The sequence below is a fragment of the Cricetulus griseus genome (assembly GCF_003668045.3).
Source record: "Cricetulus griseus strain 17A/GY chromosome 1 unlocalized genomic scaffold, alternate assembly CriGri-PICRH-1.0 chr1_0, whole genome shotgun sequence".
In the NCBI taxonomy this organism is placed as follows: domain Eukaryota; kingdom Metazoa; phylum Chordata; class Mammalia; order Rodentia; family Cricetidae; genus Cricetulus; species Cricetulus griseus.
In genome coordinates, this window is record NW_023276806.1 from 69,398,182 (window position 1) to 69,686,539 (window position 288,358).

Consider the following 288,358-nt stretch of genomic DNA (forward strand, 5'->3'; position numbering starts at 1 on the left):
AAAAACTATCCAAGGCCTGTCAACAGATTATGCTGTATCCTTTCTGCTTTCCAGTTTACAGACACTTTTCTCTTTCCCTCATTGTCACCTCAACAGCATAGTGCTCTGGTTTTACAGAAACCCTCCATCTCAGCAGGGAAACCCTGTGGAAATGAAACCCTTAATGCTGTTCCCAACTTGGAGGATTTTGGTGTGGGTGACTGGTGTGATGCTCTGCATTAATTGGATAGCTAGGGGCATCTATTCCCAATGCCCAGGCTGGGATAGGACAGGTTTGCACCAAAGGGCAAGCCAGGAGCCTGGAAGAAAGCCCAGATCCACTAAGTTAGGTCTTTCCGCCCTTGCCTCATCATGCCTTCTGAAAGAAATTCCCAGAAATAATAGCTGCCACATTCAGAAGAATAAAAAAAGTCCCAAACTCAATTTAAATGTTATTTGCTATTTATCATCTTTGAGGCAGTCGAAGCTGTTCTCAACATCAGTACCACAAAGTAAGAGCTGACTCTGCTTGTGATGGTTCATTTTAATTGTCAACTTGACACATTCTAGAAGCACACAGGGCAAAAAGTATCATCGAGGGATTATCTAGATCTGGTTGGCCTGTAGGCATCATGGATGGTCTCCATTACATTAAATGATGTGAGATGATGACCCAGCCTAAAAAGGGGGACAGCGCCTTTCCCTGGATTGGCTCCTGGAGTGTCTGAAGGTGGAGATGAGCTCAGCATGGGTTTGCATGCACTCTCTTTCCTATTGACTGCGGATGTGACTAGATGTTTCAAGTCCCTGCCTTGACTTACCCACAATGATGGACTGTAACCTGGCATCAAAAGAATAAACCTTTTCTACCTTGAAGTTGCTTTTGTCGGGACATTTTATCACAGCAAAAGAAATGAAAGTGCAAAGCTGACTAAATGGGGGATATTTGGAAAACAGCACAGCTGTTCCTAGGATCTGATCCATGCCATCCAAGGATAGCTGAGCAGCATCTCCCTGGCTTGCTGTCTCACTGGAGGCATGGTTGGAATCGTACTTCAGTAGTAAATGATTCTGATCTGAGGGAGGGATAGATCATAGCATAACTTATTAAACTTTGTGGGCATAGAGTCCAGCACAGTGGCTAGACCAAACAGTGTTTCATATAAACAGATACATTTTAAATTTACCAAAAGAATAGCTTTGTGAGCCTGCGAGATGACTCAGTAGGTAAGGCACTTGCTGTGTAACCTGACAACATGAGCTTGATGCCTTTGTAAGAACAAAAGTGAGAAGTAACCCCACAAATAGGTGTGCTGTGGCATGCATGCACCCACACACACATCATTCATACACCCAATAGCAATAATATACTAATTTAAAACACAGCTTTCCATATAGTGTAAACATCAATTGGATGGAAACAGCTGTGTACAATAGGCAAACACACATGACTAAAACACAGATCAAGAATCTGCTACATGGACCTCATGTACTAAATGCTAGAGAAACCAAACATGAGCACCCCCATCCTAAAGGTCATCTTATGGGAAAGAAACCAGGTCTATAGCCTTAAGACCTAGGCATGCCCAAAGCCATTTCAGAGAATGACCCAATCTTTGGTCAAGGTTCTTGCTTGTAGACAATGCGATCCACTCTAGCTCATTTAAAACTGAAGGGATTAATTGGGGTTTATAAATATCTCAGAAAATCACTGGGAAGAAACAGGCTCTTGCCTGAGCCTCCACAATCCTGCCAAAATAGGCTGCCAAAGACATGCTGTCTCTGCCACAGACAGGAGCCTCTGAATCAGGAAGCCATTCCACCACTGCTGGCTCCATTGCTTTGTCACATCTGCCACCATCCAAGCCAGCAGAATGAATGGCCCATGTCCTGCTTCTTTTCCCATGAAACTTATATCCAAATCTAAGTCACTCATGAGTGTATCTGGCTGGAAAACTATAAATCACTATCAGCACCCCCACACAGGGGTGGGGAAAGCAGGAGTTCTTCCATGGGAACTTGAGGTACTTAGCATGGGGAGCTGTCACAAGGTGGAGAAACTTCTAAAGAAAAAAAAAAAACCTGCAACGTTGGGGTTAGGAAGGACCACTGTCCCCTCAGTGGTTAAATAAACAACTGCTGTGTCAAGTGGGACCGATGTGGCCGGTACATGCCTCAGGCATGTATGTATGTGGGGAGTGCACAGAATGTTTCAATAGCCTGGCATGATGGAGGCAGGGTGTTAATTGGTCTTCATTTAACCTTGATTGAGTAGGGGCTGGTTGGGCAAAGGGTTGCAGGGAGAAAACATTCCAAACATTCAAGAAATGTTAGGAAGCCACAGGTTTCCTGTCATACAGAGAGGACATAATTGCAAACTAGAAGACCCAGGCTTTACCATGATGGGGCCCATAATTTGAAGTAACAGGAGAAAAGCTATGAGAATTTGCCTGAAGGCCAATGATAGTTAACATGGAACCTCAGGTGCCATGACTTAGGCAAGGGCTGCTCACAGGCTTGTGTGTGATGGGCTTGCTCATCAGCCTGGAGCACTGTTGGGGGCTGGCGGGAACTTAAGAGTTGAGGCTTACTAAAGGTTAGGTGACTCGGGCTTTGAAGGACAGTTTCCTGTTACAAGCTCCTGCCACGACATGCCACTCTACCACAAATCCAAAAGCAACAGGCCAACCTGCTATGGATTGGAATATCTGAGACTGTGAGCCAAAACCATCCTTTTTTTTTTTTTTTTCTATTAACTTGGATATTTGTTCCAATATCAGACATCTGACTAGCCCTGGGATGGGGAGGTGACAACAGTGGCTTCATTTACTGCCTTATTGTCTTCTGTCCTAACAAGTCTTCTGCCTCATCCTAGATGTTGTTAGTAGGCAAACACATTCGCTGGCCCATGGCTTCTGAGTTGGCAATGAAGCACAACTTGGCCCATACAGAGACCGCAGTAGCTGCCAACATGTGATCCTCTCTTGGGATTGAGCCAGGATATGTGAGAGTATGTATAAACTAGATAAAGTCCATCTGTACATCAGAGTCAGGAGCTAAGAGGGACTACAAGAGATCTCAAGCTATGGGTGAACAGACACAAAATCAAGGAGGTGACAGGAACAGTGCCCTGCTGAAGGATGGAGGACCTCCCAAAAAAGGCAGAAACAGCAGAGGCCAGGTAGAAAGGGTGGAGCGTTTGTCAGTGATGAAGGGAGAACTATAAAATCTTGCTAAAGAGAATCCCTAGGGCCAGTCCAAGCACTGCACTGCAGCCTTCCATTTCCTGGATTCTGTTGTGGGCTCTGCTCTGTGGCTCCTGGAGTTCTGATTCTTCCATTCCCAACGAGGGAACATCACAGTATCTGTCTTTGACTCTTCAGCTAAAGAATGGGAATCTGAAAGGTCTAGACTCCACCCAACCACCCACCATGGCAGGGGAAATTATTTTTTCCTTAATGAAAAAGAAAAGAGTTAAATATTGGTTGATTACAATTTAAATTTACATTTTTAGTATTTCATTTGTACCTATGTATTCATCTTAGCAAGATGTCCTATTATGTCTACTGACTAGTCGGTGTGGCTACGAGAATGTCGGTAACCATGAATACAATCCTGTATGCTATTATTCTGCCCTCTCACTTCAATACCTCTTACTTCAGTACTCACACCCACTTCTGCTCTTAGAAATAAAGCCCGAGTGTATGAGCAAACTAAGGCCACCAGGAACACAAGCAACAGGAATGGATGTTTTATCATTTTGAAGGAAGCCTAGTTTACATTCAGAACAGCACAGTCTTCCTCCCTCGACCTCAGCGATCAGTAAGCGCTAACCACATCCCTGGACCTCTTAAGAGCATATTGACTGATACGGTTTCAAATCAAAGGCTGTTTAAAGGCAAGTTTGCTTCTGTGTGAAGTCGCACTGAGAAAGAACAGCTGCAGATGCCCTCCTAAGCGGAGAGGTTGGATTCTATTACTGGAGCTTCTTTCTCAGAAAGCCAGTTTCTACCCCTCTGCCCTTCTGTTTCTAATCCCCATCCCCCACTCCTCACGCTCCCCTCCTCCCCCCCCCCCCCCCCCCGACATCTAGGATCCCTGTTCCAAGAAGGGAAGGGTAGTAGGCCCAGATGTAGTGGAGACTGTTCCCAAGGGGAGTCAGCACCTGAAGTGCCAGATTAAGCAAGGCATGAAGAGAGAGCATGAAGTCACTACTAAAGCTATAAGTGGGGGAGTCTGTACACTCACTCACTCGCTCACTCACTTACTCATTCATTCATTCATTCAGCCATCCATTCTTTTGGTCATTCTGCAAAGATTTATTGGGAGTAGGGATATGAGACTAAAAGATTCAGTCCCTGCTCTCATCTTACAGAGCACAGAGTCATCCGGGTGGTACTGTCAAGTGACATGGAGGTGCTTAGGAACCATCTATAATGCGCCAGTGTATCACATTGAAGGAGCAGGGGAACTGGTTCCTGTATGAGGTGCAGCTCTGCCTGGCAGGAGGTTAGGTTAGAGGAGATGTAGGACAGGCAGTGAGGACCCCGGAAGAATATCAGTTTGGCTAGCTGGTCACCATTATAGACATCTTCTAATGCTTCTCTATGCATAATTACCTAAGACTTTTATTGAGTACTTACTGTATGCTAGACATTATGTCAATTGCCCTTCCCGATTTTCCTCATTCAATTTCTACAAAGAGCCTGCAGGGGCAGATATTTTACAGATGACAGACATCAAACCACAGGGTGGAGTGGGATGAGATGACAAGTCAGGGCTACCAGAGAGAAATGTAAGGGCAGAGACCAAGACTCCCATTGCTGCTACCCCAACCTCCAAGACTCTTGTTTCTATGCGGGTGAGATACATGGCCCCCTGAAATTCAGCACGGTTGGTTCTTACCCTAAATGTACAGCAGCAGCAGCAGCAGCAGCAGCAGCAGCAGCAGCAGCAGCTAGGGAGCCTAACAGGAAGGATGAACTCAGCAATACTGGTATCTGTAGAATGCCAAGGGACTTGAATCTTGAGGCCTTGCCTCCTATCTAATTGAAAGATGCTGTGGATGTTCCTGCACAGAGTCAAGCTCAGTAGCTAACTACTAAACAGGGCCCTAGGTGGGGCCTGGTACCAGGAAGGTTGCCCCAGGGTCTCAGCACTGAGAGGTTGCCTTTCAACAATTACAATGCCAAAGTGGATGCTGCAGTTGTCAGAGGAGGCTGGGGAAAGGTGAATCTTGCTGAATTGAGCATGGTCAAGGGGTGGGAAATTAAAGAGTCCATTGTTGCTGATGACACAAAGGAGCAACTGGTACAGGAAGTCAAAAGAAAAATTGGATGCCTGTCTTTGGACAAGGGAAATGAGGCTTAGAGTGTCTTTACAATGCTGTTGGCTTTACACCAGCAATGCCTTGTGCACCAAGCCTTTGTTCTTTTCTCCTGATGCTCTATCTACTGGGGGCATTTGCCTGAAATCCACTGAGAAGATACAGGCTCATTTGAACAACAATTAATAATGTTGTGAGAATTCATCTTTGAACTGGAGACTGTGGGGCCAGTTTATACTATCACCCTTGGGATGCTGCTTTAGCTATCTGGTTTTTTCTCCTTCCAGGCCTCTCCTGGATGCTTGGCTCTTCATGCAGTCAGTGTGTTCATGGGGTCTTACTGTGTTAACACTGGTGGAATGCTAGAGGAACCATGAATCATTCTCAGAACTTATGCTCTGCTCTAGCATGCTGTCAACTGATTTTAAAAGTCAACCCTGCTTTTGCAGTGCTCAGAATTGAACTCAGAGCCTTGTGAATGCTGAGCAAGTACCACTCATGCCTGGAGCTAGCAGGTTTCCCCAGCCCTCTTTTCCTTTTCCGACAAGCAGATGCTGCTGTCTGAAGACAGGACTTTGAAAACTACTAGTCTAAACTATCCCCAGGACAGTGACTGAGAATCTGAGTACGTCACACTCCCATCTGTTTGGATCAGGATAACAACCAGATGATTCTTTTTAAGGAGATATCATCAGAGCCAGGGAGATGGCTCAGTGCAAGGCAAGCACAAGGACCTGAGTTCAATCCTCAGAGGCCATGTAAAAAAAGCCAGATATGGTGTCCATGCTTGAAATCCCAGTGCTGCAGAGACAAAGAAATGAATACCTAGAGCTTGCTGGCCAACCTTGCCTAATCAGTAATTGGTGAATTCCAGGCCAAAAACAAATCCTCCCTCCCTCACTCCCTCACTCCCTCTCTCCCTTCCCCTTTCCTTTCTCTCTCTCTCTCTCTCTCTCTCTCTCTCTCTCTCTCTCTCTCTCTCTCTCTCTCTCTCTCTCCCCTCCCTTTCTCCTCTTTCTCCCCCCACAGCATCACCACGTATCTCATCAAATTCAATGAACCAGTATACAGTTCAATGCCCCCTAAAAGATTCCCAGGCTTCAGATGATAGCCTTGGTGGGTACAGCTCCTGCTAGAGGTAACCCTGGCAGGACCCCAGAGAGGACCAGGAAATGAGGTGCCCGGTTTATAGTTCTGCATCAGCCACGATCCCTAGGATGGTACACCTGTCCTGGACATCACCTGAATGAGTTCAGCAACAAGACTCCAAGGCTTCCTGGAGCTTTGTGGGGACAGAGACCTCCTGTGCATGTTTGAGTGCTTCAGGTGTGCTTCCCAAGAGGGGATACCTCTCACTGCCACCACCTGCCATCTGCTGCAGTTTGGATATCATTACCCAATCGTTTGAGCTCCTAGGACTCCCCAGCCTAAATTTTCTTTACCATTTATGATTGTATGATTGTTCAAAAATGAAAAGAAAGAAAATAATCTCTTTCATAGTCACTTCCCAGAAGCTTTAGAAACTGGGGCCTCTTGACGGATGTATACCTCTCTGAAATGCAGGTTAAGAAATTCACTTTCTGTTTATCACAGACATTTTCTAAAGCAATCCTTCTGCACTAAGTTTTCTCAATAAGCTCATTAGTCTGCTGCACACATCATATCTAGAGCAAAAGATTCTAGGGTAGGGAAGAGGAAGATAGGAGGAAAGGTTCTTCTCCACATCACATTTCAAAAGAATTACACATTTATCTATGCCAAGGACACCATGAGATACTCAGAACACTGTGGTAATCACAGTTATCTGAGGAGGTAGGGCTTTGTGCCGTTTTTATTCATTCTTTGTTCTTGTAATTTATGGTCAGAAATATGCAACCATATCCTTATTACCAATCTCAATTCCCAAGGTCTTCAGAGCATGGGTGTGGGGGTGTGTGGAAACGGTGAGGAGTGGCTCAAATGGAAGGGCATCTGTGGGCCAGAAAAGTCTAAGGAAATGGGATGTGGTATGATTCCATGGATCTGTGGCTCAGACCAGAGATGACAAAAGTTAACACTATTTCACAAATCGGAACCAGCCTTTCACAGAAGAAAGATTAAAAAGAGAAAGGTCCGGAGTGGCAGTTTATTGGAGTCAGGGCTCCCCCAGGGGCAGGTGTGTCCTATATCTAGGCCTCAAGGCTCATCCACAAGGCGCTCACCTCTGTTGCTCACAGGAGCACACCTGTCACAGAGCAATAAAGTCTGGTCTTCATGACTGTTGAACCAAACTTTGCCAGGCATCACACCCCAGAGAGGACCTGGGTCTTCCTTTCCCTCTCTGTGCCATTTCTTCCTTCCTCCCATGTTGTTAACAGAGTCCCTGCAGCCTCACCTCCCTCTGCCTCTACTGAAAGCTCTGCCAGGTCCAGGGAGCCACTCCTCCCTAGCTTTCCCCAGATTCCCTCTGCCTGACTCTCCCCTGATCACCCTATGCAGCTGGCAGAGGGTGTCTTGCACAGCAGGCTGGGGTCAGGTTCCCCAATTCACTTGTCTGACCAGCCTTTGAAGGGATCTCTCTTAGATTCATCCACTAACTAGAAAGAACCAGTTAAGAATAAAATGACCTCGAATTGAAACTGGATTCTCATTTGTTGCCCTTGGGCCAAGATGTTGAAGTGACCTTGTGTGATACTACAAAGGCACATTTAACACTCCTATATGGGACCCTTGTGAAAGTTGACATGACAGATGGCAATTTGCCAGTGTTAAAAGAGCTTTCTGGCTAAACTTAACACTCAGAGCTAGAAATTGCACTTTGAGTAGTGAGTTGTAAGGAAAGAGAGATGACCACACAGGATATTTTATGCAAAAGTGTTCATCAAGGCATTATTTACAGTAAATGCTTATTTTGTTCTGTTGAGACAGGGTCTCCCTGTGTAATCTAGGTTGGCCTCAGAGCTTGAGACTGTAAGAATAAAGGACAGATAGGTGTCTCAACAGAGGGTACAGGTTTATTTGGGCATAAAGTTGAGAAGGACTCTCTCTCTCTCTCATTAAGAGACAGCAAGAGAGCAAAACTCTCACATAGGCTAGGGTTTCTGTAGGGCTTGGAAGTTGTTCGTCTTGGAGCTGTTTTCTGGGCAGGGCAAGAATGGTGCTTGCTGTTTTGACTTCAGGAAGCAGTTCAGGCTAGAATGAGGCTGGCTGTTTTGGGGATAAGATGGTCCTGCTCTTGTTCTTGAAGGCCTTTGGAGTGTCAGGGTTCCAGGCATGGGCTGTCACAGCCAGCTGTGTATTAGTTAGAAACAGCAATGGAGGTTGATGCAGAATACAGATAATAGAGACAACAGAACACCATGGAGCAGCCATGCATATTCTAGAAGTATAGGTGACCTGGGGAATTGTTTGGACTTTATTGTGAATCAAAATGCTGACAACTACATCCAGCCTGCTGCAAGCTTGGCCCTGTCCTGGACAACTGTTCAGCAGCAGCAGCTTCCGTGTGGGGGTTGTGACACTGCCCTGCAACCAGTACTTTGGTCTGTGCTCTAGAAAACAAGGCAAAATCAGCATTCCTCAAAGCAGATTTTTTTTTAATTGCAGTGAAAGAGAACTCAAACCAAGAGGGCTTAAGAATCAAAGGCATTTAACTGGCTAATGACCCAAAGGCCAGGCTGGCTGCAGTTGAGAAACCATCTGGCAGGGGTTGCTTTGTCACCAATGACTTGAGTTCTTTCTGGGGAGAAAGAGAGAGATTCAGTGTCCCCCACACTTGTCCTTAAGAGTAGCCTCTGAGCATTAAATGACAGCAACAATCTGTTGAATGGCAGGAGGACCACTGGAGTGCTCACTTTCTCCTGCTCCCTTCAGGTGGATCCTATATAAAGGGCTTCCCTGCCCTCCAGCGAAGTGAAGGCCCTGTTAGGTTCTTCTCACTTTACAGATGCCATAACTCTGTCATATTTCCAAGAAGAGGAGAAGGAAAAGGTGGGTACCTTTTGTGCACATTCTGAGATGAATGCTCTCTTACATCCAAAGGCTCTCATGTGACTATCCCTGGACCATTCAGTTAGACTAAAGGAGGAGGATGCCCAAATTGGCTAGACTGGGGATCCTGAGGAGTTATCACAGGACAAAAGGGCTACCAGCCTCATAATACAAAAGATAAAGGGCAACAGACAAATAAATACAAATAATTATTCAAATTTCTTTCTCTGACCATTGTTATGCTAATGCACACACAGTAAGCTGCCAAGAAAGAGATGGGGAGAGAAAAAAAACTTAATTTTCAGTATTTCATACAGGGCACACTTTGAAAACACTGTACTAAGAATGATAGGAGACATGTATGGAAACCACCTGCCCCAGCATTTCTAGAACAGCCACAGTTTTTCTGTTTATTATTAGCCCATTCATCCCCTCTTTAAAGTGTCTTTAATTTAAATGATAGATTATCTGGTCACTTCCAGTGACCTGGATGAAGGGCTCCATGTTGGGTAGTTAGTTGTGGACCCAATCAAATCTTCTCTTGGAGGACCATGAATTTGAGACTTAGGAAAACAGGAACATGGGACAATTGAAACAGAAGATTTGGAATGCTATGACTCAAAGAGAAAGACGAATTGGACTGGGAGCCACATGGGTGTGTTTCCCCAAGAATAGGGAGGGAGGTCATCCAACATCCTATGTACCTCATTTCCTGCTGTTAATTCAGCTTCTGGGACACCCATCCGTGTCAACTTACTGCTTAGGATACCACTCAGTCGTGTCTCCCATAGCTCACCTAAACACATCTGTGTTGCCTAAGACAGCCTTTCTCAGTGTGGCTCTCAATTCTGGTTGCATGTGAGAGTCACCATTGCATGTTCTAGAATACACAGAACACTTCCATCTCCTGCTGCCTCAGTTACTTTATTTTTTGTGACTCTGTAATGGTTAATATCAACAGTCTAGTTGACAGGCTCTAGCATCACCCAGGAGGCAAAGCCCTGGGAATGTCTATGAGAACCACCCTACATAGCCACTCCATGGACTGAGGTCCTGTACGGAATAAATCTTCTCTGGTTCTTGATCTATCACAATGTGATTAACCACCTTATACTCTTACTGAAATGCCTGCCTCCCATTTTGGACTGTGCCCTTAAATTGTGCACCAGAACAAGCCCTTCTTTTCTTAAGTTACTTTTATTGCCCCATCGCAATAAGAAATGTAACTTATCCAGACGGGGTTCCCTTAGCCCACTTAAACTTGAACTCACTATTCATCTGAGCATGACCTTGAGTTCCTAATCCTTCTGCCTCTACCTCATAAATTGTCAGAATCGTGGGGTTGTGCTACCATGCTCCCTTGCCCCAGAATTTCTGTTTACAAGAAAAAATATTATTTTAAGATGGTAGTTTCAGAAATGTGATTTACTCATCTAGAAGATGAGATTAAACATGTTTTAACATAGTCTCCTTCAGTTTTTGCCATATTTTCTAAAATACTTGCAATGATATTTTGCCATATAAAAGAAATAGCCACGAACAAGGAAACAGAAGTTAAGTCCTTTGGTGATGCATGCTCACCTGTGACAGACTAGGTCACTGTGCTTCCCGGGTAAGGTGCATGCCTATGGTGACAGAGCTGACCCTATTGTTGGATGCAAGTGAGCCAGTCATGAGGGCATGAGAGCAGGAGGGCTGCCCTTCCCCCATCTGCCATGTAGTGGCACGGGTGAGAGATGCCCTCCCCACTCTGCTCCTTGCTACCTGTGGCAGTCAAGAGAGCTGGCTCCTGGATCATGAAAAAGAACTAGTTCTGCTCCACACCACCTGCAACACACAGGAGAGCAAGCCCTGTACCCTGCCTGGGCAGCACACTAGGTCATAGTGACCTAGTGTGTCACAGGTGAGCCAGTCCTGAGGGTGCGAGAGCAAGAGAGTTGATTTGTACCCTTTGTATACCCCCTACAGCAATCTGAAGAGAGGGCCCTACACCTCTCCTGGACAAAACAGTAGAGCTGCCCTGGTGATATGAGTGAGGGGGACTCGGGTCTAAAGGCCCTGCTCCTTGCTGTTTGCTGTAGGCTGTTTTGGGTGAGCTAGATGAAGCAGTGCCGGAGAGCTCATCCAGGGAGTGATGATGAAGGAAACTAGCAAGCTACCAACCTAGCTATCACCCTGATGGGGAATGTCCTTCCATATATGTTTCTCTTATTGGTCGATGAATAAAACACTGTTTGGCCAATAGAGGTAGGAAGATAGGTGCAGCTAGGAGATGAGGAGAATCCTGGGAAAGGTAGGCAGAGAGGCCATGAAGAGAAGCCATGTAGAGACTAGGAGGATAGAACTCGCCAGGTGTTTTCTGGTAGGATAAGGCCATGTAGCAATACATAGATTAGTAGTTATGGGTTAATAATTAAGGCAGAGCTAGCCAATAAGAAGCCCTAGCCATCAACCAACAGTTTATAAATTATTATAAGTCTCTGTGTGTTTATTTGGGGCTAAAGCAGTTGTGGGACCAGGCAGGACAAGAAAAACTCCTTCAACACCACCCAAGCCCAGAACCAGGACTATGACTTTGCCCAACCCAACATTCACTGAATCTATGAACTGCTAGAACATGTGAAGAGGACAAACCTATAGATCCAAAACAGCAAGAACGTCATGACAACAGGATGTCCAAGAGGAACCCCAGTGACAGCCCATTATCAGTGGTGTAGAAGAAGCCAGCAGCCCCGAGCCAGACCAATGACTCCTGGTAATGAACACTCACAAGTAAAGATGAACAGATTAAAGGGTACACTGTGTGTCTCAAGGGGTCACACTATAGCTTCCACAACAAGATTCTTCTTTTTGTTTGGTTTTTTGGTTTTTCTTTTAAATTTGGTTTTGTTTTGGTGGGGAGGTTAGCATGGGCAAAGGGTAGATTCGAGGAGACAAGGTCATAAGTGGGATTAGAATGCATGAGGTAAAAATCCATAAAGAATCAATAAAAGTTAAAAAAAAAAGAAAAAAGAAAAAGAAATAAATCCTTATGTTTCTGGTGAGTTGTCAACAAATACAAGGTGATTCAATAGAAAAAAAGTAATTGTCCAAAAAATATGTTGACATGATTACACACACAAGGAAGAGAATGAAGTTAGATCCCCTAACTTCTACCACACACAAAATCAATTCAAAAAGTACCATGGACCTATAGGTAAGTTACCCCTATAGAAATCTGAGAAGAAAACTTGAGTGTAAGTCTTCATGACTCTGAGTTCCAAAATGCTTTCTTAGGTGTGATAGTAAGTGAACAAGAGAAAGGAGAGAGATGGGGAAGGGGGGGGGTTGGGAGGAGGTAGAAAATACATGTATGTGTATTGGAGTCGAACTAAATTAAAACCTTTAATTTATTGTGCTTCAAAATGTATGGTTTATAAAAGTGAAAAAGAGCACCCACAGAATGGGAAAAATATTTTCAAGTCTATGCCTGATAAAGAACTTGTTTCTAGAAGATATAAACATTAGGCCCTAGAAAAGGGTGTCACGGGGTGAGACAGACTGTGCAAGGCAAGGAGTTTGCTTTGATTTCAAAGCCACTCCTTTGGTAATCCATTAATTCTTTAACCCATGAATGAAGTAATCCATTCATGAGAGCTGGCTGGGACTCACTATATAGACCAGGCTGGCCTCAGATTGATGACAATACCCCTGCCCCTGCTTTCCAAGTCCTGAGACTGTGTGTGTCCCATAATTGGTTCCTAATGGCCTCTTAAAAGCCCAACGGAGTCCCTCCCGCCTCTTAATACTTCACTATATAAATTTTAGCATGTGCTTTGATGTGGACATTGAAGCCATAGCAACAGTCAGGTATGTAGAGACAGTTTAGTAGTTGCTGGGAATATAGGCGAGAGAGCATAGCTGGGGCATCCCTGGTGAGGGGCATGGTATTCCTGCTGAGGGGCGTGGCAACCCTGCTGAGGCTGATGATGTTCTAAGATTCAACTTGGTGGTGTTGGGAAGTCTTATGGAAGACAGTTTTGCCCTGTACTTCCAGGTGTGAGCTTTTGGGTGTGATTAAGAACAAAGCCACATGCAGAGTCACGTGGGAGGGAAGTGAGGGCCTGCTTAGCCCTGCTGAGATAGGGAGACAAGTGAGATGTACTGGGATGGTAAAAATGAGTCCTACCTCTTCTGCCTCCAGCCTGCTCACTGATCCACCAAACTGTTTGAATTCTTTTGTTATCATAGAGTTCTGGATTTTTTTTATCCAAAATTAATTGGGGACAGTGGTGGAAGGGGGTTAGTAATTCTCCTAGCCCATCTGTCCTGATTATATAAAATATATTTTAGGATAGTTTTCATCACTCCTGGCCTTTTGGCTATGATCCGGTATAGAATACATTTTTTTCTGTAAATTTAGATTTATAGAAAAAATATAATAACAGAATCCTCATATACCCAGTGCTTGCTATTAATAATAACTTCCATTAGTATAGTACATTTGTCACCACTAATGACCCAAAAATGATGTATTATGATTAACAAAAATCCATGCTTCGTTCAGATTTCCTTAGTTGTTGTCTTTTTAAATCTAATGTGTTTTTCCAACATAGGTCCTATGCAAGACACCACATTATATTCAGTTTCGTTGTATGTAAGCTCCCATTGGCTGGGCTAGATTCCTCAGACTTTACTTGTTTTCAGTGACCTTGGCCGTTTTGAGACATAATAGCCAATGTTTCATATGTCCCAGTGCTTAGGTGAACCTCAGGTGTCTCTCACCATTAGATCAGTGGTATGCAGATGTTGAAGGAAAATCACAAAGATAAATGCCATTTTTGTAACCTGTCAAGGGCACATTTTAGCAAAAATCACTTGCCACTGTGGATGGTGACCTTGACTACTGGGCTGAGATGGAATTAAGTTTCTTTATTTGTGAAGCTACTGGGTTTGTTTGGTTGGTTCTCTTCTTTTCCATATTTGACTCAGGAAGAATGTAGGTGTGGACAGCCCACAGTTAAAGAGTCGGGGGGGGGGGGAGGCAAGCTGCAATGTCACAGCTAGAATTTAGATCTAGAATATTCTCCAAAGACCCATGGGTAAAGGCCTGCTATGGGGAGGTGGTAGGAACCTTAGGAGGAGGAAAATATGAGAGGTTTTTAGAGTTTTATCAGAGTGTGGCCTTGAATGAGTTCATGGAATGAGTGGTCACACCTTCCCACCTTGCTGACCACCTGACCACATGCCCAAAGCCCGCAAACCACGCAAACCAAGAGTAACACTTTCTCTTATGATAATTGCCTCAGTAAAGCCAACTGACAGACTCATTTCCTTGGAGGAGGAATATTTACAATTATCTGGAATAATTTACAATTATTCTTCACAGTGAAAAAACCCCCCATTCATTATTTATGCAATTCACTTGTTTATTTCATCACGAACTCATAGATATTTGTCTTAGGCATTTAGTTCTAAGTTATTTCTCATTTTTGCTGTTTGTTCAAATTGTTCCACGTTGACCACTGGGAGCTCTTTCAGCTGACCATCATGGGGGAGGTCGTTCATTTGTTGGTGTGTTGTTATTGAGGTGGCATGCTTGATGATAGTATAAGAGCCTGCTTTCTTTAATTACAAAAAAAATTTAATCATAACATGAAGACATCTCACATGTACCTATCCCTTTGGTCTAATACTTACTAATACTTTTTTGGCATGTCTACCTATATTTTCATTTTTATCTGTAATAGGTAACTATTTTTAAATAACCATAATATCATTATCATGCTATATACAAGTCGCATAAAATGATTCCTAAATATCACATATTTTCTGGACTATCTAAACATTATTTATTTGTTTACTATTTATTCATTACATTTGGGTTGCTCAAATCAAGTTTGCCCTGGATTTGACTCACTGTGACCTCATTGTGCCCTTCTGTGCTCTCCTGTCAATATCCTAAACTACAATTAGATCTAGAAGTTCATGACCTGCAAAGGTAACCACATTAACACGGAAGCCCACGTCCTGACTGGGGCTTTTAATTCTGATGGATCCTTCTCTCTCCAGGAAGTGAATGTCCTCCAGGACTCACATTCAGAAGGAGAAAGACAGAGCCCTGAATATGGACTTTAAGGCTGCCAAGAGTTCACCCCTGCCACCACGAGGCCATATGGGAATGCCAGGAGAGAAGCAACTGGGTCCACACATGTTTTAAGGCTTGTGATTAGTTTTTGCTAGTACCTAAAGTCTATTTTCCCCATAGCACTATTGTTTTTCAACATGCCATTTTTAGCAAAATATATGTGACTTTAGGTCAGAAATGCTGATACATTTTTATTAAAAAAAAAAAAAAGTTGCGAATTCAGACAAGGCTGGAGATTTCAGAACAGTTGGTGTCTTTATGTCCCAGGTCCTTCCTGCTCCATTTCCACATCTGCTTCAGCATTCTTACAGGGGAGTCCTGGCTGGAATCTTAGTTTGTCTCTGCCTAGCAGGTCCCTGCCTGCATCTGTAGCCTTTCTGCCCCTTCAGCTTTGCTTTGTTTATCCTCACAGCTCCCAACCCTCCACCAGTAAGTTGAACTACTCTTTGATAGGGACTTGGACATCAGTGGCCTGCCTGTACTTAGGATAGCAAACTGAACCCCCTCATCTGCCACATAAGAGAGCGTCTCAGAAGTGCTGCTTAATGATGAGGCTGGCCAGTCACCACAGGGCAAGCCCAGGTCATGGTGACACCATCCTAGGCTTCTGCTCCCTTCCAAGGCAGAGGGTAACTGCTATGGAGGGATTTTTCTAAGTGGTTTCTTCCTAGCACCAGGACTTCTCAATCTCTCTCTCTCTCTCTCTCTCTCTCTCTCTCTCTCTCTCTCTCTCTCTCTCTCTCTCTCTCTGGCTCTCTTTCACTCTCCATCCTGACCACTAGTCACTTTTCAACAAAAGATTGCAGTGGGGAATGTGGCTCAGTTGGTAGAGTGTTTAGGTAGCATGCATAGGGGCCTGGATAATAATTCCCAGAATCAAATAAACCAGGTGTGGTGGTAGTTAGAAGCAGGAGGTCAGCTCAAGGTCATCCTCAGGTACATAGTAAGTTTGAGGTTAGTCCGGACTAGGCAAGACACTAAGTCAAAGAAAGAAAAGAAATCTAGCCAGCTTTGGGGAAATTACATTAATAGAAATGCAATGAATTTAAATATACATCTTTAAAAGGAAAAATAAAATCCCCTTCGTGTACACTTAGAGGCACTGGGTGAGCATTGTCTGGGAAGCTCAGACACTATGTCTTTCCATTAGGGTGCCTCCATCACCATAACACCAAAGGCTTGAGGAACACTGCCAAGCGTGCCCTTTAGAACATGGCATCGTGTAGATAGACATGGCACCAGAACTCATTAACCACTTTGGGGATGTCTCGGAAAGAGCCACAGGCTTCAGCTGGTGTTTTATCCCTGTCAGGCTACTACCCCAGCCCCATGCTGCATGATGGCTGATTGCCACTTTGTAGATGGCCCTGAGATGGCTGGGGCCATATTCCTCTACATTCTATCCTGGCTGTGATTCCGGGAAGGTTTGGGGGTTCTCAGCTCAAATGAGGTGGAGAGTAGATTGAAGCACCATCTCCCCGTCTGTAACTCTTCTGGTCACTAGCTACCTTCCGTTCTCAGTGTCCCGCCTTTCTCCCTCTCAGAAACCTGGCTTTTTGTTTTTGTTTTTGTTCTTTCCATGCCTTCCTGAATTCCTGCTTCTGTACACCCTTCTCCCTCCCTCAGAAACCATGTCCCAGGTCTGTTCCTGTGATGTTTCCCAGCCTAAAATCTTTCTGGCTCTACACAGGGACAGGAGGCCTGTTTCTACCATCATATATTTAAGTGGCTTTAGGCAGATGGCAGAGGTGCACTTACGCCCCTAAATGCTTACTGGTAAAATAGAATTAAAACTCAACCTTTTTTTTTTTTTTTTGATCCATTATTGCATTAAAATCAGTTGCCAAAGGTGTCTGTTTGTGATGGCAACATTACCAGTTTCTAAACAGTGTGCCTACAGAGATGTCATCCCACAAAGGTAGTCTGGAGGCTACAGGGGAAGGCTAGCCAGGCCCTGGTGAACCTGCTAAGCCAAAACCCCAGCCATCTTGGTGCGTCCTGTCTCAGGCCTTCTGGAAACCTTTTCAGGGGCCTGTGTAGCTTGCTCAGGCTCCCTGTTCAGTGCTGACCCAGGGAGACCAGGGACTTGGAGCCTGTCCTGGCCACTGTGTCACTACCTTCCAGTCCCAAGGCCAAGGGTGAGCCTTCTTCCGACTCTTGCCAAGTTCCCCTTACTTTTAGCCCACGAAGGCAGAGAAAGGAGATACAAGCCCCAGGTATGGCATTCTGGAAACTCAAACCTGACTCTCTTGGGGTTTCTGTTTCTGCTGCCTGCAAATAGTTTTACAGTACTGGGGACACCTGGGAATTCATTCCTCGAGAAACTGTGGCTTCAGGGTCAGTCTGCAAGATTCGGATGAGATCCATCTTCCTCTGCCAGTTCAGTTCATTTAAAGCTGTAACCAAGGCTCACTGGGGGAAGGCAGCCACCAGAGCAGGCCCAGCTACAGAGAAGCACACACCTTGGAATTGGGGGACAGAGACCAATGTTTTCTCTCCAAATCAATTTTGCTGGACACCTAGGAAGCTTATGCCTTGTGAAGCAGCAATTAAACACCCACTTGATAAAAATAACCTTTTAATTTATTGACTGACAAAATGCTTTATTTATCAAACCATTCTGGGGGCCTCCAAAGATAACATGGAGGTAAAACCCAAAAAGAAAACCAAAGCTTTAATGCAGGCATGTAGCCTTTTGCTTCATTTCATTGTAAATGGAAGGTGATAAAGCTGCAGGCTCCGCTGCAAAAGCCATGGTGTAATGTTCTTTTGTGCAAGAGAAGAATCCTGAGGTGCAGGATTTCTTACCTATAAGAAGTCTGTTGGCGGTGGATGGCTCCCATGCACTAATGATGTCTGTCTTTATATCTTTGGCTTGAACGCTAATTTGCTTACAGTTTAATGAACATCAGTTCTCTCTGCGAAGCATCTAAGTACCTGGGAGATTGAACACTTAGGCAGTCAAATGCTCTTGCTCCCCGCACTAATCTTCAAGGTCTGAATTCTAAAAAGACTTCTAAAGGAGAGTGGCTCTTTCAGGCCTGGTGAGCCACTTCTGAGGAGTAACAGACCACTCAAATTAAAAGCCATGATCTGGATGGAGACTCGGGTTGTGCTACAAGAAGAGCAAAGGCTTCTCTAGTTTGGGTAACAGCGAATTCCTGACTGCCATCTCTGCCACATTAGCTTCATGGCTGTTTCCTTCTCTAACTTTGGTTTTCCAAACAGTTGCTCCCAACAGTTTCAATTCCCTTCTTCGAACATTCTCTTCATCTCTGAGAATTTGGAAACAGGAGGTGATGGTGTCAACAGAGGTAAGGGAAGAGGTTTCCAGTGTGACTCCTGTTGTTTATTTCTGAGGTCCCTTTAGTTCAATGCTTTACTGAAGATGGAGTTTCTTTCCAGCCTGTTCCCACAGCTTCAGTCCCAAATGAACACACAGAGGTTTACATTAATTATAAACTGTTTGGCCCATGGCTCAGGCTTCTTATTGGCTAGCTCTCTCTTAATTATTCAACGATTTCTATTAATCAAAGAATTTCCACATGGTCTTGGCTTACCAGCAGCTACACGGCATCTCCCTGGAGGCCTCTCTCTGACTCCTCTTCCCAGAATTCTCTAGTCTGGTAGCTCTGCCTATATTTTCTGCCTGGCTATTGGCCAATCAGTGCTTTATTCATCAACCAATAAGAGAAACATATATACAGAAGGACAGCCCCCATCACTTTGCCCCTGAAATATAGACTGAGGTTATTTGATAGGATTATCTAGATTACATAATTACCATCAGTGGGTGTGATATATTTCACTTATCATGACTTCAAAGCTCAGTTGTTGAGGTGAAGCACCATCCATAGGAATGACTAATGCCAACGTATGGATTCTGCTGCAGAAAGTCTGGGATAGGACCTGAGATGCCATGTTTCTGAGGAACTCCCAGGTGAGACTTCTGTTGCATTGGTCCATGTTCCACTCTTGCAGTAGTCTTGAACCCTTTATCTGGGTGATCTAATCTCACCTTCATTACAACCTGTGAGGTAATGAAGACTTCTGAGGTACAGAGACTCATTTACTAGGCTGTTGTAGAACAATCTTTTTGTACACTGTGGATATTTGTTACTGGGACTGGTTTAATAAAAAGCTGCATGGCTAATAGCTAGGCAGGATTTTTCAGGGCAGCGAGGATGCTGGGAAGAAGGGCAGAGAACCCAGCCAGATGCAGAATGAGTAGGACACACAAAATGGGATAGAGGTAAAAGCCATAGGGTAAAACATAGACTAGTAAAAATATGGGCTAATTTAACTTATAAGAGCTAGTTAGAAATAAACCTAAGCTACTGGCCAAACTTTTATAAGTACTAAGAAGTCTCCATCTGGTTACTTGGGAGCTGGCTGGGAGACAGAAAAGTCTGCTTACACTGGGCCCCTGAGATGTGGAGAGAGAAATTGATTTCATTGTGTCTGACTTCACTGCCTGAGCAGAGCACTACTGTACATACTTCCTTCTCTTTCTAACACGTGCTTTTTTAAATTAATGTATTTATTCTATGTATCTTTTACAACCTATTCATTTCCCCATCCCTTTGCATCCACCTTCTGCTCCTACATAGCCTCAAATAAAACAAAATTTAAGAGGAAAGAAAAGGAGAAAAAAATACAATAAGGGAAAAGCTTATAAATCTTGTCCTGGAAGCTGCAGTGTGACACAGTGAGTCACCCTGTGAACCCCTCTGTCCATACATCTGTACTTACAAGTATTCATTGCTAAGAGTCATTGGTCTGGTTTGAGGCCTCTGGTTTCTAGTACCCTATCGATGCTGGGCCCTCATTGGGACTCCTCCTGGATATTCTGCCTGTGTTGTGGAGATCCTGCAGCTTTGGGTCTGTGGGTCAGGTCCCTTTGCATACTCCAGAAGATCATAGATGGGGTGGATGATGGAATGGGCCAAGTCATAACCCTGTGTCTGGGCCTGGGCAGCTGTAGGGTTTGGCCGCCAGATGTGAAATGGGAACAGCTTTCCCATGCTTACAACTTTGGGGCTGACTCGCTGACACCTGCACTAACAGGGTTGGCTCTCTCACTCTTATGACCACAGAGCCAGCTTTCCCACCTGCCTCAGGCATTGATGGATGAAGGGGCGGTCAACTCCCCCTTCCCATGCCACCACAAGACAGATGGGTAATTCGGACAGGCTCTTCCATGCTCACAGTTTGGGGGCTGGCTCACACACACCTGAGTCAACAGGGTTGGCTCTACTGTGCTGTCCTAGAGAGGTACAGGGTGTGATCTCCAGAGCGTTGCTACTGGTGCGGGTCTCCCACTCTTATCACCACAGAGCCAGCTCTCCCACCTGCCTTGGGCATTGATGAGCAGGTGAGAAGGAATCATTCCCACACCCATGCCACCACAAGACAGATGCAAAGTGGGGAGAGCTCTCCCATGCTCACAACATCAGGGCTGGCTCTATTGTGGTGCCCTGGCAAGGTGCAGGGCCCTAACAGGCGGTCTTGTGTGTCAGTTGCTTTTATTCTGGCTTACAGTTTGGGGGAATACATACTTCTAAATTTTATATTTTATGTGTGTGTGTGTGTGTGTGTGTGTGTGTGTGTGTGTGTGTGTGTGTGGTGTGTGTGTACACATGCATGTACATGTGGGTGTTCGTGGAGGCAAGAAGAAGGTATTGGATCCCTTGGGATTGGAATTACAGGTGGGTACTGGGAACTGAATTCTGGTCATCTGCAAAAGCCACAAGTACACTTAACCACTGGCCTGTTCCTCCAGCCCCCAAAGATACATTCTATAATGGTAGGAAAGGCATGGCAGCAGGAGCAGGTGGCAGCTCGTCACGTTGCATCAACAATCAGGAAGCAGAGAGTGAACAGGAAGTGAGGCTAGGCTATAAAACCTCAAGGCTGTGCCTCCAGCGACTCACTTCCTTCAGCAACACTCTGCCTCCTAAAAGGTCCACAGCATCTCCACCTGGGGAACCAGTGTTCAAACACATGAACCATGGTTGTTCTGCATCCATCAAGAGGGTAAAGTTGTACAACTGCTCTTAATCCAGACTTTTCTCTGGTGAACCTTTGTTCAAAACAACATGGCATCTCCTCATCTGTTACTTTGCTCATCAAGGTCTGTGGCCAGTACAGCATGGTCATGTGGCCATAAGTTCCCAGCACAGGCCAACAAGAGCTCCCAGTAAGACACAGAGAGCCCCTACAGAAATCAGTTTCCTCTCTGATCATTCTGGGTCTCCTGACTAGGAAGTGACTGGATAGCTAAATTTGTACATCCCTTAAGATTAAAAATGGCATAAGTGTCCTTCTCCATTGTGTTGGAAGAATCCACTGTTCTCCAACAGCCTGGGCCTAAGGCACACAAGGTTAAACGTGTCAAACATTGGCTTAGCTGGCTGTTGTGGGAAAGGACAACTTACAAGCTGCCTGTTTCTTAGCGTCCTCAGCTGTAAAGAACAAGAGTGATTGGTCATAGAACCTACCTCACAAGATTACTGTGAACACTGCATGAATAACTTCATGTGAGGAACCCTGACATGGCATATTTCAAAAAAAATGTTGGACTGGGAGATACCTCAGTGAGTAAGAATTCTTCCCGGACAACCTTGGCCTGAATTTGGAGACCCAGAATCCACATAAAAAGCCAGGCATGGGCTAGAGAGATAGCACAGTGGTTAAGAGCATGTACTGTTATCTCAGAAGACCTGAGTTTAATTCTCAGCATCCACGTCAGGCAACTCCTAGCTACTTGTAGCTCCACCTTCAGGGAAATCAGAGCCCTCTGGACCTGCAGGCTCCTGCACTCATGGGCACATAACCACATACATACACATAATAAAAAGGAAAAAGAAGCTTGACATGGCTACATGTGCCTGTGACCCCAATGCTGAGGGTGGCAGAGAGAGAGGGTTAGTGAGCTTGCTGGACAGCAGCCTATCTGATGAACAGTGAGCTCCAGGTTCAGTGAAAGACCCTACCTCAGAGAATAAAGTGGAGAGTGATAAAGCAGGACACCCATTTTTCTCTTCTAGCCTGCACATGTGCATGTGGATGCTTGTACATACCCACATATACCATATGTATACACACATGCACATAAGTAAAATTGTAATTTTATAAAGGTGAATATCGGGGGACAGATTTAAACAGAAAAATCTCAGTAGAAGAATCTCAAATGGCTACGAAACACTTAAAGAAATGCTCAACAGCCTTAGCCATCAGGGAAATGCAATCCAAAACAACTTTGAGCTTCTATCTTACACCTGTCAGAATGGCTAAGATCAATAACACAAGTGACAACTCTTGCTGGAGAAGATGTAGTGCAAGGGGAACATTCTTCCATTGCTGGTGGGAATGCAAACTTGTACAATCACTATGGAAATCAATATGGTAGGTCCTTAGAAAGTAGGAACTGATCAACCTCAAGACCCAGCTATACCACTTGGGTATATACTCAAAGGACTCTCCATCCTACCATAAGGACAGTTGCTCAACCATGTTCATTTAAACTTTATTTGTAATAGCCAGCAACTGGACACAACTTAGATGTCCCTCAAAAGAAGAATGGCTAAACAAAATATGGTACATTTACACAATGAAGTATTACTCAGCTGTTATAAAAAATGACGTCATGAAATTCCCTGGCAAATGGATGGAACTAGAGAAAAATCATCCTGAGTGAGGTAACCCAGACCCCAAAAGACAAATACAGAATACATTCACTTATAGATGGACACTAGCCATAAAGTAAAGGATGACCAACTACAGTTAATAGACCCAGAGAGGTCAGGTAAAGAAGAGGGGCCTGGGGAGACACAGGACTCTTCTTGGGAAAGGGAAATGGGTTTTATGGGTGGACTGGAAGCAGGTAGGGACAGGAAGTGAGGATCAGGTAAGGGGAATGGGATGGAGGGAAAGAATGTAGGGAGAGATGACTGGGTGCTTTTGGGGGTTGTGTGGAAACCTAGTGCAATGGAAACTTCCTGTAATCTATGAAGGCTATCCAAATAAGGACTCCTAGTAACGGGGGATAGAGAGTCTCAAATGGCCATCTCTTGTCACCAAACAAGGCTTTCAGACCAGGATTGGGTTGCATTCAATAGTTATTGACTAAGGGGGTCCCGAGGGAATCCACTAACAATTCAGGCTGTTGCTAAGACAAAAGGTTGCTTTTGTCCATTGTTAAGGACAACACCCACACAATTCACTGAGCATGCAGAAGTCGAGTTGGTGCCTACATGGAGCCCTCACCTCTCTGTTCTAGTCTGTTTGATGTGTGAAAGAATTCTGCAGGCTACTGAAAAAGAAAGGTGGAAACCAACCCAGCCACAAAAGCTTTGACCTACAATCTGTCCTGCCTGCAAAATATGCTAGGGCAATGGTGGCACAGAACTTGTAGGCATAGCCAACCAATGACTGACTTGACCTAAAGCCCACTCTGTAAGAAGGAACCCACAACCAACACTGCTTGGGCAACCAAGAACCAGAGACTAGATAGCCCAGAGAACTTGGGTAAAACCAAACACAACTGGTCTTTAAAAGGTGGTGGTGGGGGGAAATCAATAAAATGATTCCTAATGGTATTCTGCTATACACATAGATCTGTGCCTTATCCAGTCATCATCAGTGATGCTTCCTCTGGCAGCAGATGGGAACAGATGCAGAGACCCACAGTCAGACATTACATGGAGAGTCTAAATTGGAGGTCTTCATCAAATCCCACCCCTCAGAGCTCAGAGAATTCCATAAAAAAGGAAGCAGAATGCTGTAAAAGCCAGAGGGGATGGAGGACACCAGGAGAACATACCTCTAAATCAACTAAACAAGGCACCTACAAGTTCACAGAGACTGAAGCGGCTAGCATAGGGCCTACATGGGTCTAGATCAGGTCCTCTTCACATATATTATAGCTCTGGAGCTTAGTATTTTTATGAGATTCCTGTCTATGAAAGCAAGTGGGTCTCTGACTCTCGTGCCTGCTCTTGGGACTCTTTTCTTTCTGTGGGGTTGTCAAGCTTTGATATGATAGTTTTTGCTTCATCTGGTTATATTTTATTTTGTCATGTTAAAATAACTAGTACTAACAATGACTGGAACAAACAACATGAATGAGCATATTCATGAAACATGGCTAATTGCTTCTTTGGGTTTTGCTTGTTTCCTGTATATTTTAGGGTAGAGGAACTAATTGTACTGATGCTCCCCAATAAAAAACAACAGGGAAAGTCCACAACCTTGGGAAAACATTACAGATAATTCAAAACAGGGCCACTGAGATAGTTCGGGGAGTGGGAAAGGTTGCTTGTCACCAAACCTGACATTCCATTGCATTCAATTCCTGGAACACGCGTACACACACACACACACACACACACACACACACACACACACACTCCAAAGCAGAGAGAGAGAGCAAGAACTAGAGCTAGAGCCCACCTCTCTGCTTTGTGCATCCCCCAGTCCTGGCACTGTTTAAGTGAAGAATTTCTTGACTAATAGTTGTGGTGGTGACAGTATGTGCTGAGCCTGACTTCTGAGCTACTTCTTGGATCCTATCTGTGGATGGGCTATGCATGCTGAGCCTAGCTCCTCAGCTACCACCACAGGACTGAGAGGCAAACATGCCTTTCAAATGGAAACCCACTTTTATTTCCTGAGGGCCCTCTAATCAAGGCAAAAGCTATTACTTGATCGCATAATTAACCTTAGGAATAGAAGTGTAAACAGCACAATTCATGAAGCTGTTAATTGGTCTTCCCTGCTACCAATATTAGCCCAAGTTAATCTGTTGTTCTCCTCTGTTGAGTATTTTAAACAGGAAGTTTTCTCATTTGGATTTCTCCAGCACAACCAAGAGGGCAAAGAGGAAAGCACGGTGCTTCCAATGGTCTGAGAATATTTTGTAGAGAAGAGCTACTTGTTCCTCTTGGAGGAAGAGACCATTGGGTATATTTGGACCTGGCTCCAGTCGCCCTTCTGTGCACTCACTAGCTGTGGGTCCCTGAGGCAGGAGACCAGACCCCTAGGCAGCAGAAACATAAAACAGCCAGTAATGCTCATGTGCAGTCATGCTGCCCAACTTGCAATCTCAGTCTCATTTAGCACTGATTTATTTACAACAATTCATTGAGTGAGTAGGACTAGAGATCCTGGGGAGTATGAGGGCTTGGGGCCTGCAGGTGGAGTGCCTGTGTGCATGCCTGTGTACATGCCTGTGTGCGTGCCTGTGTACATGACTGTGTGCATGTGCATGCTTGAAAAAGAAAGGTATTGTCAGCTTTGGAGAGAACAACACCAGGTTTTTTGTAAGATTTATTTTCTTTATATTTAAGTGTGTGTGTGTGTGTGTGTGTGTGTGTGTGTGTGTGTGTGTGTGTGTGTGCTGGAGGCTAGGAAAGGGGGTCAGATACTTGGAGCTGAAGTTACAGGCATTTGTGAGCCACCTGACATGGGTTCTAGCATCTGAACTGCACTCCTCACCACGGGGCACCAATACTCCTAACTACTGGGCCATCTCTCCAGGCCCACAGTCCCCATGAATTTTAAACAATTACACTTGGCCCAGGTGTGGTGGTGTACACTTATAATCTCAACACGGAAGACACAGAGACCAACGTTCAAGGCCAACCTGGGAGACATAGCAAGGACTCAAAACAACAGAAGGAAAGGACAGGAGGGAGGGGAGAAGGGAGAGGGAAAGACAAGACAAGAAAAAGGGAATAGTTGTATTCAGCAAAACAGGAGACATAAGTTCCAATACAAGACTTGTCACAGCATTTTTTCCTTTTCCACAAGGCACACCCATGTGGGAACTTGGGCCAAGGTCCAGAGGTAGCAAACAACACTTAAGGGACTCTTTCATCAAAACCCTGACTGGGGAACCTAGTCATTTAGTTAAGTTAGACCCTGAGCCTCTAAGAAGGCTTTAACAAGCAAACAAACAAAAAACAAAAAACAAAAACAAAAACAAAAAAACAAAAAAGGCTGAGGTGGTAGCATGGGCCTTAATTTATTCACAGATACTTTATAAAGTTTGACAACTTGAGTAAGCCATCATTGATACTTCAGGAAATGAAGAAGCAGCCTGCTTCAGCAAACATCCAATTCAGTTGATAAGTAATGGTTACAAGGTTCCACAAAACAGACAAAATTGCTCACGGTCTCTCTTTTGCTTTGAAACCTGAAGTCATCTTGCTGTATAAAAGCCTAGGCCACCAAGCAGAAAGCCACAGTGAAGTGTGCACAAATGGATAGCCTGTGACTATAGGACTCAAAACCACAGATCATAGACAGGCAATGTCTGTGGTTTAGAGGCTTTGGGGCAGTCTAGGGTGTGTTCAGAAGAATCAAGTGACAACTATCTGCCTGTCATTTAGACTTTGGGATTTGGTCTGCAGGGCTGGTGTCACCAGCTAGCCTTCTGTATTGACCACCACACTCCAGGGCCAATGGCTCAGTAGTTCTAGAACCTTCAAGGAGACCAAGCCAGGGTAAACGATTCACTCAAGGAATGACTGTGACTTTGCCCTTACAAATGGAAGGTCAGTGGTAGCCCATGCACTAATGTCCATTCATTTCCCCTGCCACTTCCTGGGGACAACACGCCTTTAGTGTCAGGGACTTGTGAATTTGCTTTATAAGGAGGCCATGTAGCTACAAGCACACCAGAGAACTTCCACTCGCTGTTTCTACTCTTCTACTCTGGCCTTGTTGATATTTTGCTCTAGACATTTTTTTGGGGGAGCAACAGAGTTATAAAAACAGACATGCTAAACTTAGCTATCCAGAAAAATCAGTAATTTACACTTTGCCAAGAAGCACATCCCAATAGAGAACACCTTAAGCCTCTTGGTAGGAAAGTTGGGAACCACATCCCATGGTAAGAAGAACTGATGGGGAAATGGGCCGGAGAAGAGGGAGGAGCCACTGCCCTTGAAGCTCCAGAAATGGTGCGTCCTCTTCAGGAAAGGCAAGCAGGCTGTCTATCCATCTGCACATACCTCAATTAATTCAGAATGTGAATCCAAAGCTTTCTGTTTTCTAAATATACCGTTTGGACTTCTGAACTTGGCGAAGTTTTTTTTTTTTCTATCATAGAGGATAATCTGTTGTTTTCTTCTGAATTCTTGGGACCTTTCTCTAGGGCCCTCCAGGCTCCCACAACTGATTCTTCTTCAGAGTGCCCTTTGCTCAGCTTCTGAGTTGACATCCTATTTTCTGTATGACACATTTTCTTAGTCAGTGTTCTACTTCTGTGAAGAGACACCATGACCATAGCAGCTTTTATAGAGCAAAGCATTTAATTGGGGCTGGCTTATGTTTCAGAGGTTTCGTTCATTATCGTCTGTCATTCAGGAAGCATGGAGGCATGCAGGCAGACATGGTGCTGGAGAGGGAGCTAAGAGTTCTACATCTGGATCCCTAGGCATCAGGAAGGGGAATGAGCCACTGGGCCTGGCTTGGGCTTCTGATACCTCAAAGCCCACCCACAGTGACACACTTCGTCCAACAGAGCTACACCTACTCCAACAAGGCCATGTACCCCTTTCAAATAATGCCACTCCCTAAGAGCCTAGGGGGACCATTTTTTTTTCAAATCACGACACGCATGTTCTTTGCTCTCACTGTTTTGTTGGACCAACCGTTTACCAGGAAGCATTCAGAGCAGTGGCTCTCTGGGTCTTTCCACGTCGGAAATTTCTTTTCTGTCTCCCTCTCCCTTGAAATGTGTTGGCTAGGTGTTGAATCCCATTTTGAAAATAAATCACCGATTAAGTATGATTGAAGGTCCCAGGCTAGCATCTACTGCTGCTATTGAGAAGTCTAAAATTTCAACTCTTCCTCTTCCTTATCGTCTTTTTGTTTGTTTGCTTTGTTTTTGTTTTTTGAGACAGGGTTTCTCTGTGGCTTTGGAGGCTGTCCTGGAACTAGCTCTTGTAGAACAGGATGGTCTCGACGTTCTCATCTTTTTACAGTGCTGGGGATTGTATAACCAGGGGTCTCAGAGATCAGCTTGGGCTTCAGGTGCTTGGTGTCTTGTTGAAACACTGAAGCAGCCCACAGAGACAGCAAAGCAGTAAGGGGTTTCATTAAGAAGCAAAGCAAAAGCACAGAGTGGATGCACTACAAGAGGGCCACCCATCCTGAGCTAGCTGGGAGCTCAAAAGGATCAGGAGGAAGGAGTTAGTTTCTGAGGCCCTGCAGGGTATGGGTAGTTTTTTGTTCAGATTTATGGCTTAGGCTATGCAAGCCTTCGATCACTGCATGTGTTCCTTCCCATGATGCATCTGCTCTTAATCATATGCTCATCCAATCATGTGTACATATAAGATGGAAATATGGTTTTTATCCTTAAATGCTTAGAAGACAATTTGCTTTACTGCACATGGATATGATAGTGTAGGCTGAACTGGTGTACTGCCTCAAATGTCAGGATAAGTTCCAGAGTGTGTTTGGCCACAAAGAAAAAAAAAAAGTTACTAGGGGCTGCTAAGGAGCTCTAGGTTGTAGTGACCAGTTACTTTATTTGGAGATGGGCTGGTATGTTGCTTGATGCAGGTGTTGGTGGGTTGTTCCAGGTTACTAAATTATCCCTTCAAGCTCCCTGCTTCAGATGCCAGGGCCTTGTGCATGTGGACCCAGTTATATCTCTAGTACCCCCAGATCTCTTTTCTTAGCCCTGATTTTTTCTCTCTAGTGGGTAAGAACTCCCCAGCCCATTTGCTCTAAGATTTCACAATGATGAACCATAGTACAACAGGTTCTCTCATTCATTTTTCAAGGGGACCTCAATGGTCGTTCCAACCAGTCTTCAAATCGGTTTATTTTCTTGTATTATTTTTGAATAATTCATTCTACATTCTCTTCTTTCCCGAAATTCCTGTTATTCAGTCAGTATCCCCTATCAATCCTAATCGTTTATATTTTCTCTACTTTCATTTTTACCCTTTAACTTTGAATTCTTTAGTTTTTATTTTGAATTAAAGGTTTTTAATTTTTTCTCCCACACTTTAGTTTCCATAAGATCTTTTTAAAAGCTTGTATTTTATTCCCTACTATACAGTGCAGTGTTTCCCACTATAAGAATAGCATGGCTTTTTATGTTTAAGATTTTGAACTATTTTAAATTTTGTATATGTGTAGGGGTGTGTGTGTGTATGTGTGTACAAAAGTATAGGTGCCTATAGAGGTCAGAGGCATCAGATGTCTTAGAGCTGGCGTTCCAGGCAATTGTGAGCCAAGTGGATGCTGGGAACCAAATTTGGTCCTCTGCAAGAGCAGTATGTGCTCTTAACCTCTGAGCCATCTCTCTAGCTCTATATTATAGTCCCTTACCACGGTTATTTCATATGGTGTTTGTGGAGGGGGAATTACTCTATGAGATTACAATCTTTTTCCAAATGCTCAGTGATCCTATTGTATTTAAGAGATAGACATTAAGAGACCAAGAAAGCTGGGGAAAGTGCAGTATGCTTGTAATTCCCAAGTGTGGGCTGAGGTAGAAGTATGACAAGTTCAAGGACAGCCTGGGCTACTCTGTCTCAGGCAAAATAATAAATATAAAGCAATAAGTATGCCATCAGGAAGCTGTGTTGATTGGGTGGGCCAACAGTTCTGCAGGAGGACTCCTGCAAGCCCTTCAGCAAAATGCAGATGCCAAAGCCTCCACCTGAGTGGTGGAAAGTGCTGACACTTTCTCTATTTCACCTCTCCTGGGAATGTGGCTCCAGTGCACATTACATCCCCATAGGGGAGACTGTTTTCAGACTCCTGGCACATTTGGGGAGGTAGTTTGGACACTGTGTCCTGTAAGTCTTAGAGATGAGTAAGTCTGAAATGGCGACCTGAAATAGTCACAAGACAGTGTTAATGAGTGGTAGTGATGATGATGGTTAACTACGAAGTGAACGCATACTTAGTCACACACTTTGGCTTCCATGCAGGTGGGATGGCATGTACATGCCCCCCCCAATCAATAATAAGCGCAATTTAAAAAACAATCTTCTAGAGTCACACAATGTGGCTGAGACGGAATTTTAACTCAGCTGTCTCTCATTCCTGATGATACTAATAGTAACTGGCCGCTAACCTGTATTGAGGATTCACTGTGCTTGCATTTACTTTCTGCATGGCCTGGCCTCCTTTCATGTCTAAGAATGCAAAAGCTTGCTGTTCCTCTATTTGGATGGCTGTTTTTGGCACACAAGTAGACCAGTAGCATTTATTTTTAAAAATTCTTATATAATTGAAATCTCTATTTTCTGTAGCAACAGCCCCTTCCCCTGCCAAGGACCTAAAAACAGACTTTTTAAAAAAGATTATTTTTACATTTATTATTCATATAAGGGGAGGGTACAGGCATGTTATTGTCAAAGGACAACTTGTGGGAGTTGGTTTTCATCTTCCACCATGTAGGTCCAGGGATTGAATCCAGGCTGTCGGGCTTGATGGCAAGCACCCTTCCTGCTGAGTCATCTCACCTGCCCTAACAAGGTGGCTGGTGACTTTACCAACACTATTTCCCTACTCTTCTTGTATTTATTTCCTCTGCTGTGCGGATCTCACTGAACAAATTCTTTGGCAACTCTTTCGTTTTTGCCGTTGGAAAAGGTGAGGGGTTTCTAACTTACAGCACTGGGAAGCTAACGTGTGTGTTCTACAGTTCTGTCCAGTTGAATTAAGGCTCTTGGTTGCTTTTACATCTTCCAAGCTGAAGGTCAAGAAAGAGGATCACATTTTCAGATATGGCTTGTGTATGTGTATACATACATATGTATTTATGTGCATGTGTACAATACACACATATGTACATACACACACACATACACACACACCCATGTTTAGAAAGCTCTGAATGGATATATACAAACAGTGAATCTCGGTACATACCTTCAATCCCAGCAAATAGGATGTGGAAACAGGCAGACCTTTATGAGTTCAAGGCTAGCCTGATCTACACAGAGTGTTCCATGCCGTTTAGGGCTGCATAGTGAAGCAAAACAAACAATTGGAATCCAATAAAAGCTTTGTTTTGTGTGTTCTTGACAATGAAATGAGATTGTCTGTAATAACCGTGTCATCACATGTTTGAAAATGCTTAGAGCCAAAGTGCATAATGGTCACTAACTGCTAAAGTTATAGTAGTTGTTAGGTCTCAGACTTGGGACAAACAGCTGAGGTGCCAATTTAAAATATCAAAGTGAACCTGGCTGCCAGGTTCTCTCAGCATCCCTCAGTCCCTAACTGTTAAAAAGGATCCTCCTGTCGAGCATACCCCTTCCCAAAATTTTTTCCAGCCCAGGGGCTGGGCTGCCCTTCTTCCAACTACTTTTCCCTATATAATCCAGCCATTTTGGCAACACTGGCCCTTTTGCCCTTTGGCCTCTTGGCTCCAGGTTCCCTGTCTTCCTCTCCCCTCTCCTCATATGACCTGTCCTGGTCTGCTGGTCTTGTCCACTCTGGACTCTCCCAGATGCCTCTATATTCTCCTTCATATCTACAATAAACCTCCTCCATGACTACCAACAGTAGTCATGTCCTCCTTCTGTTTTAGTTTCCTCCATTCAGTAGCAACTACAACCCTCTATTGACTATTATGTGTCAGGCACTACGCTAATTTGACCTACATTGTGTCATGTTGTCTTCATACTACCCCATTTACAACAGATGAGGAGTCTGAAGTTGAGAGACTGGCCTATTCAGCTTGAAATCGATGGAGCTACATAAGGGTAATGAGTTGCTGGGAGTTGTAGTACTCCAGATGGGCAGGAGTTGCTGGGAGTTGTAGTCCTCCTAGTGGGCATTATCCATACCGTAAGGACATACATTTCTAATATACATATCTGATGACTGCCTAGACATCTCAGAAGGATGGGATCTGCACCTTCAGGCCTTCGGAACTTTGTTGTATCATTCTTATTACAAATGCTCACTTTGGATCCAGTTTTGACTAATCTTTTACATTGGTAAGCATCAGCTAGCCCAAGTCTGAATGGAATCTTTACCACAGGTGCTCTCAGTTGCACCCTTACCTTTATACACACAAGGATCTTTCTGGAGTATATTAAAATTAATCACATTATTGTACAGAGAGCATCGTCAGATTGACAGACTCACATTTCTCAGTTACAATTTAGTATGGTGTAAGGGTTTAATGGCATCTTATGGTTGCAAAATGAATCTTAAAGTCTTGTTATCAACCTCCTTATAGTGAGGAGGGCATTGCTGTTTCTTTTATAAGTTTCAAGCCTTTTTCACAGGGGTAAATTGGTAATGTTTTTGTGGCCTATTATAGTCGAACCTTTGATTTGCAAGAGTCACTTCAAAGTAATTTTTCCTTGCAGAGCATGGCTGCCAAAGTGAAACAAAGTCCAAACACAAACAGCAGAAGTCGATTTTGCTGGAGATTTTCGGGAGAGAACCATCAAAACGTTTACTCAGTGGTTCCTTGTCCTTCAGGTCCCTAGGAAGAATCAGATCTGAAATAGAAATGCTGCTATTTTTATATTCAATTGCAACTTGGGAAGTTGCCAAATGAGTCTTCCTAGATGTTGGATCTGGAATTCATTTCTACCTTACACTTTGGGGAATGGTATGTGCTTGTGTGTTCCCTTCCCTTGAAGAACCTTTGAAATTACCTTTTGGTAGTTTCCTGTTGTTTTGCTTCAACCACCTAGAAAGAGGTGGCAGTTGGCAGGAACTTCAGTAATTTGGACCTCAGTAGCATTAATTGAGTGGCCAGTGAGACATGCTGCTAGTTACAATGCCAGATCATGCTATGTTTGCTTACAATTCAAAGTAGCAACTCTAAAGAGCTGGGTGCAGCCACTGTGGACTTGACAGTATCTAGCTTGTGGGTGGCATAAAGTGCCAAAGGAAAAATTATGCACCAACTTTTCAAATTGCCATATGATTACTTAATGCAGGAGTACAGGAACATTGTATGAACATACACAACCTGTACCTCTCAGATCCAGTGGTCAGTGATCCATTGCAGAAGACACAGGCTCCTTGGTCAGCAAGCCCTTTTTAGGCTTTGTCTTTTGAGGCACTTCACATGTGGCCTTGATCTGATCTTCCTATCTCCTGAGTGCTGGGATCATATATAGGAGCCATCAAGACCAGTTTTTCTTTTCTTCTCTCTCTCTCTCTCTCTCTCTCTCTGTCTCTCTCTCTCTCTCTGTCTCTCTCTCTCTCTCTCTCTTCTTAGATAGGCGGAAAAGGAACAAGAGGAAATGATACAAAGTCAACACATAAGAAACTCTGCTTCTAGTAGTCTTTGTGTAAAGGTGCTTGTATACATGACCTTCAAGGTGCAACAAATGTCACAAACAACCTCAGGAGCCTGTATTCCAATTCATTCATGTTGTGGCAACACAGAGACACTTTGCCCTTAGAATTACAGCACAGCTGCTCCTGCACTGCTCTAAGGTATGTATGGCAGGTTAGAGCCTTCATTGGCTGAGAGAGTACAGTCTGGATCTTTATTGGGGATGAGGCTTGACTAACAAGAGAAAGGAATGAAGCCGAGGGGAACATTGTCTGAGAAAGACTTCCCAGCATTTTTCACTTTCCAAACAAATGAACGTGTGTGTGTGTGTGTGTGTGTGTGTGTGTGTGTGTGTGTGTGTGTGTGTGTGTGTGTGTGTGTGTGTGTGTGTGTGTAGACATCTCCACTAAGCAAGCAGCAGGGCTACACACCAGTCCCAGGGGCAAGGTAGCAAGGCAGGCTCACCAAGGGCAGCATTTTTCACTTTCCAAACAAATGAACGTACGTGTGTGTGTGTGTGTGTGTGTGTGTGTGTGTGTGTGTGTGTGTGTGTGTGTGTGTGTGTGTGTGTGTGTGTGTGTGTGTGTCATGAAGCATGATAGGGAGAAGGGTCTAGAAAAGCATGACTGGGCTGGGAAGCTGCCTGCATCTCCTTATCCACTGGAGATAGGCTCCAAGGAGGTTTCTCCTGTTACTGTTTGCATCCTTGATCCACTCAAGGAAATGACAAGTAAACTAGCTGGAGGACTGAGAAAACGGCCCACAACTGCTGGTACAAATAATTAGATGCTGATTACTTTTCTTGAAATTAAACAAATAGGTTGGGACAATCATGTAACTCTTTGGTAGGTTAATGAAAGAGCTGGGGCAACTGAATCTATCAGGTTGCTTCCCAGTCAAAATTATGAACAATTTCAGTAAGATGATACCCTAGTCCATGATGCCCTTAGCCACATTCAACAGCATCCACTGAGCACCCGTGCTGGGCTCACTTCAGTGTTGTAATTCTAGCATTAGTTTTTGTTATGATGAAAGTTACAAAAATGTAGTTACATAAAGCAGTAAATTCCTTCAGTGATTTTAACTATGGTAATTTCCTTAATTTCTTTAGAATAAGACTAACATTTTCTTTTTCAGGAACAGATATACACACATACAGACAGACAGGGTCTCATGTATCCCAAGCTGGAATACAACTTGCTAGGAATAAAACTGAACTTCTGATCCTGTTTCAACTTCCTGAATGTTAGGATGACAGGAATCACAACAGCTGGTTTATATTGTGGTAGGGATTAGACCTAGGGCTTTCTGCATGCTAGTGCATCCTCAAACATTATGTATTCCTAGAACACTTAACAACAGAATAGACACAAAATATTTGTTAGGAGCTCAATGTCAGCATTACATTTTTAGAAGATGGCGGAATCTATGTGACTTCATTTAAAATAATGTAAATTGGTACAATACAACGTATCACATATATAAATTCTACATACATATCAATGCCATTTTCATTACATACCTGAATGAACCACAAAAAAGTTGTCAAATGCTGCTTTGTCCCACTGAACTTCCCCTTGGGGAAGGGGGCGAGTAGGCGCAGAGCCATCGGCAGACTCTGGGAGACAAGCTGGATATAGCAAGTTCAGTTTATTTTATGAAGGGGAAAGCCTTATATATTCTCCACACGCCTGGAGGTAGGGGAAACAGCAACACTGGCATCAGGGTCTCTTGTGGTGGCTGGAGACTGGTTCCGGTCGTCTTGTTTCATGGCACATCAGCTGTTTCTATGGGCTCAATTTGGTTAAGTTACTATACTGCATGCTCAGATAGCAAGTTTAGGCCAGCAAGGGCCTGTTGGCCCCCAGGTCCTTTGTGCCTGGGAAAATATGCCCCCATAGTCAAATACAGAACACTGCAATGACCTGGTTCTGTTATCTTAAAAACTATTTATTTTTGTGTATGATGTGGGCAGGGTGTAGCATTTATATGACATGGTGCACATGTTAGTCAAAGATCCCCTTTGGGAGTTGGTTCTCTCCTGTCATGGGTCCTGGGGTCAGACCTCAGAGCACCAAGCCTATGCATTAAGTCACCTTGCTAGCCTAGTGAACATTTAACAGTAGCTTTCTCTCACTGAGTTTTACCTGCTGTCAAAGACCTGCCTTGTTACACCCTCACATCATCCTCAGGTGCTGAAGACCTACTGTGCTTTGCAACATAATCACGTTACCCTTAGATCTTCCACATTTCAGAATGTGAGGACAGACGAGATTGGGACCATCAAAGATCTAGTAATTGACATTAGAAATGGAATGCCTGCTTATCTCCAAAAATCAATGAGCACTTATTTTCTGCCAGTGCTTTAAGGGTAGGTGTTTTCTTCACTTACACCACAGGGTAGCCTCATTTAGGTAACCCTTTGAAAATACCAATTTCCAAGAACTATCTCAGCCACTTAATTTTTGTTGATTAACATCACTAATGGGAGCCACAAGCATGGCTCTGGGCCGAGGCCTAGTCTTCTCAGACCTGAACTTACAGACCAGAAGTTTGCACTATGTCCTGCTTTTTGTCATGTAACACTAGAGTCTTCATTGTGGCTTTCCTTATTGTTCTTATTGTGTAGGTTGTTGAGGCTGGGTAAACCAGAGTTTCTAGAACAGTGTGTAAGCCAGTGTCTCTCCAGGGTAAGAGTCATGTTCAACACAGACTCCTGGGCCTACTCCTGTGATGACTCGGTCTTTGAGCAGTAGGGCTCTGTGAAGAGAGAGTCTCATCTACAAGGAAGGACTTCTTATTTGAGACTTGTTTCTTATGGCCTGGATAGTTGAGATTATTAGAGATATATGTCTTTCCAGACTCTGTAATGGCAAAATAAGAATGTAAGGGCGGACAGACACAAACATGGACATACATACATACACTTTCCCTCCCAAAACCTTGTTTTAGTTTGCTAGAATTTCATCAAAGGCAGCATGAGAATTTTGGTTTTTGAAAACAGGGGTTGGATACTGTCATTACACTGGTTATTCTGGGGCACAACCTAACCAGCTTGAGCTGTAGCTCTCAGGCCCACCTTTGAGGTGCTGAAGGTACCAGACGCCATGTTTATAGACCGAATGCAAAGATGAAAGTAAGTACAGTGCAGTGGCATCCTTGCCACTGCAGGTGACATCCACAGTACCTCGCCCTTGGTTGAGCTTGGTAGCACTGATTTCTATGTTACAATGAAGGGAATGCTAAGAAACCAAAACCCAATTATTTAAAACATTAGACACAAACACTCTATAATGAAACAGTATTATCCAAGTGAAAGAAACAGGCATAATAACATGAAAAAACACATTTTATTGCACTTAAGTTATAAGAAAATAAAATTTCTAAGTGAATCAAACCATAGACACAATCCCTTTAAAGGTTGTTTTCCTCCATCATGTCAGGTTGTTACATAACTAAAATTAACCAACTTGAATCTGATTGTTTTAAATCAGACTATAAATAAAACAAACAAAAAAATAAACAGGAGGAGGAAAAAAAAAGACTGACTAGGATACAGTGTTAACCACTTTCACAGTTCAGCTTGAGTTACGGCTCCTGGTGAATGAGGCGGACCATCTGACTCCCGTTCATCGCGCTGGTTTGCGGGTGACACCGTCACTACAGAGCGATGCTCCTCTCACGTCAGTTACTCAGAGCAATGAAACTGTAACAGTTGTTTTCCCAAATACTGTAAGATGCTACGACTGACCAGCAACTTCCTTTTATTCTGTATTTTATATATATCTTTAAAATATCTTGTCAGTTTTACTATATACGTTCATCCATTCACCACAGCCCTCAAAAAGAAGTTTCTCCACAGAACAGGCACCTCAGGCTCTGTCCCAAGGAATGTGTTTTAATTTTTGCCCAGATAAAAGAAAATAAGCTTTGCACACACTCTCGATTCTTATTTGCAGGCAAACTTCACTCTTTATTATCTGAAACTTTTCCATTCTCAGCCTCTTAGAGGCACAGATGGCTCAAGTTTCAGTGGCAAAAGTCTTTTTTTCTGTAACCAAACTAGAGCAAATTTGGAATTCAGTCTGGGACTAAAACGTCACAGCAGAAAAAAAATAAAAAAAAATAATTTGCTTTTTCTTTCTTTCATTTAGCAGCATAAATAAGTTTGGCCACTGGGAGTACAGTACAGGGGTGGGACAACGATCCCATTTTTGAAGACCTACTTCTAGCACCAGCATCAAGAATTAAATCCATCTCAGGACTCACAGAACCCAGGACAACTTGCCACCTTTGAGCAATGTATGCATTGAAGAGTGTATATGGAAGCAACAGTAAATAGATTAACAGAGGCTAATACTGTGATTGATTGACATTGGCAATGGTTGGCAAAAAAAAAAAAAAAAAAAAAAAGAAAAAGAAAAAAAAAAAAAAGAAAGCTTCATGATAACTGTACAAAAATAATTCACAGTAATTTCTTTAAGCTTTTCCACTTCAGAAAAATGACTTTTTGTTGCAGATGCTCTCTGATTAGAAGATCAATCAGCACATGTTTGGATATTATTGCCACTCCTTTCTAGGTGACGGTCACAACATCTTGGTGTAGCTCTGCCCAATGACCACTGGAGAAGAAAATAAAAAATAATTGCACCTGGTTGGATTTAGAAAGTCTCCTTTTGCAAAGCTGCCCCTCAGTCAGAAGTGAAGCCTTTAGGTGATGCGACAGCTGCCGCCTCCTGTCAGTTGCGGTTTCTTGTCTCTTCTTTGATCCTTCTTACCTTCTTAGTCTGTAGGTCTTTTCAATCTGTTGCCCCAAGCCAACATCCTGCACCACTGAGTACAAGGGATTTTTTTCCTTTTCTTTTTTTCTCTTTTTTTTCTGTTTTTTTTTTCTTTTCTGTTTTTTTTTTTTTCCTTTTCAATTTTTATTTTTGCGCAGGGGGGGCAGGGAGTATATTGTCTACACAGTTGGACAAAATTCATCTTGTTTGCTCTTCATTTCATGTCCACATCGAAGTCCAGCACCAACAGCTTGGTTTCTTCAGTGCCATTCCTACTCCCAACTGCACATACCAGCTTGGTGTTAGAGGCTCTGATCCGCCACACAACTCCCCCGCTTCCCCCACTCTCCAATGTTACTAGGTTTCGAATAAATTCACCCGTTTTCAAGTCCCAGAGTTTTACAGTTCCATCATCTGAGCTGGTAATTACAAAGTTCTTGTTGAACTGTAAACAGGTCACAGCACTCTGATGCTTGTTGGGACCTAGGCAAAAGCACAGGGACTTAATTACTAGTTAGAAACGGTGGTCAGGGGCTTGTGCACAGGACCCGTCATCTTCTAGTTAGAAGATACAAGAAATTTAACATTTAAAAAGTTGCACATTTAGAAACCTTGTTGTAGTTTAGGACCAGCTTGGATGTTAAAAAACAAACAAACAAACAAACAAACAAACAAGAAACTGGTAGCTATTTGTACTGAAGCATCAACTTTCAAAGTCTGTCTCCCAGTAAGTCAGGTGAACTACCAGACATCTATTTTGTTCTCCATGAAGGACAGCTTTCATGAAATGACACAGCAGTGCAGCTTCATACATTCTACTGCTGGAAAAAATTAATGTGACAGATCTGTCACTCTGCCACTCTGAACTGACCAGTCAAAGAAGAAAACTGAACTTACACTATCCCCAAATTCCCAGGGACAGTCAAAATTAATGGACAAAGGCCACCACATGATGCCCTCAGATGGCTCCACTAAAAACAAACAAACAAGCCTTCTAAGGGTGCATTTAAATATCAAAAAGTGTATCATGAAGAATCCAATGGCGCTGTGCCTCCAATATTAACCTTCTCACGTGTCTCTTTATCTCAAAGGGAACTATTAATCCTTCCCATCCCAGCTGAAGCAGGTGGTTAAGTGGAAGCCAAGGTAATTTCCTATCAGAGATGCTTCAATTCAAAATATAATGATCAGTCAAAAAAAAAAAAAAAAAAGTATTGGTTCTGTGAGACAGCCAAGTCTTTCTTCTCATTGTTAAGGTTAAATAGAGTCGACTGAACATGCAGGAAATGAGTAAGAATTTTCACATTAAAGACACAATTGAAAACCATTTTTCAAGGTGGCCTAGTTTTGAAAGCCAAACATTCATAAAGTCATCAGGAGTAAGTACTCTGCATGAGGTTAAATCTTTGCCCTACACAGGTTCTCTCTTGAATAGCAATGACATTTTGAAAGAACATGGCTGAAGGAGGATTAATACTTACCTTGCAATGTTTGTAAACACTGTCCTGTTTTGATATCCCAGATTTTAACTGTAGAATCTGCATTCCCAGAGACAAGAATATTGTCTTTGAGTTCCATTCCACTTGTTAAGGACTGGTGTCCTGTTAATGTGTGAATACAATTCCCTGTCTCCACATCCCAGACTCGGATTGATGTATCTAGAGATCCACTCACCACATGGATGCCATCAAACTACAACAGACACAGTGTATTAGAACAGAAACATGGATTCCTTTCTATCAGCTGGTAGACCTTCCTCACAATGGGGAGGGGGCTACAGCAACATGTAAGGCCAGAACAAAGAGTGCATTGGGATAAACTCAAAGGTAAGCAGATGTACATGCCATTATGCCAGCCTACGGATCATGTCTCCAAAATATTTTCATAAATTATCTTAAAATTAAAAAGAAAACCAAAACAACAACAACAAAAAAAAGGAAACTGAACAAAACTGCCCAATAGTTCAAAAAGAGGAAGAAACAATTTCAAAAAGAAAAGGAAGAACCTGAAAGGACAGCATTCCTTTCAGATCACCTGGTCCCAGCTGGAAGCTATATTGCATGTATTCATCGAGAAAGATGAGTCTGACTTGCCATAGGAAGCCAAAGTCAGAGCTTGAGTTTTAAAAAAGCCATGCCTATCAGCACCCAAGGCATGGGAAGGGCCACAGATAACTTTTGTGATGCTCAAAAGTAAATTCCATTAAAAACTGTTTGTAGAATGAAGTTATTTACAACAACTTATTGCTAATTAGAAAATTAGTAAAAGAGAGCTGTTATCAGGAATTAGAATAGGAGGCATTTTAGTAATAAAAGCAATGTAGCCCCTCTTTTCAGCTTCCCAAGGACACTGAAAGCCAATAAACATCTACCAATCCCCAGGAGGTATATCTAATACCTGACTATATATTCTGAGGTCTTCTCTAAGGTTCTAAGCACACAAGTAGCAAAAGCAGTGGCAGCCAATCTCCTCCCCTTGGAAGCCATCATCTTTTTTAAAGTAATCAACATCTTTATCATATATCAATATTTCATTACCATCAGTTAAGAATCAAATGCCCCAAGAACAGCAAGGTCAGCACTGGGATTCTGTTCTACTTGGCTGATCACTAACAGGCAAGTAACTGGGAAGGGAATTATGTAACAGGAAGTTTTTAAAAATGGAAAATGCTGCATTTCCAGAAATAATTTCAACCCACGCTTTATGTCTAGTTACTGAAGCTTTTGAAATATTATAATCTATTAATAAACATCATGTTCAAATATAAGGAAATATAACAGGTTAGTCAGATTCACCTTTTTATGGCCCCAGTCAATGGCCCTGGGCAACTATGTAGCTTTCTGCAGAGAGTCTCCACGGCTACTTTAAATGGGGATAGAATCACAATTACACGGCCCATCAACTTTTAGTTATCAAGGCAAAGGGGCAGCTTTTGGCCAAATTAATCCTCAGCTAAGGAGTTTATTAAGATCCAAGTTATTCTCCTATGAGATTATCTATTAATTAATGTGGCAAAATTTACAGCCCTGAAGTATCAGGTTTTAAGACAAATATTTGCATTTTAAAGAGAAAATGGATCATAGAAATCGAAGCCATTAAATCAGCTAAATGATTTTGAAATTTATTGTTTTCTTCATGGTAATTTTAAGGTATATATAAACAGCAACTTGACGGTAACTAGCTGAAAAGAAAAATCTTATGAGTCATCACCAGAGCATCTAGGGGTGTGGATGGGTGAGACAGCTTCTTACCTGTAATGAATAGACTCTATTAGTGTGTCCCTGCAACGTGTGTAGACAGGTCTCAGTCTCTGGGTCCCACACCTTCACCATAAAATCATATGCTCCACTAACAACCCTCCTGCCATCATATTGTACACAGCGGACCGCTGCTACATGACCCATCAAGACATGTAAACACTGGCCAGTCTCAATATCCCAAACCCTAAGAGTGGCATCTCGAGAACCGCTAACAACTCTGCAGAGAGGAAACAGAAAACAAGGTATTAGAATTCTGAAGAGCACAAATGCACATAGCCTGCAAAACAGTGTTCGCTTTCTCTTCATAAACAGAACAGAAACACTTTAACAAGAATCACTACCCTAATGCCTTCAGATATAAATTCAAGTTACTCTGCCTGGAATGGGAAGTGAGGAAGACTAGAAGTCCATGACTTAAGGAAACAACCTCACCCTATTCAAGAAGCAAGCAGCTCTCCATACATACAATTTATCTTGATTAGAAGTGAAATGGTAGCATGGTACACGCAGCTCAACCCTCAATGCAGAATTAGGTGGTATTAAACTTAGAACAATCCAGAACTGTTTTTAATATCTTTGTCCTTCCATTACATTTCAATTATGAACTCCTATTACCTATTTGAGAAAGTAAACTTTTCAATATGATTATTTTTCAAAAAAAAAATTTTACATTTAATTTGGGTCTCAGAAAACTAGGGCTGTTTTCTTATACTTCCCATGCAGGGAATGCGGTTTCAGATATGTGCTGATACAGATTTTTAAAGATATTCCTATAGAAGTAACAGAAATTGGCTCAATGTTATAAAATTATACTGTTCTAAAAAGAGGAGTGATACAACCATGCAGTTACCTCTGGATTGCTAACCAGGTACCTTTATGTCACATTCCCAAGAGATAAAAGTCAGTCTCTGTATTTGGAAGAGTGGAATGATTAAGTGTGGGAAAATGAATGCAACCAACATGGAAATGCAAGGTCTCTTGAAACTCATCCCTTAAATTTTAATCACACAACACACTGTGCAAAGTGGTTCAAATTGAAAGTAAAAAGGAGTCCCTGTATATATATCACACCTGCAGGGTACAGCCTACTTACCAAAACAGTTCTTAATAGATAAAGCAGCATGGACAGAGTTACAGGTCATGGCTGCTCTGCTGTGAACTCGTTATAATGATTCTTCTAAGATACATTCTTTTAGAGGAAGGGTCTCCTCTAAAAAGCTGTGACTTCAAGGATTCTCCTGTCTCTATCTTTCCAGTGCAAAGATTAGCAGCATGTTCTCATATCAGGCCAAAAGAATATTTTTTGACAAATGAAGTAGAAAACACAATTTTTTAGCTAGGTGCAATGAAGATGTGTCAACAGAAGGACATGATTGTAGCAGAAGACACTGCAGGTAAGATACAAAGCACCAGGCAGAGGCACCAGGAAAGAATGGACTAGCAGGCCAGACGTGGCTGAAACAATCCTAATACCAGAGCTCTCTGCCAGCTGTGCAAAAGTCAGGACCTGAGATCTCTGCATAGTTCAGATGACAGGTAATGAGAAAATAAGTGAAAGCCCTGGACCTCAGTGTTTGTTCAGATCTAGGGACATGATGGAGTGGGGGCAAAGTGGGTGGGTCACTCAAGGATTCAGGCTAATGTCGAAGTGACTGAATTTGTTGCTCCTACATATGACTGTCAAGAAAGAAAATGATTTTTTTGAAGATGATGAGTCACCAAACGAACAACAAAGGGGATTAGAGAGCTGAGCGTCAAGAAAAATGATTGTACAGTCATTGAATGAAAAAGAAAATTTTAAGACAATCCTCCAATTTTAAGCCAATATAACCTGATTTTACTAACTAAGGAATATTGCACTGTAATCATTAGTATCAACTTTTGGAGCTCATTAGCACTATTTGAATCTCAAATTCACAAGTAACAGACGTGAAAGTCCCCATCATAATGGGATTTCCTTTACCTTTTTTCATGGAGATGCATACAGCGTACAGTGGAAGTGTGCCCATATAAAGTATGTATACACTCTCCAGTCTCAGCATTCCATACTTTGAGAGTCCGGTCAGTGGATCCACTAATGATGATATTGTCTCTCATCTGTGATGACCATACTCCACCTGTGTGTCCCACTAATGTTCTTAGACACTGAAAAAACACTTCAGATGATTAATTTTAGGTAGAAATGAAAGCAAGTCAAAAAATATACTAACATCTCATTAGAATCTGGAATAAAGTCTTACATATTCAACTTTATTAGATCACCAGGAAAGCATCTACACATCGATGCTACATGACACCATTATTACCGAATTGTTTATTTTGTAGCAGTATATGCTTATGCATGCATAGCAAACATGATATGAAACAGACAGGACTGGAGAGATGATGGTTCAGTGGCTAAGAGCGCCAGCTGCTCTTTCAGGGACCTGGGGTTTGAGTCCCAGCACCTAGTGCCTTACAACCACCTATAACTCCAATGCCAGGGAATCTGATGCCCTCTTCTGGTCTCTGAGGGCACCTGGCATGTATGTGGTACACACACACAAACACAAAATAATAAAATGAAGTAAAGAAATTTAAGAAGAATCATTTGATACAAAGCATAAGACATGGCAGAAAGCAAACATAATGTAATACAAGCAAGTTCAACAGCTCTAGCCTGACCACTATGATTAAATAATATTAAAACTGCAAAAGGGTGCCTCCCATGGAGGAGAACCAAGGCAAGAATGCCAAGAGAGTTGGGTGTGGCCACATACCACAGTGCATCCGTCTGCCTTAAGGCAGTAGTTAGGGGCTGGCCATGCTACTCTAGACATGTAAAGACAGACACTGAGACTCTGAGATAAGTCCAAAACTAGTATTATATCCTGGAAACGTGTAGCTGCTCTGAAAATTTTAACATCTGCTTTGGGTATTTATAAGAGTCTTGTCCAAGGAACAACACAGCGAAAGACATTTTTTTTTAAAACATACTGTCTTCTTTTACCTTTTAAATGATTGATTACTTAATTCATAAAAAAAATTCTCCTTTGGACAGATAAAGTCAATATTCACTAGCGACTCATTAAGGAATGCTATGTGAAATAAAGCTACTGCTTGGCTCTTCAACCCAGTATTTAAAACCTCCCCTGCTTCATTTCCTTACCATTCAAGTCTGAGACAACTTTAGATTAACAGGATTTACTTGATTTCTAAATTATAGATAGCTCAGCAACAAAGCAGTCTACAAGGAAAATTACAAATCACTCAGTCATATTTTGGAAGACGTTAGGGAGCCATGATGGGAAAGGTGAGACGGAAGCTCAGAGAAGAGGGGCATCTGAGAAATCTTAGAATATCTAAGGAAAAAGACAACAAACTATTTAAATGAAGAAAACACCACTGCCACCATGCCAAAGTGACATAACCACAGGAAGAAGGACCACATTTCTAAAGACATTTTGTTATTTGTTATCAAATATTTGTTATCAAAACAGCTGAGGATCCAACACCCCACTTTACTGTGACTGCACACACAAAATGGTGACTCATAGAAGTATGGAAAGAAGTGAACTTACTTTGCCCGTGACTGCTGACCAAACTTTTAAAGTGTTGTCATCAGAACCACTAACTATGCGGTTACCACAAAACTGTAGGCATGTGATCACATGATCATCATGCCCTTTCAGCACCTATAAGAAAAATGTACACATCACATGTATGTTATTACAACACATTCTTTAAAATACAGTGAAGTGCTACAGAGATGGCTCAGACATACAGGACCTGGGGCCAAATCCCCAAAACTCACATAAAAACTGGGCAGAGCTACACACAGGCCTGTAACCCCGACACTGTTAGTATGGACACAGGAGAACTGTTGGAGCTTATGGCTGCCAGCCTAGCTCTAGGATCTGTAAGATACTCTGTCTCAAGTAAGTCATACAGAGAATGAGAACAGGAAAGCTACCAGCCTCCTCTGGCCTGTGTGTGTGCGCATAGGTACATGCAAGGAGACACAGACACACACAGACACACACAGACACACACAGACACACACAGACACACACACACACAGAGAGAGAGAGAGAGAGAGAGAGAGAGAGAGAGAGAGAGAGAGAGAGAGAGAGAGAGAGAGAGAGAAAGCAAAAAATGAACTGTGTGTCAGAACAGTAATCTGTAATCTGTTTTTAGAAAGAAGAAATTTATATAAAATATACAGCACATCCTGGGCTACCAAGTGAGCTCCAGGCCAGCCTCACAAACCTCAACTCAAGATTAAAACAGAAGAAAAAGAGGTGGAAGAGGACAGGGCTCTGGGCTCAACTTTTAGCACTACAAAAAAAGAAAAATAAAACACCTAGAAACTGAGGAATAACAAACAACAGTTTTGTTTTTTTTTTTTTTTCAACCTAAAAAGTATGCTAGTACATGCTGTCATATAAAATAATGTCTCCCAAAATTGGCTAATTTTTTGTTATAAAAGCATATGAATTGAGGATTTCTACCATTTATACATCTGAAACAATATTCTAAGACAGAAAATGAGACTTCTGCTTCAAATTATATATAAAAAAAAAACAGAGAAAGTCACAAAAAGCAAAACTACTATTTCTAAAAATTAACAATGTCATGCAGAATGATCTAACAAATTCACTTCCTCCCAACTCATATATTTTAGGGAAGACTTTCTTGAGACAAGGTCTCACACTATATTGCAGGTTGGCCTAGAATTCAGTAATGTTGCCCAGGTTGGCCTTAAACTCACAGCTATCCTCCTGCCTCAGCTTCATAAGTACAGGTATGGAGTACTTCTTGAGTACAAGTCTGAGCCAACATGTCTGGATCAACTCATCTCTGATTCCAATAAAATTATCAATTATCAGAGTAAAGAAACTAGAAATACAAGAACATTGCTAGTTACAATTTGAACTTATTTTAAAAGACAGCCAGCTTTCTTTCCACAGAAGATGGGCATCAAGTTATACTGCAGACCAACAAGAGAAGAGCTAGATCAGGCATTTCTACTGACTAACAGTTTCTGTTAGCATGTGAAGAGTTCGGTTACCTTGGGAGATTTGAGCTCTCCTCGCCTCCAGTTGGTATCAATTCTGTGTTGTCTGATGTATGCACTCTTCCACGGGCTGTGTATAAAACCTGGCTTTATTATTTTTCTTCTCTTGATGTGCAATGGTTCATCAATTCCTAAAGTATCCAAGAGTTCAAGAGGATAAGTTCTTTCACCACTAATAAAAATTATACATTTTATAAAGATCTTGTTTTTTCTCTTAGCAGCAGTGAGTCTGTATTTGGTACAGCAGTTCTATACTCAGTATCTCTTCTTCTTCTCACAAAGAAGGTGCTGATGTGGACACACAAAGATAGGACTGTGTGTGCACTGCTTGTGTGAATGTAAAATGGTACTACTGCTGCAGAAATTAGTACAGTGACTCCTCAGAACCAAACGTAACACAGGATGTAGCTGTTCTGCATGTATGCTCAAAAAAGAACTAAAAGGAGAGATGTGAACAGATAGCTATGATTCCATGCTCATATGCTGTGACATGAACCTCTAAGACATTTTGCTAAGTGAATAAGGCAATTATAATGTATCACAGATTTCTAGAGTAGTAAATTTACAGAGATAAAACATATAGGCAACAGGAAAGAAGGAATGGGGAGAATACCACTGGATCATACACAACAAAACACTTTAAATGATATTGACCTAGAACTCACTACATAGACCGCAATGGCCTCCAGCTTTCACCAATCCTGCCTCTGTCTCCCAAGTAGTATGATTAAGATGCACACAGGTTGTTTACGTATGTATGTATGTATGTATGTATGTATGTATGTATGTATGTATGTATGTTGAAACAGGGTGTCAACTATGCAGTCCTGAAACTTGCTTTGTAGACCAAGCTGTTCAGAATAATTTTTAGCAAACACAGTTAAAGGGCATTTAAAAATGATTCTTATGCTGGGCATGGCAGCACACACTTTTAATTCCAGCACTCAGAAGGCAGAGGAAGGTGGATCTCCATTAATTCAAAGCCAGCCTGGTCTACCTTGTGATTTTCCAGGCAGCCAGGGCTGTAGAGACCCTGTCTCAAGGAGGAAACAAAAGATTCCGAGAAAGAAGGCAAGGCAGAGTTGATTAACCCTGAAAGGTTCAGGCTTTAATGTTGATCGGCAATATCTCTTTAAGAGACAGACCCCCGCCCCCTGACAAGTCAGGGCACGCACAGGATGACCTGCTACATCATCACCATATCACCCGCCTGCATTACAGCTTGCGTGAGGACTCTGTGCATGTGCAGTCTTCCCTTTAAAAGTCCCAACTTCCCTGCTGCTCGCTCTCTACTCTCTACTCTCTCTCTGCTTCTGCTTCTGCTTCTGCTTCTGCTTCTCGCTCTCTTCTCCCACCTACACGCTCTCTCTGCCTCTCTATGGCAACCGGCCATGGTGGTCAGCCATTACCCCTGTTCCTCTTCTCTCTTTAGTCTCCATACTCTGCCGGGCATATAATAAACTGGTTAACATGTCTCTTGCGCCTTCCTCTTGTTCTTCAAAAACATAACAAACCCTACTTTACATGTGAAGATGCTTGGGGAAGAAGATTTTACTGATTAACCCAAGAGCAGCCAGAGGTTGACTGCAGGACCAGGCTTAGCAAGAAGCATCCAAGATCTTCACCTCAAGTCTTTACAAATCCTCACTAATCATCAATGCTCTCACCTGGTCACATGGCTTCGAAAGGAGCATCATCTAACAGAATACAGTGGCTACCAGTTTTTTCCCCTCAAACATTTTGCTTCTCAGAACTTTTTTTTTTGTTGTTCAAAATGATTACTTTTTCTAGATGCCTGTTTGTAAAACAGAAGGTCTTCCCCTTGATCGATATGGAGGATATTACTTCCTTCCTAAGAAAGGGGGTTCAACCAAACCAAACTATGCCTCAAAAATATAAGGCCCATGTCAGGAAGAAGACAGAAAGTACAATCTCCCCAGCATTTAAGAAATGTTCAGCTCACATGAGGTGACCAATAAGTATTTATGGGAGAAGTGGGAATTAACTGATGAATATGGTTTCCTTTAAGTCAGGTGGACTCCTTTGCTGTTGGGATCGAGGAAGTGAATGGGCACAGACTCTCTGGCAGGTACCACTAAGCCAGCAATTTATTCTCCCTGCACAGAAAAGCTATTTTCTCAACTTGTTTCCAGCATCCTTTGCTTCTTCAGAATAGAAACACATTCTCTATGTGATTTTGAACCTTACCCTCTTCTTTACATTTCTCTCTCCAGAGAAGGTTGTCCTCAGCCAAAATTCTCCAGTATCGGCAAGTCTGAGCCGCTTGCAGCAGGTCTTTGGGTTCCAGGAATGAAAGTACATAGAGTGCCAGCTATGGAAAAGGAAATAAGGACAACATACTCACATTTCAAAAAATTACAGAAAAAAAAAGAGGTTACCCTCCACAGGGTGAGCATCTCCCTAGGACTGTGTATTTTGGTAGACTTTAAGAGCAAAGAAAATGCTCATTAATCTCATCGAAGGGATCTGAGGCTTTATTCTAGATGACCTGTGATTTTACTGGTATTTACTTACAGTGAGAACAACACCACTGATCACAAGTTTCTTGTGTGAGCCTAGTGTTCAAGTTCTTAGAGTAGCTTAAATGTTGGTAAAGGCTTGAGATTTGTTCATACCAATTATTAGAAAAATACCAGTCCATTATGCCAATATAGTAATAACATTTTAAATAATACATACTCTCTGGTAAAAGAAACTTCCCTAAGGGCTTAGAGCTATGCCATTAACTTCCACATGAAATAAAGCATTTTTTTCAAATGACCCCCCCCACCCCCGGTAGATGAAAACAAAAACATAGATGATACACTAAACTAGGCTCTCTTTCTACCTTCACTTCTTTTCTTACTCCGGCAGTCTGTGAAAGAACATATAAGGCAAGAGACTATCTTGAGGCTTACCTTTTATTAATAATCTGTGCTTACTTCTTAAATGCTAAAACAGTCTCAAATTTTGGGGCCTGGTGATGGCTCAGTTGGTAATGTTTCATGTACAACCACGAAGATAAGGATTCAGATGCCAGCACTGGTGTAAAAGCCAGGCATGGCAGTGGCAGTTACGTTCCCTGTACTTGGGAGGACAGACAGGAGCTCACTGGCTACTCTAGTTGAATGTTACCTGAAGCTTACGGCTCTGGATCCAGTGGGAGATCATGACTCATGACTCACAACAATAACATGGGAACAACTGGGGAGCACACCTCTGACCTCCACAGGTACACGTATGCAAAAGCATCTGCATCCACTTATGTACACCCATTTGAACACATGCACATAGCACACATATACAAAACAAGCCCCACAAAGAGTTCAAAATTCTGTTGGTTTGAGGTCAGGAAGCTTTTACATGTTAAGAGTTATCTATAAAAATAAGAATTAAGCAAAACAAAATAGAAAGACTTACACTCAGATAAAGACACTAAGCTTACGAGAGAATCAGGGATATAAAATGTATCATGGAGAATATTCACTTCATGTACAAGAAATGCTTCCTACTATTTTATGCCCTGATGATCTCACATTACTTTCCTAAGTTTAATCAGAGTTTTGTTGTTGAAAAAGCTCACAAGAATAAATATTTCTTTTGTGGGACAATGTCATTTTTAAAAACTACTCCAAAGAGGGCAAAACACCAGGAAAAAGATGGTTTATCAATTTTGCTTTTCCCTAGAGTGATGCTTTAACTCAAATTGATTTAACTCAAATCTAATGGGAAACTATAATTCTGACTATCTTTAATGCCACTAGGAACTTAAGAGTGGTTCTTTAAGCAGAGAGAAAGCATAACTCTTTTTCTGTTCAAATTTAAGGCGTCAGAATCATTTGTATGACTTGTCATTTTTTCATGCTAGTATTTAATTAGTAGCATGTGTATAGTAATTTGAGAAAATATAGAACAAGGAAATTATTCCTTTCTGCTGATAAAAATTAAGCAATGAAGTCTAAAATGTCAACACATGCATTATTTAAACTATGAGGTTACCTATGGCTGTGCGATGAAGTGCTGTAAGAACACAATTTATACGTGATCTCTCTCTCAGATGAAGGATGACTGGTAAAAATGGACAAGAACATATAAGTAAAATCTATGTATTCAAAAATAATTACAGAGGGCTGGAGAGATGGCTCAGCAGTTAAGAGCACTGACTGCTCTTCCAGAGGCCTTGGGTTCAATTTCTAGCACCCACATGGCAGCTCACAACTGTCTGTAACTCTAGGTTCAGGGCTTCTGACACCCTCACACAGATACACATGCAGGCAAAACACCAATGAACCTAAGAAAATAAATGAATAAATAAAGATTACATAATTCAAGGACCAGAGAAATACAACAGTCGGAAAACTACTGGTCTTGAAGGGATGTGAGAGAAATAAGTGACAAAATAAGAACAAAAATAGTATTGCTGTTTAATGAATCCAGAATTTTCAAACATCCACTGTAAATAATAAACATACCCAAATAATTAAAGTCAGGCTTTAGAACACCTAGGGAAATATGGAAGAAACTCAGTGACTCTCATGCAGACTTACCTTATCTATACAGAAGAAAGATGTACCTTGGTTATAAGCATACTTTATATGACAACTGCACCATTAAGCCACAGACAGCAGTTTGTCAAAGTGTCAGACCATAACGAGCAGGACACTGCTTACAGGTGGTTGCAGTTATATACTTGGATAGCACCATTCGGGGTGCAACTGATGGCCTTACCTCTTTAGGGAGCAAGGAGATGAAGTCTCGCTGAAACTGGGGCTCTATCACTTGCATCATATGCTTTACTTGTGTTGGTTCACAGCTGTCAATGAGCTCATCTAAAGCCAGCAGCTTCTCTGGTCCACTCCAGCTCTACCAAAGAGGGATTTGGACATTTTTTATTACCTTAAAGATGCTTCAATTGCAAACTCATAGACAAGACCAGCATGCACCTGTGTGCTCATGTTTGAGCAGTGGAATTGCATGGAAAGAGACCATGAACAGAGAGACCTTGCCTCCAGAAGCCTCTGAAATGATCTAGGTTTTAGTTTCAGCAACTTTACTGAGTACCCTTTGTTGCAATTTAAAAAGCAATGCTCAAGAGAAAGGCACCATGCTTGGGTGGAGGGGCTTTTTATTGGGGGACAGTGAATGGGAAAAGGGGGAGGGGAGAGAGGAGTCCAGCCTCTGGAGACAGGAGCAGCAGAAGAGAAGAGAGAGGCAGATAGATAGATAGATAGATAGATAGATAGATAGATAGATAGATAGATAGATAGACAGACAGACAGACAGACAGACAGACAGAGAGACACACAGAGAGAGACAGGGGGGAAGGGAGGAAGAGAGAGTGGGAGGAAGGGAGGGAGGGAGGGAGAAGAACAGACAGACATACAGACAGACAGAAAGACGGAGGTGGGCAGGGCCCCTTTAGAAGAAAAGGTAGTGAATGTGCACAGGTGGTGCTCTTAGTGGCTGCAACTGAGGGACTATCCTGCCAGAACCCCGAGGGCAGGCCAGCACAGATGCCTGAATACTAACACCTTTCCTGCAAAGCATTAAGTCATGACGGGCAGAAAGAAACTTCTGCATTTATTTGTAATTATAATAGTTATGCATTCATCTAACACCTATACACTGGTGGAGACACCAGAAACATCAATCTGGGTTATTGAATAAATAGGGAATTTCGATAGATCATTTTCTTTCTCCATATTCTTTTTAGTGGAAAGTCATAAAAGTTTATGGCTTGGTTAAGGCTTTCAGCTAAGAGCTAAGAGATTTGCAACATTATTTAGAAAGAAATATTGTCAGATATTCTGCATATCTGACAAGAATCTACAAACTGTAAAAAAAAAGCCTTATTTTACAAAAATACACAGATAACAGCAAACAGAAAAGATTAGTTGTTACTTTTTAAAAATTAGAATGTAAACAAAGACCAAAAAATAAGAAAAAGGCTATATTTGTGAAAAATGAAAACACATAATTGCACTTCAAAAATATGAATGCCTTTAAACAACTCTTGGATTGGATTTTGTTGCTTCATTTTTTTTTTTTCTTTTTTAAAAATATTTTTTCACTAGCGGGCATGACTGCTTAGAAAAGCCATGGTTCTTAAAAGGAAAAATTTCATGGCCATGAGTAATTTAAAATGTTGGAATTTTGTAATAGCCATGTAAAACATTTAAGTAACTTCATAATTATTAAGTGAAAGCATATCCAAGCAGGCCTTTGTAAATCTGTGCCGATGTAAACATCTCTGGGGATTATTATGGCCATTTTGGATATGGATGAATAAAGAATAACAGGCAAAGTCTGATCCTTACTCTAACACAGGCACTGTATTCCATAAGATATATAAAGACTGAGCTGTGTTAAAGCTCTTAGGAGGCTTCACTCAGAATAATTCTTACAGAGATATTTACTCCTTTAGACTCTATGAGGACCTCACTTCCTTCTTCTAAAGATGATGCTGGCACTATGGAACATCAGCTAGTATTTAACTATTTCCATGGCCTTCTTTGCTCTGCCAACGTCAGGAACCAATAAGTCGTGTCCTCTACTTCCACTTGCACGTACAATGCTCAAAACATTCACCCCACTCATCTTGAATCCTCTGTGCTCAGACAGGATTTACACCCAGAGGTTTGATATCAACACGTACAAAGCCCCACGCTTGAGAACAAGCACTGGATTGTTTGTCTTCTCCCACAAAACTTCAGGCATTGGCTCAGATTTGACCCATTTGACAATGTGGTCAATTTTCATTCATCACTGACCATACAGTATATATAATTTAAATTTACATATTTATCGACTCACATCCCTCACGGGATTTGAATTTTTTTTAAAAAAAAATAATATATTGGTCATTTCTACCGGTCCTACATTACAGGAAATTTGCAGACACTATCATGGCTATAGACAACTATGCTGACTCAACAAAACTGCAAATTTTAATTAAACATTTGAAAACAGAATAATAGTGCAGAATCAGGGGGCTAAGAGACAAACAAATCCACAAACTTCAAAACATTTAAAACTTGGTCGTTACTATGCCATCTAAGCCACCAGTGACTCTTCTAGATTATGATATTCAGACCTCCAAATGGCCTCTCTGCCTCCTAGCTTTGTTATATTCTAGCCCCATGCAGTCCTCGGAGATTTTAAAGTGACTCTTCTACTTAGGAGCCTTAAGCCTCCTAATGAGAGACTTGGCTAGCACAGTGGTTCCCAAACACTGCTCAGGGCCCCACAAGTCACTCCAAGGATAGTTTTTATACAAGCAACTCATCCAATGTTGATGCAGGTGATTCATGAAGCAGCACTGGGGATACTGGCAGAGGGTGCTTACTATTCCAATCAAGCACAAGGTTTTAGGATCTTGGGCAGTACCAAGCCTGAACTCCCATGGTAGGAAACTCACTTCTCTAGAACCTGAGCATGGCAGTACAGTCTACTGTTTTAAGTCTTGCACTGTAGAGTTTGGACTGGTCTTTGTTATTCTTATTTCATTATTATTATCATTATTTTGTTTTTGTCTTTCTTTCTTTCTTTTTTTCTTTTTCTTTTCTTTTCTTTTTTTTTTTTTGTTTTGTTTTTCAAGACAGGGTTTCTCTGTGTAGCTTTGGAGCCTATCCTGGCACTCGCTCTGGGAGACCAGGCTGGCCTCTAACTCACAGAGATCCAACTGCCTCTGCCTCCTGAGTACGGGGATTCAAGGCGTGACTGGTCTTAAACGCATGACAATCCTCCCTTCTTTGCTGGGCTTACAGCCTTGAGTCACACACCCAGTTTACCTATCTCTATTTGAACAGCTTCTATACTAGTGTGAGCAGTTCCTGCTAATCCAAACAGCTTCAATCCAACTCAGAAAACATGATCTAGGTACTGCTTTCTAAAAAACCCAAGACTCAAACTGCTTTGATTCTGAGGTAAAGTTCTGAACTATTAAAAACAGTACTTCCTAAATACAATCTTATCTGTAAATACATGAATTTCTTCAACTTCCTTACACAAAGGTTTATAAGCCTTCTTAATCATGCTGTAACAAATACAATTTCAAAGAAACAATAAGCTGATCTTGTTACTCTCTTGAAGATTTTAATCTTTTGTTGACTAACAAATAAGACTTAAGTAAAATCAAACAAAATATATGCAATTTCAGAGTTAGCATAGAGCTTGATGAATCCTTCAATGTAGATTTTATTCATTATCAATATCAAAACAGAAGTGTTTTATAGTTCCTGTTTTTTTGTTTGAGTTTAACAGATCTTTCCAAAGCACATAGCCTTAATACAAATCTGCTCTGCTAAAGTGTGCAGACATTTGCATAATGCTAAAGTTCTCTCTCTCTCTCTCTCTCTCTCTCTCTCTCTCTCTCTCTCTCTCTCTCTCTCTCTCTCTCTCTCTCTCTCACACACACACACACACACACACTCTTCACGTTTGTCCCTCAGATTCCCATGTGAAGCTAGTATGGATAGGCTCTTCTATACCCAAGAAAACTTGGCTCGAAAGCTGTGTCCTGACCAATGGAGGAAGAAACTGACATTTATGAACTCTGCTGCCCTTCCATGTAGGTCTGTATGCACATCTATATACTTTTCCTTCTTGAGAACTTTTTGGTACAATATTTGCTTCATGTAGTATGAAATAAAGGGAACATAGTTCCTTAATAAAATCACCCACTAGTTAAGAGGCAAAGTCAAAATTTGAACTAAGAGCTTTTTCATCTAGATCCTACGTACTTCTCTTCAATGATGCCTTTGAACCACAAAAGGCTAATTTCATTAATTTCTTTACCTTCTCTAAAATTTTAAATGAAAAACCATACACTGTAATATCCAAATCACATAAATAATCAAACAAACCCAGGCTATGGAAAAAAAAAAAAAAAGCAGAAACAGTGGCCACTGGAAAGTTGAGTCAATTTAAGGGGTGGGAAAAATTTGGGTTTTTTGCTTTTGTCTTTAATTTACATTTCTGTTTTTCAGTAATAGTCTGTTATTTACAATGGTGTTTCGCTTGTTCTCATTCAATTTACAAATGGAGTACAGAGTACTCTATCAGGATGGATGAAGCTGGACCAAGTGCTATATCACTGCCTGTGGAGCAATAGGAAGATAGTAAGGGGACACGAGTTCCCATTTTGCTTGTTACACAACAGGGAAGTCACCATTAAATGCCCCAATCACATATTTGTAGAAAGCTTGCCAGTTTAATTATCCCTCATAGGTCAGCTCACACCACCCCACTTTGCTATGGAGCTGTGGCTGTCTATAAGATTGGCACCGAAGCATCACAAGCCTCCAGGCAAGTGATTCAATTCTAGTTAGTTTGGCACCAGCCTTAAAACAAAACAAAACACCATACTACACCACACAACACAGGACAGGGTATAGCAGCGAAGCCTGGGTCATGCCAGAGACCGACATGGAACAGCAGATAAGGGTTAATCTACCTTGTCAGGTTGGTCTTTAGTTGCTACAGACTTCTTTCTACAGAGTGTCTAGAGGAGGGGGTGGGGTGTGGAATTAAGATCTTTACTTGCAGGGGTAATTCCACTACAACTACTCATATGAAACAGACATAATTTTATAGGACCAAAGCTGGTTTAGTGAATTTGGTTTTCTGATTTTATTTTTATAGTTAACATTTCTGAAACCGAGACATAGTAAGTATAACATTTGGACTTTTATTAAGGAAAATATGAGGTAGCTAAACAAGCATTGTATAATGGACTCTCCAAAACAGCCCCATGAAAAGAAAGCATTACTGTCCCCAATACAGATCAATATTAGAAAAAGTTCTCTTAATGAACATCCTAAGTGGCTTACAAAAAATATTTTGGTACATTAAAATGCTGTAAGAAAAGTGGGCCCAACCATATAAAAATTATTTGGGCTAACCTGCCAATGAGCTTTGTTCCAATCAATATTTGGAAGGCTTCTGGATGGACGCTAAAGCTACCATTTGGTTTTCAGCATTCTGGTAAGACACCAAACTCTGCACTCATGGATGCTAGGTTGTGCACACACTCATGTGCATGTAGGGGAGTACACTTATCTTCTCATTTCACTGGCTTAATTAGAGATCGATATTTTAGATATTTAAGACTATATAAACAGATGTCTGTAATTAATTTTGAGTCTTATTTATTTATAAAGGATTGGACAAAAGAAAACACTGAGAATTCTCAGGGCATATGTTGGGGGGGAAAAAGGTAAATGTCATGAACTAGAGGTAAAAGAATGGGGAAGGGGATAATCCTTATGGGAAAGATGAGTTTAATGGATACGTGTCTGAGAACATGAAAAACATCCTTTGTGACTGTAGTGTTCCAACATTTCCATTAAGTAAAATGTAACTTCCAATTCTTCAATCCCCAAACTCTTAAACTTAGAACTACAACATTTTGGGTTGGATAATTATTTGTTTTGGGAGGCTATCTTTCATATCACCTCTACCAGCTAGACATCAAAAGAGAGTCCCACCCCTCATCTGTTCATTTGGGCCAAAAGTGAACCTGTTGAGGAACCAGGGTTCCACAATTGTCAGTTACAGTAGCTCCACCTACCCCAACCTACTTTCCTAGTGTTTCAGGAATCATCAGAAGGCATAAAACAATCTTAAAACCCACCTAGAAACACACCACTGCAAATTTTGCAGCTATAGATGAAAAGTACACAAATGTATGTGTGCACGCCCACATGCATACAGAGAGAGAACACCAAAGTATTTAAAATATTAGGATTTCCATAACAGGACTTCTTAAATATTTGAAATGTCACATAAAGTCAATGTATGTTTTAAAATTACAGTTTCTTTATGTGTTCATTATATACCTAACAATTCAAGGAACCAAAGGTAGTGCAATACGTTCATTTTATATTAGTATGGTGGCCAACATAGGTATGCTCCCATTTTTATTAATTATTGTCTGGAAAGAATTACTGAGTACTTCATCTATAGCAACTGTGTTGGTAAGTATTTTTATTTAGTCTATCATTCACAATAAGAAGAGATAAGACATTCTAACTTAAGTTTTAAAAACCCATGGTGTATTCAAGGCGACTAATCTTCTCAGTAAATGTTCAAAGAATTCAAATTCTAGTAAAAGACAATAATTGGAAGTTGAACAGATTAAAGCCAGATGCAACCAAGGCACTGAAAGAAGCCACCAAGCCATCTCTACTAAGGAAGTAGTGAAGGATAAGTCACCTCCAGTGACTTGCTGACAGTGCTCTTAAATTAATCTCCAATGGTTTATTTATAAGGAATGTGTTCAGAAAACAAGAATACATTCAATGACATAGAAAGCCAAACATAAACAAGAAAATAAAGGCTTGCCTGAAAAAAGAAAAAGATATGCAAATACACACTTACATAAGTAAGCCCTGTGCTTTCATTCTGAAAGATGTATGTCACACCACAGGCTTACCACTTGAAGTGTACACTTCAGGGATTCCCAGGATGCCTGCCTTTCTGGATGACCACGACCCAACCCAGTTCTAGAAATCTTCTATCATCTTCCCCCTGAAAAAATCCAGGACTCTCCCTGTCTACCTGGCAACCACTAACCTACTTTCTCTCTTTTTATTAATAAAATTTCCTTTTACGCCTCGCTTCTTTCATTTAATGCAATGTTTCCAAGACTTATAAATGGCATAGCACCAAAGAGCACTCCATTTTCTTTTTAAATGGCTGAATAATTCTGCACTCCTACCCCCACCTCAAGCAACTGAGCAAAGCATTTAACAGTATGTTCACATAGTCACCTGAAACATTTTCAGCCACTCTTGAAGGCCAGTGGGCGGTTGTACAGATGTGATCCTTCGTCGTTGTTGCCCTTGCCCATTGGCAGCTCTCAGGTCCCCAAAAGTTGTCGGTGTTGCTGAACATGGTACAAGCCCAGTGGTACTAAAAAGAAAAGCACAAAAGTACAAGAGTAGAAGCAAAGACAGGTCTTAACTAAGAACTGTGAACTTTGATTTCATCAGAATAATGATTTGGTGTTCTTCATACACCAATATAGCAATCCCTTTTGCTGGCTATTTTCAGAGGGCAGGGATTCACAAAGCCTATTTTGCTTTCTTCTTTTTCTCTTGCTCCGCAGATGGTATCACTATGTAATCAAGGCTAGCATCACACTTACTATGTGGCCCAGGCTAGCTTTAAACTCACAGTTGTCCTGCTTCAAACTCTTCAATGATGGAAATATAGGCATTTGCCACCAAATTTGGCACTACTTTATTACAGCTGAAGTTTCCTCCCTACCATCACCCAGGCAATACTGTCGGCAACCAAATGGAAGACTCTGTGAAAAACCTGTATGTCACTAGTATATGTTTGCTTAGGGCTTCAGTGCAATTAGAAGTAGTGCACATGCTGAATGGACTCCAGCCTGGTTCAATTCTGCCTATAAGTGAGTGAGTAAATGACTCAGCATAAAAGCAAGCAAACATGGTCTTAGAACATAACAGTTCCTACTTCTATGACTAGCCTTAATTAAAATTTAAATTCTTTATAAAAAGGAATGTCAAAGTATTAATTTTACCAATATTTCAGCCATAAAAATGTTTGGGATTCACTTCTTACACATATGTCCTTAAGCTTGCCCTATATGCATTAAGATTATTTCCAATATTAATCTATTGCTTATTTTATTTTGCCATTTATTAAGTTGAGCCTAGGTATCTGGAAGTAGTAAGCCTCAATGAGACATACAGTTTTTCAGAACAAGAGATTGTTGAAAGATTCTTATCCAATAATTTAAACTTTGAGGTAATGAAAAAAATCTAAACAAATAAATTCAGAGCTGAGTACCAATTGAGCTCTGAAACTGTATTACTCTACTAACAGCAGGAAGAATCGGGTCACATACACTGGTGGTCTCAGGTGGTGGCTCCTCTAGGCCAGCCAGCTCAAGCATCTAAAGCAGGGTTAACACTGCATTTCTGCAGGCAGTACTGAAAGGACAAGACCTGTCTAGGAAATTACATCTGTAAAAGAATCCTCAGTTCACCACACTATGGTAATAAAATGTTTTAAGTCCAAAGAGCAGCCAGCTCATACCTGTTATCAGAGCACTTGACGCTGAGGCAGCAGGACTGCCCCACATTTGAGGCAAGTCCAGGCTACATACAGTGAGTTCCAGAAAAGACTGGGTTACAGTGAGAGTTTGTTTAAAAAAAAAAATTCAAATAATACATATAAACTGTACCATGACAACTGATTATCAACATCTGACAAATTGCTAATGAAGCAATTCTCAATTTTTAAAAATTATGTCTAAATCATTGTATTTTACAGAAAAATCTTCATGTCTGTACCCTTTGACTCTTTTAATATTTATTCAAGATAATCTCTAATATTCAACAAGTAAGTCAATCTTTCCTTCTTTCTAATTCAAAAGTCCAATGAGCTTCTTTTTCTCCAAAATAAAACAGGAAGTGTTAATAGTTTAAATTTTTTAGGGAAAAAAAAAAGAGTAGATGATGAATTTCATCTTATTAGCTGTCAAAAACCTGTCAAAAGCATGACTAAATATCAAGCATATATGTTAGCAAATGACAAAATAGTCCCAAAGACATGGAAATAAATATGTATTGGTTCTAATTTTGCTTTGGTATAATTCCTTCCTAAAAGACTGTTGCTTTCTTGATATAAAAAGCAAGCAACTAAAATTTTATGAAAATGTGCTCTGTACCACAAATCCCATTCTAAAATGACTGAACATTTAATACTTTTGACTGGGTATTAAGTCATTAACAGAAGACCAAAATGATATGGACTGACTGAAGTCTGTGCACTAAAAAATTACATTTCAATTAGTTTAACATCAAACTCAACTTTCTCATCTGAGAAACATATCATCCAGGTTAGAAGGAAAAGCAAAATGAAATGAACGTTTTTACTCGTCTCTCTATCCCTCCACACCCTCTGGTGGAAGTGCCCAAAACAGTGAAACTGTCAGATGGCAAAGAGGATGAGGGAGAGAAGAGCTGTTCTGGAAAACGAGGCTTGTTTCTCTTTGACATCATCTCTCTAGAGTTTTCTGTATGTAAAATTATTCTAAGTAGCATGATTCCTTAGTTTTACAAAAGAGCATTAAAGAAATTCCCACAATTGAATGAAATAAAAACAAACAAAACTGTTGGAAGGGGGTGCAATCTATAATAATGTTTTAAAGGTTCTTATATCTAGGCAATGTTAATTTTATTCTACTTTATAGAATAAAATGACTAAATTAAAATGCTTTAAGGAAAAAGAAGATCATAACCATGATGTCCTTAGAATGTCTATTGTTCACTCTGACCAGTTTTTTTTTTTTTTTTTTTAAAGTGACAATTATACAAAAGCGGGGAGGGGACCACAAAGGTTCTTAAGATACTTTTATCATTTAAATTTTAAAATACAACATTCCAAAGCCATTTTTAATTGGCTGGGAAATGAGATGTTGTGCTTAAGTTAGCCTAATTAGCGTGAGAGTGGGCAAAGTTTTATACTGATGCAAAATCCAAAAATGATGGAGTGAAGCAGGAAACAAGACTACAATTGTATCTAGTTGTTATGGAAACTATTCTACAAGAGTAGAAATGTATGTGTTAAAACATAAAACCCATCAAGTCAATAAATGGGGATTTCTAACACATTCATTCCATGGAGTAAGACTAAGTTCGGAATTGGGAGATTTACCTCACTGCTAATAAATTTATTTTCAATTTGGTATATGTATCTACCCTAGAACAGCAGTTGCTATAGTAACTCGAGACATTTCCTCACATTCAGATCTCATGGTTTACTGTTTAGAAGTCCCTAAAATTGTGACTTTAAATTTTTGTTTAAAGAAGTCCCGCATCTGCCTCCCATTAGTACATTTTAGTAAGAAGGTGTAAAATGGACAGTGCCAGCCCTTCTGCTTGGGTTTAGACTGATGCCCTTCCCCATTTCTGTAACATTAAAATATGTTAGAATAACAGACAACACTGGATATAGTAGCTTGTTATCCTGCGAAAACAAATCCAAAGAAAAGCTTTCAACGACATCCCCATCTACCCCCCTCTATTTAACATTACCTGGTATAATCTGAGACTTTGCATGGTTTCTTTCCCAAAGAAAAGGAACGGACCTCAGAACCATGGTCCAACTTTCTTTTCATCTATAAGGTAAAACAGATAAGTTTTCTTTTTAATTACCTGGTCCATTATCAGACTTTGAGCAAATTTTCACGTGCCTACAATGGTGATTATCGGTAGGTTAAATAGAAAATCTATTACATAGTTTTTCCTATTTGCTTTACTCTTACAGACTAGAGAGGTAATGTTCCCTTAGTATTCTATTGCGATGAACAGTGTATGATGATTTAAAAACTAATATTCATTATATCCTTAGAGAATTATATACTTTTCATATTTTTCAGTTTAATAACAAGAAAAACTTTATTAGCACACATAGAAAAGAACCATATTTAACATGTCTTTCTTACTAATCTTCATTTTTCTTTAAAAATATTTTTAGACAAAAATTAAATTAAAAAATTCACAACCAAAAATATGGATAACTGAATTTTAAACATTCGTATCATTATAAAAAGGTAGAGAACAATGTAAATAAGCCAATCTTGAATAGTGATTATAATAAAGAAGAAGGTAATTATCGTGGACAACAGAGGCAGTTAAAAAGAGTAAATTCCTAACAGCAGAGACCCTGCATCTGCTACAATACAGCTGGAAGAAAAGTCATCAACTGGTACATGAAGATTATGCAGCCCGTACTCAGGGCAAAATACACCTGAAACAACAGAAGATTTTAAGAGAGTGAACTAGACTGCAATATATGATATATAAGACATGTCCAACATGTGCATCCTAAAGGTTTCTCACTATGCCATATTATGCTATCAATACATTCAAAACTGCATTCTGTCAACGTTAATATTGAAATAGTTATTTTGGTATTTCACTATCAATTAATGTAGGTCACCTGAGTATATGTTTATTTCCAAACTAGAAAATGAGATCTGTTAAGGTTCAACTTTGTCTGTTTCAACAGCTTCTCTTGGGTTTGCACATACTCACTAGCTACTGTATTACTGCATCTTATAGGGAGATAGCCATCTTCATTTTTATAGTAAAGTGGAACCCCAATTTTGCAGCAGCCTCGTTTTCCTACCTACTGCTTCACATAGGAACACAAAGAACATAGAATATACACTGTAAATACAAAAAAAACTTAAAAAAAAAAAAAAAAAAAAAAAAAACTAAAAAAACTCAGACTCTGAGATGGGACAGCAAGGACTCTTATCATCATGCAGAAAGTCTTCCAGTCAACACTGGATGGTTTTAAGCTTCGAGGGTTCAAGAAGCTTATGCACAATTTATACCTTAGTTCATGAAATACCTACTGGGGGAAAATGGAACTGGTCTGCTTTCTCCCCTCTGAAGTTTCTATACTCATATAATTTTAAAGACAATCCTCTCCAAAATATATTATTTATCTTTGTAAATACTTTTATTGAAAAACAGACATAAATAATATAACAGCTGTAATACGTAGGCAGCCATGTGCTTCCACGTGTGTAATTCACAGATACACACATATGCACATGTACACGGATGAATCCATCAGCAAGGTGAGTCGCACAGAACTTGATAACTTTCACAGATGTCTTTCATGATCATTATGAGAATCTCTGATACTCATTTGAATTAAGTCAGTAATGCTGGCTTTCAGAACTTCCCAGAATGTCTCGTAAATACACTGGTACAAATGCCATCTGCCACTAAAAGCAAACTTTATTTCCATCTTAGAATCTTTCAATGAATAAAAATACTTAAAACATATATCAAGGAAATCACCCAAGAAGGGGGTTTTATATTTAAATTATTTTATTAAAAAAAGCACCTTCTGAATACCTATGTAAGTCTTTAAAATATTGTACTGTTAACTGAAAATACTGACTTTACAACCAAAAATTAATTTGATTTTTTAAAGGCACCACAAGTAGTATAATCTCTTTAAATATAAACCCTACACATTCCAGTGACTACACTTTAAGAGTTAACTAATGAACACATATGTATATCTATGGTACAGGAAAACTGAACGGAAAGGTTCACGAAAAGCCAAGTGAGGCTGAGTATTTCCAGGTCAGCATTTAACAGAGCCACATTTCTGAAGTCTGGATGCATTTTCGGTGAAAAATTCTCAGATGGAAATATACATTTTATTTTAAGGCTTCTCCCAGCTCACATTGTCATTCCATAGTTGCTTACAACATTCATGAAATAAAACAGAAAACCAGACATCCAGCCACCCACCAAAATTAGAGGATACTGCAGCCATCTCTGATGATACAGATTTTCCTTCTCAGGCAGGCACACACACAACCACACAGCACAGGAAGAAAACAGTACTTACTTTGTAAAAAATCATTTTTAATGTGCCGTAGAAACCCATATTTTCTGTATTTTTCCCCTTCAGGGATTCTGTGCCCCCGTGTGTCCGGCTGCTTAGCAGTCTCTGACAATATAACCCCTTTTCAGGTAGGTATGTCACAGATTCTAACGTGGACATGCTCAGGCACGCCAGAAGAGGAAGATTAGGCAGCGGAACCGGCAGCAAAACTCCCCAGCACCAGCAGACGCAGCTCAGAACCAGAAGGCTGCTCGGGACGCACACACGCATGCAGCTCCACTGAGGAGAACTCGGGAATAATGAGCGAGAACCCACAAGATTATTGGAGGAGACTATGCCCTGTCAAAGCCTTGACTGAACAGATTCCTCCCTCAGCAGCAGAGGGATCAGATTACATCTTCCCTTGAACACAGAATGGTGCAGTCCAGGGTTCAGCAATGCAGACTGCACATCAATTATATGGTGATCTGCTCCAGGGAGCCCGTAAGCACACAACGCACTGAACAGAGGGCGGACGTGGGCAGCAGAGACCGCCCCCACACCACAGCCCCTCTCCCCTTCCAAACTTTCAGGAGATTATTTTTGTGTTTTGTAAAACCCACATTTTTGACGAGTTTTAAATAGCACTCAGCATTACCACAAATAAGTCCTTCCAGAAACATTTTGAAAATGAAATGTATTTGGGCACCCCCCCCCACCCCGCAGCAAAGCAGGCTGTTTCATTAACTGTCATCCCACAGTCCACTCTTGGCACAGGGTGATCAGACTCTTCACATAGCTCGGACAGTATGAAATGGGAAATTCTAAGGGAAGAAATTAAATATTCTTGGGTGAACTGTCAATAAAATAAACCAGTTTGGAGAATGTAGTTGTTTGTTTGTTAACAGAAATTATGTAATCTAAGATATATTTCAGCTGGTATGCCTCTTATATTAAGATATAAGGAAAATATTTCTTATGCTTTACCATTACATTTTTAAAATATAGTTTTCAAGATAACTACCGGTGATTCTGAGGAACCTGGAGGATTATCATTAAAGATAAGCCAGTTCTACCTAATGTAGAGGCTTTCTCCAGCATGAGCAAAAACTACACTCCTTGCTCATTGGGAACCTCCTGACACTCCTCCAACCTGGGTCAACAGGGGGTAGTGGACTTTATCTCAAGGAAGAGTCTGGCAATGCACATCGCTTAGCATTAGAAGGGAATTTTATGTAATAATAAAGAAACTAACTTTGCCTAAAGGCACCATTTTTCTAAGAATGATTATTGTACAAATTTAGGTATTCATCTTGCAACCTACTACACAACTGCCCTTGGAGACTGCAATAGGCTCCTTGGATAAGAAGAGCCTATTATCAAGGGCCCGGCAAATTAACTCCTACCTTCCCCACTTAAGTTCTTTATTACAACTAAGCTATGTGCCTATAGTTATTTAAAGTACTTAGACAGTTTTTTTCTTTTTTCAGAAAAACAAACCCACAATTTGAACACTGTCTAATAGTTCTGCATGGTGATAGACTACTGCATGAAATAACAACTTTAAAAACGTTTACCATTGTAACTAAGACATTCAATGTAATGCCATTTACTTTCAAATGAAAATAAAATAGTGTAAATTTTATGAAGATGTACATCTTGGATTCTCTTCTAGAATCTATGTTCTACTGTCTTCTCAAACATTTACCTAGTTCTTACATCATTCTCCTGCCAGACACAATATGTACACAAATACTCAACAAAAGTTAGTTTTCCTAGCATCAATTCATTCTCTTCAAAGGGATATTGTTTTAAAATTGAAACCTCTTACTTTGGGGTGGGGGTCCAATAATTAGGAAGATACACAGACCCTTATTAACTAGTCGTCTCCTGGTTTAGGAAAAAACAGTAAATATGACTTTCTTGCTTGTTCCAGGCTACTGAAGAAAATTAATGACAAGCTGGAATCTCTTGTAGAACATCAGGGTTAACCAGCTTATCTCAGGTAAACTTAGTGGAACCAAGGGTAGGATAGGCTGGTGTCTCCTTCAGGGTCAGTTGAAACTGTGGCCTACTGCCAACTTTATTAACCTTTTCCAAGTACTGAGTTAAGGACAGAGATGAACTTTCACTAGTAAAACTAGTGAATACCGTCTTAAAATGTTTGCTGCTGAGTCTTCTATATATTCAAAGGAATGCCCTCATGGGTTACACAGCTGCTACTTATAGCCAGAAAGTTATAAGAAAAGTTGCTCACAACAAAATGATACATTGGGAAGTCTCCATTTCCCCATTTCCTTCATCAAGGTTCTCATTTGGGAATGACTTCCATTAACTTATTCCTTTGTGAAAAATATGTATGGTTTATAGTTGCTAATGATGACTTCAATTTACCAAGTATTTAACCAATTCTCCCAATACTTAATCTACAATGCTAACTTAATTGGCCAAGCAGAGCTTGTTAACCAATTTTCTAATCAGATTTTAAAGTAACAAAGCAAAAATTTTCAACATCCTTTTAAGTCCTATTAGTGAGTGAAAACCATACCGTGTCTTATACCAGTATCTACTCATGAACAATGTAAAGGAAAACAACCACTTAGTCTGATTTCTGGCTGTCTCAAGCATTAATCATATTTAAATGCTTTAGTAATGTAAAGCATCATCCACAGAAGAATGTTTTTTTAGTAATTTTTAGTAAAATTTAGTAATTTTTAGAAGGCCTTAGTTTCTATCAAAATTACACTTGGGTAGACAGAAACATTAGAACTTTAGTCTATGAGCTATGTAACTCTAAGCATATTTTGTATTTTATGCCTTATGCTTTAACAAGTAGTAAGTTCATCAAAAAGACTAGCTACTGAGTTACTACTACAGCTAAGTAAATACTGATAGAAATTTTAGAATATCAACACAGTAAATATGTTTTCATCACAATAAAATTTCATGTAATTTACACCCGTCAATAATCTGTCCATTCTTTAGAAACATGACTTGTGTTAACTAACCTATAAGCATTACTTACAATCTATTAGCAGGGTAAACAACGTTTGAGCTGGATATTTACAAATGGATGCCAGCAGGAAGTCCAGAAATAAACCACACAAAGATACATGTTCAGCCCCAGAGCCTAACCCTATGGGAGATAACGTTTGTAGAATGGTTAACCCACACAACCAGTCCAAGGGGCTCTTTTGGAGCAAATGGTTGGAATCACTGAGTTTGTTAAAATAAGTTACAAACAAGCAAACAAACAAACAAACAAATCTATGTATAGTGGGGGAAAAAAACATTCTTCTGTGGATGATGCAAGTGAAGATGCACACACAGTGTCAACAAAAGAAAGAATTAGCGCATATCCTCCTTGCCTTCATCTTCAGGCTCATGACTTCCCTCACAATACACAGTTCTGACACTCTTCCACAACATTACTAACCAGCATTGCTTCTGTCACGGCACTCTGCACTATTTTTGTACACCCTCCTCTCTACTAATTACTCCTTGATACTTCCTATCTCACTCAAGTTTATTTGTAGGACATCCAGAAAAATTTTATGTATAAAATAACAGTTTTAAACAATTGGCCATACTAGCAAACAGTAGCAACCATAGCATAATTTAGTAAAGATACAGAGACATGTATGTATACGTAAAGTATGTTTCTTAATACCTATTATACTTAGTATTTACAAGCTTGTTGTGAAATAATTAGTTGGTTGAACCATAAGCACTATTTTCTTCGTTACCTTGCCAACATTTAAAAATATATTTGTACCTTATACTAGTAAGAGGAGAGGATGTGTTTGTATTTTGATTGCAGTGATTCTGTTATCATGACAATACTTTACTCTGGGAAGGAACAGGAAACTACCTACCACAGTTAGCTGTCTTGCTCTGAGCACAGAATTTAGATTAGAGACAAATCAAATTTTCTACATCAAAGAAAGGAATGTCAAGCATGTTGAGGCAGTAGCAAATGTTTTGAAACTTTACTAACTCATTGCCAATAACTTTCTGGGATAGTAAGTTCCTATTGAAAGGCTCCCAGCATCTGCATATGTACTGCAGTGGGTGAGGGCACTGACTAATAAGGTATTTCTTACATTCATTAAGAAACTGGCTAGCTTACAATGTATATAACTGAAGATTTTTTCTTCTAATATATAGTAAATTAAGGAAGGACAAGGTAACACACGGAGCTCGTAGGGCCCACAATAAAAAAAAGATCTAAAAAATACTAAAATCTAGTTTTTGAAACTACTTTCCAACTAAACCAACACTATATTATTACTGTATAATTAAAAATCCAATATTAAACAGCATAATATGTAATTTAAAATAAAACTGTAAAACTTACACAATGAGTAATTTATAACAACATGAATGTTTTAACCGTAGTAAATCAAGCTGCAAATGAACATAAAGTTCACACTTTAAAAGTTTTATTTAACTAAGTATAACTGTAAAAGTAGTATTTTCTTTGTCCCCCCCCTTTTAAGTTCAAGCTATTTAAAATCCCAATCAATTACAATGTTAATGCAGAGGTTACAACATGCACATGTGTATAAAAGCCTAAATGCATATATGTTCACACATCCAGAACTTACATGGAGATAAAAGTTAAGAGTTTCATTTAGCACAGTCACAGAAGAAAATAATAAAGTATAAGTTTTATTGACTTTCCTAGAATTTACATTTCTGAAGAACTGTCAGGGACTTAGTATGAGGGCTACATCCTCCACATTATAGTCAACACCTGTGCATTCACTAACCTGGTACCAGTGCATGCAAATCATCCCTGAGTTAGTTCTGAATTACCTAAGAAGCACCAAGTTTCTCCATCTCATCCATACTTCAGATCTAAAACATAACAACAGTACCTTACATCTGCACATTAGGTATTTCCTCTTAAAATTTTATTGTAAACCTATTCTTATAGTAATATTTTTAGTAAAGTAAGGAAAATACAAAAAAAATGACTGAGACAAACAAATTAGTAAATTAACACATAGGAAAGAATGAAATGATAAAATTAATTTTCCTTTAATGTATAACCCAATTTACTGTCCTATTTTCTCTATCCAGAGTTACTGGAGCTGTCTATGATGTCCAAATATATTTGCGAAAAGTTTTCATATATGTGATATCCTGTGTAAGAATATCAATCTTATATTCATTTCAAGGTGTTTAAAACTCTGGAGTTAATTTCTTAAATTAGCTACTAGTCATGACAAAGTTTGGGGCATTAAAGAAAGCTAAAAGTAAAAGTAATGTTATCTATTGAACTGACAAAGCAGTCTAGTAGAAGTAGGCATCCATATGCTGTGGAATGGACCTGGAAGCCATCTAATCTTGCCTTCCTTTTCGTGGAATAAATGTGGGACGCAGAATCAGAAGAACCTGGTCTTAAATACCAGTGTGCCCTCAGTCACTTGGCCTTCATATGCTGTGGGATATTTTTTTGACACTGTGTGAATATATGTCATTGTGATTGGTTTAATAAAGAAGCTGACTGGCCCACAGCTGAACAGAGTAAGATTAGGCAGGAGAGCTAGTCTAGGGGAATGCTGGGAGGAAGAAGAGTGCTGTCTAGAGTTGCCAGCTAGATGCAGAGGGATTAGGAAATGAACATGCCATGCTTATAAAGCTTCTACTACATTGACAAGCGTAAATAAGGAATATGGGTTAACCTAAAATGTAAGAGCTAGTTAGTAGCAAGCCTGAACTACTGGCCAAGTATTTATAATTAATAGAAGCCTTGGTGTGTTTGAGAGGGGCTGCAGGACAGGAAAACTCTACCTACACTCATGAGCTCAGTTGGTAATGGTATTTGCTCATACCCTACAGTCACTGTGAGGACTCTGTGAATGTCCAACATATAACAAATATCCTACAAGTGATAATCACCATTAGCAGGTGAAAGGTAAGAACTGAGTGTCTTACTCAGGTTAAACAGGACTTGGCTCTGGATCCAGAGCTCAACATTTCTACTTCCCATTACACCAGAAGTGGATCAAGCTGAGTGAAAAATCAGACACTGCTGTGTTATGTAGATAATAATTATAAATGCAAACTACAAGCTAATTATACTCAGCTCAACAGAATGATCACTCTGATCCTTACAACCATGCTATATTGCAAATAATAAATCTGGGGGGCTGGAGAGATGCCTCAGAGGTTAAAAGCACCAGCTGCTCTTCCAGAGGTCCTGAGTTCAATTCCCAGCAACCACATGGTGGCTCACAACCATCCGTAATGAGATCTGGTGCCCTCTACTGGTGTGCATATATACATGGAAGCAGACTGTTGTTGCTTCCATAATTATTTATTATGTATGTTGTATACATAATAAATAAATAAAAGAAAAGAAATTTAAACAAAGTGTCAATGAGGAAAGATGACAGAAATCGAGAAGAAAAGTTAGGTTTAAAAACCTATTAACTAAGAAATAATAATTGAGTAAAACACCCTGTCTCAAAAAATAAATGTCTGTTTTTTGATTAAATAATCAATTAAGAAATGATCACACACATATCCCAACCTCTACAAAATGCTACTAAAGACAAAAATACTGCATTAACTTCTTCTCCAAGGACTCTTAAAAGTAGCTGAGAAGATAAAGGTTTGGTAGATGCTGTGGAGGAAAAATATCCCCTCTGTGGACTGAAATGTGGAAATACAGCCATTACTAACTTTCAGAGCTAATAAGGAGCAAGACTCCTCATCATTGCTCTTAAAGGGTTCATTACAGGGTAACCCATGCACCGCCCCATCTCCTGACTCAATTACCTAACGTTGAAGTTACAACATTATTTAGCTTATTAGCCATCTACCTTAATTATTTAAGAGTCCTGAATGCCTTTCTGCACAATAGGTATGAAGACTGCATTTTTCATTTTACTTAGAAACACTGACTAATAAGAGGTCTTTCTGTTTCAACAGACACGCATATCTGAAATGATATATGCAAACAAGTTGTGTTCCTGAAGAGAGAGAATAAAGTAGAGAGATTTCTTAACCATTATGAAAATGCTATACTTGTCAATGCAACTCAGGGAGGCAGAGAGAGGTATGACCCATTGATTCCCACTAACAGGAACCTTACTAATCAAAAATGGATAGGGTTTGGAATATTTTCCATCCTATTCTACCATCAGCCCTTTCTCCTACACTTCTCCCTTCTATGCCTCTAAAGTTTCTTTCTAAGATACATTTCGCTACTATTTATCAAATACCAAATGGGGGAAGGGCTACTCTGAAGTTCAATAATAGCCCCTTGAGGAACAGTGGGCATCTAAGTGGCCACTCTCTTCTTTCCTTACCTGTCAACAAATAAACAAGCTTGACCTCTGAACACCTTCTATGTGTGTGTTGAGCAAGCACACACTTGGACCTAGTGTACATATTCTGTGGGAAGAGGGAAACAAACATACTAGGAAATGAACACATGTGAACACAAATGAACAAGAAGTTCATAACCACTCTAAGATACAGAGCACAGTGCTATGAAACAAGTGAGCAGTTATAAGGATAGAGTAATCTGGAATGGTAGCACCTAGGAGTCAACTTTTCAACCAAAATGACAGGGTTGAGCCCAGGTTCAGGTTGTTCAGCAAGGATATGTCCAGTCTGTCTAGGCTGAATCAATGGTGAAAGATAAAGTCAGAGAGGTAAACACAGGTCAGAAGAAGAAGGATTTTGCAGACCACCATCAGAAAGAGTTTGAAAGTGCAATGCAAAGTCACTAAAAGACTTCTAAGTGGGAATGATTTAACACAACATTCCTGTATAATGCCTGCCCCCTCATATTTTTGTGTAGTCTTAGCAATGTAAAGTTGAAGGTCCCTCAAAAGGTGATCATTATCTCTTGAATTAAGGGATACAATAAGGTCTCTGCCATGCAAGCACAGGAACTGAATTTGGATCATCAACATCTACATAAAAGCCAGACAAGGTGAGACTGAGCCTATCTATAAATTCTAGCATTGGGGGAGGAGGATGAAGACAGGAAGATCACTGGAGCTTACTGCCCAGAGCACCTAAGCAAATATCCGCATCAGACTCAGTGAGTGACTGCCTCAACAAATTAAGGTAAAAAGCTGTAAGGAACTACACCCACTGTTGACTTCTGGCCTCCACATTCACCTGCAGGCACATGTGCACACACCCACTTGAACGTGAACACACACCCACACAAAGAGACATGGTGAAAAGTATAATAGTATCTGACTTCTTTTCAACTGTTCCACATTATAATTAGCCCTTCATTTTCTCGATTTACCTCCTCAAAAAAAGAGCTCTCAAATCTAGCACCTATTTCAAAGTCCACTAAACATGGACCAAGAAGAGAACTGAAGAGCAGATGACCACCATTCTAACCCCCAGCTACTGTGTACCACTTGTAAAGCACCACTAGAGATTCTTTACACCTACTAATGCAATTCTGTGAGAACCAAGGATCTACCACACTACAACCTACTGCACTGCTTTTCTGCTTTTTATGCCCTCATTTGACTTCTACATTTGATTACTATTTTAGAGAGCGAGCAACTGGATTCAGATAACCAATGTCTATTATTGCATTTGCCAGCATTTGTTTCTAGCAACTGTCTACTACAATAAAAGATGTACTTACTTTCAGTTATTGGAGCTGAAAGGACATTTCATCATAAACTATTCTCTGTGACCATAAAGGAAAACAGAGCATAATCACAGAACCTCCAAGTTAAAGAAGACCTTCAACCAAAGTTGCTCTTACTCACAGATACAGCCTGGCCAACTGGTAGTCATCAGATCTGCTTAGCCTGCTTTTAGCCTTCCCAACTCTATGACTTGCTATGGTTGACTCCCTGACTTGAACAATTGTGCTCAGTTGCCAACATTTGGTGGGTAGACACATAAAGTCAGATTCAAACACTGAACTTTTAGACACAGACATTTCTCATCAACTTAGTAATTTTCTAGGATTCAAAAATAACAACACAGTTTTAATCAATTTCTTTTTTGAGATGGAGTCTCACTCTGTAGCCTTAGCTGGCATGTTAAGCAAATTTCTGAAACTCTAATAATAAGTCAATGCCTGTCAACACAAGCTCACTTCACTTACTTGGAAACATTGAATACCTATTCTGCATTGGTTGTAGGCTAATAAAACACCAACAGCTTCTTGCTTTATGAAATGTACATCAACATGATCTTTTTAATGTAGCTTACTTGCTCTTCCAAGTATTCAAGTGTTTGATGTACTGTCAAGTGAGCAGGAAAGAAACCAGTGATCACCCCACTACATTTAGAAAGAAAGGAAGGTGCTAAATATTCATATCAAAAACATCAATTTACATTTGAAGCAGTTACTGTGTGCATAATTTAACAAATTGCAAGGATTATGAGTAGCATAATGCTTACATGATCCCTACCTGTGCAGGAGATTCCAAAGACAATTTGAATACAAAAGCATATTGCTGAAAGCAGACAGGCCATTCATAGAGTTTGATATAATCTTTTATTTATAAATTCATTTTGTTTATTCACTTAAAAATTAGCACACCATCTACAGACGTATATATCATAAGTATTTGAGGATCCTGGATGTCTAAAAATGAACTTTAAATAATTGTCATATGTAACATCTAACTTCAAAAGATTCTTTTTTTGTGGAATGGTATCTTGAGCTTTCCACTAGTCAAATGAAGGTATGGAATGAAGGATGGATGGATGAGCAGATGCTGTGGATGAGCTGAGACCCACTCTGGCTCTGGACAAGGTGAACAGCTAGAACCTCTACACTTAGGTTAGAGAGTACTTTTGAAAAGTTAATCTTAATTTTTTAAAAGTGTAAGTTTTCAAGTCAATGTACATAGACATTTTGTAAGAAAAACAACCATATCAGCTAAATACAAATTTAAAATTTGCAAAAAGATGTCAAACTTGAGCAAAATCTTAAAATCATGGTATTAGTTCTTGAGATGAAGATATACACTCACAAATAAATAATTTCTTTTTCTCCCAACTTTTTTTATTTGAATTAGAAACAGGATTGTTTTACAGGACAATCCCAGTTCCCTTCACCCACCTGTCCTCCCCTATCGTGCGCCCCCCCCCCAACTAAAACCCTATCTATCACATATCCTTTCTGCTCCCCCTGGATGGTGAGGCCTTCCATAGGGTGTCATCAGTGTCTATTGTATCCTTTGGGATAGTGCCTAGGCCCACCCCGTGTGTCTTGGCTCAGGGAGTATTATGTTAAGTTTCTCCTTTAAGAATTACCCTAGAGAAACAAAGCAGCATTTTAAAACATCTTAAAGCTATTTCAAGAGAAGATTAATGAAGACTTGACCAGCAACACAGTCACGCCAACAGCAAAGATTAAAATTAAATGCTACTCTCTAAACATTTTTACTCATCTGGCTTCTATTTTAACAATTACAATGAACAGGATTTTACTTCTCCCAAACTTTCATTTTGTGAAATCACTACACTTGTTCATATATAGGTACCACAGAAAAAGGTGGTAACTGGAATAATTTACATAATTCACATAGTGATCCTCTAACACAAACCGCAAAATGGCCTATTTCAGCCAAATACATTGAGAGACATACAATGGTTTCCTATTTTCTAAACAATGAAGGAGAAGGTGAAAAATGAATTAAGGGTTAAGCTTTTACTTAAAAGAAGAAAGGAAGGAAGGAAGGAAGGAAGGAAGGAAGGAAGGAAGGAAGGAAGGAAGGAAGGAAGAAAATCTAGATCTCCCACATTTGAGAAGTATTGGGCCAAGGCTAGCAAAATCTAGACATTAAGCAAATAAAAGAAAAAGCTGGGCAAGATGTGGTAGTCTATCCTAGAAGACTTCCTAATTCACAAGGAAGGATAGATAGGTCAAAACAAACAACAACAACAACAACAACAACAACAAAAAGACAGATGAGTATAATTAATAAAAGATATTCCTCAATTCATATAACAACACATATAGCCAGAAAGACAAAGAGATAAGTATTTCTAGGAAATACATATTATTTGACACTGAAATAATACAGGGAAAATAGTCACTAGATTTTAAAATGATTGAGTGTTCCTTTGGTGGCTGCAGTCAAAGAGGCTATATAGTTTGAATTAGCAACTACATTAACTGAAGATGTCCTTTTAGGAGAATGACGTACACTGGGAAAAGAACTCACTATGCCAGGCCTCTTCCAGGTGGTTTTGTTCATCGGCTCATGAAAACTGTGCAATAGCCTTAAGACAAAGGTGCTGTGATGACGATCCCTATTTTATATAAAGAAAGAGGCTGGGAGTTTAACTAACTTCCCTAAGGCCAGAAAAATATGGTAATAGAACACAGGCAGATCTTGGCCTCTAATTACAGAATGAAATAGAATTCTCTAAATTAAGGCAAGAAACACTTCTGAGTAGCACATACAGATTCAGAGGTTTTCTATATGGACTCACAGAGGACATTCAAGTACAATCACAATATATAATGCAGCTATCTCTTTGTGTTCCCTTCCCTCCTCCCCTGCACATAGCTACCCCCAAGGTGTCACTATGCAACCCAAGTTGACTTGCAGCATGCTATGTAGCCCAAGGTAGCATGGAACTCATTATCCTACTTTTGTCCCCCCACTCCAGTACTGGGAATCATCACACCTGGCTCTGGCTGTGGCCCTGCTTCCTGATTTTATCACAAACATCCTTTTTCTAAGAGCTACTCCCTATTTAATAGATGTCAATTTGACCCAGGCATAGTTGTCCCTTCCTCTTTGCAAACATCATTGTTAGTAAATGTATGTCTCTGTAAATTTATCCAATTCTTTATTATCCCGTCTCTACCTTCATCATGCTAGGCTGAATGATTTTGACAAATAGATTCATATGGCTATTTTAATTTCCAACGGACACTCATTCATCCAATATAGTATTCATTTGTTGTCTACTCTGTATTAGCTAAGCTAAGTAAGGGTTCAACTTCAAGACTTCTGATTATACTGCAGGAGGATAAGAAAGACAATAAAGCAAATAGAGATTCTAAAACTGTGCTGTGTCCTTCAGAATGTTACAACAGTGCATAATGTTAAGGTTTGTTCTATCTAGTCTAGGTGTTCAGAGTCTCTGAACTCAGCTGAATCACAGTGGGTGCAGGATGAGACAACGTGACCGTGTATGGCTAGGGACATAGACTAAGGGTAGAAAATAAGAAAAGAATGGATTATACAAACTTTCCAAAGAATTTTTTCTTTACATAAAAGCAATGAGAACTTAATACTGGTGTCACTGGAGGAAGACGTGATCAGATAACCTTTCCTGAAAAATCATTCCAAATGCAGTGTTGAAGGCAGGTGAGTGACTCAAAGAGGATATGGGCACACCCCATGAAGGATGTTACTGGACAGGCAAGAGGCAATGGTGTCTTGGTCTAGCTGGATAGTAACAGATACACAAGGATGAACAAGTGAGGTGTTTGGACACAAAACTGACAGTACATATTGGAGACAGATGATAGAAACAAAGGAAAAGGATATATCAAAGCTTGCATCAAAATTTTTTTTTTTGCTTGACCGGATAGAAGACAACAAATAACATAACAGGGATTGTTTTTGTTGTTGCTATTTGTCTGTTTTCTGGAGGAAAGGAGAGAAGGAACATGAGACATCTCTGAGACTAGGATGTATCACATACCAACTGGCTCTGAAGCTCAGAAGGTCTGGTAAGGGAGTGCTAAGGTAGGTTAAGTCGTCTGCACAGATGTTACCTCTAAATTCTTCCTACCATCTTTCCATTCTAAAGCTGTCAAGCAGAGTGAAGCCAGAACCTTGTCACAGTGTGAATACATTTGTTTGTCTTCCCATGAGACTACAGACTTCATGACAGCAGTAACCATTTCCATTCTGATGGTTCTGTACTGTATCAATAAATAATATTTATAAGAGATTATTGGCAATGTAAGATATACTCTCCCAGATAAACACAGACCTTAAGAAATAATCTTAAAATGTTAGCTATTTCATTTATTCTATTATATATTATTTATAATTTTATATAGTTATGTATTTTCTCCCTAGGGAAATGTCGTGTGTCTCAGAAATTTGATATATAATGAAAATGTAGTGAAATGATCTAGGACTTCCTGAACCTTTAAAAATGCTCCACTGAACATAAACTTTTACTATAAAAGGAACATACTTTAACAATGTTTATTAATGTATAACATTTCCTGCAAATCTCAGATAGTTTTATTTATTTACAGGTATTAACAGAATTTTGTGCCTCTAACAATCGAAAGAAAGAAAGAAAGAAAGAAAGAAAGAAAGAAAGAAAGAAAGGAAATATAAGCATGAGAGTTTATAAGCAAGCATGTTATAACCTCAAACCCCAAACTAGCTATCTATATTTTATATGTAATATGCATTTATATATTTTGAACAAAATAGGAGTTCTGTTTACATTAAAATTAAAGTGGATACTGTACATTTTACATATACTTTCCTAGCTGTATTTTCCTTTAGCTGTTCTTTAGAGTTGGTAAAAAGAGGCCAAAAAGAGTAAGAAGCTGCTGAAATATTTTGCTGCTTGTGTTTTTCTTTATAGAGTACGCAGCCCTGGCTAGTCTGGTACTCACTGTGCAACACAGAGTAGCATCAAACTCCTTCAACTTCCCAAGTCCTGATATTACAGATGTGTGCTACCTCATCTGGCTAAAACTTTTAAAAGAAAGTATTGACATTTATTTCAATTCGATCTAATGTGATTTTATGGGTATGAAAAATAAGCACAGGATAATTTAATAAAAGACACACATCTCTTCACACCACTTCTGTCTAACTTTACAAGTATGTATCACATGCTTCATCTTTATCTTCAGTATACTCAACACCACACACTCAAGATTTCCAATTCTTATGCCATTTTCATCTTCTAATATTTTAGCATTATACAGCAAAACCGAATGCTATTGTATTTTTCAAAGCATATATTTGGTATGTAGCTTGAAATTTAATATATTTAAAATTATAACAGAGCAAACTAGTAAGAGATAGGATCAATGCTTCTTGAGAAAGATAAAAACATACTAAAATAAAGAAAAGGCTTAATAGATGCTTTTGGAGTTGGCTTGCCACTTACTACCTTTTGTATTAAGACTCTAAAAAAGGTCTGTGCTACACAAAGCTGAACAACCTCGAAAGCTCTAAATTCATGACAATGACCTTGGACTTTCTCAGAAGGATTTTTAACGCACTCTGTCATTAGTAAAACCTGCTCAAACACATGCCCCATCTGCCAGCACCCCATCTGCAGAAGAGCTTCTTATTCTTGTAGCCAGTACAACTCCTGCCTGCTTCCTCCTCGTCTCTACACACCAGCTGTATGGTAATGAGTGTGAGCAGCTGAGAAATACTGCATGATAACAAAGCTAATATGAAAACAGCAGAGCAACACTTCCCCTCTGGGAAGCAGTTGCAGCAGGAACATAGCAGATAAGCTATTAAATAGGGATGCAGACCAGAATTGTGTGTGTGTGGTTTCATACATGTAAGAATGTTAAAGCATGATTCCTATAGGAACTAAACTACAAAACAATGAAGAAAGCACAGTGCACCAAAGAAAAGTCCATTTGCTAATATCTGAAGCTCGGTTCTTCATGTGTTTAGAGTTTCTTCCTGCACAGTAATGAGCACCACTCTGATCAGATCATTTTCAAACAAGTGTGTTCCATTTCTTAATTGCTGAATTTGAGGGGCTTTAATAGGGGAAAGGGTTTCAGAACTTAAAATCATAATGGAAGCTATTAACTAGAGACATTGAAGGAACTGACAGAACACATGAATCAACAAACTTTTCAATTTTTATATAGTACTTGTAAAAATTCTACTTAATGGCATTTCAAGCCAACACCAACCAAAATACAAAGATGTCACGTACCATTTTCTCATTAATATAGACATAATGGGGTTAATTTTTATACAGGGTAGTCACACTGAATGAATCTACATAATGAAGGTAGAACCAAATCACATTGACTTTCTATAGGCAGTAATTACCAGTCACTCGGCAAACTAAAAAAAAAATTGACTACTTATAATAGATGTTATGCATTTTCTTTCATAATTTGAAAAATGTTCCAAATACTCTAAAACTCAGATATAGAAGTAAGATATATTGATATTGAGAACTGATCACACTTTAGCCACATGGGCTTGAGGACAGTGAGCTCTTGTTACACAGCCACACTTCCTGTGGATTCTTTTGTTTGGCCATTACAGCAACCGTATGAGGTGGGTACTTACTGTCTCCATTTACATAGGCTTACTTGCTAAGTATTTACTTACTAAGGCTTACTTAGTAAACAATACAGTAAGAACTCATACCCAGATCTGGACAGCGCCATCATCCTCGTACTTACTCTCCGCTATTCTGACATGAACCAATAATGAAGACTGGGGGTTTGCTTTGTTCACTGTTGTTTCCAAATGTGGAAGGCAGTCTTCCGATCACAGGAAGCATTGAAAACAACAAATTAATAGATGGAAATACAACAGGCTCAGTTTTCTCTTAGAATCAGGAAAAAAAAAAACCTACAAATTTGTAACAAAGTGTGTAATAATCTTACTGATTTAATATTTAAAAATAGTACATACCAATTAAAGAATCTTAAAGTAAGATTACATATTAATTTAAGTTTTGTTGCTTGACAAGCTGACAAAAATTTTCCTCACATTCTTAAAAGGCGCTTATAAAACACTGATTTTAGTAGTTTGCATATTTTCATGAATTAATTTACTCACATTTTATCATCTAACTACAAACGAATTTTACTCTTTTAATTAACAACATATTCCTTGACTTCAAATACAAATTAAGGATATGAGTGTTTGTAAAACATGAGCTTCACATAATACACATAAGAACCCAGATTTGACTTAGCAAAGCAAGGTCAACTAATTGAAAAGTGAGATACACTGTTATCGTTCATCCAAGATGTAACTATAGCAGTTTAAAAATCCCCAAATTCAGACAAGATTCACAAAAACAGTGCAATACTGCCTCTACATGTTCATAGTTGTAGTAACAATGACATTTAAACATTAAATGCTAAACTGGTAAGCATTTCCGTGGATGACTGAAAAGCTGTAAATTGCTTTTTACAAGTGAACTATTACATAGAAATCACCCACACACAAAAATGTAAATAAGCATAGTTATACAAATTTCAATTTCCACATTCAAGAACAGTAAAGAAGAAATTTAAGGTAATAAGAGTTTTATTCAATATTACTATATTTTTTCTTCCCCAAACAGTTCTCAATATCATCACATGAAGATATCACAAAATAACCCACGGCAAGTATGTTAATTGTTCATGTGATTTTAGGATCAGTATTTTTCTGTCTTAAAAAAAAAAAGTATTTTACTTTTCTGTCTTGGGTTTCTTCATGCTTACATTTATTTATCTCAGGCAGGTGTTTGCTATTATTTTGGCAGAAAATTTTACATCACATTTCAAGAACTCTTGGATTATTTCTATTACTATTTAACTAATTTATGTGTTAGAGACAATTAACTTATATAACTTTCCCCAGAAAATCAGGCAGAGGGAGGGCAGAGAACTCAATTCTGGCCCAGGAATAATTCATAAGCAAGACATTAAAATGTGCTCGACAGGACATTAAAGACTCACAAACAAAAGTTTTGTTATAAAAACATGATTAAGATGAAATCATGTACACTCTTTAGGTAAGGGATGTATATCCATGTATGTGTGTATACTAATAAAATATTTTACACTACTACCAACTAATTTTAAAATAAAAGTGTATAATAAAAGAGGGCTAGAAGATGGCTTAGAAGTTAAATATGTGCACTGCTTTTGTAGAGGAACCGAGTTTGGGTTTAAACACTCATTATTAGTTGGCTCAGCCTGGAACTAATTCCAGGAGATCCAACACCTTTGGATTCTGTGGAGACCTGCATGCATGTGTTCTCTCTCATAAATACTTTTAAGTGTATAATAAAAGAGTCTGTGGGTTGGAGAGATGGCTCAGTGGTTAAGAACATGGGCTGCTCTTCCAGAGGACCCGGGGTTTGATTCCCAGCATAGTTCATATGACAGCTCACAACTGTCTACAATCCAGCTCCAAGTGATTTGACACTCTCACACAGACAAAAATGCTGCCAAAACACCAATACACATAAAATTAAAATAAATACGCTAAAAATAAAAATAAGAGAGTCTGCTGACACACGCATCCTGTGACTACAACAATGTCAGGTCTAATTAATACCTATTTGATGAATGACCATGTACTTATGGACTTTGTTCTTGTTTTGAGTCAGGGTCCCACTACACCGCCCAGGTTGACCTAAGCTCATATATCTTCCAGGCTTAGTCTTCAGAGTGTTGGCATCACAAGCATGTATATCGTGTCCAGCTTGTACTTCTGGGTTTTTGACATATGACTACAGAATGAGAACAGGAGATACATCTCTCAAGAGACAGAAAGGCATCAGTAGTCTCCTTATGGGAAGCCTCTCTGTCTTATCCATCCTTACAATACTAACAAAATACACAGAAAGCAGAAATCTGTAATGGAAGGTTAAAGTTAACTTAGCTTTGATCTTATTTTAATGTATACAGACCTTCAATTGTGGTTGGAGTTCTTTTCTATCATTTAATGTATGCATCTTCTCTATCTTAATCACTGGTGAAAATTGACAATTAAACCCCAAACTACAATTATATTATAATGACCTAACTATAACTAGGGTAATAAAATTTAGGTTATTTATCTATGTAATGCATGCCTTAAACATATACATGTGTATGTATAGGGATTTAAGATAAAGCTTAGATATCTTACAATTCTACAGACTTAACTCTCTTACTCTGAAGACAGCCGTTTCTGTATTTTGGAAAAGTAATGTGGCACATATATTACATATTACAACTCCTAGCACATTACATTGGTATTTCTGCAGCAAAATAAATAATCATTAGGTAAATATTAAAGGAGGCCATCACACGTGAGCTTTGTGTTAAGTCTTTTAATTCTCAGTTCCCAGTGCTTGTTAGATTTCTGGCATGCAGGCAAGAGACTGTGCAGATGTATTTCAAAGTATTTACTTTGCCAGAAACTTACTTCCAAGTTTATTTTTAGTATATTTTTCATCGGCTGCTCACACTACAAGTCTTACTATTCAATTTGTTTCTTAAAGTGTAAGTTACAAATACAAGTAGCTCTGCCCTTTGATATTAAGGCTACTAACCATTTGTACAGCTTGCTGTGCGTAACAAAAGATGGCTCAGTGTTTCTGGAGTGTAGTTATAGATTTGTGTATCATTTGTGTGTACTAATTTAATTTTTCTTTATGCTTAGATTTAACAATGGAAGCAAAATCCAATACTAGTAAAATCCAGTGGCAAAAATATCTAGAAAGTAATGTCATAATTACATATTGAGAACATTCTATGTGATGAATATAAGGATTATCTGTTTTATATACAGGCGCATTCAAAGTTCTCAACTCTGTTCCATGTACTCAGGATCTTTTTGGTGGGCATTAGTATCAAGCCAGTGGAAGGTAAAAGTGATCACTAGCAGCAGTATAATGGAAACCCCAGCTTCCTGTGAAAAGGTTGACTAATGAGTAAGACCTCACTGCAGATCAGTGCATAGCAGAGGTTGTGACCTTGATGCCTTACCACCTGATTGAGAAGAACTACATAACTCCTAGTTGTAAGACGAATTATTAAATCTTCCTATGCCTCAGAACTCACACATGTAAATAGGAATGATATAATTCAACCTACTTAATGAGGTTATCTTATAAGATTTTTTTTTTTTTGTAGAAGTACTTAAGAGTGGTGTCTCATCTGTATACTCAATTAGATGTTCCCATCACCTCATTTTATTGTCATTAAAACATGAGCATCTGTTTTTGGCCTCCTTAAACTAGAATCTAAGCTCTGTAAGAGCACAGCATTTTCCTCACTGGTCCTCTTTAATTCAAAGGTTAGAGAAAAGCTCTCAACTTGGTTCCAGGCACTCTGTGCAAGTGAATATCCTGCAGCAGCAGAATTAATGTGAGGAAACAAGATGCAAGCACAGGCAACAGTCCACACTACCTGTCAGCCAGCTGCTTAGCAAACATGCTTGAAAGCAAAGTTACTCTAAAGTCTTTTCTTAGCTGTTCAGGGCCCCTCTTTGTACAGAGGCCCATTTAGACATTTTTCCTTTTTTTATTACAATGGCTTGAGGTTTTATCACCTCAATGATAAGATGTAAGATGCTTAAGGGTAGTACATTTTTGGTTTTCTTTTTTCTTTTTGCATAACCCTGTATAGGAGTTTCTATTTATAGGCAGTGCCTTACATGTCACAGAGAGTACAGCCTCCCTGAGAAACCATGACTTCTAATTTGTTTACTCATGACATGAGGCATGTAAAGTTCTCAGGAAGAAAAAGAGACAGACAGGATTTTAAAGCGCATGGTGTTACACAGTAACCAACTGGCAGTCTTAGAGGGCATGGAGGACCTGCAAATGTCAACCCTTCTGACATGCCAGTGGAAGCAATGTCTCTACCCTCACTCTAAAGCTCTCTCTAGATTGGCTCCTACCACAACAGTCATCTTCCTCTTCTAAGTATCATGCTTTTTTTTTTTTTTTTCTCTTTTAGCCTTTTCTGACACTTTCACGTCCCTGTGCCTCCTAAATGACTCTCAAAAGTCCCTTCTAGATGACTATGCTGCCTATTTGTTTCGCCTTCGCTTTCAAGATTGGTAAGTAGTAATTACTTTTAAAATTAAGTGGCAAACTGTATCTGAGTTTGGTTAAATTTAGAAAGTGAAATATTCAAAAATCACAGCTGCACAGTCATTTTAAAACACAGTAAACAAAAAACATGCCATGCTCTAACAGTACAAAAACTCTTAGAAGGAATTGTCAACTTTAACAGCTATTTTAAAAAACTAGTCAAAAAAATATTTATACTAACTTTCCCCTGAATATTACTTGCAGCATTAAAACAACAACAACAACAACAACAAAAACAACAACAACAACAAAAACCAAAAACCAAACCAGGGAGTCAACCTCTGTAGTCTAAGTTGATAGCCTAACTGAAGCCACCAGTGTTTCTACAAGCAGTGGCACAGCACCACCAAGTAGCCCAAATCATATCAAAGGTAAAAGTAACATAGCAAGTGTAGCAGGTTGAGGAGAAAGGATGAGGACCAGGAAGGCTGAAACCAGTGCCTGGGAGGAAGGTTTAATCAGCCAGGCAGGCTCCACCGTGAGGTCTTGAAGGACCTGGAGACACAGTCCCACAGATAACACAAGGGATTGATGGAGTTTAAAGGTTTTTCTATATCTGTTAAAGAGATAACTACACATGTTTATATATTCAGCTGGAGGTTCCTGGAAACAGATGTTGAGTGGTAACTGATTTGACTATCAAGGCATCTTAGATGAGAAGACTTGGCAAAAACTACAATGAATAAAAGTTAATCATGGCAAGAATAGAATTTAGAAGAAAGGGGAAAGCAAGGTAAGCCCAGAAAGTGGCTAATTGGCAAAGCTATGACAAAAATGTTAGACCTAAGTAACACTGTTTAAGAAACAGGCAAGTATCTCTGGCAGCTGCTGCAGCTAGCATGAGAAGGGCTCTCGCAGCAGAGATTATTAATAGCAGTACACTTTGGGAGAGGCTGCCATTAAATACTGTAAAAATACCTCACTAAAATTCAGAAGTGTAAGAGTATAATATGACATGAAAACCAAGGTACCTATCAAAAGTCCGGCAATAAAAAGAAGACACTGAATCAGAAATACATTTTTAAAAATCACTCACATGGGTAATCTATTTGTATAAAAACAGAGAATGTAGTTTAAAAGGTATGAGAAGAAAATCATTACAGCTGGAAATAATACAGGTGACAAGTATATGGCAAATGTCCTTTTTCACATTAAAGAAAACAATCATTGTGAACACATAATTTTAGATTTATTTTTATGTTTTCTTCATAAAGACATAATGGTATGTATTTAAAGAAAATTCCACGACAGATACTATATATGTAAATGTCTATAAAATGTTTCAGGAAGAATAAATAGGCCTGGGATTATCTTTGTATTTTGATAATGTTAGAAAGCCCCTGTGGTATTTTTTTTTTTGCCCCTCTGATATTTAATATTGGCATAATTTTCTGGGAAATGATTAGCCACTAAGAATATAATAAAATTAATTCTCCTTTACCAAATAATTCTATAGCCATAAAAGTGTGCGTAATGATATGATTAAAATTTTTGTGAATATATACATATATATAGATATATGGCCAAAGCATGTCACTATTCAAATTAACAACTGTACAAGTATCAAGTACTTGGCATACTTATAACACATTCACTCGGCAGATCAGACACTTCCTGCTACTCATGGTCTTGGAGAAACACTAACAACACATTAAGAATGGGTGCAACTGCCAATGTGGTTTAAAAATAACTAAATATTTAAAACTATTGTTTTGGTTGTTTCTGAGCAGTAAAATTACTAGCAATTTAGGAAGTAAAGAAAAATATTTTATTTTTGCATATAATAAGCATGTCCTACTTTTGAGATGTAAGAGGTATTAAATATTAGAGGAAAATAAATCACTACATAAACTGTTTAATTCAGATAATTTAGATATTACATTTCTAAATTCAGAATGATAGTAATTTATACATTTGCTTTACCAAGAAAGGCCATCATGACTGTGGCATACTCTTTAGGAACATGCAAAATCTCTATACACATGACGATTTTACTACAAAAGGGTTAATTAGAGATGCTCCTCCTAAAACAAAAACAATACAACTGCTTAATAATCCTGGCAGACCTTTGCTGAAAAATTGTAACTGGCTGGTCTAAAGCTCACTAGAAGAACATGATTAAAGTTACATACAGCCTAAACTATCAAGTCTACGAATACAAAACAACCTATTAAGTTATGTCTGAAAGAACATGCAAAATTTGAATACAGCTTTGACTCTATTAATGGCACAATGATTAACAAAAAAATCCAAACCCAAAACAGTATTGCTGAAGGAATGCTATGTCACTTTTGTCTTTGTTCACAGAACTGACTGAGGACGTGGATGGGAAGGACACTGCACAGAGTGAGGGAGACCTGTCTCAAGGGATGTCAGCTGAACATAGGTATGATCCCAGGCTAACAAGGAGACAAAGAACAAACCAGCAAGTGACATGAACATTTCAAGATTTTCATTGAGTAAAAGTGTTTCATAATGTCTGACTTAAATTAAAAATCTTAAAGTGATTACACAAGACATTTTTAAGATTATAAATAGACTTTGCTACAAAAATTTACTTGTTAGTCAATGCTTTGAAACTTTAAATGCTTTTCCTCAGAGAAATAAATTTTAATGGTAACATGCTATCAGAGTTACCTTCCAACCTAACTATCACAGTAGTTGAAAAGTGTCAAATTTATATGGAAAAGGCCTGTGTAGCCTACAAAGGATGGTAGTAAGGATAGCAGGTACCTGAAAGATCAGAGTTCCGAGACTAAACACCAGCTCTGCTATTCACCACAAAAACTGGGGGTATTCACTTGTTTGAGTCTCCATCCCCTTGTCTACTAACTGGAGAAACTTCTTGGTTTACAGTATTTAACTTGCATTTAAGTTGTTTAAGGACTAAAGGCTCAAAAGAAAAATATCCAGAAAGAACAGTACCTTTAAAATCAAGCATAATCCTGGTACTAGGAAGGCTGAGGCAGAAGAATCTCTAGTTTAAGGCCAGTCTAAACTACACAGCAAGACTGTCTCAGAAAACAAACACAAATGAGTAACAAAAAAGGAAGCGGCGAGCCCTTTCCCATACTCACACCTGCTGTCACCAAGTTTTCCCCCACTTAGTTTTCCATGCTGCTGGAGCCTATGCTACACAAACCCAAAACACACTAGCCACTCTAAGGTCATTATCTGGCACAACCAGGTGTTTAAAAATATTATCTAAGCCAGGTGGTGGTGCACACCTTTAATTCTAACACTTAGGGGTCAGAAGCTGGAGCATTCCTGTGAGTTTGAAGCTAGCCTGGTCTACAAACTGAGTTCCAGGACAGCCAGGGCTGTTAAAGAGAAGCCCTGCCTCGAGTAGGGAAAAGAAAGAAAGAAAGAAAGAAAGAAAGAAAGAAAGAAAGAAAGAAAGAAAGAAAGAAAGAAAGGAAGGAAGGAAGGAAGGAAGGAAGGAAGGAAGGAAGGAAGGAAGGATCTTATCTATTCTAACAACTTCATATTATTCAAAATGTCTGATAAAATAGTAACACTGAAGAATAATTATACAAGAACAGTCTAGGTAATTAAGTGTTCCACAGCTGAAATGAGTAAATAAGATTTATACATTAAGAGTGGTTTTCTTCAAATATATTAACTGTAAGATTCACCAATATTTCTCTTAGAAATAACAATTTTACATACTTGTTTAGATATCCTCAAAATGAAGAAAAATAGTGAAACTGGAATTCCAGAAATATATTACTATCATAATTAAAAGTATTCCAATTTCAAAGGAAAAATAAAAGAGCATGAAATATTTCTGTTCTCCTAAAGGATAATACTAAGAATTACCTATAAAGCTTATCTTTTTTGTTTTGTTTTTGTTTTTTTGTTTGTTTTTTGAAGGGTTTCTCTGTGTAGCTTTGGAGCCTATCCTGGCACTCACTCTGGAGACCAGGCTGGCCTCGAACTCACAGAGACCCGCCTGCCTCTGCCTCCTGAGTGCTGGGATTAAAGGCGTGTGCCACCAACGCCCAGCAAAGCTTTTAAAATATATTTTTTTTAATGATATATGTAGGGGAGGGGGTCTGTGCATGCAAGTGCAGATGCCAGAGAAGTCCTGAGGAGGGCATCAGGATCTCCTGGAGCAGGAGATGTGAGGCACCTGATGTGCTGGAAACTAAACTTGGGCCCTCTATAAGAGCAGCATGCACTATTAATACCTGAGTCACCTCTCCAGGCCCCTGCAGAGTTAGTTTTCAACAAGTAGTCTAGCTGATGATTTTTCTGATGCTGAAGTATTTTAACTTAATAGTTACTGATTGGTAGCTAGTTTGTCATTTACTTACTATCACAAAAATTTAATGCTCACATATTTCAGGAGAGAGTCTAGAAAAAAAAAACACTTGATAGATCAGACTATCTACACTGATATGATACTTGATAATAAACACATTTTCTGAAGAGGAGACCACATGGGGGGATGGGGGAGAGCGGAGGGGAGATTGAAACTGTAGCTATGATTATGGCTTTAAAGAATTTTTCACAATTTTCATGCTGTCATGTTTTCAATTTTGTACAAAACATTAGCCCTGTAAACATGAACTGACTCAGCATCTATGAAAAGGATATCATGTTCTCCAAAACATCTAGCATAAAATATAATCAACTATATGGCACTTGAGAAGAATTCTCTCATAAACAAAATACACTTAAAACACCTGCCATTGCTGTATCGGGGGAAAAGTTAGTAAACTAACCAAGGTAATGTAAGTCTATTAAAGGAAGCAAATGGAAAGAGACAGTCTCATAACTACTGTTTCTAGAGGCAGAGCCAATGAGTCATTCAACACTCCAATACCAGCAGACACACAAAAACTGAACGTATTGATTAAAAAAAAAATTAAACATTTTCAAACCTTTAGACATTTCTTTACTTCTAATTTTCTAGTATAACTTTTTCATACTTAGTTTTATCGTGGCTTTGCAGCTGCATGGCTATAACTTAGCAAACTAGAAAAAACTAGAAAAGTCAGAGTAGTGACATTAGAAAACCTCCCTGAGAGCCTCAAGCTCCTTCTTCCCATAGGATCAGTTTCTACAGTTTCCAAATGAATGCAGTGTGACATAAAGTCTCACACAGACTAAAACTCAATAAGTTTGTTACAAAGTAAGAACAAGATAAAATTAACTTGGCTATTAATATTTAAAATATTTAATATAAAAGGGGCCTCATGTTTTTATATGGTTAAGTTCTGTCTTTTGAACAATTTGTGTTGGTATTTTCTTTTACAGAGGGTTAAATTAATCAGCTATTTTACAAATGACTTTACAGCTGTTAGAGGCCTCTTGTAATACACTCAAATGTGAGTAGTGACCTCACTCTAAAGAAGCTTTTAAACTGGCACATGAAAGACAAGGAAACCATGAAGAAGGAAAAACCAGGAAAGAAAGGGAGAAGAGAAGAAAACAGGACAAGAGATACTTGGATTCTGTTTCCAACTTTTAAAACACACTGTTTTAACTTCATTTTCCAACATGGCTGCCACTTACTTCAGACAGAAGTTGAAACTGCTCAAAAGGAACTAAGCAATTAGAAAAAAATATTACAAAGCCTTCTGAAGTCTCAGTAAGAGTCTCTTTACAGTAACAAAACTACTTTTAGTGTTATGGGTTATTTTACTTGTCTCCTTCAGTTAAAAAAAAAGTAACTATGTAAGAGATGTAAGACACTAACAACATTGGTTAAACAAGTTCTCACTTGTTTCCAAAGAGACTGTATGTGCACCTATGCATGCATGTGTTCCTACACAAATGCACATGTGTTTGGGCATAATGTGTTCAGCATCATAAACGTATTTCAGATCTATAAATACATCACTCTAGTAAATAATTAAAATGGCAACACCAATTAAGTCAGAAGAAACACTCATTTCTAATACAACTTCACTAGGTCAAACTGAAAAATATCCAACAGATCTTGAGTTGATTATACATTGACACTAGTTCACAAAACGCAAGTTAGTTCAGAGTGTCTATATATAAACTGCATCACACAACAGCATGCTACTTGTTTCAGCAAAAAAGTGACATCTCTCTTAATCTATTAAGTTTTAATTCATGAAACAGCTTTTAAAAATAACCCAGCTTTAAGGGCCAAAGAAGTCTAAAGACCTGGAATGCTCTTTGAACTAGATGCTGATTCCGCACATGTAAGGAATATACCAACAGCCGCATTTGGCTTTCCATCAAAATAAAAGTCAAAATTGAGATTGTAGTATTTATCCACATATTTCAAGGTATATCTTTTTCATATTTACCAGTTTCAATAAGCTTACAGGATTCTAATCTCATGAAAATATAAATGAGACAAGAAGGCACAGTAGGTAACCCTTCCAGACTCCAGATCATCGTAAAGCTATTGTTGTGTGAGTTTTCCCTGCTACACAGTGCACTGCTAACTTTGCTCTGCTCTGAGGCACTGCTTCACTAGAAGACAAACAAGCATTTAAATAAACATTCTTGCTTTCCGAATGTGACAGACTTACCCGTCTTCGACAAAAGGGCAGGCCCTGGGCAATGATGCTAATGCTAAATATCTTCATCACAGTCTGGTGTGGCAGAGGCTCTTTTGTGGCTTTAAGATCAACAGGAACCAAGCCATGGTTCACAGAAGTTTTCCCCGGTTTTGACATTTTAAAGTCCTCTTGGTTGATGAATACTCTCTATATGTAATACAGGCACATTACTAAAATACTAATCAGCAAATCAAAAGACAAACTACTAGTAGTTTTAAAAGGCTGAGAATCCAAGGCCTGCTGCTGCTTTTGTCTTTCAACCTTCTCTTTGCGAGTGTCCTGACCTGTCTGAGGCTTGGTGAAGTGCAAACTGTCCTAGAATAGCCAGGAATTATAAACTCCTGAAGTGAGCGCTCCTGCTCCTGCCAGTCAAACAGCTGGTGAGCTCCCACAGCAAGTTGAATAGTGCAGACAGGAGCAAAGCAGGGCTGGGCTCAGGGTCCTGGGCATACTTTAACTAAATAACCAAGTGAAAAGTAAGATTTTCTTTACAAATTCAAAACACACAAAATTTTGTTTTCTCTAAGTCTTCCTTTCTCAAATGTCACCATAAATATCTGAAGAATGCTTTGAGTTGCTTCAAATTTAAGGAGTGCTTATGCATGTTAAAAACAACATGCTTGTTGTTTTTAACAACCTCCTCTGTATTAGCGGGTGCTCTTCTCAAGTGTCTGTCGGTGTGCTTTTTCCCTTTCCATACAAACCATTCTTTATCTCATTCTCACCAAGACAGTAAACACACCCTAACTCCCTCTTGCTATTAATAAACTTGAATCACTCTATTAGAGATTATCAGCCTCAGTTTCTCTGTAATTCTGAAAAAAAAAAAACTCCCTGATTTTATTATCATAGCCACAAAACTGACTGGAAGCACATGTTTATGATTTATAAAATAACCTATGATAGACAGTAATCATGGTCACGTGCCACTTCTCAACAGGGACATGTTCTAAGAAACCAATGGCAGTGTGTATATGGCATCGAGCACACTGACACAAGTACACACTGACACAAAGTAGGTGACTGAAATGTTGGATGGTACATAGAAATTCCTAGTGCTTAATTTCTCCAAAATATCAGTTAGACAAATCTTCCTAAAACAGAAAAGGACTGGGCCTGTACAATCCACTTCTAAAGAACTTTCAATAGCTCCCTAATGCCCAAGGTAAACTTCGGAGGCAAAGGCTCTACCTGAAAAGTATTCCCAAACTAATCTTTGCAGCATAATCTCAAATACTTCCTTAAACTAACCACTTAGGTTGATCTCAAACCTTCTATGCAGCCAAGAATGCCCTTGAACTTCTGGTCCTCCTTCCTTTAACTCTGGCTTCTTTTCCCTCTTCCACTTAGGAAAGATCAATCTTACTCTATGAGAAGCAGACTGATGAAAAGACAGTTTATAAATGAGAAATATTCCTAGCCCTATCCTGATACTATGTTCTTAAACCAGATCTCTCTCTAATATCAAAATTTGAAATATAATTTAAAATGCAAACTCACAGACAGTATGAAGGGAAATCACTGTAACTGCTACGAAAAATGGTATGACCATTCCCCAAACCTATATGCAAAGTTAACACACGTCACTCAGCATTTCTACTTCTAGACACACACACACACACACACACACACACACACACACACACACACACACACACACACACACACACACACACGCAAGACCAAAAAGAAGGAACCTGACTACAAGTACCATGATTGTAGCAGCACTGTTCACAACACCCCCAAAGTGGAAATAACCCAAGTAAACAAAGTGCTATACACATACAGTTGAATGCTGTTTAGCCTTCAAAAAGAAAATTCTAGCCTCACTATACTGTTGAAAATTGAGGTTATCATATTAAGTGAAACAAGCACATTACAAAAAGACAGATATAGCATGACTCCATTTCTATCAAATACTTAGGCAGTATGTAAGGAAGTTCAGTTCAGAGACAGAAAGCAGAAGGGTGGTACCAAAGGTGTAGAAACAAACATGTTTAACACTGCTACAGAGTTTCAGCCAGAAAAAAATGAGAGAGCTCCAGAGAGGGAAAGTTATGCATAATTGTTATGAAATGTTGTGAATGTACTTAATGCCGCTGAATATACAGAACATTACATTTTATGTTATAGGTGTTCAACAGTAATGCATTTACAAAGTACATGAGAATAGAAACATACACCAAAAGCCCTTAACTCCAGGACTAGAGACTTGGCTCTATGAACTTGAGTTCTCACTGTCCAAGCATAAGTCTGAAGCTTTGCACCCACCCACATAAAAACGCTAGGTGTGGTCCGATGGGTCTGTAACTCCAGTGCTGACCAGGGGACAGAGACAAGGGGACCTTTTTTGGGAATTGTTAAGCTTCATCCTAGCTCCAGGTTTAGTGAAAAGATGTCTCAGGGAATAAATATGGCAAGGAATGATTGCATAGGGAGGCACGCGCGCGCGCGCGCACACACACACACACACAAACACACACACACTGTACACAATGTTTATTATTTATAAAATAACTTATGATGGGCAATGATCACAGTTACATGTCACTTCTCAACAAGGACATGCTTTAAGAAATGCATGGTAGTATGTGAATGGCATCAATCCCCAACAAAGATCCAGGGTTTGGACAGAGAAAAGACAGCATAAGGACACTGTAAATTTATAAACTGTTAAGGTTGGTAGGGAGAAAGTTAAAACAGATAGCTTAGACCAATATGTCTGTGGTCTCAGCAGCCTCTCTCAAGACCCTCAAAATAAATGCTATGATATCCTAGTCTCAGCATCTCCTCTGGGGCTCACTTTACTCTCTAGAATAAGACTGGTATTTCTGCTTGTATAATATAACCCTCACTCATATTTTGTCTGTCTCCTTAGAACATCCCTTTTGCTAATGTATCCCCAGATATAATCACCACCTACTCTGCTAATATTACAATATAATTTTATACAGACTGAGATCTTTATTCTCAGGATAATTTGTTTCATTGATAATCTCTAAAAACAATTGGCCTTCCTAATTTCTTTTTGAACCACATAGACGATATCATTTAAACTAAATGATGTCCAGTGCTAAAAATAAAGAGGACAGTATATTTTGTGAGCTTAGCATTAAGTCTGCATAAAAAACATATCAAACAGGTCAGTTGCAATTTAACTTTTACTTAAACCACTGGCTAATTAAATAGCAGCACACCAAACATTGTCTGTACACACATTTACAAAATGACAGCCTCAAAGACCAGTAAAGCCACATTGTTTACATAAGGGTACTTAACCCATCTATGCCATTTTAAAGTCTGATGTAAGTGGGAAGACTTGGAGTTTAAAGGAACTGAAACTGGGAAAACTTGAAATGAACATCAAATTTCCTCTCTTGGTTCCTAAGGAACTAAACAATTATTATGATGGAAAAATAGACTTTCCATGTTCCCATGAACACAGGAGAAAAAATGAACACTGCTTCAGAAGCCCCGAGTGGTAGCATTCTAAACTCTTAAATCAGTGAATAGCTGCCCTCAACTGGATAGTGCAGAGCACTGCAGCTCTAACAAACCTAACACTAAATGGAAGGCCTAGCAAGCCTTTAGAAAGATAATGTACTTCAGTGGTGAGGTATGCGGGATATTAACTTCCCAGTGTCTGCACTTTGAGGACTTCTTGTTTCTGAAGTCATGTTCTTAATCTAGAAATGTGCAAAATACCAAACCCTTCAACTATACAAGAAAACTCTAATCAACAAAGGATACCAAGGGTCAGGGTATGCGACATCTCAACTGCTAACATACTATGCTGGAGCCAGTTTCACGTGCTTAACTATACAAGAAAACCACAATCGTTGAAGGACATTGTGCATATGGCACCTCAACTGTAACACACAGTAAGTGTTTTAAAGGGTCTTCTCACATAGCCTAAGCTAGCCTCAAGTTCCTGGGCTGAAGCAATCTTCTCTCAGAGGATCCTCTTGCCTCAGCTTCTAAGTAGCTAGGCCTACATACATGTGCCATCGCACCAGCTCTAAGAAACATGGGGAGAATATTAACACATGCCATTGGATCTTAGTATTATTTAGTGCTTCTGTGAATTTAAGCCAAAAATGACTTAATTCTTGGGGGAAATAGAAAATTCTAGATACTTAAAATCAATAGCACCACTAAGTGAAATAAGTCAGAATAACTATCCTTCTAATAGAGAACCAATATTGTCAACCACACTCTGGAATTTGTCATAAGACATCACTTTCTATGCTAAATCAATTTTCAATCTTCCATAGCATAGCACCAAAGAGGTGAGACTGTTACACTAGTGCCCACTAAGCAATTTATGCATGAAGATGAAGAAACTAAAACAAACAGAAACCAGTCACAAACCAAGGCTTTAAATTAAAAACTTTATACGGTGCCCCATATACCCTTAGTATTCATAAAATGGAATCCACTGGGAGAAATTTTTTTAAGTAAAAAGTTAAAGTCCCATCTATAATTATTTCTGGAGAAGCTCAAAACAGCATTTAAATGCTCAAAGTGCTCATCACAAAGCTCACAATGTCCAGTTACAGTTACTGGGCATCACAGCATGTGAACAACTAGTGGATGGCAAAGTATTACTGAGCTTCACTGATAAGTGTTGTTATCTAAGCAGAAAGGACAACCCTAACCCTAACCACAAAAGCACATAGTAGCTTGGGTTCTTGAAACAGCACACAGTTTATACAAGCAGTCCACAGATAGACCTGGTAGCTACACATTCATAAACTGAAAGCTGTACATGCATGTACACACATATGGTTATACATGCAATAACACTCATGAAAGGAGTACTCTTAAACAAAAAAATCCCAGAATAATGGGTTGTATAAGGTATTGCAGATATTTATATACTCAAGGTGGTTGCTTCAAATTTCAAATTTCTACTGAAAATTCCTAATTATGTCCAAGTGATTGGTTGAAAATAAGTTATAAATTAAAAGTTGCCCTTCCACTGGGTTACCAAAGACCACTGGGAAACACTGATTTACATTATGACTCATAACAGTAGCAACTACAGTTATGAGGTAGCAACAAAAATAATTTTATGGTTGGGGGCCATCACACCATGAAGAACTGTATAAAAGGGTCACAGCATTAGAATGGTTAAGGACCAATGTCTAAGCTGAATTATCCAAAGTGGATGAATTTTAAATTCTAGGTTCATTGCCACTATGAACTGGTACCTTAGCCTGGCTGCTTACCCCACACTTCAGATTCCCAATGAGGAGAATGGGGAAGAAGACTGAGGGTGAATACTTTTCAATTTGGAGTGCACAATGTAGCTTTATTAGTCTTATGCAGATGCCTTGTAATGCTGCATTATCAATTTAGTGAGCCTTCTTTTATTACAAGTTAGTGACTAGTAAAGTTAGCTTCATAAAATATATCCAAGGCTCAGCAACACAGCTTAATGGTAAAATGTGTTTGCTGCCAAGCCTGATGACCTGAGCTTGATACCCAGGACTGAGATGGAAGAAGGAGAGAACCATCTCCTATAGGTTGTCCTCTGACCATATGTATCTGCCACCCAAAAATGAATGTGATTTTTTAACTTTAAAATAAAATACATCTGATTATAACTCACTGCTTCAATTCATTTGTGTACACTATGCAAGAGCATGCAGCTATGACTGTGTGGTAGACAGTGTAGTGCAACTATATACAAAGACAATATTTTAACTGTAAAGAAGTTTCAGACGCCAGGCGTTGGTGGCACACACCTTTAATCCCAGCAATCGGGAGGCAGAGGCAGGCCGATCTCTGTGAGTTCGAGGCCAGCCTGGTCTCCAGAGCGATTGCCAGGATAGGCTCCAAAGCTATACAGAGAAAACCTGTCTCGGGAAAAAAGAAAAAAAAAAAAAAAAAAAGAAAGAAAGAAAAAAGTTACAGACAATGCAAAATTTTGAAAAGAAAAAAGAAATTCAAGAAGTTAACACTACAATATATATATTTTTATTTACTTCTCCTATCTACCAGTGACATACAAGGCATATAGATGACAGATGGATAGATTTTTCTTTTTTAATGTAAGCTTTGGGTTTTAACTCTATATTTAAATCTAAGTCCTGTTAACTTCACAACAAATTTCTCATTCTTTTATTAGGAATTTAAAGAAGTATTTGAGATTAAAAACTAAAGTCTAACTTTCAGATTAAGTCTTCTAAGTATCTCAGCAATGCCCAGTATGAAGTCCTCTATGTCTAGAACGTAATTTACCTCATGATTTAGTTTAATTCCTATGTTCTGTGCTGAGTTACCCCAGCTGTTAAACTTGCCTTACACAGCTGCTCACCAAGAATTCAGCCGATGATTAATATAGCTATACCTTTAAGTCAACTATGACAAAAATGGCATTGTAATTACAGGTATTTCAATCACGCAAGAATCCTAACCTCACATGGTGACAGGAAGGGACTGAAACAACTTCATCTTTCATAGTTTTCAAAATAAATGTAGAAATCTAAATTCTGTCATTTAAATTACTTTTATAAGCATGCTTAAGCATAAATAACTCAACCTTTCAGCTAAAATATTACCTATAAATCATTCATTTCTCCTGCAAAAGTCCTAAAGACAATTTGCAGGTCAGGAAATCACACTATCTGTGCCTGCAGAGAGAGAGAGAGAGAGAGAGAGAGAGAGAGAGAGAGAGAGAGAGAGAGAGAGAGAGAGAATGCACCTTCAAAATGTACATAAAAGAATTTAAGTACAGGACTATTTACTCTAAATAAAATAGTTTAAATATATAATCAAGCTACAGAAAAAAATTAATTTAGGGTTTCATTCCTGGATGAAATGATAGTCTCATAAATATCAACAATAATTTTATAGCAGACATCTGAGATTTCATTTCTTCAATAATAAAACATTAATTAGCTATCAAAAAGATAAATTAACTCAATTTTTATAATTCCCTGGTGTGCTAGTGTAGAAAGATCTTGGGAGTCAAGAGTTAGAAGTCAGAGGCTATGGAGATATAGTTCAGTTGGATAAGTGCTTGCTATGCAAACATGAGGCCCTAGAATTCAATCCCCAGCTGCCATGTTTACATTTATAAAGAAGATGGGACCAAGTGTCTAAAATCCTAGTGCCCAACAGGAGAGAGGAGGATCCCGAGGCTTGCTGGCTAACCAATCTAGCAAAGTTCAGGCTCAGTGAGACAGCAGCCTCTACAAAAAAAGGCCAGCAGGATGGAAAGCGTAGATAACACAATACCCTACAGCATATACATTCCCAAAGACCATCTAGACAGATGCCCCCGTCTAGTCTCTTTCTACAGTAGGTCCCTAATGCTGCAGCATACCCTGAAAGGGAGAGACCACATCCTCTTCATACTTAAAAAATCTGCCACACTTTTCTGTCCTTTAAGCATTCTGTTCTTTAGAACCTCCTTGTGACCACGTAGGCTGTTATTAAAAAGATTCAGCTTGCTTTTTGCACTGTGCTGTGGCCAAGTGACCCCAGGTCACAGAGTAAAGCCCAAGGCAGCTCAGGTAAGAACATACCGGGACAAGGCCTGAGACTGCATGATGGAAGTGTACTCTTCAGCCTCCAGCTGACTCACACCCACTGCTTCACCTCTAGCTGCACTCTGACTTGTACAAACAGACTGTGCAATGTGCTGGCGGATAACAAAGCATAAGCAAAAACAAGGGCACCACGTACACCGCTACGTTGTGATATAGTACCTACACAGCCTTCACTGTAAAATAGTGCAAAAAATATTTTGGTAACAATTTCCCACTTTGATAATATCTACTAAAAATGACCCATTTAGCAAGTCTCTGGCTATTTTCAAAATAAAACTTTAGAAAATGTTATATAACACTTAGACTTGAATCTCATGTGAGCCAGTTTAATATAAGAAAAAAAAAAAAAGAAAATGAACTTCAAGCTCACACTTTCATCTTTACTTCATGAAAATGCAAATGACCAGAGTAGGACACAGGTAAAAATAAAGAAACTAAGTCAGTTTTAGGACCTGGAAGTCCCAATCAAAAGGAGTAAACTGATTGTGTCACTTAAGCAGAAGCTCCCAGGAAACCCACATACCCTACAGTTTCACTGGGATGTGAAAATACAGTATTTTTTATCTGTAAACTTTCCAAACATTTTAAATGTTGACAATAAACTTCAATGTGTTAAAAAACATTTTATAAGACAACAATTTATAATCTCTGTTTTTCTGTCTGGAATAAAGAATCACAAAAGAGTTTACAAGAAGCAAAAATATTATTGATAAATAATTAATAGAATAATAAGGTCTCAACTTTTCATCTAAGCCCCCCCACTCCCCCAAGACAGGGTCTCACTACATAGCCCTTGAATTCAAGGCTAGCTACAAGTGAAGTGCTGGGCTTAGAGATGTACCACCACACACAGACTGGTCTTTCCTATAGCAGGTAACAGAATGAAACAATAATCCTCAAAACTAGCTTTAGCTGATAAACACTATAGACATACCTCAGCTTTTCAAAACTGTCATTCAATAAAACCTAAGACAGATGCCAACATACTGTTAAACTATAGATAATTCACTGTTGAAAATTCTGAGTATAATGTAGACAAGCAGAACTACCACATAAAGTAATGAATAACTCCAAGCACTCTACAAACTCAGCAACACCTTCCCCACACCCCAGAGTCTTCACTGCCATCTTCCTTCAACAACCAGAAACCCAGATAATCAGAGCATTTTAAAAGTAGACTATCGCCTGAAAGGTGCTTCTATTTGCAAAGAAGTCATTTTAAAATGACATCAAAAACCACCTGAAAAAGGGCAAAGTTCACCTGTCTAGAGTAGGCTCTTTTCTGGGGAAAAATATTTTTTAAAAGTTTTTAACTTGGTGGTCACTGAAAACAAATAATCATTCCTCTGCTCCTATTTCATAATGAGAGGTTAAGCTCCCAGCAGCTTAATTGCTGTTCTAACTACAGCACTCACTGTTAGGAGCAAGCCAGTTAGGGCTCTAGGCTGGACAGCCAATGAGTCTACCAACAGTTTACAAAGCATATTCTTCCAAATGCACCCTACGTATTGGTAATGTAACCTATCTGCAGCTACTGTTGCCTCTGTTCAGTCTAGGCATGCTCTTTAGCTCAAAGCAGGAATTGGACCTGCCGATATGTCAAGCAGGCCCTCCCTCAGCTATTCCACTCACTCCCATAACACAATCATCTCAAGAATATTCCTTTTCATCTTTTCTGAACATTTTCAATTAGCCCCAAGTTTATCAATATTTTCTTTTAAGTTCTTTTCCAAATTCCTTCTAGTCTCAGCATTAAGCAACTAATTACAGAAAGAATACTTCATAGTTAGTACTAACTAAACTTAAATAGCCTACAATTCAACTAACTCCATGTTAAATGCCATTTAGGTAGAAGTCAGTAGAACAGTTTCAACTCATCAGACAATCTTAGAGGCTAAGAGGTTAAGAGCACTGAATGCTCTTCCAGAGGACTCAGGTTCAAGTCCCCAGCAACCATGTGGCAGCTCACAACTGTCTATAACTCCCCAGGGGATCTGACACCCTCACACAGACATACATGTAGGCAAAACACCAAAGAACATGAAGTAAAAATAAAATAATAAGAAAGAATTTAACTTTCACCAACATAATAGATTACTATAACTAATTTCATTACCCAAGCTTGCCTCAAGAGGCAGAGGCAGGTGGATCTCTGTAAGGCCTACAAAGTGAGTTTCAGGACAGCCAGAGCCATTACACAGAGAAATCCTGTCTCAAAACTGCCCCCCCTAAACTGTTTAGTTGTCCAAAACTCATATTAATCTGCCAAAAATAGGACTGTGTATTTTGGAGAAAAATAGCAGTGATACAAAAAACAAGCAAGTACATGGCAAAAGCCTATCAATTGTAATCTTATAAGTTAAACACTATTTGTCAACAGCAGTATATTATCAGAGTTCTCTAGTCACAGAACTTATAGAATATCTCTCTCTCTCTCTCTCTCTCTCTCTCTCTCTCTCACACACACACACACACACACACACAGAGAGGAGAGAGAGAGAGAGAGAGAGAGAGAGAGAGAGAGACAGAGAGAGAGACAGAGACAGAGACAGAGACTGACTCAGATTCAGCCTCAAGATCCAGATCAAAGGCATGTTGTCTCTCTGCTTCTAGATCAGATCACAAGTGTGCCCTCCATATCTGGATTATAGTTCATTCCAGATACAGTCAAATTGACAACCAGGAATAGCCATCACAAGCAGTAACTTTAATATTCATCATATGAAAAGGATTAACTTGCCCATAGACTTCAGATCTCCAAACCAAAATTGCCGGCTTATTTTAGTAAGTAAAAAGAAGTGACTTAATAATAAAATAACAACCAAAGGGGGAGCTCAGGGGATTCGGTGGTTTACATCTTTGATGGTGTCAGAGTCCCACCCTTCTTAGCCCATGTCCTCAACTGCAGAAAAGGCGCTTCTACTGTGTTCATGATCCTCGTCCATTTCTCAAAAACAGAGTGTGAATGCTGACTAGTGAGAATAGCCTATGCCCTCCAGAAACAAAGAGGAGTGTCCCAAATAAACATAACCAAGAAATGACAATTCTGAACTTTTATCAAGTAGTAGTACACATCTCCAAGAGTCTAAACAAACTATTCATGGTCCTTTTCACACAGTCATACTACTTACTCAGGGCCTAGAGGTTGTGGTTCTCTGCCACCACCTAACTCAAGAGAAACCAAGAAAATTCAATCAACTAGTAAGCAGTCTTCACTTTAAGAGGACTGAATGCTTAGAGCCCACATTAGTGCTAACATAACAGGGACCTTCTTCTTTTGCACATATAAGGAAGCCCAGAGCAACCAGTCATGGGAGGTCTTCTAATTGAAGATTATGTGCAAATTCATGACAAGCTTTCAAAACTGTATTCACCCTCCCAAATTAAGTGAGTTTTGTAGCATGGGCAAGATACACTATCTTTTTTGTTGCTAAATAGCAAAATGAGAATATTCTAATTGCTTGCTTTAAAAAAATACACAAATATTATGACAATATGCATAACTGCCCCAAATATTTATTCCAAATTGGGGGGAAACTGCTAGGCAAGAAACAGATAGACAATAATATATTTAAATACATGAAAAAAGTTTCATCAACAAGGTACTACATGGCCCTCTAGTGTTCAATGAAGAAACTTACATGTTTTACTGCCAAAATTACTTTCTCCAATTTACTAAGAACACAGCTAAATATATTAATGTAAGACTCCTTAAAAACTGAACATTCCGATTTTTTTTTGTGGTGTTGTACTTTCTTTTGAATTACTATCTATATGTTGAGTATACAGCAAAAGAATTCTAAAATTCTAAAATTCTAAATGTAGGCTCAGAAGGCAGGGCAGAAGTAAAAAATGCTTCAACACAGTTCCAACCAAATACAGTACACGAGGGCCCAAAACAGACCAAAGTAAATGCAGTCAACTGATCTTGACAGAAGTGCAAAGGAAATATAGTGGAGAAAAGTTAGTCTACTATAGATGATACAGCACGTGGACCTCTACATACAGATAATGACCAGAATCAGCATCAACATCATCATCCATAGACCTTACACCCTTTTCAAAAATTATCTTAAAGTAGATTGCAAACATACATATAAAGTTAATGACTATCAAACCCCCAAAAGGTGACAAGGGAAAACCGAGGCAGATGAGCTTAACATTTTTTAATTACCATATAAAAGGCAACATCTATGAAAGAAGTAATCGATGAAATGGACATCATTAAAATTAAGGAGTGTCTCTGAAAGGCACAATCAATAAAAAAAGAAGACTAGGCACAAACAAGATGAAAACTCTTGTAAATACACATCTGATAAATAACTTACTGAAAGTGTATAAAACTCTGAAAATAGCATTGTTGAGAAAACAATCTAATTTAAAAATGAGCAAAAGACCTGAATAAATAACTAACCAAAGAAGATTTATTTATGGCAAGTTTGTACCTGAGAATGTTTACTATTATACACCACTGGAGAAATGCTGGTGAAAACAAAGATGAAATGCAGCACATCTCAGAATAGCCCAAGTTCAGAAAACTGATACTGTCAAGCACCAGTAAGGACAGAGCAGCTTCATTCATTGCCAGTAAGAATGCAAAAACAACATAGTAAACAGAAGACACTCTGGCAGCATCTTACAAAAGGAAATCTACTGCTAAAATACTCCTCATCTGCAACTTTGCTCATGGTTGCCAAACTCTGGAAAACCAAAATATTCTCTATTTAGGTGAGTGGATAAAATAAACACCAGCCCATCCAGACAAAGGAATATTATTCAATCATAAAAATAAGTAAACTTTTAGGCCTTGAAAATAGGCTAAAGAAATTTAACAAATACTATTTAAAATGCAAGCTAAAAAGGACTACATACTATATGATTACAATTATATATCACTTTAAAAAAAGGGATGCTGTGAAAACACGGGTGGTTACCTAGGGTTGGGCCGATGGAGACTGATTAGGCTGATCTTGAGGATTTTTAGGGCCATAGGAATACTTTAAAAATACACTGGTAAATAAGTCATTACACACCTGTTCAAACCCACAAAGTACATAACACCAGGAGTAATGTAAATGTGACTTCTGGCTTATTATTTGTAAAACATGTACCATTCTGGTGAGGGGCAGGCTTATTGTGGGGCACGATATGTGTGGGTGTAGCTAAGAAGCATCTGGCAGCCCTCTGTGCTCCCAGTCAAACGCCTTTAAAAAGTATGTTTACTAATTTTAAAAATTACATAGAATGCTAATGCAGGAAAGTCTCCTAAAAAATTTTTTTTCATAAGTCTGAAGTATCAGTTAACTCAAGAACAGATTTCCTGTGTGAGGCATTTCTTTCTATCAGGTAGTAGCTAGAAATACACAGACGAACATGATGTAAAAATATTTGAGAAGACTTCATGCTAATAGAGCATAGTTTCAGTTGTTCAGAGAGGGCAATTTTCTAAGAGACCAATCGTTTAAACAGGTTACTAAGTCTATTACCACCATTGGTAATTCAAGGATCTACGGTGGCCTGAGCTATGCAAAATATATACCATGTGGTCAAAGATTGGCAAATTAATATTATAAAAAGGTATCCACAAAATAATAGCTAATATTTATGTCAGAGGATGCCTGATAGGTGATAAATATCAGGCAAAGTTGGCAGAAAAGCAATTTAACACAAGCGCTAATAAACTTGCCAAAGAAGCAGAGATTTAGTTGGGGTAACACTGGGGTCTCGAAAACAGATGTTAAAGTTGATGGGTGATTTCACAGCCTGTGTATCCCAAAATTAGTAATATTGTTTCAATGTCTATTCCTGTTTTAAAGGAAGTACAACCTGGACTGAAAGTGAAATCTCAGCTCTCTACTAGTGACCTCATAATCAGGTGAGCTATTCACATGTCATCTCAGACATGTGGCTGACGACTAGACTGCCATAAGACTCAGCAAGAACATACACATAAAGGATCTAGCAGTGTTCCAAACAGAGAAAATGGTTTAGACAAATAATAATAATAATGATGAATAATAAGTGGCTTATTATCTGTTCTTGTTTGTTTGTTTGAGATAAGGCTTTTTCTGTGTTGCCCAGCCTGGTATTGAACTTGTAGGCTCAAACTTCTTCGGAGTTCTGGGCACTCACAAGCAAATGGAGCACACATGCAAACATAAATAAAAATAAATCTCTACAAAAAAGTCTCAAAGACAAGAAAACACAGCACCATGCTAGCCACATCTTCCTCCAGCAATGAACTCAATTGTCCTGAATAGATTTTGCCACAGCTCTGAACAAGCCTGAGATGTGGGACCTAATCACACCCAGACAGCGAAGCTGCCAACCTTTCCACTACACTCAGTGAGGTTTTATGGTCCCCTTTTCTCTCCCTCCGTTAAGAACATATATATGCCAGTTCTTGGTAGGGAAAACTTACCATCTAACCCTTTATTATGCATTATAAAAGTTATACGAAAGCCAAAGTAAACTAAATGGTTTTTAATAGCTATATCTGTTTTTTCTGATACTAATAAATGCTTGCTAAGACAAGACTGAAAAGATGTATTTAAGAATATTGAGATATCTATCAAGTTAAAAATAAAATTCATCCTGAATACTGTGTCCTCAATTTGCACACCATCTTCCTTATCCTACCCCACCCCCCCCCAAAAAAAAAACATTAAAAAGATTGCCCTTGTAATTACACATATAAAGTAATCTGCCTCAAAAACATCTCGGGATAGCTCTGCTTGGTACTAGCACATACTTCAGAAATGTATATTCTGTACTAAAAGTTTTAAAATTCCCCATTCTGTTTCTGTTTTTGAGACAGGGTCTCATCAAGTAGATCAGGCTAGCCTAGAGAGATACCTACCTCCACTTCCCAAGTACTAAGTAAGGTTCCCTATTTTATAGGAAAAATTTCATTAGTTTACAGAGAAAGCTCTTAATTAAAATAATCCTTTCATTGTTTTCAGTGAGTTAAGATACAGATTGAAAACTAATCTGATTCACACAGAGATGTAAAAAATGTACTTAGAGCAATTATAGTTTCAAACAATTTTAAAACTGTTTTAATAGAAATTAATTAGAAATTTACCATAAGTCGATATTTACTTTGTCAATCAGACACAAGCCTTATAAGGCATTTGAAAAGAAACTTTATAAAGACTGAAAAAGGTTTAGATTCATTAACAAATTCTGTAAGTAACAGCATATACCTATTCATTGGCAAGATCTGTATTTTTCTTTTTATTGAAGCCCATTTTGCTAAGTTCAAATACCATAACTTTTGTCCATTAGTGGTGATATAATGAATGAACATCAAAGATCACACTCGTGTGTGCACACATATGTGTGTGGGTGTGTGGGGGGGTGCATGTGTTGTAGAGAATGAATTGCATTTTAAGGGATAGATACAGACAAAACCAGGTCACAGGCCTATGTTTCAGAGTCAGAATTCAAGCTCAGGCAGCAAGAGCTATCATTCCCTGTGTTAAGGAAACCCATCTCATGCCTTCTGACCTGCCCCTTTCCCTATTCATCATTTTTCCCACATTCTGAATCAAGTTAAGCCAGACCCCACCACGTTTCCATTTCTTCTCATTTACAAGGCAAGGGCACAGCCCCTGAAGGGGCCATATATCTATATAAGACAACTTCTTTCTGGACATACCTAATTGAACTTACGGACAAAACTAGGCCTTGGACTTTCTGAGGAGAATGTCATTCTCTAGGGAGTAACTTAACCTAGCTTCCCTTTAAATTTTAGCTGTTGGCAATTCCAATTCTAGTAGAGCCACTACACAACTGTTACCTTGATCCTGGTCCTGGCCGCCTTCAAACTTATAGTCTAAAGACCTTCTCTCCCAAGGACTACAGGCATATGTGACTAAACCCTGCTTAGCCTTTACTATTTAGAGCCGTAAGATATATCTATTCAACATACTACTTTGCATATGTATTCATGTTATATATAGTTCTTATTGGAAGCAAACAGATAATAGAATCTAAGAATTAAGATGAGTAAAACACTTTGAGATAAGGAACAAAGTTCCAGATTGAAACACGAACTACCCAAACATGCTTGTTTCCATGAAAAGGTCAGAAAGATAAAGACTTAACATCTGGTAGTCCCACTTGCTTTTCATGTTAGCTGAAAATGAGCTGATAAAAATAAAATGTAATAAGAGTTAATAATCTACATAAAAATACTCCAAATGGTCAAAGATTCAATATGACCTAAGAATCTCTTGAAAAAAACATTAAAAAATTAAGATATTATAAGATGTTAACACAGTTAAAACCTGAAGAAACAGACACTCAAAACTGGCAAAGTAAGCTGACTCTAGAACTTGGGGAAAACTACTCACACTGAGACAAACAGCTAGCATAGAACCCCTAGTTCAGAAACATATTTGATGGACTCTAGAGAATAACCAGCCTCAAATTTCTTTTTCATAATCCTTTCTTCCTCTTTCAACTTTAGATTTGCGACCTCATATCTTCAATAATGTCTTGTTAATTACCGCAAGAAAAGCAGTTACCTGAGTTCTCAGGTGGTTCTAAGAGCAGCTTAGATTGCTTCACAATACTAAACTGTTGTTACATTCCACCATAGGGGGCAGCATACCACACGGAAAGAGAAAGGGTTCTCATGGGCATATCAAGAATAAAATCTTTTGTTGTTTACAATGTGGATGGGGCCTGCACAGGTTTGTACCACATGGGGACCCAGTGCTGAGAGGAACAAGCCCCCATCCCCAACCCAGAAGCTATCTGTAACTGATAACCACATGCAAATGAAAAATTAGTTTTCTCCAACAGAGTCTCACTGGGGAAACAAAGCCCCCTTAAGGGAGTGTCCCCTGCCCAGCAGTAAATACACAAAAGAAATCAATGTTATCTTTGGAGGTTCTTTGTCCCACAATGCATGCTTCCAGTTCTGTGTTTTTATAGTATTCCTGTAAGTATGAACACGTGTGCCTCTTTGTCTGTACTTGTTTCTCATGCTTGGGCTCTTTTTCTTCTGTTTGTCTGTTTTGTCCTATTCTGGTTCATTTGTTTTATGTTTTATTTTGTTATTTTTCTTTAGATTCCTGTTTGTTTTCTATGGAGAGATAGAAAGGGTGTCAATTTAAATGGGAAGAGAGGTGAAAACTACTTTGGAGAGTTGGGAGAGGTAAGCATAATCAGAATATTTGTATGAAAAAAATCTATTCTCAATAAAAGAAAATTTAAAAAAATCTAAACATGAAAAAAAAACTAAAAATAATTGTGGTGCAGGGTGAACCATTTGGCTATAACCTCAATTTTCTCATCTGTCATAGGAATTTAATAAACAGTAAATCTTGTCTACCAATAGCCTTGACTTAGTAGTAGTGTAGCCTGGAATTTCTAATCTATACTGTTTACTGCTGCCAAGTTTCAAACTCATGGCAACTGGCTGAGGTACACAAAGCTGGACCTGGCCACCAGGTTCTCCCAGCATCCCTCAGTCCCTTCCTGTTACAGGGTATGGCTCAAATACCCTGCCCTCTAACCTCAACTCTCCAGCTCAGGGGCTGGGCTGGCCTCCCCCAGAGATTCTTCCCAAAATTATCTAGACATTGTGGTTACCCACCCTTTTGTGCTTTTGGCCTCCTGGCTGCTGCACCTGGCTTCCCTCTCCCGTCTCCCTTCCCCTCATCTTCTCTCCATATGACCCAGCTCAGTCTGGTCATGTCCACTCTGGACTTTCCCACATGTCCTTGTCCCCGCCTCTACCCATACTCTCCCACTTATCTACAATAAACTTTCTCCACCATCATATCTTGTTGCAGTCATGCCCTTTCCTGTCTTTTTTATTTCTTTTTTTCATTCAACTGTATATTCCCATAAAAACAAAACTTAATGGAAATGGAGTAGTATCACCCAACTCTAAAAGAGGGTTTTCATTTCATGTCTCTACTCTTCTCAAAGGTCCAACTTTTAGGATTTTAATGAAACTGAAGCCCAGGATATTGTGTATATAGTTTTTTTTTTCCTCCTTTCTTTTATAAAGACCGGGGATTAAAAGCCTCCAAAATAAAGTACTGAGTTACTGCAAATTTCTCTTTATTTCCCTTTTAAAAGATTAGACATGTGGTGTCTTCTCAATACAGCAAGGTAACTTTAAAAACTACTACTGTATTGAAATAGATGCTGTTAAATTTGTAAGTTTTTATGGGCAAAATCCAATAATTCGTTATTAAATTTAAAAATCAGCAAATAAAGGGTAAAGAGATGTCTACTATAGATGGTGTTTATTTTTATGTCTGTAAAACAAGTGAGCTATTACTCGAAAACAATCCTCACAACAGTTTAACCCCTACGGCTGTTCTACATGGACATTCATGAGTCCCAGTTAATTTGAATAATGAAGCAGAATTATTTCAGTGATTTCTAGCAACTTAAACATTACAGTAACTGGTGAAAACACAGCCTGTGAAGACATCAGCTATTTTGCAAGAGTCTCCATTACTTGATTTACACACGTTTCAGCCCTGCACACTCACACAAACCACTTCAGCAGCAAATCTGAATCCGCTAAGTTTTGTGATAAGCAAGATCAATTTTCCTCCCTCATTTTGCAATCAGGTTGCCCTCTTATTAGTACTTCTATTTATAACACCGTCTGATGCCTTTAATAAACTAAAACTTAAAAAAGTTGATATACATGTGAAGACAGCAACATTACAAAGACTGTAAGAATTATTTCATTACAATCAAAATAGTGATGCAGTATAAAGATACTCACTTTCGTTGTCTTTGTATAGAATGGGGAAGATAGCTGGTGGATGGGCAGGTCTACGATACTACTACAGTTTGTGACATTGCTATTGTGCGTATGGTCATCTTCTCTGCTACTGTCATCAGACTGATCAAAATCATCACTCTCCTGGTCCATCTCCTCCTCCTCTTCTTCCTCCTCCTCCTCATCCTGTTCCCCAGCATGTTCTTCATCTTCCTCTTGCTCTTCTTGGTTTCCTGAGGAGTCCTCATCTACTGAGATAAAGCGGTTATTGTTTTCTTCCACTTGTCCTTGCTGGGAATCATTCTGGTCTCCGGGCCTAGGGTCTGCCCCCACAAGTTCACCATTCCGTGCAGTGTGTTCCTCCTCTTGATGTCTCAGTTGCTGCTGTTGTTCCTCCTCTACCACGCGATTCATCTGTTCCTCATCTACCTGGCTTGAGGAAGCATTCCCTCTCAGAGAGCCTCCAGTTCGTCGTCTTTTGCTGCCCACAGAGAGCAGTTCCTGATTCATTTCCAAAAGCCAGCTTGCTACTTCTTGGACCTTGGCTAGACTATCAGAAGATGCAAATGTTTTCACATTCTGTAGGAGGAAATGGGGGATAAACAAGGTTTGATCTGTTGTTGTCTACTTTTGGGTCATATGTCTATAGTCTAACTACAATTAAACATCATGGAAAGCATTCACACACTATTTTGTAAAGTTTCCAATTAAGTAAGTTATAAAACTTTTAAAAACTTACACTAAAGACCTTTAACAACCTTTTCATATACCTCCAAAAGCTTGGTAGTTTAGTTTTTTTGGTCAGTATGATATAACTTAGCCAATAAAACAATTTAAATCTTAAGTCATTAACTCAGAAACTGTAGCCTATATAACCATTCACTAAATATTAATATAGCCATTCAAACCAAAAACAAAACAAAACCACCCATCAAGTACCCAGCTGGGTTCACAAAATGTTGAAGTGAATCTTCTTTATCCTGGCAATTTCTCAAGCCTCTCTGATCATAAAATCTTGCCTTCAGATAAGAAGACAATCACTGTGATTTTTATCTTCCATATAATAAATATATCAATTGAACAACAAATTTTAAAATTGTAATTAAAAGCACAAAAGCAAAAAGTTCTTAAGTCCATACCCTCTGATCAAGTAACTCCACTTCTGGCAATCTATCCTTAAGGAAGTAATCCTAACACAGGAAAGGAAATAATTATACAGAAGATGCTCACTGATGCAGAGAGGAGGGCAGGGGGACAGGGACAGAGACAGAGACAGACAGAGACAGAGAGAGAGAGAGAGAATATGAAAATAAAATCCTGATGTTTAAGATAAAAGAGTCCATGAGCAAGAATTTGTATCTAAGACATGATCCATTTAAGAAGCATGATATAGACTGGGTGTTTATATATTATGCTAAGGGAAAACTTACATGAAAAGTACATGACTACAGTATAATTTTTAGACTGCATAAGGACTACATGGTATTTCAAAACACTTCCATCTTAAGTAATGGCATTACAGATGATATTTTAAACTTATTTTACAAATTTTACACATTAAGTGTGTCTTCTTTTATTCTTAGCATAGGCTTTAATATTTCATGTTACATTTTCAGTATGTTCATTATACAGCATATTCTTTGCTGATATTTGATCAAATTCAAGTTTACCTAAAATAATTTCATATTACACACATCACAAAAGCTTAGAACCTGAACTTCAAAATTTTCATACAGAAAAGGCTAAAATTAAGCTTCCAAAAATGTACTTTGTTTTACAAATTAACTCTGAACATTTTAGAGAAATCTTTGTATGTATAAGAATACTAATATAAAATACAAACACCAATGAACAGTACTTTACTGTGTTTAAGTTGAAATTTTCAAGTTTAAAATTCTAAAATGCTCTACTTATTTCATACCGGCAGAAGTATATAATGTCAATATATATCAAATACAGAATTTATGCTTTTATCAATATCTAATGAAGTTTAACTGGAGTTCAGAAAAATGATATCTAATAGCTAATATATTTTTACATTGTATAAACTACCAGACACTGCACTAGTTCCTTGACAACTGGATATGATGAGAATATAAATGATACTGACAAAAACCCTTTAATTTTCAAACTGGAAATGTCCCTTACTAAACATTAGACAACTGAGGCTCAGTCCAGATGAGAACTTGTAAAACTGCATCCTCTTCATTCACCGTAGTCTATAAGAAGCACGTGGTAAAACCCTATTTTGAGTATGCTCAAAAATGGATGTTATTTCTCTAACACCAGAATCAATGCAGTGTCCACAGATTACTAATTCTAAAGCAAGCATCCACTTCAGATCCACATTAATATCCTGGAGGTAAGTATTTCCAATTGTTTCTTTACCTAATCCCAAGTAGTAACAAGAGTAAGTTATAAAACAACAAAATCTAAGACATGTTTCTGCATGAATAGAGCAATGTCATTTAGCATTTTTAAAATAGAACCCACAATAAAGTAAGCTTTTACATTTCAAGGCTACAAAGAAATAGTAAACATGCCGGAAACAGTAGTTTCAGATGGAGTGGGGATAATAAAACATACACAATCCCTAAAGTCTCTCTAGGTCACCACTGTTTGATGAAGTTGCTTTAGTCACTGAATTAGTAAACCCTGAGCCACTGCTTCTGGGGAAAAATGGTTCCCACCAGCCTCTGGATCACACTGTTCATCTATCAGCCACTCAAAACTCCACTGCTGATCAAAGACACCTTATATAATGCATATAATGAACTCAGCATTGAACTCATGTCCAACTAGTATAACTCCTATCTGAATGAGGTTTATCTAACATGCATTCTTTTCTCCATAAGGTAGTGTCACAGCCTTTCTCAAACATTAGAGGGTGATCTGGTTATATGAGTAAGGTTATTTTATTTTATTTTTTATAAACATTTCCTTTTTTAAAATGTATCTATTATGTATACAACATTCTGCTTCCACGCATATCTGCACACAAGTAGAGGGCACCAGATCTCATAAGGGATGGTTGTGAACCACCATGTGGTTGCTGGGAATTGAACTCAGGACCTCTGGAAGAACAGTCGGTGCTCTTAACCTGTGACCCATCTCTCCAGCCCGTGTAAGGTTATTTTAAACAACACAATCAACAAAAGGAACAAAAGGCACAAAAATGAGGAAAATATTTCAGTATAGACCATGAAAAGGACACCTGCTCATGAAACAAGAAGGTAAAGCATTCTATTGTTGACATGTGCATGCCCACTGGGTGAACGTACTTAGTTATCTACCCATACATTTATATGTATGGTCTTCCCCCACTAGATCTAAGGCCTTATTAGAAAGAAGCTGCCCTTTTTTACTGATGTCATCCTAGCACCACAAAAGGTATAATGGTTCAATAGGTGCTCAAAGTATTTGCTAACTCCACAATCAATCTCAGATCTCTAGACCTGCTTAACAAAGCTTGCACCTGAACTTCATTTACTAGCATCACTGGTCATGTCTACCATGTATCTCAATCACTCTTTTCCACACGCTGTCTCACTTCAAGAAGCTGAAATGTCAATACCTTGGTAGCAGATTACAAACATTCACATGTTTAACTTTTCCCCACAAACAAAAGCAAATATTAATAAAGAAGATGCGAGCTGGGAAAATAGTTCAGTTGGTATAGTGCTTGTCAAGGAAGTATGAGACCTCAGTTTCCTTAGAACCCATGTAAAAAACTTGGATGTGGTGGTGTACACTTGCAATCCCACACTGGGGAGGCCAGCACAGATGAATTCCTGGGACTTGTAGGCCAACTAGTCTAACCAAATTAACAAGTTCATGGACAGAGCGGGACAGGGACAAGGAAATTGCTTGGGTTTGCTCACCACTAGCCCAGCTCCAAATTGGGTAAGAGAACGTGTCTCAAGGGAATACAGTGGGAAATGGTAGGCAAGACACCCAAAGGTCTTCATTGGCCTTTGGGCATGCACACAAATGTGCATCTGCACACATGAGCACAACCACCACACAAGCACACACACACACATATACAAAAGACAAAAAATACTGAAAGATTCCATTGACACTTTTTTTTTAATTTCAAACTATTTACAACGATACAAAACAGTACAGAGTTTTCTAAGTGTGGAAGAGATGGACTGAAATACGGCTTAAAAGAATTGGGCAGGAAAGATGACTTAGTAAAGTTAAAAGCACTTGCTGCTTGTCCAGAGGACCAGAGTTCAGTTCCCAGCACCCACACTGGGCAGTTTATAAGTGCCTATAACTCCATCTCCAGGGGATCCAACACCCTCTTTTAGCCTCTTCAGACACTGTACTCATGAACACATTTCCACATACACACACACATACACATAAAATATACACTTTTAAAAAGAAGTGTTTGAGTGACAGAGTCTATATTTTGACTGATGTGCTACATATGTAAGTGTACATGTTCTTCAGGACTCGTCTATGCTTTCAATGTTATGTTAAAGCACTTTAATTTAAATACACACACACACACACACACACACACACACACACACACACACACACACACACACAGTGCATGTGTAAAATTGAAGACAACACAAACTTCTCTCTTTATTTTTCTCTTACTATGAGTCTACTGCCAAAAGCTGAGGAAGGACCCCATGCCACCATGAATAAGGATTTCCCTACAATAACATCAGAAAAAAATCTCATCAGGAAACCAGGATTAAAAACCCAGATTTTTCCAACTCAATAGGCAAAGTGACCGATTTTTACATGGCACCTGGAATGGAGGAGTCAGCCCACAGTTCACTGTCAGTGTTCCCTAGCAGGTAGATTTTGGCAGAGAATATGAGAGGTTCATATAAACAACAGTCCTAGGTAAAGCATTTTAAAGGGCCCGTTACTACAGGAGTGGTGAGACTCAGACCTGCTCAGCTTCAGAATCAACCCAGCATCTTTAAAGAAAGCCTTGCTCAGCACCATCACAAGGAGACTGAGAAGTAACCATTATGGATTCAATCCTTTTACATGTTCTCTCCACACTGCCTTAAAATCATTTTGCAACTTCAAATTAATCTATCACTGCAGTATGGAAAACACAGTATTTGCAGAGAACCAGAGATAAATTTGTTTCCTTGATGGGGTTCCCAACTTTAATGTGGTAACTCGTGGTAAAACATAAAGGAAGAAATCTTTCCCTATAACTTGCTTTGAAAACCAAGAATCAAGTTCTCTGACACTGCCTGCCCCTCTTGCCACACTTCTGAGAGTTTTCATTTGTTAAGTATGTAGTTAAAATTCTACTGAATCCACCCCACTGCCCTTACTTCAGCTACTCATTTTTAAAAACTCCTGCATGGATTTCTCTCCTTGCTCTCTGAGACAAAAAAATTACCTGCTTAGATGGTTATGCCAAACAATTTCTATTCACAGACAGAGTCTCATAAACAATTGTTTGATCCCTCCTTCAAAGTCTTGGCAAGAAGATTTCACAACACACTAAGGACGACACTGCCCAATTGCCCTACACAAGAGTAGTTTTCATACAATATGTATTTGAAAAAGAGAGGTGTAAGTGTTATGAGTCAGCACTGGGGACAGAATATTGACTAAAGGCATAAAGCCCTGCACCTAAAATAAACAGTGTAGTAGCTACTGACAATACCTTAAACTAGAAAGGAAACAGTTTTTCTCATTAGTTGAACTTTCCGAATTATGAATATGTAAGATTTGGAAAGGCAATACAATGGGTAGGAATCAGGTTATCTGCATTTCCTTCTGGTCTGGTTCCTCTTATCTGTCAACACTGTGATGGCCAAACCATTAACCACAAAAATCCTCACAACCAAAGCAACTTAGAACATTAGCTATAACTCCAATGTGTATTAATTTTAAATTTTTTAAATTGCTTTTTTTCTAACAAGAGACAATGAGCTCTCATTTTCCAGATAGTAAGAAATACTGTGATTCTCTTACAGAGATCTCTATCTGTGCAGAAATAAAGCAAAAGTGTCTTAATGATGAATCATTAAAATAGATCCTGATTGTAATAATTTGTTTTTCATACAAGACATTTTTCAGATTTTTTCAGGTTACAAAGCAGTACTTCTTCACCAACCTAAGAAATAGAAGTTTTAAGTGTTCTCCAACTTGGAAACACACTCAGTTTCAGTACAAACAACACTGTGTTGTACAGTAACCTTAAAACTAAACAGCAGCATGGAGGGTTGGTCACAGCTTGAATTCCTCATCCGATGGAGGCTGCAAAATGATTTTTACCACTAACCTCAGCCACTCAAACAACCAAGAGGACAATAAGGGTGGTCACAGCCCTCCAAAACCAGTTTTCACACTTGTTCAAAGGATTGGTATAAAGATCTTCAAATTTCTGGGTCCATTTCCTTCATTTCAAATTATTTCTCTTGCCTAGAAAAGATCCAAGCGCTGATTCAAAATAAGAAAAGAAACAAAAAAAAAAAAAAAAAAAAGGAAAGAAAAAAGAAAACACTATCTACTTACTACACTACCAATTAAGGAGCTATGGTACAGAAAATGTTATTAATCTATTTCCTACACTACCAACTAAGAGACTCGGGATAAAGGAAATATTAGCAGGCAAAAAGCCATTTTAAAGTTCCAATTGGTAAATTAGTAAAGATTCGTACACTGCTTCCATTTAACCAGCAAGTACTTACAGAGTGCACACTCTAACACTAGACTACACATTCATCTACTACAGACCTGAGATTAGTATTTTCAGTGTGTGGAACAGGAAACAAGTTCCGAAAGGCTGCTAGCCCAGAGGCTTAGTTTCTCATGTTTAAGCCAGGATGTTTCTGAGCCATTCTAGGAAGTCAAGCTGTCTTTCAACATGAATAAAACAAAGCTTCCAGCAGCAAGTAAAGTACCAGCTGCAGTAGTCCTCTCATAGAAAAGCTCCTTCTCTAGATTATGGCACTTGAGCTCGCAGCTGTTTCTGCTGCCACAATTACCGACCATAAAGGACTAACCTTCTGGAACCCTATATCCAAATAAACACTTTCTTCTGTAAGTTGCCTTGGTCATGGTGTTTTAATCACTGCAATGAGAAAGGTAACTAACACACCCTTGCTTACTAGTTGCAAAGCTCTTTTAAAGCTGCAGGTGAACTTAAGCAAGCATTGTATTTACATTTAATTAAAAGCACTTTGACATTTTAAATTATTTTAAAAGCAAAATAATGAAAATAAAATTCTAGATTCTAACACAAAGAGTGTTTCCAGCTTCCTCATCATGCTGCCTTCTAATTCCCCAAATAACCAAAAAGTAACAATTATCTCCTACTGAATCTTACATTATGCCAGGTTTTGATTGGTGCTGTATACATGAAATACAATGTCACTATTGAAGTAAACCTTTGACACACATGCTGCATCACAGGTGGGAAGTAAGGTTCAAAATTCTTAAGCACTGACCCCCTACTAGAACATACTTGCCCTTCTGAATTCCACTCCCAAGGCTGTAAAAGTTACATAATATTGTGGTAAAACAAACAAACAAACAAAAAAGCTGTTCCAGTTCCAGCAGAATGGTTTTATGTTGAAGGCAAAAATAAGAAACAGTAACGAAGAAATTAAAAGAATAGACCATTGCTGCATGATATCAAAGCCAATGGATGGGGAAATACACAGCTACATAATGTCCAGGCTATAAAGCTTGATGGATAAGAGGCCTGGATTTGTAGTAAGTACCTATAAAATTGGGCAAATTACTCAATAGCTGTTTAAATAGCTGTTTTCATCTGCACAAGATGATTTTAAATGACTGTACTTGTGTCTCACAGAAATATTGAAGATTAAATAAAAAACTGTACATATATAATATTGACAGATATTTCCACACACAGTGAGTATTTACTACATTGAATATTACACATCATTATTCCAAAATCTCAGGAAGCCCAACTGATCTAAAATCAGAAACGTTCTGTGTGCTAACATGACAGTCAGCATTTTTGGATTCTGGGCCACTATAGATTTCTGATTTTTACATTAGGATGAACCATCAATAATAGCTACAAAAGTAAAGCAAAACTCTCAAAATATGCAAAATCAGATATACTCTTCTTCTGAAGAATTTTGGCAAGCATTATACTTAAATCATGATGAGACCACTCATTTTAAAAAGCTTTCTTAAATCTGATGACTGGAAATTATGTAATAGCGAACATTAAAAGTTAAAGTGGAGCATGATAACAGGTATCTCTGATTCTGGCACTTTAGAGGAAGTAAAAGAAAGACTTACCTACTTATAAGCCAGGATGAACTACACAGTGAAACAGTCTCAAAAAGAAAGGGAGGGCTGCTAAAATTTCAAGTATCAGGAAAACAAAACAAAACAAAACAAAAAACCCTGAGGACCTACCATATGTAGAGGGCACACTGAAAAGCTCCTTCATTCTGAGCTCACATTTCACAGGGATGTCCACCTGAGGCCTTTGATCACAGAAAGGCAAAAGGAAAAAGGAAGCCTGGCAAAAACATCTACGTTTGTCCTCACTGGAAAACACCAAGAACCCTATTCCCATTCTCTCTCAGTGCACACTGACAATAATTCACGGTGGTGTCGGTACTGTGATGTGATTATATATATAATTTCCATTTTCCTATTCAATAGAGTAGACAGAAAACACACACACACACACCCTCCCTCCTTTAGGGGGCCTCATCCTCAGTAATTTCTAAGGGTATAAAGGGTTCTCAGGCTTTAGTCTGAAACTGCTGTTCAGGTAGTCAGAAGTAGAAATGGCACATAAAGACCACCACACTTCTCAAGTGGAACTTTGGAGTCTCACTGCCTTCTTCATTTACCAGCTTTAGAACTGACTCTAGAGATTTAAATGTTGGACCAAGATGACAACAGCTAACAACTGCAGAGTAAAATGGGAAGCCAGGTCATTAGATCACCAAGTTCTCTTAACTAAGTCTTGAATATAAGTAAGTACAGTATAGGAATAATATACTTTGAAGAACATTGTAAATACTATGTTATTACAGGTAAATTGTAAATACATTGTAAATACTACGTTATTACAGGTCAAATGCTTTTATCAGCACTATCCACACCGAAGGTGATCAATAATTGCCAATAGTTCTTAAAAGAGTAAACACTACAATCCAAGCAATACACTGCATTTCTTCAATTTAAACATACAAAGTTTTTCCTTCGTTCCAGTTAAAATCTCGTCCCTTGAAAGCTCTACTTTGTATGTCCTCTCTGGCTGATATAAAATCAAAGTTTAACCATAATATTATCTAACTTATTTTCTCAATACAACTGTCTTTATTAAAGTATTTCTCACATGTAATTGATCACATTAAACTTCACCATTCTGTTTGTCTTTTATTAATCAAGAAGTTCTAAGAGATTTCGCCTATGAAAGTATAGAGCTCAAAATCAGGGAGCCTTCCAGTGTGGGTCAGCACACATTGAATTTATTTGGCTCCATACTACTGGTCTACTAGTGAAAACAGCATCTCAAATTTTACAGAACTGTGGACAAAGATCTATCAGTAGGCAATTTTGGAGACAAAAGGAAGAAACACTGTAAGCAAATAATTTTAGGGTTCCCGCTGTTCCCTTTGCTTTTTCCTGATAAGACACAAATCTTACACAGGTCTTGTGGCTATTTACCCAAACAATGTTTTGGAGCTCTGGGAATAAATGCTTGGATCATATACAAAACTGCCTTTGAGTTTTAGGCTGTGAGATATTGTTGCTTTGTAGGCATAGAATGGGGAAAATCAAAACCTTCTTCTACCTCTCTCCAAACTTCCAAGGTAATGAAAAATTAAAAAGTTGAACTTTTAAACTAACCTTCAAAATGAGTACTGTTGTCGTAACATAAGGAGAAATGGCTGACATTTTTGGATGATACAATGGTGTATTATACTGAGAAAATTTCTGACAAAAAAAACCTATGGTTTATAGTTTGTATAGTGATGCTTTTTATTTAAACATCAAATGCTGCAGAGCTAGACAAGTAGGCATACTATAAAGGACAGTATTTTCCAAAGGCATTGCAGTCTCCGCAGGTGCTATCATCCTTTGGCTTATGTAACCAAGCATAAAGACTCCTCCTTTGACACCTCTGCCAGCTGTCAAAACTGTCAATAGGAGCAAATATGGATGGAATTATTACACCCCTGCCTCCACAACAGGTCTCTGTTTTGTCTTGTTTTTCTCAGCACTAAAGTTACCATCATCAGGATTCCACTATTTTTATTCACAGTGCAGTGAAATACTTAATTCTTTTTAGGTAAACTACTTTTGCTCTTCAGTTGTATTTTAAATGTTTTCTTTAGGCTGATTGTTCTGCAGTTACCATGTGCTAGGTTCTGAGTGTGAATTTATTTTTATTTAACTCAAGTGATATCCTCTGAGCTTTGCATATGTAATAACAAGCATACCTCTACAGTTCCAAGAGACTCATTGCCTTTTTATATTAAATAGATTCTTCTCCATCCTTCTGCTTCTTTGTGGAATGCAAACAAGACAAATACTAGAACAGGGATTTGGCTCTCTAGTTCTTAATCATCTTTTTTTCAATTTGCCTGTCTGCTTAAGCATAACTATCCCTTTGGAGTTTTATATTGGAACTTTGTCTATAGGAATTCTTTGTGCCTTTGGTAGAATTTATATTGCTTAAGAGAGAAATCAAATTTGCTTCAGCTAGCTGCCCAGGAACACCACCACCTAGCCACCACTTTGAAGTTACTGCTTGTGAAAAGGTGACACCTGCAAAAGATAAGATCTGTCAATCTGATAGGAACTTCCCCACAGCTTCATCTGGCCAGTGTCATTTAAGTTACTTTCACCCCCAGATGTCACAACATGGGTAGAAGTCACATAAAAGCAGTGGAAGATGGGGTCTGGGTAAGGCTGCATTGTTTAATCTTAGCTCTATGGCAACAGAATATCAAAGCTGACAAATGGTTGTGTAATCACAACCAGATCACAAGCAAGTTGGCAGTGGGTATATACCAGGAGAAAATAAAATAAAAATAAATAAATAAATAACCTGCTAAATGAGGCCACAGATCAAAGGGGAGAAGGAAGAGGACATAACTAGTGGACACAGAAAGAGATTTAAAAACTAACTTCACAGCTTGACACCTGTGGGTCAACACTCGTGGTTAGCCCTCTTCTGTCTGTTTAGAGTGCACTTTCACTGTAATAAACTTTGCTTGCTGAACTCTGTAAACCCATTTGAAATTTCCTCAGTTAGCTCACAAGAAAGAGCCAAGGAACCCTGACAACAATGGTATGTATGATCTTAAAGTAGAGCAGAATGAGATATGGAAATTGATACAGCATACTACTGTAAAATGTGTGATGTCTGTCTTAATGATTCTACTAGAAACATTTCACACAATATTAACATTCATTTTCAAGTCAGTTAATTTACCTTTATACACCTCCCTATACCACTATTCAACCAGGGGAGAAGGGGAACCGGCTATGAGAGCCTATAGTAATTCAAACTGTAAGGTGTCAGAAAATCTTATCTGCTTGTGCTTATACATACACAGAATATTCGTCTATCTTACTAAGAAATAAGGAAGGTGGGCTAAAGTGTTTGCCACACAGCATGAAGAGCAGAGATCAATCCCCAGAACCCACATAAAGAAGTCAGACATGATTCATGCTTCTAATTGCAGCACAAGAGACAGAAAGATCCCTGAGGCTCACTGACCAACCAATCTAGCCTAATTCATGAGCTCCAGACCAGTGAAAAACACTGTCGTAAAAACCAAAATGGACAGTGCCAGAGGAATGCCATCAGACCTCTGACCTCTGCATCTATGTACAAACAGACAGAAAGAAAGACAGACAGACAGACAGACAGACAGACAGACAGACAGACACACACACACACACACACACACACACACACACACACACACACACATATACATGCACCGACATGCAAGCACACACATGTATGCACGTGTGAGTATGTGTACTCATAATCATGAGATCTCTTGAAAAAAAAAAATCAAAGACTTCACTAGCAATTGGAAAGTGTGATAGTTTATAATTGCCAAATTACCAGGACCTAGAATTACCCAGGAAAGCAGCTTTGACCATGCCTGTACCTATCTCCTTGATTAGGTTAACTGAGGTTAATGTATCTCAAATTGAGAGGTACATTTACATTATAGGCTGGATCCTAAACTGAACAGAAAAGAGAAGCATTGCTGAGCAGCAAGAGTTCACCACTTCTTTCATGTTAAGAATGCAACTGGACCACTAGGACTTCCCCCTTCATGACAGATCATAATCAACTGTGAGCCAGAGTAAGTCCTTTCTCCCTTAAGTATGTTTTATCACAGCAACAGGAACTGTAACTAATACAAAAGAAATCCAAAAGGATATTTGAACTACAAAGTTCAGCCAATAAACTCCCTAAAATTTGAAATTTTTAATTACTTTAAAGCACGGTCATATAAATGCTGTTTTTGACACTATCTTTTGCTTCTTTTTCTTACCATTGTAACCAAAGTTTAATTTAAAAATCACAATTACTGCACTAGGAAACTGGAACATATACATATACATATACCAACTATTTTATAAAACAGATGAATGACAAAAAGACTGCTATTTCTTTTAAAATCTATTGGGGACTTTACTCTGTACTGTCAATTACTTGGAACTAATTATGGTTTATAGGAGTCAAGCCCAAGAAGGAAGAAATCATAAATGACTGAGAGTATACAGTTCTACACTTGAAATTCAATAAATATTAATAGGAGGAACAAATAAATAAATGAAAATATCCAGCTTAGCCATGTATCACACATATTACCGATTTTAGATACTCAACAACTAATAACATGGGATGTGCTCTTTAAGTTGATAAATGTCTGTGAGGTTCCCCATCATGGTCATGACTCCTTTGTTCATAGTTTTGCTCCTCCCTCACTTCGATTGTACTCCATGAGCTTGGTCCATTGGTTAATTGTGGATTCCTGCATCTGCTACCATCTGTTTCTGGAAGAGGGTTGAAGCTTCTCTGGGGTTATAGATTGTAAGATGGGTATCTTTGTTTTATGTCTGGTATCCACTTATGAATAAGTACATACTATACTTGTCTTGGTTTTGGGTTACCTCCCTGAGGGTGGTTTTTTCTAGTTCTGTCCATTTGCCTGTGAATTTTAGGATGCCATTGTTACTTGCTGTGAGCAGTAGTACTCCATTGTATAAATATATCACATTTTCTTTATCCATTCTTCAGTTGAGGGGCATCTAGGCTGTTTCCAAGATCTGGCTATTACAAATAATGTTGCTATAAACATAGTTGAGCAAATGTCCTTGTGGTGTGAATGTGCCTCCTTCAGGTATATGCCCAACAGTTGTATTGCAGGGTCTTGAGGTAGGTTGATACCTAATTTTCTGAGAAATCGCCATACTGATTTCCACAGAGGCTGTACAAGTTTGCACTCCCACCAGCAATGGAGGAGTGTTCCCCTTTCTCCACATCCTCTCCAGCATAAGCTGTCATTGGTGTTTTTGATCTTAGCCATTCTGATCAATGTAAGATGGAATCACAGAGTGGTTTTGATTTGCATTTCCCTGATGACTATGGATGTTAAGCATTTCCTTAAGTGTCCTTCTGCCATTTGAAATTGTTCTGTTGAGAATTCTCTATTTAGATCTGTACCCCATTTTTTATTGGATTATTTGGTAGTTTGATTTCTAGTTTCTTGAGTTCTTTGTATATTTTTGGAGATCAGCCCTCTGTCAGATGTGGGGTTGGTGAATATCTTTTCCCATTCTGCAGGGAGCCGATTTCTCTTGTTGACCGTGTGTTTTGCTTTACAGAAGCTTCTCAGTTTCAGGAGGTCCCATTTATTAATTGTTGCTCTCAGAGTCTGTGCTACTGGTGTATTTCCCACTTTTTCTTCTATGAGGTTCAGTGTGGATGGATGGATTTATATTGAGGTCTTTGATCCATTTTGACTTGAGTTTGTGCATTGCGATAGGTATGAATCTATTTGCATTCTTCTACATGTTGACAGCCAGTTATACCAGCATCATTAAGATATTTTCTTTTTTCCATTTTATATTTTTAGCTTCTTTGTCAAAAATCATGTGTTCATAGGTGTGTGGGTTGATATGGGGTCTTCGGTTCAATACCATTGGTCTACCTGTCTGTTTTTATGCCAATACCAAGCTGTTTTCATTACTATAGCTCTATAGTTGAGCTTGAAGTCAGGGATTGTGATGCCCTCAGATGATCCTTTACTGTACAGGTTTGTTTTGGCTATCCTGGGTTTTTTGTTTTTCCATATGAAGTTGAGTATTGATCTTTCAAGGTCTGTGAAGAATTGTGCTGGGATTTTGATGGGAATTGCATTGATTCTGTAGATTACTTTTGGTCGGATTGCCATTTTTACTATGTTGATCCTACCTATTCAAGAGCATGGGAGATCTTTGCATTTTCTGATATCTACTTTAATTTCTTTCTTTAAAGACTTGAAGTTCTTGTCATGAAGCTGTTTTGCTTGTTTGGTTAGATTTACCCCAAGACATTATGTTATTTGTAGATATTGTGAAGGGTGATGTTTCTCTGATTTCCTTCTTAGCCCATTTGTCATCCGCATATAAAAGGGCTACTGATTTTTTTTTTTTTAGTTAATCTTGTATCCTGCTACATTATTGAAGGTGAATAACATCCATGAAAAGAAACATAGCATAGAACTTAATCTCACTGGAATATAACAACCAGGAAAAGAAACACAGCATAGAACTTAATCTCACTGGAATATAACAACCAGGAAAAGAAACACAGCATAGAACTTTTCAAAGCTCACTGCCTAGTATAAACAAGTTTGGATATACAAACTAAATTCTCACAAGATAGTTTAAAACTTAATAGAAGTCAGGCATTTTGCAATGTGAAATCCTATGAATTCCAATTCTTGAATTTGCAAAACATAAAAGGATATAATTACCTCTGTAAAGCCACATAACATCATTCATAAATCTATTATGCATATCCTCTAGCATAGCAAAAAAGAGGGCTGGTTGTGAGGTAAATGACTGCAGACAATGTGAACAATTCTAGAAACACTTCCTTCTTCTACCAGAAGAAAAGCCAAGAAAAGGAAAATATTAATTTTTGTTACTGAATTTTTAATCAAGCAATAATGATTGCTTTAAGAAAAAATTTTAAAGAAAAAAAAAGAATTAACTTTTTAATAACCAGATTAACCTTGTATTAATTTACAAACTGTCATGGAAGAAAACTCATACAGTTGACATATGACAATAGGATAAAGCAAGCAACTCAGCATGTTGCATTTAGAATGGGAGAAATGGCATGCTTTTTTAAAGTAAACAATGAATTTGCCAATGTCTAAGTACTATAGCTTAGCTAAGAAAACATTTTTATACACTATTAGAAATAAGGAAACAGATATTAATGAAACTGTTGACACAACCTCAAGTACAGCATCCTGCATTCTGAAGTGGAAATCTGACTAAGAAGTCACACTAACAGCTTTCTGCCAATCCATCATCACTATCACCACTATCATGGTCAAAGCAGAGAAGAGTATGAACAAATGAAACATTATCAACTAAGGAAAGGCCTTAATTTAATAAGAGAATCTGCTTGCCTGAATATGCATAGGTATTTGTCTTTACTACTCCATTTCTGAACCTACAGCTAAGTTTTGGGGTTTCTCTTTCTTTCTTTCTTTCTTTCTTTCTTTCTTTCTTTCTTTCTTTCTTTCTTTCTTTCTTTCTTTCTTTCTTTTTGGCATGTACAGCTAAGGATGGGAACAGAGTGGTCTTTGAATCAGAGTCCTGGCACAAAAATGAAACTATTTGCTGAGTATAAGTTATATTCAAAACATTGTATTGTTTTATATAAACTTTCAATATTCAAAAGAGCCCTATTAATAAGCACCACAAAATAAAAATCAAACCTCACTCAAGTTTGTCTAGACTATAAGCATTTCCTGCTCATATAGGGGATCCAGGTGCTGTTCCCAGATCCCACATGCAGCTCACAAGTTTGCCTAACTATAAATCTCCTTTATTCTACTACTTTGAAATGACTATATCTACGTTAACATGTAGACAAGGTGAAATATACAATAATTCTAATCAAAAAAAGAGATAATCCACACACCTAAAGTTATACAAACTAATTTTTAAATATATTTATCTTTATTTTACATGCCTGAGTGTTTGCCTGCATGTATGTATATGTATACCATGTATGTGTCTGGTCCCTGAAACGTGTTACAGATAGGTATAAGCTATCTGTAACTGGAAAATAGAACCTAGATCCTCTGCAAAAGTAGCTAGTGTTCATAATTCTGAGCCACCACCGCCAAGCCCCTATATGAAGGAATTTTAAAGGTTGAGTTATATTCCATCATCTACTTCCCTCTTGCATGGGAAAAAAGCTTGACACTAATAATGCAGAAGAAAAACAGAGATAAGGGGGAGGGGGTAGGAGGGGAGGAGGGAAGGGGAGGAGGAGGGGAGGAGAGGGGAGGAGGAGGAGGGGCAGGGAGGAGGAGGAAGAGGGGAGGGGAGGAGAAGGAGGAAGGAGGAGGGGAGGAGAGGGGAGGAGAAGGAGGAAGGGAGGAGGAGGAGAGGGGAGGGGAGGGAGGGAGGGGAGGGGAGGGGAGGGAGGGGAGGGAGGGGAGGGGAGGGGAGGACAGGTCCTGTCTGACCCAGGGGAACAGCAGAAGGAGAGCATAAGTGGGTGGGGGTCAAGAGGTCCTTTGCACCTGTGTGCTGACCAGGTTACTGCCTGAGTGCATTCTGCTAGGTGACAGGGGCAGGCCAGAATAATGCCTGAATCCTTACAGGGTTGCTTATGATAAAACATCATGATCAAAAGCAACTTGGGAAGTAGAGTTTATTTCAGCTAACAGTTCCATATCACAGTTCATCATTGAGGGAAGTCAGGACAGGAACTGCAGCAAAGTAGGAACCCAGAAGCAGAAGCTGAGGCAGAGGCCAAGAAGAGTGCTGCTTACTGGCTTGCTCTCTGTGGCTTTCTTATACCATCCAGGCTCACCTGCCTTAGGGTGGTACCACCAGCAGTAAGCTGGGTCCTGCCTCATCAATCAAGAAACTGCCCTAAAGACTTGTCTACAAATCAATCCTATGGAAACAAAGATTGCTTCTTCCCAGGTGACTACAGTTTATGTCAAACTGACATAAAAATTAATCAACACCACCATAAGCAAATGTTCTCACTAACAGGGCATTATCAATATATATGACATTAAGAATAAAACTGAGGGGCCAGAGAGGTACTTGCTGCCATGCTTGATGACCTGAGTTCATTTTCCATGAACATGGAAAGGGAAAAAAATGATAGGAGAAACCAACTCCTGTAAATTGTCTTCTGACCCCACACAGCACCATGGCATATACCCCCAAACAAATATTCAAACAAATAAATGGTATAAAAGAAAAGAAAATCTACCAAAAAGGACAACTACAGGCTGATTAATGGCTTCAACTACTAAGGTTTTCCATGGTAAACTCTGAAGTAAGGCTTTAGGTATGAGCAAAGACATGAAATGCTTCCTCCATGTTTATTTTTACAGGGGCAAGGCAATAATAAAAAGACTATATCCTAAATGCTTTTATTAGTTTTAACAATTTTATCCCAAGTAGAAATGTGCCCTAAACCCTAAGACTGTGGGTGGCCATGTTTACCTGGTGTTTTATTAGAACTATTAATGGTTTGTGGTGATACAGAATTCAAGACTGCAGAAGCTTCTGAATGCCATATCCCCAGTTTCAGAGAAGGATAAGTATTTGTGCACATGTATACATTTGTGCTTGTCTATGAGTTGGTATGTATAGGTGTGTCTGCACATATGTACACATGGAGAGTATAGGTCAACATCAGGTATCTTTCTCATCTCAATCTGTCTCTCCCTTCTTCCACCCTCCCTTCCTCCCCCCCTCCCTCTCTCTCCCTCTCCCCCCCCCCCAAGACAAGATCTTGCTATTAGGCAACTCTGGCTGCATGAAACTCACTATGTAGATCAGGCTGGCCTTGAACTCAGAGAAATCTACCCACCTCTGCCTCCCACATACTTACTGGAGACAGTATTTCTTATTGAGCCTAGAATTTAGCAATTTAGCTACACTGCTTGGCCAGCAAACCCCAGGGATCCTTTCTCCATCCACCCAGTCCTGGGATTACAGGTATATACCACCAAGCCTTACTTTTTACCTGGGTGCTAATGATCAAAACACAAGTCCTCATGCTTACAGGGCAAGCACTTTACCCACTGAGTGATCTTTGCAGCGCCATACGTAACAGAATTGCTTGTACTACATACAGCTTTCAAGGATGTCCAGAGCTATTAAGTGCTTTACTTAGATCTAGCTTTATTTCTTCAGTGTTTACAACCATGGGATGAAGACCATCTATCTACACGGAGATGAAGTTTTATTCCTGCTGCACACTTCAATCATGTTCAGACCTCAAATAATACCCATTAGTTTGTGGTATAAGAAACACTACTAGAGATGGTTACAATGAGATAGTAAGAAAAATACAATAAAAACTAGAAATATAGATTGTAACTATAGTGCTAGGATCTGTGGTCCTTTATGCCAAGTTAAATTTAAATTTTGGTGTATGATGTCCATTTTTAAAAACAAAATCTGAGTCAGTTTCATTGATTTTATAATACATGACAAAGACACCATCCATTGAAATGGTTATGTTCCGCTAGGAGTCATCGATTTAGCCCTTTGCAAAGCAAAACTGAAATTATTTTCTTCATGAAAATCCAAAAAAAAAAAAAAAAAGAGGTGTGTATCATCTCTGGTTATAGGTAACTCTTTTCTTTAACTAAGATGAACAACAATAAAGTTGACATGAGCATTTAAATCTGTTTATCATATATAATTAACTTTCAATCTGATTCATAACCTTTTTATGCAATATAAATTATTAGAAATTGAATCATTAAGTTCTCCAAAAGTACCATCTGTGATGCTGTGAACTGCAAGAAATAAGAGAGAAAGCTTGTGTAGTGCTTTAGGGCATAGAAGAGTGTATCTTTAACAAAAGAAGTCCATCAACTTAGTAAACACATGCAATCTACTGCTTCCACCACACACTCCAGGCCCAAATCACATCCTTCCCAATGTACAGGTAAATACACTGGCACTTTGTCACTCATACTATTTTTGTTTTTTCTGTCAATGTAAGCTCTCTACAGGCTAACACTCTGGATTGGCTTCTGGCTTGTGTATTAAAGTCAATAGCTATTCCAAAACTTCAGTTTTCTTTCTTCATTACCTATATATATATATATGATTCTATTTCAAAAGCGTTACTATAAAACATGTGTCTTTTCTATAAGATTTTTATTTTACATTTACTGTTGTTGTTTTTGAGAACTGACTGTGTGGTCCTGTGTAATCCTGAAACTCCTACACAGACCGACTGGCCTTAAACTCAGAAGTCTACCTGTTTGCCTCCCAAATACTGGGATTAATGACATGTGATATACTACATCTGGACTCTGCAAAAATTTAATATGGAACAAGCAAATATATCTTTCTTACAGAAAAATAAATACAAGCAGTAATTAAGAGCAATTTCCACTCTTGATAAAACACTAATAAATACGGACCCCAAACTACAATCTACACAGAATAAAATGTTTGTGAGCAACTACAACTCAGCCTGCTAAACTAGCATTTACTCCTAATTGAGATTTCAGAATGACATCACCTGTCAACACTGGTGATGTGCTGATCTCAATACTTTTTTTCTTTTAAATGTCTTCCTTTTCTCTGTCTTCCCTTAACATTTCAAAACTATTGGCATCAGTTCTTCTAAACATCTTCCCTACTCCAGAAACTGGACCCACTAACCATTACCCTCCTGCATAAAGGCTCCAACTCCTTAACCTTACTCATTCTTCCTGTGAACATGCACAAGTCTACGACAGCGACTCTTAAATGCCAACACAAAACCAAGAGAAATGAATGAGGTCTCACAAAGAAGAAGAAATTTGTAAGAACTCAACTGTTCAGGTTTATTTTTTTAATTTTCTTTTCAAATTATTCTTAATGAAACTCTAATAGAACGAAAATTTTAAAAAGCAAGTATCGGTAATAAAATCTACAGAGAGCTGAAGGTGTACTGCCTTGACTTCCAATCTCTGGGTTGTAGGGAGGCACTGTAGCCCCGCCTCCTAGGAGCTAGCTACAGGTATGCCTGACTACACCTGTAAGGACATGGTCAGGGGAGGTTCTTAAGAGGGGCAGCAGACAGGTGGGCGCCCTCTCTCTGGCCTCCCTAGCCTGCTGCCTCTGGGCACTCTCTGGCTTGTGTCTGGCTGGTGTTTACCTGAATAAAGATATCCTAACCCTACGGACTACAGCTCGTCTTCGATCTCACTATACTGGGTAACAGGATTTTCAAGCTGCTCCTAAAGTCAAGGCCAAGAAACACATGTTGAAGGGCGCTCTTGAGTGGTGTGGCCTACACAGAACCAACAACTACAGACCTTTGCTCCTATGCTCATTGCTCTTTTTAAAATTAAGACTGTTGCTTGCACATTTGTTTTTATATTGTCTATAGAGAGGGTTCCACTAGGTAACCCAGGTTAATCCTCCTAGCTTAACTTCCAGACTGGAACTGCATGCAGATACTACCATATCCAGATGTCTTTAGAAAGTTAACACTGGTTTTTCGTCAATCTTAATCACATATTTTAGAATAAAGAATGATGTTTATCTTTTTAAAAAGAAGTCCTCCTTAAAAATTCAGACATTTGTCCCCTGAAGTTATGACTAAAGAATATCCAGAACATTTCCAGTTTTATATTCTAAAGGATGCCACTTACCAGACTGCTCCCAACATATGCCCATGGAAGCCAATTACCAATTAATCTTGCCAAGTTATACATGATATATGTGTAGTTGTCCTAGATAGAGGGAACTTACTTACTGTGACATCCAGAGTAACTGTCTAAATTGAACACCACCACCACCACCCCCAAAAAACAACAACCAAACAAAAACTAGTAACTTCTCAAGCTAAAAGAGAAATCTGTGGCTTTTGACTCAGCTTACTACTACAACCTGTAACTCCTGTTCAAACACAGTTTTTCTATACACCACTGCCCAATTCATGGATCAACTTAACAGCACAGCACTTAGTTCCTTCCCTCTGTGTACTCATCCCTGTAATGCTACTGCTTTTAGCTTTCCTATCTTGCATGCTCTCCTCAAGCTATCATATCCCACTCTCCCCATATCAGGGCTGATTCTTAAACTCTACTGGAACTTGTAGGAAAAACCAATGGCTTCTTCTCGATCGCACCACCCACTTCAAAGTCGTTAAAGCAAACCTAACAACCTACAGCTCCAACAACATCTATGCCACACCTGTCCTCTGCAATGTTGGGTTTCCTAACAGGTCTACCAACCTCTACTGAGCAATTTTTGCCACTTCTGTTTCAGTATTTCCAGTGGTTTGTTTGCATAGGAATTTAACTATTATCCAGCTATCAATAAGTGACAAGAATGGCACATGAATGGTCCTCGTTAGCAGACATCTAACAATGGTTGAATAAAACGACAATTGTTCATTATGTAATTTGAATTAGGAAGCCTTATATTACAAGCTTCCCTTGCTCCCCATATTCTGAATGTCCAATTTCAGATGGAATTAACTAAGATGATATTGAGGATAAGAATGTAGGCCTTGGAGTTATATAATACTGAGGTAAAAACCTACCTACCAATTAGTATGATCTCATAGAGTTTTCGAGTCTCAAAGGCTCATAAATTCTAATGTGAGACATCTATCCAATGAAGGTTTTAGGTAATGGTTAAAACAGACAAAATGTACAAAGTGCTCAATTGTAGCACAGGCAGAGCACAGCATGGCACACACTACTCTTACTAAGCCACGATTTCACATTCAACAACTACAACATACTAGGGTGAGGAGAAAAGTCCCTTCAGAGATAGACAGTAGATAACAGAACATAAAAACTGATGTTTGCTTACACGACTGAATCTTGTGATGTCTAAAGCTTAACAGGGACTTTGAGAATGTGCCTGAGCAGAAAAGAAATATTGGAGATCATCTGTAACCTCACCATGCAAAGACATGGTAAACTACATCAAAATGCTTATATTTAACCTTTCTTTGTGCAATGCATATTACTATGATATTCTTTTGAAACTTTATACTAAGCTCCAAATGTTTTCCTGTAATAAGTTTCCCTTTACAACTGGAAGGTAATCCAAGCAAATGGAAAGAAATAACCATTTTCTCTGTGATGCTTACAGCAGCTGAACTGCTCCCAGGTTTTATCTGATACCAACAGGCTTGTGCTTCAATCCTGTGGAATCACAGACTACCTCCTTAGAATAAAACCCCAGGAGATTTACTGAGTCAAGGTTTATCAGAAGTTTTACTCCTTCTTAAACATGCTCCTGAAATAAACAATTATCAGTATAAGAGATTGCTCATTCTCTCCAACACCATTAACAGTGCAAAGCATGATTTTACAAATCTTATTCTTTACAAAAACCAATTCTTAAGAAAAGGAAAACTTGTAGGCAACATGCAGAACAAGTTAAAAATGAGAGTATATTCTCAGTATCAATGTTTATCAAAAGACTCATGCAAAAACCTTTATAAAGAACCCAGGGCTGGAGAGACAGCTCAGCGGTTAAGAGCATCTACTGCTCTTGCAAAGGATCCAAGTTCGACATCCAGCGGCCACACGCAGCAGTTCAGAGAGTGAGAGCCAACACTCTCTTCTGGCCACTATAGGCACTGCACATAGGTACCATATACCCACTCCTATAGAGAAATCATTTTTGTTTTTATAAAACAAAGATCCCTGAATCCCATCACACAGCTTCTGCCAATGGTTACTAACATAATGTGTATGTATGTATACAAAGGGGTGCCTGTGTGTGTAGACACACCTGTAAATGTGTGCACGTGCAATTGGAGGCCAGAGAACAACCTAGGCTGTTGTTTCTTCTCAGGCACAGTCCATCTTGTTTTTAACACAGGGTCTATCACTGGAACCTGAGGCTTGCCAGTTAGACCTGACTAGCTAGCCAGCAAATCCCAGGAATCCTGTCTCTGCCTCCCCAGTACTGGGAGCTACAACCTGGCCTTTACATGGGTACTAGGTATAAATCTTGGGTCCACATGCTTGCGCACCAAGCATATGACAGACTGAACTATGTCCCAGCTCTAATTTTTACTTTCCCTACTTTCAGAGTGACACAGATCCAAGTGATCCCTGAAGCACCACTCCAAAAAAGGAACACACAGTATGATATGCTTATAAGATGAATTACCACATATATATAACTGCTCAATAAGAGGTCAGCATGGTACTTCCTTCTTATGCAAGATATAAATATTAAAAAAGTGTCTTCAGACATTTGCTTCAATCTCTGTAGTTATGGCTTAACTGAAATAAAATTATTGAGTTGCTTAAGAAAATATAGTGTTTTATTGAAATATTTCTTGTCCCAAAGAAAGCATTTTAAAGTAGAGCTTCAACCTTGGTTATACTATTTCAAGTTGTCTGATTTTAGGAAAGTTACGAGACCTTAGTAAGCTCATTCTCCTTGTCTTAAAAATATTGGCTGGGTAGTGGCAGAGGCAGATCTCTGAGTTCAAGGCCATCCTGGTCTACAGAGCAAGTTCCAAGACATTGAAGGCTACACAGAAAAACCCTGTCTCAAAACACCTGCCCCCACCCCCTAAAAAAATTTTAAAGTACCCATCTCCCAAATCAAATGTCCTTACTAGAGCAGCCTTGTCCAAAAGAAAAGTTCAAGAAAAAATGTGAGTCATTATTACATCACCATCCCTGGGAAAGCACTAATTCATCAAACATAGCCTGTTGGTTGCCCAAGCCACAAAGGAGCCTCCACACAGCTTACTTACCAGGAACACATGCCAGAGCACTATAGAAACAACAGTGCCTTTCCAAACACTGATCATTGAAAACTGTCATGTTAAATATTGAACAAATGACCTAACAAGATTGTCATCAGTAGAGTGCTTAGGACAAAAATCACCAGTGTCAGAATTTAATCCCAGGTCTGGTATTTTAGATGCTATTATACATCATGGGACAAATGACCTACTAGAGAATATTAGGTATCAAAAAGATAAAACATTACTCTTATCAAAAACAAAAAGACATGAATAGGGAAAGGAGATACCAATACTGCCTACAAATTCTTTCCTCTTAACTCCAACTTATACAGCTTCAAGCCTTAGTACTTCAAGCCTCTCACTGACAGGATAAACTTATTTCTTTTACATGAGTATTTTAAAAATGACCTTACAGTGTCCATACACACATAACTTGATCAAGATGATCAAATATGCCGGGTGATGGTGGCACATGCCTTTAATCATAGCACTCAGGAGGCAGGAACAGGCGAATCTCTGTATGTTCAAGGCCAGATTGGTCTACAGAGCGAGTTCCAGGACAGGCTCCAAAGCTACACAGAGAAACCCTGCTGGGGTGGGGGAGGGAGAGTACGAATAACAGAGTCAGACAAAATCCAAAATGCTTGGCTCTTTAGAAAAGGCTGCTCTATTGGGGCTAGAACTTCACAACATACATCTCCCATTTAATTTTATATAGAGCATGATCCCACTACAGAACAGTAACAGTACTCTTTACCTTTCACAATCATTTTAAGCAAGCAGTCACACATTGGTACTCATTTCTTTTCAGGTAGGCTTACTCAACTATACAAAGCTGAGGGAGAGGACTTTAATGTACAATACTACAGTAAAACATTTATCAGTAATTGATTTGCTGATGGTACATCATTTAACATTTTTAATAAATATTGGATTCAGACATGCCTTGGAGCAAATCTCAAATGGTAATAACATCCTTATGTACATATTACCAATGTATGCAGAGGGAATTCTGTTTTAGCAGCAGGTGAAGAAGAAACTTACCTAAGAATGAAGACTACAAACTCCAATGTTGATACTGAATCACCTATAATTACCTTTGTAAATCACTAAAGCTTCAAACAGTCTATCAGAAAGTAAAGGTCCCCATGTGGTGTTTGATAGCATATTCAATGACGGCAGTATGGGTGATTCTGCAATAGCAAAAATTTAATACTACTTAATTATCTTAAGTGTTATGAAATGTGGTAGGGAGAACAGCAAGAACATATCTAAGGAATGACAGAAAAAGTCATTATGCGTGTGTGTGTGTGTGTGTGTGTGTGTGTGTGTGTGTGTGTGTGTGTGTGTGTGTGTGTGTGTGTGTGTCCCCATACAAAACACTTTATTACATACCAAAGAGAGGCAGTGGTGCTGGCAAGGCAAGGGGGTGGGGTGATGGAATTGCATTTTTTCACTAATACAAAACCCCAAGCAAGAGCTCAGTGTAACAAGACCTCAGCATGGCTTTCACATTCCTAAAACAGCAGGTACATTCTAAGAATGAGTTTTGTACGCCCATATTTGTAATCAATTATTTGCTCTAAAGGCACAGGAAGCCAAAAAATTATTCAAATATAGTCATTTTGTAAATTTGGGATATTAAATAATATTAAACACCAAGTTTATTAATTTGCTACATCCTTAAACATTACAATAGCCATTACTGTTTTTCTTAATATTCCTAAGAAATGATACAGTTTAGACTTCCTAAATAAACCACTGAGAAATCTAAACACCAAAAAAAGACACAAAACAAAGTTTCTAGTAACTCTCTGTGTGGTAATTCCCTATAGTCCCAATATTACCATACAACTAGAGTTGGAATCTGATAAGACTTCCAGATATAAAGAATATTTTACTTCATTCAGATAACATGCTATAAATAGTTAACAAAAGCTCAAGCTTTAGACATGCATTCTCATGTCACTACTGCCTTATGTTTATGCTGAGTTCAGAAGTAGAGAGAGAAGACTGTGTTTTATTGTATTTAAGGCCAGGCACACGGATAAACTTTTTATGAACTGGTCGGTTTAAAAGAAAACCGTAATCTCTTAAGATTTCACAGGGGCACTCAAGTAAAAATGACAGCAAAGAAAATAAACAAGAAAAGCTTACTGCTCTTCTGATTTTTAAAATAAATGCTGCTGCTATGGCTGTGGGTGGCTAGCAGTCTCGAATCAACTCTAGGCTGCAATCACAACATCCATTAGAGTGCCCCACAGTCAGAGCAAGCAAGTGGTTTTCAGTGCCGCTGGTAAATCACCTGATCCTATTACAAAATCAATTACTGCAGTACATTTCCACTGCCACAATCTGATGATGACAAAATGATATTGGATAGCTACTGCAAGGTCAAGAAAACTGCTAAGAACATCTTAATTGGTCTTTTATGTTTAATCATTTGGTCCTACTAATACTGCAGTCATTTTAACTGTATATTTTTATTCGAAATAAATCTATGTAGTTACCTTTGGTTGCCTGGGACATTCGATGGAAAATCTCTGCAACTGGTCTGATGTATGGCTAGAAGGGAACAGATCGGAGCAGCAAGTCGAACGGCTCAACCTCTTCATTAAAAAAGAAATAATACTGCAGCCACAGCCACACATTGACTTGATCATTAAAAGAGAATTTGACTTCAAAAAAATCACAAGTAGTAATGTCCCATGTAGACTAAAACTAGCTAACTGACTCATTCTGCAGCTCTCTGGCTGAAAGAAACACTGCTAAAAAAACAAAATAAAAACAAATGAAAAGCCAAGTTCACAACAGAAGACAACAGCCACGAACTCATTGCCAAGAAAATCTGTGAGAATCATTAAGTCTCCTGCTATTACACAAAGAATGTAAGGTGCTGTAATATTCCAACGTGTTTATAATAAAGCTCAAGAAGTTAGCAAAGGAGCAAACTCAAGACCCCCAAAACATACTAACCACTCTTTCTGTCTTCCATCAGTTTGGATCTGTTTGCCTACATCTTCTGCTCAGCCTATCCAACCTGTTCCCTCTGTAAATGCACGCTATTTCAACAGCCAACCGGAAAGAGCCCCACCCCTAGCTGTCCCCACACACTCTTCAAGAAAGACTGGGACTCTGAGAACTGCTGCAGCACTGCTCTGAAGACAACAGGAGCCAATTACTGGCCAGGCTTCTAGCTCACAAATCATAACTGATGACCTGTGACTCTACACTTGAAGAAGCCTGCCAAACACTCACAGTAAGCATGCTCACTCACTTTACTTCTCTACTACAGATTAATTTACAGAACTGTTCTCAATCTTAACAGTCAAATAAAATTCGGGTGGGAAACAGAAAATAGAGGCCTAAATCTTTTTAAAAATAAAATTGCATAGTAGCTAGAACATATCTTTGAATAGTGGTGGAAGAGGTCAGGAGGGTAGCTGAGTAAAAGGTACAAAGTAAAAAATTCCCTTAAATACTGTCCTCAGACCTGAGGTAATGAAAATAAAATTCTACTGCAAAACAATTTAGTACAGACAATGATGAAATAAGCAGCAAGGTGAGCCATGGATCCCTGCTATCGTAAATGTTTAGAGTTTTACTGGGAAGAAAAGGATGTGACTATTGGCAATAACTAAAAGCCATCAAGAACCTATCCTGACACTGCACCTTTTTCCTTGGTCATTTGCATTTCAGTAGACAGAGAAATTTTAAAACCTGAAAACCTCTTTGAAAATACAAGCAAATAGTATTAAAACTGTTAGTCATTCCTTAAAATGTTTATGCTTAAAACAGTCTGCCTTTCCTGATAACATACAATTACTTACATCTGGTAATTATAATTTTTTCTGAATTCCCAGAATAAGAGAGTCACATTAATACATTAGTCTTCTTTAATAATCATATTAAAAATAACTTAATGAACAACTCAGATATCAATGCTTTTGAACATAAAAACAGGAAAGTAAAAATAACAAAATACTTTCTATTACATGATCCTATGTCCTGGGGCATTGAAAAGCTCTGAATTTGTATATGTCTCGTGCTCAATTCCTTTCCTGCTTTAAAGCTATGAAGAGCCTTCACCTTGCACTGTCCTTTTGATAGTCATGTTATACTTAAATCAGTTTTTCCAGAATACCTATAAACAGGCATGCACTTCATGGGGGGAGGGGGTGCCAACCTTCTGTAAATAAAAGCTACAAAAAGAAAGAGGCAAAATAATGCAGTAACCTCTTACTCGTCTGCTGAAGGCACTACATGGTGAACAGAATTTAAATCCTCATCTGCAGATGCAATTGAGTTGTACTGCCATGAAGTCTACCTTCCTGTGCTGCTGCTATACCAGCCAATCATCCAAAGAGCACAGTGTGTGGAAAATACAAAGGACTTCCAGCCTAAGTTTCTAAAATGATTTAACAACAGAACTTCTAAAATCAGCTCTAGCCATGCTGCCACCTTTTGAAATGCACATCAGAGATGTAAGGGAAAGGGTCTCAACTGCTTTTCATGTGCTTCTCTAGTAATAGAGGAGATAGGGGAGCTAAAAGAGGTAATGAAAAAATTAATGCATCGTGCTAGTGTAACCAGGTACCAAGCATTCACTCATAACATAATTTACACTGCCAATAAATGTACAATATGCTCAGAAGAGAGAAATACATCATCATGTGTAAAATAAAGTATCAATTTAAAATCCCCATCAAATGTAAGCTGCTCTCAATGAAAGCAAGGCACCTGACTAGCCTTCAGCATTACTACTGCTTCTAAAGAAAGCCTTAAAAAAAAAAAAAACCAAAAGCATAAAATGCTTCGGAAACATCCAGCCATGAAATGCTTCATCAGCCTCCTTTCCCCTTCCACCCCCAATATCCCTTGGCTCTTAAATTAGTTTTAACAAAAATAGAATGTAAGCAATAATGGTTATTTTCATTATTTATCATTTTTCTTCCCTGTCAGCTAAACCAATGTACTATTGATCCATGGGTTGCACACAGACAGAACTTGAAGACTAACTAACAGAAATAAACACTTTATAAGTGTCAAAAAAGACCATAATCTTGTTTTGAAAAAAGACAGTGAATATTTAAACACATATTTATACACCTACAGGCCTGTTTAAAAAGTAGAGGTAACATTGTATATTAATGTCTGATCATGAGTAAGTTAAAAGTATGATTATTTTTCCTCTCCAGTGCTAGGGATGAAACCTGGGGCTTTAACATGGTAACCAAATGATCTACTGCTACAGAATAATCCTTTTGTACACTGCAAAGATTTGTCACTGGGATTGGTTTAATTCACTGATTGTCCAATAGCTGAACAGGATAAAGATAGGTCAGAAAGCCAAACTGAGAATGATGGGAAGAAGAAGGGCAGAGTCGGGGGAGATGCCAGTCACACATCGAGGAAGCAGGAAGTATAGAAAATGAGGTAACAAGCCATGAGACAAGTAGCAAGGCATAGATAAGAAACATGGGTTATTTTACATGTAAGAGTTAGCTAGCAACAAGCCTGAGCTTTTGGCCAAGCATTTATAATTCATATTAAGTCTCCATGTTGAATATCTGGAAGTGATGCCGGAACAGGAAAACTCTGCCTAAGATCTACCATTGTCTTTAGTTACTGCTCTATTGCAGTGAGCGGATACCATGACCGAGGCAACCGTTACAAGAAAGAATTTAATTGGGGGCTTGCTTAGTTTCAGATGGTGAGTTCTTGACCAACATGATGCGGACCATGACAGTAGCTGACAGCTTACAACTTATCAGAAGGTTGGAGGCAGAGAGACACTAGGCCTGGTCAGAGCTCATTCCCCAGTGATACATCACCAACAAGGCTACACCTCCTAATCCTTCCCTAAACACTTTCACCTACTACAAATACATGAATCACTAGGGGCCATTCTCATTCAAGCCATAACAATCATTAAGCCACATTCTCAGCCCTCATGATTACTTCAACAAAGTTAACTAGTTTCCTTCTTAATTGTAAGTAACTCCATGTCAAATTTTTACTTTAAAAAGTTAAATATTATACATATGCATACTGAATTGATTTTCAATTCTTGAGGAAACAAAAGGATCCGTCTGTTTAGTAGTAGCCTTAAATGCCTGTCTAGCATGCACAAGACCCTGGGTTAAATCTTCAGCTCCATCCATCCATCCATCCATCCATCCATCCATCCATCCATCCATCCCCCACAGAAACCTACAAAGACAACTTTGCAATAGGACAGTCTTCTCAATTGGCCCATATTTATCTGTAATTAATGCCCTCTTCTGGCCTTCATGGATACTAAATACATATACAGTACAAAGACATGCATGCAGGCAAAACACACATACACATAAAGTAAAATAAATCTTAAAAATAAAAATAAAGAAGAACATATTATGGTTAGTCTCCAGTCACAGTGGCATAGTCCCAGAGTTAGGAGGCTGAGCAGGAGAGCTGCTTCCGTGTAAGTTAGAAATCACAATGAGATTTTGTCTCAAAAATCAGATAACATTTTGAAGACAACTGGGAAGAGTACGGCACAATAACTTAGTAAGTAATTCCTGCTGTTGAACTATGGTGAATGTTTGTCATATCAGCCCACACAATTTTCCCACAAGGTTAGGGGTTCACATAAGCCCCAAAAGATTAACTTTCAAAAACATTCTCTTTGGTTCTGTCCTTGACCAAACTCTATGTCCTTCGTCTTCTAGAACAAATTCCCATTCACTCAATAACTCAAGTATTTAAGCATCTAATGTGGTAGGCAAATAAGAGTAACAAAAACATTCCAAAGAAACAGAAATCTATTCCACAAGCATTAAGATTGTATTCCAGGAACAAAGACAATAAAGTTAAAAAAAATAAAAAAAAAGAAAAACAGGACATAACAAGCAAAATAACTATAATAAATGGTGACAGGCACCAAGGAGAAAAATACATGAGAAAACATTAAATGGTTTGCAAAAGCCTCGTTTCTACAACAAAAATCTAAGTAAAGCTTTTATAATATTTCAGAACATTTTTAAATTTCAGGAGTGGGGGAGCAGCCCGAGCAACAGTCAGCAGGGGAAAAAAAATGGACATTCTAAAATGAAGTTACCAATATGCAGAAGAATAAAGAAGAGTATATTTATAGATTTGTATTTGTTATACCTATATTCAACTCAAAATATTGCCAATATTACTTTGTCTTTTATTTTCTTGCAAGTATTCTAAATTAAGTCCCAGATACCATTCCTACATGCATTACACACATATAAACATTCACTGATACCACCTCCCACACCCGATTTCACAAATACCTCTCCTGTTCACAGAATCACCATATGATATCATCACATGAACTGTATTTCCATACCAATTAACACTAGTCAATATCCAAATTTTCCATGTTGTTTCACAAGTGTCTTTTATAGTTAACAAGTTCTAAATAGAAGGAGTAGTACTCTGTTGCCCCTACCTTCTTCTATCACTCTCATTCCAAGGGACTCTCCAGGCACTTTGATTCCCCTGCCACTGTCCAGCAGAAACACATTAGATGCCTTACATTGTGCAATGTCTGTTTTTCACTGTATCCCCTGCCTTGTCACCCAATCTCCCAATTTAACTTAACTACAAGTATCTTTTAGCAATGAGTATTCTAAACTCAACTAATAAAGAAATGCTAACAATATAATTGGCATAACGGGAATTCTGGCCCCAGAGAACCAAGCAGCAGCTTAAGTTTGCTGGTGATTCCTAAACAGCTATTCAAAATCTGAGCATGGTGCAGTAACTCTGAAGCAACAGAAGAGGGAACTATAATATTTAGAAACTCCATACTAAGGAGTATTATATTTGACTTTAAATTTAAACACTGAATTTCAACTTAGTGGTGATTAAAAACAAATTATTATTATTGCATATGCTTCCATCAAAAAACAAGCAAACAAGACCCCACTGAAGAACAAAAAATCTTAAAAGGTAGGTAAAGGCTGAATGTATGGATACTTGTAATTCAAATGTACTTATTAGCCATTATCAAATGTTACCACTTAAAAACAATGGACTTCTATTTTCTAAGTAACTTTCTTCAAAAAGTAAACTTATCCAAATGTACTAATGTATTTTGCTAAATAACTGTTTTCATCATAAATTCAATTTTTAACTTGTAAAAAGGAAGTTCTGAATTTTGAGTTAAATTTTTACATATCCATGTGTTCAAAAAGAAGTCTCAAATTAGCAGGGCCAAGTGGTGCCTTTAATCCCAGCACTCAGGAGGCAGATGCAGGCAAATCTCTGATTTTGAGGCCAGCAAGTTGCAGGACAGCAAGGGCTACACAGAGAAATTCTGTCTCAAAAAAAGAAAAAATAAAAACAAAACTTTCAAAGAAAAATAAATCTCAAAGTCTTTGTGATAACTCTTAAAGCATGCAGGGTTAGGGAAATAGCTCAGTGATAGAGCTTGCCCAATATGTGCAAATCCTCAGATTTGATCCCCATCTCTACTCAACGTTTCCATGGGTGATCCACTTAGGAGAATTTAAGAAAATAAGCTTTCTCCTTTTTTTTTTAATTTTGTATTTTTAGTTACTTATTTGTGTGTGAGTATGCACATGCTCGTGCACTTGTGTTAGTTTGGGCACGTGCACGCATGTGCTTGCAGAGGCCCTGAGTGGGCATCAGATACCCTGGAGCTAGAGGTACAAGAAGTTGGGAACTGCCTAATGTGGGTGCAGGGAACTTAACCTGGGGCCTCTGCACAAGCAACTAGAGTTCTTAACCCCTCTACCATCTCTCTAGCCCCAATTCCGGCTTGTTTCAAAACAAGAGTCCTTTACCTCCTTCCAGCAAAGCTTTTGTATTTTACCTTATTCAAGGCAAGCTAGGTTTTCTCCATTCATGTTCTTCAAAATTCTACCTCTTGTTATATACCCCCCAAGTTCTCCCACATACATCTAAAGGGATTTTTTTTTTTTTTTAAAGACTCCATGAATAGGTACCAAGGTCTGTATCAGCTTCTGTGGCTATGCAACAAACTACCACAAACTCACTGGCCAAAAGTAAGTTTACTGGCTTTAAGTTCTTGAAACCATACATTCAAAGCTAGTTTTACTGAGCTAAATCCAAAGTGCTTGCAGGCCAAGTTAATTTGTTCTCCTTTGCTTTTATAGCCTGCAGAACGCTTACCAAATCCCCCGAATTACTGGCCCCTTTCTTCTTCAAAGCACATCACCACTTCTGCATCTTTCTCTCATCTTCCTCTTCCCTAGCCACATCGTTTCAACATTCTTAGCTACATGTACAGAGTTCCTTCAGTACAAAGCACAACAGAGCTTCTAGAAATTAGGATGCAGACATATTTGGGCCTTTATTCAGCCTTCCAAAACATGATATAAAACAATAAAATATAAAATCAGACATGGTGGCACAATATAGCCCTCTGGAGCCTAGGGCAGTAGAAATGAAATTTGTGGCCAGATTGGTCTGTACAGGAGTTTTGGGACAGCCAAGGTATATACAGAGATGCTAAAAGAACTTCGAAAATAAAAAGTATGAAATGTAAAAGCAAAAATATAAAATGATCTTCGAATAAAAGACTTTTGAAAATCAATCACACACTGAGAAGAGTCTGCAAATAGCTGCCTAAGCAGGAATACACAAGAGTCCTTGATGGCAAAGTCAGACAGTGTAGCAATGCTGAACGCAGAGGAACTAGAGGGCCATTGCTTACTTAGTGCAGAGTTTCTGGGAGGAGTAAAGGGAAAGTTCTGGATACAGACAGTCATAGGAACACAGCAGTGTGAATATCATTAATGTCACTGAGCCGCCTACCTGAAATAGCTAAATGGCAAGTTTATACTATAAAATTTTCATATTTTAAGAAGTGAAAATAGGCTAATAAAACTCCTGAATATTAAAAAATTAAACAGATTTCAAAGAATAAAGAACAAATATCATTTAACATCAATTTGTCATAGTATATCTTATTAAATTTCACAAGAGACATAGTCAATAAAAAGCACGATAAAAAAATCCTCAACAAGATCAACAAAATCCAAATTTAGTCAAAAAGAAACAGCACAATTTGATAAATGTTTCCATGTATACATTATTTAGTCAACAATATAGTATTATAGAATGTCGTTTTATGGTAAGAAAAAAGAACGTAGCTTTTTTATAAGTAGAAAAATAATAGTCAATTACATATTTACTATTGTTGATGTGAATTCTTTCAATAGGTGGCCCTGCCATCTGGGGCTATTTCCCTTCAAACTAATGGATTTCCTTTAGAATTACTTGTAATTATGGTCAGGTGATAGAAAACCCCAGTGTTTCTCTATCTGAACATGTCTTTCTTTGTTTTATTTTCAAACTATAATGGTCACAGATTCATATGTGATAACTTTTCCTTTCAGCTCTCTGAATGATGGATTCCTCATCTTATAGCCAACACTGTTTATGATACATTTTTTTTCTATTAGTGCTTTCAAGATTTTCTCTATATTTATGGCAACTGAGCAGCTCTACCACTTACGTGACTAAATGGAGATTCTTTTATGTTGGTTCTGCCTGAGCTTCTTGGTTTTGTAGGCTGACACTTCCCACTGAATAGGATTGCCTGCCATTATTTATCCTCATGTGACTTCATACAGCTAGCTATCTTTAGCAGGTCTCCCACTCTGTTCTGTCTCTATTTTTTTTCCTCCCCATCCTTCCCAGTTGATGACTTTTATTACTCTAAGTTAATTGACTCTCCTCATTGCTAAACAGTTGTTTTGCCTATTTAATTAACTCTCCTTCCAGATAGCCCTAAACTCTCTCCTACTTTTTTAAAGTAACTCTGCTGATGTTCTCTATGCTCTATCTCTTCACTCCTAAGTATTTTTCTCGAATCCTTTGAACACAGAATTCCTTGGTTTTTCTGATACTTAAGAGTTCTTTTTAAATCTTTAATAATTATTTAGTCCTCTCAGAGTTAGTTTCCACTTGTTAATTTGGTATATCTGAAAATGAGTTACATCTACTTCCCATATATATCTAATAACTTTTGGAGGAAAACAGACAATGTAAATAATGTAGCAGCATATCTGGACTTTGCAATATTCTTTCAGAGGAACTTCTGGTTTAGTGTTATGGATGGCAACTCCAAACTCTTTCCTCTGCAGTGTACAGCTAATAACTGTGTTTAGCTCCCTCATCTCTGAGCTTCCTTCCTTCTTACCAGCCTGATGCCCAGGACATTACCCTGGCCCCTAAGTAGTTTATTTGGGGTTGGGGGACAGTGGAAGAATTGGGTAGACATTGTACTCAGATGTCTGGCTCCCACCCTCTGATGGTATCTTCCCTAAGGGTTTCTTCCCAGCATTTCAGCTCATCTATCAGCCTTGTGTTGACTGTGATACTCTAAGAAAGATTTTGGCCACCCAGGCCATATGACAAGCCTAAAAACCTATTCAGCCAAAAAATAAACCAACAACAAAGATATATCTCAACTGGCCTCCATTTTCTTTCAAGAACAGAAATCACAAGCAAGCATGTTAATCTGCCAAAATTCCAGGACGTGGGAAGCTGGGATAGTCAAAGACCCACCAGGGATACAGAACAAGACCTTGTCTCATCTCAGGAAGGGGAATGAACACTCACACAGAGAAACTAATATAAATCAAACTCTCTCTCTCTCTCTCTCTCTCTCTCTCTCTCTCTCTCTCTCTCTCTCTCTCTCCCTCCCTCCCTCCCTCCCTCCCTCCCTCCCTCCCTCTCTCTCTCTCTCTCTCTCTCTCTCTGTGTCTATCTCTGCCCCCCCCCGCCCCTCTTCCTCTCTCTCTCTTTGTAACACACACAGTCAAACATAAGGTTAAGGTTAATGGAAACAAATACCTGAGGAACTGAAACACAAAATACAATAATAACTGCTTCCTTTAGGTTCTGGCCATCAGACACAAGAAAACTGGTGTTCTGTATGGACTTGTGATGAAGCCTGTCACAGACTTAGACTATCAATAAATACTTTTAAAATGAATTGTAACTTTATGCCATATGTACAACAAAATGAAAGCTGAACTCTGTCAAGATTAAAATTTTCATTCTTCCAATGACATTTTTTAAAAGTAAAAAGATAGTCCAAAGAACAGGAGAAAATACTTGCAATTCACATTTAATAAAGGTCGAGTAGTCGCAATTTATAAAGAATACTCACAATTCAACATTAAAAGTATTAATATAAGCTGGAAAATGAATAAAGAACCTGAATAGCTCTTTCTTCAGAGACAACAAATGATCAGTAAGCACATGAAACCACCCACAATGAAATACCCTTTCATACCAACTAGGAAGACTAAAATACAGACATAACTGTCCATGAGGATGCGGGCAAACTAGAACCTTTGTGTATTGCTGTAAAATGCTACTTGAAGAGGTACACAAAGAACTAATTATCAATCCTACCTCCATTCACATATGCTCAAAAGAAATGAAAATAAACAGCCACACAAAAACTTATACAAGAAAGCTCACAACACATACATTCTAACAACCAAAAAAGTAGATCTATCAACTGATGAATGACTAAATAAAACGTGGCACACAAACAACTATTAAAAGTCATAAAAATGAATTAAATACTGATATGACACATATAATGCTGAAAATATTGTGCTAAGTGAATGAAGTCAGGCACAAAAGAACAAATACTGTGTGGTGCCATTTTTACCAATGTCCAAAACGGGCAAACTCTCACAAGCAGAAACCCCGCCATTGATTGCCTAGAGAGGAGAGACAAAGGGAAGAAGGGTGATAAAAGTAGCCTGAGCATGAATGGCTATGAGGAGTGTATATACTGAAAATACTCAAGGATCAATGAATAGTACACAAATTTGAGGGGTTTTGGTGTGTCAACTGTAACTGTCACTAAATAAATTTAACATTAAATATCTGCCATAATCCAACAATGATGACAATAGGTTCTAACTCGGATTTAGGAGGGGGGCCCTTTCTGTGTATCACTCCAGAATCAGTCACCACTCTGTAAGGTAGTAGAAGTCTGCATAAGTGTCTGAACTCTATCTAGTTCCTCAGACACTAGAAATCAGAAGTGTGTACTCCACAGAAGAGCATAACTGCTGAGCATGTACGCATTTGCTGTAATTCTATGGAAATACCTTTCGTCCAATATTTACTGTTTCAAATACAACAGTTTAGTACAAAAACAGGATTTTTTCACTTCATATTTCTTCATGTATCTAGGAACTCTCCTTTAACTAATGAAATAAACATTTTTGGTGATCAGATTCCACAACCATAAATACTACATCATGGTACTTGATTATTGGATGCCTAAGCATTTTGTCCCACTTTAAAATTTCTCACTCTTAAAAAAGAATATATGCAAGCTGGTATAACTACTATGGAAATCAGTACAGAGGATCCTCAAAAAACTACAAATAGAACTCCATGTGATCCAGTTATTCCACTCCTGGGCAGACATCCAAAAGAATCTAAGTCAGCATACCACAAGGTTTTATGTACAGCAGCGTTGAGGCAGCATTATTCATAACAGAAGAATGAATGGACAAAGAAATTGTAGCACACATACATTATGGAGGTTTGTCCCCCAGCCCCTGCCCCCAACAATAAAGAGTAAAAATATGGAAACAAAATGGATAGAAATGAGATCATCATTCTAATTGATGATTAAGCCAAGGGAAATCACTTGTTTTATATGAAAAACAAGCCAAGGGAAATCACTTGTTTTATATGAAAAACCTACATAGTATGTGGATGGTGGGTGGGTGGGTGGTGGGGAGTGGGTGAATGTATGGATGTAGAAAGGGGCTATCTAGGAGAAAGAATAGGCTCAGAAGAAACAAGAACAGGAGATAAGCTGGGGAGATGTCTCAGTGACTACAACTACTTGCTGTATGAGCATGAGAACCTAAGTTTTGATTCCCAGCACTCACATAAAAGCTGGGCCTGTAACTCCACCATTGGGCTGGGGAACACAAAAAGACTGTTTGTTAGGGCTTACAGACCAGCCAGCCTGGCCAAAACATAGTGAGGTAAAGTTTCAGTGAGACCCTGTCTCACTGAATAAGGTGAGGCTGGGCAATGGTGGCTCATACTTTTAATCCTAGCACTTGGGAAGCAGAGGCAGGTGGATCTCTTTGAGCGAGTTCCAGGACAACCTCCAAAGCAACACAGAGAACCTGTCTCAAAAAACAAAAGAAGAAAAAACAAAGAAAAAAAAAAAGAGAGAGAGAAAATAAGGTGAAAGAGTGATAAAGTAAGACACCTAACATCTTCCCCTGGCTTCAGCATGCATGCACAAATATGTATACTCACATGTGCACACATACATATGCCACACACATATACTATATACATAGATTGTGTGTGTTGGGAGGGAATAGTTTGCCCTAGTGAAATGGTAACTTACCAGATTCTTAATTAGAGGCAACTACAAAAGTTTTCATTTTAATATTAAAACAAAAAAATTAAAGTAATTTTAATTTACTTTAATTTAGTAGATTGGAAACAGTATTAATGCTGACTCATAGTGATAGTGACACTGTAGTAAACAAGATTTAATACATTAAGGAACAATCAACCAATTAATATAATAATAATAATATTAATGATAATAATATAATAATAATAATATAATAATAATGATAAATCAGTATGTGTTTTGGCAATTAATAATTATTATATAATCCCAAGTAGGAAAAGTCTTATTTAATGCATAAATTTACTATTCCTGCTTACTAACCTGATTTTCTAGACACAATGTGTAGAGGGATCACAAAAGATATAAAGAGAAGAAATTCTCGTACCTAGGTAAAAATGAAAACAAATATAATTCTTATTGCAATTTAACTTACTATTGTCAGGGATGTTCATACAGCATATGCAAAAATTTAAGAAACATACAAAAGTACAAGGAAAGCAAGTACTTACCAAGTATTAAGAGAACCTTTTGAAAGTCTCGTTGATAACTGAGATTTCCTAAACAATAAAAACAAAAATGATTCAATGTCAGAGTTAAACATAATCTGCCTAATTTAAACAAAATTTCATGGTCTTAAAAATAACTTGCTATATCATAATACATGGAAGAGCTAACAAACTAACAACACTGGCAAAGTTTAAAATATTAAAATATTTTATCTATAGCAAAAAGTTATATATAAACTAGTAAATTGATTTTTCTGTTTATAAAAGTTAGATTTAAGTCATCTTACTTCATAAAAACAGCTATAGTACAAATTACCAGTCAGGTCCCAAGTTAAATTAGGTTCAAAGATTCAGGAATAAAAGTACTACGTAAATATTAAGGAACTATTTGCCAGGCACTTCACTCTGGACTTTAAAAAGCATGTATTTATCTTTTTCATTGTTAATCACTTCATTCTTAGTAATAACTAAGCCATCTGATTAAATACAGCCGCTGCACTCAACTATGTCATTGGTGTTTTATACCATCATCATAAACTGGGTATGGGCCCTGCCCTTTGGGAAGTAGATACAGAAGAATCAAGAGTTTGATGTCAGGCCACATATGAAGTTCAAGGCCAGCCTGGGCTAGAGATACTACCTCAAGAGAAAAGACACACATCCTTTATCACCACCACAAGACTCAAACAAATGTACTACAGTATAAAGGAAAATTAGTAGCATACAATCCTAGCCCATGAGAAATATAGAAAGACAAGGGTGTATTAGAGACTTGGCAAAATTTAGGACAATGAAGTTTCTGTAAGATGACAAGAAATGGTTGTAACTTTTCCAAATAGGGCAAAGATTTCTTAAGTAGCACACAGGACAAAATGATTAAAATCAGATATTCTTTATGAAAATCTGAAAATGCAAGCTACAGATGAGAGAAATCTAGCAAGGAGCACAGGCAACCAAGATTCATATCCAAAACACATTTTGAAAACAATTTCAAGTCATCACAAAAATGACAACCAGGGCTGGGAAGATGGTTCTGTGGTTAGAGCACTTTTTGCTTTTCCAGAGGACCTCAGTTCAGGACCTGGCACCTGCCCTTCAGACAGAACCTTGAGCTTGCTGCTTTTTAGTCTAAACAACCTTCTGTCTCCAGCTCAGCCTTGTCCCAAGCTGTGAAGTCACAAGGGCACACGGACACACACACACACACACACACACACACACACACACACACTACAAATACATAACCCACCACATATATAAAGGAATTAATAGCAAGCAGATGTCCTGCCACCAATTTGTAAAACCTTTAAAGACAACTAACTATTTGGTCCTACTGTTTAGGAAACTAAACTTTTTTTTTAATTAAACCAATGCCTTTAAAAAATATTTATTTATTTATTTATTATGTATACAACATTCTGCCTCCAAGTATGCCTTCAGGCCAGAAGAGGGCACTATATCTCATTACGGATGGTTGTGAGCCACCATGTGGTTGCTGGGAATTGAACTCAGGACCTCTGGAAGAGCAGCCAGTGCTCTTAACCTCTGAGCCATCTCTCCAGCCCTAAACTAATGCCTTTTAAAGGAAAATCTTTTTGACCTGCTGAAAACACTTTGCAAGTAAATATTCTTATATCCCTAAAATTCTTGATAATATGGACAGTGGCAGATTCCTTATTTAAAATATAGATAGTATCATTTCTTTTTATTTTACTTTTCCATTTTTATTTACCTAATCACTGCCTCTTAATGTGAACAATTTCCATTTTTCCCTAAACTAAATTAGCATGCTGATTTAATTTGAACTTAACACATCTGAATAAAGTCACCTACTTTAAAATTCACAACAGATCTGCCTTGGACTGTTACCTGTTTTCCTTTCTTTTTATATTTGTTTGTTTGGTTGTTGGGTACACAGACAGGCATGTACATGTATGCACACAAGTGCCACAAAATACACAGGGAGATTAAAGAACAAGTCGTAGAAGTATGTTCTCTTTGTTCACCCTGTAGGTCCCACAAGTTAAACTCAGGATGTCGACTTGGAAGCATGCACCTTTAACTATGGAGTCATGCTGCAAACCCACCTGTTTGCAAATCCAGACTTGATGATAAGCTCCCTCAACAATCCCCAGATGCTGAAGAACTTAAGCTTCCCCTCAGACCAGCAGGTATTACAGAGGAATTTATCAACATGTTACAAGAATGTAAGAATTTGGCCTGGGGGTGAAGGCTGCCCTCAGCCAGGAGCTGTGAGGTTTCTGTGAGCAGCCAGCCAGCCACACAATACAGATGTTGACACTTCCAGACCAAGTGCACAGGAACCCCTCCCCTGAATCCATTTTTTAAAATCAGATTCCATTCTCCCTTCAAGCATGAAACATACTTCTTTAAGTTCTTGTCTTTCAATTATTAAAAGTGGCATTAACATCCTTTAATCTAAGGTAGCCTATAACAAAAAAAAAGGGAAACCCCTTAATGAGAATTTTGTCTTTCTGAAAGCTCTTACCCCCAAAGAGATCTGTACCTCTCAGTGGAGGAGGAGGAGGAGGAGGAGGAGGAGGAGGAGGAGGAGGAGGAGGAGGAGGGGGAGGAAAGAGGGGGACTACTTTGAAGTTAAGAGTCTACAATGACCAAGGCAACAAAATCATGCCCTTATCTAGAACCCATAGAACCAGACTGTGTGGGTTTGTAAAGGGAGAAGTACCCAATTTTATGATTTCTGATGCCACAAAGATCTCAGTAACACTGTAAGAATGGAAGCACAAAGTCTTCTCTAACACAGAAGAACAAATACCTCAATACTGCAAACTGTTTATCAATAGTAAAGTGCATGAAGACTCTTCCTTCAAACACTGATACTTAACAATTCAGTACTTTCCCAAGCACTAGGTCAGAGTTAGAGGGTCTAGTGTTCTGTAGCATAGTAGCCTATAGCCTAACTACTACAAATAACAATAACATAATGTATTTTTCAAAACAGTTGGATTTTTTAAAGTTTTAAAGCCACAGGCTGAAAACCACAACTTTACAGGGAAGGTAAAAATTCTCAACTTCACAGGATGCACATGAGATCTACACTATTCTGTCTCATGTGAGACTTCAAGCACCCACTAGCATCATGAGGTGTGTTCCCTGTGGATAAGATGCAGCTACTGTAGATACATCTTAAATTATTTGGGACAAACATCAGAGGTCATTTCTCAAGTTTCTCACTACCCATTAAGTCTACTCAAATCATAATATTTCACAAATGAGTCTAGTGTAAACCAATTCATTTTTCTCCACCTTATACAGAACTATATTCTATTATCTTTTCCTTTGAGCATATTCTCTAAAGCTGCATGCCATGAGAAGCTTTTTATTAAAAAAAAATCTAAATTTTTATTAAAAGGATGCCATGAGACACTTCTACTTCCTTAATAGAAGTGTGGGGCAGAAAGCTCATGTGGTAATTTGGTTTGAAAGAAATATACCTCAGCTTTCTGACATTCACATAGCTGCTTCCAGCAAAAGAAAAGGAAGTACCTTTAAACTATCTGATCTGCTCCAATTATCAAAACAGGTTTCAGTACAGTTCACCTCATTTACAGAGAGTATGTTAACTCAGTTTTCCTCAACACTTCCACACTGTTCCAAAATCGGTCACAATTATCAGTAGCCAACTTTTATCAACACAAGCACTAGTGCATCCTTTTATTATCCTGACATATGCACTGTACAAAGTCGAATTCCTGTTCTCGAAAAATGAACTGACTCCATATTTTTATTTGCTACATATGGGTGCTTTTCCTACAAGTATTATGTATGTACACTAGTTTCATGCTGGGTACCCACAGAGGCTAGAGAGTATTAGAGCCCCTGGAACTGGAGTTGTTGACAGTTGTGAGCTGCCACATGCTAGGAATTGAACCCAGGTCCTCAGAAAGAGCAACAAGTGCTCTTGACCACTGAGCCATCTCTTTGGCTCCCATGTACTCTAGAAAGAAAATGTCATGCAGCTAGCAGATCTGTAGCAAATTAAACTTCATGGAATACTAACACATTACAAGATCCAAACTAGGTTCATAAAAAAAAGAAAAAGTGTTTAAAATAACTACATTTATAACCTCTTTAATCTTGTACTACAAAATTTAAATATATTATAAAGGAGTCTACAAAATTAGATCCATGGCTACTACTTAAAAATGGCTAAAACAAATGGGCCATAGGAATTCATTTAAAATATAGTTCAAGGCAGCCTAGAACCAAGTGAAATCATGTATTTTGTAATGCTGGTGTGATCAATGACATTCTTCATATGAAGGCAGTCCCACAGGTCAAAATGGAGCAGAAACTTTCCTACCACTAACAACATCAGAGCAGTTTTGCTAACATATACAAATGATCCCATGAACAGTCTGAAGAGATTTTTTAAAAATATAACATACATCTTATCAATATGCATGATACAGTTCAGGCAATGCTTGGAAGAAATTTTAAAGGAAATGGCACATATTTGTAATCTGCAAGAAGACCCCATGTTCAAGACCAGCATGAGCTACTGAGGGAGAACCTGTCTCAGAAGAAGAAAGAGGAAAGGAAAGAAAATGGGAAGGAGGGGACAGAAACAAGGAAGGAAGCATAGAGGGAACAAAGAAACTGGACATAGAAACCAAGACAAACTCAAAGAAACAGCAAGGTGAGAATAAAAAAGAGCTGAAATCACCTGATACACTGAAACAGAAAGCAGAAAAATAGTAAATACAAAAGTTGGCTCTTGGGCTAGAGAGACAGCTCAGAGGTTAAGAGCACTGGCTGCTCTTCCAGAGGTCCTGAGTTCAATTCCCAGCAACCACATGGTGGCTCACAACCATCTGTAATGAGAGCTGGTGCCCCTTCTGGTCCGCAGGCATGCATGCAGGCAGAACACTGTAAACATAAATACATCTTTAAAAAAAACAAAAGTCGGCTCTTTGGAACACTTAATAAAACAGAGAAGCTCTCCAGCCAAACCAACACATGAAACAAGAAAAAAATAAAATAAAAAGACTCTCTGTCAACAAGAGGAATGATTACCACCAACGCCCTTATAAACAGTCACTAATTAGGGAATATGTTATGCTATAAATCCTAAAACTGAGAGGAAATGATGATTTCATTCTGAAAGATACAGACCACTAAAATCCATGTAAGAGAAGTCAAATAATCTGAATTTTCCTAAACATACAAAAAAACAAACCTGCCATTACAAATCATTCCAAGACAGAAAGCACCATGCTTCGCTGGGTTTGTAACAAACATAGTGACACATTCACACACACACAAAACAAAATACCAATAAACACAATCTCTTCTAGACAAATGAAGGACTATATCTATTCAAAATGCCAAAGGACATTATTCCAGGAGGGAAAAAAAAAAAACCTTCACAATTGTATGCAAAATTCCTCAACAAAATATAAGAACTCAATCCAACAATATAGAAACTGAGTAAGAAATGGCTTACAAGCAAATGTGGTTTATCATAGAAACAATCATCTGGTTCACTATTTTTAAAAAACCAGTAGAGCTGGCTAGAAAGCTAGACAGATAAACACATTTGGGGTTGACCTGAGTGCACCAGAGTTTGAACCCCATAGCTCATCTGATGGAAGGAGAACAAGCCTAAAGTTGTAATCGGACCTTTGAAAGAAGTGCTAGCATAGACCTATGTGCACATATGTACACACCCATACTAAATAAATTGCATATGTATGATCATTTTTTAAACAGAAAAACCACATTTCCAAATCTTCGGAAGAAGCATTTTGATAAAAATCCAGTATCTACTCCTGATCACTACTCCTGACTAAGAAACAACAACTTGGGCTCAAAAGATAGCTAACACGGAGTAAAGTGCTTGCTGCCTATGGTAATTTGAATGAGAATGGCCTCCACAGTCTCATGTTTGACTACTTGGTCCCCAGTTGGTGGAACTATTTGGGAAGGATGAGGGGTGTGACCTTGTTGGCAGAGTTGTGGCACTGGAGACAGGCTTTGCCCATTCCCAGTGTGCCTCTCTGCCTCCTACTTGTGATCAAGATGTGAACTATGAGCTGTTTCTGACATTGTTTCTTTGTTCCACCATCAATGACTCAAACCTTCTGAACCAGTAAGCCCAAATTAATCACTTTTTTAATGAGCTGCATTTTATCACAGCTATAGAAAAGTAACTAAGAGAGAAAGAGAAAGGAAATAAAAAGGCAAAACAGCATTAATGTTTCCAAAGTCATTAAGAAAGAGAAGAGGACCAACAGGTAAACTTGCTGGCAAGTCTCACAACATGGAGTCCAAACCCTGGATCTCACAGCAGAAAGGGAAACCAACTCTGGAAAGTTGTACTCTGATCCACGTCATGCACAAACACAGTAATAACCGTTTTACAATAGAGAAGTTTACATCTATAAAATATGTGAGAAATCTTTAAGCTGAAGAAGGTAACCAGCGATCTACTCATGGACTGGAAAAGTCTCAGTATTATAAAAACATCAATCCTCCTGATATATACAGATTGTCTCTACATTATGGGGAAGACTATAAGGAAAAGCAAAGCATGACAGCACAGACCTTTAATCTTAGCACTCAGGAGGTGGGGAAGCAAGACTGAGAGGTTGGGGCTTGAACTACACAGGATACTGTCAAGGGAAAATAGGGAGGAAAAAAAGTTTTTTTTTTTTTTAAGAATCTAAATAAACTGAAACCAAACTTCATTTGCAAAAGGGGTGTGTGTGTGTGTGTGTGTGTGTGTGTGTGTGCGTGTGTGTGTGTGTGTGTGTGCGCGCGTCATACCAAAGAAACTCACTAGCCAGATATGAAAACTTAAGTTTGTGTTAGAAAACATTATAGTATTAGGCAAGAAGGTAATGAAACAATATAATCCCAAATTCTCACATGTGACAAAGGTGCTATCACACTGAAGACCAGACTGGTTCAAGAACATTCATCAACTCTGGGCCATTCCATTTCAGTTACAATTCTCTTAGTAAAATTTGATACCTAAACATGAAAATCGAGATAAAATATTTAAAATATGGAATAATCTCATGAGACAAGAAGCTAGGATATGCTCTTTTTAAGAGTGAAAAGTAAAAGTCAAACAGCAAAGTTAAAGGTCAAGAAATGGCTGAGTTCTTCCTAGGACAACAGCTGCCCCTTTTAAATCCACACCTTTCCACATGTCCTCCTTACCCACAAAAAATACAGCCTGAACACAAAAGTACATAAGCCACATGAATCTAGTGGGCACGGCTTAGACAAAGGAAGACTTGGAAAGGCAACAGAGGGTAGCTCCCAAAGGCCCACACCTCAAGAGTGGGGAACTCAGATGGACCACGGAAATTCACAAGTGAAGGATTTCAAAGGTAGAAAATACATGCTATGGAGGAAAGGAAGGGAAAGGGAAAGGGAAAGGGAAAGGGAAAGGGAAAAGGAAAGGGAAAAAGGGAAAGGGAAAGGGAAAAAGGGAAAGGGAAAGGGAAAAAGGGAAAGGGAAAGGGAAAGGAAAAGGGAAAAGGGAAAAGGAAAAAGGGAAAGGGAAAGGGAAAAAGGGAAAGGGAAAGGGAAAGGAAAAGGGAAAGGGAAAGGGAAAAAGGGAAAGGGAAAAAGGGAAAGGGAAAGGGAAAGGAAAAAGGAAAAAGGAAAAAGGAAAAAGGAAAAAGGAAAAAGGAAAAAAGGAAAAAGGAAAAAGGAAAAAGGAAAGGAAAAAGGAAAGGAAAGGAAAGGAAAGGAAAGGAAAGGAAAGGAAAGGAAAGGAAAGGAAAGGAAAGGAAAGGAAAGGAAAGGAAAGGCTATCAAAAAACAAAGGCAACATCAACCTCCCCTGACCTTTTCCAATCCCCTGCAAAGAAGAGACCAGGCATAGGAAGGAACCAAGCAAAAGCCCTCACTTCTGCCAACAAACAACTACAACTCTTAGGCAGGAAAGGAACAGAATTCACCAACCAAAACCCACATAGAACTCAGATAATCCAAGTAAAATATTTCAGCTAATGAAAATTTCAAACCTCAACCTCCCCACCAAAAGTCACAGAAAGCACAGTAAAATAAGGTCAATTGAAGTGACTGCAATAGACATTTACAAGACCATGATAGAAACAGACAAGACACAATAAGAAATTAATTAAAAACTGATCATTATCCTGGCCAGTTTTATGTCACATTGATACAAGCTGGAGTCATCTGAGAGAAGGGAACCACAACTGAGAAAATTCGAAACCTTGATGACATTTCCTTTACTATTGAAGGGGAGACCCAGCCCATTGTGGGTGGTGCCACCCCTAGGCAAGTAGTCCTGGGTTCTATAAGAAAGCAGGCTGAGCAAGCCGTGATGTGGTGAACAAGCTAGTAAGCAGCACCCTCTCCCATGGCCTCTGCATCAGCTCCTGCCTCCAGGTTCCATGCAACTTGAGCCCCTGTCCTGACTTCCATCTGACTGTGATTCAGAACACACAAGCCCCAAATTGCTTTTGGTCATGGTGTTCATCAGAGCAATGATCACCCTAACTAGGGCAGCCTTCTCCAGGGAAGTAAAATTAAGAAATAGAAAAAAGTAATGAATTAAAAATAAAAACATGAGAAAAATTGAAGAACAAGAGAAACACAGCCAAGAGAATAAAAATAAATGAGGAAAACAACACTGACAATTTAGGGAAACACCCATATTATGCACAACTGAAAATTATGAATAAAGTAAAATTAGAAAATGAAAAAAACCGAACGGGTAAGTTATAATTCAAGGACCAGCAAGATGGCTCAGTGTAGAGAAGGACACCTGCTGCCAGCCTGACAACCCGAGTCTGAACCCTGGGCCTGCATGATGGGAAGAGAGAAGCAACTTCTCCGAGTATTTTCCCCTGACCTTCACACACGCATGTCCACAGACACACAAAATAAACAGGAAGATGTGCCATCCTAGTGACATTACATTTTTTCCAACTTAATAAATCCTGCATCTCAGATTACTCATGTTATCTAACACCACTCTGAGACAATTCAACTGTGTTATCTTAACTCCATTAAACCATCCTATTAAAGCTATGTTACCAATTAGCAAGTGTGGGAGGGACAAGTGTTTTAAGACTGGAAATGAAAAGATGAAATTTCTAGTGTTAAAGAGATGTAGTGGTAACCTAGCTCCTTATATCTCTATGTGCTTTAATCTATTTATAAAAACTTTCTACTCTGTTTAAGAGAAGGTCAACTGCTGTCCCTCCCTTCACTACTGTAGCATAATCATTAATTTAAATAAGAACTCTCAGCTCTTCTGACTGGCAAAGCTACTAGTACATCTCAGCTAATAAAGCAGCTCCTCCATTGATGCTGCTGATGAAGCAACCTTTTGTTCAACTATAAAACAAGCTTCAGAGACTCCAGTTTTCTAATTTTTCCATTTTACAATATGAATAGTTCCTCTCTCTACAGTACATTTCAACTGCAAAAGATGCTGAAAATTAAACTAATATACACTTTATTCTATTTTCCCGTGAGGACAAAGTAGAAAATCCATGCTACCTGATAAGTGTCTCAGAAACAACCCTTCTAACATTCAAAATCAAAAGCGTAACTGATCACTTGTCCAAGCAGCACTAACTGATCAACTTCAGTAACCACAGCACAGAAAATGCTGCAAAATTAATGCATCTTTGACTGTAACCAATTTAATCTGGAGAATAAGATGGGAACCTAGATAAACTACTGCAAAATACCATATGGTATTGTTAACTACTAAATATGATATAAGGGATACATAACTAATTAACCTTTGAAGAGTAGAAAAGTAAATACAGGATAATATCTTTAAGTTATGTGACTGCCACACATACAAAGATGGTTGAATCAAACACCACAATCAGACTTTTAATGCATCAGTAAGGCTACAATGTAATACTACTCTTATAAAGAACTGTATTGAGGAAATAAATCATATTAGGAAATGCCTGTTGGTTCATGAAGAGCTGTTTAGTTACTCTAGAAACCTGACTTCAGGCAATGAACAGTTATTGAAAGGTTCTCAGAGGTCTGTCACTCAGGAAGCTCACTGCTGTGAACAACCTCGGGTGCTACCACCCCAAAAGACCATTTGAATTTATCAAAACCTCCCATTTTAAGTTTTTTTTTTTTTTTTAAGTTTGTGGCCTGGGCAGTGGTGGTACATGCCTTTAATCCCAGCACTTGGAAAGCAGAGGCAGGCAGATCTCTGTAAATTTGAGGCTAGCCTGGTCTACACAGTAAGTTACAGGGCAAGCTTTAAAGCTACAGAGAATCCCTGCCTCTAAATAAATAAATAAATAAATAAATAAATAAATAAATAAATGTGTGTGTACATGCGTGTGCGTGTGCGTGTGTGTTTGTGTGTGTGGATACACTCACAAAAATGTGCACGGGCATGCACAAATGCTGATGCCCTAGGAGGCCAGAGTTATATATGGAATCCCCCAGAGCTAGAGTTACAAAGTTGTGAGCCACTCAATATGGATGCTATGATAGAACTCCAGCCCTCTTCCAGAGCAGCTAGCTATACTCTGTAGCAACTAAGCCATCTCTCCAGCCTAAAAACTCCCATTCCCAATACCTTCAAAATGCATAAAGATTTGGGAAATTAAGGAACAACAGAAGTATTAAAACTGGATTTTTAAATGTGACTCATGAGCAATGTGACTACATAAAAGTATAGACTACTAGTGTAAATTTAGGATTTTCTAAAACATTTGTTATTAAAAGATAAAAATCAATCAATGCATGAAATGATTACAATATTGGGTACTTTCAACCCCTTCAAGGATTCAAGGCAACATTCCTGAGACCTGTAAGATACATTGTGCTACTTCTAAGTTCAACAGGAAGAACTGGAGATTTTTATTTTATTGGGGGGGGGGTTGTCAGGGCCACCCATGCATTGGCAGCAAGCATGTGCTGGTCAGAGGAAACACTCTGGAGCTATTTTGATACTTCATGGGTTTCAGGCTTGCCAGCAAGTACCTTTACCTGTGGAGACATCTTGCCAGCCTAGCATTCAGAATATATAAACCTAATCATGGGTTTACCCACTTATAGTCTTACTATGAATGTCCATGGTACTGTCTTGGCTTGTGCTCCTGTCTTTCCAAGGGCTCTCTCTCACTCTACTGTTCACCATTTCCTTGGGATTCTATCCCCACACACACTATCCTAATCCATTTTCTTACATAAACCAGCTACAGTCAATTAGTCCAACCGACACAGTCATTCCAGTCTCTAATTGTTAGCTATTTTGAAGAAATCTACTAAAATATTCTTTGGAAAACTTTATGGACACATATTTTCACTTCTACTGGAAAAGTGTCTTCTCCATTCACAAGGAATGAAGTTGAAAACCAAAGCTACATATAGCACATGTTACAATGTGGATTAACCTTGAAAACATTATGCCAAATGACAATAAACCAGTTATAAAGAGATAACTACTGTATGATTGCATTTACATATTCTACCTAGAATCATTAACTTCACAGAGACAGCATAACAGAAGTTACAAGGGGCTGTGGGGAAAGGGATGGAGAATTACTACTTATAGTAAAGCATTTCTGTAGAAAAGCATGATTTTATAGAAATGAATAGTGATTGCTATAAAATATGGCTGCCACTGAACTAGTTACATTTAAAATATTTAAAATCTTAGTTCTTCTCCGCCATCTCCTTCAACCACCCCTTTTAACTCATCTTTCATTCCTTTTTGACTCCCAGCTGACCCACAAAACAGCACATTTGTCTTGGGACTCAGGCTCAGGGATGTATGTGTAAGAAAAGGTGGAAAGATTGTAAGAGCCAGAGGCAGTGGATTACTCCAAACAAACAGAATCTTTAAGACACAAAGAGGTCGATACACAGCATGTACCAGACCCACAAAAGTTCAAACCAGACAAAATCATAGCAAAAAGAAGGGGAAGTGGACAAAGTACCACCCCTAACCAAGAAGATATTTACAACTGATACCTCCTGAGAAAGGGAAAAATACCAAATTCCAGGAGGAGTTGGCCAACACAAAACAGACATCATGGTTTAGTTTGGGGTTTTGTTTTTGTGGAGTTTGTGTGCTTTTGTTTTGTCATTTTTGACGCACAGGATAATGTTTGTTTTGACCTTTGTTGTTTTAGGAGACTGGGTTTCTCTGTGTTACCCTGGTTGTCCTGAAACTTGCTCTATAGGCCAGGCTGGCCTCAAACTCAAAGAGATCCACCTGTGTCTTCCTCCCAAATGCTGGGATCAAAGAAATGTGCCACTACTACCTATTTTGACCTTTTTTTTTTGGGGGGGGGGCTTTGTGTTGTTTCAGACACACACACACACACACACACACACACACACACAGAGAGAGAGAGGGGGGGGGTGGTAAGCAAAGGGTTAGTTCTGCCGACATTTGTTCAACACATGCTGAATACTTAAAATTGGGAACTCTGTATGTCTTTTTAAAAAACAGTAATAATCTATGCTCTTCAAGTTCAACAAGACAGAAATTGCTAGTATTCATATTTCGAGATAAAAAGAGAGGACCTGGAAAAGCTAAGTGACAGAACTGTTTTGTTTTTTTAATTATGTGCAGATGTGTGTCTTCGTGTACATTTTGTGCACTGTGCAGGTGCCCACAGAGGCTAAAAGATCGCCTGGAACTGGGGTTACAGACTGCAGTGAACTGCCTGATGTGGGTGCTGGGAATCAAATTCATGTCTACTAGAAGAGCAACAAGTGCTCTGAACCACTGAGCCATCTCTCCTGCCTAAACTGAGTTTTGAATGAAGGTAGTCTTAGAGCAGATCTGGAGCTATTCCTGGGTGAATTAGGTTATCACCATTACTGTATTGTCCTTGGTGCTTTGTTAAGTGACAAAAGCAAATGGGAGCTATAGGTAAGTAAGGGTTTCTGGGAAAAGAGTTATATACCCCAGCTGTGTCTGCCTATAAGTTGCCCTTGCTCAAGTAAACACCCCATCACCCCGGTTCATACAGAAAATCCTAAAGAAATGCAGTGGGCCACAAATAAAAAGACATGAAAATAAAATGGGGACTTATGGGGGAGAAAGGTTTTGGTGCAAGTAGAAAAGGGATAAGAGAAGATAATTCATAAGTATAGCCAAAGTACATTATATTTTTGTATATAATGAAATTATAAAAGAATGTTAGTATAATATATTATGTAATAATAATTAATAATATATTTGTAGAGCAAAGCAAAAATATTTAAAATTTTATAAATTCTATGCTGTGTATATTTTGCCACAATTCAAAGAAAAGATGGTGTGATGGCTACCACACATATATGCATATTCATACACATGAACACACACACAGCTGCCTCTTAGTGAAGAGTGTTATCATTGAGTTCCTCAGAACCCAAAAAACATTGACTCTACATTCATGAAGCATAGGAAGGTGGGTCACTATGTAATATTGACCGTAAGGGGGATCTGACTCCCCCAGAGCACATTCTTGACCACTACAATTTGCTCTCTTTTTTAACAGGAGCAAGAGTAATAAAATACACACTGTTCAAGTTACCAAGTACTCTGTGGGTGTATGGGACAGCAAAACATGTAGTGATAACATGTCCAATAGGATTATTAAGCAAAGCATTTGTCTAACTGCATAACTTAAGAGTTCATACCTGCACTTGGCAGTGAAAGATCCAAGGTTTTAAAATGTAATAGCTACTGAAAATGGGCAATGAATACAATGGACACTTCTATTCTGTTTGTTTAAATTTTTCCATACAAATTTAATTTTTATTTTCTTAGCATCTGTTTTAAAAAAAAAATAATAAAGCAAGCCCTTAAGGATTGTTCTCCCTGATAAGCTAACAGGCAAGGCAAAAAGGGGTGGGTGGTAGCATTCAGAGCAAACTGTGTAAAATAGGAAAGGGCCTTTAATCACAGATTCCAAATATAAAAATGGAAGGTACATAATGACACTCAAGAGCTTTTGGAAACCAACTGCGGAGACTTTCTTACTTAGTTCTAAATCTAAAGGACTATATCATTAATGCTCCTTTAAAAAAAAAAAATGCAATGCCAATAAAGTCGAAAGAAAAGAATCTCTCCTATTTCTTGTTCACATTTTAAAATACAAACACAAAAGTCAGCAATAACGGAACAGCTCTTAACTTTGCTGTTTAATTTTTAAAGCTACACAATCATTCAAACATGTGAAAACACATTGTAGTTTGAATATGTAATGCCATCCCTCCCACCCCATCCTGGTCTAATGTATTAAGGGCTTGGCTGCCTGCTGGTAGATTTTTCAGAAGCAACTACATTCTGAGGGCTCTGACCTAATCAACAGATGAATCTCCTAATTCATAGATTCATAGTGTGATTGTAGTATTGGAGGTGATAATGAGTAGGAGGTGGGTCTATTTGAATAAATAAGTCATTGGAGTGTGAACTTGGAGCTGTAACTTACTTGCCCTTGCCCCTCTTGCCTGTCTTCTCTCTACTTCCAAGCTGTCTTGATGGCGACATGTTGGCTGTGCCATGCCTTCCTTACCATGGTGAACTGAAATCTCTAAAATCAAGAGCCAAACACAGCTTCCCAAGACTTAAGAGATAGCTCATTCTGTAAAGTGCCTGCCTAGTAAGCACAAGAACCTGGGTTCAATCCCCAGAGCCTACATAAACAGCTGGGCATGGTGAAGCAGAGTCAAGAGGATCTGGCTGAGAAATTCAAAAGCCCCAGGTCCCAGTGAGAGACCCTTACTCAAAACACAAGTTAAATGGCTGTCCTGAGGCACAATGCCAAAAGTCAAGCTCTGACCTCCACACACATGTGCACATATGAGTGTGTTCGTGAGGATGGGGACACACGGACATGGGAACACACACACACACACACACACACACACACACACACACACACACACACACACACTTACTTTCCATAGTTGCTTTTTTCAAGTATTGGTCACAATGATGTAAAAAGCCTAAGGAATAACAATTCTAGAATACCAAGAATAGTTACCCTCTGCACTTCTGCAAACTTAAGTCTTCTGAGGAGAGTAAATAATTTTAATAATTACTTGTCTCATAACTATGACAAAATACCTGACAGAAAAAACTTAAGGAAGGACTTTCTGAGGTGCACAATATAACTGGTTTCCAAGCACTATTGCAGGAAGGGCGGAGGTTGGCGTACACCACTGCAGGAAGGGTGGAGAGGAGTTCCTGGAAGCAGAAGCCTGCCTGTGCCAGAAGTTCCTCACATCACAACAGACAAAGAAGTAGAGAATGCCAGAACTATAGAGTCCAGGCTACAACCTTCAAGACCACTCCTAGTGGTCTTGCCTCCACCATCCAGGCCCACCTACCATACAGTACCAGCTTGTGAACAAGGATTCAAAAAATGAACCTGCAAGGTCATTTTAGATCCAAACCATGACTGTTATTGAATGATAAACAGATGGACAGACAGACAGACAGACAGACAGACAGACAGACAGACAGACAGACGGAAGGAAGGAAGGAAGGAAGGAAGGAAGGAAGGAAGGAAGGAAGGAAGGAAGGAAGGAAGGAAGGAAAAAGAAAGAAAGCTGGGTATGGTGGCACACACCTTTAAACCCAGCACTTAGGAGGCAGAGGCAGGGGTATGTCTGTGAGTTTATGGATAGCCTGGTCTACAGAGGGAGTTCCAGGACCATCAGGGCTACACAGGGAAACCTTATCAAGAACAGTTTCCCAGGCCCTTGCCATGGAAGTGACCTTTTCAAAACATATAGAAGATACTTAAAGCAAAGAAAAGCTGGCCAGGGTGGCATAACACCTGTATCCCAGCACTTGAGATGCTAAAGCAGATGGTTTTCAACTTCAAGCCTAGCCTAAGCTATACAGTGAAGCTCTCTTTCTCAAAAAAAAAAAAAAAAGTGTAAAAAGGTACTCGAGAGAAAAGAATCAGTGTAGAATCTTAAGAGACAGGACTTAATTGTATTAATAAAGTTATTTTTATTGACTTAATAAAATAGAGCATGCACAGGTATTGGTGTCTTCATAACATTTGACCTTAAATTTTTATGTGAAGATTTTATGTACAGAATAAGCAGAATAAATGGATGTGGACCCATTAGCCAGCCTTACCAATCAATCCTTGTTTCATCTTTAAGTCCCAGTCCCTGTCACTCAACTATTTTTATAATTACTAGATAAATCTTATATACCTGGAAATACACACTTCTTAGCTGTCCAACAAATAAATACACCATTTTCACACACTCTATCACTTCAGGAAACATGCCTGGCCGACTATCCGCCATCAGTGATCACTATTCTTACTTATGTCATTATAGATTGGCTCTGTCTTATCTAGAACTTGATATAAATGAAATTAAGAATTCTGCATCCACCTTCTGCTGAGTGTGTCTGTGCAATTCATCTATGCCTCTTTCTACATTGGGAGTTCCCTTTTATTAATGAGTAGCACTCGCCTGCAGGAAACTTAAGCCATTAGCTACTAAATGATGTTTGGGTTGCTTCCAGTTGTCAGCTATTCTGAATAAACCCAGTACTCCTTTTCTTTTCAAAGAGCTTCTTATGAATGAATATTTACATTTCTCTTTGGAACACACAGGAAGACAATGCTAGATCCAGAAATAATACATATTTCAAATTGTAAGAAGGTGCAAAAGGGGTCACCTAGGAGGGTCCTGGGTTTCTTCCTAGAAAATCCGTTGTTCCCAATCTTGGAATTTTAGCCCTTCTAGCTATTTTTTGAAGGTTACCTTGTAGGTTTAATTTGCCTCTCCCTAATGACTAACATTAGTAACTTTTGTCTGTGTTAAAAATATATACATTTGCCGAGTGGTGCTCGTCTTTAATCCCAGCACTCAGGAGGCAGAGACAGGTGAATCTCTGTGGGCCAGCCTGATCTACTGAGTTCCAGGATAGCCTCCAAAGCTACAGAGAAACCCTGTCTCCAGGTGTGTGTGTGTGTGTGTGTGTGTGTGTGTGTGTGTGAGAGAGAGAGAGAGAGAGAGAGAGAGAGAGAGAGAGAGAGAGAGATGAGTGATAAGACCAGAATAATTATAAGCAAAGAGATAACAAGTGAAGTCCCAGAGAAAAGGCTGAAAAGATAGGCTAAAGGTCAAATCATGTGAGTGGGAACTGGTATTTCATTAGACTTGATATGTTTAAGCTACTTCTAAAACAGCTACATGGAGTCATAAAAATAGTTTTAAAACACAGGTTAGTGTGGAGTAGAAACCAAGGTGTTGAGAATGCCTATGAGAGAGAGAGAAAACAGGACAGAGTAGTCTAGGACTAAGAATCAAGAAAAATGTATTGTTTTATTTAATAATTAAATCAAGGGGGTGAGCAAAAAATAAATTTAAATTTCTGCTTACAGGTGAAGAATAATGCGGAGCAGCAGAAAATGTATGGTAGCCCTAAGGAAGGGAACCTGTATTTAAGAAGAAAGAACAAACCAAGAAATACCACCAGGATTCCTGTCTCTTGTGGAAGAGACTCTGGTGGGATTCTTCAGAGAATGAATGGCTGAAATACCACTAGGGACATGAGGAAAGCAGTTACAAAAATACGGCCATAGGCAGCCAAGCAATGTTAATATTCAACTGTTTGATGGCCATGAATTTATAATCATTTTTCTAATCTCATCCTTATAAACATGTAAAATTATATATTTATAATTTAAAGTCTCCATACATACACGTGTATGTACACACATGTGTATTTGTGTACCTTTCGGAGTAGCTTTCAACTATAGCATTTAAGTGGTACTGGAATGAAGAAAACAGGTAACTGATTCAATTCAACTGGAATAAATATATGCCAGTAAGGAGGAATTAAAAACTGGCCAAGAAGTAGACAAGACTCAGTTAACAAGAGCAAAGCAAAAGAGAGCAAGTTAATGCACTGAAGAGACAAAACACTGAAGTACAAGTAGCTACAGCAGCAACAGCTAACCCAGCTTCCTGGAGGGACACCAGTGATTAGCTAGGTGTGTGTAACAATCATTAACAATTTCCCTGCCATAGGCTGAAGAGGAGGGGAAAAAAAAATCATAGGAAGTAAAACCCAGAACACTGGCTAGTCATCCATGTGGATACTAAACCTAAGAAGAACTACCATGGTGCTAGAAATGAACAATTATACCAGTGTCTTCCCTAGAATTTATAAAAATCTCCAGAAAGGCAGTGGATGGCAGGTGACAGGAGGCTGATCCCAGTGATTAAGATGTTTCTGGATACTTTATGGGCATTATTTTATTCTAGTAGTCATTTACATGATATACAATGATGCTTCTACTGATGAAGGAAACAACATGAAGAAGTTTAAAGGGACTTACCCAAGTTAAGCCATGCTATAAGAAAGTGCTAAGAAGGGTTCAGGTGCCAGTAGCTATCCAGAGAGTGGTTTCAATTACAGAAATGTATTAAATATCTAGTGTATTTCAGTTCTGAAGAGTCTCCCACAGAAGCTTCATTAAGAAAGTATACATTAAAGCCATTCTTTTAAATGAATCTTTTAGCCAGTATGAGAGTGAAATCTTCACATGTCAGTAAAAGACTGCAAAGGGTCCTATAAAGGTTGCTAGCTGAAACTATATATTTAACCTCTGTATGGACTGCAGTTAAGACATTTTGGTCCTTAAAACTCAAATCTCCCTTTTCTGCACACTAGCATAAAAATAACCAAGAGCAGCCGGGCCTTGGTGGCGCACGCCTTTAATCCCAGCACTCAGGAGGCAGAGGCAGGCAGATCTCTGTGAGCCTGGTCTACAAGAGCTAGTTCCAGGAGAGCCTCCAAAGCCACAGAGAAACCCTGTCTCGAAAAAAAAACAAAAAACCAAGAGCAAGAAAGGGCTGAAGAATTAGTACACACACAATGTTAGTACAAGAAAAATTAAAAGTCAGGTTTGGGAGGCATTAACGATCACTATGCTGATTAAAGGCTTACCAACACAGGACACCCCAAAAAATCTGTTACTTGAATTAAGAGTTCAGGGAGAAGAAACTGGGGGTGGGACAAGGGATGATGGGCACATGGGATATGGAGGTACATGCCTTTAATCCCAGAACTTGGTAGGCAGAAACAAGTGGATGTCTATGTTTGAGGCCAGCCTGGTCAACATAGTAAATTCCAGGCCAGCCAGGGCGACAGTAACAAGAATAAATCTAAAAATGGCATATATGAAAGCAATCAACTATACTAGAAGACATAAACAGTACATAAGGAGACAGATAACCATTACCCATGCTGAAAGCTATAAATTCAGTGAGTTCCAATCACAGTTCCAACAGCTATTGGGGTTTGCTTTTTATTAGATTATTTTGGGAGGAGGTTTGAAAGCAATAAGCTAACCTGAAAGTTTCAAAGAAGATTCACTTTATTAAATATCAAAGACACATTAAAACTGTTCTAATTTTAACAGTATGATGATGACAAGAAAGCAGACAAACCAAGTCAGCCTAGAGAACAGAAACAATGCAAATAAAACTCACTAACTTAGCCAGGCTTTTTTCGCACTGTTAAAATCACATAGCAGAAATCATTTTAAAACAAGAAGGGATTCCTTTGACTTGGAGTTGTAGTCCTTTGTGGCAGGAGGTGTGACACAGCAGAGTAGCTCTTATCATGGTGCCAGATCACAGTGGTCAGGAAACAGAAAGACAGCGCACCTGTCTATGCCTTCCTCCTTCCCCTAGCACCTCCACCCTCAGGTTTCTGCCTGCTTCTTGCTGAAGTGGGATGGGGAACAATTCTGGGGATCTAACCCAGGGCCTTGCACATACCACACTCTCAGCACCTGGTCTTTGGGACAGGATCCTGCAAAAGAGTCTAAAATTCCTAATGTCTGGAGTACTGGGATTATAACTATGTACACCGAGTGCTCACTCCACCCGCCCCGCAGTCTATTGACTGGTGCAGCCCAGTCAGAGTAGCTCTTCCTCCCTCAATCCCCTCTGGAAACACCCAGAAGTGAACTTTACTAAGCTCCTAGGCATAGCTCAATCTATCAGGCTGACAGTCAACATAAATTATACACTCAAACAACAAACTAAAACACTTAAGAGTTGAGGGTAAGAAAGACTAGAAAAAGTACTTGCAATGCATATTTCCCAAAACACTAATGTACAAACTATAAAAAACAAGTTCCAGCAATCAATATAAAGCCAAAATACAATAAATAAAATGTAAAGCATATAAAGAAAAGATTCAAAGAACAGGAAACCAAAATGACTGAAAGTGTTCAACTTCACTAGAAATTAAAGTAATAAAATTAAATAAATTTTATATCAAAAAAGAAACTATGAAAATTCAACTTTTCTCTTCCAGACAGGCAAATTAGAAGCCAGATAAAATTAAATGTTGATAAGGGAAACATGGAGCAGGTATCAAGCTGCAATTCCCTTTTGAACCAAAAAGCAATACCTGAACTTAGACCCTCTGACACCCTACTTTCTGATGTCTATCCCAGATCAATTCACAAACTATAAACACTATATTCTTGAAGTACAGTATTACTTGCCAAAAGGCAAAACCGAACCTTACTCAACATGGAAAAGTTAACAACAGCTTTAAGAAATAAACTTGTTTACATGTGTCATTTGAATGTACCTAGAAAGCAATGTGGCATAAAACTGTTTAAGTCATTTTATGTAAATGTCTTAGACCAGTGGTTCTCAATCTGTGCGTCAAGACCCCTTTGAACTTACATTTTAGATATTTACATTATGATCCATAACTGTAGAAAAATTACAGTTATGAAGTAGCAACAAAATCATTTTATGGTTGGGGTCACAACAACATGAGGAACTGGGCTCACAGTATTAGGAGGTTGAGAACCACTGACATAGACATACAGTGGAATGACCCCTGGACCTTAGGACACTAGGTATCAAGTAAAGGAGGTAAGACAGTCGGGAAGGCAAAAACTTCAAAGGAAGAAAAGTTTCTAGCAGTCCGGGAGCTAAAGCAGAAGAATCATCAGTTCAATGCCAGCCTGGGATACAAAAACAGGCTAGGCATTCAGGGGAGGCCAAATGTTAATGTCTCTTCGACCTTGAATTAGGCACAACGGCTATGTTACAATATCTTCTGAACTTCTATGGTTGCATTTGAGTCACTTCATTATTTATATAAAATTTTAAGGGTATTTAAAATAGTAAACTTGCTGATAATGACTAACAATTCCAAAAGGTACAATGAGAGGAACTAGGCAGGAAGTAGGAGATAAACAGAGGCTTTTGTCAAGGCACAAATCACAAACCATTACAAAGATGCAATTCAGATGGTGCAGTGTGACCCACAGATGAGAGCAGGTCTGAGCCTCAGTAAGGAAGAAGGAAATTGGGCCTCCTGGCCAGACTGCTAAGGTAAATCAAGTATAACTAGTTTGTTATCTCAGCTCACTCAGCCTGGCCTCATTGTGATTTTTCAGGTGTCCTTGAATCTAAGAGGTGCATTCTGCAGGTAATGCAAGAGACAGAAAGACCTGTTACCAGCTTACAGGGAGCTTATTGCAAAGTGTGGCACCAAGAGAAATACAAAAGAAAAACCAACACTTTACCTAAACAACTGCAGCTGGCATTCAGAAGAAAAGAAGCAGCTGGGAGCTGGGGTGGTTCAGAAAGGTCTCCCAACTACTGTGTAACTAAAGTTGAGTAGGTGGAGGACAAAAAAAAACACCAAAAACCATTTAAAGCAAGAAAAATGGTAGCAGAAATATAAGCCTCTGGGGAAGAAACACCGGGAGAAAAGTACTTGGCAATGTTTAGGTCTTAGAAAAATAAAATACTTTCACAAAAAAAAAAAAAAACCTCTACAAAACCAGGAATCTAAGTTACAAAAAAAAAAAAAAAAGAACTTATAAAAATGCATGTATCAGGTGCATAAACTTGCAGGCTTCAAAGACAGAAAAACAGCAAAGTCTCAAAAATGATCGCTGTAACAACACTCTAGTACCACAACAGCTCAGCTGGGACAAGGCTCATAGCTCCCTCTACACTACTGTGTCCTCAAACTCAGTATACACAGCCCATTCCCACATGAAGTAGGCTTTCCAAGCAAGAGCTGTTTCCTTGCATTTCTCTTTTGAATTTGCACCTTATGGATCCATATGATCCACAAAGCCTAGATCACATGGTGCATCCTATTACAAAGGATTCTGGAAAACTGAATTCAACATATTATAGCCTAGCATGCAATATCCAGGACAGGCTATCAGCAGTAAACAATCAAAAACACCACCAACATATATACAATTATTCTTTTTTTTTTTTAGTGCCTTTATTGGCTTTAAAAAAAAAAAAAAACTTTTACTTGTACTGATGTGAAGATGTGAGATCTCCTAGAAGTAGAGTTACAGACAGTTGTGCCATGTAGATGCTGGGAACCCAGGTCCTCTGGAAGAGCAGTCAGTACTCTTAACCACTGAGGCATCTCTCCAGGCCCCAACAATTATTATTAAGGATCCAAACTCCAAACAAGATTCTCAAGATGACAGATTCTAAGGCTTTTATAAAACAAATGCTGTTCCTCACAGGAAAGTGAAAGCCACAGTCCCATCAGCTGCTAGCCCAGCTCCAAAATACCAAAGATTCTAAGTGACAGCCATTTCCTGTGTTTTCTTGTAGCCTACATGCAGACTAAATTGCACAGGAGGAGTAGGGATGAAAAGTGTGAAGGAAATGTGCTAACACATAAGTATATAAAAAGGGACTTAGTCAGGCCTCTGGCAAGGGCTAAGGAAAGAGGATCACAAACTCAAGGCAAGCCTGTGTAGTTTAGACACTATTTGAAATACAAACTACAAGTAGCACACACTTGTCTAACATTCAAAAAGGACTAGGTTCAATCCCCAGTACTATGAGAGTGGGGAGTATGGCAGAACTTAACAGATCCAGATCCTAATGGGCCACTCTTCTATTTGAGATCTAGGAATTCTACCATTTTACAGCCACAGCGAAGGAGAAGTGATGCCAGTGTATCTCTGACCATCATGTTTAGCATTCTTTCTTATAGTAATGATGCCTATCTTTGTTACGGAACTGTGAGTACCCGAGAATCCTAACAGCTCTTCCTGCAAAGAGGGAAAAGGCAGTTTCAATGGAAGTATCTTCTGTCACCACAACAGCAGTCAAGTGTTTTAATGAACACTACCCTGAAGGTTTTTCTTATCACCTAGGTAAATGCAGTATATTCAGGATCGAAGAATTCTGGAGAAAGAATCAGAACAATAGCTGAATGGTCGTACTGACAAATGGACTCCATCAACCCTGTTTGAACTTTTTCACTTCCTCTAGACTGTACTATGAGTTTCAGTTAGTGCAAGACAATACCAAAAATCAAAGGAGTAAACAATTGGAACCATTTGAGCTAAAATACTGAATCCAGAATCTTTGTAAGTACACCACATTAACTCATTCAGCAAAAATGCAGAGAATGTTGTCTGTGTGTTTCTGTGTGTCTGTCCCTCCTCTCTTCCTCCCTTCCCCACCCATTTTTAGAAATAAATTCATATATACTTATAAAGTTTTTGCTACCTTAACAAGCCTTAAAAAGTACCTACTACACAATCCTTTTCTTTCCAGTTTGACTAGACATGAGTGTAGCATGATATAATCTTGACTCCAGTTAGAGGTCTAGAAACTTAAAGATTGTGGGAAAGCCTGGTCACTCTTCTAAGCAAGGTTGTTCTACGTCTTCAAGAAAGTAGGTAAGGATGGGTATGAGGGGATGGGGCAGGAGGTCCATCAGGGGTTTAAAGTCAATTTATAGTGAGTTTACTGGCTACAGAAGGAAAACTTGTCTTTAAGGGACACGGACACGGGGACACACACACACACACAACACACACACACACCACACACACACACGGGGGGGGACGGGGGGGGACGGGGGGGGGGACGGGGGGACGGGGGGGAGACACGACACGACAAGACGACACAGGCAAAGATAACTTCTGCCACTAAGCAATACTCAACAATTCCCTCTATACAGTGCCAACACAATGGTTCAGCAGTTCAAGAAGGTTGCTGACAAGCCTGATCATCTGAATTTGGTCCCCAGGAAGAGAAAAGAACTGACTCTTGAAAGGCATTCTCTGCACTCTAAGTACTTGTTCACAAAATTAAAATGTAATACAATAATTTTTCCTATTAAAAGAATGTATATTAAAAGATATAGCACAACCTATCACATGCAAGGCCCTAGATTCTATCCTGAGCACTGTCAAAAAAAGAAAAAAAAAAGAGACTATATTAAAAGATGATTGGCAATATATGTAATAAATCCAATTTTAGTGCATACATTTTCTTAAAATTAAGCCAGACACTATTTTTCTAGTAAGCTGTTTTGTTACTACATACTTGGTGTTTGTTTTAACAGCTACTTAGTACACACTAGTATCATGGTGCTCAAATTGAGGAGCCAGTGAATTTATGCCTCTAGAGGGCAGCATTTATCACTTGACAGACAAATTTGAATCAAAGAATTCCATTGTCCAACACACTTAAGAAATACAGGATAAGCAAGCTTTAGTAAGCTTCTTTTGACAAGAGATGTCTCAGAATCCTTAACACACTAATGTGCATTGTGAATCTTAATAGGCTAAAATTAATAGTAAATGGTGTTTCTTCAATTTAATCACAGAACTCGCTCTCTTCAGGACTAGTGGTCCTGAAATTACTGTCACAAATATACTACGGAAACAAATTACTGAACAAATTCTCCCAAAGTAAAGCTAGCAGATTTGTTCAAGTGTCTCTTCCTCCTTTTCTCATGGACTTACTCCTCTGACTTTAAAGCAAGTCACTAGACACTACCATGTATTTCCAGATCATGATGGTGAATGGGATAAACACCAGCAGAAGGGCTCCTTTATTTCTGTGGTGATCAGACATGAAACTTACTGCCAGCAAACAGCAGAGCAAGGAAAGAAAGGCTAGTGCTGTAACTACTGAGATACATCTACCTCTAGCTTTAAAAGCACATCACAGAACAAACAACAACCAAAAAAAAGTGTGTATCTAGTCCTTCTGTGTATGTTTGTCTTATTGGTTAATGAATAAAATACTGTTGGCCAAGAGGGAAGCAAGATAGGCGGGACTAGGAGGGAAGGAGGATTCTGGGAAATGTAGTAAAGAGGAGTCGCCATGTGAGCCCGGCAAGAGAGGACACATGCCGCCAGTGTCTTTATAAAATATATAGATTAATGGTTATGGTTGATATTTAAGACAGAGCTAGCATATAAGAAATCATACTCATTGGTCAGCAGCATTGTAATTAATATAAGACACTGCATGTTATTTTCGAGCCCTAACGTGGTGGTGGAACTCAGGTGGCTGGTGGAGAGAATTATTGTGACACAGGTCAACTGGAATTTAACATGTAACCTAAAGAATTGTTCTAAACTTGAGGCCTCTACATGTACACACAGAGAATAGTTTTTATTTGTAAACAGAGCTATGAGATTGCTCCTGGTTTGGTTTGATTACTTTGGGTGTGTGTGTGTGTGTGTGTGTGTGTGTGTGTGTGTGTGTGTGTGTGTGTGTGTGTGTGTGTGTGTGTGTGTACGTACACGTGGACGCACAAACCACAGCACATATGTAAAGATGAAAGGATAACTCATACAAGTCAGTTCTCCTTCTATACTGTGAGTTATGGGGATCAAACTCAGGTCATCAGGCTTGGGGACAAGCACCTTTGCTGCTGAGCCATCCTTTCAGTCCACCACGTACATTTTTATCCATAAGCAATGTTTGAATTTTCTTTTCTTTGAATCCTTCACAGCAATGAGGCATGCTACAAAGAAAATTATAGTACTGAGCAGCTCTTTCCAAAGCTGTTGATCAAAAAGTCCCCCTGGTACTTACTATTCCTATGACAAATCTTTTCAAAATTATACATAAAAATAATACTGTTCTTGACAGTGACTATTAACTGTTTCGGTTGGAGGGAATGTTTTTCAATTTTCAATATAAAGTATAATGTATTAGCCAAAAGATTTTTACAAATAACACAGATTGTGAGGATGACTACCTAAATAAATCAAAAGTGGTAACTAAATTCACATGCTTTTTGATTTTTATTTGAATTACTTTAATATCTTCTGTATATAATCTAATTATTTATATTTTTAAATGAATGGATAAGAAAGGAAGTGGTACAAGTGGAGATGTAGCTCAGTTGATAGAATACTTGCCTAGCATACATAAGGACCTTGATTTGATCCCCAGTACCGCTTAAACCAGGTTTGGGGAAGCAAGTCCACAATCCCAGCACAAGAGAAGTAGAGGCAAGAAGGTCCTAAAGTCAAGGTCACTCTCAGCTCCTTAATAACAACCACCTATGGCATGAAAGATCTTTGTAACAATATCAAAAATCAATAAATCCAAATTTTGAAAAATTACTTTCAGTTTTAAATGAATCAAATGACAAGGAAGACTACCAATCAGAACTTCAGACAAGTTCTGAAGGAGCTTCCAAATAAAAAGAAATAGTGTCAAGGTGTAGCTTTTTAAAAATTAAAATGAGCTTGCCATGGTAACATACAATTGTGATCCCAACACTCAACAGGCTGAAGTGGGGGGATTGTGATTGTGAGTTAGATGCCAACCTGAACTACACAGCAAAATCCTATATCAAAAGAACAAAATGGCAACAACCAAGTAATACTTATGAATAACGGCATGGACCTTACTAATGCCCCATATGTCAAAATTATCAGATAGATACTAAAAATTAGCTTTATCAAACCAATTGCCCCAGTTATGCTAGGAATACATAAGAGAAACTGATATTTCTCTCACTGCTTTAGTCCCCCATATGACACACACTGAAAATGCTTGTGCTCAGTTTTCTGGGGCAAACTATAAAAGCTCATGACTTGTTCGGTATGTACATGCCAATCCTAGCCAGTCTGTGGTAACGAAAATGAAACAGAAGTCATTTAAAGATATTGTGCTCTTTGCTCACTGGCTGAATTGTGGAAGAAGGTCATAAAACTTAACTCCACAGTTAACTCTAATGAAAAATGAAATGTTTTCCAATATTCAACAATAACAAATGCAATGTTTGTTTTCTTGTATCTCACTTAGTATGAACACACTGAACTGAAGCATCCAAAAAGGAAACTTTAGCATGACCGCTATAGCTACTTGAGCAGACAACAATGTTGAAATGTAGTTTCCCTAACACAATCAATAATCAAGATTTCATACCTTTTGTAATATAAATTCACACACAAATGTTTAATTAGAATTGTTAAATCAGTCACACAAAAAAATGACAGGAAACAGTTGAAGAACACTTTACTAACAATGAAACTTAAGAAATGGCTGCTCCTATTCCCCAATTTGCATAATCTGAAGCAGAAACTAGGAACATCAGCACTTTACCATACACCAAGATCACCTGGAGAAGTGAGCAAATACTCTCTGGCTGAGGCCAGCGAAGTCTGTTTGTGCCGATTCTGAATTGAGGGGACACTTCAAGAACTATAGGAAAACAGAACTTAGAGCTAAAACTGGGATAAATTAATGGGAAATATTGGTGAACTTTTGAAGCATATGGTATAGACTACGTAGGGTTCTAATACCTTGTTTAGCTAAAAGTACATCAGGGAGCAGTGATTTATAAACCATGTTCCATGATGTTTTTCTCTTAATTTCAAGCAGCAGTTTACAACAGAGATAGGAAATAAATTGAGAACAAATATGTGCTTTAAAAACCAAAGCAGCAGGGGGAAAAATGAAATCTACTACAGGCACTGTGAAGCCTGATCTATAATGTCTTCTGGAAGAGCAGCCGCGCTCTTAGCCTCTGAGCCATCTCTCCAGTCCACCTGATCTAAAATGTATTGCAGACCTGGGGAGATGGTTAGGGGAAAGAGCATTTGCTACGCAAACATGAGGACTTGAATAGAGAGAGCACTGGGAGGAAGAACAGGAGCTTGCTGGCCAGCCAGACTAGCTGGAATGACAAGCTCCTGGCTTAGGAAAAGACCCTGTGTCATCAAAATAAGATGAATAGCCATAAAAGGAGACTCCCAATGAGTTCCTCTGGCCTTCACATGTCCATGCACATGTGTGTCCACCTGAATACCCGTGTGCATGCATCGCGCACACATAGCACATACCACCAAACTACATGGAGACAGAGACAGACAGACAGATCTATTCTAGAGAGTAGCCCACCTCTGACATGGTAGTGTACTAGGAGAACCTAGAAACAGTCTAGATTTTCCTTATGGAAAAACTGAAACTATTACAAATATAATAAAGGACCTAAACATTTCTATACCACATAATATTAGAAGGAAACAATTAAAAGAACTTTTTAAATTTTTATTACAAAATACTAACCAAACCAAAGAAAAATAATTTTTTTCCCATGGATTAACATGTAAAGCAATGTTCACATGCAGAAAACTCCTCCATGATTAAATCTGCTGGGGAGCAAAACCCCTCACAAAGACAAGTATTGGTTATAAACTGGTATCTATGTAGAGAAGGGTCACATGTCCAGGTCATCCAAAGTCACTCTACACAAATATTTTTAAAATACGTTAACAGGGAGAAAAATTGAAGAATTTCAACCTACAGTAAAATAAGGCAAACTCTCTTGGTGAGACAGCTGCCTTCAGGACTACGGCAGAAGAAAGGACCTCTCGATGCGGTTGCCGCTGTATCTGTCCTCAAAAGGTGATGGAGACATGGTGAAAGGATCAAGTGCCTTGAAGAGGCGCCAGAGAAGCAAATCTAGATGACCAAAGCACCAAAATATGAAACCCAGAGAACATAAAGCTGAGTCTGTCTGATTAAGTAGAAAATATTCATAAGCCTATTTTAATACATTTAGAAAAAAAAAAAAAAGTATGTCCCTCAGAAAAGATAGATAGCTGTTCCTTACAGGAGAAAGGATGGAAACAGAAAGTAATGCCGGGAAAACACTAAAGTAATAATACTCATCAGTGAGAACTAGCAACAGAATTTGAAACTAGTAAAAGCATGGTGAAAATGAGGTAATTAACTTAATCACAAAGTACTTTCCCCATAGGACACTTAATCGTAAAGTTAACATGCAACTATATGCAAGCCTAGCATCAGCTTAATTAGACGAAAAAGGAGATGGACATACCAATACTGTGTGCCATCCAATAAGACTCATGATATCATTTCTGTAGTATTCTTAGCCAAAAATGGTCAACAATCACTGAAACATCATAAAAACATCATTCAACAAACTTACTGACCAGTAGTCTTCCAAAGTCTAATAGAAATAAAAGGCAAGGATTTTGGAATTGTTTCAGAATGAAGAAAATTAAGGACACATGGGAAGTGTGGTGGTTTGAATGAGATATCTCCCAATAGTCTCAGGCATTTGCATACTTGATTCCCAGTTTACAGCACTGTTTGGGGAGGTGAGGTGGGTCCTTATTAGAAGTGTGTCAGTAGGGTTGGAATTTGAGCCTAAAAAATACTCACACCATTCCCAGTCCACTCTACCTTGTACTTGTGGTTCAAGGTGGAAGAAGCTCTAAGCTTCCAGCTCCAGCGGCCATGTCTGCCAGCTGCCATGCTACCTTTGCCATGACAGTGATGGAATCCTTACACCTCTGGAACTGTAAACCCAAATAAACTCTTTCTCCTATCAGTTGCCTTGGTAATGGTGTTTTATCACACAGTAGAAGTAGTTAATACAGCAGCAAGTAAATATGACTCACAAATAATTATTAGATACTGGCCCAGGGAAAACACAACAGTAAACTGACTGAAGCACTGTGAGGCTAGCCTGGATGAGGTAACAGCATCAAACCAATGTTAATATCCTGGTTTTGATTGAGCTAAAGTATAAGGTGTTAACGTAAATGAATCAAATGACTTTCTGAGTCTGAAGAAGGGGGGGGGGGGCGTGAGCTAAAAATACCAATTAAATAAACCCAAGTGAGCTGGTGTGGCTCAATAGTAAAGCTTTGAATCTAGCATGCACAAAGTCTTAAACTCCAATAATGCTAATAAAGCCAGTGAACTAGTGCAGTCTTGTTTTTAAATCCTGTCAAATACTTAGAAGAACTGAAAAGAAACTGTTCCAGGTGACCCAGAGTCTCACAATGACAATAAACAGGTAAGAGTTTTAAAGGAGATATGAGGTTAATGAGCTTGAGCAACCACTGCTTCCTGGATGAAACAAAGAAAGAATAGAGAAGTCAAAAGTCAGATGCTGAAATGGAAAAGAGAGCTCTGTAGTTAAGAGCACTGGTGCTCTTCCACAGGACTAGAGCTCAGTTCCCAACAGTCACATCAGGCGGCTCACAACCACCTGTCCATTCCAGTTCCAGGGACCTGGCACCTTCTGGCCTCCACTGGCATATGTGCTTTCATGATTTAAAAAAGTGTTAAAGTCACACATATTGTTATATAATCCCTATCTGAAATTCTCACAGTGACTGGGAACACTCCTTTAATGAGTGCTGAAGCTGCTTTCTGAGTCAGTAATTACACACAATGTGGCACATCATCATACCAATGGCAAAGGAGGGAGGAAACTAGGATACACTGAGTTAACACAGCCCTTCTACAGGATGGCAGCAGTTGACAGGGTCTGCCTGCTACCCTATGAAGCAGGCAAGCCCAGACATGCAAAACCCTCTCTGCTCAAGAAGTTTCAAAGGTTTCTGTGTCACACTGTTCAACCAGACACCTCAAGTCCCTGCTGCCATGCCTCCCTCACCATGATGAATTCTATCGATTCTTAACAAAAGCCAAAATCTTGTCTTCCTTATTCTGTTTTTGTGAAGTATTTTGTCACAGCAGTGAGAAAAGCAATGCAAGTTCTCTTCCCCTCACTTCAACAGGTGCATTATGGGTTTAGGAAACAAGGCAGGACAGGCATGGTGATAAACACCTTTAATCACAGCTCTCCAAAGGCAGAGGCAAGTGGATCTCATTGAGTTCGGGACCAGCCTCATCTACAGAGCAAGGTCCAGGACAGCCAGGGATATATAGAGAGATAGTACAGGAACACCTGGGAGAGCACAGAGCCTGTGGTGTCTGATTCCCCACCTATTCTACGTTCCCTCTTTCTGTGCTTGAAAGATATGGGTGAGACAGGAGATAGCGTCCCTTGGGCAGTGAAGGCAGCACTCCATAAAGATGCAAGGATAAAGAGTGGAAGGCCATCTTCACCTACCTAGTAAGTCCCCGGCCGGCAAGAGCTGTGAGACTATATCATAAATAAAATAACACATTTCTAATTCTATCTAGGAAGCATGCAGAGTATTCTGAGAATGCCACACACAGACCCTACAGTGAATACAACCCAAGAAAAAAAAGAATGCAAAACTTTAAAGATCAAGTAGTTAAGCATTATCAATTAATGTCTGGATATGAAAATTTAAGACCAAAACATAATCTATTTCTCTCTTTGACTTAAAGTGACACATTTACAAGAAAAAAACTCAGCACAAATTTAACTTGGTCATCTGGATTAAGGAAGCAAGGACAATCTGTAGCCACTTACCCAGACTCCTCTACCTCTCCAATGCCATTATTTGTATAATGAAAATCTGTTACAACATATTTATCTTCACAAAATTAACCATAGAAACCTTCTGAGCTACCACCCTAGCCTACAAAAGATAATTAGACATTTATTTAAAGGCAATGTCTTGGGGAGTTCATGAGATGTTGTGTGATTGAAAAAGAGAGTTCATTATCTGCAGCATATGAATGTCTAATGTAGTGGTCACTAACCAGCAGCACCTGCAACATGACCAGGCTCACCACTAGGTACCCGGGATGGTGAAACTACACACAACCCCAGGAGAGACAGGAGGATGAAAACTCAAGGGTCTGAAGCCAGCTTTTGTTACACAGGGAACCTAAGACCAATCTAAGGTACATACCAAGGAGGGTGAAAAAGAGAAGGGAGGGGGGGGAAAAGGAGGGAGGGAACACTAAATTGAATGTGTTAAGGATAAAATACACACAAGATTTCAAAAGTTTATTTAATATTAAAATAACATTTTAATACTTCAATAAATTTTCTTAGCTTAAACACAGAAGTGATATTTGGATACAGTAAATATATCATAAAATACACTAAAATTAGTACCACCTGTTTCAATACCACTCGTAGAAAATTTGCATTCAGGTATGCAGCATTGTGCAATGCTGCCTCAGATGGCAATTAACAGCCTTTAGGGGCCTCACCATATCTGCTCTGAGCTCCCTTTTTCTACTGCTGCAAGAAGCAAAGCTTCCCTGAGAGCTTGCTCCCTGCACTAGACAACACTGCAGAATACATGGAACAGTTGGGGGGGGGAGTGAAGTAAGTGACTACAAGGGAAATTATTAATTTCCTAAACTCACACCGTGACATGAATTGTAACAAGAGAAAACTTGAAGTGAGTACGTTCTGAACTTTCTGGGGATAGGGGTGCTCAGTAACCAGTGAAAAGACTCAATAATAAAGAATGTCTATCAGTAAATTACCTGGTTTGGCTTGACAAGACAGTAACAAGAGAGTGGATGTGGAAACTTCCTGTTCAAATCCTAGGAGCTCACAGAGGTTGAGAACATGATGGAACTATCTTGAGAATATGCAACAAGAATCATTTTACCACATCCCAAAACAATAAAGCAACACCTAGTAAAGAAATATTTTGTAAAGAAGGGATCTGAGTAAAACAGAAGAATAATCTTTCCAGAGCTGGAGAGATGGCTGCTCTTCCAGGGGACCTGGGTTTAATTCCCAGCACCCACGTGGTGGCTCAGAACCACTATGTAAATCCAGTTTCAGGGGATCTGATCCCCCTTTGACCTCTGTGGACATCAATCATGCCTGTGATACAGACATACTTGCAAACAAAACACCCATAAACATAAAGTAAAATAGATTTGGCAGGAAAGATAGCTCAGCGGTTAAGAGCACTGACTATTCTTCCAGAGGTCCTGAGTTCAATTCCAGGCAACCACATGGTAGCTCACAACCACCTTAAATGAGATCTGGTGCCCTCTGCTGGCATGCAGGCAGAAGACTGTATACATAATAAGTAAAGAAATAAAATATTTTAAAAAATAAAAAAATAAATTTTAATAATTTTTTAATAACTGAAGGAATCACTTGTTCCATCTCTCTTTTTTTTCTTTTCATGCTTTGTAAAATACCAGAGTAAAAATTAGACTAGAATAAAGAAAAAATGAGTTTTTATCAGAGGAAAAAGTTGCTTTAAGGAGGAACTGACTGGGATGAGGAGCAATTGTTAAAGGATAATGCAATGCCTCCCTTGTGGTGGTGTTTCCATGATATATAAATTTGTCAAAACTCTTCAAATCATACATTTTAAGTAGATGAGCTTATTTCAAATAAATTATCCCCCAGTAACAATACTGGCTGAATGTACACAGGGAACAACAAATAAGAACTCTAACAGGTGCAATTTGTCATCCCTGTGCATGTATGCAGATGTGGCAGGAGCAGATTCTATCACTGAGTCTTGACTGAACTCTACATTGCTGGAAGGGCCACATGGCAAGAACACACAAGCCTCTGAGGAACTCAGAAGGATCCCAGGCTGGCAGCTAGCAAAAAAACAGGGACATGAGTCCTACAACCACATTTCTGCCAGACAGTGAGCTTCCAAGGCGAACCACAGCATCGGGAAGAGAGACAACAGGCAGATGAGCCCTGAACTTCACTCAGCCTGGATGCTCCATGAGGAAGGGAGAACCAGCAGAAGCAGACCCAGGTTCCTTATGCAGATCTGAAAAGCATGTCTAAGATTGAGAAAAAATGGCTTGTTTCTCTTTAATGCTAACAATCTTCATCACTAAACCAAATTCCAATATATCAGCTCACCATAAATGACTAATCAATTTCCCCAGTCAGTAAAATAAGGTCACTACTCAAAACTTCACAGTTTAAAAGACTTTGTAGTTTGTAAGGCTGTATTTCCTCCATCAACTGTGTGCACAAACAAGACTATGAACTCAGTGTGCATCTGTCAGCCTTGCAGAGAAGGAAAGAGGGGAAAAAAGGAAAAGAGAAATACAAAGGAGAAAGGAAGGAAAGAGGTTAGTGAAAAGAAGCAGTCTCAATTCTCATCCACCCATACCAGAATCAGCAAGTGGTAAGAAAAATTAATTCGGGGCTGGAGAGATAGCTCAACTGTTAAAGGCTAGTCTCACAACCAAAAATATAAGAAAAACTAATTTTGAGATCTAACACAGCCAATCCAAGAACTTCAGGGAACTCAGTTATTTAAGAAAAATAAAGGGTGTGTGTGTGTGTGTGTGTGTGTGTGAGAGAGAGAGAGAGAGAGAGAGAGAGAGAGAGAGAGAGAGAGAGAGAGAGAGTCTGAAACCTAATTAATAGGAAAAATAGGGCCAGCAAGATAGTGATTATTTCCAAGCCTGACAGCCTGAGTTTGATCCCTGGAACTCACCTGGTCAAAGAGAACTGACTCACACCAACTGTCCTCTGACCGCCACACCCACATTGTGGGCCTGTGCCCATAGGCTCACATATATCACAGGTACCAACACACACAGGTGATTGCAAGCACACTCGTACACGCATGCCCCCCACACACACACACACAAAGAAACAAGTCAATGTTTAAATAGTGAAAATTAATAAAAGGAAGAATAATGCATGTTCTACCAAACTTAAGAGAATACATGATGGGGGAATGTCCTTCTGTATGCTGTAAATGTATGTTTCTCTTATTGGTTTAATAAAATGCTGATTGGCCAGTAGTCAGGCAAGAAGTATACATGGGACTACCAGACTAGGAGAATGCTAGGAAAAAGGAGGCAGTGATTGAGTCACAAGGCAGACACCATGTAGTTATGGGGAGGATAGGTCGCATTCTCCAGTAAGCCAAAACCACATGGAGATACACAGATTAATAGGAATGAGTTAATAATTAAGAGAGCTAGCCATAAGAAGCCTGAGCCATCAGCCAAATAGTTTATAATTAATACAAGTATCTGTGTATTTATTTGGGACTAAAGGGCTGTGGGACCAGGTGGAACAGAAACTTCAAATACGTAATTAAATGCCACTGAAAAAAGCCAACACTTCCATAGTATGTATATGGGTTGGGCTCTATTCTAAACTAGCAAACAGTATAGGCAATACAGGGTAGCAACTGATGTTTCCTGAACTAGAGCCGAATCACCTGCATCAACCCCAGATCAACTACTAAGACAGGGTGGAACTATGAGCACATTTAACACCTTTATGCCAAGCTTTCATAGGAAGTAGAACTGTATGAAAGGGGGGTAATGTAGTGGGGATTCATTCCAGCAATAGTTTTGGGGTACTGGCCTTAGGGTGTGGCTTCAGTGTGCAGATGTGACCCCTTGTAAGAAAAAGGATATCTCTCACTCTCTTGGGGATAGTCTGAGCATCCTGCAAAGCAGCACCCTGCACCTCCAGAGACAGAAGACAGTGTTGGCTATTTACCTTCATTATGTGAGTGTTCCCCAAATAAAGATCTGTTATTCTTTTATTCAGGCATTTGTAGACTTCCTTAATCAGCCCTTTATTTGGATAACTGTCACCTGTTTAGAGTTAGTTATAAGTTGTATTAGGGTTGGGAGTGGAATATATTAAGTTTAGACTCAAGAATCTCTTTTGGAAAAGAAAAAAGGGGAATGGACGAGATGGAATAATAGGTAAATTAATGTTATCTACTAGTGAACTATTTATCAGTTATAGACAATTTATATTGATATAGATTCGTGTATACTGATACTTACATAAATTTACTTTGTATTCCTGTTTAGATAATTTGTATGTTGTTACAAACTTGTGGTTATACTTGTCATATGGTGTATGTTTCTTTATTTATAATGTTTTTGCAAACTAATGTAAAGTTATTTTTGTCATATTGTATGTATGTATGTTTCTACATATGCTTAAGGCTGGAGAGATGGCTCAGTGGCTAAGAGCACTGATTGCTCTTTCAGAGGTCCTGAGGTCAATTCCCAGCAATGACATGGCGGCTCACAACCATCTATAGTGGGACCTGATGCCCTCTTCTGGCATAAAGTTGTACATGCATATAGAGCACTCATATACATAAATTAAAAAATAATAAAAGCCAAGATATTTTGTATACTGATATAATTTAAGGATATTTTTGTCATATTGCACTATATAGTTCTACCTCTGATTAAGATATTTACAATGTATGGCCAGGCGTTGGTAGTGCACGCCTTTAATTCCAGCACTCGGGAGGCAGACGCAGGCGAATCTCCGTGAGTTCAAGGCCAGCCTGGTCTACAGAGTGAGTGCCAGGATAGGCTCCAAAGCTACACAGAGAAACCCTGTCTCGAAAAACCAAAATATATATATATTTTGGAGAGATGGCTCAGCAGTTAAGAGCACTGACTGTTCTTCCAGAGGTCCTGAGTTCAATTCCCAGCAACTACATAGTGGCTCATAACCATCTGTAATGAGATCTGGTGCCCTCTTCTGGCCTGTAGGCATACATGCAAGCAGAACACTGTATACATAATAAATAAAATCTTTAAAAAAAAGATATTTACATATATATGCATACAGCTACAACTTTGAGGTCACTGTTTCTGTCCTCATGCTGCACATCTGTTTAAAGATAGTTTATTTTTATGAGTGAAGCTTCAGTCAGTAAGCAATATATGTTATTGAGAATTACAGGTTATAGTCACCCATGCTTTTCATACCTAATTATGTTAGTCAGATTCTCTAGATGCACAGAGATGTACTCAGCATAGATATTTGATCTTCAAACACTTCAAAGGCCTACATAATATGGCATTTAAATATTCTAATAATTTAAAACTCTGTTGATATGAGACACGACTGCTCCTGGCAGCATCAAGCTATTCCTGAGAGAATGTTGGGCACTGGAGACACTCCATTTGGAGTTTGTTTTCTTCTTGGCAAAACGCCTATTGAACAAAAGACTGCCCTTGCCTCAACTGCTGACATTAAGCACACTGTCTAAACTGGACAGACAGGTTACAAAGATAAGCGACTCTTGAACCTTGCCAAGACAAGGTAGGACAGTCTTGTGAATTTTCCTGCTTCTGAAAATGGTCTGTCAGATATTCTAGGCCTTAGCCAAAGTTGGTTGCCCTGATGTTAACGGAGAGACCTTGGGTGACTGTCCAGGTAGCCAGCTGTTTCTGTCATTTCTTGAAGTCACCAGCTTTCACTTTCTGCTTACCCAACTACTATTATTTCCCTTCTCAGGTCTTTGATGAGGTTGAAGACTAGATAGTCACAGCTAATATACTCTCATATCTTAGCTAGAGCATATTAGGTATAAGATTTAAGACTTTTCAGGATAAAACAACTATTGCAGTAATCTCTCTAATATGCCATTTATCCATGGCCTGGACATTTAGTATATGTTTCTTGCTTGATACTGCTCTTGCTGGTTGTAGTTCTAAATTTGTGTATGTTTTTACCTTTTTTTCTCCTGGTTAATACTTGCTATCTGTTCTCATTGTATATAATTTTGTATTAGGTTTAAAACCCTCTTATTTAGACAAAAGGGGGAAGCATAGTAGGAATTCATTCCACCAACATTTTGGGGGGTACCAGCCTTAGGGAGTGGCTTCAGTGTGCGGACATGAACCATTATAAGGAAAAGGAAGGGTCCCTCTCACTCCCTCTTAGATGGTGACGTGAGCATCCTACATCACAGCAGCCTGCACCTCCAGGGGCAGAAGACCTCAGCAACTATTTACCTTCATTGTGTGAGTGTTCCCCAAATAAAAATCTGTTATTCTTTTATTTGGGCATTTGTGGATTGCCTTAATCTGTCCTTCAGGATAAAATCTAAATGCTGCAGTGACTGTCATTGCATACTCAAAATTGTTTCTGTCAATTCACTTCCACAATACCAGTATTAACAGCCACTTTAAGAAAGAAACCTGTGGTAGAAAGGCCAACAGTCAAAGGACACAAAGAGCGAAGACTTCGATTCTCTTTGCCCCAATCCCTGGTTTCCATTAGCAGAAGTCATCCTTGTTCATTCATTTTTAAAATTTTAAGGGGTGGCTGTTACTTTTTGTTGTTGTGTGTATGTGCATATGTTTGTGTGTTGGACATGTGTCACAGTGTACATGCAGAGGTCAGAGGACAACTTGCAGGAATCAGTTCTGTCTTTCCACCATGTCAGTTCCAGAGATTAAACTTAAGGTTGTCAGACCTGGAAGTAAGCAGCAACTGAGAATATCAGACCCAGTTCAGGCTTTTTCCCAAAAAAAGTATTTATTTTATTTTTAAGTGTGTGTGTGTGTGTGTGTGTGATGGAGGGGCACTTGAGTGTTGGTGCCCTGGGAGCCAGTTACAGGAGGTTATGAGCTGTGGGGTAAGGGTGCTGAACCTGGGTCATCTGGAAGAGCAGTACATACAAGCTCTCATCTGTAGAGTCATCTCTCCAGCCACTGCATTTCAGTATTTTTTAATCTTTAATGGAACATTAAAGTAGGTACTCTAGAGTAACTAGGTACTCTACTCTTACATGTAACTTCTGACACAATGTTTACAAAAGCACAGAGTTTCAAATTCTTAGACAGGAAAATTTTAAACATATGTAATACTACTTACTAAAAAGCAGTGGACTGCCTGCCTAGTATGTACAGGGCCCTGGGTTTGATTTCCACCACTGAAATAAAAAAACAAACAAAACATTTAAAAACCAATCCCAAGCTTAGCTCTTTGTAAGGTAATAACTTTTAAATCTCCAAATAAACATATAAAAATAGTAGTGCAGACATCAGAAGTACTTCTTAAATGAAAGTATCAACAATATACTGAGTATGGACTTACTCTAAACAAAGTATAGAAAAGAAAAAATTGTGACACTGTTTAAGTAACCAAAGACAAATTACATTAGGAAAATATTACACAGAACCACTTAATAACATACTCAAGAGATTATCAAACATTAATTCTCAAATTTCTGCTATGCTTCACATACATCCAACCACAATTATTATTTTTTTAAGGGGTGGGGGGTGGGTTTTTGAGACAGGGTTTCTCTGTATTGCTTTGGAGGTTGTCCTGGAACTCGCTCTGGAGACCAAGCTGGCCTCGAACTCACAGAGATCCGCCTGCCTCTGCCTCCTGAGTACTGTGATTAAAGGCATGCGCCACCAATGCCCTGCCCAACCACAATTTTCAAACCATAAATGAATCTCCCTCTCTGAGGATGCCAGCAAGTGCCTGTAATCCCAGAAGTAGTCAGCCAGAGGCAGAAGGATCAAGAGTTCAAGGTCAGTCCAGACTACCTGCAATCTTGTCCTAATTAATTAAAGTTTGAAAACTTATTAACTGAGTATAAAATGGACAACAGTCCCTTCCACCCATTTTGGCAGTGCTAGGTATGGAGTTCAGAGCCTGTACATGCTAGGCATGTACACCACTACTGAACTGCACAACCCCCAGATCTACTTTATGTCTTATATACATTTTACCTTAATAAACTTCTGCAAGTAAAGTGACAATGTCTTGAACACATGGTCTAAAAGTGACACTAAAAACATGACTAAGAACCAAGGTTCATGCCAAGTCATTCAAATATCGCTTAAATTTCACAAATACTTTGAAAATGGACACATACCTAGGAACTGCTTTTCTTTGAGCCTGCAATATTCCAACAAAATGAAATCCTACAATTTCTTTTCCTATGCTAGTACATGTGAAACATAATGAAGTTTCATGAGTTCAAATTCCTAGCCCTGTGCTCAACTTTCTCAATCTATCTCCTCTATCTACAGCATGTGACAAAGTGAGAAATAAACTATAAACAGTGTCTGTGGAAGTCTTCGACACAATACACAGTAAACATTTACTAAGTCTAACAATGACCAAGACAAATGTCAAATTATTAATTTACCACATGACCAAATCTATATGCTTATCTCCTAGATTCATACCATTCTCCTTTCTAGCTAATTACCTGTAAATAACTAGGGCAAGTCTAAGGCTAATTAATCAATAATTAAAAGAAAAAGGATGAGCCAGGCATTGGTGGCGCATGCCTTTAATCCCAGCACTCTGGAGGCAGAGGAAGGCAGATCTCTGTGAGGTCGAGGCCAGCCTGGTCTCCAGAGCGAGTGCCAGGATAGGCTCCAAAGCTACACAGAGAAACCCTGTCTCGAAAAACCAAAAACAAATAAAAAAGGATGTAGTGGCAACTTCCTTACTTCCAATTGTGCTCCTCCTTTTTTCAAGCCTCAAATGTCTCAGCTATGGGCAATAACACATATTCATTTGGTTTGGCTCTAAGTTTTATTTAGCATTATTATTATTCAATCTGTAACAGCCCTTATGTAATAGAAGGCTAATAGGACAACATTCATCTTTTTTCAAGTGCAATCAATCAAAATCATTTCAGATCAATGTTTCTTAACCTATGGGTTATTAGAGTCACATAGCTCAATGTGGAGGTCATGAAAAATTTGGCAGTGGTTAAGTTTCTGTACACACAATGTCTGAATTTAAAACCAGGTACTGAATGAATAGCATGTGTCTGTGGTATCACGTGACTTCACTGAAGTCTTGGTTCTGAGCACAGAACACAAGCACTTTGTACTATGCATGTCATGCCATGCAGCACCAATGCCCATTTGCCTAAAATGTGTTGAGTCAGATTCAAGGCTACTATAACATGTAGTGCTTTTACTGTCCATACAAAGTTTCCTGCCCTACAGAAACATGATGGTTTAATTATGGAAAACAAAAACTTTTAATATATTTCTACTGTCATTTCTCAGAATGCAAGTATGAAATTAGTCTATGTCTTAATTATATTGTATTAGAATGTTTGCTTTGAAAAACAATTGATGGCTCAAGTTTCATTTCAAAAAATTATTCAGTAAATTTTGACTTAAAATTAGAACAAAATTTCCAACAATTTCTGAAATTGCCCTAAATATACTACTGTCATTTATACTACACAATTAGGCAAAGCAACATTCTCAGCACTGACAATTATAGAATAAAAATATCAATCAACTCTGGAAAAATGCTGAAAATGTCTATGCCCTGCAGATCAAATATTCAACTAAGATTTAATTCTTAATGTAAAAATTAGCAAGCATTTCCATATTAGTATGTAAATTTGCTTTTGTTGTTAATAAATGATATAACCAAAGAATTGCTTTAAATTTTATTTACTGCCAGTAAATGATTTAATCTGTATATACATTTTACATGTCTATACCCAGGATTGAATATAAATCGCTTAGACAAAGGGCAGACAAGTTTAAGGAAATGTTTAAGATGCCTGTGTTGTATCAGAATCTCATTACTGAATCAAGAGAAGTAAACATGAAGTGCATCTCTCCCAGATGTGCAAAGCTGCCTTAGTTCTAGATGTTTCTTAGAAATGAGGAAGGAAGAAAGTCACATTAAAACTACCAACTATGAAAATTTGCTTCTTGGGCTGTAGAGATGGCTCAGTGGTTAAGAATGCAGCTGCTCTTTTAAGGATCCCAAGTTCAATTCCCAATACCCATGTTGGGTAGCTCATAACCATCTGTTAACTCCAGCTCTATAGGATTGAACACCCTCTTCTGGCCTTCACAGGCACTTGCATAAATGTTGCATACACAGATACACACATGTATAAGTTTAAAAAACTAATAATAATATAAAACTTACTTCTAGTTCACTCAATAAGTATTTGCACTACTAAGTACCTGGTTTTTTTTTTTTTTGTTTGTTTGTTTGTTTGTTTAGTTCTAGTTAGGGAACAGGCTTATTTCAAGTCCCTTCTCCCTCTCCCTCTCCCTCTCCCTCCCCTCACCCCCAAACTTCCTCCCCCACCCCCCACCCCCACCCCATCCACCCACCACTCCCCAGGCAGGGTAGGGCCCTCAACGGGGGCTCTGCAAAGTCCACCAAGTCTTCCTATGCTGATCCTGGGCCCTTCCCCATGTGTCCAGGGCCAGAGTGTAACCCTTCATATGGGATGGGCTCTCAAAGTCCCTTCTTGCACCAGGGAAAAATACTAATCCACTACCAGAGGCTCCCTGGAGTGCAGAGGCCTCCTTATTGACATCCATGTTCAGGGGTCTGGATCAGTCTTTAAGTACCTGGTTTTACAGGTAATGAAACAAAGCTACCAGGTTAGAGGATTACTGAAAAACATTGCTGTTTTGTTCTTTTCCAATCTTTGTTCATATACCATATGCCTACTATGTAGCAGGAATGTTAAGGCATTTGGGGAGGAGAAATTCACTAAACAAAGTATATAAGACATGATCCCTACCTTCAAAGAAAGTAAAGAGAAAAACAGAATCACATCAGATGGTAAAAAGCTTCAGACAATTTAAGTAAAAAATAACTAACTCTACTTACATTAATCAAGACTTGTTTTCTAGGATGATCTTTAAGTAAGGTCTTAAGAGAAGAAAGAATGTTCCAGGCTTCCTCCAGGAACAGTAAGGTGCAAATTGCTTACATGTGGCATGCACATCCACAAATTCAACATCCTCAGTTTAATTCAAGATCAAAAACATTAAAGATAGTAAATTTTAAAAGTGCTTGGAGATGAGGAGGTGGCTCAAATAGTAAACAGTTGGCTATGCATGCATGAAGATCTGAGTTCAGATTCCAAGGATGAATGTTAAAAACCACCCACTAGGCTCAACACTAGGCAACCAAAGACAGATGGATTCCTAGAACACAGTGTCTGGCCAGCCTATCACAACTAGTGAATTTCAGGTTCAATGGAAGACTTGCCTCAAAATATCAGAGAACAACATAAGACAAACCAGATATCAACCTCTAGTGTACACACACACACTCGGGCATGTGTGAATGCAAGAGCATAGACACAAAGAAAAACTGTTTTGTGACTGAATACACACATTTTCCTTGTCCTAAACACAGGATTTAACAATTGTTTAAATTGCCTTTATATTGTATTAGCTAGAAGTAACCTAGAAATAAAGTATTCAAGGTGATACAGTTGGTTATAAGCAATTCTGCAGACAGTCTAGGGGGATTTTGGAACCAGTACTGAGAGACAGCTATATACACACATGTACACACAGACACAAACACACATAGAGTGTGCATATGTTTTATATACCTGGAAACAGCCATCTTTTGCATACAAATGATAAAAGGCATAAGAATGACAAACTGAAAATGATGTGACTAGTTTCTTGATTTTCACCAGATGGCAAACAAGCAATACCATGTCCAAGGGAAAATCTGTTCTTCTCAATTCCCACTTTAGGGCATTAGGGCTTAACTGTATCCCAAGAATTAGGGAACAGTAAAGGGAAACCTGCATGTGAATAGGATTTGTACTAGAAAGGCTACCAGCCAAGAGTCAACTTAGGCAAAATGGCAAGAAAAGTACAGAAATTAAAAGACTCATGAGCCGGGAGTTGGTGGTGCACGCCTTTAATCCCAGCACTCGGGAGGCAGAGGCAGACGGACCTCTGTTGAGTTCGAAGCCAGCCTGGTCTCCAGAGAGAGTGCCAGGATAGGCTCCAAAGCTACAAAGAGAAACCCTGTCTCGAAAAAACAAAAACAAAAAAGGCTCATGATATGGACAGGGAATGCAAGATTTAATTTTAAGCAATGTTTAAAAAGAGAAGACATATAGGAAAGCAAGTTCCTACGTTAAAAATTCCTTGGCTTGGTAAGTAATAAAACAAGAGAAGAGAGAAAGAACACATGGCCCAGGGTTCCCAATCAGACTAAAGACTACTTTCTTCACCTGGATGTGTGCTCTTCCTAAAATACATATTCTGGCATTCATATCTCACAAACCCTCAGTTCTCAATGTACTTTTACATGAGTAGTTTACCATCTGAAAAATTTGGAAAACCTCTCAGAAAGTGGGAAAATTTTCCCAGTTTATGAAAAAGCATATGCACTTTTTAATTATTTTTGAAGCAATTACCCTTTCACCTTTTAAAAAAAGTGTTATCAACTGTCTTTCTTAAAGAATGAAGGTTTACCTTTATCAATAACCAGTTCTTATACAGACTAACTGATAAAATATCTTATACAAAGAATATATGCAAATAAAGAGTGAGGGCTTATTTACAGGGCTCCCCAACACTGGCATTATTGGTATTTTAGACCAGATAATCCTTTTGAGTACTGTCCTATATATTGTTTATACCTGTTTCTATTTATTAAATATCAGCATTTAGTTAATAAGTTCATTCTCCTCCCCACTTCCCCACCCTAATGACCCTCTGCTCCTCCTCCTCCTCTCTTCTCCCTCCATATAGCTGTAACCATCAGAAACACCTCCACTAAACCAGGTAGTGGTGGCACAGGTCTTTAATCCTAGCACTCAGGAGGCAGAAGCAGACGGATCTCTGTGAGTCTACAGCCTGGCCTACAAAGCTACACAGAGAAACTCTGGAGAGAGAGAGAGAGAGAGAGAGAACGAGAACCTCCACTGTTACAAATGAGTTACTACAATGCCAGATACAGCTCTGTGATCCTAATTTTTCCTAAAAACATAGTATCTGCAAGGTAGGTATTATTTTCCCCCACCACAGATAAACTGAACAAACAGATGAAAGAACTTGCCAAAGGTCCCACAACCAGTAAGTGTGAGCACCTGTGTTTTCGCCCACACGATGGTGGCTTGAGTTTCTGCTCTACAATCATTGTTAGTTACATCATCACATTTTTCATGTAATTTTTGAAAAGTAACACTACAACATGAAAAGCTAACCATTAAAGAAAAAAAAACTAAAATAACTATTAATAAAAATGGAAGTGAAATTGTAAAACTTCCCAAATCCGCTCAGGATAAACTGTCAGCACTCAGGTCACAGCTGTAGCAACCACAGTAGGTAAGAGAAAGCGAAACCACCATTTGTGAAAATCTTTTCTACATTATCTCTTAGAAAATTCACAATATCCCATGGAACAAGTATTATCCATTTTCCCTAAGTAAGGAAGCTCAGCTTAGAGTGGAAAAGTGGTCTGTAACCTTAAATGGTTCACAATTTAATTCAGGATACAAGAAAAAATTTTAAATGAGACAAATCAAGTTAACTATTTCAATTAAGGATAATGAAAAGGAGTAAATATAAAATGGGAGAATGCCACAAAAACAGGGAGTACATTTGAAAAGAGGTTTCCTATGAACTATCTCAAGAATGACAGATGGAAGGCAAAAGGTGGGAATCTGAGAAGAGGCAAAAACGTGAAAAAAAATCAAAGGTCTGGAGACTAAAATAAAAAGCCTGAGCTAGCCAACGTTTAAGTGGTAAGTCAAAGCAAAGATGAATACATTGAAGGTGCCTTAACTGAAGCTGGGAACAAAGAGACCAGCTCTGTGTGGTATGGTGTGCTGTGCTCAAGGTACTCCCAACTAAAGCCCAGCAACAGAAACTGGAAAACACTAACAGGTTTGATTAATGGCAGTTTCCAACACACAAAGTCAGTCGATCCAATTTCTTAATTTCTGTTTTGCTTTATTGTATGTATCTTGCCTCCTCTAGCCAGAGACAAGTTTCAAGCAAGCAGGTATTTTTATGCTCTGTTCACTTAGATCAATGCCTGGCACAGTAGGTATTCAGTAAATATCTTCTGCTAAAGACAATATTCAAAGCAGAGACATATTCATGAGCAAAGATCACAAATGACATCAGTTTTCAAAAACAGAGCAACCTCACAGAAACAATAACTTAGTACTGCACTATGGTATTACTACAGCAGCTAGCATTTACTGAGCAGTGAGCCAGTCACCATGCTGAAGGCTTTCGTGCATGCCACTCAGCCATAATTATTCTGAGAGCCCTAGGTTACTATTATCATCACAGTTTTACAGGAAACACATTGAATAAATAATCTGTCCAAGACCACAAAGTAGCAGAGCTGGAACGTGGGCCATCAATTCAAAGTTTGCCCCATTTATTCATATAGAATTACTAGCATCCCTATACTTGAGGCTAGGGAATAAAAACAACCAATCAGGGATGGCAGGAAGGTCTAACCCTTTTGTCCAGACCTCTCCTTATCAGGTATGGTGGAAATTTTTCCCACCCTGGAACACAATGATTATACATACAGATTAGAAATTCAATGGTTTTAAGAATCCAGATGTTGAAAAGCCATGAACAAAAACCAATCTCTAATCAACATTTCAAAGGGTAGCAGATAACAACTGGTAACACCCCAAGTCCACAACCCAAAGAAATAACAGGGTGTGACCTCTGACTAAGACTGACCTCAAAACTTTGGACAGGCTCCCCAAGTCTGCTTCTCAGCCCTCCCTCTTCTGCCCTGCTGTCTCTCTATATATACATTCCACCTCTCCTCTCCTACTAAATGACTTTTACAACAAATTTAAATATCTGTTTCCTGCTCCAAATTTATCGATCCACTATTAATTAAAATCTTATCTTTCTTGGGTGAAAACAATCCTACCTGTGTAAAGATACATGGAGAAAGCTCTCCCAACCGCCCCCTGCAAACACTCTAAAAATCTTATCACCAAATTCACAGAAGGCAAAAGATGATTGAGTTCTTAAAGAAATCCCAGAAGGTTCCTCAAAGTCTAAGATCCTTCTTGAAAATAACTGAAATGTAAAGAAAGCTGGAGATGTAACTCCAATTGCTACCAACAAGAAAAAGTGAAAGTACTGAAAATCTTAAAAATTAGACCTGATTAAATTAACCATCTTACCAGAATTCAACTTTTAGACAAACCAACCTAATTTTGCATTGACAACAAAATCTAAAGGAAATTCGCCTAAAAAGGAGAAAATAAATCAAAAAGATAAGAGCTAACAAGATTATCACTGCTAAGAAATGTCTCCATCTTTTTTTTTTTATCTCGACTGTGGGTTTTTATATACTTAAATATATAATTCTGTTAAATAAAACAGTTAAAAGCATGACCAAATGGTTCTGAAGTCATAAAAAAAAAAACCTTCCCAATACAAAAACATCAGAAGAACTGGAGAAGTGGGTTAAAAATTCAAAGCAGACACTGCTCTTGCAAAAGACCCCAGTTTGGTACCCAACACCCACACTGCATGGTTGACAACCACCTGAAGCTCAAGCTCCAGAGGATCTGACACCTCTGACCTCTCCAGGCATCTGCACCTAAGTGCACACACCACACAGAGACATACACATATACATATAACTAAAATCATATAAATCTTCCTTTAGAACCATTAAGAAGCATTATTCCTTACATATGCTGATAAAACCATCTATTCAAGACTTGAAGAAAAAGTATTTCTTTCTGAAAGCTATTTTGTATTTAAGGAGCATTACACGCACACAAATCATTTTATGAAAAAAAAAAAAAAGGAAATCAGGTATCCACTAATAATGTGTTCACCTAAATAAATATATTTCAATCTCAGTTTGAAATGTAACTGGTACAGATAAATCTATTCAGCTTCACAATTTTCTGAAGCTTTTTTATTTCCAGAGTTAAAGGACAGTAAAGAGTGAGAAGAACTGATAACTGAATTACATTCTGGGATTGCTCAATGAGCAACTTGAATCATCATCACTTCAGAAAAAAAAATACTAATTATAAGAATAAAGAATAAACCTATTTATTCTTTATTATAAATAAACCACTACTGTGGTCTTTGGAAATGAATTAAAAGTCCACTAATAAAAAAAATCTCTTGTCTATAGTTGTCATTTCTCTAGTTTTTAGAATTTTTTAATAAAATGCTAATGAAGCATATATTCATTTTTGATGCTTATGAAACAGGACTACAAACTCAAGTGCTAATTTACATGCCTGACCCTGACCTTCTACCACATCACACACTGAAAGACAGGGAACTTAGCTGACATCAGCGAATCATATATATGAGCTTCACACAGTTTTCAACTCTCTTTTCAATCACAGTAAACCTTGTGAAGAACATGGTTTCCCCAGTGAATGGGTGCTGAAGAAGCAGCTTATCCAAGACCATGGAGTTAAGAAATGTACTCCCCATTTAACTGTGTCTTCTGCCTCAGAAGTGTCCATGTGTATTCCTAGGTAAATGAGACATGAGCTAGCAACTTGTTGCTGGTTCCAGGAACATAGTTTCAACCACTGGTTGTAGATTACTCAATTCTTTTGGTGAAGCAAATTCTCAGACCTAGAACACCATGCCAAGTTCTATCACTCCTTAGACTCTCCTAAAAAACAGACAGCCTAAAACATCAACCAACTACATACATTCTTCCAACAGACAAGCAACTTGCCTTGCATTTTCACCTACGTTGTCAGTATTGAAAAGTGGAGTCTGGTGGCACAGGCACACACTACTCCCAGCACTGACAACCCTTGGGAAGTTGACACAAAGGGCTCTCAAGTTTGAAACCTATACAGGTGACATTAATAATGAGTTCTACACTAGCCTAGGCTGCTTAGTGAGAGGTCCAAGGAAAAAAAAAAAAAAAAAAGCACTGTAAAGCCCAAGGCAACATAGTACATTTAATGGTGACTTCTCAGAGATAACGCTAAGTTGAAGTGGTGTTAAACCATTTGCACTAGCTTTTAAGATTTACAAATATTAGAGAGGCCATATAGCATAGGAAAAAGGTATCTATCACAATATATCAGGTATAGGTACACAAATACACAGATGGGGAAAAAAAGAACTACCTCCTTCCAAAAGCCACCCAGATTTCCAGTAGCTATTCTTTAGCTGGAAGGAAAAGGCAGAGGCGACAAGCTTAGCAACAATCTACACAGGACCTGACTGATGCACAGCTGTGCTTTTAGCTTTGATGGGGGGGTGGGGGGTGGGAGTGATAGCCAAGCAGTAAGATCTTTTGTGCATTTCCATCTACATGCAGGGAAAATAACACAAACAAATAGTGGTTCTTGTGTTTCCTGGTTAAACTCACTCTACTAGAGAATCTGAGTACCTACAAAAATTAAAGAACATTTTAGAAAACTTTTCTTAAATTAATCATTCTATTGTCCCAGAGCTCAGTGAGAATTGCAAGTTTCTCAAGGATTTCACAATCTCAAAGTGTCTTAGGAATAATTTTAAGTATATTTATATGTAAACATGTAATTACTGCTGGGCGTTGGTGGCGCAGGCCTTTAAACCCAGCACTCGGGAGGCAGAGGCAGGTGGATCTCTGTGAGTTCGAGACCAGCCTGGTCTACAAGAGCTAGTTCCAGGACAGCCTCCAAAGCCACAGAGAAACCCTGTCTCGAAAAACCAAAAAAAAAAAAAAAAAAAAGTAATTACTAAAATATGTATAAACATCATATTCATTTAGGAAACACTCCATTTGCATGTGATATGAAAGGTATTATGAGAAACTTATCAGTGAGGTAGCATCAGAATACAGCAAAATTGGACTGGAGAGATGGCTCAGTTATTAAAAGCACACTGGCTGTTCTTCCAGAGGTCCTGAGTTCAAATCCCAACAACCACATGGTGGCTCACAACCATCTGTAATAAGATGTGGTGCCCTCTTCTGGATTGCAGGCATATGTGCAGGCAGAACACTGTATACATAATAAATAAATAAGTCTTTAGAAAAAAAATAAAAAGCAAAAATCTTATTGTATATTTTCAAGCCTATCCCAGAATCATTTTATACTAAATTGGGAAAATCTCAAAGTAGAAAGATGTAATAGTAACAGTTCACTATTTGAAAACAAATTTACTCATCTATTTGCAATGCTAATTAACACTCACCAAAATACTCACTATTCCTGGTCTACTAAGTGTTGCCAAAGTAAAATATCTCTATTTGAAATCCTTGCAGACATGAGAGAAACACCTATGTCTTTTAACTTTAGCACCTATCCTTTGATTTTATACCTATAATCTCAGCACCCCGGAAACTGAGACAATCTAATTCAAAACCAGCCTGTGTTATGGCAAGAGAAACTATGTCAAAAAACTACACACACACACACACACACACACACACACACACACACACACACACACAGGTAACAACCCCACAAAAAAAGTACTAAACACACTTCATAGTAACCCTCTCAAAGACACTAAAATTGTCGACTATTCATTCAAAGAGAAAAAAGAAACCAAAATATCAATTATACATAAAGAATGAACAGTTCACTGTTGATGTGTGGATCAAGATTCACTGGACTAGGCTCAATATAGGTTAATAAAATTTTATTCGGGGAGAAGGCACTTACACAAGAAACAGATGACCACTACAAGTTCCCGCTCTAAGAATTCACCCAGGCTGCTCTCTGCGACCTAGACCTAAGAAATGGAGCACGGGTAGTAACCCCAGACCTAATCCACCTCCTCGGTCCCATCTACACCTGTGACCACGCCCAAACAGGTGTGGTCAGTGCTACTCCAGAGGGGGTGGGGGGGGTGGGGGATGGTGGATATCAGGCTACAGTTCACACTCTGTTATCTGCAGATTAATCACAAATCAAAAATATCCAGAAAAAAAAAAATATATATATATATGTATATACAATACATGTTATAGGTAAGTACTTCTTATTGCATTATTTATGAGGGGGCACACACAACAAACACTATATAGATGGAGGTCCGAGGACAACTTTCAAGAGACATTTATCTCCTTCCATCATTTCATCTATAGGGATGAAACTGGGGTCCTCAGGTTTGGTGGCAAGCCACCGAACTTGGGCCCTTTAAATATTTCTTTATTTTCTGTAAAAGACTTAAACATCCTCAGATTCTGGTATCTTCAGGAGTCCTATAACACAGAGGGATCACTATAGTAAATACAGCTTTGAAAATAACTGAAAAGGAACCACAATTGCACTGTATTATATAAAAAAAAGAGCATCTTGAAACAAAATGTGTAAAACTAGGGTAAACATATTATTATTACAGGTATTAGTATCTATTGACATATAAAACAATGTTTTAACATTAGCTGTAGCCAGGAATGGTGGTGCACTCCAGAGGCAGAGGCAGACAGATTTCTGTGAGTTCGAGGTCAGCCTGGTCTACAGAATGAGTTCCACAACAGCCAGGGCTATATAGCAAGACCCTGTCTGAAAACAAAAACAAAACAAACAAACAAAAAAACATTAGCTGTAACACTAAAACTTGCTCCAAATGAATAGCTAGTCCTTTATAGGCAATATTATTTGCAATATATTTAATCTTAAAGGTAGCAATGTTGTTTAAAATATACATTCAAATTATTTAAGTGGTTTAAAATACAACATTTAAAAAAATGAAAATAATTTTGAACTATTTTTTTTTTCTTTTGGGTTCTTCAAGATAGGGTTTCTCTGTTTAACCTTACCTGTCCTACAGTTTATGTTCAGAATCTTTCAAAGGTAAGCTTCTACCACTAGGGGAATGTAGCTCAGTGGTAGAATGCTTGATTAGCATACATCTTGCTTCTGAGTTCCAATCCCCCCTGGGGGTTGGGGGTGGGGAGAGATTGGACACAGGACTTCTTCCTTCAGATTCTTCTAGCCATAATACAATGAGAAGGACCCATGGGCTCTTATATTTGAATGCCTGGTAAAAACTGTTTTACCAATGCCTTGGTAAAAACTGTTTGGGAAAGACTAGGAGGTATGGCCTTGTTTAAGGAGGTGAGTCATTGGAAGTGGGATTTGAGTTTCAAAAGCCCACACCAGACCCAGTTTCTTGGGCTTGTGGGTTAGATGTGAGCTCTCAGCTACTTCTCCAGTGTCATGCCTGCCTGCTACCATGCTCACCTACCATGATGATCACGGATTCACCCACTGAAACCATAAGCAAAAGTAAATACTTTATATATATAAAGTTCCCTGGTCGCTGGGCATTGGTGTCGAGAGCCTTTAATCCCAGCACTTGGGAGGCAGAGGCAGGCAGATCTCTGTGAGTTTGAGGCCAGCCTGGTCTCCAGAGCAAGTGCCAGGTTAGGCTCCAAAAGCTACACAGAGAAACCCTGTCTCGAAAAACCAAAAATTAAATAAATAAAAAATAAAGTTCCCTGGTCATGATGGTTTGTCACAGAAATAAAAGAGTAACTAAGATGCCAATTATGGCCATCTTTTGATAACGTGGTTCTCTACTTTTTAGATCCATTTAGACAGTATCTTGTCCGACTCATAGTCCATACTTCTCATAACTATAAGGCAAATCATTACAAAGCAGCCCAGCACACCATCTGGAAAACAGAATCCACTTAAAATGGCCAATCTGGCTTTGTAGTATAATGTAACTCACTTTATATGCTGGTAGATTTAGGTGTCCTCTGCCAAGGGGTTATACACTTCAGCCTACAGGTTAAATCCCATCTACTTCTTGCTTTTCTGCATGAAATCCCATTGGAGCAGTTACAGCTCTAGTCCATATTATCTATGGCTGCTTTCACATAGCAGGAACAGAGCTGCAAGTTGTGACAGAGCATGTTGACCCACACGGAAAGGTTGCCAACCCTTCCTCTAAATCACTTCTCCAAGAATCTTCAACGTATATTTAAATGAGCTTCTGCTAAGCCTCAAACACTCTGGAGCCCTCTGGTGCTAAGACACATACAGATATGAACCCTCAAGGCTCTCTCATATTAATAGCAAAACTGCCACCACAAAGAATACAGATGTTACCATTCCCCATCATGGAGTCCCACCATATTAATAAATCGTATTAATGCTAAAAGATAGCCTTTTTAAAACACTTAAGCATATCTTCACCCATGTAAGAAATGGAAAATAGCAAAAAAAAAAAAAGAAAATAGATAGCAGATATTCTATCACTATCTCCTCACCCTAACATCATTGTAGACCCTACTCTTTGTTTAAAAGTATCTATTCCTAGATTTCTACCAACTGGATATTCTCTTAAGAAGCCAAAGAAGCTTTGGAAGATACTGAATTCAAACTAAGGAATATGAAGATAATGAGTATGTGTTTCTACTCACAATCCTTTATCCTTGTCAAAAACAGCACCAAATGCTAACCATAAAGATAACTGAATATTCTGAAGTATCCCTGACACTTCTGCGCCAACACAGAAATATCCCCTCCACTGTATGGGCCACAAAGATGCACACCCCTGAAAATTAATGAAAAGACACAGCCTTCCCTTTCAGCAATTTTTAGCTCCACTTCATTAGTATTAAGATCAAGTTTAGGGCTGGGAGAGATGGCTCAGAGGTTAAGAGCACCAACTGCTCTTCCAGAGGTCCTGAGTTCAATTCCCAGCAACCACATGGTGGCTCACAACCATCCGTTATGAGATCTGGTGCCCTCTTCTGGTGTGCAGATATACATGAAAGCAGAATGTTGTATACATAATAAATAATTAAATAAATAAATAAATAAATAAAATCTTTTTTAAAAAAAAAAAAAAGGTCAAGCTTAGCTGGCCTTTGGTGGTACACACCTTTAGTCCCTGGGGAGGCAGAGGTACTCCAATCTCTGAGTTCAAGGCCAGCCTGGTCTACAGAGCAAGATCCAGGACAACCAGGGCTACACAGAGAAACCTGTCTCGGGGAGGGGGGAGGAAACCAAGCTTAAGGAAGTATCAAAAACCTGAGTTTTGGAGAAACTAATCTTCCATTTCATTTATAAGTTCCCTAACAAAGTCCTGTGTGTTCTGAACATATGTCTCAGTATCTAAATGCTCTACTGAAAACCTCTAACTGTTGCTAAAAACAGAATTATATGCTCTGGACTGAGTCGGCAGCTATGTTTAAAGACTGTTCCTTGTTTCAACTGCCACTTTTCACTCACTTATGAAGTATCTCTTTGGGGAATGTCTCTCTTATTATGCCTGTGCTTAAGCTAACACAACTCTGTCCATTCCCAAAATTGTAAAATCCTTTTTCAGCTCTTTACTCAGTATCAGTAATCTCAGAAACCTAAAGCCTTTAAGAATGACTCCCATCACTACCCACACTGTCAGCATATTACCCAAACTACTTTGCAGTCTTGAAAGCTATATGGGGCAGGCCCTAAGGAGTAGCGCAGCTGACAAAGCACCTGATAGCATGCATAAAGCCCTAGGTTTCATCCCCAGCCCTACATAACCAGAAATAGTGGCACACACAACAGTAAGTTTAGCATTCAGGAAGTCAAGGCAGGATCAGGATGATTGGACGTTAAAGGTTATCCTCAGCTACACAGCAAGTTCAAGGTCAGCCTGGGACAAGAGACAGATTCAAAAATCAAAGAGAAAGAGTTAAGAGGCGGAGGAAAAGAAAAACAGAATGAGCCAACACATGAAATATATGGACATCCAGCTCTTAACCTAAAAATCAACATCCAAAGCAAAGTCTGCTACTGTTTCTGAATTCCTGATTATGAGAAACTACTAGCATCCAGCTAAAAAACATTCAAAGCATTTCCTTTTCACACCTCCTTCTGTGCAGCCCCCACATAATGTAAAAAGATTGGTTTCCTAGAGAAACAAAATCCTAAAGCCAGCAATAGTGCCTTCGTCCTAAAGTATAATTTCTCCCAGTCACTTGAAACTACCCTCTCTGGAGCAGTTTTCAAATTCTTTTATAAACTGTAACCATGAGTGTATACACAAGTGCAAACTGATCTTACCCCTAGTCGAGAACCTCCATCAGTAGGTAGGTATTCCCACCAAGCTAACTTCCTTCTCCTTTACATGTTCTGACTCTGAGTCTTTAATATTTTGTTTGTACATGCTCTTTTCTTCCTGAAGGAGCCCTTCCAAGATTTGGCTCAGAGACTCCAATTATTCCTGGGTAGTCCAAAATCAACACTTCCCTAATGGAAGGTGCAATGACAGTCCTTGGTATATATCATGATCTTAGACTAATAAAGATAATACATTTCCTCCTTTCCTACATTTTTTTTAAAAAAACCTATTTATTTTTACTACTACCACTATTACATTCATGTGCATGTAGGTCAGAGGACAACTCTGTGGAATCAGTGTTCTCCTTCCACCTTTGGTTCTCTGAATTAGTAAGAAATTGCCTCTGTCATTCATAAGAAAAGGTACCCCAAAGACTGAAAGTATTAAATGTTGTTATTTCTACAGCCAATAAAGTACTTCCATGATTTAAAACCAATTTGCAAAGCAGGTCCTCAAGTTTGTAAGCAACTTTGAACCGAAGCAATACACACTCAAGGTATAATTTCTTGGTTTACAGCCCCCTTCTTCCCAAAAAGCAAACTATGCAAAACTAGGTCTCTCAGTCACCTTTTTCGGAAAATGGAATACATGACTTACTCAGGGTTGCAAAATAAGGTTAACAGATCCAAAAACATGTTTTATTCTAAACTTAAAGTTTCATTCACCAATATTTTCATGCTAATTCCCATTTACACTAAGTAGAACTTACAGTGTTTTATGAAAACATATAAAGAACAAAGCATCTAAGGAAAAATAAAAGAGCTAGAAAATCCAAAATGGAAAAAAACTAAAAGTACTCAAGATTAAAAAGTTGGGACAGATGACAGAAGAGAATAACCAAAATCTATAAAAGCAAGAGGAGATAAACGCATGGTTGCTTTAGCATTCCTCAACCTGTATCTTGGAAGTTTGAGGAAGCAGTTAGAAGATAAGAGAGTTGTTACATAATGCAAAAACTAATAAACTTTTGGGCTAATTACTTTAAAAAGAGGGGGAGAACAGGGCCCAAACATTGTGAAATGTGAGAAACTTTCAATCAGACAAATTTAATCATGATCCTAAATGGAGAAATTAAGATGGATAGACAAGCCCAGGTTTCCATTCATTTCTACAGAGCATCTCTGTTCTGCCCACTTTCCATTGTCTGAATGGACCAGAATTCTCAGTCTTACACTACCTATGTTCCTTGTTACATAAAATCCCACAGTATGTTTAACCTTATATATGTGAAACATTACTTTCCTGTACCTCTAATTTAAAGCACTCTTAAGATACCTGAAATACTTTCTTTAAAGTGTGAGAAGTTTCTAAGTTGACAAGTCAAGTAAGAAAAGCCACATGCATGCCCTTTCAATCCTAGGAAAAATATACTATCACATAAAATGTATTACTCTCCCCTCAAAAATGATAAGAGAATTAGGGAAAAAGAAAGTGCTGCAACGTTTATGAAACGGTAATGCATTAAGTGCTCTCCCTGAATTCAGTCTCAAAGAGTTGTGCATCCTAGGAACTTGAACTCTCCTGAGCTACTGAAACACAAAAACATCCTCCTTATGCATCAGAATCTCTGGACTTGGGAAATACCGTATCCGGGGTACCAAGCTCCTGTGTGTACTAAACCAAAATTGGTCCTTCTCTCAAGGACAACTTCAAAAACAATAGCTAAGAAAGAAAGAGAAAAAAATTTTAAAGAGTTGATTCAAGTGATTCCCACGTGGGAATCCATGGGAGTTTCCCTGAAACAAAACCACTCTGTGCTGGATCACAACCAGTGGCCAGGAAAATGTACAGGACAGACCTGTCCATTGGGCTTTCTCGATTTCCCTTTGCTGATCAGTGTGCAGAAAGGTGCAAACGTCCACTCTGGAGACACCGCTCCTCTAAGTCAAGCCCCCTGTTACTTGCATTACTCTTGCAAACTGATGCCTTCTTCCCTCAGCAGGAAGGAAAGGTCTCCATGCCCAACCCTCCCGAGAAACAACAGCCAAACTCCAGCACCAAGCACCCACCGGCTCCCAATTGCTACCCTAGAACGTCCCCCTCCCCCGAGTCCACTCACGCTTCAGAGACGAGCGGTGGCGCTGACAATATGGGCTGGCTCCCTTCCTCCTTCGGGCTGAGGCGGCAGCTGCGAAAGGCTCGGCGCGGAACAGAAGAAGCGGTGCTAGCGTCGCTCCACCAGGCAACCACCCGGGTCTCTTCCGCGCTGCCGGGGTAGAGGCGGCGGCGGCGACCCGCTCACCGTTTTTCCTCTTCCTGGGTCTCTGCACACTGTGGCTTCTGCCCGTCCTGGGCCACTTGTCCCGGGACAGACACGATCGTAAAGCTCGATGATTTTGTTTGGGTAAAGTTTCCTCTGGGCGGAGGCTGTGGCCGGCCCCCCGGGTCCCCCCCGGCCCCGCTGCCCTTGGGGGCTGGGGCGGGGAGGGGCGCCGAGAACTCCCGGAGTCCCGCCGAGGAGCCGAGGGGGGCGGCGGCGAGCCCAAGAAGAAGCCCCCCAGAGGGGGTGAAGGGGAGGGGAGGGGAGGGGAAGGAGAGGACGGCGGCGCCCGGGCCGCTCACCACGCCGCCGCAGCCGCTTCACATCGGGGTCCCCGCCCCCCCGGCCCGGGGGTGGCTCCTGGGCTGGGGGCCCCGGCTCATACACTCCGCGAAGGGATGCTACGGCCCCGGGCGGCCGGACCGGACGGCGGCTAAGCTGGTGGCCTGGCGGGCTCGGATCGGCGCCGCCCCCGCTCGCGGCTCCCGCATGTGTCGCGGCGGCCGGGACCCCCTCCCTACACCTCGGGGGGTCCTTCGCCCCACGCCCCGGGGCGAGGCAGAAAGCCCAGCCCCTCGCGGGCGTCCTCTCCCGGCTGAGCAGCTACCAGTCCCGACCCGCAGCAGCCGCCTCCCTGCCCCCCGGCCGCGGGCTCCGGCTCCGGCTGGGGCTCCGGCTCCGGCGTGTGCAGCCGCCGCTGCCGGCCGGGAAGGTAAGGGGGGGAAGCAGACGGCGGCCGCGGCTCCCGCTGGCCCGGGCTGAGGCGAAGGTCTCGGCGGCGGTCAGTGCACGGGCGCCCGGTCTCTCGGATGCTCGCTCACTCACTCGCTCTCACGCTCTCACCGGCGGCGTCGGCAGCGCCCGGAGCTCAGCTCCCTGTCTCCCTCGCTCTGTGCGGGGCTCTCGCCTCACTCCTGAGAGGGGCGGGAGGAGAGCGGCGCCCGGCGATGACGCAAGTCGCCTAGCAACCGCTCTCCTCCCCCTCCCTTCTCTTCCCTCTCAGCGCCTTCCTTTGCGGGCCTTTACTCCCCCTCTCCGGCCACCCCGCCCTGGGAGACTGCCGCGCGCTCTGATGACGCATCAAGGGAAGAGGAAGTCGAGATCTGCGAGCGGGTGGGTGCGCCTCGGGCCGCGGGACTGCTGCTGCTACCGCCGCCGCCACCGCCGCCGCCACCGCCTCTACGGCCGCGTCAGAACTGGAGAGGAAGGGGAGGAGCCCAGGCGAGCCTAAGCTACCGCCTGATCTTACCCCTGACCCGAGGGCGGCGCGGAGAGAGAGCTCCGTGGCCGTTCCCTCCGGGGCAGGTGCGAACTGCTCCTCTGGGAACGAGGAGGCGGCCCAGGCCCCGGGGCCGGGCTAGGGCGCGCACCACCCGAAGGTGAGGCATTTGGCCCGGAGCAGGTTCTAGAACAGCGAGACGGGTGGAGAAGTTGACCCACAGCTCAGTTGCTGCACCTGCTCCAGGGAGCAAGCGCTCCACCCTTCCCGTGGCGTGGGGGTGAAACCTTGAGCCGCATTATGTGTGGTGGTGGTGCGGTGCGAAGGTTTCTTGAGTGAGTGAGTGAGTGAGTGAGTGAGTGAGTGGATCAATGAATCAATGAATGAATGAATGAATGCGTCTCGCATCGCAGTCCCAGAACTCGGCAGTGATGGTGGAAGTGCAAGCGTTTTGTAATTTGCGGCGTAGAAACCTGAGAGTTGTGATACACCCCACCCCCACCCTCGAGCTGTGAAAGGAAAGGGATGAGGCTTGACGTTGGGAGCAGCAACTTCAGGCTTTTGTGGGAAAGTAGGTGAATTACCGGGGTTGGGGATCAGAGGGCTGAAAGAGAACCAACTCTGGGATATTATAGAGTTTTTTAAAAACGTTTTCAAGGGGCGGATGTAGTCGAGCCTGTCTTTTAAGAGTCATTCTTGCTTGTCTCTTGACTTTTTTGAAGAACTGATCTTGTTCATTACAGCGCTCCTTTAATATCTTCAAAAAATTTTGGCCGACGTCTTAGGACTTACTCAAAAGCGGTCGCGCGTCCGCGCGCTCCTCTTTCTCTCTCCTGCCTCTCTCTTCTCTCTCTTTCTCTCTCTCACCCTCCCCCCACCCTTATCTTACTCTTCCCTCCCTCTCCCTCCCTTCTTCACTCCTTTCTTCCCTCTCTATCCCCCTCCTCTGTTATTAACATATTGGGCTGTTTGTCCTACAGATTCTGTTTAAGTTTTGGGGAAAACTACAGAAATTTAAACTGTGGTGCCGAAGTAAAAGAATTTTCAAGATAAAAAGGACCACAATCCTCAGAAATCTGTCTTGAGCCTGCCCTTCTTAATGGTGGGAGAATGAGATTAAAGCAGCAGCAAAGATAAAGGGAAACAAATTCCACAGTTGTGTGGCTGGACCCCTGCACCCGACCCCTGCTCTGTAAGCAGCAATGATGGATATCAAAGGCGATTTAGGTCTTCAACCTTGCTTGGGGAGATGGGACTAAATACACTATCCACGTATTTGGGGAGCCCAGGGTTTTGCCACTTCTTCCACCACTTCGAACAGTGAAATGAAGTGTCTACATTGATAAATCAAGGTTTCATTTTTGTGCAAAAAAAAATAAATGTGAATAAAGGGGGGAGGAGGATGCCACAAAAGTAAGAACGGACTCACAAGTTGCACCGGGCCCTGTTGTACTTCACCTGAAATCCCAGGAGTCAAATATCTCTCACCCTAGTTAATGCTGGGTTTGATGGTCTGCAAACATGATCCATTAAACCTGCCAAGTTCAACTTATACTCACAGGGAATCAGATCAATAAGCAATAGCCAGACATGGCTACAACATAATTATTTTGTTGAACTCTCTTCCGTACAGCAGAAATTAAAGAAATGCAATGTAGGGTTAGAGAAGTTTGTGAAGCCGAGCACCTCAGAGTTTAATTTCGTGAACTTTGAATGGGAAGAGTACAAATTGCAGAGCTCTGCAACTGAAAATGCTTCCAGAAACCTGTGTGTCATGCCGTGTTCAAAGGCCTGATCTGTTTCATTGCCAATGGTTCCACTCTATAACCTCATCACTGAGGGACAGAATGGCACTCAGAAGAGCCCCAAGCCACCTACTGAGGATAGTAGCTCCACTAAGCTTACTGAATAAGATCCATTCACCTCCCCTCCCAGACTGGTAACAGGAGAAAACAGCTGTTAGACCCTGGCCGCTGGAAAGGAGGGAATTCATACATCTCCAACTTGTTCTATATCCTTTCAGTTCCATAATTTTTTTTTTTTTTTTTTTTTTTTTTTTGGTTTTTCGAGACAGGGTTTCTCTGTGTAGCTTTGTAGCCTGTCCTGGCACTCGCTCTGGAGACCAGACTGGCCTCGAACTCACAGAGATCCGCCTGCCTCTGCCTCAAGTGCTGGGATTAAAGGCGTGCGCCACCAAGGCCCAGCCAGTTCCATAAATTTATTGCCTGATAATCAATAGGAGAAATACATCAGTTAAATCAGATTTCAAAAACAGTAAATTAGAACCAAACACTTATTTTGGCTAACGGTTCTTTCCCTGGCTCATCAGTTTATCAAAGATCTGCCTGCTGTGTTAAAGTGTGACAAATGGATATCTGTGTTTCATAACTTCCCTTGAAAGTGAGCTTATATGAGAAACTAATCAATGTTTTATTATCCCACACCAGTAGTTTCTACTGTCAAAGATTACCTAACCTAGCTTATCTGGCAAAATCTCTAAAATGCCACTATATATCAGTTCATTTTAAGCATTTTTGTGAAATAGACTTTAAACATATAAGGCAGTTGTATGCTATGAGTAATTATCAAAGAAACTACCCTGTAAGCAGTCAACCAAGCCAATCAGTGGAGTTTTGCTAATCCTCCAAAAGCCCTAATGACCTTCCTAAACACAACTCTCCCTCCTGGAAGTTACTGTTATTCTGACCTTTATGGTAATCATTTCCTTGCTTTTCTTTATTGTTTTATCACAGGTGTTCATCCCTAAGCATTACATTGTTTAGTTTTTCCCTTTCTTGTGAATGGTATATAAATGAGATAATATGTAACCTGTTATGCTTACCATATTTGCTCAACTGCTGTCTGTAATCCATATGTTGTTCAGGTTGTTTAGAGCTACAGTTTGTTCCCTTTCATTGCTGTCTATACAAGTGTTTCATTGTAACAATATGTAACAATTTGTTTAGCCATTTTGTTGTTGATCAAAGTCTGGGTTCATTTTGAGCTATAAATGCTGTTGCAGATAATTCCTTAAATCTGTATTCTGTCATCTACATCAGTTTTTGTGTGATCTGTACTTGAGAGTGTATATCATAAACATGAGTAAATAATGTCACACAGGCTTCTAACAGGATACAGTCACATTAGCTACATATGAGTGTCATTGCTCCAGACCTCATTTCAGTTTTAACTTCCATTTCCCCAATTACTGACTGTGTTGAGAACCTTTCATAGATCCACTATTGTATTAGTCGGGGTCCTCTCTAAGAACAGAATTTATAGAAAGGTGATTTGTTAGAATGGTTTACAGACTGTGCTCCAGCTAATACAACAATGGCTGTCTTACCTAAGAAAGGGACAAGAAGCTGGGCATTGGTGGCGCATGCCTTTAATCGCCCCCCCCAGGAGGGGGGGCAGGGGCAGGCGGATATCTGTGAGTTTGAGGCCAGCCTGGCTTATAGAGTGACTTCCAGGACAGCCAGAACTGTTTCACAGAGAAACCCTGTCTTGAAAAGAAAAAAAAGAAAGGGACAAGAATCCAGTTGTTGAGTCCATGAGGACAGATGCCTCAGCTTTTTCAATATACATCAGAATGCCAAAGAAGTGGACTCTAATGCCAATGAAGGTTGGACTTGCTAGCAAGAGTGAGAGCAAGTAGGCAAAAGGAACAAGCTTCCTTCTTTTGTGTCTTTCATCTAGACTGCCAGCAGCAGGTGTGGCCCAGATGAAGGTGGATCTTCCCACCTCAGAAGATCTGGATTAAAAGTGGGTCTTCCATTCGAGGCCAGCCTGATCTCCAGAGCGAGTGCCAGGATAGGCTCCAAAGCTACACAGAGAAACCCTATCTCGGAAAAAAAAAAAAAAAAGTGGGTCTTCCCCTTCAAATGATTTAATTATGCAAAAATATCCCACACAGGTATACCTAGCCACTGGGTTTTAGTTAATTCCAGATGTAGACAAGTTGACATCCAAGAATTGCCATCACATCTATATTGATAGCAATTGGATTCTTTATCATTCTAATGTGTAATCTCTGAAATGCCCACAATTCCAGTGTCTTTTAGTAGTTCATATTTGAACACCAAGATCAGGGTACAGAAATGCCACCAAATGAATGATGTTTGGGAGAGATTCTTTTTGTTTGGTTTTTGGGGGAACAGGTCGAGATAGGGTTTCCCTGTCCTGGAACTCTGTAGACCAGACTGACCTCCATATGGGGGTTGGGGGAATGGAGGGGTACAGAGGCTTTCTAAAAGAATTTAGCTTACCTAATTACTTTATGAATTGATCATGAACTTTAAAGTAGGGTACACACACACACACACACACACACACATATATTCCTTCCAAAACAATGTTTTTTCAATTATTAAAAATGTGAAGTCTTGGGGCTGGAGAGATGGCTCAGAGGTTAAGAGCACTGACTGCTTGCTCTTCCATAGGTCCTGAGTTCAATTCCCAGCAACCACATGGTGTGCAGATATACATGGAAGTAGAATGTTGTATACATAGTAAATAAATAAAATCTTTAAAAAAATGTAGAAGTCTTCATTGTATTATAGTTTTCCTCAGTTCATAAAGGCATTGTTAAAGCTCTCACAGACAATTGTAAGAAATTGTTTTCCCACCAGATCTTTTGTATTTTTAATTTCCTTCGTTCATTGATTTTATAAAAGTCACAATGGCTTATTTTTTCCTCCTACAGCCCCTACTAAAATATGTGGAATTATTTTTATAATTTTAATCAGTAATTCCATATATACTGTGACATACCAACCAGTATATTACATTTGACTGTTATTATTTCTTATTGAAGCTCTTTCTTAAGACTTCGTGATGTTTTAAAACAGGAGGAAGCTGAGGCCTTGAGAAATGAAGTGATTTACCCAAGAGTCTGAAAAGCAAGTAAATAGCAAAGCTAGCTCCACCCCAAGTCTTCAAAAAAAGACCATTCTATCACATTGATTCAGTATTCTGGAGCAATAAAGCAAAGTGATACTCAAGATGTGTAGAATATCGTTCAGTCACATGTAGCAAAGCTCTGACTTGAGTAAGTTTCCTTCTGGCCTAAGTGTTTGGCGATCCATAAAATACGAGGAGGACTCCCTGGGAAGGAGAAAGGTCTAGGAAGAGAATGAGAAAAGATATTGGGAGGGGGGTGTAATCAGTGTGTTACGTTTGAAGTAGTGGACAGTTACATTTTACATGAGTGATATTTTAAGATTAATAATGCTTAAGATGGATTAAATAATAGGAAACTTGCTTTTAAAATGAAATGTTTTCTTCCCTGTCCTTTGACTTAGAACCAATCCATTATATTTCCTGATAACAATGAAATCAACCCAAGGACCCTGCAGACTGACAGCATCTCTGGGTTGCTTTTATTTGGATCTCAGTCCCTAGGATGTACACAGTAGGAAAGACCATTCACAAGTCGCCCTCTCTAGCCTCTGGGCACACGCGCACGCACGCGCACACACACACCCAGCCCATTTTAATATTTTCAAACAAAACTTCTCCCCTCCATTTGTGTTGTTTATAGCCTAATGCCTAGAATATGACAGAGTGAATAGTGGCCCTCGCTACTACCTTTTAAAACTGTTGATTAATCTGCACTTGGTAAGCAGAGACAGGTGGATCTCTGATTTCAAGGTCAGCCTGGTCTACGAAGTGAGGTCCAAGACAGCCAAGGCTACACAGAGAAACCCTGTCTCAAAAAACAAACAAAAACTTGTTGATTAGGCAAAGATTTATAGAAATGTTTGGGTTTTTTTTTTTAATTGATGTCAGTTTCTCAAACTGCAAAGAGCAGAGTAATATGTCTTCATACATTGCCCACCTAGTTCAGCCATTACCAATTTGCTCTGTTTGCTTTCTGGACAATTTGACAAGTTTGTAGGCATTCTGACAGTTCAATCCTTGAATTGCTTCAGCCGGAAGTACTCAGGAAGAGGATACACCTGTACCTAACCCTAACCTTTGACCCTCCCTAAAAAAGGTAACAAAAAAAATCCATGTCTAACTTCCGTTCACATTTAATTTTTCCATCCTAATATTACTTCTCATTACTTACCACCCACCCTCGGTCCAGTCAGGTCTCACACAAAGCATTCTTCAATTGTGTTTTCTTAGAGAAACTAAAACTGTGCTCTCCAGTAATACAGGAATTACCTTCTGCCTTACAGCTTGTTCAAGTCTTTTGAGCATTTTGAATTTTTGGTGAAAGATTATCTGTTTTCTTTAGTAGATTTGTACTTATCTGTGACATTTAAAGCAGCTTTAGATGTTTAGCAGTTGAGAGGAGCTACTAAATTACTCAGCACCCCTATTTTCTGAAAGGAATCTGTACATTTCTTGGACACTGCTTCCTTCTACCTCTTAACAGCATGCTTTCCCTGGAAGACCCAGATCGTCCTTCTAGGCACACCTTAGTACTTCCTCCTCTGTCCTTGAATTGTCCTTCCTTCCTAGCACCCTTTAAAGAGCACCATCTAACTCCATAGTTCTTTGGGTGGCCAGAGAAAAATCTACAACTGATTCCCTTTGACTATGTTCCTTTATCCTTTACCAGGAAGCTTGCCACCCCCAACCCACCAGCACCATCTGCCACATTGAATTACCGTAGTTACCTGATCCGTGGAAAAGGAAAGGAAATAACTTTTATCAATGCTAATTCTCAAAAGTCTCACAAAGCAGGCAAAGAGCCTACATTTCCCAGCCTCCTTTGCAGTTAAACGGGGTCTTGCACAGTTAACCTTGCTGATGAGATATGGGCAGAAGTAATACGTATCACTAACAACTTCATCCCTAAAAGCCTTCTCATGAAATAGTTGGTGATTTCTGCCTGACTATAATGGCAGGAACAAAAAGCATTCAGATAGTACACCACATGATGGCAGGAACCAGACTCTACCATTGTTTGCTTGTGTGCTACCATTGAGCTCAGATAGTGTCTGAGCAAGTTTCATATCAGGCCTGCACTTCAAGACATAAATCTAGCTTAGTTAGATTGGGCTACATTGTGATCTAATATGAAAATGCTATCCGCTTATGTGGTGCTAGTTTTACAGAACCATGAGTTTGGAATTCTAATTTAAACTATAAAAGAACTCGTAGACAAGACTCAGGAGGCAAGGCTGTGGAATCTGGAGTTTGATGCCAACCTGGGTTACATAGTGAGACCCTGCCTTTAAAAACCATGAAAAGGCTGGCTCTTCTGTAAACTAGAAGTCATGTTGGGTCAGCTTTCTTTTAGGTAGATGCTTGCTGAAGGTTTGTTTTTCAACAAACAGGTTTCCATTGGCACTCCAGGATTAGCATCTCCCTCTCCAGCCAAAAAAAAGTCAGGCTCTACTATTTTACATGGAGAGTATCACATGAAAAGTTCCATGCCAGCTGTCTGCACCATAGCTGGCATCCCCAAACTGTTCCAACACTGGCACATGAGCCAGACACTACTGTTCTTTCACTTCTACCCAGCAGCCTTTTAGATTTGGAGTTAATTGGTAGAAGAACCTACTTAGAACATAGGAAACATCTTCTAAATCCACATCAGAGTCTGGGAGATACATGGTTCAGTGACTAAAACATTGGCTATGCAATCGTGGGGACCAGAGTTTAAATTTCCAAAACCTATGTAAGAATGTTAGGTATGGCAGCCCACCTGCAATTCTAATTCTAAAGGTGGAGAGTAGATTCCTGGACCAAGCTAACTAGCCAAACTAGTCATATTGGCAAGCGCTGGGTTCAATTGAAAAACCATACCTCCTTGAAGAAGGTGAAGAATGATAAAGAAAACTCATGTCAACCTTGAGCCGCCACAGCTATGTATAAACCCACACTTGCAAACACACACACACACACACACACCAAAAATGAGGGAGGGGGGATCCACATCAGATACAATTTTCCTACAACTGTTGCCCAACTGCTAATTGAGGAATTTCTCAGCAACTATATCTCATTGTATCTTCTTCTGATGACACTACATTTATTGCTCTAACCCTCACATACTCCTCAAACGTCCCCAAAGCAGTCTTAAATATAGATTCCTTTCACTGTATTAAGTAACAATCCCCAATTCTCCTTGGTCTCACCCTTTTTCTCACACACATACCAGAGCCCATCAAACTTGTAAGTAATGAATGGTGCAAATTAGACAACTGGCATAAATGTATTGAAGGGTTACTGCTTGTCTTCATAAAAGTTCAGCTGGGAGAAGACACTGTTATGCAGTCCTGTAATCCCAGTATTCCAGAACTGGAATATGGAGGGTCAGGAGGTAAAAGCCAGCCTGGACTATATAGTAAAACTTAAAAAAAAGAAGAGGAGGAGGAGAAGTTGGCTGACAGGTAGTCCAAAATCGATGCAGGTGCTCAGTGATGCCATCGGGTACAAAGGTGTATCAGTTTCTTTCCTCCTCAATGTAACCATACACCAGAAAGAAACACCACAAGGGAAGAATGATGGCAAGAAAGACATGATAGTTGGGAACTTCCTCTGGCAATAGGAGCTTTCAGTACGGCTTGTTCACATTTTGACAGGATGTTCAAAAATCTCGACTAAAACCAGGGCTGTCCTGTACCTTCAAAACCATGTCCCCATTGTCCCACTTAAGGGTAGCCAGGTGTCACCTCTGAAAGGATCTGTAACATCCAAAATCAGCACCTCCAGCTGTGGACCAAGTGTTCAAACACAGGAGCCTGGCGGGGGCAGGGGCAGCACTTTGCATTCAAACCTAAACCCAGGCTATTTCTTTTCTTTTGGCATTTGTTTCCTGTTGAGGTTTATCATCTAGTTGGCAAGTAACAAAAGGATGCTAATCCAAAAAAGTCACATCCATGTTGATTGTTCCCCCAGGATGTCCAGAACACTTCCATTTAGATCTCATTGGCAGGATATCTTGAAATAATGCCTTGTTCCAAACAGCTGAGAAATGCTTTGGCTGACCACTATTGCCCAAAAGTTGGAGGTCTGTAAATGAGGAATGTGGAAAGTAGAGAGATAGGTAGAAAATTACCAGACACACAAAGGACTGAGATCTCCCCTAGAGATGAAATACTATTGTCTAACCCCTAGAGATGCTTTTGTTCTAGAAGGCAGTTTTCCTTCCATGCTTTACACAGAAATATGTAGTTGGAGAAGCTGCTCTTTTTTTTCTTGTAGTTTTTAAAACTGAAATTTTAATTTTAGGATCATCTTTTAATAAATGAAATTGTGATCTCCATATGGCTGACATTTAGTCTCTTGTATTGTTATGAAAAACACATTTATTCCTGCATTTTAACCTCTTTTTTAGACTCAAGTAAAAGAATGCTTATATCTTCCTTTTCAAACAAAAATTTTTGCCTATTTTAAAACAAGTTGAAACTAGAGTTACAAGTCCAGCACAAATAGCTTTATCTTGAACAGTTTAGGAATAAGCTATCAACCATATGCCCTCTTGCCCCAAATGCTTTAAGGTATCTATGTATGGTATTCTCATTAGTAATCACAATTAACAGTCTTGTTAATACAATCCTAAGACTTCCTTAAAGTCAATTATTCCCCTCATATCATTATATGCCTTATAGCAAGACAAGGAGCCACTACTGAATGTGTTGTATTCAATTGTCCCATCACTTTATTCTCCCACAAAAAAAAAAAAAAAAAAAAAAAAAACCTTTGGCTTTCATGAACTTGATCTTTTCAAGGTGACAAATAATTTTGTTAAATATCCCTCAACTTCAACCTGTTTGTGTTTAGCAAGAACATCCCCAAGATAACACCATATTCCTTCTGCATCAGGTGACAATTTTACTTCATCCTAGTACTGATGGCACTCACTGCAGTCATTTGATGGAAATGGTGCTGTGCTGTCTTCACGAGGAAGTAACTCCAGAGTGAAGCTGCTGAATTTTTTACTTGAAATTAGTAACTAAGTTTTAAACAAATATGTTAGCTTTCTGTTCATAAGATATTCCTCATCAAACTTTTATTCTTTTCATTTTATCATTATGGATTATTTTTATTTGCTCAGTGGGCTATGATTTGTTAACATTAATGATTGTTTTCATGCTCAAATTGGCCCATATTTAGCTAGCAGAATCCCCTTTAGCATGTACTCTATCGTTTTGATCCATTATTCTCCAAATGTTTTTTTTTACACTTATTAAAGACTTATTTTTTTTAGTTATGTGCATGAGGTCGAGGGAGTATATGTACATGCATGCACTGAGCCTGAAAAGGCCAGAAGAGGGGACTAGATCACCTGAAGCTAAAATTACAGGTGATTTTGAGCCACCGCATATGGACACTGGGAACCAAACTCTAGTCCTCTTCAAGAGCCTCAACCACCAAGCCATCTTCTCCAGCCTGTTTTTACATTTGTTATACTGTATGCATGAATGTTAAATGTGCACAGGCCGGAGGAACATTTGCAAGAGGTGATGCTCTTTCCCCCATGTAGGTCCCAGGGATTGAACTCAGGACATCAGACTTGATATCAAGTGCCTTTACCTGCTGATCCCTCTCACCAGTTCTGAATATTTTCTTCCTTTAAAACACAACAAAATGTCCCAGGCTCATCTTGTACTTTCCTTGTCCCAGTGACGGAATCAGTCATTTCTCAGAGGAGTGTGTTGCCAAGCAAATTACAGGACAATCAGATAAATTTAAATTCCAGATGAATAATGAATAAGCATTTAGTATAGATATGTTCCATGCAGTTAAGTTTATATGCAAGGAATGTTTGCTATTTATTATTTTTGGCTCAATCTGGCACCCAGTCAAGGAGCCCTAGTTCCTCTCAAGTGACAAATAGTACTTAGAAGCCAAGATCTCTGCAGAACTGGTGGTTGCAGTTTCCATTCATAACACCTGGATGGCAGAACAGGTAACACATGCACAAAGACATCACTTATGCACACTGTAAGAACAGATGTCATAGACACATTGCATACCATAACTCCACACTGGCAGTTACTTCTGGTTCATCTGTGCACTGTGGTTTGTCTGTTTGTTTGTTTGTTTGTTTGTTTTGTTCTTTCTGTTTTCATATTTGACTCCATCCTCCTTAGTAAGAAATCAGGCTACAGTTATCCCTAATATGACTATTTTCTCGATTATTCCTTTGGTTGCCACTGCCCTCCTCAGCATGGCCTCTGTGCCATCTGCACATGAACACACCTTCTTACCCCTAGTTTGGGTCTTACAGCTCACCCAGCTAACCCCCAGAGTGTAGGTACTTCTTCAACTTCTTGGGATTTGGCCCTTCATGTCAGATGTCCACTTCATAGGGCTCTTCCCCTTTCAGTCTGTGCCACCCCACACTAGGCCATGCTCATGCAGAAGCCTTCTACATCCTAAGATCCACAGAAGCATCACCAGAGAGGCTGGCTGACACCTCCTCACCTTTCTCTAGTAAGTAGATGCTATTAAGTTGCCCTTCACACCTGCTTTCTGTATAAAGAAGCCACTGAAGCAGCCTCCAGAAAGGGACTACCTAGGGAAATTCTGATTCATTTGCACTGAACTGGAAGTAACCAATATTTATTGACTAATAACAAAATTCAGGAGAAGTCAAAATTAGACAAGCAGGCTCCTGGTTAGCAACCTGTGTCTGTTTATGCTTCCTCCCAAAACCCCCTAAGATAACAATAGAGGGATTTTTTTTCTAAGCTACAAAAAAGCACAAAGAGAACAAAAAAGGTGATGGCTGCAGAGAGTAAATGTTAGAAAATTCTAGGAGATAAAACATGGTACACATCAGGAGTGTCTGACTCGGAGACAAAGAAGCCATGGCTTGAGCTCCAACAAGTGTCTGGCAAGAAGCCAGTTCATCAGAACATATGCAGCTGTCACAAATCACCAACAGCCACTGCAAGGAGAAACTAAACCAAAAGAGGACAGCATCAGAAGATATGTTAACACAGAGTGGTGCAGGCAGCTCCTAAAGCCTCAACCACACACAAAGAACTGCAGGCAACCACAGAGTGCTGAGAGAGGGAAAATTGTCTTCCCCAGGAGAGAGAGCACCAATTGGTTATCCTGTACCAAACGGTCAACCTTGCAAACATACAAGTCATATTATACAGACTAAGCAGGTTGTATTTATGTATTTAGGTGTGTGTGTGCATACACATACATACATATGCAACAACAATTAAAGAAAAAGAGGTCACGAATTCCAAAGAGACCAAGGGGGATAGGTGGGAGAGTTTGGAAAATGGAAAGAGGAGGAATCTCAAAAACAAAAGAAAAGAAAAACATAAATGGCTATCAATGATCACCAGATACTTGAAGAAAGTCCAATGTGAAAGTTAAAACAAAACAAAACAAAAAAAACGGCTCAGCATTGGTGCGGAACGCCTTTAATCCCAGCACTGGGGAGGCAAGCGGATCTCTGTGAGTTCAAGGCCAGCCTGATCTCCAAAGCGAGTGCCAGGATAGGCTCCAAAGCTATACAGAGAAACCCTGTCTCAAAAAACCAAACCAAACCAAAAAAAAAAAAAAAAAAAAAAAAACCAAACAAGAAAACTAAGACCATATGGAAGGAACAAAGGCGACAAATGCATACTAAATAAAGGAGAACTAAGGATACAGCTCAGTTGGTGGTACTTGTCTGGCATGCATAGAACCCTGGATTCAATGCTGTAATCCCAGAGCTCAAGATGTAGGAGGTAGGAGGTTCAAAGTTCAAAGTCATCCTCTCAACTACACGCACTTTTGAGGCCAGCCTGGACTACATGAGACCCTATCTCAAAAGGAAAAAAAGTTCAATAATAGAGACTCCTCTCTCTCTCTCTCTCTCTCTCTCTCTCTCTCTCTCTCTCTCTCTTTCTCTCTCTCTCTCCTCTCTCTCTCTCTCTCTGTGTGTGTATGTGTACAAGACGATCCCTGAGGCTTGCTGACCAGTTGTCTAGCCAAATCAATGACCTCCAGACCTTGTCAATGACAGACCTTGTCTCAAAAATGAGGTGGAGAAGTGATTAGTAAGGACATATGGTATAGGCCTCTGGCATCCACATACATGAGCACATTTCATCAATACACACATCCCACATGCACACAAACATGGACATATAACACACACGGAAAAAAAAAAAAGCAAACAAACCTCAAAGACCCAGTAACACCTCAAGGCTGAGCAGCTTGTAATCATTTTGAATTTGGATCTATTTGGTGCAAGGCCTAATATCCATGTTTACTTACTACTTGTGATGTTATTCTTAGTTGTCAACTTAACTATATTTGGAATGAACTACAATCCAGAAATGGCAGTCACACCTATGAGAGATTTGTTGCTTGGTTTAAGTGGTTGAATCCACTTGTAGTCCAGATCTTTGTGTTAAGAAGACATATGCCTTTGATCTGGATCTTGAGCCAGAAAGACACACACCTTTGTGATCCAAGTTTTGAGGTGGGAAGATACATCTTTAACATGGGCAATACTTTCTGCTGGAAATCTGTTTAAGGGCATAGAAGAAGAAAGCCTTTTCTCTCTGCCTTCTTACCCTCACCTTGCTAATGCATCCATTCCTTCACTGGTACTGGAGCCTACTTCTTTGGGATTCTAGGATATACAGGAGAACAGCTGAGACCTCCAGCCTTATGGGACTGAGAAAATACTAGATTCTTAGACTTTCCATTCACATCTAGCCATTGTTGGATTAGCTAGACTGTAGCCTGCAAGTCATTCCAATAAATCTCAACTACAGTGTGTGTGTCTATGTGTGTGTTTATTTATGTAGATATATATTTATGTGGGGGGGAGGGAGAGAGAGACAGAGACAAAGAGACTCATTCCATAAGTTCTATGATTCTAGAGAACCCTGACTAATATACTACTCTTTGCTGTGAGTCACATCCGGTTAGAAATTGTGGTTAGACACTCTTTCTTTAAATTATCTATTAAAGATGAAGCACAACCAAAACAACTATAATCTCTGTATAGAGGACAATGATAAAGGAAACATCTGTATAAAGTACACAACAACTGGCTTGAGAAAGAATATTGCTGGTGATGACTCTTAAATATTCCTGTATACAGCGTCTTTATCCCCATCCCCCTCCACCCCACTTTCCCTTTCTAATAAAACCTCTCACTAAGCTTGGATGCCTGGCAATGTTTGTCCCCACCTGCCACTCACCCTAGCCTGCCATGGAATCCACCAAGGTTCCCCAAGCACTTTATCACAACAATAATGGCCTGCGTACCAATGAAAACAGCTGAGGATCAATAAATACCTCAAGGAACCTCCTGGAGACATGTGGCACATACATCAGAGTCCTCAACAGAGGTGAGGAAGCTGGGGTGTTTGCATTACAACTCCCATTTGTTCTCAGCACAGTCCCACCTCATGAACAAATAGAGGGCCAGAAGCCACAGAGAAGAGAGAGCACCCAGTAAAACTAGCTTGTACCAAGTCATTCCAACATGCCGAGGGCACTGAAGATTGTTACCTGCAGACTTCCAGGACTTCCTGTCACAAATAGCACAAGCACTTCTGTCTTAGTCACTGTTCCGTTGCTGTGAAGAGACAACATAACCAAGGCAATACCTACAAACGAAAGCATTTATTTGGGAGCTTGCTTACAGTTCAGAGGCCTAGCATGTGTTTTGAAACCTCAAAGCCCCACCCCCAGTGACACACTTCCTCCAACAAGGCCACACCTCGTAATCCTTCTAACCCTATCAAAGAGTTCCACTCCCTACTGACTAAGCATTTAGTAATATGAGTTTATGGGGACCATTCTTATTCAAACCGACACACCTGCCCTCACCCTTTTCCTCCAGCTACTTTCATCTTCTCTGTAGCAGTACTTCCACTTGACATTCTATTATGTTTATTTATTGTATTTATTGACTCAAGCTCTTCACCCCCACTGGAATGCAGGCCAGAGACTCCATCTGGTGTATTATTCCTACCTTAAGAACAAAATCAGACAACTCTTTTTTTTTTTTTTTCCTGATTCTTTTTCTTTTTCTTTTCTTAATTTTTTTTTTGTTTGTTTTGTTTTTCGAGACAGAGTTTCTCTGTGTAGCTTTGAAGCCTATCCTGGTACTTGTTCTGTAGTCCAGGCTGGCCTTGAACTCACAGGGAACCGCCTGCCTCTGCCTCCGGAGTGCTGGGATTAAAGGCATGTGCCACCAACGCCCGGCTGGTGTTATTTATTTAATTTTTTTAATTCTTTAATTACTACTCATATTTACATATCCTTCCACCCATCCCCTCCCCCTCCCACCCTCCCAAGTTTCCCACCAACCCCCTCCCATCCATCCCCCAACTCATCACCAGGGATAGTGAGGCCCTCCACCAGGGATCTTCAGAGTCCCTTTGGGGGAGGGCCTAGGCCCTCCTTGCTGTATCTGGGCTGTAATAGTATCCCTCCAGAGGGAATGGGCTCCCAAAGTCCGTTTGTGCTCTAGGGTTAAAGACTGGCTCCACTGTTAGAGGTCTTGGACTCCTAGCTGGCACCCACATTCAGAGGGCTTGGTTCGGTCCAACCAGCTTTATGATTAGGGTCTCCATGCTCTCACTAGGTCAGGTCAACTGTTTCTGCGGATTTCTGCAGCACTGTCTTGGCTCCTTTGCGCATTCCTCCTCCCTCTCCACAACTGGATTCCAGGAGTATGGTTCAGTGCTTAGCTATGAGTGCCTGTTTCTGCTTCAAACAGCTACTGGATGAAGGCTCTAGGGATGGTAACCAAGGTACACATCAATCTCATTATAGGGGAAGGGCATCAATGGCATCTTCTCCACCACTGCCTGGATTCTTAGTTGGGGTCATTGCTGTTTGGGGGGTTTTTCGAGGCAGGATTTCTCTGTGGCTTTGGATGCTGTCCTGGAATTAGCTCTTGTAGACCAGGCTGATCTCGAACTCACAGAGATCCACCTGCCTCTGCTTCCTGAGTGCTGAGATTAAAGGCGTGTGCTACTACATCTGGCAAAATAAATATTTTAAAGGACTTTAAATCACACACACACAAAAAAACAAAACTCACCTGTCGGTGGTGGTGCAAACCTTTAATCCCAGCACTCAGGAATCAGAGGCAGGTAGATCTCTGTGTTCAAGGCCAGATAGATCTACAAAGTTCCAGGACAGCCAGGGTAGGGTTGTTACACAGAAAACAACTGTCTCAAAAAAAAAAAAAAAATCAAAAACCGAGCCGGGCGTTGGTGGCACACACCTTTAATCCCAGCACTCTGGAGGCAGAGGCAGGCGGATCTCTGTGAGTTTGAGGCCAGCCTGGTCTCCAGAGCGAGTGCCAGGATAGGCTCCAAAGCTACACAGAGAAACCCTGTCTCGAAAAAACCAAAAAATATATAAAAATAAAAAATAAATAAAAACCAAAACCAAAAGCAAACAAAAACCAATGCAAACAATAATTCATAAAAAAAAAAAAGAGATCATGGGGGCTGGAGAGATGGCTCAGAGGTTAAGAGCACTGACTGCTCTTCCAGAGGTCCTGAGTTCGATTCCCAACCACATGGTGGCTCACAACCATCCGTTATGAGATCTGGTGCCCTCTTCTGGTGTGCAGATATACATGGAAGCAGAGTGTTGTATACATAATAAATAAATAAAATATTTAAAAAAAAGAGATCATGAATTTGAAGGAGAGCAGGGAGGGGTATATGGGAGAATTTGGAGGAGGTAAGGTAGAAATGTTACAATTGAATTATAATCTCAAAAACAAATTTTAAAGAAATTAAATAAATATAAAAATAACTGGAAACATAATCCCCAAATTTAAAGATAGGATTATTCAGTTTGTTTTTCTGATCTTAAACTGTGATATGGTTCCTGTAGCTTTTTTAGTAATTGTCTGGATGCAAAGATCCACTTACCCTGTGTGCACTCAGAACACCATCCACTCATCCAGTGAGCGTTCACCATTGTCCATGTACTCTGTGTGTGCTCAGCACCTGTCCCACACAAGCTCTGGGTACCAACTCAGTGACCTCAATTTTTTTCTCTGTCTCACTTCTTTCATTAAAAGATACAACAAAAATAGCAGCTGTGATTAAAACATCTAAACAGAGAAAACTGATAAAGTAAAACATACACAACAGGCTGGTAGCTCAAGAGGACGAGGGCTGTGGTTGAGACACAGAATTCCAGACCACAAAGATGGAAAGAGGTATAATAGCAACTGTTTCTCACTTTAAAATGTTCCTTTTCACAAATCCACAATAATTGTCTTAAGTAATTGAACTCATGAAGCTCATTTCTTGTCCTCATGTGGAATTTTTTTGTCACAAACATATGCACAATCTAGATATAAAATCTAATGTATCATATGTAACCCCTTTTCCAGATTTTCCATATCATTCAATTTTAGATTTCTTTCTTGCAGATTAGATGAAAAGAATCGTTCCTTTGTGGGTGTTTTCATTCTCTGATTTAATAACCATTGTGACAGCCCTCCTTTGTGGACCTAAGATTTTAAAATAAAATCCATGAAAGTATCCAGTGACAAGTGTGTGTGTGGGGGGATGTCTCAGTATTTCTTTTGTGTTGATGTATTAATCAGAGATTTAATTATTCAATTCATTTCTTTGGGCATCATGATAATATCACCCTATGTACTCTTTTCTAATCTGGTTAAAACCGGTTTGGTTCTCAAGATTCTAAATATATGCAATAGTACCCAAAACCTCAGTGTTTAAAGGGAGAAAAACACAAAGCCTGGAATAACTGTATATGCACAATTAGATTGCTTTGTTTCATAATATATTCTATTTTTAGCATTATCTAGTCTTTCTGGAAGATAAATACAAGCAGATGCAAATGGCTTAAGTACTCCCTATGTAAGAGGAGAAATCCTTGCCCTTTAAATTAGCATAAATTATGCCTCATATTCACTGTGAAGTTAAAATTGCCACTAACTACAACAGTGATCCATTGTCTTAGTCCCATCTTAAGAGTGTACAGTAATGGGAAAAGTATAAAACATAAAATTTTGTTAAATGCCATAGAAGTGGTTACAGCCTAGGTGTGGGCAGTAAGTGTCTCTTACACATCTTTGGTAATCTAATACATATAAGCAGTATGTGGCATTGTATGTGGCATGCCTATCTTGAAGGGAGAACAAAACCAATGATAGGAAAGTTACCATGTGTTTTTGTTCTCATCAACATTGCTGGTGATTCAGAAATTTCCTTTTGAAAACTTCAGAACAGTTAGAGATTTTATTGCTGTCAGTAGTCAGAAATGGATTGAAGTGTATTAGTTACCTGCTAGGAAGGAAGATTTAGGTACATGAAAACAAAACAAAACAAAACCAGAGTTTAAAAAAAGAACAAAAAACAAAGGTAAAGATCTCCTTTTGTCCTTTTGTTCTCTCTCTCTCTCTCTCTCTCTCTCTCTCTCTCTCTCTCTCTCTCTCTCTCTCTCTCTCCATATATATATGATGCTAGGGATGGACCCAGAGTTCATGTCTATGTTAAGTATGCACTCTAACACACACACACACACACACACACACACACACACACACACACACACAAAGAGAGTTATTCCTCTGAAATTTTCTACTGTTTTGTTGTTGTTGTTGTTTTTGAGACAGAGTCTCTCGCTGGCCAGGAGCTTACCAAGTAAGCTAACCTGTCTGGCTATTGAGGGCCGCAGCACTGCTTGACTTCCCTCTCCAGCTCTGTTTTTACAAACATTCACCATGACAACAGGCTTGTTCATGTGGGTTTGGTGTATGGAACTCCTGGCCTTATGCTTGCAAGGCAAGCACTTTACAGACTGAGCTATCATCTTCCCTGCCCCGGGCAAAGCCTAATAATGTGAAGTTAATGCTTTAGGGTCCAAGGGCTTAGTTCTACTACTTATCATCCAGGAAAGTCATATATTCATCATTTTTCTCATCTCCAACACAGTATGAATATGTGGGTTGTAATAATTCCCATCCTTCATAGCAAACAGATATAATAAAGATAAAATGAGATAAGGAGAAGCAAAAGTGATTTGTAACGTCTCATTATCATCTGTATTTCTTCCTTCTCAGGAAAAATACGGGTTGCCCAAGAGGTACCCAGGGAAGTGCCTTGATATTTTCGGGATATAACTCAACATTAGATGTGGCCTTGGATGACTGTAACTATGTATATTGCTTTCAGTCTCAGCAGACAAATGTTGATTGTGCACTGCACCAGCATTCAAGGACAGGATTAATAGGGAGAGAATTTAGATCCTGTTTTGTAATAAATACAAAATACTGGGCACATATGCTGTTTAATACATATACAACAAATACTTATTAATATGCAATATAATTGCAAATGGTTAAGTGAATTAGAGAGACAGCCAGATGGGCTCCTTGTTTTCTCTCTCTCTCTCTCTCTCTCTCTCTCTCTCTCTCTCTCTCTCTCTCTCTCTCTTTGGTTTTTCAGGGTTTCTCTGTGTAGCTTTTGGAGCATATGCTTGCACTTGCTCTGGAGACCAGGCTGGCCTCGAACTCACAGAGATCCGCCTGCCTCTGCCTCCAGAGTGCTGGGATTAAAGGCGTGCGCCACCAATGCCCGGCGGCTCCTTGTTTTCAAATGAATAAATTTTATAAACAAAAGAGACTTCCATATTAAAACATTGAGAAAACCTTTGTTGAATGGTAAATGTCCCCCATAGTCTCAGGCATTTGAACATGTGCTCCCAGCTGGAGAGTTGCAGGTGATAAAAGGTGGATACAGTTTCGATACTTATTCTGAAACGTGTAAATTTATGCTGCAAAGAAAGTATCAAGACTATATTAATTTCTACCTTCAAGTCTAAGATCAGCCATAACACGAATGTGTCCCAAAATACAAATTCTGGAAGTCTCTGCACTGTGCAGGTGAACATCATTTCCAGTAAGAGAAATGGTGACCTGGAAAGTGGAAAGCGGAACACCACAGGCTGAGTGACCCAGTGGCAGGAAATTCTGGACCTAGCATTTGGATGTTTTCCAGAGGTTCCCTTCCATAGAGTATATGCACTTCCAATCACTCAGCAGTTAAAAGGGACTTTCCCTTTAATTTGGAAGCTATCTTGACTGTCCTCTGTAAGAATAAGCAGATGAAAATACCAATCTACAGACAAGGTGGGGAGTCAGGTGTATCAAGTACAAAAACACACTACAAAAAAAAAGTATTAATTAAGACCTGGTGGCAGCAGACAGCAAATCAGGGTCACAAACGGCTCAGCGGAGCATAATAACCTGGGAATGGATTCTAGAAAGTATAAGATACATGTTGAAACTTAAATCACAAGAGCTGGGGCCATAGTTCAATGGTAAAGCATTGGTTAATGTGTGCAAGACTGGATTTGGGAGATGACTCAGGGGCTAAGAGCTTTTGTTGCACAAGTGGAAGGATCAGAGTTCAGAATTCCCAGCATCCACATAAAAAAGCCAGGGATAGATGGCCTCCCACTCCTACTCCTCCAGCTCTGTGGCAAGTAGAAGCAAGATCTTTGGGGACCACCAGATCCCTATTTAATGATATCTTTTTGTCCTTCGCTTTTTGTTGTGGTTTGAATGGTAAATGTCCCCCCATGGTCTCGGGCATTTGAACATGTGCTCCCCAGCTGGGGAGTTGCAGCCTTGCTGGAGGAAGTGCATCACTAGGGGTGGGCTTGGAGAGTTTAAAAACACCATCCTACCTCCAGTTTCACCTCTGCACTTGTGGTTGAGGTGTACTCATTCAGCTTCCTGCTCTGGCCACCATGCCACTTGGCCCATGCCTCCCTACCATGATGGGCCCTGATCGGCCTGGAACCATAAGCCAAAATAAACTCTTCCTTCTAGGAGTCATTTTTAGTCACGCTACATTATCACAGCAATAGGCAAATAGTTAATACAGCCTTCTGATTTGAAACAGGTCCTGCTATGTGGCCCTGAGGAGTGTCACAGTCCTGTAAGAAGGGATTTTTTTCCATTCCAGCATTTATTATCTGGGACTGTGGAAGTGAAATACTTTGCCTAGCTTACTTTGATTTCTTTCATCAAACTTTGGTAGGTTTCCTCATATACATCTTGGACATATCTGTCAGGATTATTTATTTATTTTTTTAGTTTTGTTTTGCAGGGGTTTTGTTTTTCTTTTCTGTTTTGACCCTAATATAAATGCCACTGTGTTTTAAATTTCAAATTTATTGCAGCTATATAAGGAAGTAATCGACCTTTGTGTTAGCTTTGCATTGCTATAATCACTAATAAAGTTCCTAAATGATTTGGGGGTATTTTCCCATATCATTATTTAATTCAGTTTTCTGTACTCATTAGTTATTATTGTTGCTGTTACTATATGTATACATGGGTTCACCTTATCATTATTATTATTAATTATTGTTATTATGTATATATGTGTGTGCACGTGCCATGGTAAGCATGTGGGGATGAGCATGCACCTTTGTGGAGTCAGTTCTCTCCTTCCTTCTTGTTCTGGGAGCTACATTTGGGTCATCAGCCTTGGCAGAAGAACCTTCACCCACTGAGTTATCTCATCAGCTCTTACTATATGATGTAAGCACTTTGATCAGTTACAGTCTTTTGCAGTTACTTATTTGAAAAATCTGTACTTAAGTTGCCCTGTCTTGTGCCAACAGGACCTCTTTAAGTTGCCTTCTGAGTTGCTTCACTGATACCTGATATGATTCAATGTTCTGAGCTAGTCTTGTACAATTCCTGCCTCCTCCAATCCCTTACAGTTCTTTCCCAGAACTATAATCACTCAATTCTCCAAAGAGCTCTGATCTCTTCTTTCGGAAATAGAAATCAGTAGTCATAAGTCTGGGTATTATTTGACAACTACCCTTGATTTTCTGTGAAGGCAGAGACACAAGGGAGCTAAGTGGACCTGGAGGAACTGGCTGGGGACATGTGGCGATCCAGGCGAGATGGTGGCTCCTGCACCATGCTGTTGACAGAAGATGTGGCATGAAGAGGTAGGTAAGCAGCAGATTTTGCTGTCACAGACATTGAATTTGCTGGTTAGATGTAGGGAATGAAAGACAAGAAGGGAGATGGTCCAGCCACACAAGCACAAGGAACAGAGTTCGGATTCACAGAACCCCATGTAAATGCCAGGCAGGCATGGTAACTCTAGCCAGAAGATGAAGACAAGGATCCTAAGAGCAATCTGGCTAGCAAGACTCGCCATATCTGCAAGAGCTAGGTTTGACTGAGAGATCCCTGCTTTGAGAATACAGTGGAAGCATGATTGAAGAGAAGAATTACTACCATTAACCTCAGGCATCCTCACATAGGCACACATACACATCCATGTTTACCTACATATGAGCCTACACACATGGGGAAAAACATGCATTTACAGATGCACAACACACACACACACACACACACACACACACACACACACACACACACACACACAAATGGCAAAAAAAGACAAGAAGCATTCAAGGCAAAGGACATCTGTGTATTCAGGGGAGAATAATATTCTGGGAAAGACATGCTAAAGCCGTGTCTCAAAATCCCGGTGGCCCAAATTGTATTTGAAAGATATTGGGGAATCTGAAGGTGAAGTTCAATGGTAGAGAACATGAATGTATTACGAGACCCTGAGTGCAATCCTCAGCAACCCCTCCAAAAATAATGTTTCCAAAATTCCCATACACATAGCAACTGTTTGCCTTATGGAGTCCTCCAGCCCTCGTTGACTGTATCTACATTTTAATAGTTGTAAGTAACATGTACATATAATTTCACAGTCTGCATTTTTCCATGTAGACAATTTAAAACATCAATTAAAAAATATTTACCTAGGGGCTAAAGAGATAGTTTAATGGTTAAGAACACTACTGCTCTGCTGGTCACTAGAGAGATGGTTCTGGGGTTAAGAGCACTTGCTGGTCTTGCAGAGGTCCTAAGTTCAGTTCCCAACACCCACATCAGGTGGCTCACAAACACCTGTAACTCCAGCTCCAGGAATCTCTGGCCTCTGTGGACGCCTGTATGCACATACCCTTACACAGATACAAACAGACATAATTAAAAATAATTTAAAAAGCATTTTTAAAGAGAATACTCATTGCCCTTGCAGAGACTACAAGTTCAATTCCCAATGGCTGTGTTGGGCAGCTCATGAAGCTCTAGCTCCAGGGGATCTGACACCTTTGGCCTCCCCAGGCACCTGCACTCATATGCACATATTCAGGCACAAATGCATAACTTGAAATAAATCTTTAAGACAATCAGTCATGTTAGCATGCAATACTTATAATCCTTTCATTATTGGGGAATATCTGAGCTGTTTTCAGTTTTTAATTCTTGTGTCCTGTTAAGACTCAGTTACAAACAAGGAAAAGTGATTCAGCCGGGCACTGGTGGAACACACCTTTAGTCCCAGCACTAGGGAGGCAGAGGCAGGTGGATCTCTGTGAATTTGAAGCCAGTTTGGTCTACAAAGCGAGTTCTAGGACAGCTAGGGCTGTACAGAGAAACCCTGTCTAGGAAAAAAAAAAAAAGGTGTGGGGGGGGTGAAAGGTTCAGGCATTATGCTGGCCTGCCCCTGTTACCTGGTGGAATCCACTTAGGCAATACCCTGGTCAGCCCAAGGTTCCATGGGAAAGAAGTCTGTACGCAGGTGCAGAGGACCCCTTTAAAAGATAGGCCCCTGCCCTCTCTCTCTCTCTCTCTCCCCCTGTTCCTGCTCTCTGTCCCCTCTCTCTGTTTCCCAGCTCTGTCTCTCTATGGCAACCGGCCATGGCGGTCAGCCATTACCCTGTTCCTCTTCTTAGTCTACCCATTCTGCCTTATAATAAACTTATAGTCAATATGTCCATCTCAATATTTCTCTTTTCTTCTTTTTAAACAAAAGAATAACAGGGGGGGGCAGGAGAAAGTGATTCAACGTGCTTTATTTAAATTGAGAGGGTGCTTTCTTACCAAGGTAGAGATGATGTCATAGAATCACTAGGTAGAAGGGCATCTGGGAGTCTGGAAGGAGCCAGCAGACTGTTGGGTAGCTCTTCCTGCATTTCCTGTTTCTTTTGATGAGTCGGCCTCTTTTTTCTCTTACCTGGCATGCCTCTCCTTGTGGGGGATGGAGGTGCCCCCTCCCCCAGCAGAGTATTGTGCCACCTTCACCATAGATAGAGGAGCCATCCTCTGCCTCCTTCCTGTACTGAGCTTGTGGTAGGTCCACCCCTATTTGAGCTGTGCTCAGGGAGATTCAATTACACAGGGCAAACATAACCTCCAGAGGTTTCCCCTGTGGACACTGGGAGAGAGGGGCCCTGAAACAGGTGAGCTGGATTGTGAACTGATCTTAAAAGTTGACACCTTTTGAATAATACTGCTACAGGCAAGCGTGCAGATGTTGCTTCTTTTGTTTGTCCTAGAGCACATTCTTCTAGGTGGACTTCCTAGGTGCTGGAGTTGGAATAGTTTCCTGATCTTGTGAGCCAGGCCATGCTGAGGACATGGGAAGTAAGAGTGTTAGGAAATACCTGTCTGGCAGCTCTTAGGAGACTCTTATCTCCTTGGTATACTTTAAGTCATTGCTTCTTCTACACTCAGTAAGTACTAGGAGCAAAATGCTCTCTTTACATATTATATTTGTTTTTCGAGACAGGACTTCTCTGTGGCTTTGGAGCCTGTCCTGGAACTAGCTCTTGTAGACCAGGCTGGTCTTGAACTCACAGAGATCCGCCTGCCTCTGCCTCTCGAGTGCTGGGACTAAAGGCATGTGCCACCACTGCCTGGCTCTCCAGTAATATTTATTAAACAGAGGAAATGAGAGAATAATCCAAGCCAATGTTCATGAAGTAATATTATAGTTTTCTTTTCTTCTGAAAAGAAGGGTTTATTGTGTTGGGGGTAGGGTGCTGTTGGTAGGTATAAAGTGTTTAAGTACCACATTTTAAAGATATATTGTTTTATTTTTCTTTGTATCTCTCTCTCTCTCTCTCTCTCTCTCTCTCTCTCTCTCTCTCTCTCTCTCTCTCTCTGTGTGTGTGTGTGTGTGTGTGTGTGTGTGTGTGTGTGTGTGTGTGCCTGAGGAGACCAGAAAAGGGTGCTTGATTCTGCAGAGCTGGAGTTACAAGTAGTTGTGAGTCACCTGACATGGGTGACAAGGACTGAACTCAGCTTCTCTGCAAAAGCAGAAGCAAGAACTCTGAACCACGGAGTCAGTTCTCCAGCCCCAGAACCACGTTCCTTTTTTAACTTATTTAGACTTATTTAGTATTTTTATTTGATGTGCATGAGTGTTTGCCTGTTTGGAAGTGCACCATGTATGTGCCTGGTGCTCATGGATGGTGGGAGAGGCTGCCAAGTCACCTGGAACTGAAGTTACAGATGGTTATGGGCCTCTGGGTGGGCACTGGGAGTCAAACCCTTGGAAGAGCATCAAGTGTTCTTCACCACTGAGCCATCTCTCCAGTCCCAGTACTATATTCTTAAAGTGAGTTATTATGGTGCTACAAATTAATTTCTTCTGATAAATAACTCTATATCTGTTTATCATTCTTATCATTCCCCTTTTCCAACACTTCCAAATGTTTTCCTGGCCTCTGCTATATTCATTCTTTCTAGTTTATCTCTTCACAGTAAGGATCTGAAGAACTCCCTCTTGAATATAAAACAAAGAATAGCTGTCACCATGAACTCTTAATAATTCCTTCAAGTAAGTGATAACTATCAATAATATTCATCATCCAAATACTTTACATTTTCACAATATTACATTGTTCTTTTTTCTTTAATCATATCTAGAATGTTTTGTTTGTTTTTGAGACAGAATTTTGTCATGACCCAGGCTGGCCTTGAACTTGGTGTTCTGCCTCAACTTCCAGAGGTCTCAGATTAGAGATACCCACCAACATGCTTAGCTCAGGTTCAGAATTTATATCTACCTCTGGATTTCTTAATCCGTGAATTCAAACGTTGGACAGAAGTCTGATACAAGATTTCAGGAATGAGAAGGAAAAGCAGAAAGAATCAGGGCCAATAACATTAAGGTCACTACAGGTTAAAGGCATGTGAGAGGGGCCACATGAAGGAGATAAACCAAGATTCCCAAAATAGGAAAAGTGGGAGATATCCAACTAAACTAGAAGAATATCAAAGGATGGCTCCTGAGCAGGAAGATTAGCCAGAGAACTAGACTCCTGACAAAGCATCAGGGGCAAGTGTGTCAACAGATCCAAAGGGTACCTGAGAAACAGCCCAGGGGACCAGCGGACAGCAGAGAGGTCTGGTCCCATTCATAGATGGAGGCATTTAACATGTGTTTTTAATGCATTTTGTTGCCAGAAAACTGTCCTGTCTTCACTCTATTGTAACTTCCCATATTGCTTTATTTAAAATTGTGTAATTCACAGAGGCCCAGTCAGAACAAGGCTCTTGCTTCCCAGTCAGAAGTCTCCTCTTTCTGTCTTTTTAAAATGTTTAAGTATGGAGGGATGCATTAGCCTAGTAGGTGAGCTTTCATCCACAGCAAGGAAGAACTCTGCAGGTGCCAGGGCCTGTCTGCGGCTGCTCCCAGGCAGGTGTGATGCTCCCTGGAGGGTCCCACAGACCCTACAAAAGTTCCTCTACATGTCTAAAGGAGGGAAGAAACCTTCTTATGTTTTCCATTGTTTTAGAGCTAATTTAAGGGTCACAAAAGGAATGGCTATTTGTTTCTGAGTTTTCAGTTTCTGAGTGCTAGAAGTGAATAAACAGTTAGGGAATTGTCCTGGTGCTTATAGAACAAATGAGGTATTCACTGGGAATAGAGGGACTTATTCCTGTTCTGGGAATACTCGGCCAGTGCCTTAGAGAGATGGCTGGCCACTTGTTTAAAGAATCCAAAGATGAGCCAAAGCCGCTAGCTGTGTTAAGGGAATAGTTGTGGGCAAGCATCATGAAGGGGTGGGTGGGGGCAGGTGGATGAGGACCAGCTGCCTGCTAGGAAACACTTAATCCAAAATAAGATAGCTACCCACTGTACTGGAAAGCAAATATTTTTGCAAAATTCCTGTTCCTACCTCCTTAACCCAGCTGTTTTCAGATTTAGAAACTAGGATTAAAAAACAATGCAGAGCTTATATAGACTACAGTTTGATCCCTTTGCAAAATCCAGGGAGGCGTTTGGCATGTGTTTTCAATACATTCAAATTCTTTCCAAAAGGCTTTTTTCTTTCTCTCTCTATAATGATTAGCTCCATGTTGCTTTATTTAAAGCTGTACAATTCACAAAAAAGATTAAGGCTTGTTCCAATGTATGGGCCAAGTTTCTCTTGTGGCAGGGAACCGAATGTGCTTCCATCTTTGTTGGTGACTCACTCCCTCTGGGAACTTAATTCTTAATAAATATTAAGCGATGGGGTTGCTTTTGTGCTCTTGGCTTCAAATTACATGGTCATTTAGATTCTGAAATTTGGTCCTTTTCGCCTATGTGCTCTCGGTAGTGATGAAGCAAAGTGGACTTGCATTCATATGCTTTCTTCAATTCAGTACACAGAGGGAGAGGTGCTAGGGCTGTCAAAGCTCTAAACAAATGTGATGCCATGTTGGAACTCTATTAGAGGAAGTCTCCAGGACAAACTGGAAAATGTTCTTCTTACCATGAACTCCAGAAGCAGTGGGAGGATTTTTTTTTTTAAGGAATATTTTAATAGAGGCTCTGATTAAAAGGTTTAACAAAAAATTCAATTATTCTAAGTTAGGCATGATAACCTGAATGCAACAAAGTGAGCATACAGGGTTAAATTTTAACTAGACAGAGCTGTAATTTCTCAAAGCAGCAAACTCCAACTCACGGGAAGTAAGATTATTATTTTTTTTTAACTAGGTTGCTGACCTAGTTTCAGACACAGACTCAAAAGCTCCAGGTCCCTAAAAGAGTAAGAAGAAAAGCTATTTACTTATACTCTGCAGTTTATTACACTAATTTATGGTCCTTCAAGTCTGGGCAGGGGATGGGCTGTTCTTGTTTTATTGAAGAACCTTTTTGTCCTTTGTTGGGGACGTTTCCAGCTGTTTAACAATCGACTCTAATAGAATCTTATGAATAAAACTAATGAAAACATGAAGAAATGAACTCTAGAGACGAAACATACAGTAGCTTATTGTTCCCTCTCTGGAGAATAGAAATACCTTCTCTAACAAGGTACAATGGTGCAGACAGGAACCAACACTCCAGTTTCAATGCACAAGGCATTCAGGGTCAGAAGGAGGCCAATGTGGCTGACCTTAATCAGGTCAGCCTGGCAAGCTCAAGACACAGGACAAATGGAGAGGTAAATTCGATTCCACTTTGGGATGTATAAATGCAGTTATTAAAATTGTTTTAGGAGGGAAACAAATGACCAGAGCTAGCTCTTTGTCTCTTCATGTGTTTTCAGAATACATGTCACAGGTCATGTTCTTTTTTCACAAGGGCCAATCCTTGAGGCGTGGCATACTCTTTTGAATTTTGCAGAGTATAAGAAAAATTGGAAAGTTGATGCAACTCAAAAACCTAGAGGTTTGTTTGTTTATTGTTCTGGGATTGAACCCAGGCCCTTGTACATGCTCGGTCACATACCCATCCTATATACATGGTCTTAATCACAAAATTATTTAATACAACAGACTTTTCATGTGACTGTGAACTCCAGGGCCAGTGTCTCAGTTGCTTAGCTCTCAGTGACGCCGGTCATCCACCCATGCCACTGGCAGTACACAAGATGATTTTAGGTGGCAGGTGGACAGTCGCTTCAAGTTATTTATTAAATTAATGACTTTTTTTTCTGAAGGTAGGATCTCACTTAACCTAGGTTGGACTCAAAGTTGCTCTGTAAAAAGGATGGCCTTGAAATTTCAGTCCTCCTGCCTTTACCTCCCGAGTAGGTAGGTGCTGGGGTTACAGGTGTATGTCACCATTCCTGGTCTGTGTGGTGCAGGGAATCAAACACAGGTTTCACAAATGCTAGGTAATCACTTCACTGACTGGGCCACATCCCCAGCTCCATTTAAAAATTTATTTTTATGGCCTGAGAGATGGCTCAGCCATTAAAGGCTAAGCTCACAACCAAAAATATAAGTTTCTAGCCTATTCAACCTGTGATGTTTCTGAATAGTACTGTAAATTGGATTTTTTTTTAACAATCAACATAGAGGGAAATATCAACCAAATGATAAGAATATAATAAAATGAGGACATTTTGATGAGTAACAGAAAACAGACTAGGGCTGGTGGAGCTTGGGGATTGTATGCTTTGCTTATCATTTGGGAGGTCCTGGGTTGGATCCCCAGCATTGAAAAAAAAAAAAAAACCTAGACTAAACATTCAGATTAGTCTAGATAATCCCCAAGTCTGAAACCTTTCTTCAAAACTTGCTTACTTCGACCTCCATAGAGGTTTCTGTGCTAGCCACAGCTGGTCCTGAAGGAGCTGTCGATTGTGTGGCTTCCCTGGCGCTGCTGTGGGAATGACAATAATACACACATTGATTTCATTAACTGAGTGCCCATCCAGCCTTGCAGTTCATGAACTTTATCTTATGTAATTCTCACCACAATCCATCTCCCCAATCCCATAACTTTTCCTATTTTCAGATTTAGAAACTAGTCATTTCTAGATAGCCCAAGACTTACAGCTGGTCTGTGGCGAGAGTTTAAAAATGCTACCCATGCCTGCCTGATTTCTAATCATTCATTTTTCTTACATAAAGTTTAATGTAAGGCTTTTAAAGAAACACCCTTTCTCCCTCCCCTGGAATTGAAAAGGCCTTAGGCTAGGGGTGGGGAGACGGATTTGGGCTGCAAATGGTGGCACAAACCTATGGCTGGACATGGCAATATGTGCCTACAATCTCATCCTTCAGGAGGCTGAATCGGGAAGATCACAAGTTCCAAGCAGCCTGTGTGACAGAGTAAGACATTTTCTCCTTAAATGTAAGGCATTAAAAAAGGTGGGGAAGCTTCTGGGAGCTCAAATTCTTACAGGGAGGCCAGAGACTCATGCTGAAGTGGTAACTGCAGGGTGGGTCATTTCGAGGAAATAAGAGGTTGTCTGGAGTTCTGCCATCTGCCTTAACAGTTTGATGGCACATTCTGAGATCCCAGGGGTGAGGGAGGCCCTGCCCTGTAGATAAGCATTCCTGCCCAGGGCCAGAGCTGGCATCCTTAACTGCTGAAGCAACCTTTTCCTCCCCAGCAGCTTATCTGTCTATCTCCCCAACCAGGAGCCTCTTTGGTCACTGTCCTCTCCTCCAGCTCAACTTTCAATAGATGTGACAACACCCTTCTTCACTTTTCCTCCCTATATTAGTCACTATTCATTGTGAAAAAATGCCTGAGGCAATAAACATCCTCCCTCTTTTTTTTTTTTTTTTTTTGAGACAGGGTCTCACTATGTAGCCCTGGCTATCCTGGAACTCACTCTGTAGACCAGGATGGTCTCAAACTCATAGCGATCCATCTGCCTCTGCCTCCTGAGTGCTGGGATAAAAGTGTGTGCCATCATGCTCCTCAAGGTAATCAACTTTTAAAGAGAAAACTTTACTTGGCTCCCAGCTTTACAAGTTTCATCAGTGGTCAAGTGACTCTGTTACTTTGGGCCTGTAGTGACTGTGGTATTACAGGAGGGCATCAGAATGGGGTCCTTGGCTGAGGAGGCTGCTCACCTCCTGGTGACCAGGAAGCTGAGAGAAGAAGAAGAGGGGACTGCCTTGCTTCAGCAAGGTCCTACCTCCCAGTAGCACCACACAGAGAGCCCTGGGAGACATTTGGATTAGAGTTCCAAGGAGGATCAGGAACATGTGCCCGTCTCTTGAGAATTTTGTCACTTAAACAAGGAGAGATGATCCAGACAGAAATTCCATCTGCAAGTATAATCATCAGTTCTCTGTTTATCAAAAACTAGAAAAGCAGGGGTGCTGTTTGTTTGAGACAGGGTCTCACTCTCCAGCCCTGGCTGTCCTAGAACTCACTAAGTAGATCAGTGTAGCCTTGAACTCACAGAGATCTTCCTGCTTCTGCTTCCAGAGTGCAGGATGAAAGATGAGTGCCACCACCCGTGGCAAACAAAGAAAAGCTTTAAATTAAGTTGCTCAATTCTCTTCTCTTCTCTTCTCTTCTCTTCTCTTCTCTTCTCTTCTCTTCTCTTCTCTTCTTCTCCCTTCCCTTCCCTTCTCTTCTCTTTTCCTTCTTTTTTCTTGCTCCCCTTCTTCTGTCTTAATCTCTTCTTGCAGTCTTGCTGAATAGCTCAGGCATGTGTGGAACTCATGATACTCCCACCTCAGCTTTCTGAATGCTGGATTACAGTCCAATTCCCTTTATTTTTTAAATTAGTGATGGAGGCACAGGGAGTAGCCTGTGCTACTCCAACACGCTGGCGGCAGAGGCAGGCAGATCACAGGCTAGCCAAAGCTACATGGTGGGACCCTGTCTCAAAAAGAAAGGACGATAGATAGAAAGGGAGAAAGAAAGAAAGAAAGAAAGAAAGAAAGAAAGAAAGAAAGGAAGGAAGGAAGGAAGGAAGGAAGGAAGGAAGGAAGGAAGAAAGGAAAGAAAGTGGAAGGTGGTGTGAGAAGAGGGGAAATGAAAAAAAACAAACCCCCCCCCCCCCAATACTCAGGCTAGAGAGATGGCTCAGCGGTTAAGAGCACTGGCTGATCTTCTAGAGGACCGGGATTCAATTCCCAGCAGCCACATGGTGGCTCACAGTTGGCTGTAACTCCAGTTCCAGTGGATCCAACATTCTCATATAGACGTACATTTAGGCAAAAGACCAATGCTCATAAATAAAAAAATGACCAAACAAAACCTAATGGTAAGTTGATTCAAAAAATATGCAAAAACTAAGAAAAGAAACATCTTACCAAGTGGGGAAATTAAAAGAAACATATTCCTGGTGTTTGGAAAGCAGACTTAGTCACAAGGCTGCTCAAGAGTGTGAGCAAAGCTCAGGTATAGACACAACGGTTTCAAGTGCTGGGCCCCATTGCTCAAAGCTAGACTCCAACAAAGAAAAGATGGATGCAACCCTTGGCTTAACCCCACGGTCACTTGTCTCTTTACCAGTTTCATCTCCCTGTTGGCATCTCCAGAGACTCTGCCAAGACCCTTACCAGACCAGTACACAAGATGGCAACTTTTTTTTGTTTGTGTTTTTGTTTGTCGAGACAGGGTTTCTCTGTGTAGCTTTGGAGCCTGTCCTGGAACTAGCTCTTGTAGATCAGGCTGGTCTTGAACTCACAGAGATCTGCCAGCCTCTGCCTCCCAAATGCTGGAATTAAAGGTGTGAGCCACCAACGCCCAGCCCAAGGTGGCAACTTTTATAGGTCACAGTGGACAAACATCAGCCACCCAACCGGTTCACTTGCTCCCTATCACCAGGGTTAGAGTGTATAACTCTGTCTTGTATAACCTGACTTCTCCAACTTGGCCCTACCCCTTGATGGTTCCACCATGGCCAGTCCAAGCTTGGGCGTGAACTTCCAGAAACATGGGCTCTCAAATTCAGGACTGAAGTGGTGAGGATTGATCCCTGAATGTTAGCCTGCCATGGGCTCTGCTCTGGCTCAGTCCTTTGTTGAAGACAGGGTTTTAACTGTAGAAAGACCAAGTTGAAAGGCAGGAGACAGGCTGTTGCTGGGGGATTTTCGCCACTCAGCAGATTTTGGGCCTGGGAGGGCCACGTGGTACACACATCCACACTAAAGCAGACCACTTCACCCCTTCTATGGCAATGCACATGGACACTTTTAACTGTATTTTTCTTTCTGTTTTACTAATAAGTACTGGTAGATACTCAGTACCCATTTTATGACTCTCAAATGAATGTGGTTTACAGTTTGAAAGTGATGATGCCTCTGTGGGGAGGATGAGGGAGAGAGCTTTCTGGGTAAATTTTTAAGAGACAAATGAAAGCGTTTTTGAAGTGGCCCTCTGGAAAAGGGTGTGCCAGTGTTCCTGGACGTTCCTGGATGTGCGATGACCTAGTCCCCTGGGCCTGCTCCCTTCTTTTGTCTTAGCCTGCTGAACTTCCCTACCGTGACACAGCTTTCCCACACTGTTGGCTCTTCCTCACTTACTCCTGGCTCCAACTTGCCCCACAGTGAGCAGGACAGCTGTCTTTGGCCTTTGTCCTTGCTGTCCTCAGGCTCTAGTCCTCAGCTTCACCCCACCCTTCCTGGCAGAGATTCTGGTTCCTGTAAACTGTGTATAGGTCATGTCGTGAAATTGTGGCTTCAGACACTCATTGGTTTGCCATTTTAGTGACCCCAAGTTCTCATACATCCTTGAAAACTGAAGATGCGCCCGGTGTTGCTCACATACAAGTGAGTCTAAGTCGTGGTGTCCTAACTATCCATTATGAAAGTGATAAAGACTGAGAAATGACACAGTTATGCTTCCCAAGTTTAATAGCTCAATGTCTATCTTAATCCTATAAGACGTACTTAGGTCAGAATTCTCTTCCTTTACCTGCACTTTCTATTACCACTGGTGGTTGGCTATTTGATTAGTCACAGTCTCCTCTACTAATCCAAGTTCAGTGAGAGTTCAGCCCTCGCTGAGTGACTTCCTATAAATATTTCCTGAATGAATAAAAGTGGGTTTTTTTTTTTGGATTATTATCCTTGTCTTTGTAAGATTCTCAGAAGACAAGAGAGAAGAAATATTTTTATTTGTATGGAGGGTCACATTTAGCCAAGGTTGTTCCTTGAACTTGCAGTGTGGCAGAGGATAACCTTAAATTCATGCTCCTTCTCCTTCCCAAATGCTGGGGTTACAGGCACGCATTGCTATGTGTGTCTTAAGAAACACTTAAAATTTGGGTGAGTCAATCTTCCTGCCTCAGTCTCCCAAGTACTGGGACGACAGGCATGTGCTACCAGGCCTGGCTATCAGTTCTCTTTAACACTTCTATTTTTTTTCCTACCAAGGCTTAGAACGTTCCTTCAAGTTTCACAAACTAAAAAACTGAATCCTGTTCTCATATTTGTAAAATTCTCAGAAGAATAGAAGAAATCTTTATACTTGCAGGACCTTACAGGTATGAGTTACGGCTTGGATTCCTATAGGGCTTCAGCCTCCATGTGTCCCAATAGCTGCCACCTCTCCATGCTCCACAGTAAGTCCAAGAGATGGGAACTGCCATGATCCTCCACTTTATAGGAAAGAAAACTGGGAGGGGGTAGGTGGAAAGGTTTTTCTTTCTCTCTCTTGTTTAATGTATATGTGTGCTTTGCCTGAATTTATATCTGTGTACTGTGTGTGCACCTAGTGCCCATGGAGACCAGAAGAGGGCATCAGATCCTCTGGAATGTGAATTCAAGATAGTTGTGACCATGTGGGTGCTGGGAATCAAAACTAGGTCTTAGTGCACTGAGCCATCTCTCCAACCCTGTAGACTGTCATTTTTACTTTAAATTGCCCACCATCTCAATTGGGCAGGGTTTCCATTGCTGTAAAGAGACACCATGATCAAGGCACCTCTTATAAAGGAAAACATTTAATTGGGGCTGGCTTACAGTTTCAGAGGTTTAGTCCATTCTCACCATGGTGGGGAAGCATGGTAGCATGCAGGGGAGAAGGAGCTGAGCTGAGAGTTCTACATCAAAAATGGCAGGCATCAGGAAGACACAGAGAGAGAGAGAGAGAGAGAGAGAGAGAGAGAGAGAGAGAGAGAGAGAGAGAGAGAGAGGGAGGGAGGGAGGGAGAGAGAGAGAGAGAGAGAGAGAGAGAGGTGGCTAATTTGAGCAGCTGAAAACTTAAAGTCCACTCACACTTCCTCCAAGAAGGCCATACCTTCCCTAACCATTCACTTGGTCATTCCATAAGCATTCAAATATATAAATCCATGGGAGGCAATCTTATTGAAACCACCAACCACATCCACCCTATTTGGAGGGTGGGTACTAGGTATTGAACTCAGGGCTTTCAGCATGCTAGCAAGTCATCTACCACTAAGCTAACCATTAGCCTTTAAACTGCCCTTTGTGAATTTTGAAAGTGTTTCTCAAGATGCACATACCAGTGCATGCATAACAATGCATGCCTGTTATCCCAGCATTTGGGAGGTGGAAGCAGGAAGAACAGGAATCTAAGCAAGTTTAAGGAACAGCTTAGGCTAAATGAGACACTCCAAACAAACCAAAATATTTCTCTTCTCTAGCCTTCTGAGAATCTTATACAATGACAAGGAGAAAAAACTTTAAAATGAAGTTATTTCAAAAAAGTATAGAATGTCAAAATGGGCAAGGCTCATTTTTGAACATGCAATTAAAAAAATCATTTGTTTGTTTTCCACTGAGCATAGTGGTATGCTAGTGCAATCTCAGGGTGTGGAGACAGAGGCCTGAGGATCATGAGTTCAAGGTCAGCCTGGGCTGCATATTGAGACCCTATTTCAAAAACCAAAAAAACCAAGCAACAATAACTGATCTTTTAAATAACTACCACTGGCCAGTTTTAAATTATAATCTTTGGTTTTTTTTTTTGTTTTTTTTTTTTTGTTTTTTTTTTTTTTTTTTTTTGAGACAGGGTTTCTCTGTGGCTTTGGAGGCTGTCCTGGAACTAGCTCTTGTAGGCCAGGCTGGTCTTGAACTCACAGAGGTCTGCCTGCCTCTGCCTCCTGAGTGCTGGGATCAAAGGCATTAGCCACCACTGCCTGGCTTAAATCATAATCTTTGAAACTCAACTTGTTATCAGGGTCATTGAAAAGGAGCTGGATTTAAACTAAAACAAAGAAAACAATGAAAAATTGTAAAAAAGGATAATTTGGCTAGGGTAAAATATAGCAAAGGGACATAAGCAACTTTTTTTCTTTTAAGTGAAGACTCAGATGTTGTTCTTAGAATCAGTTCCATCCTGCAGAAAGGATGCTTGAGGTTTATTTGACCTTCAAGTGCTGTGATCCTCACTTTGCCCGTTTCCTATAATTGAATGGGTAGAGTTCATGCAAGAGGTGTTACATGGGACTCGGAGGAGCATTGTCTGAAATTTTTTTGTTTTTCTTTAAATTTTTTTTTTTTTAACAAGAGCCACAGCAATTATAATTCCCCTTCCCGAGAGTCAATTGCATTTCAAAAGGACACATATATTGACATTCATCTTTCTTTCCTGATTGGTCATTGTAGTTAGTGCCTTTCAGACTGACCAGCAGCAAATACAGTGATAACAGAAAATTCTCAGCTAATGCCAAGGTTCCTCAGCAAGTGGTCAAGGCCACCCTTGCCAAGGATGATGTCAGTGAGGATGGACTGCTTCCTTTTCCACTTTCCTTCCATTCATCGCTTCCCTGTCTAATTTCACCTCTGACGCAGGGTCTAAATCAACAACCCATCTGCATGCTCACCAGACTGGTGCTCCATGGCTTACAGTTATGCACCAGTAAACCCACTGTAACTTGACAAGACCTTTAAGGCAAAAGGCATTGAACATAGCTAAATGAACACACATCATAGTTGAGCAACACAGTACACTGTAAATCCTCGGTTGTTTTTCTTGATGGCCAAATGACTGCAGCTCCTTACCCCTGTCCAGGATCATGGCAGAGTAAGGAGAAAACCAAAAGTCAAAACTCCTACGGTTTCCACTATCATCAAGATGAAAATCAATGAGTTGAAACATGTGAATGGGAGACTGTCAGAAAAGTACCATAGACTTAGTTGATAATTTTAAGGGCACCACCTCTATAATCTTTCCATACCTAGGACAGTTGGGGCTTGTTCAGCTATCAGGGAAGCTGCAGCAGTCCTGTCATCAGGAGAAGCAAAGCCGTGGAATCACAACTGTGTGTAAAAAACCAAAGAGGGAAATGATGCAGATAAACTGTGGTTCTTTGATGGTGAGTCCTACACAATAAGTAGCTAGGAATAGGGGATGCCAAATTAGGAATTCCTGGGATTGATAATTTCACAATGTCAATGAACAATGGGAGAATTATGAACACAATGAGCAAGCATCAGTACTGGGGTTCCCACACTGACTCACCGTGTAGCCTGAGGTCATCCATGGTTTATCATCTCATGATTTCTCATCTGTAAAAACTGTACACCTGTTGAGTAGAAACTACAGGCACTCAAGTTCCTTTCTTGCCATGTCATGGAAAACATTTTTCTTTCATTCATATGCTAATCAGTTCATTGTCACCGTGAGAAAAATACTTGAGATGAATGAATTATAAGGAGTAAAGGGTTATTTTGGCTCATGGTTTCAGAGGCTTCTCTCCAGGGGCAGCTGATCATTGTTTTTTGACCCTATGGCGAGGCAGAACGCGTTGTGGAGAAAAAGCTGCTCACCTCATGGTGACCATGAAAGAGAGGAGAAGAGGAGGGGGTCCAGGGAGGGAGGCAAGAAAAAAAATACAAAAGTGAATAAGACTCACTTATAGACAAGAAAAAATGATTCAGCCTGGCAATGGTGGTGCACACCTTTAATCCCAGAACCCAGGAGTCAGAGGCAGGTGGATATCTGTGAGTTTGAGGCCAGCCTGGTCTACAAAGCAAGTTCCAAAGAAACCCTATCTTGAAAAACCAAAAAGGAAAAAAAGTGAATGAGAGAATAAGAGGATAAGGATCTGGGGTTCCAATATTCCCTTCAAGGACATACTCCCAATGACCTAACTTCCTTTTACTAAGCCCACCTTCTATGTACACTACATGCTGGTGACCAAGCCTTTAGCACACAAGACTCTGAGGGGACATTTAAAAGCTAAATTGTAACAATTCCTTTCAGAAATAAATAATAGGGTAGCACTATAGCCACTACAATATTTAAAGAGCTATGCATATCCTAAGTCTAACAAGACTCCTTCATTTTGCTTGCTACCTCCTACACCCACAGTTCAAATATAGTTGTAGTTATAGTGTGCATACATTCCATACAGAAATATTTAACAGTAAATAAATCCACCCACTAGAACAAAAACATGTTTTTTTCCTCCCTTATTATTGAAATGTATTACATATGTTGCCAAGTCCTTCCAATTACAAGTCCTGCATGAGTGCTTGTATTGTTCTTTTTCTATGAATAAGGCATTTTATGGGAAATTAGATATTTTGCTTAGCTTTGGGACTGGTGCTATCAGGTAGTTTTTTCTGTTGGACTCAACTTTATACACAACGGGACCAAAGTGTCTATCTTAGTCATTGTTCAATTGCTGAGAAGATACAACGTGACCATGGCAACCCTTATAAAGAAAAGCATTCAATTGGGGCTAGCTTACAGTTTCAGAGGTTTAGCTCATTTCACCATGGCAGAAAGCATGACAGCATGCAGGCAGACATAGTGCTGGAGAAGGAGCTGAGAGTTCGCATCTGGATCCACAGGCAGCCAAAAGAATGAGAGCCATGGGGCCTGGCTTGGGCTTCTGAAACCCCAAAGCCCACACACCCAGTGGCACATTTCCTCCAACAAGGCCACACCTCTTATCTCTCTCTCAAGTAGTACCTCTTATCTCTCTCTAATGACCAAGTATTCAAATATTTGAGCCTATGGGAGCCATTCCTATTCAAACCACCACAGTGTCCCAGCACTGTGACCTTTGGGTTCCTATGCTTCCTTGTGTCTTCTGTATCTATCACTCCAGTGAAGTTCCATCTCTTGGAAAGAGTAACCTTTTTCACTTCTGAGGACATATTAATGGCTGTTTATCTGTTTCCTTACATATTGAAGTTTTCCAAAGCTGAATCAAAGCTCTCATTTCTTCTATAACACTGAGCCCCTGGGGTGGCCCACCTATTTCTGTGACTTTATTTATTTTCATTTCTTTGTTTTTATGAGATAGGGTCTCAATAGCCCAGGATTGCCTGGAATTCCCTATGTAGCTGGAAATGACCTTGAATTCCTGATTCTCCAGCTTTCACTGCACAGTGCTGGGATTAGAAATGTCTGACATGAGAACTGGCCTAGCTCATAGCTTGAAATGTTTCTCTAAACCTAACCCCCACCCAGTTCCTATTCACCCCACCACCTACTCATCCTGCTTATCAAACCCCTTCCCCATTTCCACTGAAAAGTGAAGAAGCTGCTGTCAATAACCATGGATGAGCCATAAAGGGAGACCATCCTGAAGGATTCACAGCAGCCTTCTGTTGGTACTCACAGGGAGAGACAATGTCAATAGTGGTGTTGGTCACAGTGTTCTTGGTCAAGCAACTGTAACTGAAAAGGGCCTCTCCCTTCAATTAATCAAGAAGAAAGAAGCATTTGTTGTGGCAAGGTGAGTAACAGGATTAATAAAGAAATATTTGGTGTGGTAAGATGAGTGACAGGATTTTTATCACCATGAAACTGATTCAGGTAAAAAGCTCAACTGTCTAGGGTTCCCCAGAATTGAGATCTCTATTGGTTCTTAAAAACACAATTCTGGAAAACATCTGGTTTGGGGCCAGGAGTTCATGGGAGGAGTGCTTCCTTACCATGTGAAGGGGCTGTGTCTGATTCTCCAACACCAGGATGAGACAAAAGCTGAAAACTTTATTTGAGTTTCTTCCATTTGTTAATTTGATAGGTAGTTAAAATACTAAGGGGTGTGAATTATCTACCAAATGTTTTAAGTGTTTCAAAAGGAATAAAAAGGGTTTAATGAATCTGTATAGGACTAGAGACCAAGATAATTATTAACATTTCCTTTCAGTAAAATTTTAAGTACCAGAATTCTTGCTGTTCCACTGTGATGGAGAGAGAGAGAGAGAGAGAGAGAGAGAGAGAGAGAGAGAGAGAGAGAGAGAGAGATCAGTTAACTGAGCTGGGTAGTAGATCAAACCTGTAGCGCTATTGACCCAGGTCTTTGGGTCAACTGAGGCAAGAGGATCACTGAAGTCCCTGAGTTCAATACCAACCTGATGGGCAGGGAGATGACTCCACATGAAAAGATCTTTGCCACCAAGACTGATGGCCTAAATTCAATCCCCAAAGACACATAATGGAGAGAACTAACTCCTAAAAGTTGTACTCTGTCCCCCATGTATGGTATACACTACATAAATATAGTTAGTTTTTTAAAGGTCAACCTAAGCAACATAGTAAGAGTCTGTGCCCAAGCCAAAAGAATATAAAAGTTGCAAGGTCCTTGACCCAGGAGAGCACACACCCATGCTGGGACTAGTAGCTGAGTACAAGGCACACATAAAAGGATTGAACAGAGGTTGGGAGTGTGACAGAGCGTTTGCCTAGTACATATGAAGCCCTAGGTTCTATCCCTACCAGTGCAAAAGGGGGAGGGGAGTTAGGCTTGGTGGGGTGACTTTGCAAGCATGAGGACCTGAATCTGATCCCCAGGACCCACATAAAAATGCTGAGCTTGGTGGTGCTTACCTGTCATCTCAGTGATGAAGAGGCAGGGACGAGAACTCTTTGAAGCGTACTCACTAGCCAGTCTAGCCTAACTCCAGGCCAGTGAGAGACCCCGTCTCACAAGAGGTGGATGGTGTTCCCAAGGATGACACCTGTGGTTGTCCTCTGGCTATGCATTGCAAAACCAGGTATTTATGTCAGCCATGTCTTTTGGGAAGAATAAGAAAGTTTTTAGTTTAAAAACTAGCCATTCTACACACCCTCTTTCCTCCCCTGTGGGCTTAAAGGAACATTTCAACACAGCAAAAAAAAAAAAAAAAAAAAAATCAATAGACATGAGACACTTCTGGTTTGCAGGTGGCTGCTGTAGGCACTTGTACTGTGCATATGCCCAGGGGGGATGGCCACCTGCTCCCCACATGTGCTTCTGTGGTCTGGAATAGAAGCATGGTTCTTCATGAGAGCACTTTTGGGCAAGTGCAGATGGGGAAAGAGAATGAATGAAAAAGCTCAGGCAAGGAAGTAGCCACTCCTGTGACAGCAGCATGGATGCAGGGTAGCCTGCAGCCTTGTAGGGGATTCTTACTATCATCAGAGGAGAGAAAAAGACAATACTAAGAGGACAGCACAGAGACAGGGAGCCCAGTAAGAGGTGACTAAGAATCACATCAAATCCTCAGTGAGGGGATCAAAAATTAGTAGCAGAATTATTCCACAGCTCTTTGTGTTAGCTCATATGCGTTTTGAGTATGTCAACTATTTGGCTCACTTTATATTGTTATTTAACAAAATAATTCAATCAAACTGAACATATTTGGGAGTCTATGTGTGTTTGTGAGTATTCATGTACCTGTGGAGGCCAGAGGTCAACCTTGGTTTCATTCCTCAGAAGTCATGCTCCTCATTTGTTTTTGTTTTCTGTGTGCCTTGAACATGTCGTGAGATGTGTGTGTCAGTCAGAGGACAATCTGTGGAAGTCAGTTCTCTGTTTCCAGCATATGCATTCTGGGCATTAAACTCAGGTCATTAGGCTTGGCAACAGGTGCAAGGGCCTATCTAAGAAAACAAAAAGATTTAAGAAAAAATTTACATTTGTTTGTTTGCCCAAGTGTATGTATGCGTGCCACACCCATGCCTAATACCTACGAAGGCAAGAAGGAATGATCCCAGAAAAGGGTGTCAGATTCCCCTGAAACTGGAGTTACAGTTACTAGCTGCCTCATGGATGATGGGAATGGAACCTATGTCCTCTGCAGGAGCAGCAAGAATTCTTACCTGCTGAGCTATCACTCCTGCCCCAAATCTTATTTTTGAGATTCATGTCTCATGGATCTAGAGTTCAACCAGTAGATTAGGATGGCTAGCATGCAACCTCAATGGACCCTCCTGTCTAAGTACACACCATCACACTTGGCTTTTTGAACTTGGATTCTTATGCTTGTGTGCCAAGTGCTTTACCAACTGAGCCATCTTCCCGGCCCAGATTTGGGAGTCTTTATAAAGCTCTGAGTTAAAAATAAATAACCAAGAACAGTGGTTCTCAACCTGTGGGTCACAACCCCTTTGGTAGAGGGTTTGGATATCAAATATCCTGTATATTATATATTTACACTTCAATTGATAACTAGCAAAATTACAGTTATGAAATAGCAATGAAACAATTTTTTTGTTTGTTTGTTTTTCGAAACAGGGTTTCCCTGTATAGCTTTGGAGCTGTCCTGGAACTAGCTCTTGTAGACCAGGCTGGTCTCTAACTCACAGAGATCTGCCTGCCTCTGTCTCCCAAGTGCTGGCATTAAAGGCATGCACTGCCCAGCTGCAAAGAAACAATTTTATGGCTGAGGTCACCACACATGAGGAACTAAGGGTTGCAGCACTAGGAAGGTTGAGAAGCACTGGTCTAGAGGCTTTGTTAAAGAAAGCAACCTGTCCTTCATGAGTTTTCATCCAGATTGTCTGTGAGCCGCCCAGGAGAGTGGTGTCCTGAGGGGGGCTGGAATATAAAGGCTTTGTTCCAATCTCTCTGGGTTTCACTTTATGCTTGAGGAAATAGATTCTAATGGCAACAAAAACTTCTGATCCGGAGAGGAGAGCCTGAAGAAATAAAGAAAAGACAAGTGGAATCTGACTCTTTAACTATTTCTTCTTTCTTTCACTCTTTTCAAAATATTTACTCTCCTGAAGAACCAGGCTGCCATCTCCCAGGATCACTGGGGGCACAGCTCATGCATCCTTAAATTCTCCCTAGGGCTGCTCTCCCTGGCAAGACCAAGGAGCTCACCTGGGCTGAGGTCTCCTTCCAAGAAAGCCACGGCTAGCTTACAAGGGTCAGGGACCTTTCTCTGCTCTGCTTCTGCCCCTTCCGGATCCTAATTCCCAGCATTCATCAAGTCTAATGCCTTCACAGCCAAAGCTAATGCTGACTTTACCAAGAAACCACCCCTGAATCTCGTATTTCCTCTGCCTGCCAAGGCACTAATATCTCCCTCTGTCTTTCTCCCCCACTCTGTGTGTGGTGGGGGAGGGCGATCATAGATGTCAGAGGTTGATCTCTGGTGTTTTCCTCAATTGTTTCCAACCCCACCCCTTAGTTTTTTTTTTTTTTTGAGACAGAGTTGCTCATTGAACCTGGAGCTATACAATTGATCTAGTCTAGCTTGCCAGCAAACCTCAAGGCTCCTCCTTGCTCACTACTGCATCAGCATTTATGTGGTGCTGGGGATCAAACTCAGGTCCTCATGCTTTCACAGTAAGCACTTGACCTACGAAGTCATCTCCCCAACCCCGTAGGTTCTTTCTGCTCCTCCTTGACTATGGTTTCCTCAAAGGAGAGGCCAAATCTTCTTTGCAACAAAACCCCCATCATTTTGCTGGTTGAGTGTTAAGTTGCTTTGAACAAAATTATTCTCCCCAGGCTTTTATCAAATAAACACAACTGGGGTAAGTGGAAGTGAATTTCGGCTTGTGTTATTTAATATGCGCAGAGCACACTCTAAGTATTTTTAAATGCACTTATTGAGATGTACTCCACGTGTTATACAACTGCCAATAAATGTTTTTACTGCAGGCATGTGGTTGTGCAGCCCTCTCCATGATTTGGTTTTAGACTCCAAAAGAAGTTCTGTCCCCCAACCTACCACTGGCCTGGTCTGTACCTGTACAGATGTGACTGTTCCATTTCATAGAAATGGAAACCTTCCTTGCATGGTCTTCATGATTTAGATTTGATGCTGATAAAACATTCTGAAACTTGTCTTTTAAAGAGGTCAGCTCCTTTAAATCAATCTTGGTTGGGGGGGGGGACCCCACTGTAGGAGGGAGACATTATCAATCAGGCAAGTGGGACATTAAGTGACCTTTTTAGGGGGTGTTTGTGTTTTGAGGTGGAATAACAACACCATTGCACAAATAAATGACTCCTGTTTAAGAGCAAATGTTTGGGAGAACACAAAGCATAACACTGGACAGTTGCCACCTCTCCAGGATAACTGTCACCAATGGACTCTTCTGGCCCCTCCACATGTGTGAAGAAAATTATCAAGTTTTTGGAGAAGGCCTAAATTTACCATGCACCTTCTCATTTATAGAATGAGGGACAGCTTTGCACTAACCCTTGAAACATTTTCTAAGAATTAAAACTGTCCTCTTAGACAAGCAAGCACAAACCTTCAAACTAATTTCATGGTCTCTAAGACATGCTTTTTTTCATGCTTAAATATCTCTCTGTTGGGATGTGTCTTATAGTTGCTGCTAGCCTACTAACAGTCACACAGAAGTTGCCACTGATGTCACAAGTCCAAACCTATCATGGCTTGTTTTATTGATATATACTACCTTTTCAAGTTCCCAGGTCATTTATAATTCCATATAAATGTGGGTTCTGTGATTTGACATGGACCTTCTATATACCCATTGCCCAGGTACCATGGAGAGTTACATTAACTGAAAACAAATAGCAATAAAAATATATTTCAGTTATTTATAACTAAGTTAAAAGGTGATTCAGAAGACAGAGTCTGAATACTAAAAAGCTTTACAAATAAGTTTACAGTACCAGGCATGAGTTCCATTCTACAAAGTGGGTCTTAAGGCCAATCAGACAGCTGTTGGTTACCCCTAAGATATTAATGCCACTATTACACTACTGGGCTTATCCTGCTAATTATTATTACAGTTCAAGTATTTATTGCTGCATAGGACCTTTGCTAAGTTTTCTCCCTTGTAGCCTGCATAGCACTTTTAACATTGTGAGAGTGATCCACAAGAGAGGAAGCTTCTCGATTAGAACCAGTTTGATTTCTTTAAGTCTTGTGACCAAAGTGTGTGGTGTCATCATCAATAAGACCTTACCCTCAAGTTCTGGCAGCCAACCAAGAGCAATGGCAATAGCCTGCATTGTTCTCAGTGGTCTCAAAACCATAGGCAAGAACCTGTGGCTGGAGAGACCCCAGATACTAGAAGTTACTACCACTATAATTTTGTTAAATGGATACAGCGCCCCACTGCCTTCTCAATACTAACCCTTGTACCCACAGGCAAGTGCACCTCTTGCCCCTCATCAACGAATCTTCTTTTGCAGCAGATGAAGGCTATTACAGAAAGCCACAACTAGTCAACATTCAGAGAATAACTAACTATAGATTGTCCATCCCTAAATAAGATAAATGTAAACAACTCATCATGGAATACGTGATGGAAAGACTGCAGGAGCCAGAAGCCCCTAAGGACTGCTGTGAAAGAGTGGCTTTTGAAATGATAGGAATGTTGCTCCCATAGACTCTCAACAACTATGGTCACCTGCACAAGGCCATACCAGTCAACATTATAGCATGAATAGAGGAAGGGTTCACAAGGTCCCATTCCTAGTTTACTAGTTACAGGCAATTGAGGGCTCCTGAGGGAGGGAGAGTGAATTTTCTTATAGAAAAGAACATGAATGTTAAAGGTGGTATAGGGTACTTGAGAGAAGTTGATGGACAAGAGGTAAATATGAATATCAAAATTCATTGCACTCATGCATAAAAATCTTAAAATGTGTAGATATAATAAACATAAATTAGAAGTTTTAGGAATGCCCTAGATTCAAATTTTCCTTTTCTATATAGTTCTAACTGTCCTGTAACTCTCTAGGTAGACCAGACTGGCCTCTACCTCACAGAGAACTGCCTGACTGTGTCCAGATGTGTGCCACCACACCAAGCTAAACTTTTCCTTTTTATGTATGCACAGGAGTGATGTGTGGGGCAAGATGGCTTAGCTGCTAAGAGAGCTTGCTGTTCTTCCAGAGGACCTGAGTTCAGTTCCCTGAACCCACACTGGCCAAGCACAAGTGTTTGTAGCTCCAGCTCCAGGGTGCTGAAACCTCGTCTAGATTCTTTGGACACCTGTTCACACATGGCACACACATGAGATTACACAGGAACAAAAATGAACTCTCTTTTTAAAGTGAAATACGATTTTAAAAATCCATGTCGAGGCTTGAAGAAGCATCCCAGGACTGATGACAAATTAAAAAGCTTGTGTTAGACTTTAATTGGCAGGTATCTATGTCTGTCTTCCTAGTGCATAAAATAATGATACCTTTTATGAGCTTAAACTTTGCATCTTAAGGCCAGCAAATGCCCAGTGTGCTGTCTCATCCTGTATCCCTTGGGAATCTGAGGACGAAGAAACCAAGCATAGTTCTCAGAGACTCAAGCCAGGAGGGCTCAAAGATGAGCCCCATTGAAGGAATTGCTAAGGGGACATCTCACACCTGGTGCTTGTATGGAGAACAACGACAACAGAAGCCACGACAGAGACAAGCAATCTGGGATACAGAAGATCCTAGTGGGATTCCTTTTTCCGAATGCTGGCAAGCAGCCCAGAGACAGCTCTGCAAGCTCCCGGAATCCTCTAGAGGACTGCAGAACTCTATAAACTATATGCTGACATCACCCTTGTCTGGGCAGAGACAGGAGCAGCGGCTGCCCAAGAAGGGCTTTTCAGCATCCCTAATGAAGCAATCACCATAAACCAGAGCGAGAGGGAGCGTGTTCACCCTGGCTCCTCCGCCCAGGAGTTCCATGTCCCAGCCACCAATTAACTTTAGAGTTCCATCTGCCTTTCCTGCCAAGCTCTCCCATAAAGGAATTTATCACCTTCTGTTCTGCTTTTCTTCCCAAATGTGAATCAGAAGTGCGCAGCACTGTTTAAAAAGGCACTTTCAGCAAATCTGATTACTCTCCAAGCACCTTTACACGGGACTAGCGAGCTCTTCTGCCTGCGGTCTTGTGGCTTTATTAACGATGCTGGCCAGAAGCTGGCTGTTAGACTGGGCCAATATTAATAAGAAGCCCTTGTTTCTGAGGCAGACACTGTACTTAGGGACTCTTATCTACTTACTGACTCCTCAAGGCAATAAGATCCTTGTCCTTACTACTCCCATGTTGCCGATGAAGAAACTGAGGCATAGTCGCATTAAGAGACAGAGTCAAAGTCACTCAGCTCCCAGGCAGAGTTGTGTGGTGGACCGAGACAAGCTGCCTAAAATTCCCCTTGTGTGAGCTTTGCTGTGAAGAAGAGCAAATGCTGCTCTTTACTTTGCCTTATTCTTAGTAAAGAATGAGAAGGCTCCCCAGTCTTGTGGTTTTCACACCTTTAAAATTAGCCATTTGGTGCAATGAATCAATAAGAGAAAGAAGCCTTGGTTGGAACAGGACGAGTCACGGCTCTTGTTTGTTCATCTTCCTGGTCTGGGAGGTGGCCCTGGGGACTTGGGGAGAGGGCTACTGGATGATGTGGGCGTTGGAAATCACAGCCGGGAATCCTCTACCTAACTACCTCTATTGATGAGTTACCCAGGACCTCAGAGAAGCATCTGAGTTCCCAAGGCTTCAAGCTTGTCAGGGCCAGAGTTCTGTTCAGGGCAGGCTCTCCAGACACGCCTCTGCTCGCCTCTGCCGGGCTCCTTGGCCCTGTCCCAGCACACTGCCTCCACATGTCAGTTAGCGCCTGCAAGGCTGTCTTAATGAGGACAAACAAATGTGCTCATCGCATAGAGCTCAAGTGTGAATGAAGCGATCGGGCTGCACGCCCCTGCTCAGCTGCCCTTGCTTAGGCGGTCTAGCTTTGTACACACGCTCAGCTTTGTACACACGCTTCTGGGGACTGCGACAGGTCTCTGGGAACACCCATGGTGGCTCTGTAGGCAAACAACCAATCTCAACGTCAAGAGGATTTTTTGTCTAGCTGTTAGTCCATCCTCTGTGGTTGTTCTGTCGCCTGTGCCTCTAGTTTAAAATAAAGCCCAGAAAATCCAAACCACCTGAGAGTATTTGAAGGACTCCTTCAAGTTGGTAATAACTTTTTGTGAGAGCATAAACCGCCGACTTCTGCCCGACTCACTTTGTATTTGCAGGAAACACAAAGCAGCATTGTCTGGGAAAGCATTGCGGCTTGAAAATGAATCTGTGTACTGTCCCTCGAAGCAGGCGCTATCACGACTTTTTCAGAGGGTTCCAACCAGACCCGCCGTCAAAGTGATCATGGGGTAACAGTCACATATAATTACTGCTCTGCGCGTTTGAGTTCATGAAGAAACGGTCCTTTGATTGCAACACTCGGCTTTGTGTTAGCTGAAGCTTTACCACCTGACATGTAGTTTAACAACTTTTTCATAGCTCTGGCTGCACTCGAGAAAATTCTAGGCAGACTTGCCTGCGTTTCTGGCCTTGTCTGATGGTGTTCTGATAACTTTGGTAGCGTGATACTATGTAGAAAGTGGTGGGGGGTAGGGATTAAGTTTTTGCTCAATGCTGGTTTTAGAAACGTCCACGTTCCTCTGAGTAAATGCATTATATTTAGACCCAAATGCAATTTACAGTTCTGTGTCTCTAGGTATCTTCAGACATGTGTATCTTTGTTTTTGGCCAAGTAATTTATACTCATGCTTAATTTCCGTCTAGAAATAATGCCAGGTCGGTCGCTGAGAACTGTGGATTCTCTCTTATGCTGACTGAAGAGCAGAGAGCACTCAGCCGCAATATGGAGGAAAGAAAAGCACTTACATGAACAATGCTGGTGCAGAGGGAAGCCCCTTCTGCTTTCTGTGATGGTGTTATCTTTCTAAGCCTCACTCAGTTTGGGGGTTTGAATCTAGGATCTAATGCATGCTAACAAGAGCTCTATCACTAAGCTACAGCCCCAGGCCTCAACCTCAACCAGTTTTTTGTTTGTTTGTTTGTTTTGTTTGTTTGTTTTTTGAGACAGGGTTTCTCTGTGTAGCTTTGGAGCCTATCCTGTCACTCGCTCTGGAGACCAGGCTGGCCTTGAACTCACAGAGATCCGCCTGCCTCTGCCTCCCGAGTGCTGGGATTAAAGGTGTGTGCCACCGACACCGGGCTCTCAACCAGTTCTTAATATGCCATAGTCTGGGGCAATTCTAATATAAATGCAAATAGCTTACGTGGCTTTCTATTACTATAGTGAAATGCATGAGGTAATCAACTTACTAGAAAGAAAAAACTCATGGTTCTGATCCTTAATTACTTGGTCCTGTCTTTTTAGACCTATGAAGGCTCTGTACGTCATGGTATACGATGTTGATTTAAGAGGCTTCTCTACCTCACAGTAACCAGAACTGCTGGGCAGGATGGAGCATACATAACCCCAGCACTCAGGAGAGAGAGGCAGGAGACACTGTCTCAAAAGCAACAGAACCAAAATCTCATGGTATCTAGGAGTCAAATAGAGAAACAGAAAGGGTTGTGTCCCATTATTCCTTTCAAGAGCACAGGCCCATTTGGCCTAAGTTTCTTTCATTACCAGGCATGCCCAACCGATGGCCCACAGGATGCATGAAGTCAACATGCCGTGATTGGCTGAATATGATGACATATGCCTTTAGTCCCAGGACTGGGGAAGCAGGGACAGGCAAAGCTCTGTGTGTTCCAGACCACAGCCTGGTCTACACAGTGAGTTCCAGAACAGCCAGGGCTACATAGAAAGATCCTGAAGGAAAAACAAACAAACAAACAAACAAAAAAAACTTATGGATGTGCTCCAACACAAAATTACAAACTAACTTAAAACATGAGAGTTTTGCAAATTTTTGTAACTCCATTGCACCCTTTTTCAATGTGAACTCTGTAGACTTTGTCACCACAGTATGACTGTGTGCTGAAATGTCAAAAGGTTAAAAAGGTTAGACTTGCTTGTATGACTACATTCTACCTTTAAAGGTTCTATCACCTGTAGTAGCACCAAGGGCTGGCAGGCAAGCCTAAAAACTCAGACTTTTAAGGGATAGTTCAGAGCCAAGCTACAGAGCTGGAGATTCAGCTAGATGGCAGAGCACCTACCCAGCTAGCACACAGCCCCACATTTGATTTCCATGACTTGCAGGGTGGGGGGGGGAGTTCCAAGCTAAAGCATCAACCAAATATGACAAAAATTAGAAATATAGCCCTGTCTTAAGTGTACTACTTACAATAAATGATAGTAGAGTGGCCTTAATTTCCCAGGAATTTTTTGGTACAGTCACTGTGTAGTGCACACATGTACCGTCTCCCCACCCCAACACCTTCCAGACCATGACCCTAAGAGTTATGTGGGAAAGGCTACATGGGTTTTCTGTTGTATTTATCCTGTCAAAGAACAACTCTCTTCAATGGTTCAATCTTTTGTTTACTAATCTAAAAAATACTTGTAGTATTCTTGCAATATATTTTTTTTCATTTAATTGATGCAAACATCAATTTCCTTGGTTAAAACATTTGAACACCAGAAGCCAATTTGAAGAGATGCATGGAAGCTTGGGGGAGCTCATCAAGTGTTGTTTGAAGGACATACAGTCCATGTGGGTTAAACACCCTTCTCATTGTCCTTGGTGTCAAGCTGGCAGGGGACAAGTGTCTGTACCAGCATATTGTCAGTGATAGGATCTCTTCAGACCAGAGGACCAGAACTGAGCAGACCCAGCAGCCTTATAACCCATTGTGTAGGTGTACCCTTGACAATTTGAGGGTAACTGGACTGAAAATCATTGGGGGTGTTTGTCTCCCCAAAGCTTATGTCCAGCCAGAGCTCCTGGAAACATTGCCACGCACACATGGTGTGGTAATGAGACAGGCCACTACCTCAGAGTGTGCGGTGCCAGTTTGACAAATGGTTAAATAAATACAAAACAAAAGAGACAGGTGAGATTACATCTAGGTCAGGTTGATATGCTGTGTTTTCATACACCCGTGAAGCCATTTTACATACCCAAAGAGCATTCGCCTTTGAGTGAAATGATACCCTTTCAAAGTGGCAAACCAGGAAATGAGGAAGAATCACAACAGGTTAAATGTGCTCTGAGCTACAGTTTTCTTGTGCAGATGCCCGTCGTGAGTAGCTTGTAAAATCAGCCACTGTGACCGTTCCTGTGCCGGCTCTGCTGATTTTACAAATACTTAGCGATGCAGCCGCCTCTCCAAGGGCAGGCTCCAGCCTGACGTTTGCACAGCCAGCAGAAATAATTTCTTGTGGGAGATAGAATTTCGTCGTTTAGCAATATTCCACTCACAGAAAGCTGCATCCTCAGCCACACACGCTGTCTATTACAGGGGAGGTAGCTGCCCTTCCTCTGGCTGCTTCCCTTCAAATTAATAGGCAGCCAGCAGGTAAATCAATTCCTTTTATGCAGGATGGCAGGGCAGATGCTATAGGGCTCTTTAGTGAGAATATTTATCATTCGAGGCGGTCACAAGGTTTTTACAAGTTGTATTTTTTTCTCTTGATTATCAGGGTGAATCATACTCAACTAAAATGCTAAAAAAATATAAGAAAAATTTGGGGAGAATTTATTTCATCTATTCATGGGTAATCACTTCGACATTCTAGTGAGATCTGTACCTTCTTATACAGCTGATGTACCATGTAGTCAGCCTGTAAATTGCTTCCTCACTTGAGATTATAGTAGAGACGTGGCACATTCAGCTGCCTCTTTTTGTGAGTTAAATGATACTTCTTTTTGTGCTTGAGTTTTTTTAGGTACATGTATTTAGGTACATGTATGTGTATGTGTGCCTGAGGTGCACATTCATGGTTTGTGTGTGTGTACAAGCAAGCATTTTACTGACTGAGCCATCTCACCAATCCTATCAATCATATTTCAATGGATGTCTTCGTGTATAATTTCTAGAACATACCTCTGATTTTTTTCCTTGGGTAGATTATGGATCCCTAGAAGTAAGGATATCTAGAACAAGATATGTGAATATAAAGAAAACATTGTATGTAGCACTAAAAAACAATTTTGTGGGTTAATCAGAATATACACTGCTGTGTTTACTGGTTGTGTACCACCTGCCAGCAGCATTCTCAAAGCAGTTATTTTGATGTTACGATAGAAGCTTTGGTGCTTGCTCTAGAGAACAGGATGAGATGAAAAGACCCATATCATCCAACTTCTTCTTGATCCTCTAGACTTTCCTCCCTCCTCTGAAGTGCTAGCTAATGTTGGTTGTCAGCTTGACTTATGAGAGATGCTTAGAAAACTGGAAAAACACACTTCTGGGCATGCCAGGAGGGTGTTTCCAGAGAAGACTGGCATGCAGTGAACTGAGTATAGAAGACCCACCCTGATAGCAGGGGTACCATCCAACAGGCATGCACTAGAATTGCATTTTTTGTGAGGCTAAATAATATCCCACTGTAAGTATAAACTACATTTTGTTGGTCCATTAAGCTGTTGTTGGACACTTGAGTTATTCTGTGTTTTAGCTTTTGTGAATGACACTCTTTGAGATTATTATACAACAGCTGTGTTCTTTCCCAAGGCCAAAAAATCCTGTCCATCCTTCCCTGTACAGCCACCTTTTGCTGATTTCAGTAAGCACTTCTTTTCTTTGGCCCTTTAGGACTAGGTTGGTGGTTGCTATTGCTAACTTGAAACACTGTACCATTCCCTGTGGGTCTCTCCACACCTTTGTAAACTAGTCATTCTGAATTCACCATCTCTTTGGATTAAGACTGTCACCCAGACTTTGCTGTAAACTACACGTTTACATGTAGTGTACACACATGGCTAGTCCATTCCCCTGCACAGACACTGACAAGTTCAAAACAATTCAGATGCCCAGAACCATTTTACTTCAACTGATTCCAAATATTAGAGTTCAAACCTGGAAAATGTTGGTTTCAAGGAATTTTCCCAGTCATAGCACTGCCTCTGGTACAACTCCACCACAAGTCCTGGGCATTCTGATTGCTGCATAGAATCAACGTGTAGGGCTACATCTGTTTTAAGAACTTGAACAAACACTTTCCAACTGAAAACTGATAGGGAAGTATTCAAAAATTGATCACAAGTCATTGACACAATTTCTACATGAACTTTGTTTCATATTGTGTTGCTTTCATGTAGCCACCAAACTTGTAGGAAGGGTAGAGAAAGATTCTTGTATTTTTTGTTGCAAGCCTACCCTTTAATGGCTGAGCCATCTTTCCATTCAGTGAAAAATTCTTATAGCCATAGACTGTCTTCTAAGTTGTCCAAGGTCTTGTTCATTTTTTTCTCCAAAATGATTGTATTCTTCCAAAAATATTTTTTTATGTTTAGGATTCTACAATAGCTAACAGGGTGATGGTGATGCACACATTTAATCTCCTCACTTAGGAGGTAGAGGCAAGCAGATATCTGAGTTTGAGGCTAATCTGGTCTACAGAGTGAGTTTCAGGACAGCTAGGGCTACACAGAGAACCCCTGCCTAAGGAAAAAAAAAGATTCAATAATAACAATAAAAAAAAAAGGCTTAAGTTAGGTCTGGGCTGAGCCAGGGAAGTCTTTGCCATATAAGTATGAGGAGCTGAGTTCAACCCTAGAACCCACATTTTGAAAGAGCCAGGCCACTATGCTACATGTGCACCCATATACCCACATGAACATGTATTTCCTTCTCTCACACACAAACATACATGCGCCACCACCAGCATATACCCACATGAACATGTATTTCCTCCTCTCACACAAACACACACATTCGCAACCACCAGTATCTCTTCTTCATATTTCTGAAAGTTGCTTAACTGATACTTCTTGTGTGTATTTCCTGAGCAAGACAAATAGAGCCACCTGCTGTGGAATAATCCTCTTGTACACTGTAAAGATTCGTCACTCGAATTGGTTTAATAAAATGCTGACTGGCCAGTAGCCATATAAGTGGGTCTACCAAACTAAGGATGATGGGAAGGAGAAGGGTGGAGTCAGAAGAGATGTCAGCCAGATGCAGAGGGAGCAGGAGATGAATGTACCATGCTAATAAAGGTACCACCACATGGTAGAATGTAAATAAGGAATATGAGTTAATTTAAGTGTAAGAGTTAGCTAGTAATAAGCCTGAGCTATTGGTGAACATTTTATAAGTAATATTAAGTCTCTGTGTATTTATTTATTAGTTGCTGGTGGGATAGAAACTTCCGTTTACAGCCACCCTTAAGTGTAATGTCAGAAGCCACACTGGGTGTGGCTCACAGTGGCTGCAAATCTGAATAGAAGTTAGAGATGAATGGGGAGCTGGAAGGAAGGAAAGAACTGGTTAAGTCTACCTCAGTACTTGGCCAAAGGCAACACTGAAGTCAGAACATTGAGTCATCCTCTGCTTGTGACCTCATTTGCATTATTAACTCTGGAGGTGGAAATTTGAAGCAACTATTTTAACTTCTCAAATCTGCAAATTATCTTTAGAAAAAGGAGAGAGGGAAGGAGGAAGGGAGGGAGGGAGGGAGGGAGGGAGGGAGAGAGAGAGAGAGAGAAAGTGGGAATATTTAGTTGTAGTGAGATGCATCTAAAAACTCATCAAATTTAATCAAATTTAAAGTTCTTTGGTTCATGAGTTCTATATTGCAAAAGAGGAAATGAGACACACAAGGATTTAAATGACAGCTTCAAGTTCATGCCACAATAAAGAAAAAAGCTCCACATTGAGGCCACCTGGTTCGTAGCTTAGTAGCCGCCTGAAATAAAGAGAGACAGGAGGTTTAGAGGAATTTAATTAGCAATAAAACAAAAGCAGCAAGAGAGCAAACCAATGAACTCAGCTGATGCTGTGAATGCCAGATGTCCCCTGCTGGTGACACCGAGCCACACTATGACTAATGCAACTCGTCAGCCCAAGGTTCTAAAGAGCACAAAAGAAAACTACAAAGTATCTCCAACTTTAAGTGAACTGGATGAGTGGCTAAATAGAGAGGAGGCCCTAGTCTGATGAACTGTGATACACAGTTCAAGGCAACTGGCGGCAGTAGGCTGAGGTATAGTGGTGACCGTCTGGCTGCAGAAAGGCCAGTTGTGTGACTTACTTAAAGAGCTAATGGTCCCTTTTGGGCTTGGATGAGTCCTCTACCCTTGCCAACCCATCAATAAACCTCTTCACTCTCTCCTCTACAAAGATAAGTTGAATGACTGGGTTTCCTTCTTGCCCCTTAATTTAAAATATAGTAGGCTTAGTTAGGTGTAGCAGCAAACACCTGTAGCTCCAGCATTTGGAGATGGAAGCAGAAAGGGGCTGGGGAGATGATTCAGTCATTTAAGTGCTTGCTTTGCAAGCATGAGGAACTTCGTTTGATTCCCCAGCAGCCCTGGAAGGCCAGACAGAAGGCTCCATGGGGCTTCCTGGCAGCCAATCCATCCTAATTGGTGATCTCCCAACCAATGAGTGATTTTGTCTCAAAAAAAAGTGGACAGTGTTCCTGAGAATGATATTTGATATTGTCCTCTGGCCTCCACACATGCACACACATACACACATACAACACCCTCCATGTATAGTCAAACTCACACCTAACTTTAGAAATATGTTTGTTGGGCTGGAGAGATGGCTCAGAGTTTAAGAGCACTTACTGCTCTTCCAGAGGTCCTGAGTTCAATTCCCAGCAACCACATGGTGGCTCACAACCATCCATTATGAGATCTGGTGCTCTCTTCTGGTGTGCAGATATACATGGAAGTAGAATGTTGTATACATAATAAATAAATAAATAAAATCGTAAAAAAAAATGCTGCAGTCTTGAAGATGGAGGGTTTCCCCACCCCCCTCAAAACTCCACCTTGGGGGGTTGGGCAAAACAGAAAAAAAAAAGAAATATGTTTGTTGATGTTGTTATTTAACAAAAACAAAGCAGGAGGACTGTTGAATTCCAGGACAGCTTGGGCTATATAGCAAGACTCTCAAAAACAAAATGCCACAAAATATTAGCGGCATTTACTCCTCAAGTACTGTTCTCAGAACTGAAGAGTCTGCCCAGTGGTTGACTGAATTGCACTTGAAAGAGCCCAGACTGTGAACTGCTGGCGAAGTGAGTTCTGCTATTTAGTATTTCACTATAAGCATGTCTAAGAAGGTCTTACCGGACTTTGGAAGACTCTGAGCCTAAAACACTATTGTAATCATGATAGAAAGCCAGAGTTTTAAACCAGAAGTGGATAAGGTGACAGATAACTGATTTTCAGCAGTTAAGTCCAAACTTGTATTTATTTCAAATTTAGAATCCTGGGGGAGCAAAAACAAGCAAACAAACATAAACCAGCAGCTTTGATCAGTGGGCGCAGTTTAGGACACTGTGCTTCAGGGGGTCCCCAAAGTAAGTGCAAGACTTCACTTCTACAGTGCATGTAGCCTCTGGGCACTACTCATGTGTCCCGAAGTTTGAAGTAATTTTCTGGCCTGCCACACCTTCACATTAAATTAATTGTTGTTAACAGGAGTAAATAGAAAGGCCAGGCCCGAGGGGCCCTTGCATTTCTGATACAGTACAACACGTGACACAGGAGGGCTCTGAGCACAGGAGGGCTCTGGCAGACTCACTGGGAGCAGTGCGTGTTGGGAGGGGTGGGGGTAGGGGGTGTTAGCTGTTCCTGCCAGGGCCTGGCAAGTTCACGTCCTGTGTTCAGGGCTAATTGGATCACACTGTGAGCTCTTGAAGGCTGCAACTGCTCACTCATGAATATCTGAGTCCAGCATTCCTTCTATGTATTTGCAACCCCCTCCCCCGCCCTCTTTAATGGGATGCCCTGTTTTAGTGCAGCAGTGAATGAATGGCTAATGGAGATAAGAGTGAGCCCGTGTTGACAGGGGATGAAATAAATACGCACTTGACCAGACCTGATCCTCCTCTGTGGAGGGGCTGGAAGGAGCATTCTTCTTTTTTTGATCCTGGATCTGCAGGTCTGGGTGATACCAGGGTGTGTATTGTGTTGTGTTATGATGGGGGGCTTCTATTGAGAGCATGGTGTTTGTTGGACCCTGCCCAGTAAAAGGGATGAATTCTCTCTCTCTCTCTCTCTCTCTCTCTCTCTCTCTCTCTCTCTCTCTCTCTTTCTCGTGTGTGTGTGTGTGTGTGTGTGTGTGTGTGTGTGTGTGTGTGTCTCTGTGTGTGTGTGTGTGTGTGTGTGTGTGTGTGTGTGTGTGTGTGTGTGTGTGTGTGTGTGTGTGTGTGTGTGTGTTTGTGTGTGTGTTCATTGGTGGGGGTGGGGTGGGGCTAAGCTACAGTAAGGAGCAGACAACCCCTCCTTCCCCTGGTTTCCTAAATCGTACCGGTTATCTTGGCATCACTGTGACCAACATACCTTACAGAAACAACTTAATGGAAGAAAGGCTTCCTGTGGCACAGAGCTTCAGAGGCAGCCCATCGTGAAAGCCCTTCATGAAAGCAAAGCATAACAGCAGGGGTGGCTTGATCCACAGGGGCAGGAGCTTACATGCAAGGCTGTTTTGCATGACTCAGAACAGGAAGCAGAGAAATCTAGGTTCGAACGTGGAGCAGGCATGATATTCAGAGGCCGAGGTGGTGCCCTTCCACCACCCAGGCTCAGTCCCCTGAAGACTGAACAGCCTTAAACTATTGACTCCCACTGAGAGTGAGCCTTCAGGACATGAGTCCTTACGGTGCAGATGCCCAGAGTCAAATCATAGCCATGCCTCCGGTCAAGACTTAGACAACATGGGGACGTCCATTATCCAGACGGTCCAAGAGCCTGAGCTATATATAGCCCTATTGTGACTTCACTGGGCTGTTTTGGTCACCTCAGCCCAGGTGTGCCCAGCTGTGCCTAGTTGTGAAGAATTAAAGGTTTTCTGTCTCTGCATGAGCTTCAATCTCAAGTTAGAGTCCCAGAGGAACACTGGACATTGGGTAGCAGAGAACTGACCTCTGGCTGCCAGCCTAGTGGCAGGAAAAAGAAGGATGTCAGTCAGTTTCTGTTAGTGTAACAAACACCTGAGATAAACAACTTCGAGGGTAAAATCTTTATTTTGACTCTCAATTTCAGAGCTTTCAGCCATAGTAACTTGGCCCCGTTACCATGGCAACAGAGTAAGTACATGGGGGCAGTAGCACATGGTGAAGGAGCTGCTGACCCTGTTGAGAGTCAAGAAGCAAAAGGAGAGGATGGAAGGGCCCAGGATCCCACTCTGCAGGAACATGACCCGAGTGACCTAACTTCTATCCATTAATGGGATGAATTCTCTAAAGATTCAAACACCTCCTAATATTGCCCCAGGATGAGATCCAAGGCTTTATTTATTTGACTTGTGGGCAATTGAGAGATGTTTAACACCAAAATGACAGCAGGTGAGAAGAGGAGAAGAGAAAAGAACAATACAGCAGCTACCCAGGAATGAATAGGCAGTACCTCCTGAGGAAACCTTGTTACTGCTGAAGAGGGAAAACTATTTGAGGTGGGGCTTTAAGCTCTGCTCATTGTCTTTATTCTTTTTTGTTGTTGTTTGTTTATTCTTTGAGACAGGGTTTCTCTGTGTAGTTCTGGGTGCCCTGGAACTTGCTCTGTAGACCAGGCTGGCCTTGAACTTAGAGATCTCCTGCCTCTGCCTCCTGAGTGCTGGGATTAAAGGCATGCACCACCACTGCTGCCATCCAGCCATTGTCTTCATTCTAAACAAAGGAAAGGTGACTTTTCCCTTTGCCATAAGAAGGAACCCAGAGTGGTCAGGCAAAGGGTGACAAGATTAGAAAGCTGAGCTTGGGGTCTGTTCCTAGGATGGGGGTAGTCAGTGGACAGCATCTTTTTCTAGTGATGTATTTAAAGGTCCCAGGAGGCATCCTAGCAAAGCCTGGTACAGAAAAATTATACAGTTGAATTATGACTCCTCAAATATGTCTAAGCCCCCAACCTTAGCACCTGTGAATTTTACCTTGTTTGGAAAGATATAATTAAAGGCATGGAGGTATGTTATTCTGATATGGGTGAGAGGACCTCAAGTCCAAAAACAAGCGTCCTTATTAGAAAAGAAGTCTCAGAGGCAAAGAGGAAGGCTCCATGAAGAAGTAGGTAGAGGAAGTTGTGTTTCCACAAGCCAAAGATTGGCTTGGTTGCCTTCGACCACTAGAAGGTGGGAGACAGATACAGATGAGGTTCTCAGAGGCTCCATGAGGGATTAACCCAACAGCTCACTGATTAAGGCCTTCCAGTCTTCAGAACTTAGAGAATAATTTTCTTTGGATATTTTTGGTACCCAGTTTGTGATAATCTGTTAGGAAGCCCTAACAGGCCTTCTATGTCACAAGAAACACCAGGGGAGACTCAAACAGACTCCCCTTGGGACTAAGGGCTTCCAACAGCTCCTTTGCAAATGCCATACCACATATTCTTAAAGTCTGGGCCTAAGGTCATAAAGATGCAAAACAGAACATTTTAACCTCAGGGAGGGGTGGCTTATTGGAATCCATCCCTTGAGCTGCCTCCAGGGAGTCTAGAATTGAAGTGCCCTGTGGCTGTCTTTGGGAGCTGAGGAGACTTGTCATGTAACTGACTGGGATAAGAAGCAGCCTAGTGAGTTTAGTTTTAGCAGAGTCCCTGTTGACTTCCAGAAGCCACTAACCATGAAAAGTACTGGTGAGCCCCAGGAAAGAGAGTGACTTAGACCCTGGGCCACTGGACTGTCATTGCTCTAGGGCCTAGAGTCTAGGCTAATACCCACCCCTCCCTTGGAGCCTGCACATAGAAGGCTTTCTCACACAGCTGATGCACAGCAGCTTATTCTAGGAGGGCAGCTGACATGTCAGTATGGAGCTGCCAAGGGTTTTGCTGATGGTTTGCCCTGGGCTTTTCTCCTCAGTCCTCAGCATTTGCCTGGAGCCCAGCTCACAAGTGAGGCTCAGCATGCACTTGTTGGTCCCCAACCTTTTCTCCAGCTGCCCTGAGGAACTCTTCATAGGGCCAGCTCTGACAAAGGGGAATCCCAGTAGCAAGGCCAGGGCTTACATAGTATAGCATGGGACAGACGAGGGAGGGGCCGGCATTAAAAAATCTGCATCCACACCTGTTTGTGCTGCCCTTTCCATAAAAAACCTGCCAAGCCTCTAAAAGAGAATTGCCCAGTCTCCACATGGCACAGCTGGCCAGAGAGGAAGGACAAAGAGCCCGACACAGGTCCTCTGCCCATAAAAACAGCGTGACACTCCCCAAGGCTGGCCAGAGCCATGGGCTCCTGGCGTGAAGGATGGCCTTTTAGAGCTGAGGATGGCATTCCGAGCTACTTCATTTCCAAACGGGTAAAAACAAATCAGCGGCCCTTCCTTTTCATCTGGCGGGGGATTTTCTTCTCGAGGCAGCTCTTAGCAACGGCTTCATCCCTCCTGATTAGTGCTGCCATTAGAAAAGCGATTCCTCGGCACAGTGAGTCGTCTCAAATCCTGACAACTGTAACCATTCCAGATGGCGAGAACATCAGTGACCATAATGGCCCTTCCCGTCAGTGTTCGCCCGTGGATTGTTCTCGGAACCACAGGGGACACACACAGGCTTGTAGCCTGTGGAGAGTTACAAGGAGTGGCTGCAATGTAATGACACTCATTCTGCAAGCCCCATGTGGAAATCAGTCGCCTTTCTTTAGAGCCACATCTTACAGGAGGGGCAGAGCCCAACTCCGGCTGTGAGAAGCAGAGAACAAAAAGACACAAGCAATCCAGAAAACACCGAGCCGGGGTAAGAAATAGGCGCTTAGATGCACCGTCAGCACGAAGGCTGCAGATGTCTTTCATGTCACCTGCAGGCCTCCGGGTCCAATATGGGAAGAAAGAGAAGCAATCTGCTGTCGCTCATGAAGAGACTGAACAAGTCCCACGTCTTCACGGTTCACATTTTCTGGGAAAGATATGCCAAGTTAAAGGAAAATAAAGCCAATTTTTAGGATTTGTGGAAATGACTTCGAGAGGTTGGTTAAATTAAGCAGCTTTCCCCACCTGGGTGTCTCCTTCCTCTGGTAGGTGCAACTGTTAAGGGCACACTAAACACAGCTGAATTAACCAATTTTGAAGCTTGCATTATTAAAAAAAAAAAAAAAAAGCTAGAACAGAGCAAAATCTCATCATCATTATGGCAGAGTGAAGTGCCCATTGCACAATGGGTTCTTTGAAGTTAATGGTAAATCAGCTGAGCAGCCACTAAAAAGATGACGTGTTGATTTAATTCCAAGTTGTTACAGAGAGAGCAGCCAAGCTGATATACACACACAGAGCTGGCAGACAGCTCCTTTTGGTGAGAATATTCATTTTTATGAATTACTCATTCATTTTTTTTTTAAATATCCCCCACTTTAGCCCTGTCCTCATTTCTCACCTCTGCATAGATAAGAGTCCAGGTCCCAGGATTTCAAAGTTAGTAGAGAAAAGGTAGCTGTACACTTTATTGGGGGGAGGGGGCAAGGAGGCTCCTGTTTTGGACAGCCCATATAAAAATAGAAGAAGAAAAAACATCAGGAGAACAAGGCAGAAGCAGTAATTGGTCTCAGAAGCGTCAGTCAGCTAGTTATTTACCGAGTCTACACTGTGTGTTTTCATGGTGAGTTTGTTTCAAATCCAGGCTGTGATTCCTCATGACAGTGAAGCTATCCACTCACCTCCTGCAGGAAGAACTCTAGACCTTGCTCGTCTAATGAACCAAAGAATAAAAACACATGCATTCAGGCAAAAAAGCACAACCCTCAAAGGGAAATGCATCAGAACTTCATCATTTCCTGGGTGCAGAGGAAGGAACAAAGCCTCACACACACTAAGCATGGGCTCTTTTGCGAGCTGTACCTCGGACCTTGTGGACATTTGTCTTCACAGATCTGGGGACACCCTTGTGGATTGCCCAGCTTCTTTTGAATAGATATGTGCCGCAGAGGCCTGACGGGTCTGATCACCATAGCCTAGTACTTTCTGTATTTTATTTGCCTATCAAGGCCCCTGCTTCTTTAAGGTTTCTGGATGGTCAGTCAGCAGTAAGGCACCAAGCCTACCCTGTCACTTCAGAGTACATGGACTCTTCCCCTTTTGGGTCCCTCTCTGTGTACAACCTGCTTGGGGAACGATGGGAGAAAGGCAAATGGGAAAGTTAAGAAAGAGATGGATGATGAGCTCTTCCACACTATAGGCTACAGCCCAGGGAACCCTTTAACTCCTGGGGCAACAGAGGCAGGCAGCCCTGCCTGGGATCCTGGGACTGGCTGACTAAATGTGTGGCCTTCAGCAAGTTATTCAATCTCTCTGAGCCTCATTTTCTGGAAAATGTATACAATTCTATTGTTTCTCTCATAGGTTTGTTATGGGGCTTAAATGGAGGTAGATGGTTTAGAGTGTTGCCTAGTGCTGTTTCCTGAATGTTCCTGTCTCTCCAGAATCTATATATTGACACGCAATCACCAAAATGATGGCACTAGAAGGTGGGCCCTTGGGAAATCATTAAGTCACTAGAGTTCCTCCATCATGAGTATGTGCTCACATGGGAAATAGACCTTGAATTGTCCACATGGTGCTAGGTTTGCAGGCATGCACAATGGAAACATTTTGGGGGCATGGAGGATTCCACTGAGATTCCACACGAAGGCCGGACAGTACAGGTAGAAATTCGAAGAGCTCCTTTGGGAGGATGTGCCAGCCATCTCCCTGCTCACAGTATACTAAGCAGGGGCTGCTGCTGATGGGTCAAAGCAGACTCAGGGGTTTCCATAGGCAGGTCCTGAACAGGTAAGAAATAAGACTGTGAGGGTGAAGCTGCAGTTGCAGAGGAGAACCTAGGGATGCTTTGACCACCTTCTGTGAGCAGCCTGAAAAGCCAGCAAAGCTAACCCAAGAGGTAGGCCGGTTGAGCTGCAACAAACAAAGCCATAGCCCACTGACTATGTCCTGGGTGCCAGATATGGAACTACGGGATTTGGTGTTAGTGTTGCTGGATTTGGGCCTTTCTTTGGTCCAATTTATCCTCATTATTTTCCTATCTCTCCCTTTTGGAATGAGATTGTTTACCCAGTGTCACTTTGTCTAGTCTGTGTTTAACTTACTCTTTTGATTTTGTACAAACCTTCACAAATCTCCTGTGTCTCCGGAGATCTTGTTACTTTTTTTTTCTAAAATGAACCCCAAAGGCCCATGTATTGAAGGCTTAGTGGTTATTTGGGAGGCGGTAGAATCTTTAGGGGGCAGGACCTCTTAGGAGGAAGTTAGGTTGCTGGGGTCATACCCTTGAAAGGGATATTGGGACACTAGACCTTTTCTATCTCACCCTCTCTCTGCTTCCGAGCCTCTATGAAATAAGCCAAGCACCCTCTGCCATGTGCCCCCCCCCATTGTGCTAGCAATAAGAGGGCCTTGTCGATGGGGTCTATGTGTGACTACCCTCTATTTCAGAGCACAGGGAAGAGGGCTGGCCATTGAAATTCGCTGCTCCTGGATACTGAGAGAGGACTGCTTGATGATCCACAGCTAGAAACTGGAAAGAAATTCTCTGGGAGGGCTTGAAGTCAGACATCACCCTGCCTGGGTTACTGTGGCATTGATTCTTTGGGGGCTCACAGTATACTATGCAGGGGATACTAAAAGTTCTCAGTGGGTCATGGCAGACTCCAGAGACTGAGACTCATTCTTAGAGAACAGTTAGAGCAGCTGTTCTCAAACTGTGGATGAGTATCAAAATTACAGTTATGAAGTAGCAATGAAAATAATTTTATGACTGGGGTTTTCCTACAACATGAGGAACTGTATTAAAGGGTTGCAACCTTAGGCAGGTTGAGAACCACTGAGTTAGAGAGTATACAAGACAACCACTAATTACGTTTCCACTGTGTGGATGAACTGATACTACACTCAGGGGAAGAGAGGTTAGTGCACACAGCTCAGCCCAGTCTCCATGACACTTGCCCTTCACAGCTTTTTCCTGTAGATAATATGTTTATTTTTTAATTGTCGGGGGATATTCAACCACACTGTGACCCCTGAGTTAACATTTGCATTAATTAAATAAAATTGACCTTGGTTCAGGAGGCTGAGTGAGCAACTAGTTGACAGAAAGTAATCAAAGAGCACCAGAGGGTATCCGGGAGAGATAGAGAGACACAGGAAGTAGTAGGGAGGGGTTTTGAGTGGTGTGGTTTTTTTTTGTTTTGGAGGAACAGAATGATAGGCTCTTTCAGAGACGCCATCAAAGAGAGGTTAGCCAGTCGCTACCCAACCTCTCTGACCCAGCAGGTTTTCACGGCAGCCGTTGAATCTCAAGTCTTTCTTATAAGTAGAGTGATTGACATCTAGTTAAAGCTGGTGCCTACTGAATTACCACTGGCTGAGACCTGAGTGGCCAGGCCTCTGCCATCGAAGCAGGCCAGTAACTGTGGAGTCACAATTGCTGACTGAAATTAGCAGTAGATTAAGGCCCAGCCACTATGCCAAAGATTAAACAATAATTAATTCCTCCCCTTGCTCCTCCTCCTCTCTCTCTGCTTTCTTTCCTCTTCTTCCCTCTAGAATTTGTAGAGCTAGATAAGAGATGATTGTGGCTCTCAGAAAGTTTGAGTACCAAACTCCTTGATTGAGAATTATCTGGGAGTTTTCCTTAAGCCCGATGACTCCTGGGCTGAACCCTGGCTTGCTCATTCACCTCTGGGATAACAACGAGTTTTAGAAGCTTCTTTGGTCCTTTTCACACACTCCTCAGTCTGAGAACTGGCTTCAAAATAATTTAACTTAGCACATTTATTTTGTAGGTGGGTAAACTGAGGCACAGATAAGAGAAACACCTTTTCCCTATGTCACCAGCTTGCTAGCAGCAGAAGCAGCAGTCTTCAGGAAATACAGATGTATTCTTTTCAGCAAAGGACACTTCAGGGTGTTTAGATGTGAAACTTCCACAGACAAGCAAATGCCGAGTTCAGTTTCCTTTCCAGCTGACTCTAGACCTGACTACAGACATGTAAGACTTAGTGACATATTTCACAACAAGCGCAAATTCTACATTTCCAATTAAAGCCAGAATCCAGTTTATGCCCAGTGAAAATAAATTAATTTTAACAAGGGACTCACAGTATTTACAGATTTTTGCATATTTCATATGGTAATTTAATGCTATTTTGCCTTGAGTGCTGATATCAAATTGATGAGGTGTTTTCTAGACAACAAGGAAGAGACTGTAAATATAACTATTTTCCAGCCTTTTAAACTCCCTGAGATAAAACCAGATACAGCAGTAAAGAGTAGGTTGAAGGCAGGGTTTAAATGAGTCCACAAGACCCAAGATAAATGATAAACAGGTATTTATTAGGGAAACACTTACACAAATAATAGTAAATAACCTCTGCAGTCTTCCTGCTCCTGATGATGAAGTCTCTGCTCTTCTGATGCTCTGGCCACAACCCAAGAGAGCGAGCCAGCCCCTCCTCTTCCATATAATGGGGTCAGGTCTGCACACATGAAGCCATGCCACAAGGATGTGGCTACCACCGAAAGTTCACTGGCAAAGCAAGATGGCACTACATTTTGTAGGTAATATCAAAGAGATGGGCAAATGTCATTGGTAAAGGGTTCTCCCTTTACCAATGGCATGGGACACCAACAGAACAGAGAGGTTGCCTGATCTCCAATCCCAGTGCCTCACAAAGCATTATCCTGCACCTATTAGTTACAGAGTAATTCCCCGGCAGAGTCCATGGTTACTGTCTCCTTAGACTGTCTGTCAATACTACACTCCACCTTGGGAATGAGAGAGGAAGTGCATGCTGCGGGGGTAGAATGGTGGTGAGATGGGGGATATGAGAACATATGAGGATGAGCAGGAGAACATGGAACCAGTGAGGGGGCCTTCGGTTTACCTAATCCTCTCAACCCATATGTTTAGAAGGGGATCCGGTATTGGGGGTGGGGCATGGTGGAGGAAGGGTGTAGTGGGGACAAGGAGGCACAGATGCTCACAGAGCAAATATGGAAAGCTGGAACAGTAGAGCTAAAATTAAGAGCATTCTCGAGCCAGCCTAACCACTTCAGATCTCTTGGCATACAGATAGCAAACCCAGCTGAGACAGTTTTCTGTTGTAATTTCATTCATTCACTTTGTTCTCTGATTTGATTATTCAAGAAAATATGTGTTGTTCTTTAAACATGATGGCAAAACAATGACTATTTATGGCTGGTGGTTTGAATAAAAATGGTTCCCATAGATTGTGTATTTGAATGCTTGGCCATAGGGAGTGACACTACTAGGAGGTGTGGCCTTGTTGGAATGGGTGTGGCTTTGTTGGAGGAGGTGTGTCACTAGGGGATGGGCTCTGAGGTTTCAGAAGCTCAAGCCATGACCAAGGCAGCATTCTTTTCCTTCGGTCAGCAGAACTCTCAGCTCCATCTCCAGCACCATGTCTGTCTGCATGCTGCCATGCTTCCTGCCATTTCAAGTCCATTATTCTCTAGCCACAGAACTTTTGACCTTGTTCAAAGGAGCTATGGGCTCCCTCTAGGACTACATTTCCCAGATTTCCCTTTTTTTTTTTTTTTTTTTGGTTTTTCAAGACAGGGTTTTTCTGTGGCTTTGGAGGCTGTCCTGGAACTAGCTCTTGTAGACCAGGCTGGTCTCGAACTCACAGAGATCCACCTGCCTCTGCCTCCCGAGTGCTGGGATTAAAGGCGTGCGCCACCAACGTCCGACAGATGCCACCCTTTTTAAAGTCTTGGTCCTTGAGATAAAAGTAGACAGGGATTGCAAAGGACCCTTTTTACCTCCCTGCTTTGTTATGACTTAAGTGTGAACTATCCCCCATAGGCTTTTATGTGGAATGTTAGTTCCTTAGGTGGTAGGGTTATTTTGGCAGATGGGACCTAGCTGGAGAAAGTGAGTCACTGGGTGTGTGCCTTGGAGGGTTATATATGGTCTGGTCTCTTCCTCCCTCCGTTTCTAGTCCAGTATTGAGTGAAGAGCCTTATTTACCTTAAGCTCCCATACCACACTGCTCTCCCCAAGCATAGTAGTCAAGATCAAGCCTGGCCAAGCCTGGGCAGGCCACCACTAGCCAAAATGAATCCTCCTGCATTTGTTTATGCCATACTTTCTGCCACAGGGAGTAGAAGAAATGGTACTAACACACACACACACACACACACACACACACACACACACACACACACACACTTCTTTCACTTGCTGTCAGGAAGATAAGTTGGATGGTGAGAACTCCAGCAGCCATCTTAGACCAAAGCAAGCAGGGGACTGAACCTACAGGTTAAGTATGATGGTGCAGAGATGAACACAACTCTCGGATAACCATTGCATCACCTCACCAGTATTGGATTCCCTACCCCCCAATTTCTTTTATTTTAGAGAAAAATAAATACCTGCATGTTTAAGCCTCTCTTAATTTTATTTGGCTATATGCAAATAAACTAATTTTAACTCCTACACCTGCAGAATCATCACTTTTCCTTCTCTGGTTGTAGTAGTTCCCTGGAGTTGTAGTGGTAGATTTGCTGTGGTCCTGTGGCTGGCCAAACTTATGTACGTCCAATCAACATTCAAGACGCTTCCCCACAATCATCCCTGGGCTATTGTGTCTTGTGTCCCCATCACTGCAAAAAGCAATAGTCCTTTTCCTGTCACTAGTGACCAAAAGCCTAGTTTAGCTTTTATTCTCTCTTTCAATCAGTTTCCAAATCCTATGCGTTCTTCATTCACTCACAGAACACTGGGAGAGCGTATTATCTCAGGAGAGATAAGCAGAACACAGTGAATTGTTTCCGTGAGGTGTACGGTTGAAACAGACATTAGTTAAATAACCACACAAACGCACCATGGTAACAGTGTCAAGTGGTACAAATGGGAGGTGCTGAGACAGCACATAGAGGGCCAGCAAAGGCTATGACAAAGCTGAAACATGAAGGGTGAATAAACTGAGGGTGACTGAGAATAGGGAGGATGTAGACTCTTGAGAGGGGTGGAGCTACAGGTGACATTTTCTGTAGTGGAAAGAGCCCTTGAGAAGGCTGAAGAAGGAAGGGTTAGAGTGTATCCAAGGATGTTATAAAAGGACGTTGGCTGAAGCACCAGGTGCCAATGAAGGACAGGTCAAAGAGGCAAGTGTAAGTCCAGAGCATGACTTTGGACTTCTTCAAAGACCAGAGGGAAAGCAGTGCATGGTGTTGCTGTGGTAAAGGGCAGGGTCCGCAGAATCTTCCTATCTCTCCTTTCCCTTTCCTTTCTCTTCTCTCATTTCCTTTCTCCTCTCCTCACCACTCTTCAATCTGCCTTCTCTTCCTACTCCACACAGCCTTGAGGATCTTTATTCCCAAACCCAGTGGTCACCGTTTTACTCCTATTCCCCAGTTCCCCAAAGTTCGCCATCCCCTTCTGTATAAAAGCTGACTTCCTCAGCCTCCACAGTGAGCCCCTGGCTGCCATGCCTCATGAACTCTCTTTTATTAACCCAATCCCCCGCCTGACCTTGCTTGATCTGCACTGTACTTCACTTTTCCTGTATAATCTCCCTCCTTGGGCTGGATGTCATTTTCCTGAATGGTCATTTGTCCCTTCAGACCCATCTCAAACACTCCCAGAGTCATCCTTTTTCCTCTGTAATACAGGGCTGTGTGTGCTCCTTGGGGGACCTGCCTGTCATCCCCTGTACTTTCACAGTCTAAAGTAGTTTCCAGCAGGGGTGGAGGGGCTCTCACTTCCTTTCTATTCTCGGCTCATGCCTGAATAAAGGGCTCAGAGAAAACAGCAAACAAACCGATGCCCCCTCAAGTGGGCACATAGCATCTAACCACACACACAGCCATTGTCAGGGTGTTCCTGTAAGTGACCCTGGGGACATGCGGGCTGATTTTGAGCACAGAATGACTGGGTTCAAATTTCAGGTCTGTGTGACCACAATTAAGTTGTTTCATCCCTCTGCACTTCAGTTTTGCCGTTTGTAAAATGGAGAAAACTGCATTTGAAACCTGGAGAGTCATGTGAACTATTCACTTAACACATGTCACAGAGTGTGGACCATGTATCATGCCTATGCTCCTAGCTCCTTAGGAGGCTGAGATGGAGAATCATGACCTCAAGGTCAGCTTGAGCTACAAAGTGAGTTCAAGGCCAGTTTGGGAAACTTAGCAAGACCCTGTCTCAAACTTAAGGAAACAAAACAAAACAAAACAAAAAACTGGAAGAAAGTGCTTATCACAGTAAGCACTCAGTAAAAGTCTTGATCACCATTCCTTCATGTCCATGTAGGATCACCATCACTGTGGAAAAATGTCTATGTGTCCTGGTGGCCTGCCAAACAGTACAGGGGTTTGAGTGACATGGTCTCTTCCGAACGGTTCAGAGCAGAGCATCCTAGCTCCTTTAGATCAACAAAAAGAATACAGCCAGCTACTCGTCATGCTCACGAACCTCTGTGCTTTTCAAAAGACTACCAGTTTCTTAACGTAAAGAATAGAAACCACCACTGCTATGCAACCTTAGTTGCATACACTACACCCTCTTACAGCATTTGCTGAATTGACTCTTGTAGCTTTCCCAAAGAATTTAGTGGGGGCCGGGCGGTGGCGCACGCCTTTAGTCCCAGCCCTCGGGAGGCAGAGGCAGGCAGATTTCTGAGACCAGCCTGGTCTACAAGAGCTAGTTCCAGGACAGCCTTCAAAGCCACAAAAAAACCTTGTCTCAAAAAACCAAAACCAAAACCAAAACAAAAACAAAAATTTAGTGGGAAGTAGACCTCAAACTTGCCAAGAGATATCATCAGCATTTTCACACAGGCTGTAGCCACTGCAGCTGCTTCAGCCCCTCTCAGTGCCCCTAACATCAGCCACATACATACATAGTGTTTCCTGAGTGTGGATCTCAGTGCCATCTTCAGGAGAGCATCATAGCATTTCCCCGTCTAAGAATTCTTTATTGGCTTATTTGCCATTAACCCATAGCTTCAGCTGTCAACTTGACACAAATCTAGTGTCACCCGAGAAAAGAGAGCCTCAACTGAAGAATTGACCAGGTCAGACTAGCTTTTGACCTTGTCTGTGAAACATTTTCTTAATTGCTAATTGATGTAGGAGGGTCCAGCTCATTATGGAAAAGGTTACCCCTGGGCTCTATCAGAAAAGTAGTTGAGCAAGCCAGAAGCAAGCCAGTAAGCTGCATTCTGTGGTTTTCCCCTCAAGCTCCTGTCTTGAATCCCTGCCTTGGCTTCCCTCAATGATGGACTGTAACCTGGATGATGAAGCAACCTTCTTCATGCTGTTTTTTTGTTATGGTGTTAGTAACAGCAACAGAAAATGACCCCTTAGACACTCCTCTATCCCTGGCATAGCTGCTAGTCCACATTCCTGGTCTCAGAAAACCTGAGTCCCCACACCAGGCTGTGTAACTTCACTTGTGGGCCATTCCCAGGCCACTTCTTACTTCTTCCTTAGAGGTGAAACCTCCTAAGTATTCCTAAAAATAGGACATGCTTTGCTGGGCTGACAGAATTAAAATGATTTAAGATTTTTCTTAGTTGATAAATCCTGAAGCATCTATTAGCATATACAAATTTTAGAAAATAATGGGTTTCATTGTGACATTTTGATAGTAAATACCATACTTCGATTGTATTTACCATCCATCATTGTCTCTTATCCATAACTCTCCTGCAATCCCTTTGTCTTCTTTATTAGTCTCCTCTACAATCACATCTTCCTTTTTTTCAGAATCCAATATGGTAGAAAAGGTGTGATATTTTTCTTTCTGAGTCTGGCTTCTTTTGCTTATCATGATGATCTCCAGTTTGATTCATTTTCCCATAAACAACGTGATTCTCATTCTTTATGGCTGAATAATACCCCATTGTGTGCAATATGCCACGTTTTCTTTATCTATTTATTCATCGGTTGAGTGGCAACTAGGCTGATTCCATGACTTGGCAACTGTGAGCGGTGCCACAATAAACATAGGTGTGCAGGCACTTCTATTGAGTACTACTGCTTCTGGTTTTTTTGGGTGTGCACAAGGGAGTGTAATAATTGGATTGTATCACAGCTCTGTCAATTTTTTTTTAACATGCCCACCGGTTTCCATACTGGCCACACTAATTTACATTCCCACCAACAGTGTATAAAGGGTTTCTTTTTCCTTCAGCCTTGCCAGCAATTGTTTTTCATTTTCTTGATGGTAGCAATTCTAATTGGGGTGACGTGGAATCTCAGTGCAGTGTGAGTTTGTGCATTGCTCTTGGGAAACATTTTCCCCCCTGATATTGAACTTCGTTTCGTGTATTTATTGCCCATTTGTATTTCTTTTGTTGTTGTGAGACAGGGTTTCTCTGTGTAGTCCTGGCTGCCCTGGAACTTGCTCTATAGACCAGGCTGGCCTCAAACTCAGCGATCCACAGGCTTCTGCCTCCTGAGTGCTGGGATTGAAGTTGTATGCCACCATGCCTGGCCATTTGTGCCATTTGTAAGGTGTTTACTTACCTGCTTCTTGGCTGGCTTATTTGTTCTTTTTGGTATTTACTTTTATGAGCTCTTTCTATATTGTGGTATACATTCTGGAGGAACAGTTGCAGAGCTCTTTTCCCCTTGAGTTGGCTCTCTCCTCACACTGCAATTTTGTATTTGCTGTGCAGAAGCTTTTGACTTTGATGTCGTCCTATTTGTCAGTTCTTGATGTTATTCCCTAAACTGGCCAGAAAACCACTGCCAATGCCTGCGTCTTCCAGTGCTTCTCCTCTGCTGCCCTTGGTTAGTTTCAAAGAGCCAAGTGTTATGTCCAGGTCTCTAATCCATTTTAAGTTGACATTGGCACAGAGTAAGTCATAGTGATTGAGTCTTCTTCTATACACAGTGCCCAGTTTCTCCAGCATTATTTGTTGAAGAAGTTGTCTTTTCTCCACTGTTTAATCTGGGAACTTTTTGTCAGGGGCCAGAACAATGTAGCTGCATGAATTATTCTGGGTCCTCCATTGGTCTATGTGTCTGTTTTTCTGTGACAAAGTTCTTGTTATTATGTTACTATGGCTCTATAGTATAATTTGGTTTGTTGTTGTTGTTGTTGGTAATGGTGGTTTTGTTTGTTTGTTTGTTTTTGTTTTTTATTTTGTCTTTTCAACACAGGGTTTCTCTGTGTAGCTTTGGAGCCTATCCTGGCACTCACTCTGTAGACCAGGCTGGCCTCGGACTCACAGATATCTGCCTGCCTCTGACTCCTGAGTGCTGGGACTAAAGGCATGCACCACCACCACCCAGCTGGCTCTATAGTATAATTTGAACTCTGCTATTTTAATACCTCCGGCCTTACTCTCTTTGTTTAGGTTTGCTTTGGCTATTCAGATACCTTTGTGCTTTTGTATGAATTTTAAGATTTTGTTTTCTGTGAAGAATCTTATTGGGATTTTGGTGGGGAATACATTTTCTCTAATTTCACAGTATTAATTCTGCTGGTCCATGCACATGGGAGTTTTCCCCATTCGCTAACATCTTCAATTTCTTTCTACAATATTTTATAGCTTTCATTGTTGAATTCTTTCACCTTCTAGGTTAAATGTATTCCTAGATATTTTGTCCTTTTTAAGGTTCCTGTGTTTGGGATCATGTCTCTTATTTCTTTCCCAGAGTGTTCATTATAAGTGAAAAAAAAAAAAAAAAAGCTACTGATTTTTGAATGTTGATTTTGTTTCTTGCTATTGGCCTTGTTTTTTTTTTTAAGATTTTGTTTTTATTATTTTTATGATGTGTGTGTGTGTGTGTGTGTGTGTGTGTGTGTGTGTGTGTGTGTGTCCTCAGTGGCTAGAGGCATCAGATCCCCTGGAGCTGAAGTTACAGTTGATAGTGACCTGTCCAACATGGTGCTGGAAACTGAGCCCTGGTCTTCAGGAAGAGCTCCTAACTGGTAGGCCATGTCTCCCATCCTCACTTACCTTATTCTTGAATGGAATAATAATATGACCCTATACTTAAGAGACCTTCAAGTATAGGGTCATATTATCTAAAAACAGGGATAATTTGGGTTTTTGCCTATTTGTGTCTCTTTTATTTCCTTATCATGCTTTGTTTCTCTGGCTAACATTTCAAGTATTGTGTTAAACAAGAACTGTGAGGGGGCATGGTGGTGTATGACTATGACCCAAGAATTTGGGAGATGGAGGTGGGAGGAAAAGATCAAACCAGCCTCAGTTGCATAGTGAATTCAAGATTGGCCTGGGCTACATGAGACCTCAGCTTGAGAATTTGAGTTGCCTTGTTCCTTCCTGGTTTTAGGTGAATTTTTTTCAGTTTTTCCCCATTCTGTATGAAGTGTATAGGTTTCTTAGATAAGTCCTTTATTGTGTTGAGGTACATATGTTCCTTCTGAACTTATTTCCTTCATAGACTTTTATCCTGTAGTAATGTTAAATTTTGTCAAATGCTGTTTCTGTATCTAGTAAAATGATCATGTGATTTCTTTTTTACTTGATTCTATTTATACACTATATCACATGTGATTGGTGTGGGTTGACACCCTTGACATCCTTGACACACCTTGAAACCTATATATGATCATGGTATGTGATCTATTCAAATGTGTTATTGAATTCATTTGAAAATGTTTTACTGAGGATTGTTGCATCTGTTCATTGAGTATATTGGTCTATAACTCTTTTTTGATGTATTTTCAATTGGGTTTTGTGTCAGGATAATACTAGCTTCCTAGAGTGAGTTTGGAAGTGTTCCTTCTCTTTCCATTTCATGCCCCACAGATTTTTCTGGTTATATGATTCAATCTTTGTATGTTTGCAGTACTTCTGTTCTTTCTATTGCTGTTGATATCTGGTTACAACCCATTTTTGATCTGGTAAGATTCAAGAATTTTTTGTTTTGCTTTGTTTTGTTTTGAGACAGGGTTTCTCTGTGGCTTTGAAACTAGCTCTTGTAGACCAGGCTGGTCTCAAACTCACAGAGATCCTCCTGCCTCTGCCTCCTGAGTGCTGGGATTAAAAGCATGTGTGCACCACAACTGCCTGGCTAAGAAATTATTTTATATTTTAGTATTTGTTGTGATTTGCTTTATGATCTACAATATAACATATTCTGGAGAAATTTCTGTGAACTATCAGAAAAGAATGCTTACTCTACAGTATTGGGCTTTTCATCTCCAGGATTTTTGTTTTCGCCATCACTATCTCTATGGAACTTCTCTTTCGTACTCTGCTTTATCATCCTTAATTTGTCAAGTTCCTCCCCCTCCCCCCTCCCGTATTTTCTTAGGACTTGCCCATCCTTTACAAAATTCTTCTTTCCAATTTTTTAATACTTCATATACTTCAGTATCTTTGCGGTCAGTTGCTATAGGATTGTGAACTTTGCAGAGGGGCCATGCTACCTTGTGCTCTCAGGGTTTTTATTTTACTTCCATGCTGTGATTTGCACACGGTTTAGTGCAGATCTTTTATATGATAGAGCCTTCTCTGACGTTGTGTGAGGAGAGAGCAGACTGTCATGACATGCAGGCATTTACTTCCAACAGGAAATTAGAGCAGTTTCCCTGCTCTTTGGGGTGACAGTTGTTGGACAGAGCATCTACTGCATCTGAGCCCGAGGGCCCTGATTCTTTGCAGATCTCTCAAGACTGGGGCACTTCTAGTAGATCAGGCAAATGTGTTGCAGACAGTAGAATCCATGGGATCTTCCCTCTGTGACTACTCATAGTCCTGCGAAGGTGTATGGCCTGAAGGCTATAGGAGTGAGTTTTGTAAGCTGTAGCCCCTTGAGGGCTCCGTGCGTGCGCATGAGTTTTCTTTGTTTCCAGTTGTTGCAGTAGGGGTGGAGCTTGTCCAGACCTCTCATATCTGCTCCTACTTGCCTCAAAGTTTTGTCTTCCTTATTCTTTTATTCTTGGAGTTGGTTCCCTGACATTCAGGGGGTGGGCTGTGAGTGGAGTAGCGTGTGTTGACTCTGAGCTGAGCTGAAAGTGTGGCTCAGCATCGGAGCACCTGTATATCTACTGGAGTATCTGGCTTGAGCTCCAGGACCTTGTAGAAAGCGGGAAAATTAGAACAGTAAGAGAGGTGAATGCGTGTGGTAAAGTAGAACCTGAAGCCAGCAGCAGCTCCAGAATCTGTAACCTCGCAACAGGAATGCACAGGGCGGGGAGGCAATAGGAACGGGGTGGGGCGGACACGGGAATCCAGCAGTGAGGAGAAGAAAAGAAGGAAAAATAACTAAAAGGAAATGGAAAGCAAGAGAAAAGTTGGAGTAATAGAAAAGTGAAAGATGTGTAAAGAGGAGAAAGATGGGATGGGAAGGCATAGAGATGAAGAGAGACACAAAGAGAGACATAGAGAGAACAAGTAACAGATAAACCTAATGAGAACAATAAGAAGCAAACAAACAAAATGCATAAGCCAAATCAAGCCAACCAATCAAATAACAAAAGATGAAAAAAAAAAAAAAAAGGCCAGGCATGAAGGCTTATGTTTATAATGTCAGCATTCAGGAGGTTGAGGGATGGAGGATTGCTGTGAGTTGGAAGACAGTCTAAGTTACATAGTGAGTTTTAGGCTAGTCTGGCTAGAATGAAAACTGTCTCAAAAAGCCAAAAAAAGAATAGCCTGAGTAACATCTGAATGACCTGTTTAAAAACAAGACACCAAAGCCAAGCAAACAAAAGCAAAAAGTAAATAAAAACAACAACAACAACAAACCTAAGTTTTACAAATTAAAGCATCATCTCTGCTGGGGCAGTAGAGTGGGCAAGAGTGACTATTGTCTACCCCTGCCAACGTGCACTGCTTTCGGTATGTATTCAGACTGCACCTCTTAGAACTGGCAAAAGCAGGGAGTCCCCCTGATGCCCTTCTTTTTGTGTGTTCCCCAGTCGGTCAGGTGGGGTGGTTGGGTTGGAAGCTGAGTGGAATGCCTTTCAGCTTCCCTCCCTGTAAGCAGATGTGGTTTGAGTATTCCTCAGGGAGAGTTCAAGCCAGACAGATCTGCCAGCTTACTCCCAGGCACCGGTGCCTCAGAGAAGAGCACCTGCAGGTCCTGTCCTGGTGCAGGGGTGCAGCAAGTCCTGTGCATCCTACCGCCAGTGACTATGGTTTTCTGCGGCCCCAGCTTCTCTGCCATCACCAGCCTCTGATGGGACCATCTTCAGCCAGCTGCCAAAAAGGAAGACTTGAAGGGAAAGCAGACACCACTTTATTTCAGGTCTTTAGCCTTTAATTTTACTGCAATTATTCCTCAATGACCTTGCTTCAGTGGCATTTTGCCAGGGTCACGGGGGCCACAGGTGGACTCTGGCTAGAACGACCTGGCAATATTTGCCAGGATATCCAGGGGAAAGGATCTGCTTCCCAAAGCAGCAAGACTGGGCGTGACCTTCTAATGAGGGTTACAGCATCCCAGATGGAGAGTGCTTAAGAACTCCAGGATCAGATGCTCTGCGGCTTCCCTCCACATAACCCTTTGCCGGCAGGGGCAGGGTGGGCTCATTGCTCACATGTTCTGTCTTCCTCTGTCCCGTTAACCACTCTCCGGGTCTCTCTAACTAACTCTGTTGCCTGTAGTCACCCACCTACCAGAGAAGCTGTTTTCTGACTGAGAAGCTGGGAAGTGCTGCTCACTTTTAGCTGGCTGCCTCGGTTCCTCCCCCACCAGCAACACTATTAAATTTTTCTTCTACTGAACTTTGTTTTCAACATGTCTTTTTTAACTCTATGAAAAATGTACAATGTCAGTTACAGAAGTTTTAGCAATGACAGAAATGCACGAGAAAGAGAATTTAAAATGAGGGCCATTTTTTTTTTTGGCTCTCTTCAAAAATATTCTTTTGTATTAAATGATACTTTCAGCAAAAGAAAGGAACTCAAGTGATTAGACATTATGAGTTCCAGGGAGAAAAAAGATAAAATCTTTCCATCTCTGCTTTGCTCCTATTCAGCCTCTCAGGGTTTTGACAATGAACTCCCTTCTTCCTCCCCACTGCCGTCCTAGATGGTAAAGAGAGCCGCAAGGCAAATGCTGATGCCTAGAAGCCACCTTGAGCCTCCCACAGTCCCCACAAGGAACTGGGCAAAAAATGTATCCAAGTGTGGTCTGAATTACAGGAGTGCCATGCTTGTAACCCAGCGATTGACCTACCTACAATGGTGAGGGGATGAAGGAAGGACAGACACACAGACAGAAAAGCGGGCATCTGATGGTCTGGGCTCTCACATGGAGAAGTCACAGTACACCTGGAGCTCAGAGTGGATATTATATCAAGTTAAATAGTGAGGCAGGATTATTATATACAGTGAAGCAAGGAGCTGGGCATAGCTAACTTTACTTGGAGTGGCCTCCCTAGTGAAGCAGTCTCCAGGCAGTGACCATCCAGAGCTACGAGGGACATTTTCTACACACACACACACACACACACACACACACACACACACACAAACAGACAGTCAACATTCTCACTCAGAAAGGCTTGGCCACCCCTCTGAGTCTCCCTCAGGGAAAGCTCTCCCAGGAGCCGGAAACATTGGAGTCCTTGCCACGGCTGTGTCCACGCCCATAAAACACATTCACTCATGACTTCACTCACTCCCTACAGGAATGCTTGTGAGAAACATGTACACCTCCCACGCTCTGGAATGCATCATTGAAGGGTCCTACCTCTCTTTTCAGAATCTTTTTTTCCTTCAAAAAAAAAAAAGATGCACATATCTAACAATAGTTGTTCAGCCTTGCAGGAATAGTTCTTTCTAAAACTGGATTTTTTCCCCTTCCTTATTATTTATGGTGTGGTTCACTGAAAACCTATCTACAGTATCCTTTTTAAAATGATTTGCTTATTTTTATTTTATGTGCATTAGTGTTTTGCTTACACTTGTGTCTGTGTGAGGGTGTTGGATCCCTTAGTACTGGAGTTACAGACAGTTGTGAGCTGCCATGTGGGTGCTGGGAATTGAACCGTGGTCCTCTGGAGAACACAGTGCTCTGAACCACTGAGACCTCTCTTAACCCCCTGTATTCTTCTTGTTGCTGTTGTTAGATCACAGAAGTAAAAACTATTTGCTGTGGACATTTGGAAAATATTAAACACGCACAAAGGAGGAAATGAAAAGCATCAGTAGATCCACCATCCAGAACACTTGGCCCATCCTCAAGTTTCGACTCTCTGGATGTGGATAAGTAAGTGGAAAGGGAAGGAGAGACACATGTAGAAGGGAAGGCTCGGTGTCTGTCTGGTCCTAAATGCCAGACATCTGGTCACAGCACTCTTTTTAAACACAGTTTCCTCCTGCATTCTCTCCCCCAATAACCACCACTAGACCACCTACCCATTCATCCACCTAGCCAACCTCTCAAGCAATCACTTAGCCACCCACTCACCCACAGTACAGAGGGGAGAGTCAGTCTACTAATTCCAGTACTTCTCAGGGTTATAGTCATTGTCTTACTGCACTTTCTGCTGCTCAAGCAGTATACCTGAGATTGAGCAATTTGTAAAGAAAGGAGGTTTATTACGGCTTGTCTTGTTAGGGTTTTATTGCTATGAAGAGACATCGTAACTGCAGAAAGTCTTATAAAGGAAAACATTTAATTGGGGCTGGCTTAGAGTTTCAGAGGTTTAGTCCATTATCATCATGGCACAACATGGCAGCATGCAGACAGACATGGTGCTGGAGAAGGAGTTGAGAGTTCTACATCTTGATCCATAGGCAGCAGAAGGAGACTGTTCCACTAGGTGTAGTCTGAGCATATGAGACTTCAAAGCCTGTCTCCACAGTGGCACATTTCCTCCAACAAGGCCACATCTCCTAATAGTGCCACTCCCCACAGGCCAAGCATTCAAACACAGGAGTCTATGGGGGCCACTCCTATTCAAACCACCACATGACTCCCGGTCCTAGAGGTTGGGGAGTTCAAGAACATGGTACTAGCATATACTTGCTTCTGCTGATTGACTTGTACTTCTCCCAGTGGGGCAGAAGAGCCCCAGGGAAAGCAAGTGTGTGAAGAAGAGACAAATCCTGAGGGGCAGACTTGCTTTGTAATCACTTGTTCTCAAGGAAGTAACCCCGTCCCAGGAAAGCAGGAACTACCAGGAGGAAAGTGTCAATCATTCATGGGGGTTTAAGTTCCATCATCAAGCCCTCCCCGAAGGCCACACCTCCCAATCCTGGCACTGTCTCAGTTACTCTAGGTATTGTTTGGGCAAAGTGCATGACAAGAGCAACTGATGGAAAGAATCATTTATTTCAGTTCACAGTCTGAAGGGATATAGTCCACAGTGGCCAGAAGATGTGTGGCAGCCTCAGCTGGACATTGCCAGTCACTGTGCATACTCAGACAGGAAGCAGAACCATGAGCCCTGTTGCACAGATGGTTTTCTCTTTTTTACTCATTCCTGGATCCCAGCCCATGGAACAGTGTCACCTACAGTTAGGGTGGTTCTTTCCTCAGTCAACCTAATCTAGCAAATCCTTCATAGATACACTCAGAGGTTTGTTTCCATGACGATTCTATTAACCATCATAGCCACATTGAATGAAGAATTAGGCTTTAATGTGAGACAAACCACAGAAGACCTGAAACCTAGATAGTTTAACCAAATCCCTCCTGGGGACTTTTATTAGCTTGAAGCAGAGAAAGTGACTCATTTCTACTTCAGTGGTAAAAACAGGAAGTCCCCTGGAGCTACCACCAGCAATATGGCAGTGCTGTGGGAAAGCAGTCTCAGAAAATGAAGGGGAAAAGTTGCCCTGTGTGCTCTGGTCCGCTGGTTCCTGGTCCCCGCTGTACCAACTTCTGTCTGTCCCTGGAAGCTGAAACTTCCTGTCCTTCCCTAAGGTGACTACATGAGTGAAGTTTTCTTTTGCTCTGTACTATTTTAAATGAGACATTTCTCCATGAAAACCAGAGTCTTAAGTAAACACACACATTACTTTTAAGGAGAGATGAAGAAGCAATAATTTTTTATTCACACAAAGCATTGAGGATTATGTCACCTGCCTCCTCCCTCAATGGCTCTGGAAGGAATGAGAATAGGTGTCCTAGTGCTGTGGAAACATGGGTTGCATCTGAGGGTCTGTTTTTCCCTGTCTGTCTGGACCGAGGTTTCCCAGTTAAACATGATGGACAGAGAACTCTGACAAAGAGAAGGTATTGGCTACCTAGCATCCATCTCATTCTCTGTGCATCTGTGATCAATTGGAGCAGACTCTGGCTAGTTCAACCGAATGTGAGGCAGGAGCAAGGCCCCCTTCCTTACCTTTTCCAGTCTGCCTCTGGCTGACTCTTGCTTATAGCCTCTCTCTCTTTTTCTTTCTCCTGCCCCTTTGCTTATAACAATAACCTTAGTTTAAAAAAAGATTTTATTTTTAATTATATGTGTATTGTGTAAAGTGTGGCTGTGCACATGAGAGTACAGTGACTGAGAAGGCCAGAAGAGGACATCAGAGCCCCTTGAGCTGACATTACAGGTGGTTATGAGCAGCATGGTGTGATAGGAACCAAACTCCAAACCTCTGCAAGAGCAGTAAGTTCTCTTAGCTGCTGAGCCATTTCTTCAGCCTCCCAGCACCTTTAAAAGTGATGTTTAGCTAACCTTAGCTTCATTTGTTGAGTTAGAGAACTTTTATCCTCACCTTCCACCGTGTTCTCTCTGCTCAGGCTCCAACTCCACTTAGAACATGAACCGTGGTGTTAACTCGTTTGGCTGCTTCCCCAGATATATCCATCTCAGCTGCCTGAAGGCAGAGGATTGGACATCGGACAGTACGAGAAAGAGGAAAGATGGAAGTCCGTTTAGAATGGAATGGGGAAGGGTAGGTGTTAGTCAGCTTTCTGTCACCATGGCATAGTGCCTGCTATAATCACCTAATACAAAGAAAAGTTGATGTGGCCCAGAGTTTGGAGGTTCTAATTCATGACTGATTGGCAGGCAGCTCTGCTTTGAGTCTGTGATGAGTCAACAAATCATGTTAGGAGCACAGAGCAGATAACACTGCTCACCTCATGGTCAAGAAATACCCATATGTGAGGGTGGAGCCACACCAAATAATTCTAAACATCTCCCACTAGGGCACACCTCTTAGCGGTCCCACCATCTCCCAGTAGCACTTTCCCAGGGACCAAGCCTTTAACTCTGGGCTTCTGGGGACAGTCAAAATCCAACTGTGGCAGTTGGTGGAGCACTCACAGAAGAGGAAGAACAACTGGTGACCACCACAATAAGTTGGAAATATTTCTATGTAGGTAAGAGATGAAGGGTCTCACGGTTTACTATCTTGCTCCATTGGCTATCTTAGTTGGTCTCACCATCTTTGATGATGACTAAAGAACACCTTGAGAATGATTTCAAGGACCTCTTCTTGTGCTTTTGAGGCAAGGTCTTGCTTGCTATGTAGCCCAGGTTTATCTCTAACTTATTATCTTCCTGTATCATTTTCCCTTTCCAAGAGCTGAGATTATGAGGATTCAGCTAGTTAGTACCTTTCAAAAATATCTCTTCTTGCCCAGACAGTAAACAATTCTTGTCTTGTGCTTATAGTATTACCTAAAATGGATCATCTCCTTTTTTATGAATAAAACACATTTCTCTAAAAAAGGAAGTCCAAAGCTGAAGCAAACTGTGCCACTTTAACGATCTTCTGGGGGGGGGCACATTGTTTCTACTACCTTTTGCTTATTAATCACTAATTAATTACTGATTACTAATTCATTCCAATCACTCTCTACCTCTTTTTATAATGTATTTGCAGTCACTAAAAAGTAAGTATACATACAATAGGGAATTTAAAATAAAGATAGAGCTTGGCAGTGGTGGTGCATGTCTTTAATCCCAGCACTTGGGAAACAGAGGCAGGTGAGGCTAGTCTGGTCTACAGAGCTAGTTCCAGGAGAGTTAGGACCGCGTTACACAGAGAAACCTTTTCTTGAAAAACCAGGTAGACAGACAGACAGTCAGACAGACAGACAGACAGACAGACAGACAATGAATAAATAAAATAAGATAAAGATAGCTTAGGCATGGTGGTTGGTACATATCTATAATTGCAGCACTCAAGAGATAGAGGCAAGAGAATCAGGAATTCAAAGTCAACTCTAGTTACAAGATGAGTTCTAGCCCAGTGAGGCTATAAGAGACCCTGTCTCAACAAACAAATAAAGCTAAGGAATGGATCCAGGTGAGGTGGTACCCACCTGTAATCCCAACACTTAGGAGGCAGAGGCAAAAATGTCTCTGCAAGTTTAAGGCCAGCATGGCCTACATAGGAATTCAACAAGGCCAGCCTGGTCTACATGGCAAGACTGTCTCAAATATAAAAATATGAAAGATAAAAAGAAAAGGGAGAGACATGGGCTGGCAGATGGCTCATTGGGAAAAGATACTTGATGATGACTTGAGTTCAATCCCTGAACCTACAGCATAGGAGAGAATCAACCAACAAATAAACAGTGAGACAAAGAATGGCTTCAGGATCCAAATGGAAGATGAGGAAAATAAAAACCAGGAAATGGAAGAAAATGGAGATAGAAAATGAGCAATGCCCAACTGGTGTTTGCCACCACTGAAGATGGAAGGTGCCTGGGTCCTCAGTAACTAACACACACTCTGGGTGTAAGTCACTGGGCTCCTGTTAATTATTGGGAGCCCCGTCTGCCATGCACATTTCAAGACACAGAGGCCTCAAAGACTTGATCCTACCCTTGAGGTGCTCAGTCTAACCCTCAGCATTTGGCCCTTCTGTGCTGAGAGTGTTATAAAGTTGTATGTTTCATTCACCTACACGCCCTTCTGTGCCATGGTTTGTGCCTCATGCAGTTGGTGAAACTAGTTCTACCACTTGGAGCAGACTGTTATTGGACGAGGAAACTGGGTCCAAGCCAAAGACAACCACATAGATGCTGGACTCCTATCAGGTCAAATAACCCTGACCACTTGGCATAAGTTTACCTAGTAGGTTTCCTACAGCCTGCATGAAGACATACCAATTTTGGCAGATGATATTTTCCCAGATGCTTGCAATAACACCCCTTACCCCCCACCACCACCACACACACACTTGCTTTCTCTTCTCTCAACTTGACCTTAGCATTCCTCTCATTGACTGGTCCTTGCTTATGCCTTCTCCTCCTTGAGTCTGTGTAGGGCTCTGGA

At 40.2% G+C, this 288,358-nt stretch overlaps 1 protein-coding gene and 1 non-coding gene across 7 annotated transcripts; one reads left to right on the plus strand and one right to left on the minus strand.

Annotated features, from left to right (window-relative positions):
* Positions 1-37,018: 37,018 nt before the first annotated feature.
* On the minus strand, positions 37,019-205,507 carry Fbxw7 (F-box and WD repeat domain containing 7). 6 transcript variants are annotated; one of them, XM_027392976.2, is made up of 16 exons: positions 204,370-205,507; positions 147,759-147,806; positions 147,571-147,634; positions 145,516-145,567; positions 108,851-109,426; positions 90,500-90,676; positions 61,856-61,938; positions 58,556-58,697; positions 51,513-51,647; positions 48,993-49,116; positions 46,779-46,915; positions 45,289-45,402; positions 43,692-43,873; positions 41,720-41,945; positions 39,950-40,160; positions 37,019-38,951 (listed from the first exon to the last, which is right to left on the minus strand). In XM_027392976.2, the coding sequence occupies exons 4-16, from the start codon at positions 145,558-145,560 to the stop codon at positions 38,683-38,685; spliced, it is 2,421 nt and encodes an 806-aa protein (XP_027248777.1). In that variant the 5' UTR covers positions 145,561-145,567; positions 147,571-147,634; positions 147,759-147,806; positions 204,370-205,507; the 3' UTR covers positions 37,019-38,682. The 6 variants fall into 6 exon arrangements, with proteins under 6 accessions (XP_027248777.1, XP_027248778.1, XP_027248781.1 ...); XM_027392977.2 differs by lacking the exon at positions 145,516-145,567; XM_027392980.2 differs by lacking the exon at positions 90,500-90,676 and having other exon boundaries at positions 204,370-205,506.
* A 145-nt stretch (positions 205,508-205,652) lies between these two features.
* Positions 205,653-208,842, plus strand: Pura. Its single transcript, XR_003480647.2, has 2 exons — positions 205,653-205,949; positions 206,770-208,842. It is a non-coding gene; the product is annotated as a purine rich element binding protein A (transcript).
* The last annotated feature ends 79,516 nt before the right edge of the window (positions 208,843-288,358 follow it).

What these genes read in the sequence shown, in the direction of transcription:
- Fbxw7 (XM_027392976.2), bottom strand. Translation starts at nt 145,560, where the DNA reads ATGGCGGGGTTTCTGCTTGTGAGAGTTTGCCCGTTTTGGACATTG. An exon ending in TCTATACAAAGACAACGAAA is followed by an intron (nt 90,677 to 108,850) that starts GTGAGTATCTTT and finishes TATTACATATAG; the next exon opens with AGAGTATTCATCAACCAAGA. An exon ending in AGAGAAATGTAAAGAAGAGG is followed by an intron (nt 46,916 to 48,992) that starts GTAAGGTTCAAA and finishes TGGATACTTTAG; the next exon opens with GAATTGATGAACCATTGCAC.